Genomic DNA, 251,718 nt, shown 5'->3' with positions numbered 1-251,718 from the left:
CCATTGTTAGGTCAGGACTTTGGATCAGTAGAGCAAAACTAAATCACACTGGCACCGTAGAAAGGGGAATTACATGCAAAGAACAAATATTCAGTAGAGCTCCATTTTTGGCTGCAGTCTTCATGCAGCGTTTAACTACTTCTGCTCCCAGCTGCCCCATGTCTCAGTGTGTTGGCCTAGACAGCCTATGCCTAGAGATATTTTCCAAAGTCTTCCTAACCCTGTTAACTAGCGCAGGTTTACAGAGCTCAGAGCCATAACATACAGCTGATGCACTGGTTAAAAGCATTTCAAGAATTTGTCACATAACTGATCTTAGTGTTTAACTTAAATTTTCAACTCTGGCAAAAAAGCTAATTTATTGCTTAAAATTTAAGCATTTATGTGCTTATAATGACTTCAAGCCTTTGTATATGCTCACCTACACCTATAAGGTAACTGAGACATGTAAGTACTTTGCTAACCTAGGGTCAGCGTGCTTAAAACATACATGGCTGCCATCAAGGGAGCCTTCCATTGTTAGTACTATTATAGTGAAATCAACAGTAGAATAAGACAATTTTTGCAAAGATTTCCCACAAAAGAGTAGTTGGTGTGTTTGCAAGAAAAGCTGTTAATATTAGACCATAGACTTGTTTACCAAAGAAACCTATGAGTGATTGTACTCAATATCAGAAATTACATATACTGTGATCGACAAATGTTACACTTTTTAAACAAACCAATAAAGCCATCATTTAATTGCCTAGGAGACATTTTAGAATAACTATAAATAACCATAAAACTCTCACAGCTTTTGTTTTCATGGTTTAAATGCACCTGAGAGACTGATAGGTTTCTCTGTGTTTCTTAATCATATGTCAACAGGTTTGTAGGGAAAACCATTCCTGATTTGTTTGGCCAGATGTGTCCTCTACTCCATGCTAACCAATTCCTTAAGGACAAGCCCTCTTCATTTTATCAGAAGGAAGCTTCATAAATCAGGGTAGTAGGGAATAAGCAGGTTCCACTATAAAAAACGGGAGTGGGTAGTGAATCATCGAGGACACTTTTTATCAGCTCCAGGAAAACTGATGCTTTCAAGCACAAGTCCTTCAGTCAGCATGTTCCCTCCACGTCTGCGTGTTGCAGGGAACCATCTGGAGACGTGAGCCAAGTAACAACCGGACACCAATACGGTTAAAGTTGTTCTCCTTTTATTGCCCAAATAGCGTGCTTATATACCTTGTCAAGCTAAACATCAGCTGTCCACGCGCCAAAAGCTAAAATATAATTGGTTATACTATCTCTGTCCACGCGCATAAACATAGGACACAGTTGGTTATACTAACTCTGTACACGCGCCTAAACATAGGACACAATTGGTTATACTACCTAAAACATGCGAAACTTGTCTCAGCCTAATTGGTTAAGATAAACTGCCGAATTGAGGTTCTTCGTGCCAAGTTCCCTTTATCTTGGAATGTGCACCTGTGTTCTTCTAATTGGCATCTTTCTATTTTTTGCCTTCTTGTTTATTCTGTTCAAGGCCTTCTAAAGGCGTCTGGAATGCTTTTGCGACCGTTAGCTAAATATGTGTCCGCAACAATTTCCCCTTTTTCGTTTTTCATCAATTGTCTCCATCAGTAAGTTCTTAAACTTCGTTGATGCCAGTGGAACCCCCTATTAAACCTGTGAAAAAGGGATTGCTTGGTGCTGCTGTACGGAGGCATAAGCAATCTTGTCCAGTCACGTCAGCCAGGGTCATCCAGATGTTTTCTTTGGCTTGCGGCAGTATCCGTGACTACATCCATCCGAGGACTGTGAGGAAGATGGACCATCCATACATTCTTGTGCCGTCTTGCGCCGCAAACTCAGCCCAGCAATCGGTAGGTGCCAGCTTTATCTGCGTGCCCATGCCGCCCCACCAGCCCGCAGTGGCAGTTTGGCAGCAGAGCTGCAAGGCAGCACAGCAGGAGTCCAAGCCCGCAGTTGCCGGTCTCCAGCGGCCACCTCCAAAACACCTCTTGCCGGGTCCCATTGCCTCACTGTGCACCCTGCTGATCTAAGGGTGTCTGAAACAGGAGCACGTCCATGAGCTGGGCTTGGCTTCGGTATAAACTGAAGTGGGCAGAAGTGAGGGTTGGGCCTAGCCTTAAGCTTTGTCATTTACTAAGAGACTAAGAACAATGACTTAGGAAGGACAGACAACCTCTAACAATGTACCATCAATCTAGTCAGAAAAAAAGACTTGACTGGGTATAACATTCAGAACAAGGATATACACTTGCAGAAATTCTAGGGCATAATGCGTACCTGGTGCTGACATGACTTCACAAGTTGGAAGAGGGTGTGCCTTTGCACCTTGTACATTCCTTCTCAGAAGAGTTGATATTTTTTTCCAGCCGTGTGTATGCATTTAGACTCAGAAATCCTACAGCTAATGGAAACCTTTACTGTACTCATTAGAGAATATGCACACAACTCAGAAATCCTACAGCTAATGGAAACCTTTACTGTACTCATTAGAGAATATGCACACAGAGAAACCCAAAGCAATTTTACTTTGCCTCTTTCCTTTAACCAAATTCTTTTCGGGTGGAATAATTTTTGCATTAGATACCTTACTTTGTATTCAATAAAAATGCATAGACTTTTTTTTTTTGTTATTTTCAATATTTTGTTTTGTGGTAAATCAGATATACAGTCAGTCTCATATTTGAGGATCTAAGAACCGGGATTTAAGAAAGTCTGGAAGCCAGAGCTCCCATTGCCTTCACACAGTGGTAGAATCTGTCTTCATTACTTATATAATTATATTTTATATTATATCCACACACAGACATACAGATAGGCACCAGGGAACCGCTTGTTAAAATTTCTGCTCTCTTCTCTGAATTTTATGCTGGTAAGACAATAGAAAAAGCAAAAATGTTTTTCATTTGCATCCTTCCATGCCCAAATTGAAAATTTGTTAACAAGCACAAGAAATGAAATTAGATTGATAAAACCCAACGATCTCTAGTCACTTCTCATTTCAGGTAGGAGGAGAATAATGTTTGCTGGTGGATTGTTCCTGTGAAAGAACTGGACACACGTTTGCAAGAATAGCATCATTTCGCTGCAGGGAAATTCTGTTTATTATCATGAGGCTGCAAATGTGCAGTCAAAAAACTTCAATGCTTTAACTGCAATAGAGTAGATGCTCTGACTATGAGTCACTGAAAGGCTCTAACGACTTTCTATACGGAGAAAGGCAGGAAAATTCCCAGCTATTCATCTTTCCCCTCCTTTATCTCCTTAGAATCTCAACATGGAAGAACTCAAAATTTAATCTAAATTAATTAAATCGGTGACTGTACAGCAAGTCACATAAACTGAATTAAACATGTTCAGACACTCTTGTCCTTACTTTGGAATAAAGATTAACTAGATTAAGACCAGTCCAATTCAAAGTGAACATTGTCTACAGAGTTTTCTGTGGATTATCCAGCCCACAATAAATTCCTAGACATATTTTGGAATGAGTTTCCTGACTGCTGCTAGTGGACAAACCCTAAGGGACAGTCTTCCCACAAGCTCTTTTGGGATGCTGACTAATCACCCACAGAAAATACTATGTTCAGTGAGAACCTCTCTCTCTGGTAAAGCTCTTTATCTGCCAGATTCAGAGAACATCAGACCAGGAATCCAAAACCTGTACATCTATGGGAGGGAGATGTTGAACTGTTTTCTTGTAGCTGCTCTCCCAGACAGCTTGAAGCAGTAGCTGCAAGTACTGTAGGATGAATACGAGAGGTACAGACCACTGTGTCTGTAAAAAGTTAAATTCTCTTGCTTGACCATGGTTCCTTTGATTATCACCTTCTGTGTTGGCTCATGATGCGTTACCACAGAGCACTTTCTCTCCCTGCAGACATGGGGCAGGGGGGGGAAGTTTGTCAAAAGTTTTTGTAACAATTCATTGATTTTAAGGATTTCTAAGACTCTTAGCCTCAACTGTTCTTTTCCTGGTTTGATGTATTTTCAGGCTTAATTTCTCCATCACCTTTGAGACTATTGGTGATTTTGTTGCTGTTGTTGCTTTTTGTTTGTTTGGTTTGGTTTTCCTGTTTGGTTTGGGGGGTGGGGAGGTGTTGTTTTCATTTCTTTTTTTTTTTAATCTGTCCTTTTTCAAATCTACTGTAACCTAAAGTAGAAGCAACTGAGAGTTTGTTACATGGTAATTATACTATAATTATAGGTCTGATTTTTAAGTCAGTTGAGAGTTTTAGAGAAAGCGAGTTTTAACCTCTCACCTAAGAAGATCAACAGGAGATACAATTTGCCTTTGAACTAGAGTTATTAACTTTGAAGCCCAAAGTTGGTGGTACACACTTTTCCAAACACAGGTAACATCCGACTGCTGAACACCAAATAGAAATTCCCTGTTTCTTCATACATGAAGAATTTGGGTTTATTTACACTCCTACCTATTCTAAATGTGGAAACAGTAATAAAAAAACCCACTGTTGAGGAAAATTACCTTGTGGAAAAATGGCTTTTTAAAAAAAAATACATCATGCCTTGAGAACTTCATCTATGTGAATACAGAAATGTCTTGAAACTGTTTCAGATTGTCTGATTTGATTAAAAGTAAATCTAAACTGTAGTGTAAATAGCACTAGGAAGGGAGAGGTCGCAATGAAAATTAGGTTTTGGTTCTCTCTGCTTTTGCATGATGACTGGTAGAAGAGAGAGACTGAGCCAGCTTCAAGAACAAAGTTCTCATCTACCAAGATCTTTGAAAGGCCAAAACCTTTGTATTTATCTAATCTACACTATCTGTCATTATTGTGCTTTTGTTGCTATCCATCAATATTAGCTGATATGTATGTTAGTGAAAACACAGAAGAAAAATTTCTAAGCACAAACCATTCCTAAAAACAAACAAAACCAAAAAAAAGTATAGACTTTTGGGGGTAGAATACATTCTAAATTACATGCCATAAGGATACATTATGCAATTGTATCAGTTTCAGTTTTCACAATCCACTCTGAAATGCAAGAGAACATGATCTTCTTGTGTGCCTGGAGAATACAATAGACTTTAGAGTTCTGTCAAGGGTGCAGAGGAATGTTCTCTTCCTCAGAGCAGGAAATTAGCAGACATCAAAATACATGACTTTTCATTATAGGAAAAAAAGAATTAAAGAGATTAAAGAGAATATATGCACTTTGCCATGTAGTTCCAAAAAGATATTACTGCTGTTACATTTATGGAATGGATGGATCTTTAGCTTTAAGCAAGTTGTGCAATTTCAGGATCGCTGTATAAAAGAATGCCATATGTAATCAATCAGAGTTCCAGAAATAGGTTGCTTACAGCATTCATCCATTAACTCATTTCCTTGAAAAGTAAAAGGATCACAAATAGAAGAAAATCCAGACGTCAAATCTCATGTGCTGGCTTAAAAAAGGTGGGAGAGGAGTTATAAAATAAGCTCTAGGGTATGCCAAAGCATGAGAAATTTGCTAAGATTCATCAAATCATGTGAAAACAATGATAAAGACACATGCCAAAATGGAAAATGAAGAAAGAACAATAAAAGTATATTAAAAATGCATTCAATTTTACAATCTTTATTCAAGGTTAAATAACCCCTTTTTTACAGAAACAAGTTGAGGCATTTACCTGTTTCTTTCAAATAGACTAAGATAAAAATTGCCTCTTTTTTTTTGTTTTTAGAATGTGTGTGATAAGTTTTGTGGGGCAATAACTCCCTTATGCCCACTGCAAAACAAACCTTGAATTTCTGTATAAAGGCAGACAAGACATAGAGAGTATTGCACTTGACATCCGAGTCTCGTATCCCAGACTCATTACCCACTAGTTATGTTACAAAACAAAGTTGAATGCAATCTGGACATATACAATACAGGTTAACATGCAACTTTTATAAATCAAATGAAAAACTATCCATTTAACATACATTACTGAAATTACCATTCTACAGGGTGTAAAAGATACACAAATACCATTAAATTGCTAATGATTATTCTTTTATTCAGTTTAACTCTTCAGTGAATAGAAGTATTACTATTAAAAAAATGTTTTGGCCACTCTCAAGGTCCAGCCTTAGGTCAAAACAATATTCATGAAAACAGCAGAAAGACTTTTTCATCCCACTCACCACACACAAACCCACTCATAATTTGGTGGAGAAAAAAAAAAGAAAAAGATGAAATTTGGTACAAATGCTACACAATAAAAATAATATAGTTAATAAAAAAAGATGAACACCACTCTTGTTTCTAGGGTGAATGCCAAGTAAGATCTTGAAAGTTCTTGAAATCTGGGGGTTTAGTCAAAATTCATGATCTAAATTAATGCTGTTAAAAGGACGGCTCGTATGAATGAGCCTAGTTCTTTGATATCCCTCAATAATAGAGACCTTCCTCACCAAGACCACCTATTTTCTCTCTTCTGATGAATTCTTAATTATTTGAGTGATTTCCATCCTGATGATTTTGAAGATGCACAGAACATTTTAGTACAGTCAGTCACAGCAGGGAAATTGCAAAACATACTGCCTGATTTCTGTACATCTTTGATAAATTGGAGAGAGGTTGCTAGAAGAAGTAATTGGACTGTAAACGTTGTCTACATACCAAATGGGATCTTTGCTGATGATCAGAAGATGCAAGTGATGGGAAAAGAGCGAGTAGCTTTGTGAAATGAAATCTCCTGTAGGAACAGGGAATGTAGGCCACCAAGTGTTTGACAGGAAATGTGAACACCACTTTGTTAATAATGTTTGAATACTAAAATGTATTTCAATATTGAAATGGGTGACTTGCAGAAGAAAGTCTTTCAACCCTAATATTGAGCAGCAGAATCAGCCTTCTCAGAAGCAGAACTTAAAAGGTATTTAATAAACAGTATAGATTTTTATTACTTTAAAAGTAATAAAAATATTTTCATTTCTTCCACGAAAGTTTGTCATTTGATGACTTCTACATGAAAAACAAAAGAGTAACAGATAATTTACACGGCCTAAATCCAGAGTTCCCTAGTTCCTTAGGCAATCCTGACCCCAGTGGAATCTGAGACAGAATCCAGGGGTCAGCTTTGCCTCCCATGAGTTTATCCATGTGCCAGGAAAACAGGATTTGGTCCCACATGTAACTTGCACTGACATATGTGGAAGTCCAGTGGTTGGAAGGCTGCAGATGTAAGCCTTTGTCTGTGCACAGTTTCCACTATAAGATATGCAGCAATACTGAAGAGTACAGATGTGAACCTGTAATTTATCTGTTCCAGTTTAATGACAGCCATCATTTCTTTCACACTGCAATAATTTTGTATTTAATATGTGATTATAGCATCACCTTCCTTCCAAAGGCATCTGATACTGTATTTCTCTTTGCACAGAAATATATACTATAGGTTCTAATCCACTAATAGACAGTATTAACCAGTTTGTTTAAACAAAACAATCTTTGTAAACCAAAACTAATAGTTTCACTGAAACTAGATCCTCATCTGTAGCCATTGACTCCAGTAGGCTTTGGATCAGGCCCTAAAACAGGCATGGGTCAGAGCTAGCTAATATATCAGTCTTGCATCCAGGAGTTGTAGAGGATACAGAGACTAAAGTTGCACAGACTTTGTAAATATTTATTACAAAATGGACATCAAGTTTTTTAGATCAAATATATGATTTACCATAGGGAATGTACATAATTGTTTGTCTGTGACTGTGTCGATGTACCTTTGATTTCTAGGTCTTCTTTTGTAAGTACATTCATATGTACGTTTGGACCATCTGTTCCAGAGAACTAAAAAATGCGGAGGAAAAGTGATATTAAAGACTAAAGTACATTATTGTTCGCTTAAAATAGTCCAATGTTGTAATTGTTTATGCCAGCATGTTAACTGATTTGGGGGGGCTTTTTATTTCCTAGTGCTATGCATGATAACAGCATTACAATTTAAGAATTTATGGCAAGTCATTACTAACTAGCTAAAACTGAGATTAAAAATACTCACTAACGTAATGGAAATTAATATGAAGTGGAATCCATAGATCTATTTGTTGCTTAGTTTGGAAAAAAACCCCACAAAAAAAAAAACAACAAACCAAACCAGCCCAAAAGAGCTGAATACATTATTTCACACGTGAATACATGGTTTGGCTGCTGGGCATTGAAAGAACTTCACAATTTTGGATATATCAGAAAAGAGTACTGTCTTTGTGTGTGATACTGAGTCTTTGTGTGTGAACTTTTCCTGCATGTAAAGGGCTCCTGCAACTGTTCATGCAATGGTCCAGCATGTGAGGTTTATTTTGAGTGCCTAAACAGGATGCAAATGGTGAAATGGAGTTCTGGTAATCCTCTGGTTTAAAGTTTCTTTACTGGGGTTTCTAATTTACAAATATTTCTCTTTTGCTCTGGGTCTTCTCTACTAGAATTTAAAGGAAGGGGGGGGGGGGGGGGGAGAAAAGGCAGTCTATGCCTAGAACAGAAAACAACTCTGCAAGTGAATAAGGGCTTGATTTAGCTTCCCCTGAGATAACCCCAGGGACTGCGTTCTTAAACAACATCAAACAGCAACAAGGACAAGGAAATAGGGAAACAGGACAAGAAAGAAGAGTTAGAGAGGAGATGTTTCTGTATACCTTAGATGCACAGAAGATAGGCAATAACACTCCTTGTTTCTGATGAAAAACTATTTAGTCACACAGGTGATATGAGGAACCTCTAACCTCAGTAGTTTAAGCAGCATTCATGAAAAGAATATTTTTTTAAATTTAAACCAGCCCACCAAATAGACTGGTACAAATACATTCCTAAACACAAATATATGGGATTGTGTGTATGAACGAAGTAGTATAGAGCTCATTGTATATACCTAATTTCACAAAAATAGGCTTACACATGATAATTTTTAATCCTCAGTATTAATGAGAAAATTAAAAATATTTGTGATGCTATTTTTTTAAGATGGGATGCTTTAATATTAAAGGGGGAGGTTTAATATTTCTACTAACCTTTACCACTAATATGTTATCTATAGTTTTCCCAACACAAGATATATTTTCTCTAACAGAATGATTATACCACTGCAATGTGCAAACAAATATCACATAATCAGCTGAGAAGAAACAAGTGGGTTTAGATTTTCTGCCAGTAAAACTAAGTTTGTAGTGTTGGAGGTGCTAACAGAAATCTGCAGCCATGGCCCCTTTTTGCTTTTCTTGGTTCTTGTAAGTTACATTTTTAAAAGTGGTTGTTGAGCCTCTGTACAGTGGATTTGTTTCCTAAAAAAAACCAAACAAAAACAGAAGAAATGGGAGTCATGCAATGTTTAACTCATCTTGCCACTGCTTCATCTGTGAGCAGATGTAGCTGCACAGAACTGCCTTGAGCGTACCTCTTCAGCAAAGGGATCATTTTGGTCCATGATTCCTGACCCAGCATTATGATATAGGTCGTACATGCACCAGCTAGTACCACTCTGCTTCCTAATGTGCAAAAGAAGATGATTTGTACTCTACTTCATGAGAAAGTCGGGACGACATCTGCCTGGCCCAGCAACGTGTTCCCAACAGCAGGCAACGCAGGCTGCCCGTGGAAAAGCTGACACACATTTCACAAAGCTCTTGGGTCAGAGGGAATGTCCTCCTTCTATGGATTTGTCTGTAGACATTTTGAATCCATGCAAACTTTTATCATCCAGAATATCTTTGGAAATAAATCATATGCCCTAAGCAGGTGTTGTGTAATGATGTCTTCTGGCTTCTTTGGAGCCTGCTATCTCACTGTGCTTGCTTGGGAAAAGTCAGTGAACAGATGTCCCATCTTCAATTTCCCCAGTCATAATTTTATAGACCAGTAACACACCCTCCTCCCACTGTTTCTTTTCCCTAGTGAGGACTTCTGGTCTATTCTTTGTACAGAAGTAATTTTGCACCTTTGGTCATTTTAGAAGAGCCTTCAGCAGCTCACTTACATTCCAAGCCACTGAAATTCAGACTGGTCTATATGAGGCAGCACAAACCAGTCTAAGGTCAGGAACATGCTTCCCTTCGCATCTGCCTCCCGGATTAAAGTAATGCACATCATCAAACAATACTTTATCAAATATGTCCAATATAATTTGTGTATCAAATGTTGTGGTTGGACCATTCTAAAAGCACAGATAATGTCTCAGTGGTGAGGTGTGACTTGTCACGGTCCTTGAGCCACACAGACTACCACACGTTGGGAGAAGGGTAAGTCCCACCTGGGCTTTTAATCCTGGCCTCCCATGATTCACTTCCTATCATTTCCTCTTGCAACAGAAAGAAAATGAAAATGCTTCTATCAATCAAGTGTATCCTTCCCTTCCCTCTTCCCATATGTAGCTTGCTCGAAGGATAAGAAAACATTCTCAGGTGGCCTCGCCTGTAAGTAACTGATTTTTCCCATCTCAAAAGCTGAAAGGCCAGCGGCGTCCATTCTTGCAGAAATGTTGCAATCACAGGGCTTTGTACAAGAATGGAGCTGGGTGAACGGCAGCGTATTGCCTGTCCTCCTGACACCCACCAGAAATGCTTACTCAACATGCTTTTTTTCAAAGAGCCTCAGAAGTCTTAAAGCTTTTGCAGAAGAGCAAAAAAGTCAAGGGCAGAAAGGAAAGAAGAAAAGGGAACATGTGGTATAAGCTTGCATTAGACATCCTCAAGCTATAGATAGAAGGCCTGAATTTCTCTGGCCTTTTACCTACATTTTGGACAGCTTACATTTATTGCTCCTCTGTGTGAGTGGGGTCTCATCATGACAGAGACCATCAATAACCTCTCTTTCCCAAAACAGGCTCTGTTTCTGGGAAGAGGAGTACACCTCTGATAATTACATAGGCAGCGAACAACTTCGCTAAGATTAATCAAAGGTGAGGTACTGATTAAAAAAGAACTAATAAAAAAATGTTATCTACATGCTTTTACATGTGGAAGAAATTAAACTAGGAGATTGAACTCCAGCTATTTTTCATCCCTAAAAAAATTGTAATTTTACTTTATAGAATACTAAATGTAGTGAAAACCTATCAGTAAAATCTATCAATTTAAAAGAACAAAACCAAGACACAGAATTTTAAAGGCAGTTGTGCATCATGCAAGCAAATTAAAGAACCTCATATAAAATCAACGCAGTTAACGTACCGTTTGCCATTTAACTTTCGATTTTTCTGCTTCAAACTTGGCCACCTCTTTTCGGTCTTGAACTGACACCAGTAATTTCCATATACAAAGTAAAACAATGCCAATGAGAAGGATAGCAAGGGTGACACCCACCATTATCATTGGGATGTTTGGAAGCTGTGGGCAATCTGTGTAAACAAAACCAATTATGACTATCAATAAATTTTAGGCAATTAAAAACAGCTAAAAGGCATGGTGGGCTTCTCATTTACTGTGAACTGTGCATGCCTTTTCCTTCAAGTCTGTTATTTTCCTCCTGCTAGCTTGCTAAAGGGTTTGTGAAACTGGCTGAAAAATATTACATTAAAATGTTTAAAAAATTAATTGCTAAATTCTTTCACTGCTCTTTTACCATGTCTATTAGCAGCTGCTGGATACAGACCCAGATTCTGAAGAGAAATGTTAGAAAATCATTTTCAGATCTGTGTCGATATAATTCTAAAAACCAGGGCTGAGTTGACAAGATTATGAATTTTATAATATTACAGCTGAAGCTCTACTTCAATTAACTGATATTTAGTGTGTTGCAGAGGAAAAGATTCTAGCAAAATCTGTATCAGGGTGAAGTCACCAATGATATTGAGAAAATAGAGGAAACTGCATTTCACTCATTAAAACATAGAGGAAAAAAATCCATTAGACATGCTGAAAACATTGGACTGAAGAATTTGAAGGAATTTTGCATTTCAAATTCTGCAATAAATTTTATCATACAATATTTCAGAGAGTCGAAATTAAAGCTGAAGTTTTTGCTTCACCAAAATGCAAAGAAGTTTGGTTATTTTAATATTAAAAAGTATTGTTCATAAAAGTTAGTGAAGGCTAGTATTTTACAAATTTTTCTGCTGAACCATGGGTTAAGGACACTGAAAATTTCATTTCAGTCTTATTTGGCTTACATGATTGTATTTCACATTACTTTTTTGCTTGATGTCATCATTTAACTAATTCTGAGGGGTCTGGTTTGAGCAGTGGGTTAACGGTCTGGCTACTGGTACCATCTTGAGTTTGGTTCCATAAATGAAATCAATTTCTAGAGCATTTCTGAAGGTCTCATCTCAGTTCATATCTGCATGCATTGCAGCCGCCACAGCACAGTAGTTTCAAGGCCCAGGAGCAGAACAGCAGATGACAGTGAGCCTGGTTATCGTAGGGTTGTGGGAGGGCCACTACACAGCGTTTAATGAACTGTGCTTTCCTTAAGATATTTCTTTCACTTTTTTTTTTTTTCCAGATCTACTTAAAATGCATAGTAAATGTGTTTAATAAAGAGAAAATCTTACCCTTAAATTCTTGAATCTTAGGGGTGTAGTTTACAAAGGGATGTGCTTCTTTAGTACTAGCTTTGTTACAACCTTCTTTGCTGTAATAGTAACCTATACAAAACCAGACTACTGTTCTTATGGTAGAAGCTGCTTTTTTGTGCAGTGAAATCCCTTTCATTTTCACATGTGTGCTACAGAAAGGCTGCACAAAGGGTTAACAAAATAAATGCCATTTGTGCCAACAGAATGAGGTTACAATTCTGCATGGCTTTCCCTAAAACTCATCTAACATTTAGCACTGAGACACTGGGTGTGTCATGTCCATCTCCCCCCACTCCCACCCCCCGGCCCAAAAAAAGGCATTTTCTTTGCCTGGAAACTAAATTGTTTGGCAGCTGAAAAGTGGTGTCTGTTCTCTCCTGTCCTACATGGTTAGAAGCTTTAATGAAAAATCAGTAGTGAAACAACAGTAAATAAAGAAGTAATGTTAAATGAAAGGATATCAGGAGACTGGTTGAATATCTGTTAGTTATGCAAAATATTCAAAGCTTAATGATGCTGCAACATTAAACGTAATTATATTTTAGAATTTCTTCAGGTATACCCAATCAGATAGTCTTTTGGAGATTTGTCCATCTATGAAATACATGTCATTTCAAAGTGAATTATAGTTTTCTCATATAATGCAAATGACATTTGGTATCATCATCTTATAATTGCACAGGGCTTTAGAAAAATGAACTTACTCTTGCAGCCCAGGGATCGTTCTGCCCATCTTTCATGAAAGGCCAAGTATTTATTTTACTAACACATTAAATACGTACTTGAGGAGGTGCTCTTTTGGCTGGGCAGAGGAGAGCTACAAACACAAGGAGGTGCAGTGCTGCTTAAAAGAGCTCAGCTTCTAGATAGCTCACCCTGCCTGTGTTTTTAAATCAGATTTCATGTAGAAAAAGCAATATTCACTGCTTACCTTTCTGTTCTATGCTATGAATGACTGTCCTTCCCTGTTCATCCATAGCCAGTAGAAATGTGGTTATACATTCGTTTTCCCCCTGCAAAGAGCAGGGAATGGATTTATCCTCTGAATAATCTGCAGAGGGAGGGAAAAAAGTCATTCATCAGATCAAATGAAATTTAACACATAGTAACAAGGGAGACCGCTGGCATCGTGTCTGTCACAGCCTCGTCTGCGGATGGTAAAGAGTGAAAGATGAAAGCAGAAATACCCTCAGAAATTCTACTGGATTTAACAACTTTTCCTCCAACCCAAGCTTTGTTGTGTTCTGACTTTTCACTTGTATTTCCAAAGAACTGATCCACGTGTTGTCAATCTGCACCGACCATCTAGTGCACCTTATTAATCTAGTCTACTGTGAATATCAATGAATTGGAAGTGCTTCCAAGATGCTTAACCACCAGCTGTCTAGGAAATGTAATAGTCCCCACTTATAGGACGAAGTAAACAGTATGTTCCCTTTGGTTTACAGTTCCTCCTACCATGTCTAGATTCTGTTTCAGAAGGAGATATACATACATCAAACAGCAATGGGTATTGCTAAAAGGGGTCCCATTTATTTCTTCCACAATAGCCCTCTCAAAGATTAGTGTGTCCAGTACTCTCACAACAATAAATACAGATTAATAACAGAAAACTGCAATTCTGGGATCTTTGTAATGTGATTCCAAGGGAAGCAGATAAAAAGTGACCCAAGATGACAGCCTGCCCCCATTTATTTGTCTCTCCATTTAATGTAGATCTGCACAAAAACTTAATTTTTTTTTTTTTCCCAGATGATTCCTAACTGGGAAACCTGTTCTGCGGAGAAAAGTTCATTCAAACGGAACAGGGAGACAGGAGGAAGCTGGCTGTGAGGGAAAATACAAGCAAATAAGACAATTGAAAATTGAGACTACAGGTCCAGAGCCAGAAATGCCGTAATTTGGAGCATAACCATTATATAATATTTTTACAGAGCAAAAATGTCTGGCCTTATAACTGTGTGCAATAATACCTCTGAGGCTGAACGCCTATTATGTTTCCATATAACCCATGATTTGAACAGCACTGGAAATCTAGGTATGCTTTTCAATACATTTTTAGAAAAACTTCTTAGGTTTTATTTTTAGAGGCAAGAAAATACAGTAAGCTTCTCAAACATTTCTTTAAAAATAATTGTCACTCTCCATTATTTCTTACCCATTCAAAACTCTTATTGAAATTTCATAAGCAACTGTACTAAAAATCTTAAGTCCTTAAACTTTAATATGAAGAGTAATGAAATGTAAAGTAGGAACCAGATAGGACTATGGATTTTAAAGAAACCTATGGTACATAAAGAAATAAGTGCTCACTTTTCTACTTTTTTCTCTTTTTTTTTCATATTGCTTATTATCATAAGGTTTGATCTTATAGAAAACACTATTAAACACCATCGAAAATAAGAAAGTATAAACAATTGACTACCTTACAGTCATTTTCTCTGCTTGTTATGAAAAGAGAATCACATCTGATTGAATTTCAATGGAAACATGCTCTTGATTTGGGATAATCTTGCATTTAAGCTGTTGCCTGTCCTTGGTGGCAGAGCAATGTGTTATCTATCAAGGTGACAGGCAGACAAGGCTTGCTGATTTAACAAGATTTGGTTTTGTTACAAGGAAGGGCCACAAACTGCAGACTGAGTGTACTGAATTAATGGCACTCATTGCCAGGTCACAATTCCAGTAACGCTGTCACAAGTTTTGCAATATTTGTTGTTTCCCAACTCTTTTAAGCAAGCAGATCCAAAGAATATTAGCTTGCTTAAAAGAAGAAGAAGAAGAAAAAGAAGAAGAAGAAGAAGAAGAAGAAGAAGAAGAAGAAGAAGAAGAAGAAGAAGGAGGAAAAGGGTAGTTGTTAGCTATTCTGAAGGCAGAGAAAATCTTGCAGGCATATTCCAAATATCATCCAGAAGGCAATAACTGCAAATATAATAATTATTTTTAAATTGTGATTCTTAATTTAAGGTCATAATTTGAGACCAAGGGGAGCAGAAATCTGATTATGTGCAAGGATGTAAAAATGAAAGCAAAGATGCTGGTTCAAGCTATTCAGAACCCAGCTTATGCTTAGTATTTTTATTTCTCTGATGTTATTTTTAGGATGAGGAATCACTAAAAGAGACTATTGCATAGATTATTCTCAGTTCATCAGCACAAAAATTTGCCTAGGTAGGTAAACTCCTGTAATTTGCACCTGTGTAACTTTCTGAGTTCTGCAGTGAATCATCATACTTTCTCCACTTCTGCCTGCAGCCTAATTCCATTAATTTCAATGGTATTTGAAATCGCTGGAGTCACGCTGGAAGAAGAATTGGGTAACGGGCAAGCTGGGGCCTCAAAGAGTGAAAGACTGTTTCCTAATAGATACTTAGATAAAAGATTCAACAAAAAAAGATTGACTGTAAATTTAAATGTCATTATGCCCTTTCTTGTTTGTCTTTTGCTCAACAAAATGCTGGTTTTGAACAGTTTCGTCTCACTTTGAGTCAGAACAACAGAGCAGCGCCGATATAGAGGTTTGTTCAGGCTCCAGCATCCACTTTGTTGCTGTACTGGGAATTTGTGCAGTGTCAACACTATGTGGTAGGAAAACCTCCGTTTCTCCAAGGAAAGTGTAACTGTCCCTGTTGGGCTCGTGGCAGGAGCAGCCTGGTGCCCTGTGGCTGCGGTGGTGGCAGGAGCCACTTTTTAGGAATTGCGGTTCCTCCTGGGTAGCGAGTAGTGCAACAAGGGCTCCTCTTACACCCATCTGGCAAGGGGGGGATTAGCCTGATTTACTATTCAAATATTAAAAAAGGATGAAAATAAGTATTCGAAAGTGATGCCTGCCATGGAGATAAGGCCAGTGAATGTGAAGCCATCAGCAGCTCCAGAGCTGCTGTGCCACCCCGTGCCCTGCTGGATCCCCAGCCCAGGCAGAGAGGCTGCCCACACCACGGCCGTGCCGGTGACCCTGCTGCGGTGGAGCAGAAAGAGAAACCCCCGGCACCCACAGAACCAAAGCAGAGGAGGCGAAAGGCACAGATCAGAGGCTAAAATAGGCATTCCCAGAAAACAGGAAAATGTAAAGACTACGCCTTTTTTTTTTATTGCTCCACAGTTCCAGTCATTGTGTTGCAACATACGCATGCAAAAGAGAAAGTAAATCTTTAAAGTGCTAATATTTTATTTAACCTAGAGCTATTTCTGGTTTTCATAAATCCTTGAAGCATTAAAGAAATTGAAATATAAACCAGAAAGAAGCAGCATGCTACCATATGAAGTTGCTCAATAAACTGTCTTAAATATTATGTGGTGGTCTAGTTATACCACTTTCAAATTTATTTTTTTTTTGTTTAGGTAATAAAGTTTTGATTTTAGGATATTATTATTATTATTATTATTATGAAGACTTTTTTTCCTCTTGAGCTATTACACAAGCATTTAAGATGAAACACAGTTTGAAACAGCTTTTTTTTTTTTTTTTTTGAGGGGTTAGTGTGGAAGCAGCTACCCAGCCTTCACTACAGCAGTTGCTGTAACTGCTGCAAATAAATTTTAAATCTAAAGAAGTAGCTGACAGTCCCAATCAGGGAAGCACAGGACATGAAAAAACAGGAAATAAGCAGGAACAGGAGATGATGTTGTCATGCTCATATTCCTGTGACCTCTGTGTACATAAACAGAGCCATATAAATGACTGTTTCTGCTTTTGATTAGTATTCATTATATTTGAAAGTAGAATGTCTTATATATTCCTAGCTACAAATATCTGCCATCTGGCAAAAGCAACCTGAAAACTTTACTAACTACAGAGATACAATAAAAGTGCTTTGAAGCTTGTAAAGACATTTTTTGTTGTTTATAAACAAATACTGATGTCTAGAAAGGCAAAGCTTAATAATAATTTCAATAAAAATACAAAATTAGAGTTAGTTTTCCTTACAAGGGCAAAATTTGCAACTTTTAAGCTCTGTATTATGGAGTAAAGTCATCAAAAACAAAAGGTGTAGCTTTGTTGGAAAGATGTACATCAGTGAAATTTCTGCACGCATGCAGCTCTGGATGGGCTTCCAAGTTTGGAGACACAAACCGTAGGTGTGCATACAGCATTACAGTATTCTGCATTGTCATCCTAATTCTTACATTTGTCTTATTTAATACTTATGGTACATCTGTGATGTGGATATATGTACCTATGTTCTGCCTCACCTAACAATTGCATTTTGCCTTAGTATTAGGACTAGAATTGCAATTAGAATAAATACAGACTGCCTACTGAACAGGCAAGCACCTTCCTCTACAGGAAAGAAAAAGATACACTATTTCATTTTAAGTTATATTTTTTTTCTGAGAGTACTATTTTATTCAAGGTTAATTCCTATTCCAGAAATTCCTATTGTTGGGGGGCAGTTTTTAATTAAAGCAAGCAACTGAAAGTTGTGCTTCGCCTTTAGACTACTAGAAATGTCTTTGCCACAGGTAAAAGGGCTGTATCTAGTTGCCAACTGTAATCAAGAGTCTGCATAAGGACTGGAGTCAGGTTTTGCATTTGTATGGTAAAAGAAGCCACACTGGAACTCATGGTACAGGCGTGACTTAAACTCAGGGCCTGTCATCAGCCATTGATTTGCAGGGACTGGTATTTATTAAATTCTATACTTTCCTACATAAACTGCTTAGAAAGTAGGCGTGATCCAGTGAGTTAATTAACCTGGAAGGGTAATACCAGCCCTGATCTGCATTTCCTACTTACCACATAAGAACCGTAGACAGACAGGAATTGCCTTATGAGCCATAATATAATTCCACAGCAGAAAAACAAGGCTACTTTCAAATATAAAATTGCTGAAAGTGGAAACTATCACTGATCACGCACACACAGAAAAGGAAGACTGAGTATACAAACCCTTTGTGGTGCTGATAGTTGCATCAACCAATTTGCATTTTTCATTGCATTCTCCCGGTGACTTGCCATCGGAAGCCAAGTGACATTCCACACAGCTCCTGCAGAAAATAATTCAGCAGCTCATCAATCTCTGCCTGTCACAAGGCAACAACATAAAAGCCAGTATGTATGCATCTGCATTTTAAAAAGAAGCTAAACAAAAGGTCTTGTGCTATGGATACAGTAGTTCTCGGAAATATGATAGGTATTGCCACCAAAAAAAAAAAAAACCCAACCAAAAAAACCCCCCACCTGAATAAAGGTATTGTGGATAAGCTCTCTCTCATCCTCTTTTCTCTCCCAGCTTATTAGCTACCAGACAGAACCCCAGGCAACATTATTCATGTAGGTCTATCAAAGACATGCGGTTACTCACACATAACATTCATTTTCAAAAATAAATATTCTGAACTAAGCTCACGCTAAATACCAGCTGAAGGAATGCCTGTCAGATGAACAATATCTGAAATCGACTTCAGAGAGATCAAGCTGGGGCACCTACTATAAGTCTTCCTTTGTTGAAAGTCTATTGAATAATGTATTAAAACACTATTCAGGTGTCTCAACAGATGTATCTTGAATGTGATTACTTGTCTCAGGAATTGCTTACTTAGATCCTAATTATATTAATGCAATTTATTGGAAAATTATTTACTTTATTTAATGGTGGAATGACTGAAATATTATTTAAAAATGGAGTCTAAACCAATTCCTTTAGAATTCTCTAAAAATCTTCCCAGAAAGTCAATGAGGATTTTAATAAATCCAGAGTTTATTCATGGAAAAAGGCAACAATGAGCAGAATTCATATATGAAAATTTTTGATGCAAAAATGTATCTTGCTGATTCTTCACGAATAGTTTCATGCAGATTGAGGGGCTGAGACTCTGAGAAGCAGCCTGAAGGACCGACTGCTTAAAGAAAAGAAAAAAGAAGAACTGCAACAAAACATCCCCCCCAAACTGGCCATCCTTTCTTGCATTGAGTTACATATATCCATGGGAATATGCTGAGGCTGCTGAGATTATCTTCACGGGATGGAGATGACCGTATCACTCGCTCTGGAGATGGCAAATAGTAAAAGCAAGCGGGTAATGGGATAGCCTCTATCTCATGGAGACAAATTCAGTGTTGTTGGTGTTTTTGTCATATTTGCCATGTTTCTCATACTACCACCTTTTTTCTCAGCTGCTTAGCCATTGATCTCAATCCCCTCTGACCTGGTCTTTCAGCTCTCTCGGTTACCCTACCCAGGTATTCCCAATGTTCTCTCTCTTTTAGCTTTCCTGCCCTGCGTTTCAGCAAGGGAAGACACTGAAACAGAGAGAAAAGATCTAACACTGCATACAATATACATGTTTAAATAGGCTAATGTAATGCCCATCGTGTAACTTTATATTTCTTATTCTCTGCCAAACTGGGCAAAGCAGCAGCATTGTCCTTTGTGTTTAGAAGAGTTGCATGCAGAAGTTCTCTTTACTTAAAGCTTTGAACAAACTGATAGGCTCGCTTTTGTAGGTCAAATTTAGCACTAACATAAATGACGATTTAATCACATGCCTTAGAATAGATTCTCATCTCAGATATAGTGTAGACTGCAACGGCAGGCATGAAAATACAGTGGCGGAGAGCTGGTATGGAAGAGAAATGGGCCTCAGCTCTAAATAAGTAGACATGACATCATCATGAAACATTAATGCAACCTACACTGACTCGGCGCTCAGCAAGCAAAACCAGGGTCATTAATAACATGTATTCTGTGAAGTCTAATTCAACTTCTAGCTTAAATTTCTACTGAAGACTGCTCATTTTGGACTGACTTTAGCCCTACAAGAGCTCACAATACAAGCACGAGCATGGGTGTACTTAAAGTGGTCAGCTTTATGTCACACATTTTTGGTAGCTTTTCCTATCATGCAGCATAACGTACACCATGCATCACAGCAGGAAAGCTACATAAATTTTGTATGCTCAGTGAACGGAAGACACTTCACCCTTTACAATCAATTTATCATCAACTTATACATGACATACAGCTACCCACTGATTTCATCCTCAGACTATGACCTAGTTTATCGTAGTTGGGCCTCTTTAATTCAGCCAAGCTTAACTGAATTTGGACTATGAATTTGCACATGCGTAAAGCTTGAGCAGAGAGTGTGACCTTATTAATTCATATGCATGAGAACGGTGATACAAATGCCAAATTTTTCTGTGAGTCCTCAATTTTGCTGTAGCTGCTATGCTGGGATGTTTACATTCTGTACTGTGGACTGGAAGGAGGTTCATCTGTTTTTGTCTGATGTTATCGTATAAGCCCACCATTCTGATTAGTTGTACAGCCAGGGACAGCAGTGGAAGTGTGATGTGTTAGTTGTGCTGCTTGAAGGTGATTAAACTGTTTTCCATAAAGTCCTTTTGTACAAGAGTAATGCTGATAAATGGTTGATGTATGAGTTACGACTACCCGTCTCAAAGGACAAAGAAGCTCTTGGGTTCTGGTCTGTAAATCCAATTTACAGTAGCGGCAGTAAGCACGCTGCTGAGGCAGTATAGGAAAGAGATACCTGGATGATACAAACATGAGAGACGTAAAACCAGCACATTACCGCCTGGAAGTGCAAGGGTCACCGCAGAGAGGACATTTTTCACACATTTGGCCTGAAGCCCCCAGATGGGTGCAAGCACACGACCCACAGATGCATTCGCCTCTCCCACTGCACAGCGTCCCATCCTCAGCAATGCAGGCGCTAGTGTCAGTTGTGCAATTACAGTATTCACCAGTCCATCCACTGTGGCACATGCATTCTCCACAGTCACAGTCACCATTGCCTGGAAAAATATTTATTATACTTCAAATCAGTCTCTTAATAGGAATCTGAATGATGGCCATTAAAATCATTCTCCTTGATAGTAGATATTTTCCCCTCTCCTACTCTTCTCACTCTTAAACATCTTTCTTCCTCCCCTAGCATTTTCAGTTTTAAGCCAGGGAATCAAATTTTCGCTTAGACTGACTGTAAGCCAGTGCAGCTCCATTCTCTTCACTGGAGTCCTCCACACAGATCTTATCTCCTGACAGTGCACAACCTAATGGGTAAATCCTCTTTTCATTTATAGCAGCATAATTTCAGCCTATCTGTTCAGCACAATCTCATTGCTGGTTCCTGCCAGTTTAATGCTATCCCCATTGTTTCAATATAATCACTTCTGATTTATAATGGTATAGCCCGGAAAAAAATTAGAAATACAAGTTCTCAAATTCTGATTGTATCTTACTAAGATAAACCGAGAATCATTGTGGTTACTGGGTTAAAATTATAAAAATATCAGAATTATCCTAAAAGTGATTAATTAAGATTAATTAATTAAGATTGCTATGCTTTGGTAACTATGTTAGAGTGAAATTGTACGCTGGCTAACACTGATGTATGTGAATATACTTACCTAAACTTCCTTGGAGCTACGATCACCTACAGCCTTTAAAAGTCTGACCCAGTGTGATGGTAGCTGATATGCTCCAATAAAGCCATGCCAACTTAGACTAGCTATGGAGTGGTTAAAGGTGTCTCATTTTTAAATTTGCAAACAGGGTTAACAGTTGTTTCTTGTTTTAAGTCTAAAGATCGCTCAGAAATAGTAAATAACACTTTATACAGAACTGATTGCAACTGAATACATGACAAAAATACAGATTCACAAGCTCATAGCTGAGAGTGAGACAACAAAGCTCTCAAATGCAGCCGCTAAAATAGCATCAAGGGACTGTACCTCCACACTGGAGCCCTCTGTGTCTCACACAGGAGAAGTCATCGCATTCACAGCGCGGCCCGTACACTTTTCCGTACAGGGATGGGTGGCAAACGCACTGCCCGCAGTAGCAGTCGCCTCTCCCGCTGCAGGAGCTCTGCTCTGCCGAGCCCTTGCAGGAGCTGGTGCCGAGGGAGCTCTCGTCGCATTCGCAGTGCGGCCCCATGTACCCCGGGCTGCAGACGCACACCCCACACTCGAACGAGCCTCTCCCTTTGTTGCATTTTGGGCTCTTCGCCTCGGCCTTTGCCTGACAGTTACAGTTGCACTGGGGATGAATTTCCATTTGCAGCGTGTCACTGAGCCCCACTGGTTTTATCACAATATGCCTTCTGTTTTTTTCACAGGAGGAGAGACTTACAGTCACGTTGAAAGAGACCTGGAAGAAAAAAAGGTGGCTGTTCAGAGCTGCAGCACACGTAGCTCTGCAGGGTGCTCTGGAAGCACGTGCAGAGGACAGAACAAGAGGGTCATAGCTGCTGCCGACTTTTTTGTAACTTGTTTGGAGGAAGATTATTTATTAAAGAGCAAACTCTCTGCCTTGGGGTCCTAAATTCTGTGGACTTCATGTCTTTTGAGAATTTGTTCTTTACTTACTGTGTCTCCCACTTTCACATGAGAGCATTTCTTCTGATGTGGAAAAAAGGTCCCATTGTTACAGATGGCTGTGAAAGAGAGATTGAGACCTTCTGTCTCACCCAAGATCTCCAGCTCCACCTCAGACCTCAGCTCCTTAAAGGAAAAAGGCGTGAGATGAATAGAGCAATAACACTGCTGAGCGCTGCTAGTGCCCCACATCTGTATAATATGGACTGTAACTTATCCCGACTTACACAGCAGTAAATTAATGGGTTTGGCACTTTATTTACAGACTTCTCTATTGCAAGAAAAATGGGGAATGAGCAAAACAAAGCCAGTGCCGACAGAACTGTCTTTCAGTGGAAAGCAACAGTGGTATCAGTTTAATATCCGCCATCACGGGGCTTATTTCCTGCCCTGGCAGGAGAATAAATTCAATGTTTTATTAAATCGTCTTTCATCACCAAGTGCTCTGCTGACTGATACAGGTATTCCTTTAGCTCTGGTCTTACTGAGGAACGGATCTGTGTCCCCGATTGCATTGCTAGCACTGGGCTTTTCCTGATTAGCCAACCTGTGTCAATATTGCTCCCTCTTTATCTCTCCTGGTATAATCAAACCTCACAACCTCTCTCACGGCAGGGCAGGCTCTGAAGTCAGTTTTGCCTCAGTGTGGGGCCTCCATGAGTTAGCCTGATGCTTCCAGGGCCAGAGACAGAGTTGACCCTCATGGTGAGCTCCTGCAGCTGGGGGGCTTGCTCCCCTCCTTTCTTCTCCTGACGGAAATTCCTGCTTCATGTGCTGCTGGTGCTATTTCAAGTTGTATTCAACAATGTACTCATTTCTTAAATCGATCTGTTCAATCAAACTTCCATTTCTTAAATGAAAAACTTACTTACTGAACTCTCTCATACCAGGTTTTTATATTTTACTCTTTAAAATACTTTATAGCAACTTTGCTTACACAACTTAGGCTTAATCCAAAGCCTATGGCAGACCATGGGGAAATTCCCTATGACTTCATTGGACTGTGGATCTGGTAGATGGAAATTTTTCAAAAGTACCTTAGCCATTACTGAGCAAAAGTCTCACTGACTTGGCTTTGTGCTCTTTCGAGCTTAATTGCTTTACAAAATACCCCCTGCACTTCAATCAGAGCATGAGGAGCTCACTGACCTTACTTCAGTGAGTCATTCTAGTAAAGGCATCAGGATGACTCATTGGAGTAAAGGTCTGGCGGGGTAAAACAAACTAAAAGTAGAGTAGGTATAAACCTGCATAGACAACAACTCCTTGTCCTTTGTCCATGTCCTGGATTCCCTGGAAATTTGTCTTTATGGTTGTGTTTGGTGGGGGGGTTTTTTAACATCTTTTCATTTAGAAAACCTTGTCAGTAAACCAAAGCAACACGTCATGCGAGACGTATTCATGTAATACCCAGAGCTCTTTCCAGCACCCAGCCAGAGCAGTAAAACTGTGCTCTGGGCATCAGGTTGGTAACGTTGGTAGCTCTGGATATGTCCAATTTTCCCTTCACATTTGTTTTAGAGTTAGGTGCTTATGTTGCTATTGAAACAAAGCAGATAGTCTTAGATAATAGCTAATAGCTGGGCTCTCACAAAAGGACCGAATATAGCAAACCCCTAGATAAAACTGTGAATGTTGGTATGTGCTAATATTACAGGAAATATCACCAAGTAGTCCTCCTTTTACCAGCTGCAAAACTACGAGGCTCAAATAGACTGCCACTGTGAGAGAAAATTAAACACTGCTGAACACCATGTCATGCTACTTTGAATCCTGGTGTCTGTACTGGGTCATTTGAACATGTCTTGCTGTTGTAAGAGGACATAATATGCACGTTACACCACTGAAAATGAACACATGAACTGTGACAAACTCCAGTTTCTTAGATCTTTGTATCTGTGAGGACTTTAATGGTATTTTAAATCTACTAAGCTGCGAGGCCATCGTTTGGGGACAAATAGTGGACAGTTTAGTGACCTTTAAGCCATTCACAGAGAAACATTTGTCGTTCCCTTGTGTTACCTGTCTTTTTTTAACACATTATTTCTTTATTCTTATTTTCCTGTAAGTGAAAGGACCAAGCACTGAAAAAAAAAAGTGGAATTTTTCTGAAATTTTAAAATCCTGGAAGGACTTTAATCAAATGGCCTGATATCTGTCACAAAGCATTTTAGCCTACAGCTCTGCAATACAAAGTTATGCAGAATTCAGTGCTAAACAAAGCAGGCAGAAATATGCTTACAGAAGAAAATGAGTCATACTTGGAAAGAACATGAGAACTCCTTGTAACAAATATTTTGACAGCTCAGACTTTCTTAACTTGCTTACTTCCATTCTGAAGCTTTTGGATAGCAACACATGGTGAATGGTATTAGCAAACCTTGTGTTTGTACAGCAAGCAAAGACTCGAAAGCACTTTAAAAGCATTAAAAGATTTAGCCTAACTCTACTCTTGGGGGGGGGGCAAATAGTTATTTATTCTTTTTTTGTGGGTAAAGAAACAGAGACACCAGGCATTGAATTACACTGCCGAGAGTATCATGAAAGGTCTGTGACAATCATGGAATTAGATCTTCTGTTTTGCATGTGATTTTTAACCGTAGGTCTACCCTCATTTCCCCCTTCCCAGTCCAAAAAAATTCAGATGTCTACACTTATGTTAAATAAGGTGGTTTTCAGTGTTTCCTGCTTGGGAGATTTTCAATCGTGAAGCAACAAGATTGTTAACCTTTAAGGTTATGTGTAATAAAATGGGCTCCGGGAAATTTTGAGTGTGACATGTTGCTACTTGTACACTTTGTACACCTTGTAACGTATGTGGGATTTTCAGAACCTATGAGCAACTCTGGCGCATGGTACAGGCATGCTGTACCTGAACGAGGACACGACGAGTTCTGGCCCGAAGACAGGAGCACTGCTCCTGCAACCACCTTCCTGCCGCTGCAGGAGGGGAGCAGGCACTGAGCTCAGAACCCCCTCCAATCCCTGCCTGCAGGACGGATGAAACCAGGACCAGCCACACCAACTCAGGAGCCACACCGAGGTCACCACTGACAGCACTGGGAGATGATCTGCTCAAAGCATGCAGCAGCTAAAACGCCAACGATGTTCTGGCCGGCACAAGCAAGGATGCTGAGAACAGGGCAGAGGGCATCATTTTGCCTCTGTATAAACCTTAGTGTGCCCTGTCTCGCGTACTGCAAGCTCTTCTGGACTCCACATCTCGGGAAGGACTCATTGGAGTCAGGAAGCATAAAGAGGTCACCTAAAATTACCAAGGGGATGGAGCAACCAAGGAGAGACTAAAAAGGCTGGGACTGTCCAATTTGGAGAGAAGATTGGGAGGTAGAAGGTGTCTCAGTCACAAAATATTATGAAATTGTGAAAACATGAAGATAAGGTGAATGCAGAGCTGTTATTCAGCAAACCCTGCAACACCAGAACGAAGGTGCGCTCAGTGAAACTTTAAAGCATAGGGAGTAGTTTAAAATGGGAAAAAAGAAAAATGTATCTTGACGCAGTGCAGCTGAACTCCTTTTTGCCGCAGAAGGCAATGGGGACTGAAAACATCAGCAGGTTCAAAAAGGAGAGTAGAAAAAAAATAATCGTGGACAATAGCTACATAAGTAGACAGGCAAGGATGCACTCTCCACCTTTCCAAAGTTCCAGCAAGGCAGAAGGTGCCATGACATGGCAGTTAGAGGAAGCACCATTCTGCGCTTAACACAATGTTACAGCAAAGGCACCAGGAGACAGCACTGGGACAATTATTTTATGTTTTTCCATTACTTACTGGACAACAAAATGGTATTTCAGCTGTTAAATGCAGGAACTTCTGTCTATATGTTAGAGTGCCAGCCTCAGGAAATCCTGATAGGAATCAGATGTGGCTAACAACAGGTAGGACTCCAGAACTGATATCCTGGTGCCACTGGATGTTCAGCACTAGCTTTGCTCATGTAAAGATTTCCCCCATATTTATTACAATTTGTAGACTCCCAAGATTAACCTTAAAGTTCTCGGCTTATTTAATTTTCCATAGGACAGACAATCTTCCGGTATTTTGTATTTCATTTAAAAAAATCATAACTCACCAATTGTATTGCTTTTATAAGAGTTATAAGAGTTAGAAGAATTTTGTTTTCCTTCCTATCATCAAGACCAAAATAATTTTGGGCATAATGATGATCATCTCATTCAGGTGATAGGAGGAAGAGCAGAAAAAAAAAATAAGGAAAGAAACAGAAGCTATTTGCAAAGAGTTATTTGGCATTGTAGCCGGTAGAGCAGGTTTTTAATAAAAAGGGACTGAGATGGAAGAGAGAAATCTATGGTATATTAGCATATATGTAAATTAAGATATCTGTGTAAAGACATGTAAAGCTGTCTAAAAACATTCCCCTGACAGAAGAGAACCAGGCAGCCAGGATGCATTTTACAAACAAATCTCTGAAGAGCAGCGCTGTGTTTATGTTCCCGTCAACTTTACAGTATTTCTTGGTATTATCTAAACAAACACATTCAAGTCTTGGTATTATCTAAACAAACCCATTTTGGCTCCTGTGTTATGCTTTTTAAAAACCTCAGAACAGCCTCACAGGGGCAGCAACAAATTGCTAAAGCAGAGAAGAGCACTGAGTACAGGATAGTGCTTTTTCCCCCAGATATTCCTGCAGAGCAATTGTACATCTGCTGTGGTGACAACTACTGATGGGAAGAGAGTTGAGTCCCTGTCGAGGTATTGAACTGGGAGACCTGAATATCTATATTAAAGAAGGCTTAAGAGTAGGTGTGAAATACAGGACTATGAAGAAGGCAAGACAGATGAGACGCTGCTGTGAATTTAGCATTCCAGCAGTACTAAGGAATGACAAAAGGTTATAGGAATTTTGTTTCTGTGCTCACTTAATCCTCAGAGGGAACAGAACTTTTCCTGTTAAGGTCAGTACCTAAGCATAAAAAATGGTGTTCTTGTAATCAGTGCATCAAAAGAATCAAAGACACTTGTTTTTACCAAATTGCAATCTAATTTTGAAAATATAGACATGCCGGAAGAAAACACATTATAACCATCTTACCTGATATGCAGCAATGATCAACTGGAGAATATTTCCAGAATCCCTCTGTAGTCGTCCAACAGTAGCTCCAGGAATAAGCTTTGCATAGTTCTGAAAGTATAAAAGGAATTTAAAGCGCAAAAAAAAAAGACTAGGTGACAAGGAGCTACCATCTGGAAAAAAACAAAATACATTGAAGCCAACTAAAATAAATAATAGTGACATTTTCAAGGACCCTTGCAGACTCAACAACACACATCTTGTTGAAAAAGTCCTATGAAAAGTGCTAATTTCACTGATAATTAATGGGACATATGTTGCTAAATCACCTCTGTGTGCTTGGAAGTTTGATACTATAGTATTTTTCAGCACTAATTTTTCAAATTTAGAAGGAAGATATATTCTCTCAACAGTTGTGTTTTTCTCTAATAAAAATAACCAAAACCAGATTCAGCTGCTCTACTGCTGCTGTACTATTTGAGAGTCTTAGACCCTACATTCAATAACAGCAGTAGCAACTGAGCATTCTGAATTCCGATTAGCGCGGGCACAGAAGTTAAGAAGTTTAAATTAAGGGCTACAAGAACTTTGAACAAAGGCCCTTAAAAAACTGCTGCTAGTTTATGTTTGATGTAACACCCCACATGTATCCCAGTGGTCTGTGGCTACAATTGAATGTATGTTGATTTTATGTTAATAATATAGTGCCCATTTAACGATTTATTTCAGTGATAATTTTTCTTTTGTTTTTGCATTAAATTGCATTGTGAGACTAACATGACATCTAGCAGCTAGATTTTAAAGATGCTTAATTAAAATTTATCTTGCCTGATTGTTAACTACATGAATTTCTCTTGCTTGTACCCATGCCTTTGGAAAATAGTAAGTGTTCATCATTAAAAAAACACATTGTAGCATTCATTTTCTTTTGCAGTTTATCATATCAATGCTGTTATTTTAATTAAAAAAGAATTCCAGAGAGCTATTAATAAACATGGATAATTTGATACCCCTATATCCCTCTTGTACTTCACATCTCCAAAAGCCCTGTGATTACTTTATATATTATGTATGGAACGCTTATCATTCATTAGATTTCTAAAGTGCTATTGTAAATCAGTGGGATTAACTGCATTTTATGTTACAGCTGGTGACTTTGCATTCCTGAATCCTCCTGTGATTAGTGCTTTCTCAAGGATTCTTAGAATACTGAAACTCTGCATTTTGTACACGTGGACCTTTCGGGAGATAATTATAAGAAAAGACGATAAACCTGGAATTTAAAGTATAGTACCCTTTAATCTGTGGTATGCAAAACAAACAGCAGGGATATACTGTTCTGAAGACTTCGTTTTATCTTTCCTCTTTGAACAAAAATTTTCTGCATGGTGATACAAGGATGACGTTGCAAGCCCAGTCTAAGTGTATATCTCCAGTCCATTGGTTAAACCCTACCTTTTAGCAAATATTTCTGTTTAACCATTAACAAGGTGAGGCAGACTGGTGCTTTTGGAGTGCTAGTATTGTAAAACATCCAAAGGATGTCATGGAATTTAGTCTTTTAGTAAATATTCATTAAAAGGTGAACTGCCATTTTATAGAGATACTCTGATTCATTTTAGTGAAATTTGACAATTATATATGAGTTCGGTGAGGTTATGTCTAACTTTTAGCAGTGTAAATGATAGAAGAATTTTCATCATAAATAGTGTATCATGCCAAATTTATAAAAATCATTTGAAATTCTGTACAAATGTGGAGACTGGAGTATTTTTAGTTCAATTTTCAGCAGTGAAATGCAGTCTGAAAAACCCAATTTTCAAGCTGTATTCTCCTGTGATATAAAAAGAAATCATTTGTCCAAAAAAGAGCAATTTCTGTTTCCAAAGAAGCGCTGCCTAGTCAGGATTAAAGAGGGATACTTTTCCCTTATCTAAGTTTGAATAAATTTTTAAAGAATTCTGCTTGAAAAAAAATAATATCAACAATAAGAACAACTACTTCATGAAACCTTAAAAACCGGTGTTTTCTTTTATACCAAAATAAGATTTACACAGTTTGTCAAAATATCATTCTTATTGCAATATTCACAGACACTTTTTGAGTGAATAGCTTTTCTAGAATAATAACATTGCCTGCTGCTTTGGTAAGAGTCAGCTGAGACTAATGATGTAAAAAGCTAGACATATATGAATATATTTTAGAAGGCCTTTTGGGGGGAAAAAAATAGCCCTTTTTATAAATAATATCAGATAATCAGGGGTCCATGTAAGGAACTTCCTCCCCTCTCTTGCATTTAATTTTGAGTGGTCTTACAAATGTTTCCACGTGACTGCTTTTAAAGTTCTTGTGGTCAGGGAGACCACCAGACCTAAACCTTCCCCCTCTTTTAGATTGCTGTGTAGTAGCTGTTTGGTTGCATGGAAGGATCAAAACTAACACCAGCTATGTTACAAGCATATGTATTCTGTGCTTGTGCAATCCGTAATATTTGTGTTAGATAATAATACACACACATGTAAGTGGATAAACTGAAAATTCAGTTGAAGAGGATCAAGAATATTAAACGACTGAATTATTTGGGGCTAAATTGTTGGGGATTATACGGGGCTAGAAATATAAAATATGTATTTGACAGTCTGAACACTGCACTTAAGAATAATGGAATCTATCAAGTCTATTTAAAGAGGTGCCTCCTAAGTCCTCACAGTCATTTTAATGTATGTTTGTCCCCAAGAAGTGAATTATAAATAGCAATAGTCAATTTTGGGGTCTGATATAATTAGATGCTGAGTTCAAGTAGATTTGAGATGAGATATTTGGGGAGAGGCTTTCCACCTCAAAGGATAATTAAGTTTGGGAGGGTTTTCTGAGGGAGATATTGCAGAATCTCCATTACCGAGGCTTTTAAAAAGAAGTAAAACACCAAGACAAGAGTGGTTTAATGGTGATGCTCAAGTGCCAGTTTAGGGTCCTCTCCCAGCTCTTCCAGGCTACCTGAGCAGTGGCCTTAACACAAGAATAACTCTCATTGTCTTGCTTTGTTCTTTTTACATTCTTAAGCATGGATACCTGGTTATTTCCATTTATATCACAACTTTGAATCACACAGATGAAAACATGACACTATTGTCCTGTTTGCAGGTCCTACATATACCCTTGAAAGTACACTGTAGTGTGGAAAAACTGCACTGTGAGACTTATATATGATTTTTGTACTTGCTTTGACTGATTTTCCACATCACCTACAGGACAGAAAGCAGACCATAACAACTATACCTATCCACATAAGTGACAGAAAGCAGTATTAAAAGATGAAAGCAGCAGATAGAATATATTGAATGGTATTACTATATACCCTACAAGATAGAAGATAGTTGCACTTTTTTTCCTAACAAAGAAAGTAACAAGAACAAACCATTCCCCCTGTTGGGTTAACAATGGCTCGCATTTTTTTGTTAGCTATAAATCGTCATTTAGTGTTCCCAGTGAACAAAGGGTGCCACTTGATAACTTTGATACTGGTATAACACTGACACAGGGATACTGAAATAGAACCCCCCCGATAAGAACACTGTTGGCCAACTCTGAGAGCGACCACCAGCAATTTCAAAGGGAAAATATAATGCCATCAGTAAGAGAAAAGTTTCTTTGGACAAAGTAAGGCTCTGTAAATCAAAGACATACTTCCAAACTACCTCCTAGAACAGCCCCTATTTATGCAGCTGCTATTAAAATCAGGGAAAAGATTTCATTTTTCATTAATTGGGCCCCTACTAAGAAATTGTTGAGCAATAATAAGATTTAGTAAAAGTTTTTTAATGTCAAATTTTAACTAATCTGTGCTATGACTATAGCATCCCACTGCATTTGTAAGTGATTGACTTCTACTATCATTGATCTAAATTTTCACGCTTCAGCTCAGTATTCAATACAGTCTTTTAAAAGCCAGGCAGTCAGTGCTCCAAGATACAGAGTGTTTCCTCCCTTGTCAAGGCTGTAAGCTGAGAATCAGTTTATGAAGGATGTGACTTGTAACTTTGTCAAACACCTGGAGTATTAGTCTTACTCGAGACGCCTCTACGACTGGAATCGGTTGCAGAAGCACTGGGGCATCTTCCCTGGGTTACTCACAGGATAGAAATAGAAAACCATCATACTGGTGAGTACCTCAAGGACCCATCTGCTCTCTCTGCTGTAGCATAGGACCTTTTTCCCTACTCTTTCTTTCCTATTTTCTATGTGGTTATCACACCGGAGGAGCACCTTTCTTCTTAGTCCTTTACTTTTGGCTTTTAATGAGGAATGCTGTGCAAAGGTTTTTCCTTTGGAAAGCCAAGCTTATTGTATCAGGAGGATCACACTTATTGACTCCCTGTCAACCAAACTGAATAAATTTGGAGGCACAATTTCTCTCCCCTTGTCCCCCTTCATGCAGCAGCATGTGGCCAGGCAGCCAAGCTTAGGCTGAAAAACCTCTTATTATCCTCACTGAGTTCTTATGCAGAATTTCTTTTTGTATATGAAGATTTCTTCCCAGCAGCAGGACTGGACAGAAAAGGACATAAGAATTGCCAATATCCTTCTTATTTTATCTCAGAGGGCTTTTGCTCATGTTCACTGCAAAAAGCAGTTAAGCAGCCGTTGGTGGCTTTGCCTCAGCTCACAGCTGGAATTTCCAACAGGCCAAAAGCAGCACAGGGCTTCAGGAGGGCTTTTATCTGTGGAGGATGAAAACAGGTGCCTGCACAGGTGACTGATGGAGCTGCAGGTATGAATGATACTCAATTTATTAATAATATGGATTTTGCATATCCACAACCACTGCTCCTCTGCTCTCCCCTCTCTCCTGGCTCCCATTTCCCATGGCATGACTTCACAGAGCAGGAAATTACTTCACAGAACAGGATCTGCGAGTCCTAATGTCAAAAATTCCTGTAATGAAGTGTTTTCCCTCAGTAGACATGAGGAACGATACATGAGGGAAGAGGACTTTGTCCATCATGATTTGTATTTTTAATCTTGTTGCTAGTTTCCTATTTGTCTCACTGGAAAGAGACATAGAAACAAAGAAAAAATGAATAAAACTCTCAGGTCAGCTGAAAAAAACAACCCCCATGATCTCAGAGTTGAGCATGAAGACAACTGTATTTTTCATAATGTATTCTTGTCTTATAAAAGTAAGAAAAGGCTCAACTGTCCTTCTCTAGCCTTATAAAATACAAAAAGGCTAATCATAGTGATTACATTGAATAGTTTAGCGATGCTCAGTTTGACGATCCTTGACTTAAAATATTAGTGTGATTCAACTTGAAATCCAATTTAAGAGCTACCCAAGAACATCAAAATCAATACATGAAGAAGCTCTTCCTAAGTAAAAGAGACTTCCTCTGATATATAACTTCCTAGCTATTTTTATTACATAAATATCTTGCAGAATTCAGTCCTTAGTACTAGAATTACTCTATCAGCTGTGAGAAGTTGTGAACTTTAAAACAAATAGTGGTGAACTGAACGTTTTAGTTTGCTCACCTCATATATGTGAACTTGCTCATTTGTTACAGCAAAAATTAATAGAACATTGTTTTGCACAAGTTTGTCAATTAATTGTCCAATTGTGGGATACTCCTGCAAGCAAACAGAAGAGAGTCATATCAATCCATTTTTCGTGTGCAACCAGTTGCTAATTATCTCCCATGAAACACACATCCAAATGATCATAATTAACACTGCGTTCTCTGTATAGTATAAACTATAATTAGGCACTACATGTATACAAAATAAAAGATAGTGTATATAATTTCCTCGTGTTGTTTTTAAGGAAACCCCTCTGAGAAACGTACAGTACCAGCCTCCATACTAGGACACTTGGCTCAGTAGCATCTGTGATATATATATATATATAATCCAAAGAATAACACTGCACCAGAGCAACTGGGTATTTGTCCTACACTGAACACCATAGTGTATATATTCGGTATTTTTGAACACTGAATCTTAAGCTAGTAGGTTCTCCTACACGAACAGTGTCCTACAAATTCCTGAACTCCTCCTGAATACACACCCTTACAGGGAAAGGAAGGAAATACTAGTCAGTCCCGTTCTATGTGTTTTCCTGGTGAGCAGGAAAAAGATTTGTGCTTTCTTTTTTCCTAGTTATAATCTGTCCTAACTCTATACTAACACACTGTTCTCTTTCTACTGAAATGTGCAATTAGAAATAAAATACATTACATGAATTATCTGGATTCCCCAACTTTTACACATTTCAGTGATAAAGGTATACTTTCATTAATTTTCTAAGTTGCTCATGTTAGTCTTTAAATTTCCAGAATGCGAGAGTTGTACAAAATTCATAGTAAATTACCAGAACAGTTGACATGGAATATTCATTATTGTGGTCCAAATGACAGTCCCCATCATTAGGAATAACAATCCCTGCCAGTTTACTGTCCATCCCAAAATGGGAATCCGCATCACTCACAAACACCAGCAAATGTAGAGAATCATTCCTCCATCCAATTTTTTCCTGTCATTTAAAATACATTAGTTTAGCAGGCTGTATTGCACTTACAGTATAGAAAAGCAGCAAAAGATTTGGAGAACAGCATGTCAAAATAAATGAAGGGAATAATTTTCAAGGGAGTGTCAAAAACATCACAACATCTCTTAAGAGATGATGTTCATTGCATTGTCTTTGGCTAACATTTGGTCTCCCCGTTCCTGTGTTTAATAACATGGGCTGGCCATGTTCATGTCAATCTGCTTACTACTCTAAACATAGTTAACAGAAAAATATTTAAAGAAAAAACAATCAAGAAGACAGACCCAGTAATTATACAGTTGGGGTTTTTCTATCCCTGGCAATTAGAAGAAACACTAAAATATTGCAATATGCATGTTTTACTTGATACAGCCAAAAGTATTTTCACACAAATCTAATGAGGCTCTTGGACTGCATTAAAAAATCTTGAAAAATAATGATCTGCTGCTTTGAAATACAACCATATAACACTAGAAGTGGTAAATATACAGAATAATTAATATTATACCTAGAAGTTTCAAGTACCTTGCAAACAGCTGCCTGCATAATTGCATCGAATCCTCCCTCTGGAGTGTCTATATTAGCAGAGATTCGCTGTCCTTTCACAATTTCATTGAATTTTTCAGCATCATTTGTTAGTGGCAAAACATGTTTGTATCCAAAGGTGGGTAAGCACTCGTATGGTACACTTCTACAAGATAAGTGAGACAGTTTATGGATAATACAGAATGAAAAATCACTACAATGGCAACTTTGCAGGCCTGCCTGGATTCGCTTTTGGTTATGTATCTCTCTTCTGTGTCTGAGACAGATGTCGTGAAAAATGTAAGATAATCAAAGAGCATCCAGTGAGGTGGGCAATGCAAACACATCTGCGTAAAGCCTGGGAAACGCCTCCTAGAGCAGAGTAATTCAGCCGGTTAACAAAAGCGCAGTCCTTGCCGTGCTCCCTGCTGCGCCTTGTTTTCATACTCAGAAGCACATTAAGATCTGTAGTCCCTTAATGACATTCAGAGAGCACCACCAAGCTGCTGCAGTCCTGCTTCAGGCTGCAGAGCACAGCTTCTCCTCCACGTAGGTTAGGAAAGGGCTAGGGCAGCCTGGGTTTGGGGGATACTGCTAGACCTTAAGGGAGAAAAAAACCCAGGAAAACAACACTGATCGGTAAATGAAACTGCTATTCTGTGTTGGGTTTGAGTTTGCACCTGCTTAGTATAGCAATGTCATAAAATTCTTATATATATATGTATATTCTAGCAAATTAAAGAAAAATACATAATTATTCCGCATGCCTGTTAACCCCTTAAGCACATCTGTAATTAGCAGCAAAAGCTAAAAAATGAATCACTCCCAGATTCCTCTCTCCAAATAACATAAGACTCAACAGAGTAATGATCAGAGTGCAAAACTAAAAGAAACAAATCTTGTTTCCCAGCCTGACTCATTTACAGCTGGAAGAGGGCAGAGGTTCCAGTGAGGCTGCTGAATTGAATTTTATCCTAAAGATTAATATTATGATTTAATGTTGGCATGCAGACAGATGTACGTATTTTCCCTGCCTACCTGCAAGGGTTGTTTATTTCTGCAGCTGTAGTTTTGATAAATGGTGAAACTGGTTTTTCAACAAAAGATCCAAACCCCAGTCTGAAGTTGCTTGTCAGTTTTGACATTTCTTTAGAAAGAGTTGAACCCAGTTCTTTGATTGTATTCAGATCATCATCCATGGAGGCGGAAAGATCCATGAGGTAATAGAGATCAATTGGATAATCTTCAGTTTGGCGGACCTTGATCTGTATTGTTTCTTCATGTCCTATTAAGGTCATGGGAAAATGGGATACATATTAGCACTTCTACACAGAAGTTATGAGTAATGCCAATCTCTTCATAAACTTACATATATGGTGAAAATTATCTAGTATTTTAAACCACCAGTAGAATTAACAAAATAGCTTCAGAAATTCTCTGTCAACAAAAATCTCAAACAGGGGTCTGAAAGATTAAAAGCAGTTCTAGTTCTTCTTTTCTAAACTATTCTTCAGTAGAGCCATAAACAGAGAGTTACAACTGATTGCTATAATTTGAAAAAATATGATAAATTCATTTCAGCAATATGCAGCTTTAGAAAATTTAGATATGAAGCTAATTAAAACTAAAGGTAGCACTTATGGGACATACCATGTACTTTAGAAATTTAAAGAAAACCAGAGTGTACACACAGGTTTTATTCTCAGTTCCAACAACAATATGACCTAACTGGGTGTCTTGTATGTTTCTTTATTCCAAATTTTCTCCAGGAAAAATTCATATCTCAAGGACCCCAAAGTAAGTCTAGAGTGTTTCCATAAATGTCACTGGTACCTCGTAAATCCTCAAAGCAAGATTTTATGCTGCCTCTGAGATACGCTGTTTGCCAGACCTGCAGGGGAGAGGCATAGGAGTAGGGCTGGGGTTCCATTCTCTCCCTGCCACCTCAATAGCAAGAGAATAAAAGAACTAAAAAAATATATCCTTACTTTTATGATGTACCCTGCACTTCTGAAAGTATTTTGAACTCAGTCAAACCTAGTTTTCATCTGATGCATCAACAAATAATTTTGGACTCAACACAGGTTTTTTATCTTGATTCTATTAAGATTTTTTTAGACCATTCAGTCTGAGAAGCTTCAGTATATCAAATTGGCTGAAAAAAAACATCCCCACATCTATGAACTGAGTGACTTACCTGGTCGCAGCCTTAGAGTTAATTTTTGAGGAGAAATCTGTGTGACATCAGAATTGTTCTTCTGGGTCACTAGTGTTAGGGGCTTGTTTCTGTGAATTTCTACTTCTGAAACGGGAAATTCAATCAAATTCAACTGGCATCCTTTTGACAAAAGGTTTTCTGGGGTATCACACCTCCCATGAATTCCAGCTGAGTCTGTGTAATTCTAAAGCAAACGGGAGAAGGAAGGGATGAGTTAAATGTATTTACTGACCAGCCACCAGCACCTGGCTGATGAAAGGTCATTCCCATGCAGGGAACAGAAGAAAAGGTGCAAGTTAGTGCAAACTAGTGCAGAAAGAGATCTAGGAGGCACAGAAATCTAAATTTGCCCTTCATGGATCATGTCACACAGGTGTATAATTAATGTAACTTACACCGATTTGGTATCCTGGGAGAAACTGCTCTATTGTTGGGGAATGGGAATTGTGCCACTCACTGCATTTGGCTTCTCGCAGTACTGGGAATGATAACACAAAACCCCTATGAGCCCCTGGTTTTTCTATTACAGGATTATGCCGCAAATTCATCAATCTTTCCTAAACAGTTTTGAACTGCTGATGGAACAACATCATTTAACAACAGAATAGGTCTCGTAGATAATAAACTCCTACAAATTTTGTGACAAACTGATGGTGCAGTACCCAGTGTTCACTGCTTTTTTCTGACCTACTCTTTCTCCTCAACACTTATTTAATGTGTTCCCTAAAGCAGGTAGCAATTCCTTGTTACTCTGCCTGGTGCCCAGCAAGCACCCCAGCCTCCCTCCCTCGGTCCCCAGCACCAGTGGGGCTCCTGGCATGCCCATGTCTTTCTGGTTATGTTTGTCCCAGTGTCCTACCTGACCTTCTCCCATCCAGAGGAAATCACAAGCCTACCAGTATCAGTTGGATAGCTTGCAGTTTATTTTTGTTACTCATTTCAAAGCACTTGATATGCATTCCTTTCCACAACACTGATGCAGGGTAGGTACTATCCCCCCGTAGCCGTGAAGTTAATGGTTAGTTTCACAAAGAGGCTTCTGTGCCTTATTGCCATTTCCTAGAGCTATGTCTAGAGTTTAGATCCTCAAAATCAGGCAGCTGCCTCCTGAACTGGAAACTGCTCTGGCCTGCAAGACCTTTTCACCAAAACCTGGGCAATGCCTGGCAGAACCGGCACCAAAACATTCAATTCCTGGCTGATGGTCATGGGCCCATACCACGGGGCTGCCCTTTTCTCCTGGATTTGGACAAGCAACCTGGGGTTCAGCCATTAAGCCACAAATATTCTCTGAATCCAGTCACTGAAAAACTTTCCATCCAAAGCAAACCAGATTTACTTTAAACCTATTAAAACCAGAATTGGGACCCTTCTTTCCACCAAAATGTCACCCTTCATGCCTGAAAGTTATCAGTGATTTTATGCAGTTTGGTGGAAGCCATGTTGAGACACCTGATGGGAACAGTGGTTTATTATTCTTCAGACCAAATCTGATGTCTTTGCTCAGGCGAAGCTCTCGCCAACTGCTTCTTGAATACAGTGCACATAAAGATCACGTACCATTATAAAACTTTCACAGGGAGATCCATATCATCTCCTTTAGTTACACACTTTGAGTTGCTGGCTTTTCAAAACATGTGTGAAGAGGCAAACTCATATTTCAAATACAATTACAAGTTGTGTTTTTATCCTACAGAAAACAGTGGTTTCTTTGGAGGCACTTGTGTTTACTCTGACACTAAAGCTGCTACGTCTTTTACACTCTTGATGTATTGTTCTGTAGCAAACAAGTGAATGAGCCTCTGAACAAAGAAAAAAATCATTTTTACTACTCTGAAGTTTTCAATAGTTCCACAGTTGTGTTTTTTTTTAAATCAATAAATTGTGTTTCATTTTTGCTTTCTGAAAATACATGGCAGTAGTCAAAATTACATGATCAAATTTCATTTCAAGAAAATCCTGTTTTGGTTGTTAAGTACAAACATAAAAACTACTGCAAACACACTAATATGGGTGGGGTTTTTTTCCCATAGTAACATTTTTTGCAAACTGCTATATTATTTTTAGCAAACTTATTTTTAAAAAAAGTGCTGTTTGGTCTTTGTCAGCTACTTCATAAAGCAGCATGTTAGTCCCATCTTAGGTATCATTTTGCTATTCAAAAAAGCAAGAAATACTTTTAACAGCAAAGGTGTAAATCAGAAACTATCATGAAAAAGACTTATTTTATTTCTCTATTATTTCTGGCAAGTTTTTAACTGTGATAGCTGACTATCTTGCTAACATTAATGAACTAAGACCTAGAATATTTACTGTGAAGTAGGGAGATATTATTTAGCATCATTTACCAGTGAAAGTTTTAAAAGCAAAGATGTTAAGTGACTTGCCCAGGGTTACACAGAAAGTCTGCAACAGATATATAGGAAACAAATCCAGATTTTTTTTTTTTTAAGCCCAATGTTTTAGCCAAAACACACCTATATCATACAAATTATAAAACTGACACTATCATCATACTTAAAATCAACCACAGATTAACCATTTGTATATGCAAACTGACTGGAGCACCTTCTGTTTACACTGTCTGGCTTGGCATGTAATATGTAAGATGCAGTCTGGTCTCTGACTTGATGTCTGGTGCTTCATCATCAGCACTGTGGGTGAGTCAGCCCTCAGGCTGATGACCTGAGCCCCTCTAATAACACTGCCTTACATGAGGAAGATTGGTTTTTTAAAAAATAACAATGAATAATAAAGTCTAGATTGAATTCCACTTTTGATCCCCAGGAAGTCTTCACTAAGCGCTTGCATGCATTACAAAACCACGGGCTGACCCAATTAAGTCAATACTTCATCACTCAGAGCTACTACAAACACTTCAAGTCTTACTTTGAAATTTTTTTGTATCATTTACTCTACCTCTTGAAAACACCAAGCGCAGTGTGGTCCAGAAAGCAAACAATCTTCACAAGTCACTGCACTTTCCTGAGAACAGGTCCCTAAATTTAAATCCAAGAAGATAAAAGACTATTAATAATGTGTTTAATCATTCAATTTATGAAAAATCTTGTCATTTAGAGAATGTTGGAGGTGAAAAATGCACACATTTAGCCATATTTAGGATTATTGATAGAATTCCTTCATAATGGTATTTCTATTGGTAGAAGATTAACTCTCTAATAAAAATTCAAATCCCACAATTGCTGCCAATTAACATACTTACTTTTGCATGCTTTATGGATGGCATTCACTGAGAACACGTTACTTGTTTTCTCCAGCGCACCTGATAAAGTGTTATGTGTGTTTCTGGTATGGTGCAGGTAAGACATTTCCAACATAATCAGGGATGTTAAAAGAACAGATTTACGTTCACTCTATATGCTTAAAATTGCTTCACTCAGGTCTGTAGATACCTGATATGATTTTAATTTATTGTGCACGTACCAGCAAAACACTCAGTCACATGTATAGTATTAAGTTTCTGAGCAGATCAAACAGTGATTAGTATAATCAAAATTGCTCAAACACCCATTTGTCTCATACATGTTGTGCTATGTAATGACCACATGAATCTTACATGAATTTGCAGGGTAGCCCTACAGCAGTCTGTCAAAAAAAAAAAGTCATCAGACAGAAAGGAATGATTAAATACAGAAGACAGAAAGCTATTTCATGTCAACTTCAAGCAAGAAACAATGCAAAAATGGTTTTGAAATGGATCTCCCTACCCCTGACCCTTACCTTGCACATAGTTATTTCTTTGCAGAAAGAGGAAACAGAGGCAAAGCAATTCAATCCCCATTCGTTTTCAGTGCTGGCTGCGTGACAAAAAAATATTAGCGTGTTAATTATCATCCGCGTAAAGGTAGAATGTCGTAAAAATCATACATTCCTGGAGGGTATGTTTTCAGATGTCACCTACACCGGATTGCGAGGAAACTTCAACCCTACCAGGACAGACCATGAGTAAAAGTGAAAACAAGGGCTACCTGGGCAGGTAAAGAGAACAAGCTGTGCATAAAGTAACGTGAACATGGTTATCACTTCCTTGTTTTCCTGGACTCCTTATAAGGTATAAGGGGAAAATTCATTCAGGTGAAGATTTCTGTCAATCCCAGTCACTCTGGGTCCTAGAGCAACCCAGCCAAGAGAGCGGGATTTCATATCTACAGCAACTCTTAAAAGGCTCCTCTAAAATAATGCCTTTAATTGTTCCCTGAGGGAGTGTGTTAGGTAGATGGATCATTACGATTGCCAAGTGACTATACCTGGAGAGATGTAAAAATCCCATTTTTTCAGATTTCCTGATGTGGAGGGAAACTTGTAAAGGCAACTGTGAAAAAAAACCAAAAAGCAATGACTTATTATAATCGAGGAACTGGCTTCAGCAATTCAAGATACATTTATTTTATTAACATTGCAAACTGAGAAGGAAATGCTGCAGTTGTGCATTTTATTAATGTGTAGAAGTAGGAATAATTGCACTCCCAGTTCTGCAACTGACTTGGAAAAAAAATCATGTCAGCTTTAACTCTCTGTAATAAGTGGCCAAATATTCTACCAATATAACAAGTCGTCGCTATCTCTTCCCCCCCTCCCCAACCTGGAATGAAGGCAAAATATGCATTTCTTACAACCTTATTAAAAGGAAATAAAAATTCTTATTTGTAGATTTCATCTCTTCCCATCTTTTATGCTCTGCTATTGTCTGTTTTGAAAATGATTTGTTGAGGACAAGCCCTCTCTTATCATAAGGGTTTGCAACAGACTCTACACAGTGCAGCATAAAATTATAATTTCATCAGTTGTGTTGCTGGCCTGAAAACACGTATCCTTTTTTTCTGCAGTCAGAAATCCTACCAAAGTTAGCTGATAAGGACTAGGTTGCTCTCACCAAGAGAACTGGCAGGATCAGACCTCCCTTTTCAGGCTGGTGGTAGCTGCAATCTTGGGGCAGGATGTGACAGTAGGGATGGGTCTATACTAGTTAAACTCGACATGCCTGGAAACATTCCTGGGCATTGAGGCCAACTGGCACAGAAAGACCGGAGTTTATGCTTGCAAATTGCCTATTGGGACCACTCTAGCAACCAAATTGTGTCCAGAAATTGTTTGCAGAGAGTGTTAATTGGAAGAGGTCAAATTCATGCCAGGGAGCATTTTAACAGTTTAATAGCAAAGACAATCTCATTCTAGTGCCTGGAAATATTCACAGGCGCATCCGATTTTACTAGTATTTACACAGTCTATGGGTAGTTTCATAGCAGCTCAAGCTGAATTACGTCAAGCCTACCTTTGCTCTGCCCTTGTGTTCCCACCCCTTCGCTCCTACCAGTACTCATGTCCAAACAAAGAGTGAGCTGATTCAAACTGGTCCAGTTAAAATCCAGTCACCTTCCGTGGGGAAGGCGGCAGGCTACTTTTCACCTGGGTGGGTCCCTTGAACTGTGTGGCTGCCCAGTCCGGAGTGAGTGCCGAGGAAAGACAGGCAGAGTTGGCAGGAAAGGTGGGAATACATTAGGCTGAATTTAGCCCAGCTTAAGCTGCTGTGGAACTGCATCTTAATGTTTCTATTTACAACAACATTCCTAAGCCTCCTTCAACTGCTTTCTATACCTTGGAGCGTCCTTTGTAAGGCATTTGTTCAGCTACAGCAATTTCCTGTGGCATGAAAAAAGCATCGATTAGATTATGTTCCCTCAGCTGGTGAAGACGCAACCCTGTGAGGACACTGTCTGTAACTACGTAAGGTCACAAAGAAGTGGACTCAAAATGTTTGCTCATACTAAGAAAAAAATCCTCCTGTAAGTGCCATCCAAAACATCTCATTTCCCTGTTTTTAATTTATATTTGTGTACATGTCCTTTAATATCGTTGCTATCTCTACAGCCTTGCGGAGCTCCAAAACCCAGTGCTTTCCCTTTCCATGTAGAAGGTCACTTTGTAGCTCTAACTAGCACCTGGTAATATATCAATGCTTCAAAGCATGTGCTCAAAGGACTTGGTGGCAGTCCTTCAGCCACCAAAATGTATCAGACACCAGCAGCGTCCCAGATTAAGGACCAGCCAGCTGAACAGCTGGCAATTAGCAAATGCTTACTCTTAGATTCAAGATATCAAACTTTTTAGTGTAGAGAGAATGAATAATATAGCCTACATAAAACTTACAAATTCTGTTTGATATTATCAGCTCCCCATTTGCTTGTGTGGTAATATTTTATATAGGTGTTGGCAAGGACAGCATGACTGGAGGCTAAGTGCCTGCCTCTGAATGGGATGGCTGCCAAAGACTATCTGAGTAAGGTCTTACCTGAATAAAATAACTAAGTTTCTGCAAATTATTAAGAACAGACCTCCCCAGATTGTCTGGAGAGAACAGAGAAAGAAAAGAGAATAGCAGAACAAACAACAACAAAAACACACAGAAAAAAAAAAGAGAAAAATCAAGGTCGGTTTTGATTTTTAAAAACTCACACAATGAGAAGCTCACAAGACTGGACGGAGCAGGAATAAAAAACTCACTGACAGGGCACAGGAGGTTAAGAGAGGTCCAGGAAGGGAGACAGCACATACCAAGAGTAGATCTTGGGCAAGGCAAGAAAACCCAGGCAGGAAGCTGATTCTTGTTTTGAAACATCACCTAATATCTTGTGTAGTATCTAAAGGTAAGTTGACCGGGAAATTCCTTTACTAATTTCATGCTTTATTGGCTTTAACTATCACACATGTTAGAAGAGCCAAATCACAACCCGGAGTAGCCACACAGATGTGGGGAGGATGTGTAAAAGCCTTTGGGGTCCTGACATTGCTTGGTTTGACTTCTTTACAAGGTTTGTAAGACCGAGACTTGTTTCGTTCACCCAAATTAGAGGCATCAATTCAATGAGATGTAACAAAAAGATAGTTTATAGTACAGACAGAATACAATTATTATTGTTTTCATCAGCCACTACATACTCATTTTGCAGCAAATCCTGGTCTCAGTTAAATCAAGGTTACGGTTTTATAATGACACATCAGAACAGAAAACAGCTGTTTATCTTTCAGTATGGGCAATGCTGAACAATGCAAGTCTGTTGTTCTTTAAAAGATAATAAAATTTGTATAGGATAAAATCTTTAGTGCATTTTCCCCCATACCTGGCACTTACAATACACAAAGATAGCACAGGAAGATAGTCTGTTCATCCAATCAACCTTTAAAAAATTCACTGGCAAGTAACAAACGTTGAATATTGAGGTACAGAAAGAAAGAAAGCTAATGTTGGGGACAGGGAATAAGAGATAAACTAAAAAACATTAGACTCAAGTTGCATTTCATTAATAATAGTGGGGGTTTTTTATCTAGAACAATGCTGTATCTTTTCCGGCACACTGAGCTGAATCCACAATTCAGCCTGGGGATGGGTCTGTAAAGGTTCCAGAATGGGAAGTGTTTGCCTACAGAAGCATGCCTCACCATTGGCTCATTCAAATCTAAAAATTACTTCATTTTAGAAAAAATACCAGCCTCTCCTTGAAATAGGGTATGAACTGATGTAGCAGAATTACACATACAGAGAGACCAGCCCAAGGGAAAACAACAATTAGTTCGTTTTGTGCTAGACAAAACCTGGAAGAGGAGGCATGTTAGCTCCAGTGAAAGCTTATCAGTCAACGTAAGAGATCGGCATGTCCAAAGCTCATCAGAGCAAGGAAAATCTCTTTTAATTAGGAGCTGGAGAGCTATCCATATGGAAGAGGAATTCTTGTAAGTGATCTCTTGGCCCCACACACAACCCAGCTCTTATTTCCCAATGTTCTTCTCATACCCACTCTCACCCTGAAAGCCTGGAAGAATACAGAGCAATTTAAAGTCTGAATGTCCCACAGGCTGAGACAGTTCTCTGAATATTTACAAAGGTGGGGAGAAGTGTCTCCTGCACTTCAGAAAACATTTTTCTCTTTTTGCCCTTCACCAGAGAGTTTTGTGGGACTGGAAGCAGTGAGGTGGGGTCTCCTTTCTCTACATCATATACAGTGGCATTCACCTCCTCAATGCATCTGTAAGAGCCAAAGGACTACACTCTTTAAATCAGAGACAGGTTGCTTTACATTTGAAACATCTGGTGACTTTATTCTCTCCCTGGCTGGCTTCCAAATCAAACCTGCCTAGAAAGCTCCTGACTATCTCTAATGGGGAATCAAAGCAGACTTTAAAAGTTTTGGTCAAACTTTTTAACCCAAAAGATAGCAACTGAAGAATATGCAAAGGTGTACAGAATGAGTGGTTAAAATACTTTTCTCCCAAAGAAGACATGTTCTGTAGCTGCACAGTCAAGTGCTTCTGGACTCTTGGGCCAGCAGAAATGGAAGGCATTCTCTTTGGAAAAAGTCTACCCAGAAATACTCAGCAGCCTGACAGACCCAGTTCCAAAGAACGGCAATGACAGATGTTGCAGAGGATGACTGTCAATTAGCTAAGCAATGAAACTTGAAAAAAAGTTTTCAAGCTTGAAAAACTTAGATTCATCTCTAAGGAACTAGAGGTGATTTGAGTAGCCACATAGCCATGTGAATGTCCTGCAAACAGGGCAATCCAGCACAGACAGAAACCACACACAAATACCACAATGATACTGGCAGGACTGTCCTATCTCTACTTTTGCTGCAGCATAGGTCCTGGCAATACTTTAGGGAGAGCTGGCAAAAACATTTAAAGAGGAAGCAACAATCCCTAAAGAACAGTTGTATTTAATGGGGAAATTCGCAGTGATGGTGAATGTGACTAATCAGTAATTTTTACCTTTTTTTTTTTTCCTTGAAATTTTTTCTAGCTATAAAACAATAGTATTACCTATCAAATCACGGTGTAAAATAAATAAATGTATCTGGATTTATACATTTTAAATGCCAATTGATACTATTTGCTATCTCTTTGTTAATCAGCATGACGAGAGATAGGTATTGTTCCAATAGAAAATGGCGTCAATCCAAAGAAACTGCTGTAAGCATTCAGGTCCTGTATAAACGACACGGACCCTGAGGTAAGTGAAGATCTGAGCGTACAGTGACTGAGCTGCTTCACTTCAGCTTCCATGTTTTGGGGTGTACTAATACCACACCCCATTAGGATGGGACCTAGGACCAAAGCACTGCTGTGCAGGGTAAGCCACAGAGCCCACCCAAGATGTGGGCAGGTGTGTGGAAAGGCAAAGGCCTCTCTCACTCTCCTCTCCGGGTGTTGTTTGCAAGCACGGCTACACACGATGGAGAGCGGCTTTAGAAGAAGATGAGGGGTGTCTGTATCTCCTTCCAGTGGGTCACAGGAGCCAAAGAGCCACACAGATGAGAGGAATTTTTCCCCTCCAGCTCTGAGCAAAGCGGGACGTTGGGGAATTCATGACTCAGGCCATGATTCATGCTCAGGTCTCCTCTCGTTTCTGGAGCAGTGCGCTGCTGTTAGATGAGGGCAGGGAGTGAAGTCAACAACTTACCTCTGAACAAACAGAGAGGAAGAGGAGGAATAAGGAGGAATTGCTCACCAACTGTGCAATGAACAGCAGGCAGGCAACCCAGGGTGTTTTCAACTCGTATTTACCTTGCCCACAGCTCTGACCCAGCTGGTTCCAGCCGAGGGCGTGAGCAAACCTTTGTCCTTGGTTTCCTTCACAGTTTCCTTCGCATGGGTGAGCACCCTGAAAGATTTGTTTGCTTTTCAGATTTGAATACACTCTCACACTCAAAGCGAAATAATCAAACCTCCGAACTGCAGAAGGGCTCAGGTGGAATCAGTGGGAAAATCATGTTGCATTCAAGCGGGACTGCAAGCCAGCCAGCCTGCAGCTCTCCAACCACGCCAGGGATTTCCACACAGCCTATCCAATCTGGCCTCAGTTTCTGTTTGCTTTTTTGCAGTTACATGGTACACCTTGTTCTCCTTGTGCTATAAAAGCCTGGTGCTGGGGCACCAGAGCAAGCACCTCCATTCAGTGCTGGTGCGAGGCTTACGGCAGGAACTGCACTGAGCACTGCCTCTACAACGCCTCAGACCTCCTGTGCTTCAGCTGAAGGGCTTTCTGTAACTTACTCCCTTCAGATCAATGCCGAGTGCAGGCTGGACCTGCTGCCCCCGTCACAGAAGGGCCAAAGGCAGTCCCGAGACAGGCAGGTTGCAGCGGCACCAGGACAAACACAAAGCTTTAGCTCAGTCCTGCAGCAGGCTGGGCTAGGCAACGGTGCAGAGGGAGGACTGACTTTTGAAGCCGGTAGGCTTATGTAAACACGATGTATTCAGGCCTGAGTTATCCAGATGTAAAGTCTAAACTACTGAGCTTGAACTAAATCACTTGTAAAAAGTAATTCCACTCTGGTCTTACACACAGAAAATGAATTTAACTTATAGTTGACCTTGCTGTACTTAGACCTACAGAAGCCCAGTGCTTTGCTGAAACACGGGGTTTGAATAAGGTTAATCTAGAATAACCAAAAGATAAGGATGTTTAGCTAAGCACCCAAACAGCTGCTAAAAACTGAGGAAAATGGGCTCAGGCACTGCCTGAAACCAGCCACATTTCTGAAGCTTTCCAGGAGCTATTCTGAACTTGGCCAGCGTGGTTTCTATTTACAGACACACAGCATTTGGGCCACTCGCTCCCGCCAGTGGGTGCAAGCTCTTTCTGGGAAAAGAACCGAATTTAGGGTTTCAGGAGCTCTTTGTGCAGGGTGCTGCCATCTTATGGCTACTCTGCTCTTCTGGAGTAGAGAAGTTACTACTTTAAAGCTTAGAGGTATAAAGGTCTTCAGATACTAACTGGCCTACTACCTTTTAGCAATATTTTGCCTTGCTACATAGGTAAGAACATTTGGAGATGATCATACCTTTGTGAAACAATTTGGTCATTTATGTTGTATTAGAGTTATAATTTTTTGTTAGCATGCTTTTTTTAAATTCCTGTCTTGTCACAGTAAACAGAACATTACTTCTAGTGTCTTTGCTATAAGCTCAGTTACGTGATTCTGAAATGTCAGAAATCGTTTCTGATGTCTTTGTCAGTATAAATTATTATTGTATTTTGCATACCTTACCTTATTGCTATGTACATGTTTCTTATGAAAATAAGAGGAAGGAAATATAAACCAACATTGTCAGCTCACATTTAAACAGAAACATTGGAAAAACAACCTTAAATACAAAGATTAGTGTTTCTACAATTCTTCCTAAAGAACTGGTAAAATCTGTTGATATTATATATCAAACTAAAACCATGCAGGACAAAGAACATGTAAATAGAACCATCTCTAAACAAAAATAAAACCAACTAAATCAATTTCAGGTATATTTTGGCTGATAAGGCAGGGCAGATTTTCCCTGACAATGTTTTCCAGGAGTTCAAAATGATTGATCATGTAAATACTATCGATAATATTTGATCCACTGATATCTTATGCTTCTTCTCTCATAAGTTTGCAACCTCATTACCATGCTTTGGTTGAACACTTAGCACACAGAATTGCCATAATTTTAAAACAATTTTTAAAAAATGTAATTCTTAATATTTTGTAGCATGTCAATATGTCACAGGAGGCCATAGAGTCACACTTTCTACCTGAACCAATAAATAAATTCATTAACAGAAATTAAAAAAACCACTAATGCCACAATAGCACAAACTAGAGGGCACAACACTGCAAAGGATCTCATAGATGCTGAAAACATGTCTTTCCACCTTACACAGCTGTGTTAATAAACTTATCAAAATCCACTATAAGAATACACAGACTGTTTATCTCTCTGGCAGAGAGTCAAATCAGATGTGGCTCTACTCATCTTTATGGTATATGCAAGACCCAGGTGAATTCTGCATTATCCAATTTGCAAAGAAATAAGTTCCATTTTACTGTGATATCCTCACCTACAGCGGTTTGTTCCTGTCACTCTTACTAGAAGACTCTTTTGGAGACTTCACTCTTCTCATGGCTGGAAACCTTCTAAGCTCCAGCCTGGATGGACTAACTTTCAATTTATATCCATTGTCTGGTAACTTAAATAACTTCTTTCCTTTCCTAGTATTTGCTCTGCCCTTCTTTCCCCTCCCCTTAATGTATTTATAGACAGCAATTGTATATCCCTCATTCTTTGTTTTGTCCAGTACTACTTCTCTGCGTTTCTTTCAATGCTCTTTCCTAATTATGGGTGACAGACTCTTCACAGTACTCCAGAAGAGCTTTGACCAGTGCCTCCTACAATAGCGTCCGTACTTGCATATCCCTCTTTAAGACTCCTGCATCATATCTAAGGAGGATCATTTTTGCCTTTCCCATGGCTCCATCCCAGGTCTTAGCATCCTTCTATGACTGACCAAGACATTACGGTCTTTCTCTTGCCCAATTGATAAACCACAATTTATAACAGAAATTGTTTCCACCTCAGTTTGTGTGTGATCTGGCACTTGTGCTGTTAAATTCTACCCCACACCTCCAGCTCTCAAGTTCCCGCCCAATGTTTATATAATGGTATGGGTATTTTTCTCATCTGACCATGCCATTTTAGCAACAATGAAATTATTAATACTTCCAGAGACTAGCTGAAACTGTAATGCTTGAAAATCTCTACTCAACCATTAGGTAGCCCAATAATTCCCTTTCCAGAACAGATAATATCATACATACATTTCCTCAGCCCTTATACATTGTATTAAACATCTATTGCTTTCATCCTGTTTTCTCCATTTTATCTCCACACCCTTATTTATACTTTCTTGCAAAAATATGTACAAAATTTCCATATTACTAAGGTCAGATTAATGAAGCTGTAGTGCAAGGTCAGTTTTTCCTCTGCTCTTCTCTCTCCTTTGTTTTGGCAGATCTTTTAAGAAAAACTTCCTCCTGTACTTGAAATTTAATTTGCTCATTCTTTCAGCATTTTAGGGTGAATAACAGATATTGTTCCACTATGGGCCTACTATGCTCTGGATTTACTTCTCAAGTTTGTAAATGTTAGCTTTAATCTCTACCCCATCCTTGCCACATACCAGGCCCCCTTTTAGTTGTGTAGAAGAAACTTTCAGCCTTTCAAATTTTGTTTACAGATGGTAAGTGTGTAGACTTGACAAATATGACTGCATCCTCTGCTTCCTGGTTCCCAAGATAATGTTTTCATTGATGATCTGGTATGGTGGGGTTTTCTTCCCCTATGACTTTCACTCTCCTTGCTCACTCCTAATATCTTTTTTTTGTGGAGGATTTATTAATCCAATAAGGTGCTAACACCCTTCTCTACTTACAGTACAAAGTGCAGATTTTTAAAATAGTATTTAAAGAAATTCTAATACTTAGATTTGGAACCTTCATCCACTTGACATCGCTAACTAGTTTCCTTAGGTACAACAGTTCAGAAGGACAAATTTTGAGAAACTAACAGGCCTATTCTTGTTTATTCTTTCACTTATTTTCAATTTAATCAAGTTGGGATAACTTTAGCTAGGTTATTTTCTACAACCAGCTGCTCTATGTCATCACTACCTAACAAAGACCACCTAGAATAGCATCATGGTAGTCCAGTGACTGCTTAGTGATGAAATCTGCCAGCTATTACACCCTGGAATAACTGGCTCTACCGTTATCAGTAACATTTGCTTTATACTCTATTTCTGAGCAGTTAAAGTCTCCTGCAATGAGACAATGCTTGGAAGCTTCCCTTTCATGCTTGTAGTCATCTGTGTTAGATATATGTGTAACAGTTCCTTAGTGGTCCTTCAGAAGACCTTTAGTTTGACAGATTCCATTCTGCCCATGCCACCTCTCTTTGCAAGTGACTTCATTGTTACTGAGTGTACCTCTGTTTTTATTTCTAGTTTTCTTAACAGTCTACACATTGGTTTAAGTGCATTTCAGTCATAGATTACCTATCCACCATACTTTGCTGTTCTTGGGAGATTCAGGGTCATCCTGGGTGCTGCAGTTTGCACACAATTTTTGTACACAAGCACCTCAGCTCATCTTCTATGATAATGTGCAAAATTTTTAATTACATTACTCACATCCCTTTTATTCCTGACACTCAGGCCATTCACATCACGTTCCCACCTGTGTCAGTACTGATACTTCCTGTCCATTTTGCTCCCATCTATTTCTTTCCCCCTCCATATATTCACTGCTTTCTGCTTTTCAGAAGCAGGTGTGGAAGTTACGTACAGGTGTCCCGCAACCACCTCTCCTATTTACTAGCTTACAATCCTTTTACTGGTTATACTGATATATAAATATATATTGTTATCATGTATTATTTTGTAGTATGCTACATGATGTAATCATGTTATACGATATTGGTATCAATTATAGCAATCTTGGTTCCGGAAAATTAATACCATGTTTTCTCCAATGGAGTTCATCTAGTTTGTGTGAAAAATCCTCTTTCCTCTCAAAAGTTAAATGCCTTACAACACTCCTCATAACATCAATTCTTAAGACATCTGCTGCTCTTTATTATCTTGCATGCTTTAACACACCCTTTTCAGGAATGAAACGCTGCAGTGGGAGCTTTTCCTTCAGGACAAACCTACTCACACAGATTTCCCCTGTTTTGTGTTCTTCTCAGTGCTCCCTCCTTCAGTCTTTTATCCTACAATGTGAGCTGGTACAAAGTTAAATTTCATCCCAGAGATGACTGCATGGCCACAGACACTAAAATGGCGTCTGTTTTATAAATGGAATAAATAATAAAAGCGCACACACATACTGTGTGTTCATCTGCCTGGAATATAATCATTTTAGCTTGAAATTATGCTGCAATAGTACCACTGACTTTACATTTTATGGGGCAGTTTTAAAATCGCTTCAGTTACAATAAATGTATTTTTGAATGAAAGAGATAAAGTGAAAGCTTGAATATCCTTTTGAACTTGAGTAACTGTGTGAGATGTCTCATCAGTTGTCCTGGAGATATTTTAGTCATTGGGAGTTAATCATTACCTGAAACTATGTGAAGAACCTATTCAAAGCCAGTCTACAATATGGTGTTGTGTTAGGGAAGAAATGCAGACGTTGAGTCATAGCTGTCAGTTATTCATTATACTTCAGTCAGTTATGATGTGATTCTTTCCAACATTATTCTTGCTTTTGATTTACAGTAAGATACTGATCTGGTGGGTGGGACTTTCTCAATTAGAGCAAGACCCCGCCGACCCTAATCAGGAGAGATATTTGAGTGTCTAACTACCATAAGGGCTTGTCGTGGTTTAACCCCAGCCAGCAACTAAGTACCACGCAGCCGCTCACTCACTCCCCCCCCACCCAGTGGGATGGGGGAGAAAATCGGGAAAAGAAGCAAAACCCGTGAGTTAAGAACGGTTTAATAGAACAGAAAAGAAGAAACTAATAATGATAATGATAACACTAATAAAATGACAACAGCAATAATAAAAGGATTGGAATGTACAAATGATGCGCAGTGCAATTGCTCACCACCCGCCGACCGACACCCAGCTAGTCCCCGAGCGGCGATTTCCCGCCCCCACTTCCCAGTTCCTATACTGGATGGGACGTCACATGGTATGGAATACCCCTTTGGCCAGTTTGGGTCAGCTGCCCTGGCTGTGTCCTGTGCCAACTTCTTGTGCCCCTCCAGCTTTCTCGCTGGCTGGGGATGGGAAGCTGAAAAATCCTTGACTTTAGTCTAAACACTACTGAGCAACAACTGAAAACATCAGTGTTATCAACATTCTTCACTTACTGAACTCAAAACATAGCACTGTACCAGCTACTAGGAAGACAGTTAACTCTATCCCAGCTGAAACCAGGACAGGGCTCTACGAAATTTTAAAACTGTATGAAAAATATACATAAGGGTAGAGAAGTTAACAAGTTCACATTGATTTGGAAGAGGCATCTGAATGGCCTTTTACATCAGAGAATGATAGCTGTGCTCAGTAATGTCTGAGAGCAACAGGAGAGACCAAGGAAGAATTCAAACAGGTCAAACACTGGTGCTGTGGTTGCACCCGGGGACCATGCCAAGCCATGAATGTGGTTATAAGCAAACCTCCAGGGAACAGCGAACACAGGTCTTGTGCTAACACAGGAGGCACCTTACTCTGCGTTTTACATAGACACAGTTAAGGGCAAACTGGTTCCTAACTTGGGCACATCAGGTGCTCACTGCTACACAGAAGAAATCTGGACCAGACAAAAGTCAATCCAAGATATTGTTTGTTCTTTTTATTTTTCAGCTGTCTTTCTGGACTTTGAAGCTAGGGAAGTTCCTCTCTTGCTCTGTATAGTGCGCGAACTTTCTTGCATGTAGGAAAAACACAAATGCCCTCTTCTGCCTGTGTCATGCTAACCTGAAGATAAAAGGGGATGGGTACATGACCTACAAGTCAAAATCATGGTAACAATTTCAAACAAGATTATCTAATAAATAGTGCCAGCAGTGGACTGAATATGCTAATAATGTCTTGTGGAAAGTACATATTTATCATGTTCTCATGATGTCATAATTTTCTGTCTCATTTTGTGAAAGCTGATAAATATTTATGGTTTTAAACATATACAAAAGCAAACAAAACCATTGCAGTTATTTATTCAGACTGTTCTGACACATAACTACTTACAGTGCCTGCACAGTCACATTACTGATAAAAACACTAAATTTTACTAGGTCTCCTTCATCATCAGTTTGCTCATGTGGAGTAATAAAGCCTATTTTTCCTTCATCCTGAACTGGTATTTATGTTCTCATATGTTATCATCTGATTCATCCTTACCACTTTTATAGGAGTATTTTTCTTTTCTTCCCCTGCTGCTTCAAAAACCCCCTCTTAGGTTTATTTGCTATGCTTGTGTATTGAGCAATGATAGTTTGATTTAGCTTGTGCTTCTGCACTTACATATTAATGAATCTTTCAAGTCTTGGCCTTTTGCTTACATTCTTCTAAGTTCACAGTCTTCATAGTATAGCATTTTCTTTATGACCCAGGTACTGTGCTGCTTCTGTTGTTATAGTGATGCTGGAGGAAGATTGTTCCTTGGAAGAAGTTGCTCCTCTCTTGCAACCAGAACCGGTCCAGGCTCAGGGTCAGACAGAGCATCACAAGCTCCAACTTGGGCAGCCTTCCTGGCTGAAGAAATTCCTTAGTGGAAATTCCTTATGGGAGAAATCTGTCAACCTCTTTCTGTTTGTAATGTCTGTTAATACTCCGAATAACAGCACAGGCATCACAGAGGCCTTGATTCGATTCTACAAGGACAGCAGGTAAATACTGCCAGAAAAATAACAGTCTCGTGTCAGGAACAGGGGATTTCCAAATCTGAGCCCGAAAGCCTGGGTGGAGGACAGCCAAGCACAGGAGGTGTGGAAGCCAGGAATAGGTCAGAGAGGGAGCAAAGCTTGCTGAAGCTGACTTGAAACAAGCATTTGAGGTACGGGCTGTGGTTTTAATACCCATTGCTACTGGATGAGAGGAATTGCTGCTAGCATGGCACTGTGGGACCAAAGGGGGCAAGAAGCATCTTCTGATGATGATAAGGATCATTAGTACAAGTAGGTTTTCTGCCCTGGGGAGGACAGCACGATTTGCAGTTCTACCCTCTAGACGGTTCTGCGAAGGAAGGAAAAACCAATCTCTATATGACCTTAGTAAGACACCTCTGCGACGCAGCCAGGAGGCTTTATCATACAAGTGCTGTTCCTAGGTAGGCTGGCAGGGTCTCACATCAGGGGCAGCTAGCGCTAAATGAAACCTCGTTTTGATCAGGCTCTACCTCCCAGCTGAGAAGCCTGCAGATGGCCAAGTATTGCCTTGTCACAGCCTTCAGGCTGTCTGGGTGCCAGCAATGGGAAACAAACCCTAACAGAGAAACCTGACCTCAGCTTTGCACCTCTCTACTCCTGAGAAAAGGATGAGAACTGCTGCAAGAGCAGCGATGCTCTGGCTCTGCTGGTCTGCTGAACTCACCCCAGCTGCTTCCGTTGTTACTGGAAAAAAGCGCTGAGCAAGTGTACGGGAAAATCCAATGCATTAATTTGTGTTTTCTTATATGTAGGATACCAGAGAGCAAGTCGGATGAGAGTTTTGAATGCCACTGAAATGCTGACCATGTTACAGAAGTCTGATTTAAGAGGCATATTCCTATCTTCCTAAACTTTCAAAATAAAATGTTAATGACAAGACAGGCATGTGACGAGTTTCCCCAAGCCGCAACACTCTTAACAGATAGTGTGAATATTTTAATTAAAGCTTTGACAGAGAAGTAGATCAGGACTACTGTATCATTTTCCTTTCATGGCATGCTTCAGCAAGCTGATGCAGATTGCTAGGTCGATAAGATATATCAATATTATAAGACACACCATGTGTCAGGCCGAACATATTAAAGGCTGATGTTAAATTTTAATGTAGGTCATGAATCACTCAAACTTCTTCAGCCATCCAGAATTAATATGAAAAGTATGAGTAACAAGAGGGTTTTTGCTTCGTTTTTATACAAGCAAGGGGATGAGGCACCTGAACAAAAGTTCATATAAGACAGCAACTTAAACTCTGTTCATGTAGGAATGGTTCAGATATTTAGATCATGACACAGAAAAATCTACATTTGCATTTTGTTGAAGACCTCGCCATAGCTTTCTGAGAACTAAAATTTTGACAACTTGATTTGGGGGGAGCCTGTTTAAGACCATCAAGTCTGGTAAAAAAAAATAATCTTCTGTGTATATAAAAAAAAAACCCTTTAAAATAAATTGTCCCCCACATCTCCCAAAAAGAGAATGGATAATGTTCAAATTGAATGCTACTTTACTCAGTTTTTCTCTTTTTGACCATTTATTGGCATTGTTAGCTGAATTTTCTTACAAAGGTATTCAACTGTAATATTATTTTGGGTTAGATCTCAACAACAAACTCAGTCACTAAAGTGACTTACTGCATTGATTGGTCCTTGACTTTACTGGCACAAACAAGGACTGTATGCCCTACAAATTGTAATAAGTATTTACATGATCTTGCATACTTTGGACAATATGTTATCATGCTTCATCATTCTTTATCTGCCTATTTTTGCTGATTTTGTTTCTTTTATAGCTCACCTCTGTCTAGACCAACACACAACTCCTTATAAACACAAGCTTAATCATACCTAGACATGCAAGCTCAGCTAGGCAAATAGGTGATGTTCTCTAACATTTCTCATCAGATTAGCAGTTTCCCTTTCTATTTCAGTAGCATGGAAATATTTTGTTCTCAGAAAAAAAGCTTTATTTTTTCCTCCTAATTGTAGGATGTGTGTTGATGAAGTATCTGATGATGACTTCCACTGCGGACTATTATTAAAGTTACTTGCTGCAATAAGATTACTCATTCACTTTCTGCACATTTTTATTAGGCCTGTGGTACCTCAGAACCTGCATCTGTCACTGGGGATGGCACAGAAGCACTCACTGAGCTCTACAGCTCTGCCAGAAGGAAGAGGACCTTTTTTTGGCATCCTGAATAGCAGTAGCTCTAGAGTGAAAGACCATTGTTCAAAAATGGCACAATCAGAGATGGTGGCACAACAAAAGAAGTGCTGAGAGCATTGCAGCCAGAGACGCAAGTAACAGGTCTATTCATAGCAGTGCTTTTCCCCAGGGGATGGCGTCTTGCGAGTGACTTCATTAACTGCTGACAGCAGACAGACTGCACTGCGCTGGGAGTGAAAGAGAAACACTCGTCAGATGGCCCCAGCCACAACTGAGGAAACGCACAGAAAAGATAACTGGCAAGTGTGGTGCTTTCCTCACTGTTCAGAAGTTAGTCACATCCCTAAATGTAATGCTCTATTCCTTTTCTTTCGGTAGGGCAATCTTCTTGTGTACAGACTCACTGTTTGCACAAAGGGTGCTGCTGTCGATTTAACGCGCTCTTGGAAACTTCCCAGGCTGTGGAAGGTGGGGTCTGAATTCCAGATCAGTTGCTAATTGTAAGGAAACCCCCCAAATATCTTTGCATTTGTTACTTTTAATAGTCAGGAGAAGACACCTACCAAACCTTGTTACATGTCATTTAATGCCATGCTGTGTTTGACCTCTCGTACTGCATGCAATAGAACTTGCCTTGCTGTGCGGCCAGCAGGCTGTGCACTCTCTTTGGCATCTCCAGCACATTTACTCACAGAAACAGGGTCGCACACCCCAAACAACCTATATCCTTAGAACCAGGGATCCCCACTCCCTCCCCAAGCTTAAAAACATCCATCCCTACTGAACCGACCTTAAGGGTGTTTGCCTGCAGGTGCTCTCCGCACTCAAAAGATCATAGTAACAGCTAAACAGCTGATAAGCTGAAATACAAGCTTTTCTACACACAATTACTTCCTACTTTGCTCCAAAAACATACAGAAAAACACATCAGCTTACCTGCCGTTCCCCAGTACACTTGAGCATTTTTTGGGTGCAGAGCAGACTCTCCGACATTGCAGCCATACTTGCGCTGCAGCTGAGCTTTCCACTGGATCACAGGGAGCTTCTCTTTCTCCGCATGGCAGCTGCCTTGCTCCTTGCCAGCCCTGAAGCCAAGCCTCCTTTTTTAAATGCACACCACCATCCTGCTCCTTCTAACTTCGGTTTTCTCTGCGAATTTTCCAGGCTCACCAGGTATCTGTGTTTCAAACCTCAATACCTTGATTATTGGCTTTCTTTAGCAGGTTTTCTACTCTCCAAATCCTATGGCCTCTAGAAAATTTGAAGAAAACTGGCCTAAAATACTGTTAGTCAAAAGTCCTATTCTTCTCAGAGGAAACACTAATAGCCCTTCATAACCAAGCAGGCTATTTATAGGAATGGTGACAGTGTGTCTAACCCCACAGTACAATGAGCATGAGGCAGTCCACACGAGACATGATGATACAGGCTGTTCGTAAAATGAAAACTGGAATTCGTGTGCTGTACGTTAACAGTGATTTAAGCAACCACTTTCTTTCCCCACTCCAGAGGGAAGATATGAAAGCCCTCTTAGCACAGGGACACATAGCACAATGTCACTGGAATAATTAATCCATTATTTTAAAGAGTAACATTGAAGTTATTCTGATTTTTAAAACTTTTATATTCATTATAATCCTAATCCACTCCCTTTCTGCAATGCAGTGGTTCCACTTCTCGCGCACTTGCTTTCTGCCCAGGTCACACACACTTTCTGAAGGTGCTTCTTCCCCATAAACTACGTTGCAGGTTCATCTTAACAGACTTAAAACTAGGTTCTTTGACCTGAGTAGCAGAATACGATTAGCTTGGGATAAACAACAGACAAATCCCAGACAAAACCAGAAATGGCAGGGAGGCAGAATTACCTTAGGGAATGAGCAAGGAAGCGTCAGTACTGGCTAGGTTGTGAATCAGAGCAACAAACAGCTATAACGCTTTTTTCTGAGGTACTAAGTGGGAAGCTGGGCATAAAGAGCAGAAGCATCCCAGCTTATACATTATTTCTCTGGGCAGGAGATGAGGAGCTGGGGGAGCACTGTAAGGAAAGGGAAAGGACACAGAGAGCAGATAGGGATGAGATGAGGATCTAATGTAGGGTTAGGGATGCACTTAGTGGAGGATTGGAAAAACCTGAGAAGAGGCAGGGAAAGGGCATTACTTGGAGCAGGTCTGGGAGCTGTGGTGCCTGGGGCACCCTGCGGGGGCACAGTGGGGTCAGCAGCCCACCAGCCCCTTCCCCATGGCCAGGCTGCCCTGCTACAGGGCCAGAGGAGCCCAATGCAGACCCCATGAGCCTCAGCCCCAGCTGGGGACCCCTCACCACCAGTACTGCCACTTTCCCTCTACCTACAGTAATAAATAAAGCCACCAGCCCATCTCTGCGAGACCCAAGTAGGAAGATAACAACCAGCTCGCGCTCTACCCTCCCTCATCATGTCCTCCCCACCCTGCCTGGGGCACAGCCCTTTGGGCTGATGCACACAGGTGGGGAGGCAAGGGGACCCTGTGCTGATCTCCTTGTGCTGCAAGCGCGCAGGGTGTGCTGCCACAGGATAAACACCTCCTGTTGTCCTCTCCCCCTCCCTGCCTTCAAAGAAGTGAAATCCCTCAGCAAACTTCACTCCCCTTGTGCCAGCGGGTGACTCCCACCAGCGAGCTGGTGGCACAGCTCCTGCGGCAGCTGTGGGGTCCCTCGGAAGGTGGGCGATGTGGGGTGCTGCAGGGCACCCCCACAAAGCTCTGCCCCGCTCCAGCTCTTCTCAGCCTGTCCCTGTCCTGAGCCACCCTCAGACGGGGCCAGCTGAGCTGCAATGTGGCACTTGGTCAGGACCATGCCTGGAGAGCAGACCCCAAGGAGGTATGCTGTGGGGACTGCTGGAGGTTACTTCTTTAATATCAGTGTCACAGTGCCTGTGTCTGCTTTTTGACAGAAAGTTGCCTTGGGCCAGAGATGTCTCCGCATTCAGTCTAGCCTGTGCTGGGGTGTGAAAAGACAGTGGTGGAAGGCAATTTCCTCCCAGAACATCCAAGCTGCGGAGGTGTTTCAGAGGGAAGGGACAAGGGGAACAAATGACAAGCAGAAAGGCTTCAGAGAGCCAGGCATGGACCCAAAGCAGAATTGATAGGAGAGGCAGTAAGGTCAGAGTAGGAGTAGTAGGTTATACTGTAAGAGAAGTGTCCCTTAGAATTGGAGGGAAAAACTAGCAGAGGACAAATTCTGCTCTGAAGGACCAGTAACACTCGTTGCCCCCTATAAGCCCGCCTCATGCTTTTCATTGATATGTGCCTGGAAGCTAATTAGGGCCTAAAGTTGTAAACTGGCAGTTGATTAGGGGGCCAGAAGCACCTGGAGAACATGGATGTGGAAGGACGCAGCAAGAAAGCCTACCACGCTTCTCCAGCCAGGAGCCGCGCGGGGTGGGAGGCACTTCCCTGCTCTCCCCCATTTCTGGCTGTCAGCTGCAGCGAGTCCGATGCAGCGAGTCATCAATCGCCTTGGCAAGCCGTGTCTGGCGTGTGGGGTCACCGAGCAGCGCGTCCGCGATGCGCCAAAAGTGCGGGCAGTGGGTGAGACCCAGCATGTCAGCAGCACCAGAGTTCTCCCCTGGCCTCACACAAACCCAGCAGCCTAGCTCCATGTAACAGGCACTGATAAGCGTTTGTATGTATTTATATAATACAAATCACAAAGACCATTTTCTCGGGCTTTTACCATCAATGTGGTGCTAGAACTGTGACACACTAGGGGTTTCCACTGCGTGCCCTTGAAAAGGGAATTTAAATGTCTACAGAATGACTTTCTAATAATAATCGGCAATAAAACTTCTCTACTGAACTTCTGGGCCATGGTGAGTACAGTGGAAAAGTACAATATTCCATCATGATCATTTTAGCATAAAAGTACTGTTAATTTGTCAAAAGATATTGGACAAAAACCTGTAGATACCAGGTAGTTTATTAGATCTGACATGATTTTTGCTTGGGTTTAGTGTTTTTATTTACTTAAATAAGTGTAGTCTCTTCCTAAGTGCAGCTTGCCAAAACCTCCTTTCAGTAGAGTGTTTCTAGCTACATTTTTAGCACATTATTCTTTCACTTTCTTTTTTAATCTGATGATTCAAGGAGGACAGGTGTGCAAACTCTGACCAGCCAGTAAGCCAGACACATGCTGAGGAGGACAGAATATCCTTATTTCTCATTATGGGGCCCACAGGCATGCAACTCAGGTTGCCAGTACATTGTCGTGGCACTTCTTAACTTTTGTGCACCACTTTAATACCAAGGTTGCTGCAAATGATAACCGTGAGCTGTACTTGTCCCACAGGTGGTATCTACTTTCCCTTTTTAGAGGAAGCATTACATAAACAACAAAATGAGCCGAATTTAGACTTTGATACCCAGACTTGCCATCTAATAGGTGGGACTGAGTCTAGACTAAAAAAGCAATGGACATTAACAGAATTAGTATGATTAACAGCTCTGGGAAAATAATTTTCAAAGCTGTCTCATTAGCAGTACCTGAAGATGCATTTGAGGGTTTTCTGAATTATATAAAAAATTCACATGAAAAGAGAAAGACTGAGCCCTTCTGTATTGGGTTTGCCCACCACACCTTCCAATCGAGATGGTTGGATTTTGCCTTTGATTCCTGGAGGAGTATATTGCTAATAGCTAGAACCGAGTTCGTCCTTAGATACGTACCACAGAGAAAAAGATTACCCAAGTTGTCTGCAGTGGTAGCAACTCATTACCATCATTTTTCTTTTTTCTTCATACAGGCACAGAATTAGAAGATTAATTTCCTTCTTAAATAAAGATCTGAGGCTAGATTAATCCCATATATAATTCTGTAACTTCTGATCCTGTTGATCGATTATATTTCTTCAATAATCCATAAGGATCAAGAGTCATGGAAAACTTGAAGGGAAAGAGGATGTTTGTTAAACACAACTATATGTGCCTTAATGCACAAACAATAAGTAAGACCAGAAAATATTTTTCCTGTAATAAAATGCAGCCCCCCCCATCCCCAGAAATTCACTGCTTTTCTTCAGAGCAAACATTTATTGGTAATATACATTTCCCTGAACTAGGTAAAGCTTGCAGCTGCAAGAACAGTGGTGGTAAACCAGAGGATCTAATATGCAATGAACAAATTACAGGTAAAATTATTTTTGACAAGCTCAGTGAAATCCAACGCTGTCATCACTTATGACAGTCCACCTCACTGATCGTACTGAATTTGCCTAGATACATCCCTGAGAGCAGAAACTGCAGCTGCTTGGCATAAAAAGTCTAGATATAGAAGCCCAACAAACTCCCACATGAGAACTTCATCAGAGCATGGAGGATCAACTCATGTATACCCCTGCTATGCAAAATTAAGTAATAGAAGTACCTGAATATTTTATGGGACAAATTCTTCTGATGTATATTTATTCAAGATGGCCAGAAATGTCAAGCCTGCATTCCTGAAGATACTTACTTAATCTGTCGCTGAAACTTTGGGTCAAACTAGTGCTAAATTAAGTCTTATATCACTTTAGATCAGGATGGGCAAATATTGCCTGTACTTGATTTGTAGATATAAAAGATGCTGGAGGTGGTGGTTGAAGCAGTTTATGTGTTACTGTTTCTATTACAGTACTACCTGAATCAGAAACAGAACTTTGTGGTAGAAATTGCACAAACATCATTAGATACAACTCATACCCAGAAACTCCGCACAGGTGAATTAATTCCACAGCAACAGAGGCAAATTTTGGGGTGCATACCAGGCACCAAAGTTGCTAGAAAGGGGGCATGGCGATGGGGATGGACTCAAAGCATGATGGAGTCTGTAAGTAAACTCCAGCACAAGTTGGAGTATGGGCTGAGGAGGGGCTTTGTGACGCTACAGGAGTGAATGAGCTTTGCTTCTGCTCTTTGGTAAGGCGACTACTGAGCACTGTGCTGGGGAGACATGCAGGCACGGTTCAGGGTCTGCCCCAGACCAAGTACAGTGTCATAAATCACTATTCAGAACAGAATCTAGTATTAAATATATGTAGCTTTATTTTATCAGTCACAAGCCTGAGTGAAATGTAATGCAGTATTAATAGTCTGAAAGTATTAATAAGGAAAATTTAGATCAAACTATAAGTTTCATAATTATTAAAACAATTAACTATTGTACCACTCGGTGAACTATTACAGGTGTTGTGTGGGACTGAATTCTTAGCAGGCACCACAGATCATTTCAGTACAACTTTACAATTGCTTTTTTTAAACATTCTAAATGCAGTAAAATATCTGAAAAAGCCAGCATGGGTTTTAGGCTGCATAAATGGACTATGACCTTCATTCATGTTTAAAAAATAAAAGATATTAAAGTGATACATAGTTACAGCAACCCTGACAAAACAGCTAAACTTCAAGCATACTATTTTCATAGCCAAATCAATTTCTGAAAAACCTTACAAAGTAAAAGATATGCCAGTAAACCTTTCATGTCATTTACACAAATTACCAAAAGAAATGAGCATTCACAAACTTATCTATATTTCAGAATAACTTATGTTCTCCTTCGCAGTCAGCATCAGTATTTTATCAAGAAACTTGTTGGAACCACAGAATAATTATTTATAAATAAATTTTTAATTCATCAGTTGCATGTATTTTTTGTATTCTTAGCTGCAAATCACGGTGATAATAGGAACAGACGCAGAATAAGTGCTATGAAGCCTTTAACCACGCATTGCACTACTTACCATTCAGGACAGACCTTTCAATTCAGAAAGCGCTGAATGCATTACCAGGCCCATTGTCCAAAACCTCTGCTAGACGTATCATTTGTCTCTATCGTGGTAATAAAGAGATTCCTGGCATTCTGGTATTAAGAAACCAGAAGCAATACATTAGTTTTACTTTTCCTCTGCTACTTAAAAATGAACACATATGAGCACATAGTTTAGAAGACTATGAAGATAGTATCCTATTGAATGACAGACTGTCTGGTTGATTTACATGAAATACCAAGTGCTCGTATGAGAAAAGGTTAAAATTAGATTGACGAGCAAATGTGCTACCAGACTGCTGGCTGACAAATGGCAAAGTTATGCCAACGTATTACTTATTCTGGAGGCGCCCAAGCTGCAAGCAGGAAGATAGTAATTCATGTGCTAGAATACATTCACGTTTAGCATAAACAAAGAGTCCTCAGGGTCTGCAACAGAAACATATTAGCTATATGTAATTTATGTCAACAAATAAGTCAGTGGAACAATTTCATTGTTAGATACAGAATTTGAATGACTCTGTGTTTTCTTAAGTCAAGAGCAAGCTGCTCTACTGTCATTTAAATTAGTTCAGAATAATGCCCTGTTGAATGACTACATTGTTCTTCCAATAAATTGACTATTGTGCTACATCCTCCTTCCTCCTACCAGTCACACAATGAAAATACAGATTAGTCATGTAGCTTTTCACAGTGGCTCTTAGATTATAGTCTGATTGCTTCTTGGTCACTGCAAAGAGTAGTCTAGTTCAGTGGTGGTAACTACTTTGTCTTTCTCCTTTCTTTTCAGCAAGTTCTGCTGAGATCCGCGCAGTCAGCTATATTAAATCTCGTTCACTAAGTGTGGACTAAGGAAAAATTTTAACTTGCCCAACTGGAGGCACTTTGGTTCTTAAAATTCAGCAGTGAATATGCATCCCAAACTGACCTTCGTGCTCTGGGCACTCAGCAGATCTGAAAATAAAGTTCTGTGAGTGATGGGTGCTACGAGACGCAGGACACTTCTGTAAGCATTAGCTGTAATGATTAGCACCTGGATAATGGTGATAATGAATAATAACCATAGATGTGTCTCAATTGTGCCTATAAACTGGAAATACCATTCTGGAAGAGACAGAAACAAGTTAAATTACTGATGGCTGCTGTGTTTTAACTCATCCTATACAGCTTAACTAGTTACTACTTAAAATTTAAAAAGCTGTTACTTTATGAAATGGACAACACAAAACTGTATCTTCCTCCCTTGGGGGTTAATGGAAATTCTGCAGCTTAGTCCTGTAGAATTACAGGTTGGCTATAGAGTGAATTTTTCAATATGTGAACATGAATTAAATAGGAATTTTCAGAGCAGACAATATGGGCTTGAACCTGCTCTTCATTGGAACAACTTTTTGACATTTTGTTAATATGAAACTATGCTAAAGCTTTAACAGACCCAAACCCATTTGCCAACCTGTTTCCTTAGGGAAAAGTGTTCTTATTCCCTTTCAAATCGCCACGACAGACAGCATGTTAGGGGAGGGAGCTAATTGTCCCCATTAGTCATCACCTTGTCAGGATGACTGGCAGTCAGTAGCCTTCAGGCTTGCTTGAAAAGCTAAAGCTAGTTAAGATCTTAAGTCTGGACTGGAGAGACACCTCTAGACCTGCTGCCCCGCGGTGACATCTGAAAAGCTGATCCAGTATTTTCTGCCAGGTCTTTAATATGTCTGGTAGTTTCTTCTTCTTCCAAAACTACTGTCAAGTAACAGAGGAGAGAAAAAAAAGGAATTCAAGGTTTGAATCGCAGCAGGGCCTCCTTCTAGCCTCATCCCCCTGCAATATTATTCTTGCAAGTGATTGATGACCAGGGATATGCAGGAACAATTTGTTGCTATCTAAAATAATCCACTAGGGTGCAAAATAGCCTCTATAAAAAGAGTAGCCATTTCTGGAAAAATCTCTGCTTTTTAAAGCTATGATATATTGAATGGAATTTACCATCGGAGCCTTCACAAGTAGCTGTTGGAAGCAGTTATTAAAGTAGGTATTAGGCTAGATTCAGATCTTGCGCAAACAGTTGTAGCTCCCGTGAGTACGATCACACTGACAGGCTGGTTTCAGTCCTTTAGGCAAGAGAGAGGCAAAAAAGTGAGAGACGCTAGCAGAGCATCTGCTAGTTAGATCAAAAAAAGTCTGTCTTGTTGGCAGAGCTATTGTCCTTTGGTCACACCAAACCTAATTTGAGTCCTGCTTGCAGCAGCATATAAAACCTGTGACAAACATAGTCATGCTGACATTGAGGTGGATGCCAAAAGAAGATAATCGCAAGTACTCAAGACTCTAAAGAAAAAAAAAAAAACAGAGAAGGAAAGCTTTCAGGTCTGAAATCTGAAAAAAAAAAAATTTTTTTTTTTTTTTAAATTTATATGTTTTTCTCCCCAATCCTCATTCAATATAGAAAGCAATCCTCAAAAATTGCAAACACACGCCTGGATCAGTTCCTTTTCCAGCAATTCAAGTCTCTGTCTGTGCACTGTTTAGCCTAGGGCTAGGGCGTATGCAAAACAGAGAAATACTTTATATTTCCAGACTTACAGTATTTTTATTCATGACTGTCTATGAACTGTCCTATTTTTTCTGGTTGCTCTTTGGGTCTTTTATTGTGCCTGATACAGCAATTTGGCCTGATGCAGAAGTGATTCATCCAATTATTTTGAAGAGTGACAAAATCCCCGGCAGAGATTAACAAATGCTTCTTGTAGTCCACATCTAAGAGCAAGATTGTGTAGGTCAGAGTCGCTGGCCTTGCCTGGGGCATTGATGGTGCGATATAAGGCTGAGTGTCCAGCAGAACGAGAGGTGAACACAACTGTCTGAAACGCATAGGCAAGCTGATTCCCCTTGACCAAAAGGAATGCTACAAAAAGCTTCTGAGACTTGAAGCACTAACACCCTCTGTGGGTTATGGTTAATTTATTCATTAGATTCAAGCTGTACTACAGATAGAGACAAGGCAGCAAAAATAACTATTTCTGTTGTCCCCTCCTCCCACCTTCCCCGTCTGTATTTTTAACCTGGATAGATACGTAAGAAGTCATCTTTAATGACCACTGAAAGGTCTTCTTGAATGAACTTTGCAAAAACGAGCAGCCTTCTCTCTATCACCCCAAATACTTTGCATAGTTTTGTTTTGTGGTATAGATTTTTCATTTAGCCCCCAAGATATCAATTTATTTTCAGAGCTTTATTTACTTCCTGAAAAGGTATTTGTTTCTTTTACTCTGTGTTTTGAATGAATATATTTTTAATTGTCTTGGCTCTTACAAAGATATCATAATAATAAAAAGGATGGTCCCAAGAGTATAAGCAAATAGACTGGCTTTGAGTTAATGGGAAAAAGGCTTCTCGGTCTGGTCTGGGTTGAATCTTTGCAGTCTGCTTGACTTCTCCAGAATTCCCTTGCTGGTTGGCTCCTCTTGTGTTCGTCTGTCACATACAAGCTACTTGTCGAGTCTCCTTGACCCTGCCTGGAGCACTTGTGTTTTTGGTGATGACGTGGTTTTGATTAAATTCTTTTTTTTTTTCTTTTTTGCTTGCCTGCTGTGCAGTGAAGGCACCCTTACGCATTTCATTAACCAAAAGAAAATTACGCATTTTTTTTTTCCTCTGATAAAGACAACCCTATTGCTGTCTTAATGAGTAAAAACACATTATTAGAAACGTGAGCACTTGCACTGTATTGTGCAAAGGCAGGATGAGGTTTTGCTTTTAATAACAGGTAACTATAAACGCACCATAATTACGTACTATGAAAGGGGGTGCGCCTTTTTCATTCCGGTTTATGACGAAGATGCCCTCTGGTGGCTGCAAGATAAGATGTTATTTAAGCTCTGCGGTAAGAGCAGCAGCAGTGGGACAGCTGGGGTGCGGGGGTCTCCCCCCTCTGTCCCCCCGACTGCACTAGCAGCCCCAGGCAGCTGCAGCGGGCAGAGCCTGAGCCCAGGCCAGCACAGAGCGTCCCACCGAGCCCGGGGCTCTGCGCCGCTCGCTCACCTGCGTCAGTCCGGTTAAAAAAGGACGGGTCCCAATGGTTGGCTTTGCCGATGAGCGCAACGTTGCTTAGGAAATTAATTGCAGCCTTGAAACAGGGCAGCACCATGCACTGCAGGGCTGATCAGATGATCACCATATGGAATAGATGAGCTGTGCGTACGCTTACTGTAATACATGCAATGGTATGGTTTCTCCTGAATTGTTTTCCCAGAGATGACTGGCTAGTTTCATCTGCAAAATATTTTCAGGAGAGGAATTCCTGGAACGGCACAATTCTTTTTTTTTTTTTTAATAACTGAAATCTGGATTTTCAACACTTCAGTACAAAATTCACCCTAGACCAGAGGGTAAAGCTTTGCTGTTTCTGGAGACACCGCAGTGAAGATGGAGCTAGACCACTCACTTAAATACAGATATAGTTTACTAAGAAACAACTTAAAACCCAAGGGCTCCCACTCTCGTACACAAGCTCACTTCCCTGCTGCTGTCTTTCTTCAGTAACTTCTGTGGTTCAAGAGCTCGTGGCACAGTGACTGCACAAGTGGCAACAAGCCTTTTACTACGTGAAGCCTGTGACCTGCTGATGAGCTGCCTCCTTCCCACTCAGGTATGAACCCTCTGCCCAGCAACAGCTGGAACTTGTTGAACTATGGAAAGCGAGCAGAGCAGGGCTGAAGGAGGTCATGAACTTGTGATACACACAGCTGCTAACTTCTGGAGCATTTTATTCTATTGAGCTTAGGCTGGCCTCTCTTAAAGCTGCTTGAAACCTAGTTTTCCTTCTGTTCTGGCGCAGACAGCAACACTTGGAGCTCTCTGAACACCCACTCCTCCAGCTGCACTTAAATGATGTTTTCTTGACAGGAGGAAGACCTGGAGCACGTCACCCCCTCGCTGCAGCCCCTGCCATACGCCTCCCTCCCCTCTCCCAGGGCTGTAGCTGCCTGCGCACCAAGGCCCAGCTCTGACCCAGCCCAGCTGCCTAACCTTGCCTCCGACTGCTGAAAAAAAGCTGTGAGAAGGTCTGCGGAGAGGTAAGAAATGTATAATTACAGACGGAAGTAGAGCTGTTGGGTCGGGATTGCCAGTAGCTCAAGGATTCAGGAGGGATAGCAGCAACATGGAAAGGTATAAAATCTAAAGGAAGAAGAGTGAGGCTAGTCAGGAAGCATCAGGTTGGTTTGTTGGGACAAGCCATCAGTGCTAGGGGCACTGACGGAGCTTGGCAGAAGATGGAAACGCAGCAACACTGAGGGTCTGCTCCGGGGAGCTGCCAGGACCAGACCTTCCCCTCCGGCCCGACGCCTGCCTGGCCAGCAAAGCCACCCTGGGTACCTTGCTGGGTGAGTGTGCTCATGCTCAGCCTAACGGCTTGTGAAATCCTACCTTTCTTTTCTTTTCTGTGGGCTAGTCAATAAATAACTGCTTTATGCGCCTAGTTATTTATATTCTGCTTACTGATTATCTTTGAGACTGGCTAAAGATACCCAAACAAACGGATACAAAAGCAAGGCTGTAACAAATACCTGTAAATACATTTTCATACTTCTCACATTCACTGGAAGGCAAAAAAAATTAGCATTTTCTCACTGGTGGAAAAGTATTTCCCATTGGGGAAAGACTGAAACACACAAAGGAAAGGTCATTTTCTATTCGTGCTTGCAAAAAACTAAAACTATTTACCAAAACATCCTATTTGCTAGTAAATTTTCTCTTGGCCTTCTTTTAGACCATTGGTTTACTCCATTACTCTTAAGTGCAAAAACATCAGCCCTGTGTGTGAATTTCAGGTGGTGAAAATTCCTACTGCAGATGACTTAGTTAGGATCAGCAGAGTGTACATGCAGAAATCATTTTCCAAATGTTTTTTTTCCCCTTGGTAACGCTAGCATGCTAGGCTCTAAAACAATAAAGCTACTTAGAAAGCTGCCTGAGCAGGTTGATCTGAACACCTGTAGTGTGCATGTGGGAAGTCTTTAGGGTACCACATACCTTCACTCTTTTAAGTTCTCCAAAAATCTCTTTCTATCCTCGTGAAGCTGTTGAAAGAGATCACGTTGTTCAGCTGAAGGGAGACCGATGAAACACAGCAGAATTCAGACCACCACTGACGTAAGTACTGAGTGAGGGGATACTGTTGAGAAAAGCAAGATAACTTAAACAGGTAAAGCTTGCCTGTTGACAAGCTGTTCTTTCTTCTTGGACATGGAAAAATATCCAGTAGTATTTTCCTGTGATATGGTTTCTTCTTTACTACAGAAATGGGCCGCACAGGTTTCTCAGATGGTAGATGCAGTTAGAGCTGTCCTGAAAAGGAAAGACTGACTCATTGCACATGCGGGCTTTTACACACTCCCTCTGGTCACTGCACTGTAAATCTTTGCTGTTCTGACATCAGCTTGGCTTTTCTTAGTAGCTGGAGGAGAAGTTGCCAAACAGAATAGGTTTTGTATATCCTAACCCCTCTTCTGGATAGAATTAATGGACCAAATCTGAAAGCCAAAAGCCTCAGATTTGTTTGGGTTAATCAATGCCAGAATTTGTTGGCTAGGAATGATACAGATGATCTTTCACAGTTGAAATCAGTACATCAGTGTTGCAAGTGTTTGGAAGGTAACAGAATACATGTCTTAAATGCCACCAAATAACACACTGGCTTCACAATAAGACACTGCTGGACAGGATAGGATTTAGTATCTTATTCCAACACATGTGAAAGTTTGCAAATAATTTTGGAGCGGTTGATCAAAGCAAAAGGAACAAGTGCAGTGAAGCGTGCACAGGAGGAGCAGGAGTACAAACTCATATAAATATTCTGGCACATAAAATGCATTTCTCATACGATGTTTCTGCGGAAAGTGAGGTGGCACACTTTTAGTCAATCATCAAGTTTGTCTGGTATGGTGGAAGTACCATAGCATAAATTAAAGGTAGAAGGGGAGAGCAAAACAGCACTTTTTAATTATTTCTTTTTCCTGAGAAAAACTGACGAAGAGTACCAGGAAAGTGCTTTAGACTACTCTGACTTACTCCACAAATATTCTAGCCCAATATGTGCAAAGAGTCATTAGCAGGGCTCAGCTGATTAACAGCACTTTGTTACACTGCTGTTAATGCATTGCTTGCACCTGTCTTGCACCTGCCCGGTGTAGTTAATTTAGAAAATAAAGGTAGAATTTTGTTCAGCACCTAAAGAAACGCCACTTTCTAATCACTAACAACCTACAAACAATGGGGTCTGTGCATGATCTTGCACAAAACATTTTTATCAGTACAAAAATCATCCTACATGAATATGATGCTTATTTGTTAACAGGTAAAAAAATTTATTAACAGCATGTTTGCAAGTAGGCTTCAAAACAGGTTCTATGCAAGAGGACAGAGTCAACGTTTGAACAAGCCAGTTGGTAATAAATATGAGGTTTATTATATATAAAAAATAAAAGTATATTACATAAAGACATTGCATTATTGCAGACTGCCTTATAGAAGTGATACACACGACCTTATTATATCAGGCAAAAGATTCTAATCTGCAAGCATTCATTCTTATCAAATATATTTGGAGTTACAGTAAGAGAGCTAAGTTTATCATAGGGCTAATTAGAAAAGCAAACAGATAGCAAAAAGCCTTTCTAACCTGCATTATTCTGAGTCTATTACACAAAGCTTTTGTGAGGTAGTATTCATACTTAATTAAAAAAAAAGACTGCTTATTAATCTGAGATTAATTCAGTATGGTGCTGAACAAGAATAATATAGCAAAACCCTTTAAAAGTTTTCTGTATTCATCTTCTCATCCATTGCATTTTAGACAGGCAACATACTGGGCCAGCATTTAAATTACCACAAAATGGTTAAATGGTATTTTTTTCAGTTACAGGAGTATAAATGTCTTTAGTAGCATGCAGTGTGAGTTTTTTTTCTCTTCATTAATAATAAGAGCCATCATTGTCAAGGATGTCTTTATTGCATAAGCTAATGTAAATCAAATTTCCTAACCTCTAGTGAGTCCCCTGCGCTAGCTCCACTGTAAACACATTTATTCTCAGTATCTTGCATCAGTATCGTGTGACCGAAAGCTTGGGCTGCGCACTGCCTGCAGCACGACCCCAGCTAACCCACCCAGCAGGCTGCCTGGTCCGTCGCAGGGTCAGTGGAGCCCTTGGGATATGTCAAAAACAGGTGTATAATGTAAAGGACTGTCTTCCAAGAGGGAGAGGGTTCTCCAGGGCAGCACAGCCTGCGGCGAGCAAGCCTCCCCTTTGCCCACCCGGCACCGGTGGCAAGGCACAGGAGCCCGCTGGATCACCCAGCCGCTGCTCTCTGCCACTGGGTGCACCCTTGGGCACCCAAGACAAGGTCAGAGCCCCTCTCCTGCCACACACGTCGATACAAAGCTACGTCGAGGACCATACAATTGGTAAAGCACTTGGCTGAGGAGACACAATAGTTGGTATTTTCCTCTCTTTCTTCCCAAAGCCTTACTTTGGGCAGAGCAGTCCTCTATCTCATAGACACCATCAGCAGCAGTGATCTTGCCAAAAGGATAATAAAATCAGAGATCACCTTTAAAGAAATAAAGTGCTTAAAGATTGCAGCTGGAAGGCAAACACTTGGGATCATTTTGAAATCCAGCAAAGTATCACCTCTGCTCTCCAGAACTGGGTATGCCAGCCAACACTACTGCACTTGGGAAGACGAAAGCGCTTTTAGGCAGCAGTTCAATGCTACAAACTACCAAAGTGACCCTCCATCTCCACCCTTACTTCTAGAAAACTGGCTTGCATTTACAACTGCAGGGTGCAGGCCTGGTTACATACAACTCTCCGTGTGGGCTGACATGGAGGACGACAGAGTTCTTGCATTTAAATCAGATAATTCATCATATATTTTATCATATATTTTTCATATGTCTTTTCCTGTTTTGTCTGAAAGAGTGACTTCGTAATGTGGTTTGAAAGAGTTAAAATTTGATTGTAACATAAGATAGAGGAGGGAAAAACCCAGACTGTGAAGCAGAAAGCAACTCCGAGCACTTCAAAATAAACGCAAAGGTTTTACCATAACCTGTTTGGGTTTTCCCCCAATAAAGGAAGGGCTGAAGGAAAAAGACGATACATTTTCATTTTTTTTTGACCTTTTTTATTCAAAAGTTTTCAAAGAAATAAAACAGAAAAAAGCTAACAATCTAATCAAATTTACAGTTCAAAAATGTCTTTTGGCGTTTAACAACAAGTCCTAGGAAACAAAACTACAGAGTTATCTTGAACCGGACAAATAAGTTACCACTGGCAAGTTTGTGGCACTAGTAAAACAAAAATAAAAAATTAACTCTCTTGATCATATAGATATCTCTATGAAAATCTTTTTTTTTTCAATCTGTACAAAAGGTCTTTCTTCATAAATTAATTTTTTATAATTTAATGGCTGTCTACTATGTGATGTTTAAGTAACTGATTATTTCTTTATGTACAGAGGTTAAATTTCCCAAATCTTACCCAGACAATGAGTATGGCACTTAGTTCAGACGTTTCTGGCAGCAGCTCTTCCCTCCCTCTAACACAGCTATCATACTGCAGTTTTAATTAACGCAAAAATATCAAGTAGTGAGAGATCCAGGTTTGGAAAGTTACCAGATACAGGCAAGGTGCTGCAGGAAGTCTGGACTTTTACAAAGCAGTAATATTCCAGGGAGCATAGAACCAATAATACCACAACTTTTTAAAAAAAGAAAAAACAAAAACACATCTCTTATGACTATGTATTTCACTAGAATCTACACTTCTCAGAGCAGCAATTTACTTTTGAAACTATGAAATGTCACCGACATCTATACTCCAATACTCACACAAAATTTAAAAACTAAAAAATACTTGAAAGAAACAACTGCTTAGCCCTAGCTCCCGAGCTAGGATGATTTGGTCTGTGGAAACAGGGAGGGCCAGCAACCTGTCCCAATACAAAAGGAAATAAACTTTGAGGTAGATAACTGATCATATACAGCTGACCAGAGAAGTACACAGTTTTGGAAGACAACTTAATTTATCATTTGTTTTAAAACATATGCAATTGTAATAAAGAGCTTTAGTAGCAGTGAATTATCTAATATGTGAAGTACAAATAACTGTGTATTTATGAATCAGGAATTTCATAGTTTCAAAATTGGTTTTCTTTACACTTAACACTTGTAGTGATGATGTAAAGTGTGGCACTGCTTGGATCCAAGTCTTCCTTCATGCTTTTGTGTCCATACATCAATTAAAATTATAAAACCTAAATGCAAATGTACAAAAAAGGCACATTCTCCTAACCGCAAACTGGTCCGGCAAAAATAAAGAGTACAGAAGACATAATGCTGAGACAAATCAGAATTATTGGTTACTGGCTCTTTGTTCTTTGGTAAAGTTACCTTTTAAAAGTGCCAAGTCTTTTTATTTTTATTTACCTACTATAGAGAGCTAGTACCCAATCAATTATGCTTCTACTTACATCTCAGCGTATGTTTGAAAACGAGTCTTTTAGCTTTTGCCATTTTGCTGTAATAGCAACTTTTCTGTTTGCTGAGTCTCAGCACAATCCTCATCCTAAAGCACTATCATTAGTATAAAGGAAGGACAAAAACATTCGGTGATATCCCCACCCCAATCTCTCTACTCTACCTATGCTAAAACTAGAACATCGAGTTAGTTTCTGAAAAAAAGGCAAAAAAAGATTTTACATTGCATCATACAGCAGAGTTCCTAAATCATTCAAACTACCAGAGGGAACTATTGGCATATGGCCTTACAAACAATTTATCCTATTAAAATTTCCCCAGTCAGAAAATGTGTTTCACACAAAACATTTTTTCCCCTCTTGCATTTCACTACCTTACATATTATGTGAAAAATCATTAAAAACACTTACTACACATTAAAAAAGCCAAATTTTCAGCAATTTTTATTGACTACCTTTAAAAGCCCTATGCTGCTGTTTTACAAGGCATAATAGACCAGCTCATTTGGTCAAAGCATTCTACACCATTAGTTTGGACTACTTACTGAAACAGCTACAGCATTGAAAGATTTAAGGCAAATTGGAATTTATAGAAAAGGATAAGACACTTCACACTACATTAAAAGAAAAACAGAAAGCTAAAAGACCAGACACTATAACTGCAACACTGCACTAAAGCAACACTCACACACTGCAAGCACAGAACATCATCTTAGATGTTTTACTATTTTAAACTTCAGAAAACCCATTTAATACAATTTAAAAAAAAAAAAAAACAAACAAAATAAAAATAAACCAAAACACAAATTCTGTCATGCACGTGAATAAGTCTTCGTGGTCATCTGTGCATACCCAGAAATTTGAATATTTTTTTTGCGTCATAACACTTGATAAAAATTTTTTTTTTTTACTAAAATAAACCTGTTCATGGGAACAGCTACTAGATGAATTTAAGGTTTTTCTTATGCACCTTATAGAACTTATAGCAAAAATAGTTTTAGTTGATTTCATTATAAATAACATTTTCAAGAACCTGTGCAAAACTGTCAATAATTCCTAAAGCACAATTGATCAGTAAAATCCATGATTGTTTCAGCCTTTGCACCCTTCTCCAGGCCAGGTCAACACTGGACATCTGTAACACAGAAAGGTCAGAGCTAGAGCGGAGTTAAAATTGCACACTTTTTTTCCTAATGCAGCTCTCCATAAAACTAAATAATTTCCTATTTTAGACAGCTCTGAGAAGACTAAGTGAATCTGAGTACAAATTTGACAAGTAACAGAGGTGGCACTACAGGTGCTTGGCCCTTCCCAGGATGAAGCTCCCCACCAGCATACAGCCTGTATTGTATTTTCCCCGTCTATCTCGAATACCTGTTCAGCATGCAGAGTTCTCACTGGGGGAACCATGAGACTGCATTCAAAGCTATTCCTTTCTTTGTTGTTTAGCTATTCTTGTTCCATTTTAATTGACCAAAAGTGGCTGAGGGTGTGAGCTTGCTCCTGTGGCATGTCCCAAGGCTTTTGATCTCTGGAAAAGGAATACAACTTTCTTTTGGTGCAGCTTCAGGAAGCTACGTACAACAGCTAATGCAGAGACAGCTACTGTGCCTCCACGATGGCTAATACTTAACAGCAATTCAGGGCTCATTAAATTTGAAGGAAGACTTCTCAATTTACTGTATTGGCTTATATTGCCATATGTGTTAAAAAAACCACCCAGCTAATGAAAAAAGCTTTAGACAATTTTTTGAATTTCTCAAGGCAAGACAAAGTCTGGCATTTTAAGGCTTGTACATTTATAGGTGCATATGTAATTATAACCGGGGAGGGGGGTTAAGTTCCTTTGACTATCTTCACATAGTAGCAACTTCTTGAAAAGAAGCTACATAGTTATTAAGTGTAGCAGCCAATGGAAAGATGCTGTGTATTTCTGACTGACTGCATCCACTTGTGCAAATGTGCTAGTTGTCATTTACCTCTTATTTATGGCAATATGTATATTGACTTTTAATAGGACATTCCCAAATGTGCTGCATGTGCATTTAGAAAGAAGTTGCAGTTTGACAATAGTAATGAAGCCACAACAATTAAGAGACTGCAATTAAGAGACTTGCCCTGTATTTAGGGCAAGAAATAACTGTCAGTTCCCTCCCCTTCACCTGTCTGAAAAATGACAAGTACCAACATGTTCCGGGGACAGAAATACCAAATGCCATACTCTGAGGCTGAATCAGCTGAGTAATATTAACCTCCCCACGTGCCCACTGCCATAACCACCGCTGACGTAGATTTCACTGGCTCCTACTGCATATAAATACAGGTAACGGTACTTCTCTGAAGAATAAAATTGGAGGACTGGCTTACAGCAAACACACAGAGTCGCTCACAGAGCTTGGTATTCTACCCAGAGTCTTCATTACAAAATGCGTCTCAGATGGCAACACATCTCATCCCTTCAGGAAACTAAACGCTGCTCCTCCTGCCTGGCCCCTGTCTACGGGAAAGATACTGACAGGCTGCAGGACGGGGGACATGACAGGCAGGATTACGCTTCGCTGTCTACCACAGACCTCTATTGGTAAGGAGGTTTTACACGCCCACAGGCAAGACTTAAGGCAAAAAAAAATAATTCCTTGAAAAGCGGTTAACACCAGCCAACAGCCTTGGCATGGGAAATGTGCAGGAGCCACGATTTTGACACGAGGAGATGGATAACGAGAAAAGCCTGTGGCTTTGCTTTCTCCCTGCCCTGGAAGCAAATCAAGGATGTGGGCTTTCTCTAGATGCCAGCATTTGGCCAGACTACAATAATAAACACAGGTCATATGTTGCACTACGCGGACTGTGCCATCTGTTGAATGTGCGAAGTTTCCCTATTGGTTTGTTTCTATCTTTGCATTCTTGAACATATAAGTAATTGTTATGCCAGTAACAGGGATGAGAGCAGTGTTGTCAAATAGCACAGCTGACCTGCAAAATCAAAGGTAATGCCAAAATCTGTGTACTGTTAGATATATACATTTTAGGGAGAATATCCCACAATTAGAAATTCTTTGCACATAACTGATTATGATTTTTGAGTATCTAATAAATGCGGTGAGGGCTGTAGAAGAACCCTTCTAAGATAGCCTCTAGCACATTGTTGCAGCTGAATGGAATTTTTCAGTATGAGGTCTTACAAAATTTTATTTAAAAAATCATGTTGTCAAGTTCCCTGGCTTACAAAGCACTTAGAAAAAGATGAGTTAAGGAAGAATTAAATTCCAGAATTTTAAAACATGGAACATGGGTAAGGGAATGGTTAGTGCAAACAATATTTTCAGGATGGCAATCTACAGAAAGCAAAAATTTTGCATGGAAAGAGTTCAGATAAAGCTAATGATTGGTTAGGAAAGAAAGGCCATGCAAGCAAAACCAGAGCAAACCTGGAGGGGGAAAGTAAAACTCTGGAATTAGAGCCAAACAAGGATGTGGATTAAAAATTAACTGACAAAATTCTGGACCAAACTGCTTTTTCCTAGAATAAAGGATGAACAGGGAAGTCTTCAGGAGACAAGGTCAGCAAGCATTTCCACCAGACCACTCCCCTACCTGTGGTCTGTAAGTCAGTCGCACAGCTGCTTCCAAATCTTACACGTACCACAGAATTGTATAAATACAGTTCCCTTTAGCATTGTGATTCTCGTATTTTTGCACTAATTCATTGTTATCCTTGTATACAGCATGCTGCCAAGATGAACAAATTAAAATCCAACATAATCCAGTTATGCTATAGAGAAATTATTAAAACACTATTACTCATAATTCATTAACTCACTTCTGGAACCTGTACTTCCTTTCCTGGCTTCTAACTCTGGCCAAGTTCAAATTAACTTCACTGCCTGTCCCCAGATATTATCAGTGTTATTTAGACGACATAAAATAAAAAACTTCAATACAGAACACCGTAAGTTATGAAATAAAATATCTTTGAATTCACATCTTTCATGTGACAAGATGAGCCCCTACCTCACAGTTACTTATTCTGCTGATACGTATACGGAGAATGGTCACTGGACGTCTCTACTGTAACCTGTTGTTGACCACTGGCTTCCTGCAAGTGAAAAGGAAGACAAGACATGAGGCACAAAATCAGGTAGCATTATCTGCAATCTCTATTTCCATGTGACTCATGCAATTAACAGTCTTCAAATCTTAAGTCTTTCTAACATTTCTCAAGTGGGGTATTCCAAATTTGAGGTCTTAACTGTGCATTGATTTACATTTCAGAGAAATAAAATGATCATGCAAACCTTGTATTTCCTCAGCTGCTTTGAAGATAATTACAAAAATCCACAAAACTTTGACATTATAGAAATAAATACACAGAGGGAGCAAATAACTGCTAGTATATTGTCTATCTGCAAATGCAAAAGAACATTCTGCCCCTCTCCTTTTGAGGGGCAGTGAGAAGAATGAGATCTACTTACCACATGTACAAACACTATTGCTTTGAGTACCGTGGTGTGATTGGCACTAGGCCACACAAAGAATTGTAGCTGGGACTTCGCACACAGACTGCCCAGAAACCACGGAATTAATTCAGCTGATAGTGCTCTGGCAGACAGTGCAATCAGCTAACTACCAAAAGTCCTATTCCGACCCACATGGGCAGATGCATAAACTGAACCAAACAAGTTCTGGAGTTTTGGGACAAATAGACTTTGAAATGAAATGTTTTTTCTTACAGGCTCTGGCAGAGACTGTCTAGCACTCATCCTGAATACAAGAGCTGCAGCACACCTTGTCTAGCTCCTCTGTTAAAGAAGTACTGGTCTATGAAAGGGTGTAAGGTAAGTCAAAAGAGTAGACAAACTATTGGCTACCATTTAGTTATGCTCTTCAAGTGGACTTGCAGAGGGGTTTATTAGGCAAATATGCACAGTATCCTGAGATGCCAGGGTAAAAACAGGATTCTTTGCAAAAAGTTACAATCATGGTCTGTTGGCAGAGAAGTTTGCTCACAGGAAAACTAAATGAAAGATCAAAACTACAATATACCCCCTGGCTTGTTCCTATTGGAAGTTAGGTTTCACAAAACACAAAGTTCATCTGAGCTATGCTCATACAGAAGACTGCTCCAAGTACTGTACTGCTACAAGTAGAGGTCATTCTTTGTTAAGAATACTCGTTATACTGGTTGAGAATAATGACACTTTATAGTTTTAATATACATTGTATTCACAGTATGTTCACAGTTACAATGATAGGCTTTAAACAGTAGTTTTCCTAGCAAAAAAAAAAATCTAATATCATATTCATGTCTCTTATCTCTGGTCTTTTATAAAATATACTGACCTCAACAGGAACTGCTGCTGTCTGGACATGTGTATATTGGGGTATGTAGGCTCCTTGCATAGCTGTTGTGGCTGGCATGTACTGGAAAGACAGAGTCCATTAAGTTGAGTTAAAGTGCAATGTAAATTTAAGAGTATCCAAAATGCCTATCATTATATTGTTTAATAGATATTGACTGTTTCCCTAAAGCAATACACATGAGAGAAAGACTTTTGTACCTGAAATTAATAGGCTTTTCAGAAAAGTGAGATACCTTCTTTGAGAAAACTCAAATTTAGACTTCAAAGACTAGGTAAAGGACTTTACCTTCTCTATTAATTGCAATCATCATCTTTTCTTTTTTAATTCTATTTGCTCAGAAAAGAAGGGTCTTTCAGTTTAGAAGCTAGCCTGCATCTCTTCTTCCGGTTTACTTTGTTCCACACTTTGTATTACTTTCTGCAACTCTGATCACCTGAAGAGTGAAAGCAACCATTTTCTCTTTTTCGATACAACGCTGGAGTTACCTCCTGGGCTCCTTTCATTTGCTTTGATCTATTTTTATTTACTTATTTCCAATTTCTGATCAGCTAATAAACTGAATAAAAACTGCTTAATATGATCTAAAAATGGAGACAATTCTTAATATTTTATTGGATGAAAGACTACTTAAAGGAGTACTTTTTTCTACATGCAAGCTGCACATGCATACTGTGATCTACATGTAGTATTTTCTGGTTGTGTAAGTTCTATTTTGTATTAAATTGCTACATACTGTTCCAGTACTGCCTAATGAAAGATGACTCATCTGCTGTGTCAGAGGGCTTATCATCGACGCAGGCTGTAGTGACATGGTGTGGTCCATGGAGGGAGTCAGCACAGCACCCTATTAAAACACAGAAAGAAAGAAATGGTTGCGGCAACACTCAGATTTTAATTAACGTTTTTGATTTGAGAGTCTAAGTATGGGCTGTCCTTCCGAGGGGATATACCACAAGAACTCTCCTTAATCCCAGGCACTGACTCAGGATGCAGGTCTGGGACATTCTGAATATTCTACTCGAGCAGATGCGTTTTGCACGGTTTGGTAATGGGGTAGGAACTGCATTGACAACTGATGTACAATGCACTTGAGACACCTGCTGAAAACACTTTGTAAAATATGAGTTCCACCAGATGCTAACTATAAAGCAAAAATCTGCACGTTACCAGGTATAGATTCACTTAGCTTAAGCTTTGGAATTTCAGGCTTTAGGAAGAAACTTTTATCTCATCTTTAGGAATGGAGGCTTTGGAGGAACATTTGTGTTAAGAGAATTCTACCGGTCACATGCGATGTTCACACACAAGACAGCTGCCCTACTTAATGGCTGGTTTCATTAGCACACAGGTTTTAGAAGAGTGGGTTAGCAATGCTGATTCTTTGTCTAAATACTAGCTACTGTGATGACCTTTCTATCACTCCTGTACCATTTTGTTAACTTTGTAAAAAGTATATGTTGAATTTTTAAACACTTGAGATTGCTAAATACAGAGGGCACGCTCATAAGGTTTTCAGAGTAATCTGAAATGGAGGGTTATCAACAAGTTTCATTTTACCAATCATGTTCTACAAAAACACATTTCCAAATACTTTGTATGACTTATGCTTGCAGAAGTGTTGATTAAAATTGATGGAGGCTCAAAACTAACAGAAATAATTGCAGCGTACTGAAAGCCAGTATTTTGAATCAATAACTAATCCTTAAGAAGAAAAAAGAAAAGAAAAAAAAAATTCACAGAGTATAGTTGGAAAAACAATCATGTGATCAGTGTAGATGAAATGAGTCACAGGCACATCAAACACTAAAAGAATTTCCTGTCTGTAGACTGCAGGGTTCTCTGCAAAGCAAATGAGCAAGACAGCACCAGTCTTTGCACAGGCCAAAACTGAACTTAAGTCAGGAATCTAGATCTTTATTTTCAACTGTGAAATCTCATCTTGTATACCTGTGAAAACAATACACCTTATAGCATTATAACATACCAACTTGTGTCTTTCATAGCACGATTTGCAAGGTGTTTTTTTATGAAAATCTGTGTTGACAGAGAGAAAAGTTTAAAAAAGTTGTGTGTGTGTGTGTGTGTTTAACAGCAAAACCCACAAATACAACAACAATTAAGTGTGTGAGAGGGTGTTCTGGTATAGTATCACCTTCTCTGCATGCACAAGAAGAAAATGTTCTGCCAAGAAGATTTACATTCTATAATCTGCATGGAGAGGTTAATTGAAGTCAAGACAATATCCTTTCTATATCTGGAAACAGACTTGTTTGTTAACTACAGGAGTGTGTATATTAAAGTGCCTCTTATTATTTGTAATGCTTATCTCAAGAAACCTAGTAAGTCTCAGATATAATGGTACTTAATTGGCAAACGACATAGATAAGAAGCAAAATATCATGGGAGAGTATAGATTAGAATGCCTGACAGTCCAGTACAGATGCCACAGCCAAAAGTGCAGGGAGACTAGCACTACTCATGAGCAGTGAAGCCAGAACAAGCTATGCAGGTTTTCTGAAGTGAGTGCCCATAATGTCATTTATATCACTACATTCATCTGTCTTTCACAAATTACCCAGTCTGAACTACTCTAGACCCATTCTAAAACCTTGGGTCTTCAATTCCAGCTCCTGATAGGTAAACAGTATGTAAAACATTGGTATTTGCGAAGTTCTTCTCATTTAAATAAAAAACAACAAAAAAGAAAAAAAGAAAAAGTTTCCTCAGGATGCTGACTTGGTAACTCTAATTGTCCTCATCACCTTGATACCCTGAAGGCAGCTTTGTTTCTTTCCCTAATAAAATGAGGCCCCAATTCAGGTTACTATCTTTGTTGCTCTTTTCATTTTGATCCATGATTTAATCATGATGTAATTGTCAAAACTCTGGAAGTAATTGGGCAGGAATTGACCTATTTCCTGTTGTTTAAAGTATGTAAAGTGTTTATACAATCAGTAACACAACAACGGAGAAGCATAAAAACTTACTGGGTGCTGCATTATATATGGTTGAGGCTGCATCCAAGAAGGACTTTGAACCTGGAACAAAATCAGTATTTTATTTTCGTTTTAGTCATTCTTTTCCTGAATAATCCAACTGAGATATAGTAATAATTTAATAAATCATGTTAAGAAGCCCCCTCCCTTATTCATTCACTTTTTAATGGAATTAGTCACTCTGTGGAACAACATACCACATACACCTTTCAGAACAGTAGACTATGATTTTAGTGCAGGTCTCAAACTTTATCAAGTACACTGAAAGGGTTCAAATAGGTGCATGAGAGATTTCTGAAAATCTTTCATGCACCTTTCTGAAAAAGGAGGCACCTTCTGCCTTGATCAGAATAAATTATTGGATTTTCACAAGGGAAAAAGAAACCAGGAATTCTGCTGGAATCTTATTCCAGGAACAAGGAGAAGATTTAGAAGAATTGTCCTCCAAGACATTGCGGTATGTTATTCCCAAAGCACAGCAAGAGAAGGTTCTGATGAGCATTCCTGCTCTTGCAACTATCATGTTTTCTCTCCAAAAACACTGGCTACCCAAATACTTAAATTGAGGTAGGATGCCTAATTTCGCATGACAAGGTAAATTGAAAGGATTAAAAGGTAAACTAACAGATTACATGGTTATCTTAGTTAAAAAGAGCTGGTTGCAACAGGTCTTTGCAAAGTGTGCTGCAAGAAATATTAAAGGTAAGAATGAAAATGTTTCCTCCCCACCTCCTGTAGGTATGTAGGATAAGGCAGGATTCTGACCTGCACTGCACATGCAGAACTGACTCAACCACTGCTGCTGGACATTTAAAGCCCCTTACATGACTCTACCATCATTCCCAGAGTCCTGTGAACAGGACAGACAGATGACAGTCTTGAAAAAATCCAGGTGAGGTTATTTTCTGCAAGATGGAAATATTTCTTCCCTCCTTTTGGTACTGACTTTCAAATTAGAGTTGTTTTTTTCTTTTTCAATCAGAAAAAGAGCTAACAGAGTTAAAAAATGGAAAACACTTGAACCCTCCCTTTCCTCAGGGAAAAGCTTAATGGCAAAAATACTGGTACAGCCTGACTAAAGTTTTGGCTAATCTACTCATACTATGATAGTAACTGGCTTAGTACCGTCATATGGGTATACAGGAGTTGCAGAAACAAAGCACAGCCAAAACTTTATTAAATTTGTTTACCTTTAATAAGAATAAATCTAGGAACAAGTTATACCATGCCTCAAAGAAAAAAAAAAAAAAAAAATCACATTCTTGAGATACGTCCGGTTGTGTAGATGACAGAATGCTACAGGTTTCAGTGAGAAGGGATCAGTAATGAAGATGTGACTAATACTCAAGTTGTGAAACTCTTCTGGCCAAGAACCTCCTTCCTCCCCAACACAGAATACTTGAATTTAATTTTCAATTCCTATTACTGTGGCACTTTAAGCATAATGATGTTAACTCTACCCACAATAATTTAAGCTCCATGCCATGTATATTGGAATACTGGTAACAACATTTCTGGAAACATACAGTATTGTGGTCTGCCTACCTCAATAAGCCCAGAAAAGTGACACTATATTCTCAAGGAGTAACTTTTACTTGGATTCTGAATATCTGAGAGTCTTATATTGATATTGATTATTGATTTTAATAAAGAACAGCAGCTAATTCTACTGAATGTTTTCCTGGGTAAGACCTTGCTATAATTTTAGAGGTATTGCTGTACAAAGCAGAATGATTCAATTATACTGAAAAATACAGTACTAGTGCTGTCTGCCAAGAGCAAACATTTTGTTGCATAAGTCACCTCAGAAATTAATATAAAATTAATCCAGCTGCCCTTTACCCCAGAGTACACTGTTTTAACTCCTACATAACGCTTTGCTCACGCAAGAAGGCATTAGACCTCCAAACTAATATTGGACAATTCTTCCTCATTCTTCTCTCCTGGAATGAGAGGGTACATGGAAATTTCTGCAAGCGAATACTGACCAAATAGCCCACAGTGCCTCTGTTAGCCTTCTATATGCCTTCTACATAGCCTTCTATACTCATTTTCACCCACAGTAAGCTAGAAAACTCAGCACGTCTCTCTTGCTAAAAAGCAAACAGCCTCTTTTCCTTCCCCTGACATAGAGGTAAAAATTTTCCAAATTTAATTAGTTTTGGTTATTTATGACCTGAATCACTGATGTTTACTTCATCTATGTGTTAAACAGTAAAATGCCAAAATAGCTGGTCATTTAGCTTACACTGGGGTAATTGGAGTGTCTCAAGTAGTAATTACAGAGCATACATCTGAGACTGCCATACTAGTTACATTAACTGCAAGTTGTTTGTAAACTGAAGTGTATGATGCCCTAAAATTGGGCAATTCCGAAGAGATTTATATCAAAGTACAAAAACTGTTCCCTATCATTTCTCAGCATGTTGAATTGTTTGTCAATATCCCTTGGTGGGGACACAAGATGACACCTATCAAAACTCCTTTTCAGGAAGCTTTGGGCTGGGCTCTAAGAACAAAAAATGTACATGATTCATGTTTTAATTTATTGTTCAAACTAAAGTAACTTTTGGTTTAGAAACACAGTTCTAGACTATTAAATGCTTTACTCCTAATATAAAAACACTGAATTTGAATGCTAACATAATTTGAACTCTGAACTCTTTTAAATTTCCTTCTCTAATGTCAAGCAAGTTTCTGAACCTTTCTTAGTGCAACTTTGTAACACATTATTGTTGGGCTTCCCCCCCCAAAAAACAACCTGGAGGAAAGTTAAAAAAGCATGGAGAAAAATCTTTGAAATAGAATTTAACTAAATCAAGAAGGTTTTAAATAAAGAATAATTATTTTAAAGATATATTATTGACATTAAAAGAACTTGACCAAGAGAAAATGAAAAATCACAGTTGAAATGCAGAAGTGGCTACAAATACCTTAGCCATCAGCACACATTAGAGACTTTGTTTTGCAAGACACCATGTATCTCATTAAATTGCTGTGCTTCCTGAAACAAACACACTCTTAGTTTTTAAGGCCCTCATTTTCATGCTGTACAGCATGAAGATGCCACTTCATTAAAATGAAGCATTATTGGAGAATTCATAAAACCACATGTAGCAATTGATAAATAAACATAAGCTCTGATGAACCATTTCAGCTACTAAGTTCTAAATACAAACCTGGTATGTGGAAACTGGAGAAGCAATATATGGCGTAATAGATGTCTGAGTGATCATTCTGTTTGCTGTAATACTGTAGGGTGACGGATAAAATCTAGAAAATGCAGAAATATTTATTAAATGCCAGTTCTGTGCACCTTCCATAATGCAAACATTCTTTTCTTAGCGTGCCATTATTTAACATACCCATTTTGTAAAGCAGCTGTGGTTGGATCATACGTGAGTGTCATTCCAGCCTTTAAAAAAAAAAAAAAAAAAAAAAGGTGGAAAGAAAGAGTTGACAAAATACATTTTGACTGTAAATTATTTCTCTTACTCTTTCTTTAGTTGTATTATTTTTAACTGAAAATTTGTATTGAAATAGTTTTATTGCTGTAAGTTAGGGAAAGGTTAATTGACAGACATAATTACATAGTGAAGAGAATCAGCAATATTTGCTATGAATACAAGTTTCCAAGTTCCCAGCCTGAGGAACAAAATGCAATCTATGAAATACCTGGCTAAGAGAACCTGTGTATGTTTGAGAGGCAGGGCTTGAAGATGATTATGTTAGGGTGTTGCCTACGTATGTTAACTATATGAACGAATGGGGAGTGCTGTTTTTCAGAAGACACATTTGAATTTTCTTGTCTCATATAAATGAGGTGTCTAGGCTTGCTAACCACAGTAAGCCTATGAAACTATTATCTTGAACATTAAAGATTAAAACAGCTGTGACAAAAAAAAATTAATGCTGCACTGCATTGGTATACTGTTTTAATCTTATGAAAGTGATGTGCATTTCAGTGCTGCATAAATCAAAGGATTATTTACTACATGTAAATAAAGTTATGTTTCAGGTAGTTTTATAATATGAGAAATATCTCAAGCATATTCCTGACTAAGTTGAAGGAGATTTTGTTGTTCACTTTAATGAGGTAGGATTTAGTGTTTCGCATTTTGCCTTTTTTCCTGTTAAGAAAGATACTGTTAAGTATTTTATAGAATTGCAAACTGTCAGCTAAGAGCTGCTTGCACATTTATAATATGCCAAAGAGCCAAGCCAAGAAGTCTCAATGCCTATCATTTTCATAAGTATTCATTATTGTACACCCACACTAAAGCTTGAAGGGAGGACTTACAAGTCTCACCTCGCCTTCTCTGTGCCATGCTCTTCCATTCTGTATATATTTATTCTGATTCTGTCTCTTTTTCTGCCCTCCATCGGCAAACTTGCACAATAAAGGTTCTGCAGGAACTGAGAAGAAAAAAGAAATATTAGTTGAAGTAGCGTTCATACACAGGTGGTCAGCGCTCCAAATGAGGTATGGTTTTTTAAGTTATATTCCCAATATGACAGTTAAATAACACAGACTCATACTACAGCATCAACAACTGTTCTGCATAGCACAAAGATAGCTGCCACACACAAACAGAACATCTGGAATGCTTTATATTTTTGATCTTAAACTAACTGCTGTTGGAAAGAAACATGGTCTGTATATCCTGAGTATATGTCTGTTAGTCTGGGGATGAATGAGAACTGCCATCTGAATTCTGAGCTTTGCCTCCTCAGAGGTACATCTAAGGAAGGTGGAGAATAAATCTGGCTAAAGGCCTTTTAATATATTCCCCCCAGCCTTTGGAGGTTTCAGTAATGTCTCAAAACTTAAACTGTTCTGCTCATCCAGAATAGCAGAAGAGCTGGCACAGTACCTCCACTTACTCTAACCGGCAGGGTGGAGTGGGTACCTTTATCTCCTGCCACCTTGCGCCGAAAAAATGCCATTCCCTTTTTCTCTCTGCTCTATAAAGAACACACAATGCAACCAGAAATTCTTCAAGATTTTTCTTTTATCTTGTTTTTTTGCATACTGTCAAGAAATGGTATTGCTATACTTTTTTTTTTAAATTTCTTTTGCATAACATTATCCTGACCATGACTTCAGTTTTTAATATCAAAATTAAAGCAATGAAAAAGAAAAGTTTGCATAGTATTCTTTCCCCCTTACTATCTTAAACTGCAACAGTTTCCACGTACCTACGGCTGAAGCACAGCTCTGCTACATCACACCACACCCTCCCTAATCACAGGGTGGAAGCTCTGTTATGACTTGGATGTAACACTTCTCTGCCAATAATTCCTGACACATGAGCTGTCTAAGCTTTACCATGACACTCCTCCAGTCATTCTCTGTTTGGAAACACCTTCAAGAGACATGGCTGGATCTGAAAACATGCAACTTTCCAAATGCAGAGTAAACACATGGGGTGGGAGGGCCACCCGCAAAAAACCAACCCCAAGAAAAATTTTAGCATATCTGTATCATGCCACAAAAATCTATTAGTATAACCATGGCCAGTACTGATGCGCCCTTCACTCTGCATTTGCAAAAGATGATTGGTATTGAAAACCTCAGAGACTTGTAACCTGGCAAAGAGCTTGACTTTTAAAACTTTGGCACAAAACTGGTACTAATGGCCAAGTCATCCCTGGCTTTGGATGGCACACCTGAAACACTAGCTCTGTTTCTACTGGGAAAATAGCCACTTCCTGCATGATACATCTTTTGACAGCCTTCTCTATAAAAGATGGACGGACTGGGAGACAGAACTGGTATGTGGTTCCCTGTTTCATCTCCGACACTGACCACACACCCATCAGACTTGTACCTCTCCTACCCGTGCACTGTTATTCAGCAGTCAAATAACTTCAGTATCAGAGAGTCAGACTTTAAGTCAGTTGTCATGTTTAGTACTAATTTAAAAATGTATTATCTTACAGAGAATGGTAATTAAAATCCTATAATCATAAAATAAGCCAGGGAAAGGTTAGGTTATTGACACTGGAAGAAGTATTGGAGACCCATGGACAGTGGAGTCAATGCACACGGAAATAACAGAAACCCTAAAGTAGGAGACAAGCTGGAGAACATTCTCTTCAAAATCTTGAATTTCTGAGGGGATTTTTGGCATTCCCAGAATTGAGTTTTGCTTTGGGGTCTTCTATCATGAGAAGCAACTTCTGTCTTGGCATATTTGGGCCAAAAAGGTACTATATCAATACCCTGTTGGATAATTTGATGTTACTTTATAAAAGCTAGATCCCAATAACCTTGGTCATATCACACAGCATTTTAATCCACATACAGTTCTGTTGAAATAAGAGGAATTAATCTCAGAAGATTAGTCAACATGGGTAAAATTGTCAGGTTCTGGTATGAAATTATTTTGACTCTGATTTTACACAGTGAAGAAAAAAAAAAAATCCATCAGAAAGAGAGAGCTGAGATCCAAATACTGAAATTAACTGCCTTAAATGAAAAAAACCTCTTCCCTAAGTTGAGTACCTCTGGCTACTCATAAATTATTTCAAACCATCTAGTATTGTGGGAAACATGTATGACTTCCAAAATACACACTATAAATTTTTAGATGAAGTCAAAAGAAACTGGCATGAGAATGGCTTACAAAGACATCAGAAAATACCCAAAGGTTTCTAGCCCTATGATTCTGTGTTATAGCACTTGCAGGTAGTAAATACTTTATTTAAAGCTGCATTATGCTTTCATTAAAAATCCCCATAGTGAATTGTACAAACTTCTCTGAAAGCGTTATTTGTGCTTACATTTCCCATCATTGTCTCAAGATAAAGATCATTTTTTAAAAAAAGTGAGAGTAAACCTGTCCAACTGTTTGAATAAAATGTTCATAAAAATCTATTTTAAGAATAAATATTTTTTTGTTGTTCATAGATAACTGAAAGCAGCTAAATTTTAAATGATGAAACCTCTTCTGTGGTGCATTGGAAACACTCTCCTGACAAATGTAAAGAGGAAGAAAAAATGGAACAAGAATTATCCACAAGTATTGGATTTTGCATATGTAATATCTAAAACCAGCAGCAATGAAGAAAAAATTTAAAAAGGCATTACTTTGTGATTTGCCAGAAGTTGGTGCTCCATCTTACTGAACACAGATCTAGTCATGGGAATCCTTATTTTTCTGACCTTCCAGCTTCTCTTGCTCCTTACTGTGTCCATAAATGAAGCCAAATGCTGTGAAAGCTCCAACTCACGTTAAAAAAAAAAACGAAGCAGACTGGCTATTTAATATGGCCAACTGCTCTGAGAAGACCCCATAGCATTTGCCTTCCCTGATGCCAGTTCAAGATCTGAATGCTGATAGTGGGGACTGCTGCAATTGAAAGCCTAACTGCAATTTTTGGCTGCTCTTCCATACATGTGACCTGAGTACTACTGTGTTCATTGCTTCAAGAACACAATGACTGATGGTCATCAGAAGGAGGGTCATGAGAAAGAGATAAACTTTCACGGGAGCCAAGTATGATCTATTGATCCCCCCTCCCACCAAAGAATGCACATAGCCCTTGCTCTCTTCAAAATTAAATCTGAAATTTATTTCTTCAGCTTACCTTTCCTCATATTTTTCACAAATAGGTAAGAGATTCTCTCTCTTGCACGTACAAACATGTATACAATAGATAGATAGATATAAACAAAAAAAATCCAACAAGGCCTACAGACCAGTCAAGCAATCTTTTTTGTGGTCCAGGAAGGAAGGGAGAGTCATTTTTATTGTTTAATTGTTGGGAAGTGTGCAGACGTGGTGATGAAGGGGATCATTAATCATTCAGTGCCTTGTCTGTATGTGCAAGTCAGAGAAGCACAGGATAAATATTCGGAGTTGCATTCACAGCTAAGAGATAGCTGATATAAAAGGCTACAACTTACAGTGGACTTACACTTCTGCAGCTAAGACACCATGTTTACAATGCCCACTCTACTGACACTTAATGAAAACCAACAGACACTCTCGATGGTTTGTAGATGTTTGTTGAGCTGCTGCTACAGAGGCATTCTGTAACCGCAAGCTTTCCCGTGCTTTAACAGCAGGTCAGTGCTTTAAAACCTGGCTGTGGAAAGTGCTGACCATCTCCTGCCCTGAATCACCCTCCTCTAGGGCTAATGCTTTTACAGATGAAAGATGTGAATGCAATATTAGTCCAGAGAGTAAATGCTTCCTTGTCGTACACACATTGTGCACATATGTACATTAGAATTTAGTTTTCATTTTTTCAGTGTCTACCCAAATACATACCAGGTGATACCATAAATGCAAAACCAGAATGGATGCTCTTATGTTGGACTTTGTGTTTACATCCTTGACTTTACGTGGCTAATTTTATCAACTTTTCAATAAACTCTGCTTTCAGATATTAAAAAATACAACAAAATAGTTTTAAAATACTATTCTTCTAATCAGTTTTCAATTAAACTGCATCTTTTAGTGACTTTCATTGCTTATTTTCTAGTGACAAAGCATATGGGACTAATGAATTCTGACATTAAAACATCACCTTAATGATAGAGCAAGCCCGTACAGCTAGAAAACTTAGCCAAAAGCTGTGGGAATTAAAAAAAAAGAAGTTGTGCAACCCAACTTCGTTTAAAGAGAAACAAAATATATACTCTTCACCATCCTGTCTTCAATTAAACGCAGTGCTCAGGGTTATATTTCTGTAATAATTTATACAAGGTTTAATAATTTGTCACAGGAGAATATTTTGAGTGATTTTAAGTAGCATTTTTCTTTTCTATTCCAATGTTGCTTCTTAAAACTAAGCAGCAATTACAAACTATGAGAATTAGAGCAGTGAAAGCTTCTAATCTTTGATCTAAATGGGTAAAATCTTGGTTCCTCTTCCTTCAGTATGACAATCAGGAGTAACACCAGCACTGCGACCTCTCAATACCCTTCAGCAGCGGTTTTCGGACTGTTGTTCATGGGTGATTTCTAAAGGATCTGTGGAAGATAACTAAGAAATGTGAGTTTATGGTGAAGTGGCTTAAATTCACTATATAGAGGTCTGCAGTGCTGGATACTTTGTAAAGATAAGCACATAGAAAAAGCTCAAAAATGACTGCCACAAGATACCTACTTCAAGGCTCCATTTTCACTCCTCTCCTGCACTAGAAAGATGTCCAAGATCACAGTCATTCCAAACAGTAGTGTCTACCATACCTGGTGGACCTCTTCCTAGTCTACAGTGAAGAGCACAAGCCGGAGCAGGGCTCTCACACCTGTCTTCAATTTCCTCCCTAAACCAGGATCTGAGTGATCAATATCTTTACCGTAAGTGGGAAAAGGAGGGTGGGTCATGGATAATCCATGATTTTTGGGTCACCACCTTAACCCACCACTCCTGACCAAAAATGGTATGGGCTGCTCAGCAAAAATGCTCTCTACCTTACATCCATTAAAACAAAATCACCTGTTAATTTTCAGTAAAAGAAGCATTAAATAATCCATAAAGCCTATACAACATGCATAAAACTTCTGTAGCTTTTTAACTTCTATATTTTTCATTTTAAATGTAAGAGACAAATACACTCAGACTTACGCATACCTTACGTATTCTACAGCACAACTGCTTTATGTAATTATTCTCACATATCATCATGCAGCTACATGCTGCTGTGATAGGAAGGAGATGCCTTTCATGATTTTGCCCAGCAGATCATTGCTATAACCGTTATGGGTCCAACACAAGACAAAAAGACAGCAAACATTAAGTATCATCTTCAGGGAGGGAGGCTAAGTATGCTGCTCTGTCCTCACTACTCATCTTCTGTGTCCTGGCTCCTTATACTAGTCTAGTGTCTGTTTCCTCCAATTCACATCATGAGGTTACGTTTCACATGAGAATAAAAAAAAGCTTTAAATATCACATTATTAACTGAAAAGAATAATTCTTTAAGGAGAAAAGTAGAACTAAATGCAAAAGTTATTTCAAGATTATAACAATCATGTAATAAATATACAGTTGAGAAGAGAATGGAATACAAAAATCGAAGTCCTAAGAAAAATGGGCAGAAAATCATAGTCCATAAAACAGAACAAACTATTACAACAACTTACATAACAAAAGTGCAAACCCCAGCTAGAACAAATGGTGAAACTAATACATCACTCCTAGGAGTTTTAGGATTATACCAACTTGCAGTGCATTTGAAATTGCTCTCTGAGCTAATCTCCCTTCTTTCTTACTGAAGACAAACAAGGACACACTAATTAATGAAATCTATTCAATATTCTAATATGGAGCAGAGAAATAAAGCCTGAATAGCTTGTAACAACTGGGTTCAGCTTGCTCAGTATCATCAATGCCCAGTCACTCACTCAATTCTAGAGTCGACGCTTCTGTGACTGCCCTGTGCTACCCTTGGCCCTCTCAGATTCTTAGAGGTTTTTCTGTTCTGTCTTCTCAGGCTCCTGAGGAGGTTTCACCTATGCTTCCCATGTGTTTAACTCATTCTTCCATTTAAACCCAAACTTAGTTAAAATAACAAAGCTGCATTATGAAAGCATGTTTTCGTTGAACAGATGTTCTTCCTCCCACACCTATTTCATTACAGGCCCGTCTCTCCTACCCTCCTCATCCTGATAACAGTGTTTTTATAGCCAGCTCCCTTTGCTGATTTTAGCCAAGTTTCTAGGACACAATGTTTGAATTTAAACATAGTTCCAGTTCTACAATTTTATTTTGCATGTATTTGAACCTGCTCCTCTATAACCCCGAAGGATGCTAATCTATTTCAAAACATTTTCCTAACCTTTGTTAGTCCAAGAGCTTTCCCACTACATCCACTTTTCTCTGTGCAGGTAGTCCAAGACCACAGTTGCCCCCTGCCCCACTTTTTGGCAGACTGCAGCATATTATTATGCATAAGCTCCATCCTCTAATACAATTGCATTATTGGACATGTGCTTGCTATGTGGTGAGGAACTCCAGGAAGAATTTGAACTCCATGAAAACCTTTCCAAGGAGCAATACAGCTTCACAGCACCAGCATGGAAAAGTAGGGTCTTTAATAAACAAGGTTCTTGCGACTCCTTTATGCACCTAATTATTTGTTGCATTTTTCAGTGTCATGGAGAATGTGACTCATCTCGCTTAACTCTAAATGTCTGAAAGTCAGTTATCTATTTCTGAGCGACTCATCTAGACACTCTTTGTAACCACAAGGACAGCTGACAGCAAAGATACATCAGTCTCTGGAGGTATGTGCTGCTTTACCTGTTCTAGACAGAGCGCCTAGATGCCTACTTTGCCAAGTAAGCATTAGAAGTTAAAGTCCGTGAGGTGGGTTACATCTTGAGACCCCTCTTTAGTTTCCACTTTCTGACAATCACCGGTTTTGTGCAAATTTCTTGTTCTTAGTTAATCACACTTTTCTGGTAAATGTTTTCCTCCATACTGCAGAAACCGTTCTTACAATTCCATGCAGCAACTCTTAATTTCTACCTGGTTGAACCTGATCATAAAGGTGCAACTCCAGCTTCAGCAACAGCCCACCAGAGACAGGGCATGATTAGCAGCGACATGCTTGACAGCTCCTTCATTGAGAACAGGATAATGAAAGTGAAAATAAAAATGAGCAAACTAAAAAGCACTAATAAGAGGTTCTGTTACAGATTTTTACTGGCTCTAATTGAATAGAAGCCCCTATATGTCAATTTGAACTCTTAATTTCTCCGTACTTTTTACTCTTAATTATGTCTGAGCCATAGCAACACTATAAAACTGATCATGAAGGGTGGATCAGACCACAGTCAGCATTCAGAGAAAATCATTCCATGATCTCCTTGCCCCTAAAGGGATTTTCCAACTCATAAAATACAGATTGCTAAATACACGAAATAGAAAAGTAAATATTACAGCCCCTATGTATAACAAAGTTTTAACTAAATAATCTCGGCAATCAATCCCAATGCAAAGGGTCTGCAAAAGCCAAGCCAGGGAAGTCGAAACCCTGCATCAGTGTTGGTGAAGGGAGTGGTTTCCTGTGCTCTGAAGCAGCTTTCCATTTTTACTGCAGCACAGACTGCCTCAAACTGGAGTAATCTTTTAGGGATAAGGCATGTATGTAGTTTTACTAAACAAGCCATATTCTTGTCTGCCTGCCGACGGCTGCTTTACTCCTCCTCAGTGTCATGGTCTGGCTGCAGAGAACATTTCACCAGTGTGATAAAGGTGGCTTCAGCAACCGCATCAACAATGTAATTTGTAAAATTCCCACTTGGGATTCTCAATAAAATGGTTACCAAAGGCTGCCTGGAATGTCAGGCATGTATTCTTTCCTCCTTTGTTGTCCTCTTTTCTTTCTATTTTACTCTGCTGCTCTGAATTTCCTTTCCTCATTTTTAAGTGTTTATGGAATATACATTTTGTCTCTTAGAAACAGTGCTGACAAAGCAGGCAAACTGATGAGGAACTTGGTGTGACAAAAAAATTGCACTACATAGCTTCTCTGCATTTTGCCTTGCATGCTATTTCTAGAAGTAGCATTCTTCGTTGACCTCCTTCCATCTTCCTGAAGAACCTCAAAGCCTACGTTGACTTGAGAGTCACGGCTCCCCAGTGAAAGAAAGTGCCTGGCATTAAGGCACTGCTGCAGAATCTGTTTTTTTTCTAATCAAATCTTTTTTTGAAAATTACTTCAAAAAAATCATCAACAGATGGCAAAAATAGTCCATTTTTTGCCTCTCTCAAAAAAAAACCTGTCCATGGACAATCAGCCAAATTCTCTCCTGATACACATACAACACATACTTGTCTCCTAACTTCAACTGGGATTATGTGGGATGTAAATTTGTGCATAGCTGGCTTAAGGCATTTTAGCTGCTTGTCTATCTGCTAGGAGAGAACACTACTAGATTCCTAGAAAAGGTTTACAGTAGAAAAGTCCTATACTGTGTTCCAAGTGAGCAAGTATTACAGTCATCCAAAAAGACACAGTTTCATTTTAATAAGCCTGCCTCTGAATGAGAAGCCAGATACAATGATCAGTGTAACAGGCCTCCTCCATGTAAGCAGTAACCCATTCATACATCTTGTTAGAAATATATGCAACATACCAGAAACTCCTGCTGGTGTCTTTATGAATTTTCCATTAAAATGAGCAATCACTGCTTCACATTTTTCTGTTGACTCCATCCTAAGAAAATAAAGAATAATTTACATAAATTAAACACTCATCCAGATTCCCATGTTTGAGATTTTTTAAAAATATATTTCTTGCTTTTTCTTGCTTCACTTTTGTGGCTTGCTTTCCCATGTGTGAGCAATAGAGAAGATGTTTTCTAAGAACACAAAATTTCAGAAAAGTAAAACTAAACTCAGTTAACATTTTATGCACTCTGAGGCCAAAGTCAGTGCCAAACTGCAAATACAATACCCTTATTTACTTAGAAATTAGGCAGAACATAACTTGGACAGCTTTAGTACAAAGTACCTATGCCGTCTTGAAGGAAGCAGAAAGACTGATCCACGATCATTCATAACTGAATCCTTAGTGCCCATGATGCATACAACAAATGTTAATGCCACTTTTGATAGAGAATTCTGAAGTGTCTGTACAGTTTAAGAGTAATAAACTCAAATATAAACATGCCTGACTGCATGACCCAAACTGCCTTTGCAGCTTTTAGCTTATAGGTGTCATCCCAACTAAATGATGTACCTGTGTCTTATTTAATTGTCTCCAAATTACGTTCAAAACAGGAACCAATAACCGAATAGCTGTGATCGCTACTGAGAATTTATCCAGCATCCTGAACAGGTTTGTGCACTTACGTTGTCAAAACTAGACTTAATAGACTGGGTGGACTACTGGCGAGCTACTGCTAGTCTGGGAGTGGCTCTGCAGGTTACAGCTACATCCTTACATTGCAGTGTAGATGTGTCTGTCCTAACTGCCAGCTTGGACTAAGTTGCAACGAGACATGCAAGTATAACAAAATTTATTTTAAAAAGAAGAATATATTTTGCAGCTGTCTGCAAGATGATGTTTGGATAACATCGAACAGAGATTTTCTTTTTATGTGTGTAATAAGTTCTGTAATTCAGGTCCACAAATTAGGCCAATGGCCTCAGCAGCAACAAAGCAGTACTAAAAATTACTAAGTCTTGGCACCTTTTTAATTCTGATAGCCTTTCTGCATAGGCTGACAAAACAGTCATAGACAACAGCCAAAATCATCAAAATGCCAGACTGAACAAGAAAGTTTCCTCATGGTTTCAAAAATACCTTCTAGAGAATTTTCAGAAGTTTTGGATTGTTGGATCTGCATCAAAGAAATCTAATTTTTTTGTCTCGTATGAAACAAACAATATAATTCAGTTTCAGACTCAAGTCTGGACTTGATAAAATATATTACCCCTTATTAACCTAATAAAATGCTCCCAAAGGCAATAAATTAAAATCTTTATTTAATGTCTACATGTTTCTTGGACAATTTTAACTTTAACTTCCTGTATCTACCTTGCAGAAGGGGAGAAATTCTGATGAGATATGACAGCAATGCATATTCTATAAATTATGTATAATACATGTATGTGTATAAATAAATATGTATATAAAAATAACTTCATGTTTATGTATATATATAAAACTTAAAATGTATAATACAGAACCTATTGAGAAAATACTTTAAAACTAATCTCTTTTAATGTCTTCAATACAAACAGGGTTTTGGATACACAGAAGTCTTTTGGACTTTTACATACAATTCTAAAACTCTTCCGGCTATATTAAAATAAAAGCATTCCTAAAAAACCACTGATTCAAGGTAGAGTTGGTAAGCAAGTTTAGGGAGAAAGCACTGAATAAATTCATAATGCCTACTGAATTTTAGCTTGGGTGTTACTGAATTCTGCCCTTCATAGTACCAAAAAGTGAAAGCTGCATTTAAGAAAGTATCACTATCTTTCAAAATTAGTAAATATAACTTTTGTATATATATTGCTTTGTACATCATCCAAAAACACATACACACATTCTGTGTATACTTGTATAGAGTTCACACTCAAATATTTATGCATATGCTAATATGAAAAAAATACAAGTGTATGATAAAAATGCCCAATTAAATTTACACCAAAAATATTACAAATACTTATTGATTTATTTGAAGAGGACAGGCAGAAATTTTGGTAGAAAACAAACTTGCTGTTTTTGCACTCTTAAATAAAAGAATATCATCCCATTGCTTCTAATTTTGTTTCTTTGTTGTATCTTCTTAAAACTGGACAGTCTGCCAAGCAAATACATTGGAGGGGGGCGGGGAGCGCAGAAATTTAAAATAAATAAATAAATAAATAAAAAATCACAGTGCTGTGAACTACCCATAGCTAACTCATAGGGAAACCAATCCCTAAAAATATTGGCTTCATCAGGAGATATAATTTGCTCAGTTCTTTTCTGTGCACTAATTTTAGATTCTGCTATTGGTTCAAATACAGAGCTATTGTAATACTGGCTGAACATCTGTATTACTGGAATTTGACTGTTGACAGAAATTTTATAATATATTTTGAGAACCCCAATTCTTTGCTCAAAGCATGCCCCTACTTTTGATGATAGAAATCTCCAATCTAAAGCCTCCAAATTTTGAGTGCCTTACCGGGTTTAAAGCAGGACTTATTGAGAGAAAGAAAAAACATTAGAAAAGCACAGAAAAGGCTTCGATGAAGAGACCCCAGAGCAAATAACTGAATTAGCTAGAGAAAAAGTAGACTTACATGGACAGAATATTTGGGAGGCATCTACTAAATTATGGAAAATATTTGTTCTTGTTGATTTGGGAGAGATATTTGACCAAGCTGTCAAATATTTTAAGGTGAGATTTACTGTAAGTGAATAAAAATATTTTGTTTCCCACATGACAATAGGTTAATGAGCCATAAAATTCAAATGGTTGATGTTCAAAGAGCAATGATGAGCTGAGGAGCTAATGAAGAAATTAGTTTCTCAGAGAAACTAATGAAGAAAAAGAAAGAAAAGAAAAAAAGGGGTGGGGGGGTAGGGGGTGTGGCTCTTCCTTATGGTCTCCTGTCTTGAACTCAAGCCTCAAAAGCCAGAAAAGTCACAGGAAAAGTCTATGAAGCACTGTATAACTCTTGCTTACTGGTTCAGGGATAGAGGAGAAAGGAGAAGTACAGAGAAGAGGAGGAAGCGGTGGAGAGTGAAATCTTATTTTAGATAGTTGTCCAATAAGAACAATAGGTTCAGATTTACCTATCTAAGCGAGATGAAACACAGCCATATTTGCTTTACCAAAGGAAGAATTAACAAACCCCTGCTGGCATCTCCATCTAGATATCTCCCTTTTCTTTAAAAGCTTGATCATTTCAATAATTTCTGCCTTTTCCTCCTATTCTGGCCTTTTCAATTAAAAAAGGAAAAAAGCTGCTGGCATGGCTAACGCCAGTGAAGTACCTTGCAAAGCCAACACCACGGCTTGTCCCACTCGAGTCCCGCAGTATCCTCGTAGAGATAACCTGCCCAAATGGTTTCAGCATGTTCTCAAGCTCCTGCTCATCCATTGAAAGTGGCAAATTGGAAATGTATAAGTTAGTCGGGTCTTGTTCTTGTTGCTGAAAGAAAATTAAAAACAATTGTTATTGGTTTTGCCACTGGAAAGACATTTTGAATATAACAACAATTCCATATAACTGCTAGTACAGATTTTTACTTCTCAGGCCCCTTTCTAAAGGCTGCTCTTCCCCAGTATTAGTGACCTCCATCTTCTGTCACTGTATACAGCATTCTTGAGAAAGCTCCCCCCCTCCTATTACTGCTGACAATGACATTTTTAAGTGGAGATAAAGGTGAATAATTGACCAGTTTATAGTCCCCATTACAACTTCATGTTTCAGATTTTTCTGAAAGAAAAAAAAGAAGGCAAAAATAAGATAAAAGGAAAGAAGTTAACAGACAAGGAAATACAAGACTGGTGAAAAGACCTAAATAAAGCCAGATGTAAATTAAAAAGAGAAAAGATTGGAATGACAATTTGAAAATAATACAAGGAAAAAAGGAGACAATTCATTTAAGAGTATGTACATTGCCAAAATATTACCACAAGAATAGGCTGATGCACACAGAAGTGAGTGGGACACTGTCATCTTCTCCCACACATGAACGTTTTTGAGTTTTCACCAAACTTTTACATTATGCATTCAGACAATACAAAAGTCTTCCAAAAACTTTCTCTAGAAACAGACAAAATGACAGAGTAGGGCAGCCAGGAGATGAGTGATTAGGGAGGAAACAAATGTACTCACATCTTTGCCATTCCCCTGACCTTAGGCTATCTACTTTGTGTGATCTATGTACATACCACAAAATTCCACCTCAATCAAAGAAACATTTTTGTTGAAATCGATCATTTCCAGTGTTTGTCTACAGATTCTCCAGCTGTGGTTAGGGAGCATCTCTCTCGTACTGCTAATTGCTGACCATGCTCCGTGATGAAATATATTCTTAATCTATACAGATCTGTATGACTTGGCCCTTATAGTTGTGCAAAATCTTGATGTCGTCACTGTGGCTCCCTGTATAGATCTAAGTCTCTGCAGGGTGCATTACATTCAGTAGAACTTTTTTGGCACTAGGAATGATATGATCTGAAACAAATACAATTTTGTTGGCATAGTCCTCAGCATATTTTCATTCTGCACAAGACGTACTTACAGGGAAGTTTGAATCAAACCAGAAAACAAAAAACAAAACCACAACACTTGCCTACTGGAATTAAAGCATTTATTAAAGTGATTATAGCTGAATGGGTGGTGATACCTTCTTATGCAGATTAGGCATCAATTTGTCCTTAAGCTGCCCTTATATTAACAATATCTCAGTACCTTTGGTAGCATATTGCAAAATTTAATAACTTGCTACCCTGGATATCACCTCTCAGTTGGGGTTGTGGTTTTTCCTAGGACAAAAAAAGAAAAGGAACCCGGGCTGGAGCGAGGGAGGTCATGCCTTTTAGGCACAGAAATGAATTATTCTGTTCCAAAAACTAAGGAAACTTAAAAATGGGGAAGCAAATTCTAGGCTTATGGCCCTTCACTATTTGCATTTTTACCCCAAATCTCACATTCAGTTATAAAGGACTAATGTTTTGAAGTTTTCTGTAAGGGTTTTTTAAGAAATTTCAGTATCAAAGGACCTATAAAAGGGAAATGTGCTCCCATTACATCCTCCTGATCTGCATGCTATGCCACTGATACGATTGTAATTCCTAGCCACACTGAAATCCCACATACCTTACAAAACACAAACTTTTCCAAGTGCCCAAGTGTTGTCCTTGTCAGTCCCTTTACAGTCCATTACAACTGGCATTTGACTACCACGTATGTTTTTCCTTTTGTTATCTAGTGGAAATATCCCCCCTCCCAAAATAATACTGAATCTACACAGTACACATAGAAGTTTGTGATTTAAATTATCTTAGAAAACCTGACTTCTTTTTCATATTAGAAAATCAGCAGAAAGAGAAGACCAGAAAATGGATTCACTGAGAGGCCAGAGCTGACATTAATATTCATTTCTGGGCAGTGTTCAACCATGAGGGCAAGCCTATGTTACAGTAGTTACATTTTTGACATACAGTTCAAATTTCCTCATGTAGGAGATGTGAGATGAAGACAGCTTTCACATTTTTAGAATTAGTTTGTTACTTAGGTTGTATTAGCCAATTTTGTTTTGCACCTTGAGATATGTAGGCTTACTTCCTTCTTTAATGAGCGCTATTAGCAAAAGCTTTATAGGAGGTTTCAGCCATGGGCATTACAAAATTGCATTTGTAGCTACAGCATAATTTCCTGAAACTCCGAATAGTATTTGAAAGGAAAAATTTTGCATTTTTTACTTTTTATTATAAGCTGTAAAATATATTGCACACAAATACCCTAAAACTTCCCTCAATAACATAAAACAGTATACAAGCTAGAAAATCAGATCCTTTGCATATTTTAATCTAATTTGGTAATGTTTTTATTCTATAATAACAGAAAATCTGAATTATATTATAAAAATGTTCTCATTAAAAAGCCTAACAACATTTGGAAAGATAAAAAAAGGCCCCATTTTGTTCACACTAATAAAAATGTAATTTACATGCAAAGAAAGAAATGCGTACATTCAGAAACACCTAATAGAGAAAGAAACTTGGTCAACTGCAGAACGTCAGAGCAACTTGTTTTATTTGGGTAACTGGGTAGATCACGTTCCCCTTCTCTCGGGCTCCTATTCCAGCATAGGGGTTACCATACTTTAGCAGTATACAGGCAGTGTATTCAGGATGAGAGATCATGAGCTTTCCTTGCCAAAAGGGACACAAAGACCTACTGCAATTCACTGTAACACATGAAGATCTTGCTCCATACATGCTGGGAAGCTAAATTCTTGTTCCTATCTACCCAGCAGAGAAAGCTTCATGACATAAAATCATGTAACAACTTTGTTAGAGAAAGGAATGCTCAACTTTAAAGAGTATTAGTGACTTTACCACTAACACACATTGCAAATCCCTTAGGAACAGAGGGGGGAAAAAAAAAAAGTGCATCTGAGGAAATTGTTCTAAGGAAATTGCTTTCTCTGAACAGAGATCATTTTGTGATGGAAAAAATTGACTTGTAGCCCATGAAACAATCCGTATTTTGCATTAGTAACTATTGGGTTTTGGTCAGGTACATGCTGAACAGGTGACTGGAAAGGACTTCTGCTTTTCTGACCCTTTCTCTGTGTCACTGTCTATTACAGCCTGAATCCTCCCAGGGATTCAGTTATTTCTGCTTTTGATCCTCTTACAGGACATACTGACCATAGTGGGAAAAGGGAAGTTTGAACATACTTCTACACACATCCATAGCTAGAACTGGTAAAGATGGCAGACATGGGAGAGGGAAAGCAAAAAAGCAGCCAGTGGATGAGGATGTCACACTGAAATCCTGGAATACAAGTTGAAATTTCATTCATCTGTAATTCTCCCAGAACAAAATAGTTGAAATGCCAACAAACACATTCCACAGTGCACCAAGGCTATATCTGCACTGCAGGTGCAAACCCACAGCCGCCCTGGGGAGCAGCAGCAGTTCAGCTTTAAGGACAAATCACAGAATCATAGAATATCTCAAGTTGGAAGGGACCCATAAGGATCATTGAGTCCAACTAGGTCAGGATAGATTAATTTAATCCACTTCTTCACTTTGCAGGGAAAAAAAAAAAAAGACAAAAAAAAAAAAAAGACTGCCATTGGTTCTCAAAAGAGCTCATTTACAATACTAAGATAATACTGTTGGGGTAGACCTAAAGCAAGACTGAACTCTTTCTAGAGTGTATTTGGAATTTTATACAGTTTGGCAGCAGAAAAATTATATCTATGAATGTGCAAAACACCTCCCCTCCTCCCGTTAATTACTTATGTTACCATGCAGCTTCTGTCATCTCCACAAGACTACTAAACCTTAAAACAGCTATCTGGATACATTTTGGGAGATCACAAGCAGCAACTCATTTCCTTCCCCTTAGAACATGCTAGATTTCCAAGCTGACTTCCAAATGGCAACCACAACTAGGACTCCCCATCCATCTTTATCCTGTCTTACACAAAAGGCACCGTACAAACAGATGTTTGCTTTTATACAAGGTTTTGGCATGGAAAATGGTTAAACAGTTAAAAATTCAGGAAGTTAGGAGAGACAAACTTTTTAACTCCTCCCTCTGTCTCCCTGGCAAACAGCAGTTAAATAATATTAAGTTCTGTGACTTCCTTCCTTACCAAAACCTGCCTCACCGTAGTTTAATTCACATGGTTATTACAGTTCTGTTTCAGAAGAGAAAAATAATTCCTTTGATATCTAAGTTTCTAATTTTTATTCTGGAATTCAGCAAAAAAGTGAAACTGGCAAAAATATCTGCAGACATAACAACTCAGCTCAAACCTTGCCTATACACTGTCATTGTTCTAAGTGCTTTCAAAGGTAGGGTTTTTTCCTGTGCTTGAAATCCATGAAATCATATAAGCTGCCTTCACCTTAAAAATCTTAGATGTCTTGAAATTATTTGTATCATTTTATGGGAATGGCCAAAAAGAATTACTAAAGTCAGTGGAAATCTTCTTACTTTAGGGTAGCAAGCTAACATTTAAATATAAAAAAAACACTGAACCACTGAGATTTTTTAAAAAATTCTACACAATTTAGGAAAACTGCTTAATTTGAGAGTCTTTTTATCTCATGCAGGGTGTCCTCAGTTAATAGAGCCTTCAGCAGGTCCTGAAAGACACAAAGTGCTCAATATTTGCAGATTATGGACAACGTCAGGGAATTTGTGGGCTACTGTAGGTGTCCATATTACCAAGAAAACTAGGAAGTCTTATTTTTAGCAGTCCACGTCAGCAAGTTTCTATCCATCTTTTCTCACTGAACACCTTTAGCCACATTCCCAGAACTTCTCTAGCAGAACATAATAATACAAAGATGCAGAACAGTGCTCTTGCAGATTAATGTACTTAGTCCTAAAAAGCACTTACAGCACTAACTTAATAAGCTGACTACAAGACACAGTATTTCTCATGAAAGGGATAGGAATAATTAACTGCTAATGTTCATTTCTGTAGAAAGAGGTGATCAGGAGTCCTACATAATGCAAAATGCTCTGCCATCATCTGAAAGAAATTAACAAAAACCTCCCTGTGCGTGTGGAACTGTTCCTAAATTGCAAGCAAGAAACTTGGCAAAACGATAAGACATCTGTTTTCTCTTGCTCTGTGTAAGGTCAGAGAGAACAGATAGCCATTCAGAAACATGTGACTAGGCACTGCTCACAGCATGGAAGATCCTCTGGCTGATAGGGAAGGGATTAAATGCTTGTCTGCCTTCGTATAGAAACTACTTTAAAATTTACAATTGGCCTGTGTCTCACTGAAATATGTCTGTTTTAGCCGCAGTTTTAATACTGTCTGACCACAGACTGTTAACAAGACAATTCAGGGGAAAAAAATCACTACCATAATCGTCACTTGTTCTCCAGAAGTGCATAAACACTATATATGATTAATAAGCTAAACATTTTAATTCATTTTCACAGGCACATCTGTATTACAAAGAGGCATAAGAACTGTATGAAAAGGAATTTTTAACTACAATAACCACTGTGTTCAAGTTTGCAATCAGACTATCACTACAACCATATGTTCCCTTTTTATTCCTTGGCATTCTTGCTTTCCCCTTGCTAGAAGGGCACCAGGGTGCTCCCTGGGAGTTCTGCATGTTGCTCATGGATGCCAGTGTTTTCAATAGAAAGCTGAATAAGCCCATCACGGTTCATAACAGGGCACTGGACCCTTGTCTGAACAAGCCACAGCACTGCTTAGCAACTGAGATAAGACTTTTGTGGGTTGAAGCTGTGTACTGAAGGGAAGTGGTTGTTAACCGTCTCATTTAAGGCACATGCAATTCCTGAAATAATGGTCATTTACTCCCCAGGTAAGCAAAATTTGGCTTACCTTCAATTTATTTTATAATGACTTTTAAGAACATTTATGAATAAAAGGTGGAAAATTGATTATATTTACTTAAAATCGTCTATTATAGTAGGATTTAATACTATTGCCTACAAAAAGTACTACAAACTAGGTAAAAAGAAACCTTTTCTTAACAAGACAGTTGTTAAAAAGTACTGTAGAAATCTGTTTGAGTTAGCTCCTGTTTGCCTGTCATCTGTTCCTTGGCATTCAGAAGCCCAGATGCAGAATAAAAAAAATGCAACATGCTTACCTTCTCTAGTTTGATTAAGTGCACTAGCCACCATGGTAACCTAAACTTATTTTCTTACTTTACTCTGTAGGAATGAAAACTGATTTCATTCTCCAGAAGGTTGCCACAGTGAAGACAAGTACAAAAAGCAATACATTATTAAAAGTCATAAAAGTTAGCTGTTTCTCATTTTTGCTAATTCAAAACCATGTTCTTCATCAGCAACATAAAGGAAAACTGCCTTTAATACATTATGTTTAATAGCTGTGGAAAAGCCTCGATTTCTGTTACAGAGATGAGGACAAGTGGCTAAGCAGCCTTCCCCTCCCAAAAACCCCATACCTGCTGTGAAGTTCACACTTATAGTGTGACAGTTCATCTTTTCCAAATATGCTTGGAAAAAAAGTCACCTAAACTAAGTTTAGAATATTAAAACAACACTCCTGCGTTGAACTTAATTGGAAAGAAAGATAAAGCTACCAGCACATGTGGACTGCTTCACAGTTCTGCCTTTGTAGCCATTAGCAAACAATACAAAGATTACAAATTCATGTCATCTCTGGGTTCTGGAGGATCAACGTGAACTCAGACAATGGGCTAGTATTTATCATAAAGTAAAAAGCTTCCCCACGTAGTGAGTTTCAGAGAGTTTGGTCTGTTGCTTTGAGGGCCAGACTACTCCAGAAAACAGAAACTGTATCTTAAGAATTGTGGAAGAGCCTGTGTGTGATGGTACAACATACTTTGCATTGTTATCACAGGCATCCTTCTGACACAATTTGAGTAAGAAACAATTCTGAAGATAGCCCTAATTTTTCGCACAAGCCTAAAATATCTGAAAATATTTAGTGATTTGTTAATGCAAGAGCTAATACAATATAAGCAGGAGCATGCTTGTGTCAGTGGCAGTGCAGATTTTAAGGAGGAGGAAATTAAAACATTATGAATCTGTGGGGAAATCTTTGAATGGATAAACAATGAGTCTTCCCCCAAAAACGCACATTAATACATGGAACAGCATTCCTTGGCTCAAATTAACGAGTTTCATTGACCACAAAAATCTTCCACGTGCATGGACTGCTTTCATGGGTTCTATTATAAGTGGCATACGTTTACTAAATGTAAGTTTGTGCTTCCATAGGAAAAAAATAATTAGGAAAACACAAACTCAAAAAGAATGAATATCACTTGTTTAAGTTATAAACGACCTTGACAATCTTATAACAAAGTTGTACATATGGAAGAACTAAAATCTCATTAATAGAGAAAAAGAATAGAGGAGATATGAAGGAAGGCAAGGTCTTCAACAACATAAAGTCTAGAGGATCAGGCTCATTGAGTCTATAGCAACTGCACTCAGCTTGGAGGATTAAATCATTTTAAAGGGAGGACACTACACTAATTTTAAGGACAGGGCTAAAATAAATTGTGAGAACACTGGAACGTATGTTAATCCTTGTTGTGATGCCCAGAGTACATTACAAGCTCTTTGCAAAAAGTGGTAACTCCATATGTAGAACAGTTTTGGTAGATATAAGCCTTTCACTATAATATCTCAGGAATCTGTCAACCTACCATGAGCTAGACAATATGGCTATACAAATGTCACGGCCACACCAGGAAGGAAGTTGTTTAGCACTCAGTGAACTCTGAGCTGCCACAGCCAGGCGGGTATTCTAGCCGGCTTGTATATCTCTACATTGCTGTCAGTACAATGTAGCTATTCTCTAGCTGACTTTATCTGGGCTGCGAACACAATCATTCTCCTCCTGGCTTAAGTTTGCTAGATAGAAAGATGAGAAGAACTGTTTTTTATTAACCATTCTTATTCAGTAGTTCTTTTTTACCTTTTTTTATTTACACATTAGTTTACATCCAGTAGAATAAGAATTAAATTCAACTTTCCATTTAAAAGGGCCACTTTTCCAATCTGAAACACAGTTACTTCAGTAACTACAGTTAACTCAGTTGAATACCATTTGATGAGACAGAACTTTGTCTGAGCACTAACTCACATGCCTTGTGTTAAGTTCAAGGTCAAAAACCTATGAGAATTTAAGTGACTCCTATCTCGATAGCATTTAGACCTCACCATCTCTAAAACATCCCTTTCAGATTCTCTGTTTTTTAAATCTCCATTCAAAATGCCAATATACAGTAGATTTTCTGTGTGCATCTATCTTCCTATACAAAGGCATCTGCTATCTGCTCTGAACAGTGTAGAAACCTACAGTTATCTCACCAATTTTACCTGTGGGGTGGGGGGGAAGAGACACATTTCTCAGAAAATTCACTCTGATAGCAACCGTAACAACTTTTCTAGCAAAGAAAATGGGCAGAGCTTTTCAATACTACTACTAATCTTACCTAAGAATGCACAGCTCTGCAAAATTAGAGCTTTTGAATTTATTATTATTGGTTTATTATTGAAGCACTCCTCTAGGAGCAAGGACAATAAACTAATTACATTAAAGAAATTTCAAGAAATTAAAATGAATGAAAATAAAAGTTAGATACTCACCAGTTACTAACTAGCTTAGAAATAACAATACTCTTGCAAGACATCTATCTGCTCTTTCCATACCTTATGTCTAGAGTAGGAGATAAGGTATTAGTTTTGTACTAGGTCCTGAAACAAGCTGGCTACCACTACAGCTTACATCCTCTCCTCATCCCTTTCCACAGCCACTTGTAATTTGTCTTTGTAGGGGTGTACAAGACTGAACACTGGTAATACTCAACTGGAAGAGAGGAGAGGGGCAATAGCCCATTACCTCCGTTTTACATTTCTGTCCAAAGGCTACTCCCATCCCCTGGCAATGCAGTATCATCTTATGTAAGCTCTGAACAGCATTATGTGACCAACAGGAATTGTTGGAGGCATTTCCGTTCCAGCAGCGACCAGAGGATACTGTTAACTAGCACAGAGCAAAACACTTCCCAAGTTGTTTTGTTTAGTCAAATACTCCCAGTTCAGATCTCAGAAAGAGCAGAATAATCGAAGACATAATGTTTCTTGAGTGATGGCCTGACACTGGGGTCCTTTGCTGACACTATCATCGCGACAGCTCCTGAGAGGCGGCTGCTTCTCCCACAAGAGTGACCCCCCTGGAACAGATTTGGCAGGATTTGGCCTGAAGCCACGTCTCAGGTCCCAGGCCCTCCCGCTCTGCTCAGCAATAGCCAAAACATAGCTGGTGAGACTAGATTTTTCTGGAGTCAGATCAACTTGCAAGCAGACCGCTGAGTACAGCATGATCTTACCCCATGGATAGAAAAAGCTCACAAAGTCAAATATTTGAAGTTATCTCTACAAAATAAACAACGAAGGTTTTAATACATATAATCTGAACCACTTCTACTAAACTAGGATTTGTAGATGAACTTGCTGACATAAGTAATTTTTAACTCACCAACATATAGCTACAGCAGGACACTGCAAAAGGGGGTTTATGGCAGCCAGAGTCAGAACAAGGCTTCAGCAATAACATTTTCCTTCCCCTTCAGCTGCTGCAGGTCAGGAACTACCACCGCGTCTGGGAGGAGGGCGAGAACACTGAGGAGCCGTGCTGCTGGCTGACACCCTGGGCACAGCACAATAACAACGCCTTCCCGGGGACAAATCCCGCAACAGGCGTTTATTTCTCTTTGAAACTGAAGCAGTTGTAGTGGTCAGTAAGGAAATCCATTGGCCAGACAGCCGAGAAACTGTCCTCCAAGTCTTTCTCTATGACACTCAGGCTAAAGCCTGAACAGTTTCACTGCAAGACCACCACTTCACTGCACCGGTAGTAACACGCAAAAGGATAAAATATTAAATACACAAAGACAACTAAACTTTTACAGTGTCTCCCATGTGAAGAGTCTGATTTGCTAATCTTGCCAAAACAACTGTAAATGACTGGCAATTCCCAGTTTGGAGCGTCCAAGTGGAGATAGGATTTTTCAGACAAAAGGAGAGCAGCACTGCCCAGGGGAAAAAAAAAAAAAAAAAAAAATCCAGTGGCTCAAAATAGACATATATATCAAAGCACTCATACTCTTAGTCACTTGTGAATGTTTGTTGTGGTACTGTTCATTGGGTTGGTTTTGGGGTTGGTTTTTAATAACTCAAACACTCTTGCCATGTTAAGAAGCAGAACAACAAGTTTCACTGGAATGCAAACTTTATAGTTACAGATTTCCCACAGGTCATCAGGCTTGACACTGTGTCAGAAAAATCAATAAAAACTGTCACGTATTATGGTGCACATTTTTTCATTAATGCTAACAGAAAGAAATATTAGCAATATTCCAACTAACTGTCAGAGGAAATGAGTCAGAAAAATATACTATGAGAAGAATTAAGAAACTATTAATTAGATTACTATAGTGAATTATTAGAGCTTCTCCATCTACTCAAGATGACAATTAAATCAGATATCAAAATTCATTAGCAAAATGAAATTACATGACTTCACATTCTCTTTTCTCCCCTCCTACCTAGATATCACATCCATAAGATGGCAGACAGAGGCTTTGAAAATCTGGTGTATATTTTAAAGTGATCACCTAAAAACTAAAGATGAATTAAAAGGTCTTTATTAAGCATACATAAAACCTTATAAAAAGAAAAAAAAACACCAAGTGTTTTCCAGTAAGCATGTATGTTTGTGTCATGGCTGTAATGAAACATGCATTAAGTATGAAACATATGGTTTCCATTTTGTTGCCCTGGAATCCATCCAAAGACATTTTATGTTGTTAGCTTAACTGTTCTCCTCAGCTGAGAAGCTGTGGAAAATATCTCATCTGAAAAAAATCTGTACCTAATGGATAATTATAAAAGATCTGCTAGATCTGCGGCAGACTACTTTATTAAAAAAAAGCCTCTGAGATTAGTAGTTAATTACTGGATTTTTTTTTTAATTCGAATATAATTTTCAAACTCAAAAAAAGTTGCTTTAAGAGGTACCACAAATTATACAAACAGATTATGTCGGTAGTATTTTCTTTATTTAATACATTTGTAGTGGTGTTTATGGCACTCTATTGGAACCAGGCCATCTGACCTAACAAGAACGCATGATGAAATCATTACTAATGTATCATCTCCCTGATTTTATAGATTTGAGAAACTTATCTTATACTGAAAGACCACTACTCTGAAGATAACTTTGGCTAACAACCTGATTCAGAGGCAAGGATCAGTAAAAATGAGAGAAAAAGACAAAAGTTAAGTTTTTGCTATGCTGTGCTTAAAAATTCACCCCCAAATTGCCAGGCTGCTAACCTCAGTAACAACAAGCAGGCAATGCATAAAACCTTTCATACCTTTGTGCTGTAAACTATTTCAGCTATTGACTTCTTTCAGGAATTAATATATTGTATTTAAACAGTTAAGCCTGCTATAGTTCTTACAATTTATTGCTAATCTTTCTTTTGATGAAGCCAATGGAAAAATAGTATCATGAATAAATTGATAAATCCAACCAGATCAGTTTGGAGACTTTACCATACTATGTTTCTTTATTTCATTAGTTGAGACGATTTGGGATATGGCAGTCAAAATCCCCCATTTTGTTACCTTAATATATCATGTGGCTTGGGGACTGTACTCCCCGTAAAGGGCCTGCAACTTGAAAGTTCATGTTGCCAATGCTCTGCTAATGTACAAGCTTGTTCATCTTCACAACCCATTGCAAGAATTAGCCGGTTGTTTTAACTCACCTTTGCCATCTGTGCTTGGACTCCGCTAGCCTTTAAAGCGGAAACCGCCTTCTGAGCAGCTGCCGGGCTGTCAAAGTCAACAAAACCATAACCTGAAATATAAAACATATTTCATTAACAAGACAGCAACTCACTTATAATCAAACAGTTCATATGCTACTAGCACAGTTATTTAATACAACTTTGTTGGTGAAGAGGGACAATTTGAACTCCAAAGTTCTACATGTAGTCCCAAAAATAACAATCTACCAAAGTCCTTCAGCCTTGAACTGGTGGGAAACTACCCTCATAGAACAAATCAATTTCCGTGCCCACTCCTTATTAGGATTTTGTCCAAATTGCTAACAAGTAGTATGGTGCTTTGCTTTGTGTTATCTGGTATGTATCTTCTAAGAGCAAAAGTGACATCATCAGTTTATTTTATAGAGATCACCAAGTAAAGCATAATCTGTTAATTTTTCTAAACTAAATTCTTAGTCCAGTTTGAATAAATGACGAATAAGCCTCTAAGTTACACATCATTTACTCAAAACTGGGAGAGGACTTTAGTTTAGGAGATGCATATCTACTGCAGCGTAACCCAATTTTTGGTGAATTAGTTACTTCCTTGTATATACATAAAAGACAGTTAAATTTAAAAAGTGAGTGAAAACCCAGCTTCAGTGAAGTCAAATTAGTTTTTCCTACTGCTGTTACTGAAACCAGAATGTAAAAAACTGTCCTGAAAGCATTGCTTATGCCATATAAAGCAATCTCTAAACATTAAAGTAAACCCAAAGTTAATTGTAACAATTTCCATAAATTTGCAATAACTTCTTTTCCTATTCTGAACAACAACATACAGCTAATGGATTCCAGGACATCTGAACAGCAATATACCTTGGCCTTGACAGACACTGACCTTACAGGCTGGGATTTTTAATGCAACCTGGGAGTTGGATGCTCAAGTCTCACAAAAGGCACTCAGAGTTTGGAAGCTACTTCCCCTAGATGTTATTGCAAACCTCATTCTGTATTTTTCAACCCCCTTCTTTCCCACCAGTGAACCACCTCAAATATTAAAGAAATCCCTCTCCAATGTTTAAGTTAGGTTAAAAGAAAACAAACAAAACCCCCAACAACTAAAAAAAAAAACCTCTAGAGGAGTAGAAAATGGAATTATTTCTTCAGAAGGTAACAGTATTCTCTCACAATAAGTCTATACTGAGGACAAAATGGTTGTGTAAAGATAAAAAACTGAACCAGCTTTGAAGTCCTTAACTTGGGAAAAACAGCTCAAGCAGCCTCGTACATCAGTGCAAGCTTATTTAACCTGCCAAGAAGCTGAAGAAAGCAGCATATTGTTCTATGTAACTTGTGGTGTTGCGGACTCTTAAATCTTGACATGAAACAGAGTGAATTAGCTCATACCAAGTTTTGTGCTGCCAAAGCAAAACTAGCTTTCCATACCCAAAACTAGCTTTCCATACCCATGACAGGCTAGGTTATCAACACCACCACGCTGCAGGGCGCAATATATATAAATTACATACTGATACCAAGAATGCCATCAAAGCTGGCTTTGCCATCTCCTAGATGATACATAAACTCAATTGCTTGTTGTTCCAGTTAGTTTAAATCCCATGGTATGGGTTTTTTTGGCAAAAGCCAGAGATGCTGTCAATCTCTTGGTTAAATTCCAGTTAGGTATCTGCATTCTCCCTACTTATGCTCCTACTGCAATTTCAATGACATGCAGTGAGCTTCCCTGCAGCCTTAATTTGCTGTATATTGTTATAACAGACTGTTAGTTACCGCTTTTCACCAGAGAGATTTAAAATCTGTATTGGAAAGGTCAGCTTAAATCTCTTAAAACATTAATGTGAGAATTTCTGTATCAGTGACAAAGCTACTGAAGTCTTCAGGAACTGGGGGAGTTAAGTGCTGTCATAGGTATTAATGAATTAAAATAACTGAAAAGAGCACCTCCTCTTTCCTAGTCACAATATATGCAGATGACATCTGCATAAAAGCTAGGGAAAAAATATCTAGAAATTTCAGTTTCTGAACTGTCAGGACCCCTTTAATTGCTTAAGATGGGGAACTGAGAAGCTATGCCCCTGCACTACTTTCAAGTTCTGCACAAAAACTGTGTCCTTATTAATGATGAACTCTCTTCTCCTGCCTCTGCCTATCAGCTTTATGCTCGTTCATGAGCTTTATGCTTATTAACATTGCTAAATCAGCTGACTTAATTCTTCACTTTGCTTAGAAATTATCCTCTTAATTGTAAAAAAAAAAAAAAAAAAAAAAAAAAAGAGGTCTGATATTTCAGTGTCTGCTACCACATCTTATCCTGCCGTGTGCGTTGCTGGAATATGATCTCACTGCAATTGCAATGAGTGATGAAAATCAGTGAACTGATGTATCCAGCTTACCTAAAGGACTTCTAATTTTTTTCCAGCTGCAATTACTTCAGTGAAAATGAACCCTCTCTTTGCTCCCAATGCATTCAATAGCATATAACAAAACACAATTAGAGTATTGGAACATGTAATTAAGTGCTGCTTTAAACTACTCTAATCAATGGAGCTGATTTCCACAATATATAATTTTTTCAGATGCTTAGTACAGTTGAATAGTCTTCTGTAAGCTTCCCTAGTTTCTCCAGGCAAAAGGGGAAGAGCTGCTTTTAACTCCATTTTTGTTTTTAAAATAGAGGCAAACTGCCAGCCAGCGCTGTGCATGTCAGCTTCACTCCGGCACCACTGACATAGGCTGTCTGCCAGCTCCACTGGAAACAAACGTATTGAGTACACCAACCACGGGCAAGAATAAGACTAGTTTAGGAATAAGAATGGCAAAACAAAAGAAACCAAACCAAAACAAAACAAAAAAAGATTAAAAGCACTTAAAATACAACATTAGCATATTTTATAGAATCAATTAGGACTTTCAGGTGAATGTAACATAAAGGCAAATATACATACCTTTGCATTTGTTTGTTGTTTTATCCAAAATAGCCTTTGTGGATACAATTTTCCCATACCTAAAACGTATTAGACATACGTAAGGAAAATGAGAAAAGAACATCCTATTACAACAGATAGCCAGTTCACATTATTGTATATCCTATTACCCTTACTTTTAACAAAATGGAATAATATATAGATTATATAATTATATAATGAAAACTCATACACAGATGGAAGTGACAAAAAAGATCAACAATTTCAAGCATGAACTCATTCTATTCTCCCTATGTTCTCAGTGATACCGCAGAATCACAAAACAAGCCAGAGAAAAAGTGCTTTATAGAAAAGAATACAATACAATTAAAATCCTGGTACATATAAGAAACCATGTTTTAGACATAAGCTTGAACTGTCTCAGTATATATACCAGATAAAGCAGACAAGCTGCCTTGCCAGTGCTAGGCTTGCTAACTAACATGGTACGGAAAAAAACCCACAAAAAAACCCAACAAACCAACAGTAAAAAAAACTTAGCTATCTCTTCCCCCCCTACTGACAAACACAGAAAGGTTAAAAACTTTGTTCTGGAGGGTGACAAGTGCAAGTCAGATTTATAAAAGCTGATCAGCAACGGTGGTAAAAATTTTCTGTATTTTTAAAATGGAAAATTGATATGTAAACAATTTCAACTAAAACCAAAACATCCCTCAGGAAAGTTTCAATTTTCTTTTTCTCATTGCCTGTTCCTCAACATCTCAATAACTGGGCAGCCCAGGTACCAATCTGCTACACAGTCCAAAGGCAAACACCCAGTGAGCTAAGAGCAATTAAGCTTGGGAAACAGGCGGACAGCAATCCCAGCTATAGGAACAATTGCTGTTTCTGAAGTGCTCTGCAAAGTCTATCAGTATTAGGGTTTTTGATCAAATTTACGGTAGAATTTGTCGCTGCTGGTGAAAACTTGCAGTTTTCCTTGGAAGTCAAATCCCAGTTTCAATTTAAAAAAAGCAACTCCCTTGGCCTGCATCAGCAGCGGAATCTGAAATAGAACACAAGTTTCCCAAGTTCCTTATCACAACCTCCTCTGTTTGCTTGTGAAATACATTTGATACAGTGCTGTAAGTATACAAGAGAGAAACAATGCAACGTGTTTGTTTTCACATGAGAATGTAACTTACTACATTAACAGATATACCTAAGCACTGTGTGCTAAGAGGTTCTTTAGCATTGTACAAGAACCCCAAATGAACTGAAAATTATGAGAAATGTTATCAGCATAAGAAAGTGGAATTTGGGGAAGATTGAAGTTTTGCCAGTTCACCTACTAAATATAACTTCAACAGAGCAAGTATCATTTCAAAAAGACATTATTTCAAAAGACGACTAACTCAATTTCTACAGTAGCTGTATTAGTCTTAAAAGTTCTTCAAGAAGCCTAATAAATAAAGTTAAGCTTAGTTAGTTAAGAGTACTCAAATAACTGTTCACTTGCAAGGTGATAGTTATTCAAGGATGAAGCCTATTTACAAAGTATTTTGCCCCTAAAGAACATTTAAATGCATGTTTCAGTGTAGTTACCACTCTTTGTGACCAGTGTCGGGCACCTTCTGTTTATTCAAAAAGTTATTGTATGGCTTCGAATAGTTGCAAGGGGGTAGACCTGGGACACTAGCCACCAGGTGTTGGCTTCCTTATTGTATCTGAAATTGTGAGTGTCTACACTGATATAAAATAGAACTCTCTATCTATAGCTTAAAAATGTACAAGCATCAATGAAAATCAGTGCATACCTAAATATACCATGACGGAAGCTGTAATAAAGCAATAGAAATTGTGCCTAATAGTTGGAGCAGATGCTTCCTTATTAGTGCCACTTATTTTCCAAATACGTCATTCCATTTAGAAAGCTCTCTAGTCCATAAGTCAAAACTTCTCAAATGTTCTCCAGAATTTTTCTGAGTGCAGAGTAAACGTACATGTTATAAATGAGAGTGGCAAACTGTTCAGGGATACTGCTCTTCAAGATCCACTAAACTCTTGTGTCCCAAGTTGCTTGCACCCAGCATTACACTTGACAGCCAGCATTCTCCATATCCTATCAGCTTCCCTAAGCTTAAAGTGAAGAGCTACATAACCCTTTGTGGGAAAAAAAATCCCTGAAGGATAATCTTGTCCCTGCTACTGTTTCAGTTCTTGAAAGTGTAGAAAGTGGTGGTGGTGAAAAACTGTGGCACTGGGTATCTATGTAAACCAAGTAACCGCAACCCTCAGCCAGTTTGGCCAGGGAAGGGGGTCAGGTGCTGGCTATGGACTGCGCTGGCCCACCGATGCTGACGCACACCAGCCCATAAATAGGTGTCTGCATGTCTGTTCTTTACAGCCACTTCATGGACCATCTTCCCATGTGCAAGACCACTAGTGATTTAATTCACTGTCCTAGATAGCATGGCTCCTGCAAAGAACCAGCTATCATGGAAGACTGCCAAGAATTTTCAGCAGTGTGAGTCTAGGAATGATTCAGAGAACCAGCATAACAATAGCAGCCATCACCAGGATTTCTCTTACAATTTTCCCTGTGAATACTCCTCCCACATGCTAGCTCTCCAGTCCTGCCATGAAGCACAGAAGTGCAGTTCACCCCACCTGAGCCTGGGCAGAGGGATACATCCCCTCCTTGCTCCCACCATGCAGTTTGATATCAGGGGAAATTACTTCTTGCAGTTCCTCGTAAGTGCTTCCTTCAAACGATGACCATCGTGAAAATCTACTTCCTTCCTCATGAATTCTGCAGTCCTAATACTGCTGTTAACACAAGCTCCTGTCTTCAACTGCTCATTTGTTGGGTGCAACTGCAATTGAGACCCACCAGAAATCAGTGAGCTATAAAACACATCAAAGTCATGGTGCAAACTAGTATGTATTGCCTGCTCACAAAAAGGAACATAGCAAGCAAAAGAAAACTTATATTCCAAAGATGTCTGTGATGTTAGGTCTTGCCTGAAGATCATCATTCCTCTCAAAGCTCACACACATCTAGTTATCTTAGGCACCCTGCTGAGGCTACTCTTCTGCTCCAAAGCCTTACTGCATGCTTGGTGAGACCTGATACCTAAGGCAGAGCACATCTCTCATGGCTGACAGAATCATTTCTACAATGATTGGTGATTGTTCATTCCCTCTCCTCTGAGGCAATTTTTTAAAATATGCTTTCTTTTAAATTAAGTGCTAATCTTGATAAATAACTGCTAATCTGGCTGGTGACAAGCAACTAGGTATTCCTTATTAAGCAGGTTATTTTTCTCCCAAATATAACATCAAATGAATGTTCAGCAGCAATAGTGAGTTCCTTTTTTTTTTTTTTTTTTTTGAGTGCTGTTAACACATTCACTCTTTAGTTTTAATTATTTTTGGAGATTGAAAGATGTTTTCAGCTTTGCATCTCTTTTCTATACAGCACTTGCACCAATGTCAACTAACACGTTAAGGAAGAGAGGGCTTGGGTAAGAGGCAGGTAAATAATTGCCAGGGGGCATTGGTTATGGGATTAAAAGGGGTATGTTCAGTAACAGTCTGCATACCAGTGTACAAGCTATCGTTATATTACAGAACACCAATACCAATGTGTATTTGGATAGGAGATAAAGAAGAAACTTGTTCAAAAGCCAAGTTAGGAAGATAAGCAGTACTGCTACTTAATAGCATAATGCTTACCATTGCCCATTACATACTCTCTGTGTAGAAATGAAAGGGTAATTCCCACCTACTCAGCTGCCCTAAGAAGATCTACTGCCAGGCAATGTGAATGTCAAAACACAGCACTGTACCTTTGTCTTAGATACTTTTGAAGTGGAAGACTTGAAGCCAAGCATCACCATATACTTTTTAAAAATCACATTGTTCAGCAACACAGTCAAACCCAGTACAAATAATCCCACTGACATTTATTACAAATAGCTAGGAATAGTTTTGACTTTGAAACGTCACTGAAGCCTAATTTTGGCGACCTCCATGATGTTGAAAGAAAAGGGTCCTTAGAAAACTAAGTACATGGATCAAACTGAACCACTGTTTATTTTTCTCCCTTTGTACATCTGCTAGTATAATGAACATACTTCCAAACGTGAGGGCGATAAGATGCCATCATGAGCATGACAAAGAATAGGGAATGAAGTAGCTTTAAGTCTCTGACACAAGTGCTATTTTGAGTGTTGAAAGAACTTATCTGTGTGTGCATTAGGGGAGGTACAATTAGAACAGGCAGTGAGAGGCTTGATAGGGGTTGTCTGGAATGAATTGTTGAAATCTTTGTCCCCAGCAGCTTAACGTAATATACCTCATACCACCAAGCTCACAGTGCTTCCCTTTGCTATACTTTCAAACTGTCTTCCAGCTTGTGCTGCGAAGGGTTTCTCTACCACCTGACATTGACTTGGACACTAACATGCCAGAAGGATCTCTGCTACCATGGAAAGTCCTTGCCTTTTAGAGCTGGTTAGGTCCTCCATCCTGAACTGTCCAGAACTTTGTGTTGAAGATGAACAGTGCTCTCTTTGCCTAAGTCCAGTCCAGCTGTAAAAACAGCATTCCTAAAGATCCTGCTGTTATCCCTTGCATTACTGTAGTGCTGTCAGAACTCCTCTGCTACGCAGAAACAATGCTGCATATCTTCTGTGTTTATTCTAGATTAATTTTTACATCTTAGCATCTTATCACTCCCCTTCATGGAATGCTCTTTATTTCTAAGAGCCAGAGTCATGTGGTAAAACCAAGCACAGATTTCATAACATCTAAGTGGCTCTGAGCACATGGACTCACTATAAGGTGGAATTGTGAAAGGAAAGAGAACCTGGCTGAACACAAAAATTTTGATAGGGAGCCAATATTCTCACCAGGTGACCCAAAGAAAAGAGAGAGCACAACAACCAGGCAGAACAGCAAGGAGGATGTGGCAGGTCAAAAACACTGTGGCGGGTTGACCCTGGCTGGACGCCAGGTGCCCACCAGAGCCGTTCTATCACTCCCCCTTCCTCAGCTGGACAGGGGAGAGAAAAATATAACAAAGGGCTCATGGGTCGAGATAAGGACAGGAGAGATCACTCACCAATTACCGTCACGGGCAAAACAGACTCAACTTGGGGAAAATTAACTCAATTTATTACCAATCAACCAGAGTAGGGTAATGAGAAATAAAACCAAATCTCAAAACACCTTCCCTCCACTCCTCCCTTCTTCCCGGGCACAACTTCACTCCCAGATTCTCTGCCTACCCCTCACAGCGGCGCAGGGGGACGGGGAATGAGGTTTACAGTCAGTTCATCACACGTTATCTCTGCCGCTTCATCCTCCTCGGGGGCAGGACTCATCACACTCGTTCCCTGCTCCAGCATGGGGTCCCTCCCACGGGAGACAGTCCTCCACAAACTTCTCCAACGTGGGTCCTTCCCATGGACTGCAGTTCTTCGCGAACTGCTCCAGCATGGGTCCCTTCCACGGCATGCAGTCCTTCAGGAGCACACTGCTCCAGTGTGGGTCCCCCACGGGGTCACAAGTCCTGCCAGAAAACCTGCTCCGTGGGCTCCTCTCTCCACAGATCCGCAGGTCCTGCCAGGAGCCTGCTCCAGCACGGGCTTCCCATGGGGTCACAGCCTCCTTCGGGATCCTACCTGCTCTGGTGTGGGGTCCTCCACGGGCTGCAGGTGGATATCTGCTCCACCGTGGACCTCCCTGGGCTGCAGGGGGACAGCCTGCCTCACCATGGTCTTCCCCACAGGCTGCAGGGGAATCTCTGCTCCGGCGCCTGGAGCACCTCCTCCGCCCCCTTCTTCACTGACCTTGGGGTCTGCAGGGTTGTTTCTCTTACATGTTCTCACTCCTCTCTCCGGCTGCCGTTTCCGTCCCAGCGACTTTTTTCCTTCTTAAAAATGTTATCACAGAGGCGTTACCACTATAGCTGATTGGCTCGGCCTTGGCCGGTGGCGGGTCCATCTTAGAGCCGGCTGGTATTGGCTCTGTTGGACACAGGGGAAGCTTCCAGCAGCTTCTCACAGAAGCCAACCCTGTAACCCCCCCCGCTACCAAAACCTTGCCACACAAAGCCAATACATTCCACCCCTCGCCTCTGTGCATCACATATTTAAGAATTATCGTTAACATCTACATTCATCACACAAAATCTTCACAGTTTAATAAAGAGAAAGCAAAGGTTGCGTGTGAAAGCAAAGAAAAACAAATGATGTTATTCTCTACTTCCCATCAGCAGGCGATGTCTAGCCACTTCCTGGGAAGCAAGGCTTCAGTACGCATAGTGGTTGCTCCGGAAGACAAAAATGCTCCCCTTCCATCTCCCTTTACTTAGCTTTTATATCTGAGCTGACGTCATATGGTATGGAATATCTGTTTGGTTAGTTTAGGTCAGCTGTCCTGGTTATGTCCCCTCCCAAGATCTTGCCCAGCCCCAGCCTGCCGTTGAGGGGGGCAAAAATGTTGGAGAGACAGCCTTGATGCTGTGCCAGCACTGCTCAGCAGTAGCCAAAACACTGGTGTGTTATCAACACCTTTCTAGCTACCAATGCAGAGCACAGCACTACGAGGGCTGCTATGGGGAGAATTAACTGCATCTCAGCCAGACCCAATACAGAGGGTCATGTGGGAGAGCAGATCAGTTCATCATAAAATACATTGCAGTTACTGAGTGGATCCACATGAAAATAAACCTTACTTTAGACTAGGGTAAATAACTAGAACAAAATGGATAAAGCAAATACTTCCAAAGCAATTCCTGTATATTAATTGTAACATTAAAAAGAACATGCAGGTGGGGATGCCTAGACTGTAAATCAGCTTTAAAAACAAACAAACAAACAAAACACAACAAAAAATAACTTTCTTATTCAAACATGCCCTTATTCAGTGCACAACATGGTCAGTGGGCACCTTGCATGTGCTCTAAATGCAGTAAATTCCTGCTTGAAAGGGTATAATGTTATCCTTCAGTATGACCCTAAACAAATGCACGTAACAAACACTGACTTCTACAGATCAGTGATGTGCAACTTTTCAGACAGCACCCTCATCTCCCCAAACACAGAGTATTCTATTTTGAACAGTACAACTCAAAACATTTATGTGAAACTAATGGTCTTAATAGCCAAACCCACACCACAGTCTATCTCACTTGTAGAGTATGTGGAAGCCCAACCCATTCATCTCAACTGAGACCTGAAGAGGAGAAACCTGAGCAGTCCATGGGAAGGCCTCATCTATGCAGCAGTTCTCAGCTCCTCTATACTACCTGGTGCAAAAGGAGCAAAGAAAATTCCCTGTAACTGAGGAAAAGAGTCAAGGGAGTTGTCAGCAGGGGCTGACTTGGTACAGCTGGCTCCCACTCCTCACTGCTCTTCCAGTGTTCAGGGCACTTCTAAGCCAACAGCACAACCAAGGGAACATGATCAGCCCCAGCAGTCTTTCCTCCTGGATCCAAAACCCAAGCTCAGAGCAGCCTCTGAGCAGTACAAAAGGTTTTATCTGATTCCCATACCTCCCTCTCTCTGCTACATCTTGGGAAAGTGGTGTACTGAACCTCAAGCTCTTGCTGCTCCCTTTTAAGCTTAGATAAACAGAAGGAGGTTTTGTTTCTCCATGTATCAAATTTTTCATTTCTCAATAAGGGGAATGTCAGAAAATAATTGTCAATACAATCCTGCTATTTAATTATGGGTAAATGTTCTCTTACAAAAACTTGATAAAGAAATCTATTCAATCCAGCAGAATACTGAGTTTGAAGAACAGAATCAAACCATATGGTTTCCATTTTTAAATTCTTCTTCACCACATCTATGCCCCAGTGTAGAAGGAGACATTGCTGAGAACATTTTGTCCATATTTTATTTTCCGTTGCTGGAAGACACACTGTTCTTTGAGAAACTCTTTGGAATCACTCAGTTGCTTTATGGCCCTCATGGACCTAAAGATTTGCTACTGGAACATAATGAGTACCTACCACCAAAAGCTGGACCAATCATTTTTAGTGCATAATTAAAAACTACATAAAAAGTTGCAGTTATATTTTTCTTATTTTTATTTGCACAGTTAATGGGTATGCATAATTTAGCTTAGTACAAGTTGTGTTTTGAAATTGTTATAGATTTGGCTAATTTGTTTGGTTCAGCAAAATCTCCTTTACTAGCTTCAGATACGCAAACACTAGGTTAATCAACTCAGTCAGATGTGCCCCGTTTCAGGTATTGGATCATATTTTTCACTGTGTGCAAAATAGGACTTCCTTGTTAACCTAAATTAAAGTTAGAGCACTGCTTTGATAACATGCTGTTAAATGGTTGTGTGGTTTTGACATAAAGCTGGTTCCTTTCTTATTAATTGTCCCTTTGACTCTCTGGTACTTCAGAGAGAAAGATTGTATTTTCAAGATACCCAAATATCCAAGTAGTTCTCCTTTTTTTTTTTTTTATTATTTTACTTGGGAGATAAATAATACCTCCAAATAAATTAGAATTTGTTATTATGGAAGCCAACTACTGTTTTGATTGTCTTTACAAAATGACTAAAATTACATTTTGTCTATTAATGTAAAGACTATTTTTGAGGAGTTAGGATCTGTGTACTAAAAAAAAAAAAACAAACCAAAAAAACCTCCAAAACAAACAGACAAAAAAAAAAAACCCAACCAAAAACCCCTAACCCCACAGATCTACAGATCTTTGGCTTTACTGACAATTCAATAGTCTTACATGCTGCTGTAAATTCTTCACAAGAGCAAGCAAGCTTTCTTCACAACCTCTCTACCTTAAATTCTTCATTTAAGTTTTCCATATTTGTGTTTTCAATAAGAATCAGTGGATAAAGCATATATCATCATCATTGCTGATGCAGTTACCAATATCAGCACAGTACAAACTAATATTACTTTGGTACAAATGACCTTTCTTTCAGAGTCGGTAGGTTACAACTCCAGATTTCACTGAGAAGTAATCAAAAGTAGCAAAACCAGATTCAAAATCAGATATACTATCAGCTCTTACAGCTTTCTGTCCTTAGAAGAGCAGATGCTTAGCATAGGAGACATATACAATTTGGTGAAGCATGAACAAATGCCTTCTTAGTTTCTTAGACAGTATTAATTTTAACAGATAAAAAGAAGTATTTTATGAATAGGTATTTGATTTATAGTTCACAGGCTCTACACAAATGTAACTACTCCTTATAGCTCAAAAGAACCAGGAATTCAAAACCGTAAGGAGTAGCGAAGTGACACACAGGAAGAAGATTTTGGAGAGTATCATTTTTCAGCTACCCATTCTGTTTTTCGTAAGAGTAGTTATTTCCTGGTTTAGCCGAAGATGAGCTGTGTGGATAGGGAAGAAATGTTTTTAAAATCAGGAAATGTTTGCTTCCTCTTGCTTTGTAGAGATGTGAATAATCTCTATCCATTTCTTAAAAGCTGACTGAAAATCAAGGGGGAAAAGTCCTGTTAGCATCCTACAGCTATTTTTATGACATTTTGCAAAGGGTTTTCAACTAGTATGTCCTTTTTGCACAACAAACTGTCCTAAAAGCATGACCAACTGTACAATGCCCTTTCATTTAGCACAACTCAGGAAAATTGCCTTTTTTTAGTATCTCTGGGTATTTTAAATGTTTAAGACATATTACAGCTCACACTAAAACAGCATTCCTAATGTGGCTTTCTAGTGTGTAGTAAATGAACAGATTTCCAACAATTGCCAGTAGAGGCGTTTTCTCTGTCAATCTTAACAAAAAAAGTAATGGCATGTTTATTTAGTTTTACTTTATACGGTTAAGAATGTTGCAATATGTGAAATACAGCAGTTATTCTTCAGTACTATGATGATACAATCATGGGGAAAAAAATAATTAAAAAAAAAAAAAAAATCCATGAAGCCTCCCCTCCAAGAGCTTTTGGAGTTGGAAGGGAAGGCTCTTGTATTCTTCCCTGGCAGGCATCAAGAAGAATTCAGTTGATGCCACTTTGAGAAAAACACAACAGCAGTAGAATTGAAATAATGAGATCTTAGAAATACAAAGTACATAATCTTTACATTAGGGTTTGTTTGGGGGCTTTGTTAATTTAAAAGAAAAAAAAGAAAGGCAAATTCTGAAGGATGAACCTATAACTTCTGTTCTAGGCTCTGACAAGTTTATCAGCATCTGTTGCCTCAGTTGCTCCACTGAGGATGTGAATACAAATATTTGACAGAACTATGATCAATAATCACCCATTCTTCAGGGTGAGATTTTTTTCAAAGCCCTGAATCTTGGCCTATCCTTGCTCAGCTGCAACATGGTTTTTACTACTAAACACACAGCATTTAATTTCCATTTAACCTTTCTTAGGCTAGCAAGATAATAATGCTCAACTTGATGGTAGCAAGAGACCAAAGCAACAGCTCCAGACACTGAAAAAGGAAAGAGCAACAGCAGCAAAAGTGGCAGAGCCAACCTCTTGCCCTGCACAGGAGATCATTTTTCATACTTCACAGATACCTAAAGATTCTCATCATCCTAATGATTCTTATGAAAGCCAGAATACTAACATGCTGGTCCTAAATTTGTTGATTACCTATCTGTTTTAACTGTAAAGACACAAGATGCCACATGCTGTGAAGAAAAATGGAATTTCAAGTGACAAACTGAGAAAAATGATCCCATTCAGTGTTTCTTGCAGCCACTGCCCCTGCCGTAACCCAACCTAACTTCTGACAAGCTGAGGTGATTTAGCATAATCTCTGAACCATCTGCTAGGCTATCAGTTCAGTAGCCTTGTTACTTTACAGTTTATAGGTTAAGCAGGATAAATAACCTATCAGAAACACAAGCGGATTTGCCTCTTTGACACACTTCGAAGTGCAAGTATTGTCTAAGTAACTGTAGCTTGCTTTCTCCTAAACTGAAGAAAATAAAAATCACAGTAATGCATTAACCAAAGTGTCTGTTCTTTTGGAAAAGGAAATAGTTTATCATCATCCTTACAGTTCATAAAATCAAAAGTTCAGCAGAGCTAAGTAACAACTTCACAACTTATTTTCACCTATACTTTTAGGAGATTTTTCTATTTACCGATTTGAAAACTCACATGTGAAGTATTTTAAAAGGTGTGAACTACGTCGAGTTACGTTATGTTTTCAAACATCTGTCTGCAGGGACACAAATGCTGGTTGACATTAAAAGTGTTGTTTCCTGCCAATATTCTAGTGAGTTTGACGACCAACATTAGTGAAAGACCACTCTGTGTTTTTCTTACAAATTATAAGGCACTGTTCTTTGAGAAAAATATTTTAGAGTTGGATGGAATATGAAGTGATGTGCGTAAGTTAGATTGAATGGTTTAGAAACTGATTTGCTACTATTCTACTTCTAATATAGTATATTGTAATTTATATGAAGTACTCTTACACTGAAAGCATTATAGAAACTTTTACCATAAGACACTGAACTGAGGATCATTCACATGAAAATTATTTGTGCAGTTATTCAGATAGTCACAAATAACAAATCTCAGAATTATCATAAATTATCATAAATCAACTAACATATATTAAGACGTTCACACAAGAAGTTACCAGTAAATGCTACAACATTAGAAAAAAAATCAAGACGTCTGCCTCTCAATTCCTGCCTCACAAAGCAGGCTGCACTTTCTAATCTGTATCATTCAGCATCCGGTTTAGCAAAGCAAACTGTGGAGAATCCTTATTTTACAAAAAGAGATAATTAATTTAAAAGATATTTGGAATTCTTGGCTAACCCACTTTTTAGTACTACAATCATTCTTACTCAATAAAACACAGGACAATCTACATTTTCTGCAGGAATTTGCCTGTGCACCTACTGACAAGGCTATTCAGGTATATGGGAAGGGGTTAGTTTCCCACAGCTACAAGATCGAAGAACAAAGCCATGCTATTTTAAGAAAGCAAATGGTCTTACCCTGTTGTTCTCTTACACTAACACTACAGAATGGACACAAATTATGCCTGGGTTAAGAGTAAAACACTGAAAAAATCTGCATTTTACACACAACCAAAAGCAAAAACTGAAACAATATTATTTGAAAATAAATTATTATAGTTTCTGTGGCTCCCAGAAAGAATACAAAAAAATATGAGAGCACAGAGTTTCACATAGCCATGAAAGATACAGTTTTTTGAAAATCATAATTAATTTGCAAGCAAAATAATGAAGTTCCAAACAGGTTCAAATTACAAGTCTGGAATATTATTTCTACAGTCTAGCAATTTCTTTTATCCTTTTTTTCATATTTAGAAATGATCACTAATCAAGACAATGATTTGGGAAGATGAGTAATTAAACCAGATGAATGCTAATATGTATTTATAAGCCAAGCTCATGGCAGGTCTGCAGACGTGCATGTATTGATTTACCACTGCTAGCTGTTTTAATCTGAAAGTAAGGCAGTATTTCTACACCCAACCATAAATCTTGGCAAATTTCAGCCTCACAAATTTTGCAGAGCCTACACTAACAGCTTGATAGAATAAAATGATGAAGACATAAGAGAGCAGTTCTTGTTATTCATAACTCCTTTCTCTTCCCTGTGCTAAACAGTACAGATCAGCTTGGGAGCATACATTAGTCTCTCAACCTGAAGACCTTTTATTTTTCAATTCCTCCTCATCCATCCAAGGAAGCCAAATTCAGTCATTGTCAGCATATGATGCATTGTCCTTTATTTTGGCTTTTCCTAATCATATTTCTTTTTCTTGTGGGAGGGAATTAAGGACAAGGCAAGGGGAAAATGAAAATTATTTACCAACACTTCCCAATACTTTTTTTCCCTTGTTTTAGTCAGAACAGTATAAATCAAAAGGTGTTATTCTGGCTACAGTCCTAGCTAGTGTGAGATTACCTCCTATCTGCATAGACAGACAGACACCTATTAATGCTACAAGCCTGTATACTTGCAGAAGATTCCTCTTTCATTTATTCTTGCCTATTAATTTCACTTCTAGTAAAGGTTGCTAACCAAGTCTTACACCCTCAGTTTAAATAAATGACACCCCGAGGAATATATAGGCAAAGTCTTGAAAACCGTGAGATTGGAGATTGCCAAAGTACAAGGGCACTTTCAGCCACATCCCATTTCCTAAGCCCTGACCCATCTGTCAACTCTGAACTACAAAAAGATGTCTCACATATTGTGTAAATTACATATACACATTTATCAAAAAATACATACATATATATATGTACACATACACACTCTGCTTTTTCTTGCATTTATCTTGTATGGAAGATACTTAGTCACTGGAATAATGCCTGTCGTTGATAACTTTTTAAAAATATGTCAGCATATTTTGTATGTTTTCCTTCTGTTTTTGTAATACTAAGACAACAGAAAGCCAACAGGATGAACCCAAGACCTGACCTGCTGGGTTAAAATACCTTCTACGCAAAGATACCTATTTGTTTTTACCTGCATCTCGCACTAATTTAACACCCCATCTTGGAAAGTGCTGACTGCCTCTCTTCTGCCTGGAAGGCAGAAGAGGAAAAAACCCAATACATTCAAATAACTTCCAGTCTTTCTGAACTGCATTTTAAAGGTGCTTCTTTTATGAAATACTCTGAGTAACATCCTGCTTTCAACAGCTATTCTATACTGGAATTAACACCTCATAATGAAGAAACCGTACAATTAATATTAGAGTCTGATCTCCTTTAATTTCTGGTAACTTAACGTCAATCATACTAGAACAGCACTAAATGGACAAATTATTCAAAAATCACTGCTAAGCCTTCCAGAGGCCTTGCCCCCTTAACAGCATGGCATGTAGACTTTATCCCTATTTGAATCTGCTTCTCTCCTCTCAAGTCCCAGCTGTGCTGAATAGCAAATATCTCCATTTCAATAGGGAAAATGGTTGTACTAAAGTAGATCTCTCCAGGGGTCAAAATACTTCAGAAGGGCATTTAAGTGGCTGTATGTTATTGAGCAGAAACATCAGCTCACATATTATTGAGTATAACTGCATGGGTCTGTTGAAAAGATGTCTGCAGTAGCATTAAGTGCTGAGAGAGGGACAGAGGAGTGTTATGCATTAGACAAAATACTATCCATCTGTTGCCAAATTTTAGATACATGAGCAATCACAAGCTGTAACACAAAATCTGAAGTGCAACCTTTGTGGCTGATGCGTCAGGGTCATATTCAGTGACACTTCCTCAGTTTCACACTGCTTAAGATAGACAGTCTTTTGAATATTGATTGAAGGAAGGCAGGAGGCAGAGTTTGATTTCTGCAGTTTTGCAAAGAGAATGTAATAGATACTTATATGGAAATTTGCTTTTGGTAGCTTAAATATACCATTTTCTTTAAAAACACCATTAACCTGTTCTGATCCCATCACTATAGCAGCTGGCCAAGTACAACTGCAGTCTTCTGGAACCGCCACACATTCAGCCTACTCTGAGTCCCGAGCTGCAGACAGACCTGCAGTCACAACACATTGTGCACTACCAGACTGCCATGCAGAACGTACCCAAGATGGCTGAAACTAATGTGATCCCCCAGACCCTCATTTCCAGTGACTTCTGTATAATGACTATGTCAAGCGCCACCATGGAAGGGTAAATCCCCTGTCCAAGAGTGCGCTTTGGCTGGTGTGCCTGAGGAAGCACTTGGATCACTGGGCTTCACAGTGAAGAACCCAGACAATGGAGGTTAATCCTGGCCTAGCAGGGAAAACCCAACCTATGAGCATCTGTGCAAAGGGGTGACTCAAGACTGGGTCGACCGGTCTCAGAGAAAATTGGGATCCTCCAGTTGGCTGCATCAACTGCAAGCCTGGATGACATCTACATTAAACAGAGTAAGACATAGATTCAAAGTTTCTTAAAAGGAGCAGCCGTGGCGGTTTCACGAACCCAGAGCATCAGCAGCCACAGAAGGGATTATTCAAAAAACACATTCTCATACAGAGCCAAGAAAAATCAACCAACCACTGCATGACAGCAAAGCTGACAGGCAAGCCCAACGTCAATGAAGTTAGTTCTGTATCACAACCTTTCTTGAACAGATTTGAGAACATATGCCAACAAGAGAACTTGCATGACATGGTCACAGTGTTTCTGGGTTTTACAGACCTTTTATATTACTGAGAGCCTGAGACGACGATTTCTTTGCCTGCAGGAGGGCAGCCAAACAAACTTTTCTCTTCAAAGTGATAAAGTACTACGTGAAAGAAGCCGTACCTTCTACTTGAGGATAAATCTCAATGCCTACGCTTCACATTCTAAAATAGTTCATTTACTAATTTTTCTGATCAATTTATCTAAACAAGATGCTTAAACCAATCCAAATGGAAATCTTAAAATGTTTTTTTATGAAAACCACTCAGGAGCAGGAAAATGTAATGGATACAGCTATCGCACAGAAAAGACTGAGAATCCAAAGAGGCAATGGCTATACCTAATGTCAGAAAGCCACTCATTAGTAAAGAGTTAAACAGTATGTAGGTCACTCTACAGTCTTTCCTGCACACCCTCAGCTCACTGCGTATCGGAAATGCTGTGTGGGAAGGCCAGGGAACTAAACTCACAGACCAAGTATGACTCAGACTGCAGTAATTTAATTATACTTTTTTTTCTTTTAAATTATCCTTGGGATTAAAAGAATCCACACCCTCAACATGAAACCAAATCATGATAAAAGGAAGAAACCACAAATTCACAGATCTTTGAGCCAACAAAAGGTATCTAGAATTGAATTAATTATTAATGGTAAAGGACTGAGACCCTTCCTATAACATACTATATGGTCAGAGCAGCAGAAGGTGAAGAATTTGAGCCCCAGTCAGATGTTCTTCTGAAAGCCCTAGTGGGGATGATCTCAGCAACAAGAATGTCAGAGAACTGCCTGCCAAAAAAATAAAGGAGAGCTGTCACAGCCAAATGCTGACCTCTACCACTAGAGGAAAGCAACTCCAGAGAAACAGCCTCACATTTCCTCCACCACTGCAGAAGCTGAACTCAAGAGTTATCAAGTATCTTTGGCACAAGCATGAGCAGAAGACAACTATAAGATCCTGGAGAAGGCAGAACACCAGCGACCCAGGTCCAAATACAAATCCTGTTAAATCCCTGCGGAACAATTAAAATTTCTGCAAATTCTGTCCCAGCGAACAAAGCAGAAGTTTGGAAAGGACACTAATGAGCAGAAGAAAGCATTGCCCTCAGAAATACTCCTTCCTGACTACAATATAAGATTACAAAAATTTACTCTTTCCTCTGCACTTCAAGCTGCCTCCCTCCCCTTCGCTTAAGGAAAGGACAAAAAAAGGCACACTAACTACCAGAAAAAGAAGAGCAAAGCTAAAATGTCCTAACAGCACTAAAATGTCTTCTATCACAGGAACTCATAAATTTTCATCCAGAGAAACAGAAACTAATTTCCCCTTTTTCATGGCAAAAATTTAACTAGTTTTGTTGTGGTGATATAAACAGCAGTGCATCCCTTTTTCAGAAGGGTTTTTATTAGTGTATTGTGAAGTACATGGCAAGCCAATTACAAAGAACTGAGCATCTGGCTTTACAGCTATATATTTAGATGTATTGTGCTCTGTTTCTAATTAAATTATCTGATTTTTTTACCCCATGAGATAAAGAAACTAACAATGTTCCCAAAACCTATATCCACCATATAAACATCACCAGGATGCTTGGTCAGTAACCAGTTACCTTTGAAAGTAAAGTCTTGCTGCTGTTCACCTTTCAGCTACAACCACGGAAGAGTCCAAATCCCTAATCTCCTCTGACTGAGGGGTTTGGACCCAAGTGAGTTCAGGTGGAGGGTTTTATCTTGAGAATATAGACAGTGTTGCTTGATCAATGAATTTTAAGTAACAATTAAAAGGGCAACATCTTTGATAGAAAAGACCAAAAGAATCACCACAAATTAAGCAGAAGTCCCATGTTCCATACCGATTTAGACCAACACAGGGTCTGCTTCAGGTCATTGCTTCAAAAAGTCCAATTTATTGGTTAAATGGAAACTTAAAGAGGAAAAAAAAAATTGGTTTTCCTGTTTTTCAAAAAGGAATCAGACTCAGAAACCTCTCTTACCCTGACTATCTACCCAAGAACATCTTAACAACTTGGGCCTTTCTGTGATCTACTGAAACCTATCTACTTTTTGCACCTTATCAATTCTACCCAATGCAGTTGTCCAAAACAGTGAGCCTGTGCTCCTTAGACTACCACCTCAACCTCAGTTCAAGCATTAGATGGGAAACAGTTGATTAGTGACAGTCAGGGCTGTCCCCTCTTCCTGGGAGTGCCACTCTTTTCAAAATATTTAATGACATTTGCAAAACTGCATAATTCAGAGTGAGTGTCCTAGACTTCAAAGAGAATTAACAAACATTTAACTGAATAAGCAATTAATAAAATGGGTGGAAAGAACTTCAGAATTTCTCATGGAACAAAGTAACATGCAATTCACTTGGGAAGAATAGAAGACTGGGACAGATTATTATATATTTTTATAATGTCATAGCTCTGAATATTTGGAAGATGTTCAAAAAGAATTGATCTTAATTTACATAATAAAAAGTACATTCATGCTGAGGCCTTGGTATGATGATGGGACTTTTTTCAGAAGCAGTCCTGGCTAATAGTCTTTCACTGCCAGTACTGTACCTCTGTACAGCAACACGGAAGCCCTGTAAGCTGCCACTAAGAAAAAGGAGCGTGGAGCAACACTTTCCCTCTCAGTATTTGAGATCTTCAAAATATAGCAAATAGACTTTTAGCAACAAATAAAAAAGCCTTAACAATAAAGTTAAGACAAAGCCTGCTGCACAATAAAACCAAGTAGCTGCAAGTGTCAGAAATGTAGGGGGTTGAATATGGGATCTCCAGAGAAAAAGAAAATGCAGATGATTTACAAACACTCCTTTTCAGATCACAGTACTACAAACAGCAACGCAGGAAAGGAAATGCACACTGCTATGTCAGCTCCACTGGATACCCCACCAATGCTGATACCCTCAGGCCTTGAAGGGAAAGAATCTATCTTCTCTCTGCCAAACGGCTTCTCCAGAACTGAGCCAAGGCATTCAGACTTAACACCGGGGAGATTTCTGCCTTGGGGTACTGCACAGCTACAGGTTGAAAAGAAGAAGGGAAAAAAAAAAAACAAAACCCCAAACCAAACTCCTGCAGGTGCTCCGTGCTTTTAGGGCCAGGCCTTTGCGAGCACTTTGCAACCAAACAGGAGTCAAGCTTGCCATCATCTTAGGGGCATAGGTGAGCACTTCTGTTTCACACCAGTTTTTTTTTCAACACACTGGTTCCTTGGTGATTTTACATGTACGCTAAATAAAACTAATGTCCCGAACTGTAAAACTCTGCTAGTCTCTGGGCTCCTAAAGCTCTTCAGTTACTCTTTCAGCAGAGTCATTGAACACCAGAAGTAGTTTGGATCTTTTTCAGGTGTTCGGATCATTTTACTTCTGACATTTAGGGTTTGCAAATAAAAGATTTGAGATTTCTCCAGTATCTGTATTACACTGTGAAGCATTTTTTTTCCTCCTGGTTTTAGATCTTCTATTAACATAACACTTATTTCACTACTGCATTCACTCAGACATTAAAGAAAAAGTCCTTATTAATGCACCAGAATAATTGCTGATATTTTGATAGACTTGTGAAAGCTTGTTAGTGACTAAATCTAAGCCAAAAAGCAGCACTAGGATTTGAAATATTGATAATGTGTAAGGCCTAAGTCCACAATGTTGTCCTAGACAAAAACACCAACCCATACGCTCTCTTTTAAAGATAGCATGTAAAATTACACAACTGCACAGAATACAGAAAACAAACATTTAAAAAGAACACACATTTTGGGCTAACATTTCAATTCAGATAGCCACAATGATCAATTAATTAAATGTAATTATTAATACCCCCAAAATTAAGTGATGTTACACACAATGCTTACTGTGGTGGATTTCTCTTGTGTCAGCAAAGCAAGAGATTACAAATTTTTCCTCTTTTGGGAAAATAAGAGATTAAAGTAAGTAAAAGAAGAAATGGAAATGGAAGGGGCAGGGTAGGATACAAATCAGAACATATTTCTTCCACCAAAATTGATTCTGTTAATGATTAACTCAACTCACACAGGTTATTCAAGTGGAATATTTGTACTAGTAACAGTGTCAAAACAGACCCGAAATCAAAGTCTTCTCTTTTTGTGTTTTCATTGGTGTTTTTTGCTCTATGTCCATGTATCATAACATTATCAACATTCAAATTAAAATTTGACTTTTTTCCCAGGTATTGCAGATCTATCTGCAAAGATTAGGTATTTAAATGATGAAATGTTAATTTTTCTCTCAGCAGCCCTTTAGTAATTTAATTTTCTACAGGGTTGGTCTGAGTCTTGAGTAAGGCACTGTTCAAACAGAACAGAGGCAGATGACAGTTTTTGAATGTCAAAACAGGGTAAAATTTTAGAAGTTGTGGGAAAACAATTGAGGATCAAGGCTTAACATTTTCTAGAGGTTTTTTTAAGGATAAACACTGATTTTTCTCCCTATTTCCTCAATTACAAGTTTCATTGGAGGTAGCAGGATCTGAACTAACTTGTTTACCTGTATTTGCTACTGCTTTCACTCTGCAGGTAAAATATGCATATTTATTATCTGGGTTGCATACAATTTGGGGGTGTTAGTTTCTCAACCCTAAATGCAGCTTGGCAACAATGCAGGGGGAAAAAAAGTTTGAAGGGTTATAAAAAAAATTGACTGATCTTACAACGTGTCAACATCAGATGGCTCTTTTTCATTTCAAGGAGTTAACATTACAGAAATCAGAGCTAAGCAGAACCAACCTTTAGCAAAGTCAGGACTTCATGAGGTATCTATGAGTTATGTGAAACCACGAGATATAAGACAGTAGATACAAGAATCTGCTTGCAAATACGGATCCTGCTTTCTACACTAAATGGTATCCCGAGAAAAAGGGCAAGCTTAAATGTAAGCATGCTGGGGCAGAAATCAGCTTGGGCTCTAAGATGATTCAATTCTGAACTGGTTTCTGACTGAGACGCCTGCCTAAGCGGTCTCTAACAGAAGGGATGGTTTTTGACATCATGGAACCCACTAAAAAGCCTGATTAGTAGTTGTTAAAGCCTGATTAGTAGTTGTTAACATTTTCAGTAGTCCACTGAAATGAAACAATCCCCTTCAAAATGCTCTTGAATTACATTATTCCGATGAGTAACTGTGCTGCTATCACCTCCCATCTGAGTCGGGCCCCTGCCATCAGGGAAGCTCAGGACCAGGACCCTAATCAAAGGCATTCCGCCAGCTGCCACAGGACATTTCTTTCCTGCGGCTCTGTGATATGGAACAGGGGTTGCATCTCTGTAAAACAAATACCTGCAGACTTGCAAACGCTCACAGATTTTACAGGCCCCACGCCACCAAATCAGCTTTTTGTTTTCCAACAAGAGATCTTCAATGGCGGTAACTTTTACCAATCTGTTTTCCTAGTGCTGCTTTTACAAGCAGCTGTGGCTGAAACATTCCTTCCACCCTCTTCTCCTCCCTCGCCCCCACTTCCTAAAGGAAATTCCATGGGATCACCTCTCGTCCAGCCCCACACTGCAACAGAACTCTCATCTCCTGGGGGAGATGGAGCTTGTGCAATCGCTGGGTCCCTGCATCTGCGGCCACAATGCAGACACAGAGTTCCTCAGTGCATTTGTATTCGAGACTGCTTATTTTTTAAGAGGGTGCGCTGAGGGCAACTGCTGATTACTGTTAGGCTAAATGAAATACTGACTTTGAAAAACTTCAATCTTTGCTTAATCGCAAAATGGAAAGAGAAAATTAAAACTATATTTGTTTTAAATACAAGGCATCTCGAGAGACTGTCTGTATCCAGAGGATAGGACTCTAGAAGACAACTTTTTTCACTTTTTTCTCAATTACAGTTTCCCCCAAAATAGATATGGCTCCCTAATGACATCCTACAAGAAGGCATTATTGTAAAAAAAAAAAAAAAAAAAAATTATATATAGACATACACAACCCCCCCCCCCGGAACTCCTCAGAGAAGATTTTAGCATAGATTTAATTTGATCATGAATGTAAAGCTGTCTGAATTTTATTTCTGTCTAATTAAAGTGCAAATATTGAGGGGAAGATAGAGAGTCTTCCTTCAACATCATGCCAGGCTAGACACTTCGTAACAAGACTGCTGAAAGCAGTTGCTAAAAAATAAAGGAAATGACTATTTAAACCAAACATCACATCTCCAGGCCAATCGCAATTCCCGTGGCATACCACACAAATGCCTCGCCACTGACTGTAGAAGTCAAGCCCTAACAAAAAGGAGCATTTCAGTCTCCGTGTCAGGCCTACATCTCTCCAGTCCGTCTGGCAAAAGGGATGTACAAAACTGAATACTATTTCTTCTCAGCTGTAGAAATGGGATACTCACTTTTGACAGCAACCTCTTAAAAGATTATCAGCAAAGACAGAAGCTAGCAGAGCCGGTTTACCTACCATACTGGCACGCAACTCCTCCTCTGGCAGTTTGTCTAGCTGAGAAACTGGGTGCATCAGCTGGGCAGAACACAAGTGAGATTATCTAAATCCTGGTCCTGAGGTTACTGTGGGTGTTTCTCTGCAGTGCTGCACTGTGCTCCACATCAACCTGTGCCTGCACAGGCAATGCAGCACTGCCACAATCAGTTATTACATCTAGGGAACATACCTTCACCATTCTTGGTGTTATGTTTGCCCCGAAGAGCAAAACTGGATGAAAAAGTGCAGTTAAGGGAAATCTACTGCAGCATATATAAAACCCAAACCATGCCACAGTCCTTGAAGAAAGAATAAAGAAAAAGACGATGCTGGTACCAATATACAGCTGAACATTACAAATCACATACTGCTCAACTGCTACAGAATCTACCTCCTCCTACAACCAAATGATATGCTGTAAACCTGGTGTTATTTATTCAGAGATGTATGCAATAATACCATTTAAAAAAAATGCATACATAAACCTCTAAAAGAACTAATTTGTAGAGGACTTCTTTCCACCCTAAAAAGTAAGAACAATAGAGAGGCTCCTGCTTCAATATAATCAGTATTAATACTGATCTCAAAGGGAACAGTTTCAGAGACACTGATGTATCACACTTAATTATATGACATGAAATCATATTCCACATAATTATGAATGCAATATTTCACTGCAGCTGACAAACCATGAAAGAAAAATGCAAGAAAAATGGAGAATAAAGGAGAAAGGAATGAAGAGAAAACACTTTAAAAAAATTGGAGAAGTTAGCTTTGAAATCTTCCATTCCACTTTCCCTTACCCATATCATCTATCTAAAGGGGTTGTATTCATGTGCTACAGACATTTCCTTAGACTGAACTAAGCAGCAGTGACCCGCCCAGACCTTCTCCCAAAGAGTTAAATGCAAAAGACGGTCAGACTATTTCCTAAAGTCCAGACATGTCCTTTTTCTAATGAGATATGCTAAGTAAAATTAGCAGATTTCTTGCTCTTAACCGATCAGAGTGATGACAGCTCCCTGTTACAGTAAATGTTTGAGCTCCAGTTCACCACTTCTCAGTCTGGAGCGTGTTTGAGGGGGATGAGAAATGGCAGCATGGGGAGAGGTCACAATCACATGGCAAGCAAAGAACATGGAAACATTAATATGCTAATGGCTGTCACATGACTTAATGAAAATATGCGTTTTATTAAGAGCACGGAATTGAAATAACTTTTGGGTGCTCTTGCTTCAAAACAGGGCAACATTAGAGTATGCAACTATAAAAAATGGAAGTTCCCATGCTGTGGAAACAAAGCTGTATAGCACGTCTGGCTCAAATGTTTCAAAATTACCATTAGCCTGCCATTCGTTTTAGCTATGCCTGTGTTCATGATGCCAAATATCTAGGAAGGAATCCTTAAAATACTCTCTCAACAAGATACGTGATTTCCCAATGCACATAAGCAAAGGCAGCCGCTACAAGGTTCTGTTTTTGTGTTCTGACCATCCTGGCACAGAACAATGGTCTGTCGTGGTAATTATATCACTAACTTTGTTACCTTAAACCAGCTGCTTTCCTAATTGTAATCCCATTAAATACTCACATTATAACCACACAGTGATAATTTAAGGGGGAAGGCCTAAGTGAAACTGTCCAGAGCAAAAACAGATTTCAAAAATATCATATAGACTACAAACAGCTTGATACAAGCAGCACGGTATGAGCAAACAGCCTGGAAGGGAGCACACCAAAGGGTGGGCTGGCACGATCATTTATGCTGAACTGAATGGGGGGGACCTGGATTAAGCCTCAAAGCTTGAAATCTCATCCTGGGACTGGGGATTGTCAGGAGGATGAAGGGTCTGCTGTATCATCCTCATTTAATGATGTAAATGGCACAAAAGGAGATCTCTGAAGAAATTCAGTGTTACAGAGATGCCGTGCTGCAGGCTAGCAAGCAAATCATAAGCAGGACGGTGGAAAGCACAGGGCTTTGGAACCATGTGGCTTGGGCATAAAGGTCATCTGCAGCAAAGCACAGTGCTTAGTGAGAGTCTGGAAAGCACCTAAAAAACATGTCAAAGCAAGTTACAAACTCCTGGCTGAATCTCCTAAGACCAATCACCAAAGTCCCTAATCACATAAGCAGCCTCAACAATTTCAGTGAATAAGTGGAATGGATTTAATCTTGCATCTTCAGATCCAGATATTAAATAAGCTACAAGAAATGACTCTCTAACAGTCACCAAATAAGAAAGTACAATTAAAGCCTAAAATATATATTCATAAACCCAACACAACAGCTGAAGGAGGCACATCAAGCAAGTATCGATAGCCATGCCATGGGAAGGGAGTACAATTAGGCATGGCTGAGGCTACCACTGCTCCAACAACCCTGTAAAACCAGCTCTTCGCGGCAGAGGTTTGCTCAGTACAGCAGAACTCATGCAATGGCACTACATGGTTTGGGAAAAGAAACTCCACTGCCAAGTCACGCAGCTTCCTGCAGGCTTCCCCACACTGTGCTCATCGGCTTCTTACTCTAATTTCTCCTTTCCTCTGCTCTTGTCCTTCTATTTAGCTGATCGCTCCTGTCCAGCCTTCCACAGAAAAGATAGTATCTGTGGGCCATTGCATCGATTGCTTTGCCTACCCTTACATACCTGATGGAAAGCTCTTATGGCCAGGACTGACTCATGTGTTGTCCCCCCGACACTCCGGGCTCTGGTTCTGGGTTGGCTGTTACAACATCCTTGCGACAAACATAATACCTACCTTATTCTTCCCCACACTTCTGCCTCTGGCACAACTGATATGAAGAAATTTGTTTTCCCAACGCAGAACTGGAGTAGCAGGCTCAAGTTTGAACTATTTGGAAACGTGGCAGCTTCATTTCCCACACAAAAGCCAATAATACTGTCTGAAAATAGCTGTACTCCCAGGTAAGCCTTCACAACAAAATTGAAATACACTCTTTTTATCTTGGAAAAGAGGAGAAAGCATCACCTAATAGAAAACTAGAAAGAACCAAGCAGATGGAGGTGGAGAGCAGATTTGTAGAGACTTATAATGGCAAATTGCGCTCTTGCCAGGAAAGTACTTTTCCACAAAACTGGTCAACATTTGCTAACTGTGTTCATAAATACTGCACAGCTGTGCTACAACAGGAAAGCAAGCCCAACACTTCTATAATTTGATAAGAGATTTCTCTAGTGATTCACCAAAAATAATTAATCAAAATAAAAACATGGCAAAAATCAGCACCGCTAGCTGTCATGAGCAAGAACTAAAGCAAACATATTGACTAAAGCAAGTTAAAGACACAAGAACTCTGCAGATTCTTTTACCTTGTATTCTGAGGGATTATATTGAAAGCCATATTTCTGTACAATAACAATCACTGAAAATAACTTTTCAGTACAGTGTATATGATACAAGTCCATGATGATCAGAGGGAAGATCTGTGCAGAAGGGAGGTTTTTGGCATTTGTAGTGACAATGATGTTTTTCAACCATTATTTCCTCAACCCACAGGTGGTTTTCTGTCTTCTCTGACAACAGCCAAAAGATATAAAACAAAAGCCAGTGACCTTTTTCTGTACATCCACTGAAAACTGGTTATTGCCAGCTAGCAAGAGCATTTCTACAATATGCAGAGCAGCCTTTCTATACATTCTTAGCATCAAGCATTCCAGTGGACACCCTCTTAGGATGGCAAGATCCACTCTATATGGAGAAAAGGAGTTAAAATTACTCTAAAGCCTCCCAGTAAAATCTTAGGCATTTGGAAAGAGCTAATGAAAGTATTTCAGAGATCTGGAGTAAACAGCAGTTTCTTCATTGACTTTTATGTGTCCAACATTTTATTCTCCATTTATTTTGTATGGTCTCAGCTTAAACAATGAACACGGCATGTTAACTTTCGAGAATATCTTGCCCTCTATGTCCTAGAAGTTTAGGCAGATTTGTAGGAAGGAAACATTTTGCATCTCAAACTTTCCGTAGTCTATAAAAGTGGATTACTGAGCTTTTGTGAACAAGGAGAGAGTGCTGTCATTTCTATCTTACTGCAGCATCAAGTTAGTTGCTAAGGGGTTACGTTGGCAAAGAAGCCTAAGGCTCTTAATAGATTAGCCAGATTTTTGAAAGATGTTCCAAACCAAAAATTTCTGGACATCTCACTTGGTTCCTCAGCAGAAATGGAGAATTTTGAGACAGGGCCTCCCTTCTTCTCAAGTAAGACATTTAGGAGAGAAATATCTCACAGGAAGAAACACCATGACCTTCCAAGTCTGTAAATTCATGTCAGAATTGATTTAATAACTTCATGGCTGCAGTTCTTGCCTTTTCTTTATTTGCAAAATTCATGCTGTTCCAACTACAATTATATATTGAACAGCAACAACAACAGAATCTCTGGCTATTCAAGAGAAAAAGGACCAGTTACAGCCAAATATTGAACATATTTTTTCTAGGATGTTCATGCACTGATTACATCTAAGACTGTGCAAACCAAAATGTCTTCAGAAAGAGATTAAGGAGCTATAGTAACCACTGCACAAATAGTAGTTACTGGGCAGCTCCAGTGCAAAATAACCTCACAACTCTGTCCTAACATAACATGAGTGCGCAGGCCAAGGTTTCTTCATCAGTTCAAAAGACAAAAACAGGAAGGAAAAATCCACTTCTGTAAAACATGCATTTGCAACTAAAATTCAAGTGATGAGAGGTCATTGTCACATGGAAAGCTGTAAAAATGTTTAATTTATCAATGAATCTTTTCACAGATTGATAGTCTTGTTCTCTTTTCTGTAAAACACATGGATTTCATTTGCTGTTGGGAAAATGACCAAATGGAAAATTTTTTTCTTTCAAGACCTGAGAGCAAGTTGTTTTCATTATAATACTAAGATGACTGATATGTCACTACTGTCCTGAAAGTTCAAGTTTTGTTTAAAAAGAAAAATTCTCTATAAATTAGATTTTTTGCAATATTCAAAAACAAAAGGCACCTCATATAAGCTGGGATCCAAGACTTACAGGTTTCCCTAGCTATTTTGCTAACTGGTGTTGTGATCTTGGGCATGTGTTTTTGTATATTCCTAGTTACTTATCTGCTAAACTGAAATAAAGTTACTTTGAGAATCTCAGACAGTAGTGTTATATACAAATCTTAATGATTCTCCATTCATTCAAGAGAGATTTGGGTGTTTTCTTACAGGTAATATTGAAAATTTAGTGAAGTACTATTGATTTCAAAATAATCCAGAAAGTGCACTATGAATTTCGGAAGTACTAAGGATTTTAAAAATTCAGTGAAACATTTAAGAAAGGTGATTTTAAACAGTGTATAAACAACATAATTGCATGGTGTCTTGACATCTGACCCACATTTGAAAGTAACTAAAAGGCATGTGCTGCTGTAAAAATTAAAAAACAACCCCAAAAACTCATGCTAGCAAAAAAATCTCATGTTAACAACATTGCCCGAAAACCTTCTGCTAAGCCAAGTCTACCTGGAACTCCAGTGACCAGAGGATTCTTACACGGATTGACTATTTCTAATCATAAATATAATTGTGCAGTAATGTACAGCAAACATAAATTAGTCTGAAACTAGGACAAGCATTCAAATGCACACTGTAATTTACAGTGATATAGAACAATTACTTGAGGAGTTTGTATCAACAGATTATCTTTGTAGTGAACAGAGAAGACCCTCTGTTGAAGGTTCTTAATAGCAAGTTTCACATTCAGGTGTTAATTTTCATTTATCTGTGAATTCAACAGCATCAGGCAGCAGTATGGGTGATCATAGTTTTTACTAAAGCAATGGGTTGCTTCTGTTCACCACTATACTTCAACTTTCTTTGCTTCTCCAAAGTGCCAAACACATTCTTTTCCTTCTGATTGCTGGGGAAGTTGAAACCTGCCATTGTACTACAGTTTTTATTTACGAATCTGGTTTTCTTCCCCCATAATCCAAACACTCAGTTTGTATACCTCCTATAAGCTTTTAAGGTATGACATTATAATTTATATTTAAGCATAGTACTTACGGTTGGCATAATTTTACCAGGTCCTGATCAGTGGTGTTTGGAGGCAGTGCTCTGATGTAAAGGTTTGTTTTACTTAATTGATCCCATCCTGAGTTGCTGCTGCTACTACTGTTGTTATTACTGCTGGTGGTGCTGGGACTAGGAGGAGCCATTGGGTGGGCTGGTACAATGGACTGCTGCAAAGGAAAAAGCACATTAGAGTAAACTATAGATAGCAATCGCAGCATGCATGTTAGCTCAGTTGACAGTAGCCTGTTTACCACTTGGAGTACTGTGTTAAACCTATACGTAATTACTCATGTATTTTAAATACACCTGCTTTCACACCATGTTTGGGACAGGATTCACAGGCACATTCTAATATACCCAACCACCATCTGAAGCACGCTCAATGCATGACATGGGCTCAAATTATATCTAACCTCTGCTGAATATTACTCATAGGATTTTATCACTCTTCATTGTGGCATCAGATGTGAAAATGAAATAAGAGATATTGTTCCTCTAGGTTCCAGGAGGTGTAAACTAAGTTTACATCACTATGACTATTTCACATCATAAATGAATTACTGTGGCAGAAATTAAGACTATGCTGTTTCCTTAATCTATCCAGAAATGTAAAAATAATTAGAAGCCTCTTCTGGCTTTTAGTACTTCACACAATACTGCTACTGGTTTTTTTTTTTAAAGATAGAGAGTGAACACAGACAGCTTAAGGACCAGACTTTAAATTAATTGTGAGCCTCAGCAGAACTTTCATACTGCCACTGATCTCAGTATTTGTGGATTATTTCAGGAGTGTCAAGAAAGAGATTCTGTATAATGGCAAAAAATTCAAGTTTCAAAAGGATATAAGCACATAAGCACTTCTACCTAGTCCTCAAGGTATCTAATGCTATTGTTCTTAAAATCAGACCCTAATGGAACATAAAAACAGATTTCCTACAGAAAATCTGCAGCAGAGCTGTCAATCATTTGCATTAACAACAGTATAGCAGGACACTGTACAGCAAGTATTATGAATAGGTCTGTGGTGTTGTAAGAGAGAAATACTTTAACAAATATACTAGAGAACTAAAGTTGCCAGTAAAAGTCTTGTGACTACAACGTTTTCACTGACAAAAAGAACTGGCTGCATGTAGCCCCTTTCCTGCAAAAGCCTGAGCCTCCACAGCTCAGGAAGCTCATAGCAAAGAACCACCCTGTGAGCTACAGAGGAAAGGCACAGTAAGGGGGGGGGGGGGGGGGGGGGTGTGAAGAAAAAAAAAAGAATATAAAGTGAGATGTCAGTGTAGACTCACTTGTTCCCGCCCCGGTGCCACCCTTTTCTTTGGACTAGTACAAACAGTTGTGTAGCCACAGCCTGAACCAAAAAAAATTATCCTCCCTGATCTGGTTCACCACATGTGGTTTTGTGCTACGCAAAAGCTTTGGCTGTCACAAGGCAGGGAACAGGAATGTGTAGGCAGAGAGAAGGGGATTACAGTCTACCTCAGTTTAAAGCATCCATGAAACTACAGCCTTAATACACAAGAAAAGTGAAACCATTTTCGAGATAACCTTGGGAAATTGTAATGAAATTGTGAGTGGGAGAAAAGTACAACGGCATGCCTTATATCAGATACTTTATAATAATTATGCATTTCTTTTTTGTGTTTCCATAGGAAGGTTTTGAAATCTTCCAATTCAGCATATTGCAAGGTTTATTATGCAGTAATGATAGCCTGGAACAGCAAACTGCAACACTCACTATAAAATCAACATTGATATGTAGAAACATTTTTGCTGCCTAATTTAATTGAACTGAAAATTACCAAAAAGAATGAAATATATTCCTGATCATTTAACATTTCAAAGCTGAGTATCAGTATTTCATTGCCATAGGGCTGGAGGGTTTTTTTGGTTTGTTTTTAAATAAGGATTTTTAGAAACATCAAATCTCTTCCAAAAGATTTATACTTGGAGTTGAAGCGCTGATCTAGAATTTCTTCCAGGCGTGATTTAAAATGGGAAAAAGATTAAACCCTCCCTCCAAGTTTGTAATGGAAACATTGACTGACTTTAACTATGGCAGCGCAAGTTGGGCTGTCAGACGTTCTGCTTCCAGTAACGCCAGGCAATTATTTTTAGGGTTACAAGCAATGCAGAATGACAGAGCAACTAGTTTCAAAACATTTTCATAACAAACCGAACAAACTTAGTCTGGCACAGTGCTATTCTCTTCAAAAAGCCTTCAGCGGAGTTCTCAAAATGCACACAGTGATCAAGTGCACAACTGCTCTGTTCAAGGTTTTGAAACGCGCACTTCCCTCGTGCATGCAGGTACAGCTGCCATAAAAGTCAACATACACACGTACTAGTCTTCATCTTAACTGGCAATTACTATTGGAGACTAAGAGCCTCTATTCTGTTTTTCAGTATCTTTGGTTTGGTTTTGCTTTTGGTTCTTAGAGTGTTTTTCCCTTAAAATCCTTAGTTTTCTACATTATGAAGAGCTGGAGTTTTGTAAAATCTTGTCACCAGCTGGCCGAAGGCAGGAGAGGGAAGAGTGTGTGTGCGCGCGTGCGCAGGAATCCTAACTCTGTCTTCCTGTAAAACATAAACACTCCATTCTGAGAAATTTAAACTTTATTTAAACATGAATATGCTCTAGTGCTAGTGGTCACATCCAAATATGATGGGAATGTAAATGTGATTACAGTTGTCGTCTTAAGTTTGCAGACAGAAGGTTTTTCACTGCTTCCACAGAATCTCATACCTTTACCAGCCTTAAAGGCTTTACAAAACACAGATGCTGGGCGTACTGCAGCTCTCAAACCCTGCAACCCAATGACACACAGACAACCATTAAAGGGCCAGTGACATCTTAAAGCCATACGACTTAAACATATTTTTTACATTAAAACTTAATTTTCAAATCTGAATCACTCTTTCCGCTCTGTTCCTCATCGATGACTACTAGTAAAAACTAAATTATAGAGGTCTCTCTTTTGTTCAAAGGGGCTTTTCTTTTCCAGTTGCAGTTGCTGCGCAGGGCTCGTCAGCAGTGCAGAGCCTCGCTGCTGTAGCTGTGCTGGCAGAGCCTCCTACGCTGACAGCGCATGCCAAGAGAAGAGTTTTTCTGCTGGCGTAGTTGCATCACCTCCCCAAACAACATAAGCTAAGCTGATAAAAGTTCTCCTCTGCCGGCACAGCTGCATCCATGCCTGGGGTTTTGCCAATGTATCGATGTCAGCGAGGATGTATGACTTTTTTCCACACCCCTGGCTGATAACAGTGCTCACTGGCAAGAGGTTCTGCAGTGGAGACCTGGGGTTGTTTGTTTAGAAACAGCTTTCATGAACATTAGCTGAAAGCTTTTTATAAAACCTGAAATCAATTTTTGAGAAGTTTTGTTTTACAAACTGTAGTCTCTGCTGCAAGTTCATATCAAAAGCTGTTCTTACGATTTTCTCATACGGACTTCACAACAGTTTGCAATAAAGTAACCTACATGAAAACATATTCATTAATTTTTCTTTTTAATCATTGCATCTTAAATTAAAACACTGAACACAAGTAGAGGAGGAATAAATCTAAGTAACAGACCATTATTTCTTGTGACAATATTCCTGTTCACAAGAAATATCATTGTCACACTGGTTTACCATTTCCTCTTTAGTCTTCACTCCCAAAGGTAATTAGCGATCATTCTTTCTCCACAGCAGTTTCTTTCCTGTCATCTTCAACAAACATCTAAGCAAAAAAGGCCAGTGACAGAATAATCATCCCATATGCTGTATGATCACCCCATCCCATTCTGGAGTCAGCTGTGAGGAGCTCCCAACACCTTTGCCTGATCTCCAAGAGATCTTCCCTCCAGCCTTCGACAGCCCGACTGCAGCAGTGAGAAAACCACAGGTACTCATTAGGAAAAGTTCAGTGACGGAACAGTGCCCGTGGAGTGCCTTAAACCAAGGAAAATCGTCTGCCTGCTTTTTCTTCTCAATATAAAACCCAAACAGGAATAATCACAAGTGTTGAAAAACAACTGGAGAATATACTCATCTTTATATGAACCATTCCTGTCTTTCTTGTAAACCACTCTATGCTTAAGGACTGGAAATGAGTCAGAGCAGGATTTTGCCTGCCAAGGAGAAGAATCTCTTCACTGTCAACAGGAAAAAACCACACAAAAAACCAACACCCAACCAAAACAAAACGGAACAACCCTGAGAAATTCCTTTGACCTGGGAGTTGAGAGATACTGATGCTTGCTGCCTTCAGACTACGAAAGTCCAAGGAAACTCCAACAAGCAGATGATAACTTGGATAACGACTGTCCTAAAACAGAGTGCGATTATTATGATAGCAATCCATTTAAATCTCTAACTTTGTGTTATAAAAGCATGTCTGTGAAGTTATATAACATGCTAGCATTTAATTATGAGTTCCTTCACTCAGCTAAAATTCCTGATGGGAAAAATACCGTGACTTTTAACAACAGAGTTAGTTCTCACACATCTACTCTACATTCAAACCATAAATTACAGCATACATTAACTATCTGATTTAGCCTGAACTGCTACTTGGATCATCTCATAGTTTCAAAATCTTGTCACCGGTGTTTGCCTAGCTTTGTTCAGGTGATTAAGCTTCAAGTACCTGCTCACCCTGCCTGACTTTGCCTAACCTCCCCGATTTCACTAAACAGCATTTTGAAACAGCACCTTCAGTAACTGGCATTGATACAAAAATTACCATACATTTTTGTGGATGTGTGCAACGGTGATAAAAAGTATTAAATTACATGAATCTGGAAAATTTCTGGATTAAATTAGGGGGTGATTTTTTATTTATTTATTAATCTACTTAACACAAGCTTTACATGTACAATGGAAGCGAGAGCTCAGGAAAATAGATGCTACATCTAGTGAAGCAAGACACTGCCACACTTAGTGCACAACTTAGGAAATAGGAGGTTGTTTGGAATAAAATCATGTCCCAAGCAGAAAGAAGAACTCCAAATATTTAACAGAAGTGACTGTTCACTGATGAAGACAGTTGCTTTATCACCTTCCTTTAGATGAGGAAACATTAAACCTTGATCACTTAGTGTAAGCCTGCAAACTGACAGCTGTAGTGGAGATGCTATTTTGAGTGTCCTGCACTGTTCTATTTCATGGCTTCCGTCACCATGTCTGAAATGTTATGGGAAGCAAAACTGAATTTCTGGAGGCCTCTCCAAGTCCAATTCTCAGTGGCCGCATGTCAACCAGTAAAAACAGAAAGATCTGCCGCTGCTGTATTCACATTTCCTGCCTTAGGGTAGGTTCTCCAACTGTTGTTCTTCAGTCTGTTAGCGCTTGTCACAGGAAGATTCAGCAAGTCAGCTGCTTTCTAAGCATTTTCAGGATGATACCAGTATAAAGAGTAAAGAGCATCTCAGAAGCTGGGTCCTCCAGACTCCTGCTGAAAATCTCCTCAGGAGGGAAAATCCCTGAGACCTGCCCCCTTTTTCTCCTTTAAATCACCAACCTGAACTTCTCTTTGGATGGGTAAAGAACATGGTCTTACAGTGACACTGCAAGAGTCAACAGGACTATTCCAGCAAGGGCTCTTTTACTGCACAAGGCTGAGACCACAGATATCGTATCTCGTGATCACACAGAGCTATTTGCACACCCAGGATCCAAGCCTATTCCATCTTCCTTTAGATAGTGAAGATGGGTGTTGATGCTCCAGCCACATGGAGCAGAAACAGCTAGGTGCTGGGAAGAGGCAGGTCCCCATGGGTGGAGACTGGCATCAAGGAGGGACTCTTGCTGTTACAAAATATCACGGACAGCCCAGGAGCACCTGGAGATCCAGCCCTGGGTTTCTCCCTAAAAGCTCTCTAAAGCTTCCGTATCTTGGCATGGAAGAACTATGCCCAAAATACTACAGCTGGCATTACGATAATGATGGACGGCAATAAACAGGTTGAAAAAAAAAAAACCCAAAAAACCCCAAAAAACAAAACCCAAGAAAAAACAACTCAAAACACCAAATCACACTGAACAGCGAAGAAAAAAAAAAAAAAAAGCCCCTCAGCTTTAATTTTATTTCTTAACACAAGTTTTAAGAGGAGCATTGCAAGATAAAAATAGAGGGTTATACCCTTTTTCTTGCCTGTATGTTATAGCCAAGTCCTAGGAAAACTATTTTTCTAAATACAGATGACAGTCTTTGCCATACTAAAAGGAAATAAAAGGAAACAAAAACATAGATGGATATCTTCACGTATGTATGAAAGAAAAAAAAAAAAGTTCTTTTCACTTCAACTTTTTTTTTTATTAATATTGTCTCTCTTCTCAAGTCCATTGTGTTTTAACTAATTCGAACCATCTTGCCAGTAAGAATGAGAAACATTTCCGGCAAAATCCAGGAAAGCAGTCGATACACCTTTTTTCTGAGCCATTTAAGAAGCCCTTCCTCAAAATACAGAAATGCGGGAGTGAGTAGGTGCTTTTCTCAGCTTCCTTTTTAAAAGATCTTCATGAAGAGTCGCTCTATCAGCAATGAAACAAGACAAAGTCTAGCATAAACCACAGCTCAAATGCTCCTAGCAGTTTTACCCCTAGACTATTCTGATTATAACCCAGGCTCTCTCCCCACTAACAGCTATTCTGCTTCCTTTTCCTCAGGATGGTAAAAGGACAAACTACCCTTCACAGTAACACAGCAGGACTAAACTTGTTCTCACCAGAAAGCAACAATTACTAACAGCAGAAAGTACAGAAGTAAACCATTCCAGCTTGTTACAAAATGTCACGTTCCCATATTTTTACAGGAGATGGAACCAATACTACTTAGATTATACATACTAAAGCTTAATGCAACAGCAATCTTCTGCTAGTAATGAAACAAAGCTCTAAATCTATGTATGTATTTGTTACAAAGACACTTGAAAAAGTGGGAGCATAATCCCGGCCACATTGAAGCATATGACAAAATCCACGCTGATGCTACCAAACAGTTTTTTCTCCAAGAATAGGTGTTTTTTCATAATTATTATTACTACTACTACTACTAAAAAAAAGATCTCTAACTTGAAGACGGCAGGAGAGGTTGTAACAACAGAGCAAGCAATGGATGCAGGAAGCTCCTCCTGGTTCAGGTAGTTCTTCTAAAGTCTCAGTGATAATGAAAAAGCATCAAAGTTCCCAGGAGCTCCCCTACTCAATTGACTTTATCCCCTGTCAGGGATTTTTAAGTGCTCCACTGACTGACTCCCCTAGTCCAGAGACAAATAAAAGGTGCTGGATACATGAAACTAGCCACACCACAGCACAAAAGATATCACAAAGGAGATAGACAGGAGTGCTGAACAGGGCTGTGTCCTGTTCCTTTGCAGATGCTGTCAACCCTTCTCCCTTCTACTTGCTCATCATGAATCACAGCATCCTCTTCCCTCTCAGTTGTATACCTGGATTCCCTGGACAATCCTCTGAAACAATACATTGGTACCATGCCCTAGCCATGACAGAATTATAGACACATCTAAAGCAAAATATTTGAGTTCTATTTTCTGAAATTTGAACAGGCTGCAGCAATCCAACAACTAGTCTAAGTTAAAAGAATATAAAAAGAAAGTCAAGATGCTGAAGCACCTGAAGAAAGAGCACTTGGTACTAAGATCTACCGGACAAAAAAGCATGTACATGTTTTTGTGGTTAGCCCTTCATTGAGCAATAGACACAAAAGAACTCACTGCCAACTTCCTTCTTGACTCTAGTAAATATGCAGACCTATTTCCTTCAGTGAAACCAGCCAAGGCTTTTGCTCAGGATCCAGAGAAAAAAAATGGTACTGAATCCGTAGACTATGTTAAAGTTTTTGTTCCAGCCTGAGGATTCAAATTACAAATAGAAGAAAACACATCCACTTCCAGAGACTCAACTCACATACTAATGGGTTTGTGCAAGCCTGTGAAAGGTAGGAAGTCCAGCACATGACACTGAATACAAATAATAATTCCTCCCTTGCATTACACATCTGTTGGTACACGTTAATAGCAGGGTATAAAATCTTACAATCTTCTCCAGAACAGGAAACATCCAAGGTATCGTTGGTAGGAGAAATGCTTCAACTGAAACAGCAATTAACTTAGAAACTCCTGTGTCATGCAGTGGGTAACACTAGACCAGCGATGGTCACACAGAGCTGGCAAATCACATACAGCTCACAAGCACTTCAATGGCAGCTCAAAAGACAATACATACGGACTCTAAGCCAAAAACTACTCAATAAGCTTTTTGTGTCTCAGGTTGTGTGATGGGAGAGGGGCCACACTGGGTCATATGCTAGCAGGAAGGTCCTACATAGTGGCATGGGCCATATTTCCAGTACAGTTCATGAAATGCCAGCAATAAGCATGTGGAAGGTTTCTTAGAGCATTGAAGGCAGCAGCTATGAGGTTTAGGGGGAAAAGTGCAGAAACGTAGCATTTGCATATGCCTCTCAGACAATGACTATTTCAGTGCTCACAGCGTTAAGAGGTTCAGAGATCCCTAAACTAGAAGGTCACAGTGGTCCCTTCTCACTGTATACAGGACTGCTTAAGCATTCATTAAACAGGAAACTCCTACGTACTACCACCATTTCAAAACTCTTCAGGTGTCAGCTCAAAACAGATGAAAAAAATCAAAGAAAAAAAAACAAGTATTCAGGTAATTGTTCTACTTCATGAAAGTTGTCAAATTCCCAGGATATGAAAAAGCCATCCAGCCAAACTGCAGCTGGCACATATAGAATTCCCATAAATAGTTTCACTTCTCTGTCAGCCATCAAATGTCTTGCAATTTTTTTATATTTTTTTTTTTAAAGGAGAAGAGGAAGACCCAGGGAATTTCACAGCAGTCAGCCCAACGTCAATTCCCAGAAATATTGTGGAACAATTTATTGAACAATCAGCTTACAAGAATCTAGAAGATAACAAAATGACAAAAAAGCAGACAGAATAGATGTCAAAACCAGATCACATTAAAACAACCTAATTTTTTTCAGCACCAGTGCAACCAGCTTAGTGGATAGGACAGAAGCTGTAAATATCTAGAGATCTTGACTGAGACTCCTGACACTATCCCACGTGATATTTTCATCAGCAAAATAAGGAAATACTGCCTAGATCAGCAGTTCCCTTTCTAAGGCACTCTGTAGCAGAAACCGAGATGTGGACTGGAGTGGAGCACAAGCTAATAAACTCATTAGCTTCTCAGCATGCACTGTCATGGGACGGGAGGAAGCAGAGCAAAAGGCACACTGAAAGGCATCACTGATCCTATCGCTTCCTCCTCCTCCCCAGTCCTCAAATTCATGGTGCTTCTGAACCCTTTTATTTTTAACCACTGTTTAGTAAGTGAAGTTACCCTAAACAAGACTGAAGGTCAGAAGGTGCACTAATATTTCAAAGTAGAAAATACTGCTCTGGTTAGGATAATACAAAGTGCCTATAATTTTTTTTTTTTTAGAAAGAAAAATTTAAAACAATCAGACATCTCCCATAATAAGAAATGCAAAGGAAAAATGGCAATTATTTTTTCTTATTCATGGAATCTGGAAACAAGTGTACTGAGATCTGAAAATAAATAGTATGTATTATCCTTTTACTGCATGGGAATGGGTAATGGGAAGAATTAACGTACCAAAAGCAGCACCACCAGGTAGGACTTAAGTGTATGGAAAATGAGACCTGGTTTTATCCTGGGTATTTTTTGGGTCCCTTGCAGGAAAGTAAGAGACAGCAGGTAACCATTTCTCTAAGTGAATCCTGCAAAACTAAGCTCTGGCAGTGAGACCTTCCTGCATCACACAAGGCAGTTACTTCTGTTCAGAGGACAGACTCTTCTATTAGAAGAATGCAGACCTCCAGCTCAACTGCTGTTTTGTTCACCTTTTTTGTCATTACCTGTTGTGAACTTTTACCTCCAGTGCCAACAAATGGGACCACAGACAATATTCAATGTGATTGAAAACTTACTCTTTTCAAGTACTTCTATTTATGATGTTAAAATGCATATTTTTATGGGCATAGGTAATTAAGTTTTTAATTTCATAAGTAGTAAATATGCAACATTCATGATGCTCTTTTCTTAACAATTAAGAATGCCATCCATCATTGTATTTTGGTGGTTAGTCCAGCTAAGTCTATGTATCTCAAAGCTGCTGTTGATGAGTCTAAGTACCATGTTAAAAAACAGCACAGTACAGACACGTAGATACCTTGGCTTATGCAGAGAACTGCTTGAATGTCTGAATTACAAAGACTGGCAGTACAGTGAAAAAAGTATGTTTGGCCAATCCTTAGTTCTTTAAAATAATAGAGAAGAAATGTTCTCTTTTGAAAAGTTAAAAACTCTGCAGAAAAGTTTCCTAAGTATTATGTACTGTTCTTCCATATTGTATTAGACTTCAGATTTCTGATAAGCTCTTGCAAGTATTGTCTCTTACTTAAAAAGTGTCACAGGTTTCACGAAGCACATAGGAGAATTCTGCAGTTTTTTATTTCAGCTTTTTTTTAAAGTTATTTTTATAGTGTTTTTTATTTTTTGTTGTTATTTTCCAAACTCTTGGGTTTTTTCCCCCAAAACTACAGTTTCAGCATTCTGCTCATCTGGCTGTCCTATCCACCCTCCCTCCATAGACAGCAATTAAAGGATAGAAACGGCACCACATTGAAGATGCATGTCAAAAGAAGCATCTGCTTTTTTGGCAAACTCCACACTGTTGGTGGCATTGGAATTATTGCTATACCGTTTCTCACAGGGTTAGACCACAGATGGCTCTTTTGGCTGACATGGAATCCGCTATGTCATTTTCTGTTTATTCAAGTTAAAAAATAAATTGAAGAACTTGTGCCCGACCATGCATGAAGGAGTCAATTCCTACCAAAATCCCTTTGTCTACAACTGCTGGTTCCTTATGGGCTGTATACTACATCCAGCACAGCGGAAGCATTGTTACTCTGCACCCCTCTATTCTATTTTAAAGAAGAGAAAGTACGTTCTTTTTGGCAAGGCCATCTTTCTGTTATGCCAGTATTTAATAGGTAGACCAGTGCAGTATACCTCAGCCTATTCCTGCTTCTCCTGCTGCATTCTTTGACAATGTAGAAGGGCCAGTGCAGGTGGCTGGCTCTGGCCCTTTCTTCCACATTCCTTAAATCTTAATCTTTCTCTGACTGACTATGCCCACTTCACTGCAGCCAGTATCTCCAGCTGGAGGAAAGATGCCATGTCAGAAAAAACCCTGTAGAAAAAGAAGCCAGTTTTGTAAGACTTCATCATCAAGATTGAATCCAGATGACCCCATGAACAGGCTCTTTTGAGCTGCACAATTTATGCTTTAAAGTAGAGATCAGTTTAGATATTTTATCCTTCCTACTCAGTTGGCAAATGTTTTTCCTTTTCTAATTGTCTAATGCATTTCTGTGTCTCCAGGCCAAACTACTGTAGAGGTATCAGCAAAGAACAAGCCAGTGTAGATATACTGCACAAGTACTGCACAAAGGTTATTGTAACACTGATACCAAGAAGGTCCAATTCTGTTGCTCAGCAGCTTGTTATGTGCCTATGCCAAGTTACAGTTAAACCAGCTTTGGTGAGAATAGTAGCACCTTACATCACTTTCCATGGGAATGAAAGATTCCTCCAGGAGCTTTACAACAGGAAAACACACTCCAAGCATCACTGCCCTTCCTAGTTACTCCACTGCAAGTATTTCCATAGTCCTTTATAGTATTTGCCATAGAAGTGAGGTCAGCATGATCTGTGCTGGGCTGAAAGTTCCCTTCATCTTTTTGTTACTCACTTCTGCAATTTCGAGAAGTGCCCTGGTGGTTCTTATATTCTGCAATATGATAAAACGCAGCAGTAACAATTCATTATAATCAACACATTGGAAGAAGACACACACAGCATTGCTGGTAAAGTATTAAAACAAGTCTCAGGTATAACTAGGAAAGCACATACCTAATTCAAGAAACACTAACAGTGCAGATTAAATACAATTTCAGGATTTCATACCCCATTGCCTTCTATACACTGCAGTCACATAAAAGGAAAGCGTAAGATACTTTTACCATTATTTCAGCACAGGTTGAAGTGACTACCAACTAAATTTCAGCAGAAATGGAACTAAGAGTTTGTGCTAAATTTGTCATGGTATTTTGACATTCAAGGAGTCCATGGTTGAGAAGACCACGTTGCTGAAGTGGCATATGTATACACACATACACACACACAACACATATATACACATATGGTCTGACACCGAACTTATAATTCTTTATGGCAAGGCGACCACACCTCCATAAATGTGATTCTCCCCCATGGCAAAAACACCAAACTGAACAGAAGCAGCCAAGTATTACTAAATTAGCAATGTAGCCGTTTTTAGAACAAGACCGAGATGAGTAGCAACTTTTTAAATAATCAGGCTCATTATGTAAGGAGTCGTCAGTTTTCTACACTTGCACACATTGGCCTAGTTCCACTCTCACCCAGTCATTCTGCATTCATTTACACAAGCTGAAAATCTGTCCAAGAGTTTTATACATTTCAACATTGTATAAAACTGACAGACCAGAAGACACAAGTGTATAATGTTGGCAAAACTTTTCAACATAGGGCTTTTCTACAGAGTACCAGTGAGCAAACTCTGCTTGGTTCACACACTGCAACACGTATACCACTTTTCTTTGGATTTTAACGAGACCATGTGTAGCATGTACAAGACTGCAAATGAAATTTCCCCAAGTCTCCTAAATGACTCTCAAGACTCTACACTGTTTCCTAAAATAAAATGTAGAAGCTCAAGTCTCATTAGAAAAGAACTGGAGTTGAACATCATTGCTTTTAAAACATTTGCCTCTTGCATCATTTCCCATTCAAGGAGGGGAGTGTTGCAAACCCCATGCAAACCTCAGTACAGGCGCCTGGCTGCACTGCCCGCAGCATGGGTGTGACACGGCAGTAGTACTTACTAAAGATTTTCATTAATGCAACTATATCAGTGCAGTTACGTGTGTGCTAACAACTCCAAGACAGACAACCTGTTAGTCCTATTCTCATGGAAGGTGATGAATACCGCAATGCTTTAAGTATGCTTTATACCCAGCAAAAGTGATTTAAAGCAAGAGCTGTGAAAGAGCTGTGTGCAGGAAGACCTGACATTAGTGTTGAAGACAACTGTTCCTAAGTTTTGGGGGCCAGTGGATACCAGTCAACTTTTGACATTTCTCAGAGATGATCTTGCACTCTTACACAGCCATACTAAAGCCCACAACATCCAACCTTTTTGGCCAAATGTTCACTACAGCATATTCAGCATAAGTGGCATAAAAGGTCCATTTTCTACAGATGTATGACATAATATACAGTCACACACAGGATGCCCTCTGCTCTTCAGGGGAAAAAAAAAAAAAAAAAAAAAAAAAAGTGGTCTGTCGTACCCAGAATTATTTGCACAACTTTCTCCTATGTAGCACATGGAGATTTACCCGTGCACAGGCACCACAAAACAAATTACAATCAGTTTAGCATGACAAAAGCAGCTATGTTTAACTCCTGGGAAAGACAGAAACAAGAACAGCTCATCCAGCTGACGAACAGTTCAGACCGATACCAAACAACACTTACCCTGCAGCTGCTATTACTACAGAAAATGCTGCTAAGATGGTACAGACAACTTAAGATGGCCCCAGCTGATCAGGAAACACAAGCAGCAGAAAATGTAGCTTGACGAGCAGCAAGAAACTATGAATGCTTGCTTCTCTGATTTGTTACCACCACCCTGCCCCTTTGCCCTTAAAAAGTGTGCATGTGTGAGTATACACAGACAGTATAATGCACTTCTACTTTTTTCTTCCACAAGCTTTTATGACCTGCTTTCTTGAAACTATGTGCTATGAAGAGTACAAAGAAAACATTGACATTTGGACAACTTTCTCCTGGAAAAGACAAGGAAGTAACAATTTTTGTCTCTAGATGTCTCCAAATTCCTAACCTGTAACTGTAGCTTGATTTAGGTTCCTAGAAGTTAGAGGGAAGCATTCTTCTCACATTTCCAGTCAGTACGCCTTTTGCATCTCACAGTACTCAGTGATTATGCCCTCCGACACCTTTTTATCTCTCCAGCTAGCCAGTTTTTATGCACAGGAGTAGAAAAAGAGCATTTACTTTGTTTCTTTAAAGATAGTTTCAGATGTTACAGTAATACACCTATCACTTGCTTCATTACCAGCATACTTCACAGAGAGATCACTTTTCCAGCACCATTTGAGGAAACAGGGACTAGGATACTCCAGAACACAATGCTTAGTATAGTACAAATACTATTTAATCCCATTCAACTTGGATCAAGCAGGGCTTTTTAGCATTTGCTCAGCATCAGTCTCAACAGATCCAGGCTGTTTCTAGCAAAACTGTTCTGTAGTTGTTTGATGAAAGCCAATTCAGGCAGCACGTCTACCTCCATGGCCCAGAGAAGTTCACTTTAGAAGTCTGTTTAAAGCACAAAGTTGCTGAGCACCATCTTAAGACAATCTGTAGGTGAACTCTTTTGAATTTTAAGCCATAACAAATAGGAACATGACACATTTAATTTAAAATTAGTAGTCAGGGAATCTAACCAATTAGTAAATCTAATCCTCTTTATGCAAAGTTATTTAAAAGGTAAATATTTTCCTAAATGCAAGTGATCAAGGGTGCACAGATGAGGAGTCCTTTCATACATTAAGGCAATTCACCACAATACTGTGATCTCAACAAATCTGGGGACTTGATGAAACACAACAAGGAATTTGCTACAATCAGCATAGCAAAATCCGGCACATGAGCCTGCTTTTATAAATAGTAGTTTGCTTCTCTTCATAAATAAGGAAACCAGTATTCCTTCAGTAGGATGAAATTCTCAGAGTTGTAAAGGTAGGCAAGATTAAAACTGAATATTCATCCATAAAAACTAGGGAAAGATTTCCAAAGGGTAGGTAACTTCTGGTGGAGCTCCCTAGTAGATGCCTAGTTACACATTAGGGATGATTTGTCTGTACTGACCTTTGATGGTCTGAACGTGGCATCGGGTCAACTAAGAACAGCACAGAAAGCTGAAATCTTTCAAACATTATTGATAGGGTGTTTTAACATAGAAAGTAAACTCCTGATAAAGCTGTGAAGTAGAAACTGCACTTTCTGCGAGACCTAGGATGTGCAGATAGGGAAAAGGAAGGGGGCGGTATAAGGAAGTCAAAAAGCTTTAACATTGGTGGTTAGATCTGCTGGTCTGATAAGCTGGCTTTGGTGCAGAACCAAATAAAGAACAAAGATGACTTTGCCGGCCCTGTTGGCAGCTCAGCTTTCAAGCCAAGCTTTCCCTCAGTTTGGCTGAGAAGACCAAAGTGCAATGGAGGCAATTGTTGGCCCTGTGTGTCTCAGCTCAATCAGCTCTGCATCTGCATCTGGATTGCCCCAAAGCGCAAGTGTTAGAGAAAGCAGAAGGGACAGACAGGAACGAAGGGGAGATGTGACTAGTGGCAGGCTAAGGACAACTGTGGACCCACAACTGAGATGGCAGTTCAAGGAATAGCTTGAGCTGGCACTACTGCCAAAAGCAGCAGCCTTGCCCTCATGGCTGTTCTTTCCCCCACCTGGTGTCTCCCCCTCACTTAAAAAACAAAACAAAGCAAACAAACAAACAAAAACCAACAAAAAAAACAAACCAAGAAAGAAAAAGGAAGTTCAGACTGCTTCTTTTACCATTGATGCTGACTCATGAAAGCGGTAACAAAACAGCATTAGGCTGTCAAACAATCAGGTATTAAACCAACTTTGGTTTTACATACACAGACTAAGACTACTGCAGAGAATGTATGTGGTACCTATGTCTGTAACTAAGCCTTACAAGTAAGATAACAAGCAGCATGCACAAACCTGTCTGCTAAAACTTTGGTGAAATCCTGTGTACATACCACCTGCAGCAGTGCTGCTCTGGCCTTAGGGTCAGATTTTCCTTATAACCTTATCTGAAACAAACCTGAGTCAGTCTTTTCTCATTCTTTAAAGGATGACATTTTGGTAGATGCTTAACACTTATTAGATCCAATACTTTCTGACTGCTTAAAACATTCTATTTTCTCTTTACAAATCACAACCTTTTCCAAAATCCTTGTGCATGTACTACCAAGGAAACATGTGTACTTATGTCTGTTTTATTTATCACTTCCTGTTCTTCTTGAAATCTGGAATTTATATTTGAATAATGCAAACAGAAGAGCTATTTTAACTCACTTCCACAGTGCTCATCAATTTCCCTCGCATTTTGCCTTCTAATTTGAAACTTCAGTCTTGGTTTGAACCAAGAAATAAACTTTTTTTTTTTTTTGTCAACTACAGTTTTAACTCATGCAGCTAGTTTCTAACTCTAAGAGATTTTTAATTCTGAGAGAAAAGTGGGTTTAAGTGGTTAAGAACATCATTCAGATGTCTGAAACTCAAGCAACATGATATGACTTATTCTAAAATTAAAATGTTGGTGACTTCACAGTGCATGATAATTAATGATTCCTTTTACATCCAGAAACTTAGTTCTCAAGTTAAGTTACAAAGATTTAGCAACAGTATGCTGAGCAAATGTAGGATGCCGTTCCTTGGTGCATCTTAAAAGTTAAAGGAAGCAACACTCCAAATAGCTGCTGGGGTGAATGTCTGACAGCACAATGAATCATTTTCATAGATACTACCAATCATTGTTAATTCTGAAATGAAAAAATACAAGAATTAGATAACACCTAGGAAAGCTTCCAGATGTACTGCTAATACACTTTAAATACATGAGGAATTCAACTGCCAAGACGAACCGGTCCTGGCAGCATAGATAATAGTCTAACTCAGACATATAAACGGTTGTAACTAAAATCACAGAAGTGATACAAGCAGCGCTCACAGCAGTCACCAATGCATTTTGAAGCCCGTGCAGTCAGCGCAAGCACAGCAGGCACATACAACTGCAGCACCTGCGTGAGAGAGCCTCTGTCTCTGGAAGGAGAAGGGACATTTCACTTGAAGCACGTCTGATGTTATATATGGCTAGAGATGATGAACACCATGTCAAACACTAGTCAGGAATAAACCAGTTGATTTGGGCACAGACACCAACTCATCCATAGCTTTATTAGTCATGTTCTTGTCCTTGGTACAAGAATTCAGCTGAGGAATCATACCTCTGAATGCATCAGAAAGTTATAGATAAAGGAAATTACTTTTGATAAGTACACTTGGAATTGATAATTAACTTTAAAACACTGCAGTGAAAGGGAATATGCCTGGCTAACATTTTAAGATAAATTAATCCCTTGCCTCTACTTACTGTACAACTACAGTCCTGAGCAACTGCTTTCAGGTTTGCCCTACATTGCAGGCAATTTCAAGGAATTATATTTTTAATAAGAACATTCAGCTCCACTTTTCTTAGCAGCAATCCTACCTTTGCAGCTTATCAATCTGTGCAACCGTTGGATGTTTAACAGTAATAATCTTGTAAGTCATCATTAGTTTGCTACAACAGTCACGGTAAATTGAAGTTGAAAGACCATGCATTGCATTTCCTAAAAGAATAAACCAAATATTTGAATATATGCAATTTAATTGGATTTCAAAATTAAAATGGGACAACAGAATATTGGAATAAGGACTTCCCAGAGGAAGGGAAAAAAAAAAAAAACCAACAAAAAACCCCCAAGGATTTAATGTAGTAGGAAAGATAAGGCCACAAAACCACTAAAGCTATCTAGATAAAAATTCTGCAAAATCTAGGCCACAGAACTTCATGGAGTTATTCCTGTTCTGAGTAATATTTTAAAGGTTGAATTCTCCCTTTCTGCACACTAAAATTCTGCTTAGAAATAAAGACAACTATTGCCAACAGAAAAACGACATCTACTCTTTTCTAAAACTAGAGTTCTAGATAGTTTTACCAGTCCAGTTTCTTGCCAAAACAAACTCTGCCATTGTTATTGATCTGGAAATATCAATAATAGTATTCACATGAACATTCCCATAGAGTATAAAGAAACTACTCTCATGGCAAATGACAGGCAGAATTTGAATATGAAGTTGTATCATTCTGAATAATCTGCTCTATCCTGAGCTTTAGAGAGACTTAAACGTATATATCTATATATGTATGTGTGCTTGTGTGTGTATATATATATTTTTAAGGTATTTAGTCCTAATTGCTGTAATATTTGACCCATTTCTGGATGTTAGTACATTTCTACACAAAATCTATGGGAGGTAGGAAACTACTTATGTTAACAAATACCTTTTGAAGAGCCAAACCCAAACAATTCACCTAAGATTATCCAAAATATCATTGACAGGACAACTTGAACTTCATGTCACCATCTTAATCCCTGTACTGTCCTTGAATAAACTTTATAGGTGTGGCTGATCTGGGACTTTCATTATCACCCAAGACAATGACTCAACACAGAATTTAGTTCAGGGGAGGAAGAAGGTAGAATGGAAACCAGCTCTGAGGATACAGTAATTTTGACAGAGGGTCGCTGGAGAAGTGTCACACCAAAAAAAGGTCTTTTGATAGAAGGATAAAACATGCAGATAGGTTAGAACTTTTATGCCATCACCTTATATACTGGAATACAAAACCATACATTAATAATACTAAAATAACAATAAAGTTGCAAGTGAAACATTAAAACAGAAGGCACAAAATGGTCAGGAGCTTCAAAGCAGCGAATTCCCAACAACTCATCAGAATATGTAAAGAATGGTTACATGAAAAGCCAAAGTGCCTTTTCTAATGGCTAAGCCAGTCTTCAGCCCTTAGTGACTTCCCTGAGACCACGACACTCCACACCTGACAGATCTAAGAACAGTATGTTTGTTGGCAATCTGACAAAGTCTGGTTCAAAAGTTAACCTGATTTTGTCACTATAACAATTAAAATATCAACATAATGCTGAAACAATGAATTACTTCTGTCCTGGTTTTGGCTGGGATAGACTTAACTTTCTTTCTAGTAGCTGGTATAGTGTTATGTCTTGGATTCAGTATGAGAAGAATGTTGATAACACACTGATGTTTCCAGTGGTTGCTAAGTAGTGTTTAGACTAAGTCAAGGATTTTTCAGCTTCTTATGCCCAGTCAGCAAGAAGGCTGGAGGGGCACAAGAAGTTGGGAGGAGACACAGCCAGGACAGCTGACCCAAACTGGCCAAAGGGGTATTCCGTACTATGTGACATCATGCCCAATATATAAAGTGGGGGGAGTTGGCCTGGGGGGGTGGATCGCTGCTCAGGAACTAACTGGGCATCAGTCAGCGAGTGGTGAGCAATTGCATTGTGCATCACTTGTTTTGTATATTCCAATGCTTTTATTATTATTGTCATTTTATTATTGCTACTATTATCATTATTAGTTTCTTCCTTTCTGTTCTATTGAACTGTTCTTGTCTCAACCCAAGAATTTTACCTTTTTTCCCCGATTCTATCCCCCACCCCACTGGGTGGGGGGGAAGCGAGTGGGCGGCTGCGTGGTGCTTAGTTGCTGGCTGGGGTTAAACCACAACAACTTCCTTAGTCATTTCCATCTTGCATTAACCTCCATAGGATCGTGGAATATTGTAACTGGGAATGGAGGCAGCTTCTAGGGCACTTCAGATAATCAAAAAGCCACTGCATTCTTCTATTGGCGCCATGATGCGCCCTGAATTTCACTAGCACCTTTAACCAACTGAAATTCTACATAGTGAATTACATCTTGGTATTCTTCACTGTAAAAATTACTCAAGCTTTCAAACATGCTCTATAGCTCCTCAATACTGCAGGATACTGCCTGTTTCCTTCTTTCAAAAATTGTCCCCAGTTCTGGAATATTTACACGTATACATGTGCATTGGAAGTGTTGTTGCCCTAAGACAATAAAGGAACCATTATAATTTATCTTTTTGTTTAAGCTAAACATTGCAGAAATGCTTTTTTAAAAACCCAGTTTTGGTAAACGCTTCTCATAAGTAGCACCCAGAGCTACATCTCCTGAAGGGCTGAGGAAAAGCCAAAAACTGTCCCTGTTTCAAAGGTTAGTCACTAAGCAGTTGTATTTAATACCCAACTCAAATGTTTTTCCCAAATTACACATAAGTATTTTTAAATAAGCACAAGTACTGTCGTAATGAGGACCACATACGCCAAGTAGATTGGATGGAATAATATTAAAGCAATTTAAATACCATCTGATTCTGCTGTGTGTCAGTCTAATACCAACCCTAGGATACACCAACTATTCATCTCAGGTTTCTCATTGAGGAAATTCAAAAGTTTTCTGGTTCTCTGTCTCAATAAGCACTTATTCATGTCAGTAGTCTCACCACAGGCAGTGGCACCACTGGGTATGTAAATATGCACTGGCATAAGCAAGAGTCTTAAAATTCAGACCCACATTTTTAGAACTCTTCTTGAACTCATCTGGAAGACAGACCACTAAACACTTCAAAGGATCTCGTCCTGCTGGCAGTTGCTTTCATACCGGACAGAAATCTGTGGAACTGTGTGCCTGGCTCTGCCGACGCCCAGGTTTATCTGGTGCGGGTGCTGCCTTCCCCAGCTCGCAGGAGGCACGTTCCTTGCCACGCGATGCGTTCACAGATGCATGGCACACCCACTCCATCCCTCCTCTCCCACAGCACAGCCACAGTGGGCCAACTAAACACAAATTTGTACTGTATGTTGTTACTTCTACACTACATACTTTCAGGAGTTTCATGTCATAATAGGTTATTTAAAACCTTAGCTAAGTGAATAGCTAAGTCAAAACAACAAACACATGCATGCAGCAATACAAATGGTTCAAAACAGATCACCATAGCCATCCTCAAAGGTGGGCACACAGACTACACAGCTGCCAGTCACCTGCAGCAGCTGGAATAACAGGCTGTCCCCCACTCCAATAGTAGCCCGGAGAAAAATCTATTACACAACTGTTTAAAGCATCATTAGCAAATTATACATATAGGTAGAAGAGAAAGAAAAACACCACAAGACTTGAAATTCATCCATCATAGTATGAAATCTCCTTTGCAACACACCAACCATCTGTTCAGTGCTTAGCTGAAGACCACTCTAAAGCCTGGGCAGGCAGCATTGCACCTGGTGATGCCCAAGAGACATTACTACCTCCAAAGCAGGAAAAAACAACCTATGGTCTGGTGAAAGAAGGCTGAACGAAAGAGGCATCACCAACTTCAAAAATGAAAAGAAACCTCTACCCCTTACCCTCCAAATGGGTGAAGTATAAAAGGAAATACAGAGCCTTAAATCAGAGTCTCTTCTCTGAACACAACGCAAGACAAGAGGGTTGCACAATGACCAGTCTCCCTGGGAAGACTGGAGGTCATCTGCCACAGAGCTGCATACAAGGTAAATGAAACTTTCAGGTCCTGTACCACTGTTGGGTTTTTTTGTTTGGCTGGGGTTTTTTTTCCATTCCTCAATTTTAAGAATTTTATATTTTTGTTTGTGTATTTGTAAACAAGGATTTGCATTTGATTTTACCCTTGCCTACCTGGTGTTTTGAGTGACTTCAGATTGTTGCAGTGGCACAAGCACAACCTGATGATGTTCCTGTGGGTCAGACAAACCCTAAAAGAGGATTCTGAATCACCTCGGAGGAGTCAAGCATCTACAAACATTGCTTCAGATTGTCAAAGATAACTGGATACTCCTCCACTAAGCTGCAGCAGCCTTTCTGGGAGCTGGTAACACCTCAGGCATGAAAGAAGTGCCCTGCAGAAAAGCTCCCTGTAACACTCACCCAAACTCACACCCGAATCCTGGATTTCACTCCCCAAGCACACTAAAATTGGAAGTGCCACACACGTACCTTGGATATCCTAAAGGACTGAATTCTAACATAGTTATGCTGTAGTACCCAGATGACAGAATATATGAGCTGTAGTTAACCTAAGGAGTCATGTTTCCACTTTCTTGAAGAAAAGCACCGTATGGTAGAGGAGATCCAGATATAAAAGAACAGAAAACAATAGAAGGTAAGGAAAGAAATAAATCCCATTCTCGTCTAAGTGGAAAAAACAGAAAAAACACTTAGAATAAGGTGTGAAAGTGCCATTGCCAATAAGAGACACTCTCAAGAAACAGAATCAATGATGAAATAAAAAGTTACGTATATTTAGTTGCTGTAAAGAAGTATTTCATTTCACAAACAGGTAAATGTCAGGCTAGACCAAGTTTGATGCTCACCTTGCCCTGCCATTTCTGCTGTTCTTCAACCAAGGAACCAAGAAAAATGAAGCCCACATGAGGCTCCCCAGAACAATACGTTATTTGTTTCCACTGCAACCTCACAAAGTTCTACAGTTCTACTGACCAAGTAAGTAAAATCAAAACACCCACTCTATCTGACACATCATTTTTCTAAAGCAGAATACTTTAAACAAATAAGACACACACCAGTGATTTTCTAAAGTATTATGGTTAAGCAAACAACACTGCTTTTATGAGGACACATGAACAAAAAGGTATTATTATGTATTATACTATTATATGTTTGTACATATCTGTAATTATCAGCTTTTATTTTGCAACAGACCATATAGCTGATGTATCCTCACATTACATCATAAATTCAGAAAAAGACATCTTTGAAGTGTTGTAACTATATTTCTGTTTTGAAGAGCTTATAACACTTCAAAACATTTGCTAGATATTTTTACACCAGTGCATCTCAGTGCTTGGGTCAGGCCTTAAAATTGGTATAAAGTTTTATTGTTAAAAAATCAATTTACATAATCTGTAATAAACGTTACTAAATTTAAACTGCTATAAACTAACTCAAGCTGACATGAACCTAGTTCATCTTGAATCTCTTTAAAGCAATCCCTCACCAGCATTCAATTACTTCAACTGCTGTTTTAAACTACTTTGTGTGTCAATACACAGCTGCTGCTACACCGCTTTAACTGCAGTCTCTTGAGGAAAACAGAGCTAAACCTGTGCTAATCACAATAACCAGCCCCTACAGCACATGATTTTTTTGTTGTGTGTATGTTTTCCCAAGTTGCTGGGTTAGTAGGCTTGTGCTTATCTAACCCATGGTTCCCCCCCTATTTCTCCTCTATTTGTAACTCATCCCTTCCCTTTCCTGTTGCATCAGGAAGCTGCAAATACAGTGGCTTCTGCAGGGCTGTTATAATTGCCACAGTACACTGCAATTCTGAAACATATGCAAAATAACTAACAATTACTTCAACAAGGTTTCTGAAAGCATTTAAATGTGGTTCTGTTGGCTTTCTAGAAAACTTCTGACCAACACTTTTCATCCAAGATCAAAACACCTCCATGAACCTCTTCATTAGGACTACAACTTTATAAGCCTTCACAGTGTCCCCTAAGTAAGCTGTTTTAAAAATAATCTGATGTAGAAACAGAGAAAAACATTCATAAGAAGCCAGAAACAGAGCCATGAGGGAAACCCAGTAAAAAAAGTTCCTATTCTCCACTGACTTCTTTTGTTATACATCATCTCATGCAACAAGCGAAGATCAGTTTTAATGAAGACTTTAGAGACTTAAAAAAAAAAAAAAAAAAATGCAGACCGAAAGGGCTATCATGTCAAAAGACCATTATTTTTATTTACTTGGTTGCAGCACTGTGCAGATGTTTTAGGAGCCATCTCAAACTCTCAGGAAAGGATTTTCCCCTCCCTTCCTTCCTTCCCCTCTCCTCCCTGTCAGTAATCCTAGTTTAAAGGATCTAACCCTTCTGAAATGTGTTAACTCAAGCAAATTTTTTTTAACAGTTGGAAGTTTCAGGAGAAAAAAAATGAACCCAAAACAAAACCGCAGATGTTCAACACACAGACTTCTATTTTCCTTTCCACAGTGAAGCTCAATGGCAAAGATGCATACTTTAAACAATGACGCTTCCAAAGAGATAAAAATATATCGTTCACCCTCTTAGAAATACTAAACAAAACCTTCAAATTGCTAAATACAGATAAGACAATCATATCACTTTTCATAATCTATAACATCATGCCTGACAAGATAAGGTGCTTCCTTTTATTTCTTTCATTCACGTTTGTGTTACAAGTATAGAAACCCACTGACTGAGCAGTTTTGCTCCCTTGAGAATAAAGCAGAACTTCACAAACAATCTTATAGATGCACTTAAAAATTTAAAATAGCTGGTTCTTAATACAAGAGCCCAGTCTTGTTAAACCCAGGTAGACCTTTTAACATAGTATACAATGTAAAGGGAAATAGACTCAGCCAGTGCAATGATACAAAATGACATAATTCTTACAGTTCTGAAAGAAACAAACAAAAATAAACTAATCCCATTTATTTAGGTAACCAAAGGTATCTGTTCATTCTTAGGCTCCTCAGCCTCCCCCCACAGCACCGTGTATACACACGAGGTATAATGCCAGATCATTCTGGTCGCAGATTGCTCTACGGAGCTGCATGTTTTGAGTTATGACCATGCCCAGGTCTTGCAAGTTTAATGAGGTTCCTTCTCACACACACAGACACCACACACAGCACCAACTGGGAAACTGAAAAATAATGTAGAATTACAGGTGTAGCTTCTTGATACGTTAAACCTATAGACAGACTGAAAAGCTAACATGCATTTTTAGCCTAAGATTGGCAAAAGCTTTCTTCATTTAACCATCATTAGAAACCCACCTGAATCTTCGACTTTTAACAAAACCCAACCTGTGAGGCACTTGATGTTAACAGAGCTGCATGAAAAGATTAATCAAAAGCTTTGTAAGTCTCTCCTTACAGAGGCCAAACACCAAATCAAGTGTTAAATTCCTCACGTGCAGCTACGCCCAGTTAATCTGCTCGAAAGCAGCAAACTATGTAAATCTCCTTACGCTGGCGAGATAAACATTACACTCATCAAAACCACTGTTACTGGGCAAAGCTGTTAAAAGGCACAGACACACCGGGCTTCCTGAGCACCCGGGCTGTGGTACGTGGGACCCCCCCCCGCTCTCCTCCATCCCAGGCCTCCAGAGCTGCTTCTGGCTTCCTCTTCGGGAAACCTGAGAGCAGAGAAACGGCCCTGCACAAAGCGATTTAAAATCCCTAATCAAATAGCTGCACTAGTTCTGTAGATTCAAGGAGCAGATGGTCGGAGAAAGCCTAATTTTCCATTTAAGATAATTTTACAGAGTGTAGAAATATTTACTTCGGAGGAGTGCCTCCCGATTTACATGAGAATAACAAAAGTGGGAGAAGGGACAGAGAATCAGCACGTTTTCAGCACACACAGAGAGCTAAGAAAGCCTTTATTAAGCAGGATATTGTATGTCATTTTGTTTCCTTTGCATTATGGATGCACACATGTGCATTCTTTACTAACAAGGTTACTCGAGCTATGCAAAAACATTAGCTTACACCTACCTTTTTCAGATAGGATGCAAGGCCATGAGCGTTCTGATAGGTTATTATTACAGATACTGTATGGCTTTCATTCTTTAACTAGACCTGAATCTGCATTTCAAGCCAATTCTCAGACGAGTTGCCACTCATTTAAGCAACCTCTAACTTTTAAGCCTGGTAGGAGTATTTTTTAATATGCCTGTCTGCCCATAACACAGGAAATCCTTTTGAAAATACAGCTTCAGAGATCATATTTTAGTATTCTTACAAGTACTCTAAAAGAGAAAAAAAGATTAGGCACCACCCAATTGAATCTGACCTGAAACCGAGGATGTCGACTGGCTCCTACATGCCTGAGTTACACACTGAAATAGATAGGGCAGATAACAAGCATAGTGCTATAAGCACAGGTTCGTTTATAAAACAAAACATAGTTCTTTAGGAAAACAAAGGGAGAGTATGGGTAAAGCCCTGGACCTACTGTAGCTAACCAGTATTTTGTCAGTGTTCTAAACGAAGGCAGAATTTCACATTACACGTTACAGTGTCTTAAAAATAAATCAAGAGAGTATCACCCTGCCTTTTACCAATAAGTCACTCACCTTTTCACCCGAATCTGTTCCAGACTCTTAAAAATGAAATGGGAAAAGACTAAAACTGAAGTGTTTTTACACTATTCTGATATCACAGTTACAATACTAATAGAGACATACAAGCTACTCAAAAGATTTTAGTTTCATTTTTAAGTTATTTAAATTTTTTCAGCTTCATATACTACATGCTGTTAACATAGGAAATCTAGTTTCTCCTTTTAGAGATGATGGCAGACTACTTTTCCTATACTAACAGTACCTAGTGTCTCAGGCTAAAGCACAATTATAATTCAATTGTCTGAATATGGATTACACAGAGCATGCAGAGACTTAATCTGGACTGTTCTTAATTATCAAGAGTTGAAAAATTAGGCTCATAACACTCTTCAGCACTGTTTGACATCAGCTCACCCCTGCAGGTGAAGTCTGAGTGAAAGGGAGATCAGAAAGTCAATCTTTAAACGACCTTAGTCTACATGAATGAAGTTAATAGGAGTTTTCCATGGACTTAAACAGAGAAAGGCACAGGCCCTGGCTCCTTATGTAGGAAGTGTTTGAGCAGAGAATGGCTACACCTAACAAAAGAAACCTTTGGTACCCAGGGTCTTAAGCCCACATAATACCCCTGCATTCATTTCTTTCTCTGCCTATTGGGAAAAAAAGGGTCTGTTTGTTTTTCTGATTCAGTCAGCCCTTTTAGCTCTTTGAATCTAAGGAGGGCACTGTGAAAAGAAGAGCATCTTATCAGCCTGCTCCAGACCAGCAGGCGAACTCACATCCGCACACCAAACACAGCCCTGCCAGCAACAGGCCTCACCCGCGCTGCCCTCTGCTCCTGCAAACGCCCTAACACCCTGCCCAGCGCCCCAACACACTGGCACCGCAGCCCCAAGGGGCCCTCCTTAATTAATGGTCCTTTCAGGTAGAGTAAGAAAATAGCATCTAATAAATTGGCTTCATTTACAAAGTATGCAGGAGCACCAGACAAGATCATCAGCGTGGGCGTATCCAGGGCATTTATTAAAAACAAACCCAAACCGGCACACACAATAAGCATGTTTTATTATGTATGGACTTGAACACTTCGACTACAAGATACAAAGATAACTCCACGCACTGTTAGGCAGCATCTGCAGAGTGCTGCTGAGATAACACACCAGCGATTCTTATCAAAAAGATATTTCTATAAAATAAGGGAGGAAGAGAAAGGAAATAGCAATTTTCGTTCAAGCTTCAAGAAAACACGAGAATCTAACTTTCACTGTCACGCAGGTTAGCCACGCAGATCACATGGCATCCCAACATTTCAAAGCCCATTTCCCCATTACTTCTATGATAGCCTTCACTGTGCACGGCAGCGAGATCCGATCTGTTATTTCTGCCCTTAATGAATTCTGACCCCAAGCAAAATAGGACGACTCCCCCAGCATTGCTAACTGAAACCGTCAAATTACTTGTTTCAGCTGCTAAGAGCGGCAGACACGGAAGGATTTTTCCTCACCTGGAAAGAAGCCTGCCATAGTATTTTTGGCATGCTTTGTCAGGCCGGGAGCTTGTCAGTGACCTCTACTCCATTTACCCTCTGGCACACAAACACACAGCACACTTTCCGATGAACTTAAAAAGTGAGATTTTTTTTTTTTTTTAATCAAAGAGTCAATGAAAAATAACACGCTTCACAGTAAATAATGTAACATTAACGCCAACGGGTAAAAACCGTAAAAAGCGCAGCCAAAGAGACAACGGCCCAGCAAGGCTGTAACCCAACTATTTCAACTATTTCATTTCCAGCGACTAAACAAACAAACAAACAAATACCTCTTTCAGTACAGCTCCATAGATGCGAGTGCTCCGAGCTTATCGGAGCGATCTGTCTGCCCATGAAATGTCACAGGATTTCCCTTGTGCACTTCAAGGCGGGGAGAAGGGGCAAGGCTGAAGCGCGGCGGAGGATTTTTGGAGGGCTGGTCGAAAGAAACTACGCGCCGCGATCCTTTCGCTCATTTCACGCCGAGCGAAAAACATCCAGCCCCGAGTTTCGCTTTGCGGCCCGTGTTGCAACACCGGGGCTTTTTTCACTTGTTGCCGAGCTCAGCAGGCCGGCAGCGGACCGGCCCTCGGCGGCCGCCCCGGCCCGGTCGCTACGGTCACCCGGCGGAGGCCGCCCGGGCACTCGGCAAGGTCACGGCGCAACTTTTTTTTTTTTTTTTGGGGGGGGGGGGGGGGAAGGTGGTAAGAAGTTTCTTTTTGTAAGTCCCAGCTCTCGAGAAGCTAACACGCTGGAAGCTGTAACTCAGGCAAGTCGCCACCCCTCTCCCCACTCCTCCCCCAGCACATAGCGGGGGGGAAGCGGGGGTGGGGGAGCCACAAACACGCACACACACCCCCACCCGCTCTTACCTGCTTCCGATACGGGGTCCGGCTGCCGCCCGCCGCGCTGCTGTTGCTGCTGGGGAAAATCATCGCCCCGCCTGATCCCCGGCTCCCCCTCGGGATGGGGAGCAACTTTGGCGGCCGCCGGGCTGCGGCGCGGCGGGGCTGCAGGGCGCTCCCCGCCTCCGTGCCTTCCCCGCCGGCTGCGGCTCTTCGCTCCCCCCCCGGCCCCCCGCCCCGCCCCGCCCCGCTCCGCGCCGACCCTACCCCGCCGCGGCCGCCCAGCCTGCCATCAACGGGCTCTCATTGACCGCCGCCGGCTTCCCCAGCCCGGCCCAGCCGACCCCACCTCCCGCCAGCCCCAACCACCGCCCAGAAAGGGGGAGGGAGGGAGCGAGCGAGCGAGAGCCGAGCCGCAGCGGGGAAGAGCGGAGCGGGCAGGGTGCCCGCGCCCCGCCCCCGTCCTGCGCGGAGTGGGGCGCGGCTCCAGGGGAGGCGCGGAGCGGGGCGGCGGCCCCCCCCTCCCCGCGGCGTGAAATGGTTGCGCCTAAGCGGTGGGGCGGCGGGCCCGCGGCGGGAATGCGCGGCACGCGGGGCCAGGCGCAAGTTGCGCCTGGCCCCGCGTGCCGCGCATTCCCGCCGCGGGGTTATTCCCCGGCCTATGCGGGGGCCGGTCAGAGCCCTCGTTAATGCCTCAGGGCAGTGTTGGGGAAGCAGGGGGAAATTCGGGTTTTCGTCATAAAAATTGGGCCTAGGAAATGTTCCAGTTCTTAGGCAACAAGACCGGGACGCACGGAGAAAAGGGGTTTCCACCTTCACTGCGCTGTTTACATTATTACATTTACGTTACCCAGTGATGCTGGTAATCTAGTTTTTACGGCGTCCAGAGTCATAGTTCTGCCAAGCCACTGAGTTTCTGGTTGGCGACACTGCAGGAGACCTTCTGGTACAGGCATGCATCATCAGGCACCTTTTGGTTTCTCTTCCTCTTTCTGGTAATACTGTGGCCCTAATCTCACACACGCAAACATGACAATGGGAAACAGCTGGGAAGAAACAAAAAATTGCCAGGTAGTTCGTTACTGAAAGGCCGAGTAACAGTGCCATCTGACAACACTAGTATCTACAAAAACCATAATCTTGAGTTGCTCAGTTCCCTAGAAATAATCGCCAAGTATTTTGGTATCCTAATGTATTGCCACCACAGATCAGAGCCCACCTGAGTACAGCCAACAGTAAGAAAGCACTGTCACTTGGCAGAACTATATTCTGCATAACTTTCCGTTTTTTTCCTCTTTCAAGTCCTAAAATGGATCTCATTCAGTTTGGCCTTGATTTGATAACCCAGGTTTAAGGGCTGCTAGTACTGGACGAAAAGCACTGCAGCCACATGGTGATAGCTGCCATTGAAAAATGTTTGATGGGATAAGTTTGTACCGGCAGTCTTTACGCCAGATCAGGTACTGTCTGTCTGTACTACCCTAACTTCATGCTGGATCACAGATAATTTGTATTCCCGCTGCTGGCATAAAGTTAGCACAGAGGCTTAAAGCTAGGAAAAATTCATATTCCCTGGTCTGGTTAAAGCTGTAGCCTCATGCCTGCTTTACAACAACATCAGCTGGCATCACTGCTGAAAAAACAATGGTTCAGCAACTGATTCTGTGTTAAACCTTTTTTTTTCTCTCTCTGATCAGGTTAGTTTTCTTCCAGATCATTTCCCTTGTCTGGTTCAGCATGTGGCTATGCTACTTCTTGTGCCAGTGTAATGGAGGAGGTAGCATGGGAGCAAAAATAGGCAGGGGCGAGAGGGTGGATATGACTGCTTGTGTTGGCAGCAGTATCAGCTTATATTGGCTTAATATGTTCATGTACCTGTGGCTTAATTTGATAGAAATGTAGCTGTGTGCTCATGCCTTCCCACGATGTACTACATACAGTAGGCGATCTGTGCTCCCATCTTACTTAATACAGCCCCACAGTCACACATGACACAATCAGATTCAGAGCTGAAACACTGTCTTAAAGCAGTATAAACTGTAACAGTGACAGGCTACTTCTCCCACTCAAATCTGTATTCCCAAACAAAAAATAGGAACAATATTTTTCTGCACAGTGTTCCGGTCACCAAAAGGGTGACAAGGCTTACATCTGCTACGCCTACAGGAGGGCTTTGTTAGCTGGAGATGCACAGAGTGACCACACCTTCCCCTCGCGGGGAAAAGCTTTTCAAAACCCATCAATCTTCCCTTGCTTCATTCCCTCTCCTCTTCCTGCCCTATCCCCCAGGGAAGAGGCTGGAGGGATGTAAACACTGTATGCTCGATTGGGCCTATTCTCAGTCACTGTCATACCAGGAAAGGCACTCAAGAATATTCCGAAGCAGTATCTGAAATGCTGCCGTCTTGCCCTCTCTGCAGCCACATGTCCCAGAGCTTCCCGTGATTCGGACACAGATTTCACTCTCTTGAATTCACTGTGGCACATTTCCCTCGGTTACCATTACTCTCTTTCCTAATGTATTAGGAAAACACACAACAACAAATATAATCCTGTAAACATCTACTAGACCACAATCAAATGGTATCTGCTTATTTATTGTTGTTAAAGAAAAAAACATTACAGAATTTTTCTGGGAAGAAAACCTTGATGTCCTATCCTAAGTGCTAATCTACCTATCAACATTTTCTGTTCTTTTTAAATGGCTTGAGTAATCTGTCTCCATTTTTGTCTGAAACGAGGCAATAGCTGCCTTCCAATACCCATGACGAGGTTATCAAGAATACAGAGCCAGACTCCTTACAGCAGTCTGGCTGGAGGGAAGGGGACAGCAGACCTGAATTGAAACAAGAGTTTCTGACTGGACATAAGGACAGCCAGGCATTGCCCAGAGAGGCTGCACAGTCTCCATCCTTGAACATTTTCAAGACCAGACTGTGTACAGCCCTAAGCAACCTGGCCTGATCTCTTCGCTGATGCTGCTTTGGGCTGGAGGTTGGACTAGAGATCCCCTGAGGTCCCTTCCAACCTGAAGCTATGCTCATATGAAAAAACTGTTTTGTTCTTACTCCAGAACATAGGCAAAATGATTTCTGTGTAAAACCTCTATTTGAGATTAAGTTGATAAGGCTCGAGATAATTCCCTGGACTTTTCAGTACATGTACAGCGATATATCAGTTCAAGACACTGATAACAGTTCCCCTACATATTTTCTGGGATGCAAGAAGCATGCCTTGTTTGCAAAGAACAGTCTCAGTCTTACTCATTTAGCAATCCCAAAACTGAGACACCTAATCTAGAAAATGTATACAGATGTGATAATTTAAATCCTATTTTCAAGGACTTTATTATTAACTGTGTTACAATGGGTGTGAACAGACTTGCAGGTAGCCAGGCATCTTGCTGCCTACAGCTATAAATGAGCAATTCATTTTGATCCTGAGGGGAAAAGGTGACCATAGAGTCTAAGAAAATCTAATTGTCTGTATAAATTATGTTCAGAGTTTCTTTAAATTACCCAGAGTTGCTTATTCACAAATAAGGAAAACTTGCTGAGCAGATCTGGTGCATTTTGGAGCTACAATGTTGTAATTACATGTTCTGTTTTGTTGGGGGGGGGGGGGTATGTACGGTTCAGAAATTTAGGTTTGCAGAGAGACCAGGTAAGTACGGAAAGAAAGATTTCTCTGCAAACCTGGAGACAACTGGAAGTCCTCAAGAATCTTTCCAGTCATGTTTCTCAATCTTAATGAATAGTAGACTGGCAAAAACAAGCCACTATTTTAAAAACAGCTCTACACATTTAAGCTGCTACTTTACCATTTCTGTTCTAAATCAAATCCATGACTTCCCTTATTTATCTCAAAATTCAACCAAAGTAGCTATTTCCCCTCAGGGCATTCAGTGCCTCTGTAGGACAGATGGTCCCTCAGCCCTGGATCTGCTTTAAAAGGGAAACTTTCAGTGTGTTGCAAAACCCTGTGAGTCCAGATTGGATCTTACAGCCCTGATCTCCTGGCTACTTCAGGGCCTCCTGAAGACCCATTAGTGGAGGAGTGATTGTGGGCACCTCCTTTCCCCACCTTGATGGGACCTAGAAGACCTATGGGCTTTCCACCACAACACTCACTTGCTTGAGGATCCATCCTCTCATCACACCCAGTCATATGTAAAAAGATAGAAACCAGAGTAGGTAGGAGGCTGAGCCACAACAATGCAAAAATACTTTGAAAAGCCCTACGCAAGCCAAGTAAACAGTATGCAGGGCTGAACTTTGAGAGGTATTAAGCATTTCCTGAAAAGTGTTAATAATGTTGTATAGGAAGCTAACTATCAAACAGAAGCAGATTTTTAATGTTAGGCTTAGATTCATCTATTCAGAACTGAAAGCAAGAAAAACATTTATAACAGCTAAAAGAATAAAGTAAAATTCATTACATGGGAAGATCCTATAGAGATAAATAATCTCATAATTAATTGTTTTTATTATTATTTCAGTATTCCCAGTAGGCCGGTACTGAAAAAAAAAAAATCTGTATCTTGCTAAGTGAGGATGAGAAGGAAAGGTCAGCAGATACGGGACACAGTAATGCCATGAACATGCAAAACACTTTCTATATAAAAACTTCTGTAAATTTTCTTTTTTTTTTAGAAAAAGACAATTATTAAGAAACAATGACTTCTGCAGAAGTATATGATCTACCAAGAATGAGCTCTTGCACACACAATGAGAAGCCGTTCTTTAAGAATGCAGTCTTCAAAATAATCACAGTAATATATTCAACAATAAGAAAAGAATCTCCATGATGATCACAACCAAAAGGGGAAGACAAATAATCTTTTCCAGCTGTACCGTTTCAAATATTGGTACCAAGATACCAAGTTACTTATATCTAGATTAGAATACAAAAAATATATGCCATTTTATCACTCATTATAAAATACCTGTGCACAGTCACTGTAACAGATTTCTTTTGATTTGAACCCATCAGCTCATTCTCTCTGGGAATGCTCCAACCTGTCACTGATTTTCCTATCACCTCTACTGTGGAGTTTTTTTCCCTTAAATCCAACAGCTCCCTGTGGAAAAAAAGAGCAGTCCTCTGCTCCCTTCAGTGCTCACAGAATGCCTCTGCTGTGGCCACTGGGTTTATGCCTCCCATGACATGTTTTGACTCCTTTTCATTTTAGCTTGCAGTTCATTCCTTCCATGCTTCCTTAAATGTTCTTGGAAGGACACTTTATAAATTGCACAATTATAAGTAATTGTTGCCATTCCTTCACTGATGACTGGTGTTAAGAATATGAACATAGAGAGCAACACAATCTCTTGTTAATGCCATGCCAGCATTTTATATTATTGAATGCATTATTTATTCTTTGAAAGCCACGACAAGATACTTCCTTGTAGAAGTATTTCCACTGTCAAACAAACACCCCCCTCGTAAACATACACTGTATATTCTGGGAAGCACAAGTATGAAACAGAATTACTGTAAAGGATTACTATGTAACAGGAATTTAAGGAGGCTGCTCATAATCGGTAATTAAAACACAGGACAAAATCCAATCTTGATTTGTGGAATTAACTAAAATGGTTCTAAAAGAGCTGAATTCTGCCATTGGCTTGATAATGTTGCCAGGCACTTGTTTGAAACTATAAAGCAGTCAAAGTCTGTACACAGTTGCCAGATTTATTGTAGAACAAAATAATGAGGTCTGTCTGAAATGACAAAGTATATTGTTTTTTCTGCTTTGTTATTAACTATGTAGGAAGTTGTTCATCATTATATTAAAAGATATTTATGTTTTAAGTGAGACTACTAAGAAGAGCTCACTGTTTTGACACGCTTTCTTGACTGTGTATTTTTTACATTTTGTGCAGTATAAATTTCTGGAACAGTAGAAGAAAGTGAAAATATTTGCTAAGTATTTTCTAGGAAACAATGATTCTATGCAGCTATTTGATTTTTTATATATTTTACATTTCTACATTTTAATGCAAATATTAATAAAAGATGAAGCAAAATCTGGAAATACACAAATATTTTTTATAAAACTTCAGAACTAGTATGGTTCTAAAGTAGGGTTATATCTGCTGGTTTTCCAACAGAAAAGAGGCTCTTTCTAGCCACTATTTGTTCAATTTTGGTGTGCTGGATTTTCTTGGATGAAATTTTTCATTGTGTGAGCCAGGCTTGAATGGTTACTATTTTACTAGAATCTTAGAAATAAGAAAGAAAAGAAATGAAAAGAATCCTACAATTAAGATATGTTTAAAGATTGAGAACAGTTAATGACACTGAAAAGATAAATCACTGTGCAGTGGTTAGAGTGGAAGGTCTGACTGAAAATCAGCCAGACAAAAATTTTATTCCTTTGTGTGTTGTTTTCTTGGTATCCGAGTCCGTGAAATAGCTTCAGATTTGTCAGCGCTCTGTGGTTATGGAAAAAAAAAAAAAAAAAAATCAGACCCTTACCTGGTCTTTCCACATCTATAAAACAGGATGTATACTTTGAAGCCTTGAATGAAACATGCACTATTTGCATTATAAGCAAATTTTGTACTACAGCAATGAGGAGCAGGCTGGAGTCGCAACACACACTATATCCAAAATGGCGCCTCATGGAAAAAGAGGAAAAAGGCAGAAAAAGTCACTTAAAATATGATATGCCAAATAAAGATGGAGTTATCGTCACTAGTGCAAAACCAGGCTTGCACACGCAAGCTATGGGCTTGAAGAATATCTGAGGAAAAACCAGACCAGATACCGCTCTGCAAAACTCTGCTGCAGACAGCCGTCACACAGGTGGGGCGACAAGCCAGACTGGAGATCGTATACAGTAGGTGTATACGTGTGGATATCTTGGAACAAAACCACAAAACATGGCTCTTTCCAAGCAACCTTGTTGTCCTAAGATGACTCCTCTTGCTTTTTTTTTTCCTTTCCCTGGAACGAAGTCCTGTTGTGTTTGTTCGACAAATACTAGTGGTCAAGCGAAGAACTGACAGCTCTACCTGCTGACAAGCACTGTGCAAATTTTTCCTGTCCTCACACACATCCCTGTCAATTAACCTCAGTTCTGACCTGCAAATGTCTTTACAGTGCTCAAACTCCCCCGAGTACACTGACAACACTGTACTGGCTCTCTGGCGTCCATTTACATCATCTCAGTTGGAGTGTGAGAAACTAATTTCCATATAGATTTCAAAGGGGCATATAAATTTTATCTGTTTCAAAATTATAGCCTTTACCCACCAAGTTTGTTTTATAATCACATATAAACAGAAAGACATTTGTTTATAATACACAATCTGATTACAATGACCTAATTCAGAGTACGAAGGGAAGAAACAAGATCATGTGGCAGAAGTTAAGCAAATATTCAATAATGAGTCTGAATCTTATCTCATTTTCAAGATCTTTAAAATAAAAGTATCCACATAAAACTTTATAGAATTGTTCCTGAAGTACCTGATGTAGCTTACATCTCTGACAGGCCTTATGGGTTTCAGTCTGCCAAAGAAGCTATAAACTGTTTTTTTCCGCCTAGAAAGGCAGGCTCTACCCCTCTGAGTTTTGAAATTGCACACTTGTTACATTTGTAGCACCTACCCAACACCAATATAACACAGAACAAAATGATCAACCGACATATCTTCAGAATAAGAAAACTCTTCCTCCCGTGTAAAGTCAGCACTCACAAACGTCATCCGCCTGGCAGTCATGGCAATGACAGACCTCCGCCAGCAAGGCACTCGGCAGCCGCAGCGGAAGGTTCCCCGCGCCTTGTCATCGTCTGCAACCTGCAAAGCCCACTCTCGGGGGTGAAAGAAGGATGCAGCTCCTGCGGAAGCAGCCTTTCCCTTAAGGGCTATAGGATCTTATACCTGACGGTATAGGATGTGGCTGATGCACCACAGATATAGGATGTGGCTGATGCACCACAGACAGGTGAAAAGCAGGAGCAGAACACCGAAGCCATCTTCTGACACACTGTACAGCCATCAGCTGCAAACAGGTTTTTTTGCCACTTCCACTCTGAACTAAACCAGCAACAAACTTCACTGCTGTCCCAAGTCTGTGTTTTCACCTTCATCATTTCGGTTCCTGTAATTTTAAATTCAGAGATGATCTGAATATTTCTGTTCAGTAATCAGTAAATTAATCAAGATGGCTAGGACAATTTATTTCAGGGAGTAATTCATGGAGTTATTTACTAATTGTTCTGTACTAAGTGTCATGGGCTGGCAGCAGCACAAATTGTGGTGGGAAAATATTTCATTGCATCATAATTAAGTTTTTATTTAGGTAAATAGATTCTTAAAGTTGTTTTTCAACACATTCTCTCAAGTTGGATTCAAAGTATCTATCAGATACTGCACAACCATATTTCACAGGTCTGTTCACCAATATCAAGGCACATAAATCAAAGATAAAACCTGGAATGAAATCCTGGCCTGGTCAGTAGGAGCTTTACCAGCGGGTCCCAGATTTCACCCAGAATGAAAGCACTTACACCATGCTTTTGTGATGTACTGAGTGCATTTAACCACTCAGGGATGCTGAAAAGGAGGAAATCTTCTGCTCTTTTCCCCCTTCCTGCTCTGAGCTTCATGGTTTCGAGCCCTTTGCTTGACCCTATGTTTCTTTTGCTTGCTGATTCAACTCACTAACCGAGCAGAAAACTTTCCACTTTTCTTTCTGCCATGACAGCTGGGTCACCGAGGTGTCCAGCAAGACCACCACAAGTTAAGTGGCAGGAGCACGCAGCTGGGAGAAGGCAAGGTGGGAAAGGAAAGGTGTGTGTGTCCCCGTGGAAGGAGGTGCTGCCGGCTGGGTGGCTTCTCTCGGCCTAGGGCTCCCTCATGGAATTTTACTCAGAACATTTTTCACTGGCGACCATTTTTTTAACCATATATTTCCAGTCAGAGTCTAGAAAAGTGAGGTTATTGCAACAACCAGGCCCCAGCCATTTTGTGCAGATGCCCTGCAACAGAGTTGGGTGAGCAAGTTCGGATAACACAAGAATTAGGTTGAACTTTCACCCCTAGTTCCAGCATTCTTTGAAGTTCTTCACTGCCTTGGCAACTCCTTCCCCTATCTTCCACTATTGCAATTTCTGTCAAAGGCTCTGCATAGCCAGGATTTTCTCCACTCTGGGATCTTCAAAAAGAATTTTGCACTAAGCTCCCCAGGGACCAGATCTTCACAATGTTTCAGTGCTTGCAGTACAACTTGCTGCACTTATTTCTGAGCAGAGCGAAACTCCCAGCAGTGTTTGCCGAACGGGGCTCTAAGACAAAAAGGATTTCAGCAAATGGCTATGGGAACCTTCCAGTACTACTTACTAGGAGGAAATAGATTATCTTCTTCTAGCGGGAAGCAAATTCGGATAATTTTCCCTACAGTATTTTAACATGAATCTATGTGAACATGTGCCCTTGCATGCACATCAGGTTTTCGCTACCCATCCATCAAAACTACCAAATAAACAACTTCAGGACCTGATCCAGTTGTCCCCTAATGTAATCCAGAAGTACATAATAAGGATAAATGGGTACTATCATTATATTGCTTTTGACCCCAAGACACAATTTAGCCTTCACTATTCTAAAGATCATTGAAAAGTTTTCACGTGCGTATTTGTTTACATAATTATAAATGGAGCTTTGTTGTATTTTTCACAGTTAGCGGTCAGATATATTATTTAACCTGATTGGCTGAACTCCAGTCCAAAATACCATCAAACTATATTTGGTGAAGCACACACAAAATTATGTTTGGACAAACAGATGGATTTTGGAGACCCGCAGATGACATTGCTGCAGAACACAGGCTTAGGTACTCTAGGAGCAAGGAGAGGTTAATGGCTTGGAAAGGCAAACATGCTTGCTTCTTGTACCTTCATTGTAACCAGTTACTTTACAGCAGACAGTCTCATTACTATAAATTGCAACTAGAGGCATTTTTGCCTTGCAAAGGAATTCATAAAAACATGTCAGATCATGTCAACTGAGATGTTATATAAATCACATTCTGCACAAAGTGAAAAAATACAGTTTGCATCCAAGAAATTTCAGATTATTTTCTGAGTAGAGCCCACTATTTCACAACTCAAGAATTTTTATCAGAATTACAGACACCATTTAAAAGACATGAAAAGAAAGTTGAAAATCTAAATATGCCTAAATGCTTCCATTTTAATCCCCTTGTTTATTATATTTCCAGTAAAGTTGCTACTTCATTCCACAGAAGGGTTGTTCCTAACACTGCCTCAGACCATTTAAGCATACGCATTTACTTCTGCGCTTGCATGTATGCGATCTAGTGACGTTACCTGGAGAAAAAGGAGCATTCTTTGATTCTAAATCAACTACAAACGTACTGACAAGAGGTATGAGTAAAGAAAAATCCTCATGTTGTAATACTGATTTCAACTGCAGGCTCCTGAAAACAGTCGCTTAAACCTGTGAAAACTACTAACTTTTTTGACATTACTAGGTCTTCAGCTTTTTTTTATCTACTTCAGTATTTGGTAACTTGGGAAAGAATAAACCCTTTTTCCTAGCGACAACATACAATATGATGGTTCATGTGAGTAAATCATGTAGGCACATGATTTTGTAGGAACTAGGCCAGAGTGAAAAACAGCCAGAGAGCTGTATTAATCCCTTGGTGACTATATTCAGTGGGCTATGCATTGGCTACACCAGCAGATACGACCAAACTGTTCTTACTCACAGAATGGGAAAGATAAATAGGAGAAGCTAAAACTTTGAGATATAAATTACTTAAGCTGCAAAATAAAGTCCAACCTGAACCTTCATTAAAAAAATTTAAACAATAAATTACATACTTTGTATCAAAACACATAAAATCTGGCCACAAATCCGTTCGAACAGAATCACACAAAACAAGTAACTCATGTTAAGCTTCCTTCCTGTATTTCTAACTAGTGTCATTGTAGAATACAGAAAAAATCTGTTTATTTTCCTTAAAAAAATCAGGTTAACTCTTTGAAATGTCACCAATGTAGACAACCTTTATTTTTTTTAACAAAACAAAAGGCAGTTTTAAATTAACTAAAAGGTTAGTTCTAGAATGTATTAGCATAACATTTCCATTTAAAATAATACATTCTCTTATAATCTATATTTTAGATTCTACAGCTACAGTTGGTTTAAATGCTTAAAATTGTCTAATTACTGATTTTCGATTATGTTTGGCTGATAAAATTCAAGAATTGCATCAAAACTGTGCTAGAACTCCTTTATTAAAATGTTAAAACAGCCAGGCAATGTGCCTCTCATTAACTACCAGCTACTTTTTGATTGTCAGTGTCAATTGCCTGCTAGGCAGCTCACCCGACAATGGAAATTATTTTATGATACCTACCTGTGAATCTTAGTTTGTGCTGGACTACTAGACTGCTCCTTACTCCTTTCAAGAACTGTAAACTATAAGGTAAACATACTGAAAAGGGGAAAAAAAAAAAAAAGTCACGCCTTTTCATGCTGAGAAACTCCAGGCTTCAGATGATGCATAGTACTTAATGCTATTTACTGTACCACTGTAATTATTTGGTAGCTGAACAAGCCAATAAACACACCATTTGGCAGAGTGGGTACTTGTTGTAGTGAGTAGATGTGAGCTCCTTTTTTTTTTGTTTCACTGAGACTTAGCTACTCCTTCTGTATCAGATCTGATTTAAGAGATGTCTCTCCCCGCCACAGCATTCCCTCTCCACATCCATGCCAGCCACTTATTCCACCCTTCGGAGCAGACATTACCACACTTGTTAGCTGGATTGAATCAACTGTTCGTGCGGGTGTGCTATGAAGTGGAAAAGTAAACTGATACAGTCTAAATCTACAGATAAATATATATTTTCCCTAATGGGTTGATTTCCCAGTTCTGATGTAGGGAGCAGCTGTAACACGTAACAGGCTTGGCAAGACCGGGGCACAGAGGCAGGAACTTCTAAATCCCACCCAACTACGGAGGGAACAGCAATGTCCAGATGCAGCCTGACTGCACAGCCCTGACCAGACTCAAAACTGAAAGCAAGCAGCTACTCAGGGTTTTATGTAGCAGCACATAAAATATTTTCATTTCAAGAGATACTTGCAAACACAGAATGTCTGTAGTTTTGTCTTAAGATCTCAACTAAACTTGCAAATGAAATCATCTTTGTTTAAAACCATACTTTAGGGAAAGACACTGCAATATACTATATGCTGGGAAAAAAATTAATGAAGCTCCACAAAGAAAAGGAAACCGGTGTGATTTATCCGAGTATCAGTGGTTTAAAAACAAAGTGGAGATGTTGCGCATTTAACAAAAAGTTTAACTTCACAAATTTCCTCACGTGTACAGCAAATCTTTCTTTAAAAGCTGAAATCATGGTTACAGTAACTTCCTATTCAGTCATTTCCTTAATTAAACCATTGAACTTTAATGTGAAATACAGCCATTACAAAACCAGAAAGGAATCTGAACAATAACAAACCAGTCAAATGGGCAGCGCAATAACCAACAGTGATGTCAAGAACACTAGCTGATATTTTTTGGTCTGAATCAATTATGCTGTGATTCCCTGAGATACTAAATCAAGTTTGGGGAAACTCTGTACTGGATCAAAGCTGCACTAGCCACATGATGCGATGCAGTGAATACTCAGCACAAATGGGCTCTCCTTGGTAAAAGTTACTTAAAAAACAAACTGTATGACATATTTTTTCCGAATTTTTGAAAGATGACAATTTTAGTCCAGCGACACGTATGCCTCATCATAGTCTCACACATCTGTACTGCTCTGTAACTGAAGATTACCCAGACGGAGGCATTTTTTAGTCCCTTTTTGTCTCCTTTCTGCTCCAACGTCGCAGTCCCCACGGGTGCCCAAAATGTCGGTGCTCTCATTTTGAGCAGGCTCTTTCCCTTGCACAGTCACTGCATTCACGCCTGTCTTTGCCTCCCACAAATGATCCAACCACCCAAAAAGCCAAGACCTTGGAGGACGCTGGTCACCACTGCTCAACCCAGAGCAGTGTCTGCTGCACTGGAGACAGTGAGTGAGTTCCCTCAGCGATGCCAGAAACCCCGCCTGGCTCAGGAGCTGGTGATACACTGCCTGCATTTAGCAGAGAAAGAGGGCACCAGTGCAGGAAGGCTGCTAGGAGCTCCGGGCGGGCTGCAGGTACTGCTCCACCTCTACGATCATAAGCCCTACACTGTGCACTCTGCCGCAGCAGCAGCAATGCAGCTCACATGTGCTCGTACCTGATCTGGATCATGTTTGCACAGCCAAGTGGTCCCACAGGGCACAGACTGGCATTAGTGATCGTGGGACCACAGTATCAGGTTTTGATACTATTAGCTCTTTTCCGTTGCCCAGACAGTAATAATTTTGGGGGTCTCTAGTTACACAGCCAGCTCACGCTCTGGGTAGGTGTGAAGGGTCACAGTCACTGCAGGAAAGGGCATAATCTGTTTTTCAGGCTGGGTTAGGGTGCTGGGACATAGTGTCTTCCTGAAGACGCAAGGCCGCTAGCAGATCAAAACTGACAGCACCTTAGTTTTTGAGGGATCAGTAGGTCACTAAAAAATGAGTAAAAAAGGAGTTTACAGAACAAATGCTATCAAAATTCTGGTGCCTGCTATCTAGGCTATAGATAGTCTTACATAAATCCTTCCATTTGATCAGGATATCTTTGATTGGTATAATCAAAGATTTTGCAAAACAATTGAAAATACATATACACTGACTTCTTTTTTTTTGGTCTTACATATTTCACACCCCTTAACACTGAAAGTGAAAGGCACATTAGATACATGGAACCTACTGATCCAATGGATCCATGGCTACCATACTTGGGTTACACTTAGACTTTAAATTGGGCTGAAGAGACAATGTTTAATTGTTAAGTATAAATCTTGTTGCACAGATTGATACTCAGTGACATAGGCATACTAGAACTTGTAATTCTTCCAGGTATCACCATATCTCTAAGAATTTAAAAAAAAAAAAAAAAGAAACCAACAGACAAAACCTCAGAGTTAAGAGATTATTTTTAAGAACACAATGATTCATTCAGGCTGCGGAGTAAGACACAATGGTGTTCTCTCCTCTGCCTCAAACAGGGCTCTTCTAAATGTTTCTCCTAGCTGATTTTATTCTTAATTGCTAAAAAAAATCCATAAAGATAAAAATCAAAAAATCCCTTAATTATGCATTTTAAAGGGCCTGTTGTCTGCAGCTTGATCCAGCTCCCAGACAGCGGGATTTTTTTTTCCCATGTATTCAACAGGAATGGTAGGTATCGTGTTGCTAACTTCAACACCGCAATCTGATTTATGCTGGCCAGCCCAAGTGGATAGCTACTGAAATCAACTGGATTCTTTTATGGGTACAAAATAAAACTGTACAGATAACACTGAAGATTGAGTGCTAGGGCTAGAGCCTGCTGATTTATCTAATTGGCTGCACTAACATATCAACAGAGTGTCCCTGGCTTTGCCAGCAGAAGGCTGCATGGGAGCAGGCGGTGCCCCAGCGCATGCTGCAGGACCCTGCCTTTACTTTACGCTGGATATGCCCTGCAGCAGAGATTTCTGGATAAACAGAAATCTTATTTTCACAGGTGTAAATCCAAAGTGATGACTTTTTCGTCCAGTTTACAAAATCTAATTTGGAATGAATCCTGGATTTCTCTGTCGCTAGGAGCTTGTAAAGCACCACAAGTATCGATGACCTAGTAATTAAGTCATAATAGCCATAATAATATTGCGAAATTCATACATACTAGATAAGACCGTAATCCTGCTGGATGATATCATGCTAACCAACTACTTTTCCCTTGAAATTAAAGACAAATGTAGATGATATTCGGTAACATGCTATTAATACTGCCTTTACTTTACAAACTCTATTAAGAGAAATATTTTTCAGTAATTGTTTAAGAAATAACAGCACTTGTATAATAACCCTGTTAAACAAACAGACTGACACACAGAGATACTGAGGCTTTGTTTGTAATGAAGATACTTTATTAAAGGGAAAATAAATCTGCGTCTGGGCTGGATCTCCAAATTGAAAGGGTTTTTCAGGTGATGGAAGTGAGTATTGTGCTGGGTCTCTGGCCTGATTACTTCCTGCAGGGATGGTTTTGTCATTGTGCCACCACCCCTCCCCTGTGACTTCTAAACAACCCAGGGTCACTGTGTCCTCTCTTTAATTAGTATCTCACTGCTGGAGGGAGGGGAGAATGTCAAGGAAAAAAAGAATGAGAAGACACTGTAAACAAAGGTCCGCAGGGGCATCTTAACAATTTGGACAAGGAATGGAAAAAATGCTCAGTTCTTTTGTCAGCAAAAAGGAAAAAAGGCAGCAAAAAGGAAAAAACTGGTTGGGGTGGGCAGAATTTTAATTTTAGTTATATGAATTTGGATAAAATAAAGAGAAATCATGCTAAGAAAGAAACTAATTTTGTTCCCAAGAGGGCTTTGTCATCCAACAGATAAGTATATAATCTACATTTTACAAGAAAGCCAACTAAAATACGGTGTTCCAACCATAGAGCAGCCGAAGCCCTACGGTTTACTCTGCTTCCCTAAGAGCCGTAACTGAGCGCAAGTGGGGTGAAAGCAATTATTTTTATTTGCATTAAAGCTTCCAATGTATATTTTTTGTACAAAAGTATTTGTACTGTAGAGAGTAGACTGTTGCATTACTGCAATTTACATATATATTTTCCACAGAAAAATACAGATAATCCAAAAATAAAATAGCATATAAAGCAATAAGAGAACCTCACCACTTCACAGTAGATAATTAACTTGTCCTGAAAGTTCTCTAGACTGATGGATCATAAAAAAAGCAAATATTACTAAAGTTAAAGACTGTCCTTATCAAACTGGAAATGTTGTGCATATGAACATAAGGGTTAAAACATTTACCTTTTTTACTTTCCAGAATCCACAATATGACGCATCGGAGAAATTTTGCATATGTTTCGTTAGCTAAATACAGCCCAAAGGTCAGTGCTTACATAAAATTTAACTTTTATTAGAATTCAGAGTATTTTTCAATATTTCAGATGCCTTTTTTTCTGTTCTCTCCTGGTAAATCAGGAAGTGAAACTTGATTTTAAAGCAAAACTCCTGCTGAAAGGAGGGTTTCCTCTTTAAAGCTGACGGCAAGAGAAGTTAAATGGCAGTTTGTCAGTCACTTGGCTAGCTATTGTAGCACATCATAGGTGGCCTTCCCCCTCCTGGAATTTCCTGCTCCAAGGTAGGCCCTTAGGTTACTCATGCCATGAGTAAAGGGAAAGGGAAGAAAAACCACACATGCTTCAGAAGAAAACCATACATGCGAGGAGTTGCAGAAGAAACACACGTTTGGAACATCCCAGTGGAAACGAGAGCCCCAAATTCAACCTGGAGCCAGCACTCGCACACCGTCCTAGCACCTGCTGCCTTGAGCGTTCAGGAGCAGATCTCTCTCAATTTCTGCCATCAACGTGGTCACAGTTCTATGTAAAATAATGAAATGCTAGTAAGGAAGAAGGGGAATAGACTCTGTAACCTGCAGCTATGGCACTCATCCCAAATATAAGAAAACGATGTTCAAATCTTTGCCCTTGTATTCTGCTTCCAAGCTACTGAATGCAGAAATACATACAAAATATATTTAGATCCTTAGGTACATATAGAATTAGGTACCAGCTAAGGCAGGGCTTTACTGGAGTGCCCCAATGACTGACTCAGCTGCTTGGCCCCTATAAGGATTTAAACATTCTGTTCCTCTATTTAAAATTTAAATACAACTGAGCAATTTGGGTTTGGTGTGTTGTCCTTTCTGGTCTTGTATGAAGTTCTGGATCATGAAGTCAGATGAATGATAGACTTATGTCAACAATTCTACTGTGCAGCTTCAGTACATGGATGCTTTTGGTTTTGTTTTGCGTTTTGAAGCTCTTGTACCCTGAGCAGTGCAGTCACCGCAAGGTGGGTTTCAGCTTCAATGGTATAAGTCTGGCTGTGAGCTGAGCATTATTCCGTGGTTTTAGTCTATACCGCAAGAGTGACGCTTACCAAGATGCAGGCTAGCTCAGTTTCTACCTTTGGATCACAGTATAAATATATCCAGAATGTCACAGTTCATCTTAAATATATTAAAAAATACAGAATACCTCCCACCCCTTCTGTGTAACACTGCAGTGTTAAACTGAAGAAAAGCCTGATTGATCCCCCCCTCAAAAAAAAAAAAAAATCAGATGTAGCTTTTAAATACCTGTGTTTTTTAAATCAGTCTCATGATTTTCATGACTGGACTTATGATGCCAAACACTTAGGGCTGGTAAGAGTGACATTCTTCGTGTCCTAACTCGTCTCCTCTCCCACCTCACACAACCACAGCAGAAAATTCTTTTCAAAAAAACCCAACAAACCCAGCAAGCTAATGCACTCTCTGGGTGAGGGGAAATAAAAAGCACATTTGAAACGTATGAATTTTAGCTTTAAAAACATTGACATTGATTAAAGATTTCCATAGTGTACAATTTACAAGAAATTACCTCAGCAGGGTGAATGGATTCGGTTTCATAATCACAAAGTTCCCTAACTCCATGGTATTATATTCCAAGCAAGCTTGTATATTAAGTTTAATTTCACTTTTTTCAGGAAGTGATTTTACTCAAGATTGAATACAGCTGTTAGCTGAGTTCACTGTTCCAAAAACGTTTCTATGCGAACTGAAAAAAGAGACGTTTCTGGAGGTGAGGATTCACATGCTGATTCTGAAACACAGAATACTTCGGAGAAGCCAAGCTCCAGTTCCAGAAAATGTTACTGAAGAAATACAGTCTTCAAATATTTAAATATTAAAGAATAGGAGAAAGATCTGTGTAACACATTTGATGACTTAAATGCATTGCTCAATCTTCTTTGACAATGCAAAGCTAACACACTTGCTGGTTTTACAAAAAGAAACACAATGATAGATACACTGCTTCTTGTTTTGTTCCAAGCATTAGTATTAAAAACCCACTTATTGGGGGGGGGGTGGTGTAGTTTCATTTACTATTTAATCTTGATTCTGTTCTTTCAATATACAGAGAAATGTATGCTGGCATACAGAACAGGGCCTCTGCAGAGGAAACGCTGCCAGCTAAAAACACAGGATGTAATCGAGACCACAAGAGACACATACTCAGTTATAAATGTAACTATGCTGGAGGTATGGGAAAGAAAAAAAAAAAAAACCCACCCTCTTATTTTTCACTGCCAGTTTTAATTGTTTCAGTGACATTTTCCCACTCTTATTTTGTGCCAATATAATGAGAAGAAAAATAATCAAATTTAATTACTCTTGCAGCTAAGATAACTGCAAGATTCAGCATTCAAGGGTCCAGCCGTTCATTTCTCCTTAAAGTAACTCGCCGTTTTATGCGCATCTCAGATGACAAGCACATATTCTTCCTGCAATGCAAGCTTTAGCAGGACACTATCTGGTCAAATTAGCCTCAAATGTGTAATTAAATACTCTACTAAAATCCCCTCATTCCCCCCCCAAAAAACCCCCGAAGCTTAAAAAAATACCAAGCAAACTAAAATTTAAGACAAGTGAAACTCCGAACCTTAAAAAAAATACTAAGCAAACTAAAGTTTAAGACAAGTAGAAATACATACAATCAAACCCCCCATCGGCGTTTGCACCCCAGCCGCTCCAGCCTTCTGTGAAGAGAACCAGGAGGTAAAATGGACTGAAAAACCTGAAAAAAATCTCAACCAATTACTTTCTTTTCTACAACAAAACGTTTTCTCTAAAGCAATTAAGAGTAAGCGAGGTCCCTAAAACGCTCCCGGTGTTAAGAATAAGCGGTATTCGCCACAACACGGTTCGAGACTTTCGAAACTGGGCTTCAACAGACGGCCTAAAGCACCCGCCGAGGGGCCACCGAGCGCGGGCTGAGGGCCCGGGCCCGACTCCGCGGCACACACCCGGCCGCCTCAGGGCCACGCCGACGCGCTTATCGCCCGCGTCCTGCGCTTCCTACCGCGGCGGGGAAATGCCCCCCTCTCCCCCCCCCAGCCGGCTGCGCGGGCAGCGCCGGGGCGGGCGCGGCGCCGGGGCAGCGGCGGGGGCCGCGGGAGCTCGGGGCGGGCAGCCGTGCCCGCCGCCCCGGCTGTGAGGGAACGGGGAGCGGGCCGGCGCCTCAGACCGCCCGCCCGCGGGAGTCGGCGGGAAGCTGGTGGGGCGCCGCGCCCCGCTCCGCCGGGCGCAGGCCGCGCCGGGGGCGGGCGCCAGCGGGACTGTAGCGGCTGCCCTCACAAACGCTCGCTGAAGAAAAGGCAGCGGTAGCTGCTAAGAAGTGAATCTTGCCAGAGCCTCTGCTCTCTAACAAACCGGGTGCATCGTACGCGCCGTGTAACTTTTCCCTTGACTTTACGGAGAGCGGCGGTAGCAACTGACAGACCAGAAGCGGGGGAGGATTTTTAAGTCTTGAGGCTCTTGCAGCCTGTCAGCCATCTTGTTTATCAGCTGTAACCTCTCCCGAGAAGACCAAGCCCGCAAGAAAAGCTCATACGCTAAAATTACCCACTAGAGGGAGCCCAATAAATCCCTGTGGTAGGAAGAATAAAAGTATATTCAATTAGGGAAATTGCATTTTTACTTATTCGGAAAGTTTGTATATGATGTATTTGGAACACTTCACCACCCACCCACAACCTCCAGTTCTGCAGAGAGCTGCCTCTCCATATTGCCAACAGCCTCACTGACTCATCGCAATATATAAAGCAACCTTGAAGTTTTGAGGCTATCACTGTTACGCAGTATTTATATAAACTCACCAGTTCATAATGCACTTCAAAAATAGCATGGAAGTCAAAATTCTCCCTAAAATATTTTCTATATGCGTATGCTTAGTCTGAAAGGCAGATACATGTGCATGCACACAGGCAGAATGCAGATCACAAACAGCCATTTTTTCAACCATAGCAAGGCTCCCCTGGTAGATATGCTGGAATAGGGAATAAATTCTGGTTTTGCTAAAATCATCAGATATTTTACCTCTGAATCCAGTGGGAGCAGATTTAGCTCTAGATGCACCAAACCGGAGGGGTTCCTATGCACTTCTCCAAACCACGGGCTCTAGGGTTTCACACTATTTGCAGGAATGAGGCGGCACTTGGGCCAGGCCATCAGCTAAAAAAGCTGTTAGAAATGGGTACAGTCTTGGCATGTATTTGTCAATTAATTTCCATCCATCCAAAATGCTCTTCAGCACCTTCACAAAGTGGGTTTTGTGCAGAAGAGATGCGGTTTGCCTTTATCAAATGAACTAACAGCATAACCAGAAGTTTCTGCTTTTCCCATTCAATATTTCTCCTTAGGAAATACAGTTGCTACAAGAAGGGAAAAGAAGAGAAAACCACTTTGCACAAAAGCTTGAGACATATGTTTGAGCAGTAAAAAGGCACTACTTGTGGCAATAGATTGGAGTCTATTCATACCAAGTTTGACAATACATGCTTTCATTTCAGCATCCACTGAAATCCATATTATTACCTATTTGCTTAAAACTTCAGTAACAGATTGCTGATATGCTCAGAATATCATTTATCATTTTAATCAATTATCTGTTATCCCACCATTACGGTTTACCACTCCTTAGATTCTAACCTGTATGCTAATTTTGAACTTTCTTTCAACCAAAGGACTACAGTACAAATATCCAAGTATCCAAAGCCAATACAAAAGAGAGATGAAAACATACATAGTTCAAAGTTTGTCCTTTTGAGCCCCCTAGCAAAAAGGACACTCATGGTAAAGGCGTGATTAACATACCACGCTAGGATGCGGGAGAGCTGTATAGGTTCTATTCTACTTCTGCCACTGCATGATTCCTCCACTGTGCATTCACTCTTCCACAGTAAAATACACTGATAATCCTGGGATCGTACTTTAAAGCTATTTTGAACCTATCAATGAAAAAGGAGGCATTAATACTATGATATTAGAGCTATGGTTGCTCTTTATCTACTGTTACTTTTCCGTTTATATTTGAACATTTTAAAAAAACCCTGTTATTGCATACACTTCGGGCAACATTTTTCACCCTTGGAATTTAAGTAAGTTTTTATGTACTTTGACCTTTTATTCAATCCAATATTGGTTATTAATATTGACTTTAAAGCAGTTCTGCTTGTACACTTGTAACATGACCCAAACAGTATAACAGCTTATAGTTTTGTCCATGTTTCATGTTACCTGTCTGGAATCTTGATGTTTATGCCAATCTTTTAAAAAGTAGTTGACTCGTAAAATATTTGGGAGACCCAATTCAATCTTTTTCCCAACCTAGTACTACTTTTGATCCCTTCATAACATAGAAGAGAGTAGAATACTTACAGTATTTAAAAAATACTTACTACTAAAGAAAATGACATCTAAATAATAAAATGTTACTGAAACGTGCAATCAATAGTTGTTTGACAAGCACTGGTTTAGGCAGGGTTAAGAAAGCCACTAGGTGGAATAATGTTTCAATTATTTTTTTGACCTCAGGTCTTGATGTCTTCATCATTTAAGAACATCAAAACAGTGCATAAAACAGGTATAAACAGAGTATAAAGTAGGTGAATAATATTCTTCTGGTGATCATGGCACAATGCACAGCACCCCTCCTGATTACCATCACCTAATCCTCACTGTAGTGTCTTAAAACCTCTGTAGTCAACAAGGGAGACACATGATACATTCAAGTAGGACAGTAAAAAGTTCCTTGCACTGCAAAGCTGAGTTGAGAACTGGAGACGGTACTGTTCCCTTCACACAGGTTACCGTTCAAACTTTTATATGCTGATGAATTGGGATAATTTAGTCTGCAACCTAAGAGCCAACAGCAGAATCTAAAAGATCATAGAGATAGCACATGAGCAAATTAAAATGGTGGTGATCTGTTACCTTATTCATGTTTAATTGCTGTTCGTTTTAACTGGGAGAAATAAAGGGAGACAACAGAAACTGTGAGAGTCACATAGGGAAAAGTGACATTTTTCCATCTACCTTGCTGAAGTGATCGGGCAGGCTACTGCAAATATGAAATAGATAATGGCTGTATGAAACATGGAAAATGGAAATATGGAGGCAGTCATCAGACAAGAAGCTGTGCATTTGCAGCCTGCAAACATTCATAATGGGGATTAGATCTGATATAAGCATCTGATGGACAAAAAAATATATATTGCTGGACCAACCCAGATTTTTAGTTTAGACAAGAGAACTAGACATTTTGTTGACAGGCCAGCCTTGCAACAGGAAAGCCGACCCCTGTTTGAAAACAAATTAGGACTTTCTTTACCTATGATAGGGAATTACACAGTTGCAGTATCGTTCTTCCAAATGCAGAAGTCAGGATTTATTTCTCTGAAGGTACAAAAGGGTTTTAACTAAAGGGACGATTTAGGAATTGCAGTGTTCTAGGAGATGTCCCTGCTGCTAGACTTCCTACTGTCTTGGGTACTCTTGGACCAACCTTTTGTCTTGATTGTTTGCAGACTACCTAAGCTGCCCATTACTTGAAAGCTGATGACAAGCAGGTAGTCTGGGATGGGGGAGATCTGGGATCTGACTTATGAATTTTCCATGCTCTGGGTAGTCATTTATTCTAGTGTTTGAAGACTATTGAAGATCAGCTTTAGATTTAGATTTATTTGAAGACTCTGGATAACAGACACCTTATGACCACTTTGTTTTGCTATAAATACTTTCATGAGGGGCAAGGCAATAAAGAATCACAGCCTCTGTCCGTCCTGGTTAGGAACACACAGGAAAACCATGATGATCAGCATACAATAATAAGGACATTCCTTGCTTTCTTGTATTCTTGGTTCAACCCTCTCAGGGAGTGGGAGGGGGTGTTCAGCAGCATAAAACATTGCTTTTTTTAACACGTTTGTATCTTTTCTTTTTTTCTTTCAGAGGTATATCAATAGATACAACCAATTCTAGAGATAAAATGAACAACTTCACAGTATCACTTTCTTCCAAATTCGTAGACAAGTTCACAGCATAAAATAATGCTGACTTTCTTGATCTATGTATAGATTCCTTGCTCACTTAGTCATAAAGAGCAGAAGTCAGGTCAGAGAGGAGGAGAATTATGGAAATAATTCAATACTGTATTGGAAGTGGTGACTGAATAGCAGAGACAGATTGGATTTAAAATGTTATCCTACAGTGGCTGCTATCCTAGACAGCTTTAAGATGCATTTGCCTGTTCTTTGAGAAGAAAATGGTGCCTTCCGTTGCAGAATGCAGAGCTTTCCTGAGAGAAGTAAAGAACTTTGCCTCATGTAAGCAAAAATGGTGACATGGGTCCATACGAAAAGAAGACAGTTGCATTAGCTATAGATTCTTTTTCCATTTCCCCCCGCCCCAGCCTGTGTGTTTGCCATCACTGTGGAGCACAGAGCAGGGAGCACTCTTAGGGAGAAAGATTGTTGCTGGAGTCAGGCACAAGGTATTTCCTGAATTCATTATTTTCAAGTACAAAGTTCTGCAAGCTTGTTGTCTGCTCTGTCAGGCAGCAATTTGTTTCCTTAGTATTTGAAATGTCAGATCTCACGATGCAACTAGAAGTTGTGCTTTACAGAAGTTGTACTTGTGTGCAGCACTCAAGTATATAAGTACATAAATGTTTGAGAAAAATTAAAATATATTACAGTCACATATGGGAATATCGTAGTTCTGTAACTACATGCTAATGAACATGATGTGTTGTCATTTAATTATAAAACACCCATTAATTTCTACTCAGTTTTCACAGTGTATAAAATAACAATCCTGGGTTTCATCTTTCCACAAAAGATGGACCAAAGACGGACAGACAATTTTGGCTAATTATTTTCCAATCTAATTCATTGAGCATATTTTTATATTACACACACAAACTTTAATTACTAATTGGATTTATTTAGAACTTTTCATTCTTGAAGAACTGCAAAAATAATGAATCTTCTCAACACTGTTATTAATATTTATTGTTATTGTTTATTACTATTACTAAACTCTTCATTTACAGATGGTGGAACATCTGTAACCATTTTAGGGGGCTGTCCTCAAGAGTAAACAGAAGACAGCAAGCTTTAAAGACTTTTCCCCATTTGTGCATCAGTTTTTAAAAGCCTGTTCACTAACTCAGCATCAGGTTGAATACTCAGTGTCTTAACACCTTCACAATCAAATCTTTTGCTCATCTATGCCATGTTTAACCTCATTGGCAAGGGCCAGGGGATAAATGTCATCTAGTCTTAAACCTACCTGACTAAATAGGGAATAACTAACAGCTCCCAAGTTAGCTGTAGTGGATCATTCCAGGGCACCAGTGGTATTGAAGCAGTCTGTTATTCTTAGCCTCTTTACGGCCTTAAAACCTACCTGATGACCCAATTTTTTTTTTTTTTTCACTGAATGTGATCCTACTTATTGCCTTTGAAATCTTAGGGACTGGTAGCAAGATGTTCACAGAAAAGGTGTTCTGCATTTGGCCTGGACCCTCAGTTACTGCCCCATAGCCAGCACTGCATGATTTTCACCTTAAATCTCAAAAAGGTTGGGTTTTTTTCAGTTAAGGACTTGCTTGAAGTTAAACATCAAATCCCTTCCTTCTCTACCTCAAAGCTAGTTTAGTAGCTCTGGAAATGACAAGATCCTATTTTCCACAAAAGGAGGTGCAACGTGGGCAGTGGGAGAGCAAGCTTCCCCATACTGCCCTGTGGATTTGCTTCAATCCTGCTTTTGGAAGTTTGCCTTCAATGAGTTTGCAATTCTTCTCTTTCTTAACTCTCTGCTGAGCGTATGAGGAAGGGTGACAACTGAGACAGTGGCCCCTGTAACTACAACAAACACAGGCTGAGACCAGCATCTCATTTCACATTATCAACAAACAGCCATTGAACGCTGACAACTTTGTTCACTTCCTACTAGCTACTATGACTTTAGACAGTAATATCAGATTGGAAATCATGTATGTTTTGGGGAAACAAGGATTTTTTAAATCAGTTGCGGATGGAATAAAGACACATCAACAACATTCATGCCTTTATAAACTAATTCTCATTCTAAAATCTTAAGCATTATAAACGATGAGGCAATTTACCAGATGTAAAATAAGTGAAAACTGAACTTTCAGAAACCATGTCACTTTTGCTGAATTACTTGCAAAATCTATGAAAAGCAAAGGCATAGATGAGCAGGCCACGGAGGTAGAAGTTGATTAAAAATTATTTATCTTACAGCAATGTAGTTCAATCAACCCTTTTATTAGCCAGGAAGAAGATAAAGGATATACCCCTGTCTTCCAGAAATCAGGGCATGGAAATAAGGACAGAGCTTTAAATATACAAGGAGGCATTTGATCTGGAAGATGGATGCACAAGGAGGGTTCAGAGACAATACACCAACAAATCTGAGCTAATTTCTACATTGGTATTGGGGATGACAACTCTAACCTTTTTCTTATTAAATTATTAAATATAACATTTCAAAATTACTTAATTTTCAATGAGCTTTAAAAATCTTGAAAATTAATTAGGGCAAAGAAACACTTAACTCTGCCTGAAGCAGAATGCTGTCAGCTTCTTGTTTCACTGAAATCTCTAAAAATGTTCCAGTTCAGGTGGACTCTGAATGTATTGCCTTCCACTCCCAGTTTCCTATTTCAGCAACTCAAAAAAAAAAAAATTTCTTCAGATAGTTCTTGTCTTAACAGATAAATGTTAGTCCCCCAAACTATCCAGTCTTTGATCCACTTTATAAGGCATAAAACCCAGACAGGTAAGATATGACTGCGTTTGAAACTATTTAACAGAATCCCTGCTTTAAGGCAAAATAGGTTTCTTCAAGGTGTTGGGATGTTATAAGAGGTTGGCAAAGCTCCTTGGGCGTGGAAGGACCTCTGCCTGTGGCACCCTGCTTCACTCTGTACCCAGGGAACGCTGGTACCTCAACATCTGTACACCCAGTCGTTTGCTGCTGGTTTTCTTGTTTGTTTTTAACTAACTGCAGATGTGAAATATAGTGTGCCATGCCCTATTTACATTAATCAAAAGACCTATTTACAAATACATCAGATAGGGTGTGCTAGTCTTTGTAAATCTGATTTCTCCCCAAATATAGCATGCTTTTCTTATTCCATTTTCACTTTATGAGCTAATTTCATGTCCTGTGGTATGAAGATGATTTCACCAGTAAGAACAGACTGACTGACTGGATTATTTTTTATGCTGTACAACAGCAGTCATTAATCTTTCCTCAGAAAAGGTAGCTAATTTTTCCCATATTTCCATACTTTGAGATTAAATTAATTTCCTCATTTCATTTGTAATAATGAAAATAAATACCCATTCTTTATATATTTCAATTAGCCTTTTATCATGACTGTTGGTCTACTTTATACCAAAGACTACAAAATCTAGTATTGAAATACTCTAATACTATAGCACGGGATTTTCTCTAGAAACTCCCTAATTCTATTCCCAGTTTCACAATTTCTTTTTCCTCCACTGTACCACAAAAGCAATTTTTAATATTTAACCTCTGTAACCCCTTTTTTACTTACAGATTACAGAGGGGGCTGACTAGGCCATATTCTCCATGGCAATAACATTTATGTAATAAATGAATACTAGCTCACATTAATATAATCCCTTTCATAAGATATAAAGGTAAATAATAATCACGATTGCTCTTTTCCGACTGTCAGGACATAGGTCTGATATTTTACTTTGCTCATTGTCAGTTGTCGTTTTCTCCAATAGTAAATGAGAATTCACTAGTGCAAAGTTTCTTATACATTTCTTACAGCAAGAGTGCTAGCATAAACATTTTCCCCCTTATCCTGCTTGTTCCTGGTATTCATTTTTGCTGTTTATTTTTAACCTGGACCGGTTCCCAGATCTATTTCATTGTATGGCCCCACTAACAGCTATGCTGGCATTGTTGATGGGGTAATGTGGGGAGAAAGAATGGCTGGAGACAAAGAGGGATGCTTAAAGTTGGTACTGCTACAAAAGAATACATCTGAAAACACAGCTTTAGTTTTATAATGCATCTTCTGTATTATAGGATACTGAACTGAATTGAGCTGCAGACCTTGGAGTACAAATTACGAGCACTTAACGTTCCTCTCCCGTTCATCTCCTTTAGACCCGCTACTTGCACCAGCTGCTTCTATTGATACCATACAGCAACAACTTTGTTTGTTGACTATTGGAGAGCAGTGAATGTTCTTACTACAAGTTAGGCTTTGGCAGATGAGCAATTGCAAGCCTTCCTCTAGTAGTTTGAGGTATTGCTGCCTCCAGGTGTCCTTTTTGCTCTTCTGCCAAAAATGCCTGAGTAGCAGAGTGAGCAGAAGGGAATGGTTGAGCCTCAGCTGCTCCAAGTACAACGTGTGGTATCTTAGCTCAGCAGCCTTTTTTCCCACGTCTCCCCACCCTCCTGCACCACTAGGGTTACTTTCCAGGCACTCCACCTCCTGACTGTGAGAAGCATTTTATTGCCATAGGACAGACCGAGGAGGAGGCTGGAAGGTGAACTTTCATGTGCTTGCAAAGTACTCTTTCTGTTTCTGCTCTTCTGTATTCCCTTGGCTACTGTGTCCCCACCCCCTTTCCCAACTAGATTTTTTTCAATGAAGCTCTATTTCAGTCCCAAATGTATTCCTTTTTCACGTACTGCCTACAGCAAACCTTCTCTGCTCCCAGGTAGCTTTCTGTAGTTACCAAGGTGGGGACACGTTGCTTCAAGCAGCAGTGTTTATGATGCTGTATGATCAAGGAAAGTGAACTTGAGTGGTAGCATCAAACTCTGCAAGGAAACGACAGAGGCAGGAGCAGATGTCCCCTTGCTGCCTCTGCTGAGAAGGTATACGAGTAGGGAGAGGCTAGGCAGTGGGGGGAGCGCGGTTAGCTGGGTAAGTAACATCTGAAATCCGTACAGCAAGATTCACCAGAGTTAACCTCTAAAGCCCCTTAAATTATTGCTTGCATAAGAAAAGTTTAAAAATGCATTTTTCTCATGTTTCTCCATTCTGCTGCTGATCCAGAGTCAAGAGGTTTGTGGTCAGGATTAGAAATAAGGAGGCACAGCCCATTGCTGTTTTGATGTTAATGCCATTTGTGACACATCCTGAGTTATGACTCTAACAGAAGAAAATGTCTTATGACCAGAGTTACTTGGGTGGAGCCTTTTGCTAAACAAAAGCTGAAAAACAGCCGATCAATGTTTTCTCTTGATGATTTAAAGTTGTAATCTTATTATGAAAATTAACCTTAGGAAGGCATCAGGGAACTTCCAGATGAGGACTGTTACTAGGGTCTTACATGCTTGGCAGTTATATGCTGCTGTTTGTAATAATCCATTGCTACTGTTGATTACATCATACTTAATAGATAGTACTCTATAAACTCCTATGGTATTCGTAACACTGTTGCCACCTCTGAGTTTTACTGTCATGCTCTCTTAACTCTTTCCTCAGTGTACCTTTAGACAACATAGGTCATGTCTACACAGTCTCTTCCAATACACCTGGGATTACACGACCTGTGCCCTTGGACCACAAGTCACCTTGCTGACACCTCAGCAGGGTTTTTTAGCTCAGGTTAAGCATTGCCCATGTTTCCCTTCAGCTCAGGGCTGAGACAAAGTGAGCTTATGTCAGCATGATAAAAAACCACGTGAAAATACCTGCAGTTATCCTGTAGGGGTATTCACAGCAGCTGCTCTGCTAATCAAGGAACACCAGGAGACCTGAGGAAATTCTAATTGTCCATCCAGAAGAAGGGCTGCAACACATTTCCCACTTACTCTCCCTCTGCCCTTTGCCATGCCAGGTAGGCAGCAGTCCCTGCCCCTGTTGGTTTTACTCTGAAACTGGAACTTGTTGGCTAGGCTGCTGGAGAACACCCCCACTAATTTAGAGGGTTGTTAAAGAAAGATGAATTGCATTTTCCCTAAGAGGAACATACCCCAAGGAAACAAAAAAGAAAAAATACAAGAACCCTTTTTCACTCTACGGAGAGTTGCAGAATTAACTTTTCTCAACCGCACTTCTCACTGCCTGGGTAGGGCTACCGTAACAGTTTAGTTTGTAATAAAAAAGTTTAAGCCTTCACTGCCTTGCTTCATTTGCCATTAAAACTCCCCTAAAAGGTGACAGGCATTTCATTTCCTTCTCGATCCATTTGCGACATGTATCAGCACCGTGCTCAGGGCAGGAGGAGCTGAGGGTGCTGGGAACACTTGGCAATACCCAGGACCCGGAGCTTGTGTTTAAGCCGCAGCTCCCTGCCAGCTGGAGACACATTTAACATTCCCTGCATGACTTCAGCAGTTCAGCCGCTTTCCCACATTCCACAGCTGGCCTCCCACCACCACTCAGCCTGCAAGCACACACCACACCGGGGTTATATTCTGGCCATCAATTCTCAAGTAGAACTTGCTAGTGAAGGCACGGGAGAGTTGTGCTTAAAATGTGATGGCACCATAAGGCCTGAACGTCCTGGTGTCTGCGAAGTGGCGAGGCTATGTATAAAAAAGTACTTTACATTTGCTCTTTGGCTCCTCTGTGTTTTATAAAAGGTCTGCATATCTTGGGAGCCACAAAATAGTTGGGTGGCAACCCCGTAAAGTCCCAGAACAAATCCTTACTACTATGAGTAATCCCAGTGCTTTACAACAGGACACATTTGGAAAGAAAGTCCTTCAGGACCACATCCATGGAGGTTTATTGTTAATAGTCTTTTTTTCTGACTGCAAATTCATGTTGCTTCACATGCACGCCACATCCATTTTTGTCCTTGTGCAGAAGTTATAAAAAGGAAGCATGGAGTCTGGAGATGTTAATTTTTAATACCATAATTAGCTTAATGGGTTACAGTGGTTTGTATTTTTTTTATGTCTACAAGCTGAACTGGCTCATGGCTTTTTTGTCATGCTTTTTGTGTCATGAAAAAAACCCAACAGATTTCTGGAAGAATTGATGAAGACATGTAAATTCAGTAAATAGTGAGACTTTTTCGACAGCAACATTCTGGCAATTCACACTTAGAATTTATCTAAAAGAAAACCCTAAAACTCTTCAAATAATTTACAGGTTAAGCATCAAGACTTTATGGGGACAATGACTAGGAGGGAAATCTATTGTATGATCTGTATCTGGATTCCTCATTTATCTAATTCCAATCACATCAGTGCTTAGGGACTGTGCAAATAAAGAATACCTGCACAAAATTAAACCTGCACATCTGGGTCTGTTGGATAGAAAGGTCTACAAATGCATTTTAGTTTTCCCTGGAAACAGTGAACGAGACTGAGTGAACATATCATTGACTTTCTGGGGTACAACTCAGGACTATTAATTCCACTGAAATAATGATTTGCATAGCTGAAGTAAGCTTGATGTGGATGTGTATCAACTGGATGTTTCAGGTCTAGTGAGATAATCACAATAGCTGTGAAACTGGTTCATGGATCTGGACAGGGGACCAACACAATGCTTGGGTATTACTCATGTATCATTTTAGGCCTATTTTGGGACATAAATAGGACCTCATCTTTGTGTAGCACCTTACACTGACATGATTTGCTTCCAAACATACACCAGAAAATACCTACCAGAAGATGCAGCATATTTGTGTTTTATCTTTTGATAATTGTTTTAACACTTACTTTACTAATGTTTGAGTGAATGACTTAAAAAATTCAACCAGCCATATTATCATTATAACATAAAGACATTTGACTCACATTTTGAAATATCAGGAAACAGCCTCTCACTTACTTTAAAAAGCTCAAGTCAAAGTTGCAACAAAAGTGTTGCTCAAATAAGATGCTATCTTCCTTTTACAATTAAAAAAAAAAAATCAGAGAAACATATTTTGTACAAACTATTTTCTATAAACTCATTTTGACTGAAGTCCCAGTTTATGAGTTAACATAACAAATAAAATACAGTCTAGCTCTAAACCCAGCTAATACAAATTTATCATGGAAGCAGTGACAGCCCCTTATCTGTACAGGGATGCCTGGCACCAGTACACAGAGGGACTAGCTACAGATGCATGCCATTAGGTATTATCAGAAGAAAAATGTGCTGCCAGTGAGGAGAAGGTAGATTTATATTAGCAGACATTAAAACTTTATTAAGACAATTATTTACAGCCACGAGACATGCAGTGTAGCACAACATTCTTACAGCCTTAAAGTAAATGTGATAATTGCAATTGAAAGTGAACTGTAATGGCTTTCAGAGTTTCTCTCTCTATTCATTGGGCATAAGCCCATTCAAATCAGTGGAAGTACTGGTGAAGTTACCCATAGATATCAACAAAAAATTTCCCCACCGAAGCTAGCAGGCAAGCCTCTCTAGTCCACAGTGCACACAGCTGTGACTTCACTGACTTGCAGCAGCCATGTGCCTTTAGGTTTAGCATTTGCTTTTATTCTCCTCAGCCTACAATTCTTGCACGCCTAAATACAAGTCACCGCCTAAACCCAGAGTGTCCCCATAGGGTGCTTGTTTCCAGCCTACAAGCACGAAGCTGTGTACCAAGCGTGTTTAGCAAATGGTGAATTCCTCTCACAGTCTACACAGTTACCATCCACTGATGTATGTACTTAGAGCACCAACATATTAATTTGACTTTGCTAGCCAGGGACTTTCTTCGGATTCCCAGGACATACAAAAACCCATCTAATTTAAAAAGCAAGATCTCATTAGATATTGAAATCACTTTTTTGTATTAAAAATATAAGGGAAAGGTACTGGCAATATTTAGCAATGTAATATCAATTGCATATGGCAGAAAGGCCTAATTCATAGGACAGTAATTCAAGAAAATGTATTTTGAAGGTAATGAAGTTGCTGTGCGTTCAGAGACAAAAAACTTCTTGATGGGGCTGCTTGGAAGAGCACTTTCTAACACTGTTTGCAAACATGCTGCAGGATTGCTAATGAAATTGTTTATCTACTACTCACATAAAAGCCCATGCAGTATTCCTAAATTCTGTGTTTTTAAAGCAGTAATACTGGCATGTCGTCATGACTCCAGCTGAATATCTCTCCAGAAAAATGAGATGCCATTTTTTTAAAACTGAAAAAATTATTATAGAATAGACACCACTGAGGGACTGAGGGTCTGACAACATAAAATTATGATTATTCCTCTTGCTATCAGCTCTAGTGTAGAGTAGAATATAATTATTCTATCATAACTGTAATAAACTGCAATTTCAGACAATAGTGTGAATAATTTTTGGTCAATGAGCAGTAAAAACTGCTCAGTGAAAGTGAAGAGAATGTAGAGTTTAAACATTTTAATTTCAAGTCTACAAATACTACAAAAACCTGTTTCAATCTCTGATGAGTGAGTGTTGTGATTACCTGAAATTGCATAGGATTAGTATTATTCCTACAGAAAGCAAAGGTCAAGAGGTCTCAATTAAAAAAAAGAATATTTGAAAGAAAACATTGTCTATTTGAAGCATTTATGTTTATAATTTGTTCATAAGCTTTGAGCTGTTCTTCTCTTCTGGATGCTGATGAAAGCTCAGAGCATTTTTCATATACAATACAATTAGTGTTCATCTTTTTGCAGTGTCATCAGCTGCATACAACCTGGTTAATTGTCCTAGATTTAAACAAGTCATATACTGCACATTTAAATTCATATCCTACATTAACTTCCATTTTTACATACAGCCATTAATATTAACAGTTTTGATTAAAAATGTTCATTCAGATATAGTCTCTACATAAACAGCTTAACAGAAACTGAGTGCGGCAATGAAACAACATTAGTTACAAGCACTACAAGAACTATTACGATGTATATGTATGCAAAAGTGGTATCCAAAATAATTTCTTTTAAAAGAAAAATTAATAACTAGAACAAATATGAAATCATACAGGTGATTCTGGAAATTCCCACTGTTATAATGTGAAACACAATTATTCCTGAGACTAATGGCATGCCAAACTGCAGTTCCAATTCAGATTATCCACTTTCAAAGTCTACCAACTGGCTTGTTGCTTTAGCTTCCCTTTATTCCATCAGTAATTTGTGTTTGCTTTTCTTGGGTCACTATACCAATGCAAGGATGAATATGTAGATGCTTATTAGTCACAGAAATAAGGGTGCACAAAACCAATCAAAATTAATTTTGCAATGCTAAATAACTATTAGTCCATACTCGCAACTACCAAATTCAGGTACACATTCACATGTCAGAATTGAGTTCATGTTTTGCTATGCCCTTACCCTTATTTTATATATCTAATTTACTTCTTAAGCTGTACAGGTGAAAATGCAGTTATGCCCCTTGATGCACTCAGCTACCATGGGATAGAATTACAAGTGAATGTTCTCCATTCCTGTTTATGTTGTGAGTTCCAAGAATGACTATCATATGAGTACAATGGAGGTCTTTTTAGCAGTACACTGACATGAAAGAAAAGTTCAGCTATGTTGTTTAATTGTGTATACCCCAGTGCTAGGCAACTCTCCAAACCTTACTGTAAACATTGTTTAAGGTTCATCCAGATCAGCACGATAATGAAGCTTATGCTTTTTACGCTTAGCTTTAAATGACAATTGCTTTTCTTTATGGTTTTATATTTACCTGTCCTGAAGCACAGTTAGAGACATCATACTGGGCTGACCTTTTTCTTTTACAGAATGATGGGTTGTCCTCTAAAGCCCTGGTCTAATATTCTGTTTACATGGTATTATTTTCCTGGACAGAGAACTGATCTGTTATCTTTTGTTAGCTTGTCTGGAGAACATATTCATCACAGCCTAACAAATAGCAATATTAGACTAATAACAAAAAAAGTGCATATTCAACAAACATGTTTTTGAATATTTTAAGGGAGCCAAAAACACTTAATAGTTCCACAAACTCTATGGTTATTCTGAAAATATCATTCATGTTCTAACAAGTATGTATACACATAATAATGTAAAACTGGCACCATTAACTATAATGTATAATCATTATGAAGTTATTTTTGTTAATGTAAAGACATCTTCCACTACAAAAATATACAGTTGAGGCCAAAAATATAGGACATGTGTGCTCCTTCAACGGCGAGTTGTTATTAGAAGTGCAGACTGGGTGTGTGTAGGCAGACAATTATGAGACAAAGAACACTACATTCCTAAACTTCAGTTCAACATAAGAAGAAAGTTCATTTATTGTTCAAAGGACATAATTTACAGTGTTCCAAGTTTCTATTATATAAGTGCTTCTGTATTTTATGCTCAGCAGGACAGTGAAATTTCACTGAAGAAATGGCCATTAAATTTCATACAAATGCACGGTCTTCATGTGAAATCCCTTTTCAGGGATGAGTACTGCAAGATGTGCCTTTTGAAATTGGCTTTTATTTTGCAACATAACAGAATAACCAGTATAGTATTTCTCTAACCCCAACTATGTATGTCTAAAAACTTATGCAAAGTTCAACACACCCACATTTTTATCCAAGTGTTTGTCAGAATCTAGACAATTCAGAGCTATGGTAAAGACACACAAAATACTTCAGACTTGATCTGCAGAAGTCAGATAGAACTTCAAATTTTTAATCATGTTAATATTCTTAACTACATGAATAGTTCCAAATGCTATTCCCGTGATTAAGCATTTTAAGAATTGTGACACAGAGCTGAAGGTTGTTAAAGTTGATAGAAATTAAGTATTAGCAAAAAATAACATCTCACTTTGTTGGAACTGAGGTGTATATATAGTTCTTTTGACAATGAGATTAATGCGTTGCTTTGTTCTTTATCAGGTCTCCAATGAGTCTGACATTATCTCCCTAACTATTGAGATTTCCCTAATAGTACCCATTAGTCACAGGATATTGAACGCACATTATGCAACAAAGTTTTCAAAAAGTAGTAGTCTATCTTAAACCCAAGGATTATCACATAAAACACTACTACTACCCAGTTTGTTTATACCCTCCTAAGTCCATTTTGTCTCCTGTGTTTCACTGAGACATGAAAGCCCTCCGTGGCAAAGGATTCCTGACCTGTGTGGAGGGCTGCCAGGGTGCTTTAATAATACAAAGAGTAACAACTGATAAGCTAAATCAATTACCAAGTACCTTGTAGTCTATCACATGCAGTGGCAAACTCAGCTTCCAGAGAAAATCCTCCTGACCACCTGGGCTCATGTGAACAGAACCTCAAGTAAAATAACAAATACAAGAAAATCTGCATTTCCTTTACTATTTATTTTATTTCAAATAAACATACTTTTCTATTTCTCACAAGAATTTGCTCTCTGCAGGTTTGGCTGGATCCTCAGCAATACCTTATGTTGATCAAAGGCAACAGAGAGGGGTCTCCCCAACTATGAGAGCCAAAAATTTAGCCAAAATCATGGTCATCACCTTCCCCACCTGGCAACAACAATGCTCTAGGCAGGCGGGAATATCATGGGAAGAAGACAAGATGGATGGAGTCCAACACCCCCCATTAAACATGACCAGTATAGGGCTTCAGTTTGAACTGGGAATGCATTCAGGAAAAGTGAGTGGAGTTGACACTACAGAAGGTACATCTGCTTCAGGACAAAACAGCTCATCTGTACCTGCAAGAGTCTGGGCCACTGTGAAAATGAAGAGTTAGGTAATTCTTGTTGCTCTTACATATACTAATAGGGACAACAAAGTTCACCAATTTATTTTTTGTTCTCAGTAACTTTTTTTTTTTTAACAAAAGACACTAAGAGCGCCTTAGTGGAGGCCTCTGTGCGGGCACCAGTAAGAATTTAGGGATGTTTGCTCCTTTCCTGCTGAAACAAGTCTGTATGTTTGGAAATTAGTTGCTTAAGATCAGAAATTCCAAACTTAATTGGAGTGAAGAAAAGAAGACTGTAAAAAGAAATTAAAAATAGATACCTACAAGAGTCAAACATAAAACTCTAATAAATGAACTCAAGAAAAAAATTCTTATTTCTTAAAGAAATATTACTAAAATTTAAAAAAAACAGAAAATACAAACATACATATTTAAATGCTTCATATATTTATGCTCCAAAGCATGTCTAGAAAAAGAAAACATATATTGTTTACCCAGCATAATGCTCTCTTCTACTAGAAAAATATTTAATTTCAAGTTTTTCTAATGTAATTTGATTCTCAGTTCTTAGCTACATATCAGTCATGGGATACATTCCATAGTTATGAAGTATTACCTTGAGAGATTTCATGCTTCCAAGCACATGGCCAATTTCTGCCCTGAGATGCAAATGTACAATTCTGTTTGAAGTCTGCAAGAGTCACCAAAGTAGAATATGCTACAGACTGCAACCGAGTTTTTTCTGTATTTAGAGTCAAATTCTACCCAGCGTTACTTATTTAACTCCATTCCCCTCCCATTAAAATTGGAGGGCTATAACTGAGCAGAGTTGATCTCTCATGCCAACACTTGGTGTAATTAAATTAAATATATGTATACATCATTGTAAATGTGGTTTTTATAAAGCTAAGCAACTTCATATCCATTCTTCTGTGTAACATAACTTTTTATTTATAAAAATACTACTATTTAATATAAATGTGTTAATACAATTATGATACATACATTCATGTAATTACTTGTGTTTTACACTACTGCATGTCCTAGAAACCTTCCAATTTAAAATTACATTCAAGATACCTGTGTAACTTCAGTACTTATAATTTTCAAGAACAGAGACATCAAAAAGAACACAGAGAAATCTCATCTGTGTTCTGCCAAGTACTCTGGACCCCAGTCCTGAATACTGCATGCAGGCAAAATGCTCACTTAGTGAAGTGGATAAATATTCATTGTGCATTTATTTACTTCTGGTATTACTGGATTTAGTCATATAATTAAAACTATTAAAATTAATTATTAGAGGACAATACCGTTAATAGAGTTTTCGTTGACATAAGTTTAGCACATCAAGTCAGCTTAATTAGGTCTTGTCTACATTTGGAAATTTACCAGACCTACTCTGAAATAACGTGTAGATACGTGAACATCTTTATGGGAATTTACAACACTCAGTAATTCCAGAAAAGTATTTCCTTATAAATTCCATTATATTTTTAATTGTAGACAAGCTCTAATCTTGTTAGCATCAATATTCTGCACCTTTGAGAGCTTTTACTCTCTAACACTCCAGTGTGTCTACTTCAGTATCATCAAACCTTTAAGGCTTCGTCCTGGAAAGAAGTAGGAACAGAAGCCTCATGTATGCATAAAAATTGTATCAGATTAACAGTTTAAAATATAACAACATTTATAAGTAATGCCATGAGAAGGCAATCACATTTCAGAGTAAGAATGCCTTTTCTTGTTTAGCTGGCTGTGAAAGTGGATTAAGCTGTTTTGGACAATGGTACTCTTATTCAAGAAGAAAGCTCTGCTCACTTGAAATTATTTGGGGATAATTATTCCAGAATACCTAATAAATCCTTATACCTGGCCTTCCACCAGTGCTCGCTGTGCTAGTATTGTGCACAGTGCTTGCACAGCAGTTACCTCTCAAAGATCCCTGCTGTCAGAATAAAGGAACTAGATGCCAAATACCATTCTCAGAGGATCACTGCACACAAGAGAGATGCAGGATGAAACTATATGCCGCAAACCTCTGGGATTTTATCATTTTTTGAAGGCTAACATCACCAATACAACCAATGATTAAAAAACAACAAAAAGAAACAAAACCAAAAGCTACAAAAGAGAGACATAAAACCTGAACAAAATAAAAAGGATTTTTTCTTGGTCAGATGTAGTTATGGCTTCGGGATAGCATACTCAAAGTGCAAAATCACTATTTGTTATTTGTGACTTCTCCTCCATAAAACGAAAGCACTTTTTTGGGCTGTGTTGCTCCACAGGGGCAGACTGTGACAGAAAAATACGAGCTCTGTGTTACCCCTTTGTAATATCATGATCACCATCTCCAAAGGCCACAGTACAATTGAGAGTGATTCTGGCCACTTCACAAAAAATATGACTTAAAATATACAAATCATCCCATCTCAGTTATAGCAACTGAAAATGCTATTCGCTGGTGGTGACTTTAGCACTTCAAACCTTCTCTTGGTCCTGCTTTTCCCTCCAAGTAATCTTAATCTAAATAGAAAGCCCACTTCTCCGCTCACCAAAGCAGACTGGAATGTTACTTCTAGTCCAAACACTGGATCTACTCAGGCTGCTAGGATGGACCTTAGCCTCTGAGCTGCCTGACACATGACCAGAACAGCGTGCTTGGACAAGTAAGTGTTCTGGCATGGTACAAACAGCACAAATGAACGATGAAAACTTCAATACAAGAAAGCATGTCTCTGTACTTGTAAAGTTTAAAGACATGAAAACATGTTGCTAGAAATTCAAAGTTTCACTCTGGCTGATACACTGTATAATTTCAACTGAATTCTATTTTCCATGCATACTTTTCTAATTTTTTATATTGAGATGGATGCCTTCTGATTTTTTTTCTGTTTAGCCACTTTTGCCAGGAGTAGTGTGTGATACAGTATAGTGATATTTTGGCTGCTGAACTCCATTTAGTCTTTGCTAGACTGTGTATTTTCTTGGATTCGGATTCATGCCAGACCTAGCGGGATAAGAGAATTTCTGAACATATAAAATATCAAAAAGAATAGCAACATCACCACGTCACTTAAGAGTGTGTTCAGGAAGTCCTTGCACTTACTCTAGTTTCAGTGTAATAAGAAAACAGATGTATAATCTACAAGAAATAAAAAGAAATGGCAGAGTCCAACTCTGAGGAGTTTAGCTCTGTAACTTTATCTACAGTATCACAATATGGCTGCACCAGTTAAGAGGCAAAGATAACTGCCAAATTTGCCCCATGAGTACATTTTGTCCTCTCACAATCTATATAAAACAAGGCCTTTCCCAGAGGTCTTGCTTGTCTGTTCCCCAAAACCCTCCATTGTTTTTGTAAAAATAACCTTTAATTCTTGCTGAACTTTAGCAGTCCCCAAACGGAGTTCTTGCAGAATACTGCCTTCAATCTCCTTTTGTTCGAGATGCAACTCCCCCTGGATGGCCTGGCAGCTGGAGGTGTCTTCTTGTGCCATGCTCTGGCACACATGCCACAGCCTCCCCACTGAACTGTGCTTTTCTCTTCCCTGCTCTTTTCTCTCTTATTCTTTTCCCTTATCTGTTCTCTACAGCAATTTTCCTCTTTCAAAATTAGTTTTCCTTATATTTGCCCTCCGCCCAGCTTTGCATTTTTTACTTACCTTTTCCTTTTTTCCTATCTCAAATGACAACACAAGGCTCAAGAGACAGGTCTACAGCCAGCTTTTAAGAGCCTATTTAACCCACTTTCAGAGATAAGCTCAATGCTAGGGGAGCAAAGAGAGCAAAGCAGATCGGCCCCGTGGAGCCACCTCCCTTCTGTGCAAACCCACTGCTCCTGAGCCCAGCTGCTCTGGGCCTCAGTGTGGGACTAAGGACTAACGGCAGGTAGTTCTTCCAAAGGTGTCTATCGCTTCAGTGAAGCTGAGATTATATGAAATTACAGAAACCAAACTACTTCTCTGTTGTTATCTCGTTGGTATCCTCCGCCACGCTTTCCTTTCCTCTTTTCCAGATGCTATTCCTATAAGTATCAATTATCAAAAGATTCTCACTAAAACTGTGAAATATTTGTCATTCCCAGACATGGCTCTCAGCTTTCTACTCCCAGAAATCCCAGCTCAGTCTCCTGACATCCTCCAGTAATTAGGCAAGCCAGAGTTGCTCAGACTTGTATACAACCCTTGATATCAGCGAGCCTTCTTTTCGCAGTCTCCAAGAGATCCAGAGCAAATGGCTCCTGAATTCTGCTTTAAAGCTGTAGGCTGGCATGAACAATAGTCTGGTATGGTCTGAAGATTTTGCAGCTCATTTAAATTGAAAAATGGGGGGCTGTAATGAAATAAATATGAAAATTAATGTTATAATATTTATTATTTCTTGAGATAAAATACAAGTAAGATTCTGTTGTATGATTTTTCTGCAAAGACTAGATTCTATGGCCATTTAAATTAGAGAGGGCATGGAGCTCAATATCAGTGTCAAGAGAAGGACTAAGGTCTTAACTGATGAAAAAATCACAACTAGTGCCCATTTTACACATCAATGCCTTCATTATACAGACAGCAACCCCAGAATATTTTATAAACAATACACGAACATACATACTTCACTAGATTGCCCAATATCTAAGTTACGTGGAGCACAGGCTATCCTGCAGAGTAGACACCACACTGTCAAGAATCAAAGAATAACAATAATTAGTCAATCAAGGAAACTGAATCAACAGTGAATATTTTCTAACAAGTGGTAGGTAAATCTAAACTAAACCATATATCCAACACATTTTAAAAATGTGTATATACAAGTATCAGCAACCACCACCAGAGCACAGGGATCTGCAGCATTCTCTCTGGATGACAAAAGCGATTGGGTGAGATGGAGCACGCTTTCCACCAATGAGAAAGACAGAATACATTTTGGAAGACTCAGATAAATCCCTACTCTTAAAAAGGTGTGCTGCGGAAATGCCAGGAGTTCTGTTGATCAACATATACGCGTTTCTAAACTTCATATAAATATCAGTAAAAGAGGAGCCATTTATACTAACCTTGACAGAGCTGAGTAAAGTGTAAGCAAGCATGGAAAATGACCCATTATATTTCATATGAGTAAAAAAAAAAAAGTATTCATTATTCATTTGTTCATTATTCAATTATTCATCTGACATGGAATTCCACTTTCAGTTTTGAAAGAAGGAAAGCGGTAGCAGATATAAAATATGCATAGTCGCTTTTCTGCCTCTTTTTGGGGCAACATGGCAAAGTAAAGTTCTGTCATTCTTCTTTCATGTTTACCACATTTTTTTACTATTTCTCCTGGAAAGATGCATAGCTACTTAGCATGTAAGTGTTAGATGCTGGATAACACTCCTCCCTAGTCCCAGGCCCTCAACTAAATAAAAGTCCAAGAATAGCATTTAAAATTCCTAAGAGCAGAAGCAGCCCCAGTGCACAAATATCTCTTCATTTCTTCCCAATTCTACATTTTCATAAAAATTTTCACTTTTATTTATGTTCACATAGCCCAGTCACCATCAAGGTAAACACTCCAGGATAAAGAAGGAAATAAGGAAGTGTTCAATTAGGTAATTTCTTTTCTGTGATAATTACTTGGAGTGATAATGCTGCTGTCTCTGCAACTTTCTGGCCATGAGGAAGTCATCTTAAGACCAAATTAATCCTGTCTTAGGTCCCTAAATATATATTTTGGCATCTAACAAGAAACCTGATTTTCAGAATTAATGAACAACCATGATCACATTATTTAGTTAGCAGTGTAAAAATGAACTGACATTTGGTGGGTTTTACATGTTTTTCTCATCATCAATCTGGCTGAAAACTATAGCTGTGATTTTTTTTTTTTTTTTAAGATCTAGTAGAAGCAGCATCTTTAAGATTAACTTCAGGGTTTGGGATCATGAGAGCCATTGAAAATCCTTAGAAAATACGGGGGAGTGAGTATATAAAAGACACTGGAAAGCAGTGCTAACAAAAGCAGAGCGGGATAAAGAAGCTGGGTGGGTGGGTTTGGAAGCCCTTCACATATCCATAGCTTCTGCAGCTGATGAACTTACTGTAATTTGGAAGAAAAGTCACTTGAGATATAGCAGAACTGTCAGTGAAGAACAACAGGAACATGCTAATTCTTCACATTTTTTCTACTAGAAAGTCAGAACACTGCCTTCTTCAGTACTCTGTGCTATTCCTCTGAATAACGTCTGCTTGGAAAGAAACAAGATTTAATTGGGGGTTAATTACTGTTTTATTTAATTTTTAATCCATGTCCAAGACAAAAACTTACCAACAAATTCAGATTTGATGCAGGAACAAGAAATGTCAGCCTAAAGAAGTAGTTTGGTATGAGAAAGTATACACCTCTGTCACAATTTCCTGCATAGTTTTGTAGCACTATAATGTTCTGCCAGGAGAAAAACAAATAGACAAACCTAAAACCTGAAATTTTAAGCAGCTTAAACAAGATATTTGCTAAAATGGGATAAGGAAATTTGCATGATGAAGAGATTATTGAAATGTCATTTGCATATTTGTAGAATGCATGTTCTGGTAAATAGAAAAAGGGAATTCCTTCTATACCTTTCCTCTCCAAATACCGCATCACAGCTTACAATGATGAAACAGAGAAGGAACAGTAACAGTTACTTTAGAGCCTCTTATGCTGATGATAGTTATGAGGGTCTACCTTATAGAATCACACACTAGTTTGGAAAGGATGTCTGGAGGTCATCTAGTCCACCTTCCCTCCAAGAGCAGGTTCAACTAGATGAGGTTGCTCAGGACCTTGTCCAGGTGAGTTTTTACTGTCTCCAAGAGATTCCAGAACCTCTCTTGGCACCCGTTCAGGTGCTTGGCCACTCTTCTGGTGAAAAAAAAAAATTTCTTCACATCTAATTACAATTTTCTCATGTCACAACTTGCGTCCATTGTGTTGCATCCTATTGCCTATTCCCTTATATGATAAAACTACCAGATCTGTAGAGGAGGGGAGAGCAGTGAATGTCATTCACGTTGATTTTAGCAAGGGCTTTGACATTGTGTCCCACTCCTTTCTTGGATCCAAGGTAAAGACATTATAGTCTGGACAAGTGGACAACTAGATTGGAATGAAACTTAACAGGATGGTCAGTCTCAGAGAATCACAGTTAATGTTATACTCTACCTGGAGGCCAGTACCAAGGGAGCACTACAAGGGTCTATCCTGGGACTGCTGTGTTTAACATTTTTGTATCAGAGAAGTGCGAAGTTCCGCACCTGGGAAGGAAGAGTCCCTTGCAATGGTACAGGCTGGGGACTGACTGGCTGGGGAGCAGCTCTGCTGGAACAGACCTGGGGGGCTGTGGCACACAGCAAGCTGAGCATAAGCCAGCAGCATGCTCTGGCAGTAAGGTGTCCCTCCTCGGGTGAGGGAAGTGACTAGCCCCCCATTTGATAGACCCCATCTAGAATACTACATGCAGCTTTGGGCCCCCAGAAAAAGAAAGACATTGATAAGCTGGAGCAAGTTCAGTGGAGGGCTGTCAAGATGCCTGGGGGCTGGATCACATGCTCTGCGAAAAGCTGAAGGAGGTGGGCTTGTTCGTTCTGGAGAAGAGAAGGCTTTGGTGGGACTTAATAACAGCTTTCCATTTGTAAAATGGAAACCTCTGAGGAGGTTATCAAGCAGGAGAAGGCAGGTTCTTAGAGTGGTGCATGGTGTGAGGATGAGTCAAAAAGAACAAGTTGAAACAAGAGAGGTTCAGACTGGAAATAAGGAAAAAAAAGAATCACCATGAGGACAGCGAGCATTGGAAGTGCAGAAAGGCTGTGCGTCTCAATCCTTGGAGATTTTCAAGATCAGACTGGATAAGGCCCTGAGCAATCTGGTCTTCTAGATGACCCTGCTTTGAGCAGAAAGTTGGATTAGAGAGCTCCTGAAGTCCCTTCCAACCTGAATTATCCTGTGATCCTTCCCCTGTGCACCTCAAAGAAGTGTCTGGCTCCACCTTGTCTATACATTCTCATTTGATAGATTTAGACAGCAATTAGATCTCCCCTTAGCCTTCTCTTCTTCAAGCTAAATAAAGCCATTTGTAGGACCTGGGAATAAAACAGGGAAATACACATATTCATCAGAGGAAGGAAAAAACCTCACCTAAATACAGATATGGAAAGAGTAGAGAACAACCTAAACATAAGCGCTGAGTATTATGGTCCTGTAAAAGGCCTAAACAGAGAGAATAGTGAATTGGGGAAAGGAATTTGGGACTGAGAACAAAGAAACTGCTTCTATTATTCAAGATCCCTGTGTGCAGGGAAACTGGAGTTTGACTACACTTTGTCAATAATTCAGCTACATCAAAGAAACAACTAAGTATCACCATTTTTTCCTTCTACCTGGAAGAATAAGAATCTGAATTTTTGGCTAACTGACTGGGTCGAAAGAAGTAAGAGGCATTCTGGAGTCTTTGACCCTGTTAACAGAGATGTTTCCCCCTCCAAAATGTCCCCATGTATTCTCCTTGCTTTAATACGCAATTGTCAAAAGCAAATGGTCACTAATCAGAAAAGCTACCTGAGGAAACCAGGTCACAGGCACTATTCATGAAATTCAAAGTTTATATCATAAACCCTTCTTAAATGTTTTTTCTAGGAGACAGAATGTTTTAGCTAGTACTTTTCCAAATGAGTCACTAACACCCTTGTCTTAATTCTGCAGCTGCTGCTAATTTGAAGTGCCAGCCTTCTCCCCTCTTTCCCCAGAATGAAATAAAATATCAATGTTGCACTGTGCTGAAAATGGAAAGTTAGATGTAACACTATGCTACAAGGCCTCTGGAAGTCCCATTTATATTTGATTCTTTCTTTCCTCCCAGGCCTATACCTAACTTAAGCCCTCTCAGCAACTTATTTCACACTTTCTTCCACGCTCACTGGTCGTAAGAATGAAAGACAGACTCAAATGTTTTTTTAACAGTTAGTGCACCAACATCTAACACAATTTAAAACAGTAAAAGAGAAAATAAAATCATAGAAAAATGATGCTAGCAGTTACCTGCATATATATGCAATCAACAGATTTTGGTAACCTAAGAGCTCTGTTGTATCTTCTTTTGGCTTGGATCTTTTGCCCTTTTGGCCAAGGACGTGGAAAGCCTTTTATTTAGAAAAGTTAAGCACCACCATTTTGTTACACAGAAGTGAGACCCAAAAGGGTGTACTTTTCTCGGAGACAACTTCACCCATAGCTATGCAAATCTCAAGCTCCTTCAGTATCTCTTTAGTTGATCCACTGAAAAAATATATTACAGTTGGGGTTTTTTGGGTTAGTTTTCAGCCAGACTGGTTTCTTGATTCAGCTCACTGACTGATCATATGAATGCTAGTGCCAGCACAGGGGAAGGGACAGGAATGAGTTGCTGGGGGCAATGGGGAAAGACAAGACTGCCCTTTTTGGCTGCTGTGCATAGTTACGTAAAATTAAAGTGATTATGTAGCTATGGCCTGAGGGATAGAAGAGGTCACAGATACTACCACAGCCTATAAACTGCTATAGAAATTGTGTCAGCGTGTGTTGCCAAGAGACAAGCAAGGGAATTCGGTTCTTAACCTGTAGTAAAATCCACAAAGTGAAGCCCATTCGCTCTACCTCTCTCCAGAAGATCAGTACCTTCCTCTCGATTCACAAGAGTCACACTGAACATTTTGAGTTGCATTTTGCATCAGTAAGCTCCATTTTTCTACCTGGAGTGATTCTGAAGCACTTTTCACAGGCCTTATGTGTACAGTGAGATTTCAGAAATTTAGCTTAAATATATTTTGAAGTGTTTACATCAAGTCAGAGCAATTGAGACTTAAATGTACTCTTATGATCTCAGACCATGAACAGAGCACAGTGGCTTCAAAAGCTACCATGAAACAAGTGAGCCATGGTACCTGATTATACCCATGTCCAAGCTCTTTGTCCTCCTCAATTCTGAGATAATATAATTCAGCTTAAAACTTAATGAAATTACATTTAAATGCAGGTCTCAGTATTGTCAGCAGAGGAAGACTAAGAAAACGCATGAAGTCAGACAATAATTATCACCTATTAGTCACAGTAAATATGACCTGAATCTGTTGTGTGCCTGTGTTTTGACTGAAATGAATTAAGCTCAGATAGAACAGATTTTTATCAGCATGTTTTTCCAACATTTTTCACTTCTTTAACAAAGCAGGTGATTTTCCAGTAGAAGTAGTTGTGATCATTACTTTGCACAGGCCGTAGAAAGTCTCTACAATACAACAAAAATGAGTATATAATTTGTAGCATATTTTTGGCTAAATCTGAGCATATATCTTCAAAGGACTATTTCACAAACCAAAAGCATAATTTCATGAAAAACAATTTATTTTTTAAACCATTGTTATTCGCTCTTGATTATGACTACTTGGAAGACTGAAACTGAAATATCTAACTGTACCAAGCTATATTTTCCAGTTTATTACTATGCCTTTGTTCAAACTTCTTTACTGCTATCCCAATCAAGTGTCCTTCATTAGGAGTACTGGAATACTTTTCTGAGTATGAGGAGTGATGCATCTATTATCAACATTGACAGCTCAAACTGCTGCTTGTACTTTAAAGGAGCTTAAAAATTGTGTCCAAGGTGGTTTTTTGATGTATAACCTAAATCGATATGTTTCTGAAAGGTATTGTTTTATAGAAAAATAGATTTAGAAAACAATGCTTTACTACATTGTATTATTCTCCATCGGAAAATGTCAATAATTTTGCGTATCTTTTCTTTGTTCCTTCAACACTAAGTAGAAGCTTAGAAATCTACTCAGGAAATTTCATCCTTGAGACTGAGACCTAAAGTTTTATGCTCTAACTAGAAGCAAAGTATTTTGAAGTATAGGGTTCCCTTTACAAATAAGGTTAAGAATCTAAATGGCATGCTCAACTCTGGTTTAAAAGTAATGAGAAAAAACTACAGTCATTACCAAGAGTAACAGTTGAGTTGTGAAAGAAAACATACTTTAAAGAACTATTCTATTCAAAGAAAATTAACTTCTCTCCCCACAAACTTATTGCACACCTTTCATGACTGCCTTGGGATCCTGCGTTGAAGGTATTTTCTAATACACTAGTACAAATCAGACATACTGTATAATTCTGCTTTCTTACAGCTGTTGCCTACCTACTGCATATAAACTTCATAGACATGGTTTTGGAACATACCCAGTGCCTGGGGGGTTAACAATCAAACACAAAAGGAAGAGAGCACAGAATAAATTTTTCAAGCCTTTTTCAAGTCATATATTGGTTTATCACTTCTCTGTAAAAGTCAGTCCCATAAGATTATCAGACTCAGGATCCGACTCATACGTCAGCAGTAAAGCTACTACTGAATCAAGGAGAGGGACCAAGATTTTGTTGACATTTGTTAAATGAGGCCAATCACGCAGTATCAAATTAAGCCCCAAGCACGGTGTACTCTAGGGATGAGTTTAATCTCAAACTTCTAGAAATTACAAAGCTAATAAGAACCTGTCATTTCTGCCATTAATGATGTGGGGGAAATATTTTTTACTTTGTCATTTGCAAATTCAGTCTCTAGTGCATGTATATTTATACCATTCCTCTCTCTAAGGAGGTTGGATTAAGGGAGGAAAGTCATGGCTTTTTAAAAACTCTTTTTAAAAGATTCCCTAGAAAAAATACAAATTGGCACATCTTACGGATGCCATTGCTACTTCTCCTTGATTCCAGCCCCCATCGCACAATCTGTATGTTGCACTGCCTAACTTTTGCTCCTCCAAAGTGAAGATTATGAGTATCATGTCATTGCAAATCACCCCCAAATTAAGCATGGTCAGCATAACCCAAGCACGAATTGAGTTTCTAGTAAATAAAATGTTGCTCATCTGAAATCAAGGGAAAAGCTCATGTTGACTTCAACGAATCCTGTCTTCAGGATGATGATATTGTGAAGTGTTTCTACATTTCATGTACCTTTATCTTTATCAGAGTTATTTAGACAGTTACAATGATGTACATTAACATACATGATACATTAACATACACCCTTCTTGACTCCACCAAACAATGCAGTGCTCCCAGCGTGGGTTATCTAGGTTTAAACCTTCCTGAAGTCACCACTATTAACAATATATCTGGTTACATCCTGCTTCTCATGCATATTTGCCCATGGGGCTAATCTGACATTACGTCTCAAGAGAGGGCCTGATACAGAATAATTCAAAACTGGAGTAATTCAAGGCAAGGAGGACGAACATTTGCAGAGCTTTCTATGATCTTCGCTCAATCCATTTCTAGAAAGGCTTCAACTATTGCATGTACAAGAGTTATTCTAGCAACAGTTTCTAGAAAGACTTTCTGAAGGACATGTTTCTAGTTCATAGCAAGCCACCTGAACTAAACTTCGAAAGCTAAAAGGAGCTATAACTGGGACAAGGATAGAGATGTCCCACACAAAGTAAGCTAGCTGGAACAATTACATAAAACAATCATTGTGACCAGTGACGAAAAGTCATTGGCCTGTCTGAGGGATGGATGCAAACAGGCACTCCCAGTTTTGGACTGGGATGTTTGGAAGAAGAGAAAATGCTCTTTCTAGAGAACATTCTTCATTTCTCCATATTTTACATCCCCTGAGGTTATTTTATAGAATGAGAGGGATCACCTCACCATCAGCACTCTCAAGTTTTTCTTAAAACTCGTAAATTTTTACACTTCTTTCCCTTCCACAATGTGGTACGCTTTTTGAAGGAATTCTTTGGATAGTTGCACGATAAAATCCCAGCCTGGCGGGAATGGGAGAGAACACATTCAAGAGGCTGAGGAAGCTAACTGGATCAGGTAACTGTGCAGAGACAAAATGTTTGCCTGCAGCTAACCTGTACTTTTTTTTTTTTTTAATGGATTTCTAAGCCCAGTCAAGAACCAGAGGGATCACAATTATGGACAATTAATATAACTTCCCACAATAAGAAGTGTGCAAATTATTTCTACCCAACCTTATAAACATAAACACGCATAGTCCGTGTTACTGTAAACTTGTTTTTTACTATGTACAGATTTTGCAGTCATAGTGCATATGGAATAAATCTAACTAAACTGATTAGAATTAGCAATCATTTATGCTGATTAAAATCAGCTCATAAGATAGTAAAAATTTTTAAAGGGCAATAGACCTGTGCTTGGCACAGAATGCGGTGAGTAAAGGTATTCACTAGCAGCAAACCATTAGAGGGTCCTATCACTTCTGCTTTAGAAGCATCTAAACCAGAAGGTTCTACATTGGTCTATTAACTTCATAAACTGACACTAAACTGTGGATTATCCAGGGTCTCCTAATAAGAATGTTTCATATCTGCTTTGTTTAATGCTACAGCAAGTTCCCTGTTAACTGATTTCCTGCTTACCCTGCCATCAACAAGCTTGGATAAAAATTAAATGTTCCCATTTTAAAGTTTGCTGTCAACAGCCTGAAAATAAGTTTTTGACATGGCAGAATCTGCCTGCTCACTATAAGTTTACGTCACTCTACAGTCCTGCCTACAAACCTACACAAACTTCTAGAAATATTAGTTCTTTTCATAGCTGCCAGGGCACCAATTTTGCAGCTACCAAATTAGACAGTTAGAAGCCCACTCTAAGGTAATTTAGCAAGATTCACAAGATTCCATTTCTTCTGAGTTGTTGTTACCTGATACCATACAAAAGAAATAGAATTCAAGTATCACATAAATATTATCTATGACTATTAAATACTTGCACTTTAAATAAACCATGCTATCTATAGCATAGGAAATGTTGCTCTTTTCTACTAACTCTCTCTTATACAAAGAGCTTTCCTTTACGATACAGAAACCTATCAGTAAAATTAGTCATACTGTCACATTATTGTCCAAGGAAAAACCAGTGATACAGCTAGTTATCACAATTTATTTGTAAATCGTTGTGTGCATCGTGTCCCTGAATTCCATTTGGTATTTAGGTAAAGGAAAACAAAACATAAATTCACTTTTATTTCTTACTTGACCAAAGCAAACAGATTGTGGCCTAGAGATGTATATATACATTTATGTTTGTTTATGTGTACTCCGTCTTGTTAAATGTTACAATACTAGCACAGTCAGATTTTACCCCTAGTCAGAGGCCTTTAAGCATTAGTAAAACACATACAATCTTAATTAACGTTATTTTCTAAAGTCTTGAAATACAGGATCTCTTCATTACAAATAAAATATTAAGTAAGGAAATGAAATACAACTGAGTCAAAATTTGAAAAGCAATGTTACAGTAATACTGTTAAAGAAAGTATCTAAACCTTTAGAAACATCCATTGAACTTGGAAAATATTTTTGATGCTCTCTGGCACGCCATACAATGCTGCAATATAGGAACTGTCCTAAAACATACATTCAGTAGAAGGCACAAAAATTTAACAGATATGTCAAACATGTCATTTGCCAGAGTAAAAATGGTGGCCAGTCCCAAAAATGCAGAAGGTTTTGCAAGCTTCAACTTGAAACCATTTCAAACTATTTTCATTGCTATAATGATTTTTCATATTAAAAGCCTTACACCTTCTTCCAATGTTTATTTTGTTCATTTCATTTAAGTCCCTGGTTTCACTAATCTCTTTTGATGCTGAGCTCCCTAAGATTAGGGGGAGGGAGGTGCTGAATCACAGCAAATGTTTATATTTCCTCCCAGAATATATGTCTGAAGCAGCTTGAATACTTCATGAATAAGATTGTGAAGATCATAACAGACAAATACAAAATCTGTTTTTAAAATCTATAACACATTTTGTAGTAATTAAAATAGTTGACCACATCAACATTTTAACCTGAAGAGCCATTAGGAATGCATGCAATTTCTAATGAGTATTTTTGAGCTCTCTATAGAAAAATCCATCTTCAAGCAATTCCTGTCATCTCATAATTATCGATTTGCAGTTTATTAGTCAGCAGATTTTCCATCATTACTTAAATAGGGATAAGATGGGAAGCAAAACTTCCAGTTTCAAAATCTCTTACCTACCCCAGTGTAATCATGTACCATTACCCATCACACATTCAGCAAAGGCTATTAAATTCTATTATAATTTGTCTTCAATAAAAAACAAGGTTTCTCCAGAATTACTGAAATAGTTCCTGTACAGGACAACGGGTTGGTTTAGGGCCCAAAGAATAGAACAGCTGAAAACTATGAATTAAATTAATTTTTCTACATGTTCAGAGAGGATCCATAGTGAGAAGATTGCTTGTATTACTGAATTCTGCATAATTGAATACTGACACTTACAGTTACTGGTCCTTTTATCTACACCAAGGAGCCACCTTTTTTCTTTTATTTCTTTTATAAAATCAAGATCTCTGAAAACAGAAAACTTTCACTGGATCCCAGATATTTGATTTCACATGTGTAGGTCAAATGGCCGTGTGCTCTCTCTGCTGAAACAGAGTAATGTAATTTTAGGCTGTATAATTTTATAGCAAAGACTGCAAGATGTTTTGAAGATGTCATTGACTGTAATACAAATCGGTATTAGATTATCTATACAGGAAACATTTTTCAAAAGATGGTCCATCAAGCTTTCTCATAGGATCATGGATTTCTAGGATCATACTCTAATAACTACAGTAAGCTATTACAGTTTATCTCCCTCTTCAATTTAGAGGTCAAAAAAGCCAAGTGACATTGCTTTATATATATTCAATGTTATGTACCTGGTTCCTAACTTACTAATGCCACACAAAATCATGAAGGTAAAAGTTTCTGAACAAAGACATTTTTTCATTTAAGGATATTTATATAGTCATATAGCTAAGTGATGCAAAAGGCTGTCCTTAAGGCACTCTCCCTTTCTTAAAAATAATGCATTAAAATATGTATCTAAACAGTACTGAAGTGATTACTCTGCAGCATAATCTTTAAATGGCTACAGACTGTACTATTTAGCTTGATGTCGATTACACATTTAAGAGATCAGTCATTTCAAATCACCTAAAGACCTTCATCATATTTCTATCAATTTCTGTATATATGAAAGCACATTTCAAATCCTCCTCATTGCTGACTTGTAAAACGTCTCATGACTGTCAAAGTGAATTTATTTTTCAGCCAAGCAGTATAAATTACATTTCACAATATAGTAACACAGCACACAATAAAAAGAAGAGCATATTAAGTGTGCAGATAAAGAGAAGGGAATTCTTGTCCTGTCATTGCCACACAGGCAGGAGGACACTTCAATACAAATACCAAAACCAAAAAAGCAAAAAACCCCAAAACAACCACTAAAAAAAAAAACCCACACCACGGTTATAACCTCTAAAAAAAGTTCACACGTTGAAGCCTCATATGGGTCTGTTTTGATTTGTGAGGAGTGACACTGGTGGTTGGAGAGGCTTATGCTAAATGTTCCAGACAGCTGATGCAACCACCTCTGCATCTGCCAGTTTGCAGCATGATGCTTCTAGAGCAGTGGGGCTGGCTGCCCTTACAGACTTGAAGGAGAAAGGGAAAAAAAAAAAAAAAAGGTGGCGATCCACAACCACGAGAACTACTAACACCAATTTTCCTGCAAACAACAGCTACCCGTGTACAGCATTACCCATCAGGAGCTGGACCCCGAACACGGTTTTAACCCAGTTTGCGAACTGCGAGGTGGCAGCTCACAAAGGTCCGACTCCCCAGACAATGAGCGTCCACCCGCGTCCAGCAGCCTCCTCCGTGTCCGTATTTAAGTGGAATTACGGCCATCCCCGTCGCGGCAATAAGCACGCCCCGCCACCCCCCGGGATGTCAAAGCACCCCCGCCCCAGCTGAACGCGCGGCTGTCGACCGCGGACGGCCCCGCTCCGGGGCCTGCCGGCGAAACTTTGTGTCGTTTCCCTGCGTTCCAGGAGGCTGCGCTGGGCGAGGGCAGCGGGAGCGGGGCCCCGCAGAGCTCCGCTCCGCAGCGGGCTGGCCGAGGACGTGGTCGGGAAGGAGGAGACACGCCGAGAGCCCTGGGGAAGAGGAGGGACCGCCGGCGGGAGGGGGAAGGCGAGAGGGACGGAGACAGGTCGGAGGCGGCACGGTCGGGAACGAGGGGCGGGGGGCCTGGCGGGGGAGCCCGGCGGCCGCGGGCGGCCCGGGGGCTCCCGGCGGCGCTCCCCGGCGGCCCTCCCGGGGCGGCGGCGGGCGGCAGGAAGGAAGGGGCTGCCGGCTCTTTCCTGTCTCCGTCCCCCCGGTGCAACCTGACCGCCTCCCCCGGGCCGTGCCCCGCGCCGCGGAGCCCCCGTCCGGGCTCGGCCCTGGCCAGCCGCCCTGGAGCGGGGCCAGCCTCAGACCCGCCGCGCCGCGCCGTACCCTACCTTCGCCTGCAGATACTGGGGGTAGTAGTAGGTGGTGTACTGGGGGTACATCTGCTGTTTCCACACTTTGCCCATGAAGCTGGAAAGGTAGCCTGCAGTGCAGGGATGGGGGGGCACTTTGGGGGGCTCCAGCCGCCTCTCCGTCTCTCTCTCCCTCCTGTCTTCCTCTCCGGCGGCGGCGGCTGCTGCTGCTGCTCCTCGGCCGAGCCCAGACCTTCCTCCTCCTCCTCCACCCAAAAAGCCACAGCGGAGCGGCGGCAGCGGGGGCAGGCACTCTCGCTCTCTCCCCGGGAGTTCCTGCCAAGTCCCCGCCCGGCCGGGGCCGAGCAGCGGCGGCGGGCCGGCTGGCGGAGCGGCGGCGCGGGGAGCGCTCGGGGCCGGCGCGGCGGCGGCGGCGGTGCCAGGCGGCGGGGCAGGGCTGGCGGAGAGAGGGAGGGAGGGAGGGAGGGAGGGAAGGGGGGGAAGGAGGGAGAGAGGGGGCGAGGGGCGGCGCTTAGCCCCGCTCGGCGCCCGCGGTGCGAGCCCGAGCCCCGGCCCCGGCCCCGCGGCGGGGCAGCCCCCGCGGGGCGGGGGGCAGCTTTTCGGCGGCGGGCAGCGAGCGGCGCCGCTTGGCCGAAGGGCCGCTTCAGCGCCGGGAGAAGCTGCGGTGGCCGGCGGGGAGAGGAGAGGAGCGGAGCGGAGCGGGGGGGTTTCCACGTTGAGGAGGAGGAGGGCTGCAGTGGTCGCATCCGCGCACGGCTCGGCTCTGACCTAATTAGCCGGGTCGTGCTTTGTTATCGCCTTTGCTCTTTGTGCATCTCGTTGCCGAGCAGTGGTGCAGGGCGCAGGCTTTAGGGGAGAATTGGATACAGTTTTGGAAAACTACGTTTGGCTTCGGTTCTGCCTGGCGGTAGAGGGTCCATTTATCTGCTAGGAGCAGAAGGGACTGCAGTGCTAAAATCAGTTTGCAGAACAGCAACCACAAAACCAGACCAAATTCTCCATCTGGCCCATCGTACATCCTTAAATTTGTACTTTGGCCAGCGGTGCTGAGTACACTTCATTCTCAATCAGGAAACGTTCCTGTTCTAGTCGATAGTAGTTACAGTTTTTTTCACTTGAATATTTTCTCTCCGAAAGGTAATTTCCCAAACCCTAGAAGCAGGGACCAGCAGCACACTATAATCCACTGTTATCTGTAAAAAACCCACTTGGTGGGTTTACTTCTGACAAATGTGTCTCTTTTCTACCCAGAGATAAACTAATCCTCAGAGCATTAAGCAGATGCCGTTTCTTTGTCACACTAATCACAATAATTTTTGTCTCGCAGCACTGTTTTATTCATAAAACATATATGTAACGTCCACCGAAACTCCTGAGTGTATTAAAACTAAATGTGATAATAGTGGAAAGAAAGATTAAAAAACTTGAAGATTTACAAGCATCCCAGTGCAACAGCAAAAAGGCAGCCTTTGTGCAGCCATGAATCCCTGGTGCAGGCTGAGCAATGAGAGGTAACTGCAGATATTCTTCCAAATTCCAGCTGAGCAGAGGACAATTATGCAAATGACATTGCAGCTCTCCTGGCTAGCCATTAAGATCGCTTTACAAGTTTTTTTCCAGGGAAGAAATTTGTATACGCTTTATGGTCCACACAGATTAAAAGACTGGTTGCATCTTTAGGAGGCGGCTTTTTCTCCAGGAAAGAGGCATGGGAGCTTTTGGGTTTTGGTTAGGTTTGGGGGGTTTTGTTTGGATTGGTTTGGATTGGGGTTTTGGGTTGTTGGGTTTTTTTGTTTGTTTGGTTGGTTTTTGTTAACACATGGCTAGAATGACTATGAAAAGAAGGACAAACACAGAAAGCATGCGACTTGGGAATATTTCTGTGTCCACGATAGTAACTTTCTGTGGGAGGGACAAAGATTAAAGTTAGAGAAAAGTTGAGCAGAACAGAAATATCAGGTATTTGAGGGGGTTAAGAATGTGCAGCTGGAAAAGCTGAAATGGCCATGGCCAAAATCAGCTGCCTTCTGTTGGCTGTACTGGCGTTTACGCAGTGGAAAAAGCATACAGGCTGCAATTATATCTGAAGAATGCAAGGTAATAGGGCTCCAGGGTAGTGCATGGTCAGGGGATAGTAGAAGTGAAGTTTCAGAGTTTCATGGGGAACTGTGTTGCTACAGCCCAGATACGTGATGATACTGTTACAGATTGCTTTAAGAACTGCCAAATTGTGGTCTGAAGTTCTTGGTTGAACTACAAAGAATGTGGTGCTGGCCTGTCTTAAGCTGACAGGTTACGGGTGCTAGTACACTTAGTTTCCTTCTGAGAAAAACAGAACAAGCAAGAAGAAATAAAGACTGGTTGGTAGCTGATGGATAGATTTTGTGGGGATTTTCCTGAGGAGAAAGAAGGAATGAGATCTGAAAGAAAACATATTGTACTGAAGACAGCTAGAAATAGAAGAGTGTTTTCCTAGACATGTAAAACAGCTTCTTCATGTAAACAGCTACTGTGGTTGTCACAAGTACGTTGTGCAATCATGAATGGGGAGAGAAGTGCCCAGAAGAAAAAAAAAAAAATCTAGAAAATGAGGAGAGGGGAAATGTAGCCCGGATCATTCCAGCATTTACAACTGCAACAGTCTCCAGCTTAGTTGTGTCAAGTTACTGAGAATGGCTGATGGCTGCCAGCGAGAGGAGCAGCAATGCGCTCTGCCACAACGGTTCCTGAAAGTGATGAAAGAAGAAATCTGGCTAAGAGAGTATTTGATTACAACTGTAACAGCTAAAGCTGATCTCCAAGTTCCTTCCCAGTGTCTCCTTGCAGAGACTTAGACCTTTCCCAAATGAGGTCTTTTGCTCTAGAGCTTAATCTCATCCCCAAACATGTGGCACTGTTAACTTGAGGTTGAAACCAATTTGGTTCCATTTTTCAACCAGAATATTTTCTAATTAAAGATCTACTTCCATTGGAATATCTGCTCTAATTTATTTAGCAAAGCTGACATTGCAGAAGTTGAAAATTGATAGAGTTTAATATTTATCATTGAATTTAAAAAATAAGCCTGCAACTTAATACCGCAGACTTTTACAGTGCAGTGATCCCACTGATGATTGATAAGAATTTCCAAATGATGCTCAGTTTTTATTACAATGAGGTTAGAAAATATAATTATTTTATTGGAATCATTTACATGAGCCTCAGTTACAGTAATTTTTTTCATTTTTTAAAATGGTACTGAAGGTGTTTACTATATTAAGAACGGATCAGTGAAGAATTGTTAGGCAAAAAAAATCTTAATTTAGCATCAGTCAGGGCAGTCTCTGCTTGTATCTTTTTAATATGTTGATTATTTAGCCAACTTAGTAATATGTATGCAAGTTGTGCAATAGAGACAGGATGGCATTGCAGAAGAAACTTTAAACCAAATGACTAAGTTCTTAACTTTTCATACTGATGGAAATGTTTGGTTTTAATTGCTTATTCTCTGTTCATAGCAAGGGCAAACAAATATTTTTAAATTGAAACTGCTTATGCTATCTGGCAGTACTAACTCCTGCCATCATAACTAAATACTGACATGGTTAAAAAAGCTTCCCTCATTCAGGCACTACATGAAATATAGCATTAAGAAGGAAGGTAAACACTGAATTGTGTTCTGAAGGCTACTAGATACCCAACAGAGTAACAATAAGATTTTCTTTCTCCTTTAAAAGCTGACTTCCTATACACTGCACCGGTACAAATGTAGATATTGTGGCTTTGTGAATGTTAGGGAAAACAGTAATCCCTAATTTTGTCCATGGCCAGATTTCACTGACAATGGAACAATATTAAATTCTACTTTTTTTTTTTTTTAACGTTATTTCCTTATTATAGTCTAACTGGTCAGGGCTGATTAAAATATGATGAAAACACAGTTGGACTGTTGCCGCAAAAGCCTAAGCAGCACTGTATGTGCTGCCATGTCAGAGGAGTTTTAGTGCAACTCAGTTAAGCCCAGTCAATGGTTATCCACTGACTCTAAGAGTGTTGGAAGAGAAATCCCATTTAAGCTTTACAGATTAATTTAGACATTAGGAGTTCTACCCTAAGGCAGAAAAAGTCAAATGCAATGCAGAATATGAAGGAAATATATTTAATCCACCTCACTCCAGGAACCAAGCAGACCGCTGTACTCTGCACCACTTGGGGTCTTTGCACTGGTTTAAGCTGAAAGAGACAGACATGCTTATGCTGAAATCGTTATTACTTTGACACAGTCAGGAATATTTGAATAAGGACTTTTTTTTTTCTGGTTAAGACACTAGTTTGAGTCTTGGGGGATCTTTGTCCAATACCAGATCTACCACAGAATGTGGGCAAGAGGGTGAGCAAGTCGCTGAATTACCCTGTGCCTTATTTCCCTGGTTTGCAAACTGTGTCAAACATTCACCCTCTTCTGTTCTTTGCCTTGTGTGGTCAGTCTGTAGGCAATGCAAGGCGCCACAATCATTTGCTAGGAATCTGCCTAGTGTGATTCATATAAAAGGACTAAAATAAATAGAAGCAGTGGCAGTGCATCACTTGTGGATGCAGAGAAGCCAGGTACTGCATCCTAATTGACATACAAATGTTAACAAACCAAAGATCTGTTTTATACCCCCAAAGAGTGTGTTAGGGCTACAGAAATGCAACTAGGTTTAAGCTCTCAACAAATAACTTCTTTGCTCTTCCCCTCACCCCAACACACACTGTTCCAATTACTTGCAAAACCTCCTTGTTGTAATGCCACCCTTAGCCCCATCATATGGCCTTGACTGCTTTGCAACACAAATGAAAGACTCTTCAATTCAGGTCGCAGTAGGCCACACTCTTAAGCACAAAGGCTAAATAAACGGCCATTGTTAATGGCCCACCAAGATGAAAAGCACTTGATTGTTTTCATCAATTAAATCAACTCTCTAGATTTAGTGGCTATTAACCCTTTCAGCAAATTCTTAAATATTTATTTCAACAGAGTGACTACAATTCTCTGTTTTTACAGTAGCTCTCCTGGTGTAACAACGCTTCACTGAAACATTGCTGAATGTGGCGTGCCCTTGTTTATCCTTACAGCTGAGCCAGATACTGCACTGGCTCAGCTGCTCCTGACAGCTGCAGTCAGGGTAATTCACTTTTGTGAAATCTACAGGGCTATACACTATTCTAAGATTGTTCAACTGAAGTATTTAACTGGCACTAACATATAGGAATTTAACATACTTCTGCATTTGGGCTTCCCCTCTCATGAAGTTTGACGTGCAGCAGGCAATGCTCCCACTATTGGCAATGGGCGTCAACAAAAGATGCAGCCAGGCTGCTCATGAAAACGCTTTCCGTGTTTGCAGCTAAATGTATCACCATGAATGTGGGTACGCTTATTGCCAGCAATAACCTTTTCTTCATGTTTAGATAGGTCTGAGAGAATCCTTTCCCGCATAAGCACCGCATTGTCTGAGTTTTCTATATTCTGGTTTACTTCACACTAAGATGCCCAACTAATAAAGATGATTGCACACTAACAGCAATTGGGTTCTTTTTCAGCATTCTTCATAAAACCTGTGAGGCACCTCTTGTTGGTCCAGCTTTATAGGTCTATTTAATGCATGTACATTTTATTTAAATCGTCTTCTCACTGACGGCAAAAATTAGCTGTACTGTAGGAGTATGTTCATCCTAGGGTGGAGGTAGTTAAGAATCCAACTTCTATTCATACATTTATCAGGAACTTTCATCCCATGCAGTTCCTAACCGCCCTGGAGTGTCTCTAGCAATACAGTCTTCGCTGTGCAAGTAGATGAACAAGGAAGAGACTAACAGTACCTCTATAAGATATTGACCAACTACAACTCTTTCATTAGGACATTCCCTTTCAATTTTCTCATCTCAGTTTCAGGGCAGTCCTTGCCAGTCCTTCCCATTGTCCACAAACAGATGAGGAAAACACCAAGCCCAGCCCGCTTTGGCTGCAGCATAGTAAGAATTCTCGTGGGTGTCTTTTTACCAGCTTGACCAACCAGCTGTGGTTGGTCCTGATTGAATTCAAACCATTGATTTTAAATATTTGTGGATAATTCAAAACAAACTTTTTTTCCTGCCATGCAAACAAAAACTAAAAGTTTAATTAACATAAACAACAGACATCTTATTTCTACAGATTTTAGGGACACATTGCACTGTCTTTAGGCATATCTTAAGCAAGTTCTGAATAAAAGGTGAAGGATACATCCTTCAGGCTGCTATTCTAAAATGCCCCCAAATTTTCCTATTTTTGGAATAAAACTATTCCCAACTGTGAAATGTCAACCTCCCAATCCACACACAATTGTATTTTAGACAAGTTCTGTAGCTTATGAAATAACTAACAAGTCTTTCCAATGTCTCAAACCCCTCCTACTTCCATCACCCACAGCAGTACCGTCAGCTGTCCCACACCCTCTGCACAGCCGTACATACGGGTTAGCTGATTTAATTCAAGTGCCGACCAGCCAGCATGCTGCGCTCTGGCCAAATGGCCCAGGCTGAACCCCACTGCTAGGCTCTCAAGCAGAACACCAGCTTTCTCACCTTTTCTCAGCTACTGATTTTCATGCAACTTTTAGGGCCATCCTATCCGTGACACCTCTGCTCCACCATCACTTTTAACTGAAATTGCCCAAAGGCTTCCAAAGTTATGATGGTGTAAGGGATGAAGAAGGAGAAGGTGAGTAGGCAAAACAATTGCATGAGCCTTATTTCCTTAAGAAAGCACATCAATAAGAGCATAGGCTCTTTTACCTGTTATCAAGTTTACAATACTAAGTCCTACATTTTTTGATGTCTTAAATTTGTAATTTAATGGAGCCAGAGAATAAGGCATTTTAATAAATTAAAAAAAAAAAAAAATCCTTTGCCATATGACCCAAACCCTTAAAACTGTATATCTCAACAGATACATGTCAGTGCTATTTTTTTTTTTATTTTCTTTACACAGAGAAAACATCTTTCTCACAAAAGGACCACGACACATCGCCATTTTGAATTAGTTCATCTATCTGAGCTTCATTCACAATTTATCATGTTTAGCCTTATCATAAACTATTTGTAAATGCTGGACACTCAGACCCATGTACATGCAAATCAACACTTACAGTGCAATACATCGTCAGAGCTAATAGGTGTTGTCTCTCTACTGCATAATTCAAAAAACCATTAAAGTGTCATCACCCTTGATCTGCTGTAAAAATGGAAGCTTCCTCCTTGGCTTTGAATCCATTTCTGTCTTCTAGATGAAATGCCAGACCCTCAGTTGAGCTGGGGTGATTCATTCTAGCTGATGACCTTGCTGTGGAAGCCCCAGCATTCCGTGCTAAAATAGTTCTCAAGTCATGCAACATTGACAAAGCAGAGTTGAGCAACTTCATTTATTTTTTTCTCTGTTCGGCACAGACAGTAATGCTAATGCTGGTGTGAATTTGTAGAACTAAGAGCAAGGCCCAGCCAGATGTCCCAGTTATGGTATATTTCTTAGGGGATTAAAAAGTTTTTTCTTATTTCTGAAAATTGATAGTGGAAAAGTGTCAATCTGATAAACTGAGATTCTTCTGGGTCCATTTTATGCTGTTTCAAGACACGCCAATTTACATGCTAGTGGGACTGAGAAGACAAACCCTTTTCTATTTAACTAGAAACGCTGAGGATGTTTATATCCTGTCCTCTTACTGTACTGTGATAATGTCACAATATTTTTTTGATTCATCTTCACAACACTTTTCTGAACCCATTTTCTGAGCCCATTCACAGACATGAAACAGATGTAGAGGGACCGTGTGACTTTTACAAGACTATATAGGACATAAATTTTGTTGCACATAACATAAATAAAATAAAAATATAAAAAAATAAAAATAGCATAAATAATTTTGGATTTTCTGATTCCAAGGCTAGCGCGCCAGTTTTGGACCAGCTTAATGTTTTTTGTTGTTCCTAACATAAATGAGAGAATACACCAATGAAAGCTTTGAATTCTTACACGTCTATTTAACCATTTTGTATCTTTCTCGTTTCCAAAACTACCACAGTCTCATTTTACTATAGTTCTTCCCTTCCTTAGGATTTCATGTGTGTCGGAAACACCATGATATCAAAAAAGTGTTTCAGATGTACACCAAAACATTCTTAGCTTTAAAATTCTTTCCAGATCTTCTGTTTCACAACAACTCTTTATAAACCAATGTGTATTTATTTTGCTGGAAAGTTACTCAAATGAAAATACTGCATTTCCAATTCTGGTCTCTGGGGCTTTAATCCACTGAGAAACTTAAGAAAGTGCTCGCTGATCATGGGATAATATTTCTATCAGATGCTAGCAGTATTTATTGCATCATTTTATGAATCTTGATTCATTTTGGTATAATTTGATGTTTACGAAGCACTTTTGCTTCCATTTTCACTAGGGGAGGCACAAAGACATCAAACCTCCAAACACACGCTCCTAGGGGACCTAAAAAACTGTAAACAAACAAGCCAAAGCCTGAGCTGTAATCAACACATTTCTAGCAATGAAGAATGTTAATAATTTTTTCTCAGAGGACTCAGAGACTAGCGAGTGTTTTCCAGACCTTGCAACCCACCTTGAAGATTCCTAGTTTGGGATTTCCGTGGTTTTATACTGGCTGATTAGATATACTAGGGGCTCACAAAGCTTTTAAGTTTCGGTTTCTTAAAACGTCCAGTTTATTTACAGCCTGAAGACTCCCCGCATAACCTAAGGCACATGAACATGTGCGACAACGACTGGAACGCAGAATTTTTTGAATACTGGCGTACAATTCTGCGCCTGGGCCAGTTTTGCCAGGCAGACGTAGCAGCGTCTTTAACAAAGCCGCAGGCAGCCAGCCTCTTTTTTTCAGGAACCTCAGCCAAGTCCCGGTTCGCGGTCCCTCAGGAAGCCTCCTTCGGGAATCGCCTCTAGTCGGGCACGAGAGGGGAGGCGAGCTGCTGTGGCTGCGCGGCCAGCTCCCTACCTTCTGCGCAGGAAAGCCAAGTTGCATGGGCAGCCCCGCGGCCGTTCCCAGCTCTCGCTCTTTGCCGAGCCGGCTGGGGAGAGCCGTGCCCCGGCCGGTGGGGCCGGCCGGAGACCCCCCTTCCTTCCTTCCCTCCCTCCCTCCTTCCTTCGTCCCAGGCCGCGGGCTCCCGCCGAGAGCCCCCCCCGCCCCGCCGCGGCGCGGTAGCCACCTCCCGGCAGCGCTGCGGCGGGGGGGGCCGGGGGCGGGGTCCGGCGGCGCGCGGGCGGGCAGCAGCGCCCCCTGGTGACGCTCGGCTGCCCGCGGGGTGCAGCGCCGCGGCACGCGCCCCTGCCCGAAGGGGCGCCATTTCGGCGTGGGCAAGGCGGGAAACTCCTTCGCGGGAAAAGGGCCTCTGCCGGGGGATGCCGTCGTCGGCCTTCCCAGGGAAGCACCACGTGGAGAGGTTCGATTCCAGGGCTGGCGTCTGAAGCTGGGTGCTGCGAAGCGCTGGGTGCTCCGGCGGGAGGGAGGCCATCCCCACCGGCGGGGATCTCACGGTGCCGCCCGCTGCCCACCGCCTCACCGACTGCGATCTGCTGTTCTCCGCAGGTTCCCTCCAGGTTCTGGCCTTTCCACAGAACCACCGTGGTGGTGGTTGTACTCACAATAAGTTAAAGCTTATCACGACATCACCTCTGCATGTTAAATAAAACGAAATTTGTTCCTTTTCTCCTCGTCTGTATTTGAAAAGAAAAAGACAGCATCCCGTCTTGAAAAGTAACCGACATATTTGATTCCTATTCAGCCCTTCTACCCTTTCATATTTTTCTTTCACATTATTTGTTTTAATCACTGTTACTGAATATCATACATTTTAGAAGTTTCTTTGACTATTGATTGTGCATTTTCTGACAACCTCCGAACATATTCCCCCTCTCAGAATCCAATTAGGTATTCAGAACACCCACAAAGGAAGTAAAATTAATCTGAGAGAACTGGAAAAGTGAATAATTAAAGGAACTTAAATTAATCATTGTTAATAATATATTTACATAAGTATTCAACAGGAATGATGCAAATTCATCATATATCTTAAAATATATTTATACAAACTTTTAAACAGGGATCTAAGTTTTTAGTATGATGCACAGATTCTTGTTACCAGTCAAAGCTTCTGCCAAAAAAAAGCAACAATTAGGAAAAAAAAAAATCTCTTTTTAAAATATGGGTTCTAAAATCAGTGGATAGGCTACTATATTCTTTCAATTTCTTCTTTTTTGATTTCTAAATACCATTTTTTCTTTCTTTCCATTTATAGTACATTCTTAACAGGATCTAATAAGATAGAGATTCAAACTAATTTCTCAGTAGGATACTATAGGTGAAGATACTCCTAAGAGAGCACATGCTCAATGTAGAGTCCTTCCACAAAATGTATATAGGCACCAATTCAGCTGGGAGCATGTGAGCACATTTGTGTGTGTGTATGGTATTCTTGAGGGCATAAATAGACATGGACATCTTCAACTCAGATAAAGGGGTCTGGTCTGAGGCTATGGATTTGGAAGGCCTCCAAACAGGGAGGAGCCTTTTTTCAAAACAGAGTGGAGTTAAAATTACGAGGGATTACATGTTTACATGAAGAATGTTGTTATTTGATTTCATGTTGGAACTCAGCCTCTTCAGTTAATCAAAGGAAAAGATAAGACATGGCTTTAGTCACAGTTGATCATATAGCTGTTCACAGACAAGACCTTGACAATGACCTTTCTTCAGTGTACCATTTGATCGTGGCATGATTCAAATCCAGAAGTCAATTTTTATGTCTCAATTTTTCCTTCACTTCGTACATTCAGGAAGCTGAGAACATTGCTTAGGAAGGATCATATCTTCTCATGAGGAACATTTGTTTTACTGCTAAAAAGTAAGCATTACACATCTTTTGACACTGGTAGGTTGTTTGGCCTTGGCTTGTGCCCGATGATCCAATCCTTATGAATAGTCCTTTTCATGGGTGTGATAGTCTCCCAATTATTTTTACGTCCACAACTATTTATATGCTGCTACCCCTGCCCCTGTTTATCTCCCCATCTCTGATCCTTTCCCTCAACTCCATTCCTGTTAGGTTAGTTTAAATCATTGAGGGATCAGAGATATGGGGTCGCCTATGCTCGGGTTCTTTAGGTCTTAAAAATATAGATTCTTGCAATTTATGGGAAAATGTAAGTGAATAAGGTACCACTTTCATATGGAAAAACTCCCTAAGCAGACAACTTGCAAAGAGTTTACTCATAAAGAGGAAACTGATGTAATTGACTTGGGACTCCATGCCTCTGGGAATAGACTGACTACCATGAAGAAAGAGCACAGGATCCCAGCAAGCTGCAGGCTTCTAATTTATGCACCTAGCCCACACAGGATGGAAAAAGTTATTTTCTTTCCTCTGTGTCACTTTGCTATTATATTCTCCTGTGTTGCTGTAATGACTCCCTCCTCCAGGAAGAACAGCATCAGGCTCTTTTGCTCTTGGTTCTGGAGTTTGGTTTCTGATAGTTACGGATGAAAAGGTGGGGATGGGGGCAGAGGCTTATTGAGAAAGAACTGTTTTCCCTTGCAGGTTTGTCAGCGATGAATCCCTTCTTTCCCTTTTCACTTAAACATGCTCACAAACATACAAACACCTAAATTGGACCTGACTCTCAGGTGGAGAGATGAAACACTGATTTATCAGGTTATAAAAAAAAGTTGCAATATGTGCTCGCAGATAGGTTATATAATGATCTCACTATCAAGTCTCGTCTTACATGCACAGGTAAAAAATATTGTTCTAAAATACTGGGTTGTCCTGCATTTTATATAACTCCATCAGACCTCTGTCAGAATAAGAGTCTTGTAAGTCTTACTGGTAAATGCTGATACTCAGCACTAGTGTTCACAGTAATAATTTGCCACAGACTTCCAAATTCTCCCAACCCATGTCTTCCTTAAAAAAGGTTACTTGGGATGTCTGTCCCTTTCTCAGTAGCTATACACTCACAGCAACTGAAGATACTTTGTTGTACATTATTTGTACAAACTAGGGGAAAAAGTGATGCACTGAGGTATTTTTCTTTCCAAACCATCCTGCTAGACAGTTCTCTTTTGGACTTGTGGAAGATTCTCTACAGTGCCTCATCCTAACTGGCTCGGTCACACCATAAAGAATTGACAAGCTCAGCCTAATCTAAGTGTGACTTCCTGAGATGGTTATGCCACAAAATGAATTGGGATACACAGGACAAACAGTGCAAAGAAGCTGGTGCGCTGTGGTTGTCCCATGGAAAGAGTAAGTAAGCACAGGGCTTTAGTCTTCCAGGATAGCCAAAAATTCAAGAGGACAAACTGGCATCATTTTAGGCACAGTGCTAATGGTAGGCAAACAACAACAACAAAAGGTCAGTTAGCGTTAGCATCAAGAAAGCTCAGCAGCTTTGTTGAACAGCTTTGGACTATGAAGCTTGTGAAATGTTTATATGGGTGTTAGCACTTCTTGGCTGTGGTAAGGCAGGTAGTATTGCATAAACAACCCTTATCGTAGTGGTTTGGTGCTGCCAGTGCCAGTGCCAGCAAAACCCGAGAAGTCCCAGGGAATTATAAATGCAAACACACACAAGAGAGACAGTGTTGGAAGTTTCTGAATATGAAGAAAGCATAAACTTAACAATGCTTTTTAAAAATTTAAGGCAAACCAAGTCTATCCTATCTATTAGTAGTGTTTCCCCTTAATTTCAATAGTGGTGTGTATTAAAATGTTAAACAGCAGAGAAATACTTGCCTTGTAAGTATTTTAGCAGAAAACATGCAATAAATGTATGGCCTTAGTGAAAAAAACAGAATGATGTATGTTACAAGGCATAAATTAAGAACAATATGTAGGGAATTATAATAGTAAGGAACTAATTGATCTATCAGCTACATCATCTTTATTATTGTTGGCTATATACTGACCATGCTTTGTATAAGATGTTTTACTTCTGCCTCCAAAAGGCTTACAATGTAAACTAACAAACACAGACACAGAACAGATGGGCTAGAGGGGGAAGGTAAAAGCAAGGAACAATAGACAAAACCAATCTACATATATTCCAACTATCATCCTTTTAAAATTAAAGTGAATGCTTTCATCACATTTTGTTAGAGAGAAAAATTAATAGCTCCATCTGATCATGCGGGAAGTCCGTGGATGGAGGGGAAAAATGCTGACTCTGTGGTGCGCTTTCTTTCAACAAAAAAATATTCCCAGGCATCCTCATAGGAGCAGATGAAGAGAGAATAGGATGAAATGGCAATCATTCTCCATAGCGTTATCCTGACCAGCCCACTAGACATTTTGAGCATAATTCAATGATAATGTATAAGAAGTAATTAGAGTGATTCATCCACCACAATGGGAATATTTCTGAACAGGGGCAATGCATCTACGCTCTCAAGGATAGAGAGAAATTTCTGTTAAAACCTAAGGTACTGTACTTTCTTTTTAGCTTGCACCAGCACTTCAGTGATGAAAAACCTTATAGTTACGTGGTGTGGACCTTTCTTCAGACCTGTAGATGGCCCTTTCAACAGCGTGTGAGCATTCAGTGCTGAAAAGTACTTGGCTTTGCCTTTGATTGAAGGCAAAATCCAGAGTAACTCAAAGCTAGTGTGTCTGCATCAGAACATGTAAGATAAATGACAATGAATGGCACAGACGGTGTAAATTTATTACAGCTCCTCTGCCTCTTTGTTCAAGCTGCAAAATACATGTTCTCCAGTTTTAGCTGTCCTTGGTTCACTTCCTTCTACGAACAGCTTACAGCCCTCAGAAACTGCAGTGACGATTTCCCTTGTAAAGCACTTCCGAAAGACCCTGGAGCAGAGCAAGCTATACACCGCACTATGAAAGTAGGTACACATAATGCTTTCATACATGGGTAAAGATCCAAATATAAATTAATTAATGTAGGAAGAATTGAAGCCATGAAGTCCAGATCAGCTTCTACACAGAGACCTCTACACAGATATAAAAGAAAAACAAAATCTCTGTCTTTCTGCGAAGTGGAAGAATTTGAGAGTGATGAGAGAGGAAGAAAGAGGACAAAACAGGGAAATTTTTCAAAGCAAATTTATTATTGCATATATCGGAACAAGGTCCAAATCAAAGTATTCCATGAACAGCACAACTACCAAGACTTGATTTCCCATGCGTTTGTGCCCTGGAAACCTCTCCTCGCCAGCTATCCAGCTCCGTATTCCTTATGACTGCACAAGTGCTGTGATAACGCCAGTTCCTGCTGTGTTCCCAGCCACTCATGTTCCCTGACATTATCTCCACAGCACTCCTCTGCCTCCAACTACTGCTTCTGCCAGAGGCAGCATAGCCAGTCACTAGTTTCTAGTCAAGAAAGTGCTTACTGGCCAGCCAGCATTTGCATGCCAACTGACTAGTGACAGGCTAAACAGGACTGATCACTGCTGAGCTCATCCTGCAGCCTCTCCCTTCCTGGCGGCACTGCTTGGTGTGTCTTTCCTTCTCCTCTTTCTATTAATCTGATTTTCATAAAGCCTGTTGGAATTTGACAAGTGAGATTTCTGCCTTTCTGCCTAATTTCAAGTAAACTTCAACAATTTCAGCACCAGCTTCAAGAATTATTAGGGGATGCACACATGGTGCAACTGCAGACCTTTATTTCCTGATGACACCCAAACTATTAGAAAGGCATGTAAAGGCTCTTCAGAAATAATGCTGCTCATCAGCATTGGTACCAATCACCAAGAATGATGGGATCAGTGGTGATCCTCTCAATTGCCCTTTGAGTTTGTGATGGGTCCATGATAACTCAGGCATATTATAAAACAATAGTAGTGTAACTGCTGAACCTACCCATTGGATAGGCCATGATAAATTCTCATATGTGAATAGTGATACTATGAATTATTTTTTATATATGCAAAGACAGGTCTTCTGTAGAGCAATCTTAGAACAATGAACCTCTGTTGCTAGTTACCACCCATATTTTAATCCAGTGGAATAGCTCAGCTTCAGCATAACATAGCAACAAACTAAACTGATGAAGTCAAACTGAAGAAAATATATACTTTCTGAGCAAGTTAGTTTTAGCATCTCTCTGGATAGGATTTAGGATTTAGATCAGTGAATCTTTGCTAAACCTGCCATTTGTTCTTGTGTTTGCCGTGGATTCTCCAAGCATTCATGTCTCCTGAGGAAAATCTCTCTGTGTCTCCATTGGTTGCCCTACAGTAACTCTCTTTGACAGAACAAACTGATGAACCCCAAATTAGAAAAAGATCTGTTTCTAAAGAGAAGCAGATCTATCTGCCCATTCACTCCTCAACTCTTTGCTAAGATTCCTAGCTGCAGTATCTTAGTTATGGTGTTTATTAAGGATGAGTGATCTCTTGTAATCTTAATGAGATCTGCAGTGACCACAGAACAAACTATAACCAAAGGCAGGATGGAGTTATGATTATTTTCTAACAAACACTAGCATTTTCACAAGAGAAAGATCATTCTAACTTACACATAGGATGGATTTTTTGGAGACAGTTAAAGAGCTGAAAAAAATAGATGACAAGATGGGAATAATTAAGCAGTTCTTAAGAAACCTTTTGAGATAATGAGTAGGATACTAGTTTACCAATTCTGTGAGCTTGAAAAAGGCAGAAGAGCAAGTATTACAGCTTTTCAGAGGATATACAAGAAAAGCCTGCAGGGTGTCAGTTTGTAAGGAAAGATGATAGTAAGCAACATTTATAGCAAGAACAGAGGTGTTGCTGGACAAAAAATGTTCCCACACATCTTCACTTGCAATAAGCTTTTGAGTGTTGAAGAATAAAGGGTAGGGTTTGATTTCACTGGAAACTTTGAAGATTTTTTTTTCCCTTGCTTTCAGGGAATCAGATTGCAGAAGAGAACCTGACAAAAAATTTACATTGATTTGTCAGCAAAAATTGAGATTTGTTTTGGATGCTTTTTGTACAATTTATGATGTATAGACTATGGGGAAATGATTGAAAATCTTTTTTGCCTTTAAGCAACAGTTCACAAAAAATAAGGATTTTCTTCTAAAAGATACTGTGTCAGGAAAGTCAGTGTAGGCAGAGCAGATTCACTCAGTCTGTGTCCCATTTACTTTTGGGAAATTGTGCTTAAGCTGCTAAAGATGCAGAGAACATCAATAACCTAACAACCAGAGAAACACTCAAGCAAAACAACACAAATAGTATAAATATTGTATAGAAAACAATAAAAACTGTGGCATTTAACTTCCATACTCAGAGAAGTCACTCAAGAAAATAGTGGTTATTCAAACTCAGTAGGAAGAAAGAAAAAGATTGTTTACTGAAAACAGTTTGTGACTAACTTGTTTGGGGTTTTTTTGTCCTGTTCCATCATTTATCAGCTCATGCCAATTGCTATTATCTTCCAATAGCAAGTACTCAAATTTGAAAGGAAATTTCAAGCTGTGACCTTTTTATCTTGGCCATTTACTTATTCATACTAAGCTGCTTCACCTAATTCATATTTGTGTTTCTTCTCTCTGTTGGCTCACTGACACTGTCAAAATATTGGAATATTAAAAAATGGCCAAGTAAAAACAGGAAGAAGAAAAGACAAAAAGCAAACAAACAAATGAGAAACTTTCTCCTTTCCTATCCAAACAAGATAACCCAAGTGAATATCGGTTATGAGTTATGACTTTAAATCACACAACAAAAAGAGAGTTGACTCATATTCATAAGTATTTGAAGAAAGTCTTTACTAAAGTAACTCTTTCTTAATTTTCTTCTTCGGTTGCTGTTTGCCTTTTCTAATGTATCAGAATTCCCATTCATCTACAAATATTTATGCATTCTTCTGCACAGCACATTAGGCATGGACACCCCTCCAAACTAGTAGGTAAACATCATAAATTTACCTTTTCCAGTTCCCTCTTGACTTGATTTGATGTGGAAATTAACTGTATTTTCAAAAGCAACAGATTTTTTTTTTGTGTGGGAACTCCTAGATTCAGAAACCTAAGTGCCATCTCTAAGACTTGAAAATTTAAATCAAGTTGAACCAAATATAAACCATGAAGAATCAAATGTGTTCTGAACAGATATTTACTGGGTAATACCAAAATAGAAGGAACTGAAGCTTATGCTGATCTACCAAACCCATCTCCAACTATAATAAAGAAGATAATTCTAAGAATTTAAATATAGCCATCAAATTAATTAGAAAAGGTCTAGGAAGGAAGGCTGAAGGAATTATCTGAACACTGTAGAAGTCTAGTGAAGTCATAAATCTGAGAATTCTTGTAAACCTTATGTCACAGAAATGGACAAGACAGAGCAGAGCAATCATAAAAATTCTACCCTAGAAATCTATTAGGGTGTCAATTTTTAGGCAGTGACACAAATTTGGAGTTTTGTTAGAAACTGGATAGTAATATATGATCTCTAATTATTTATGAGACTGCATTAGTATTCAAAAGGGATTAACTGATTTCCTACTGAAGGCATTGGAAGCCTTTGGTGATCAGACTTCTAAAAAATCTAGGTGTTCATTTTGATTTTAAAGAGTATGAACTCTAAATAATATCTTGTTCAGAGTTTAAGCCGATATGTAAATTGATGATAGAATTGTAATGAAATTTCAGAACATATCGTTTACACCTGACTATGCCATAGGAAATAAGTCACTAAATGCAATCTCCTAATTTTCTTTTCTTTTTTTTACACAATGTTAGCTAGGAATTTGAAAATCCAGATAGAAATGAAGAATCTCTTTCTCGGTGCATTGTCTTACTGACTTTTTAGCAAAAATATGATTAAATATTTACAATGTTGATACTGAGATTATGAAATAATAGCAAAATCTATTTACTACATAATTTATTTTACTTGGTGCCAACAGCTGCTTTGTGTTATCAGTGCTGAAATCATATAGAATACGAAAGAGAGAGGCCTATTAGATCATCTCCTGTGTCTGCTTCCCTCCTCCAAAGCCAAATAGCTCCTCCCTGCTTGGAATTTTCCAAATGACCCCTATGTTTATGTTGATCAACCAGAATTCCCCATTTTGCAAGACTATCTGTAAACTTTTCTGTAGCTTTTTGTAACAAAAGCTTCAATAACAAAAGCAACAGAGCTTCTACCTTGCACAATCATTAACAAATAATAATAATTAAAACTCCCACCCCCATTTTCAGTGTTTTCCCAATATTTATAATCAGCAACAGCATAAAGAGATAATTGCTGAGTGACAGTGGATTAAATCCAACTAAATTGCAGTATGCTAATGTTATACAATATTACATGGTACATGTATTTATTAGTATGAGAGACCTTTCCTTATTTACCTCAGGCCACTTTCATCAGTTTCTTGGTGGATGCTGTCATTTCTGTAAGGAATAGTCTACATAGATATTGCATGACTCTGTGTGTCTCTAAACGCTGATTTTTTTTTTCCCTCTTTACCTATTATGCTTGTCACTGGAGTCTCCAGCCTGAAATTAACATAAATGAGTGTGCCTGGCAATGTGTGCAGGCACAGTCACACAGCCTCATCTGTGAATCTGCAGCAATTAATTATATTTATAGTGAAATATCTGCAGAACATTTGCATGTATGAATTATGTATTGGGCAAAAAGCAGTACACTATGGTTTATGCATTTTTGTTCTCATGAGAGTCCCTTTTTAACTGTAATGTATGCTATAAAGTAAAACAGATTTTTATTAATTTGTCTATCATCTTAATGATGAAATATCTTTTTAATTAAAGACATTCTTTTTAGAAGTGTTTTTCAAATAGCTATTTATCCTGGTTTTACCCTTACATTTTCCAATAAATTGTCCATTACTGTTTAATATATTTTTGGTTAATATTAAATTATTCTAGCAAACACCAAGAAAAAAAAATCACCAATGAGTACAGGCCAGAGTTTAAGGCAATGAAGTATGCATGAAATATAAGCATGATATGATTATCCCTCTTATTATGGTTATTACAATACATAATAAGCAGTGTCAGTCTGTTATCTTATCATTTTATTATTTTGTGGATTCACCCAAGAGTAAAATGTAAATGTAGTAGCTGAGAAGTAATGAGTCAATGGGCTGGGAAGCATGATAAAGAAATAATAAGAAGGTAGTATGCTGCAAAGACTATTCTTAGCTAGAATAATTGTATGCTCTGAAATTAATTATCTGCTACAAATATGACAGGTGGCTAAGTTAGCTGTGAAAGAAAACAGAACAGAATATTCAGAAAACCTTTTTTCTTTGCTGAACAACTTTTGGTGACAATACTGAATTTAAGCTTCATATACTAAAATTAATCTGCTTGAGGCTCCTGTTCAGAACTTTTTCTTAGTTTTTCACATACTGTCCTAAGCAGGGATGCACCAAAATACACCTTTAAATTTTTCTTGAATTAGTGCCTGCATATGGAATGACTAACTCTCAGTTTCAGTGTACATCTATATTTTTCCAAAAACCAACAAAAAATACCTAAGAAATAATGAGAAATCAGATAATTTGTTTAAAAGGTGATAAAATAAACAGTTGTTTCACAAAAAACATGAATAGAATTTATAACCCTCCCCCCCCAAATTCTTTAATGATTGAGCCAGAATTTATTGCAGCTCTCTCATGGCGTGTAACTATTACATATACCTCATGTGCCTGTTTGCTTGTGTAGAGCTTTGCAGCCTGGAGGAAGATTCCAAACATTAAAACTGAAACGATATAAATTAAATCTTCTGTGAATATTGCTCCCTAAATATTCTAGTTGTTTATAGTTATCAAAGAATTTTGACAGATTAATACAAACCATTACAGAGTAATAACTATTATAGCACTTGATGACAATTCTAAGATGAGATGGTTTTTTTACAAAACCATGGTCAACATAACCACACACTCCAGTATTCCTTAATTTATTTTGCTGTAGGACAGTACTCAGCCTGGAATTATCTTAGTTAGAGAGGAGGAGGGGGTTATATTATTCTTCAAGGTTCTGTTGCAGGAAACATATTAACTTTCATTGACCTTGCTGTGGTAATTTGTACTGATGAGCATCATTATATGACTGGTATATTAAAGGAGCTTATTAGAGATAGGAAGCATCCAATGCTATTCAGAGACACTATTACCATTTGAGATGTGGCTGTCATGGAGAGTTCACATACAGGAGACATTTGGAACAGTGGAAAAATACTAGAATAGCTTGGCTAAGCCATCGGGTTATTGTAGCTCACAGCTCAACCTTTTAAGATCAGATCATATGAAAATTTCACATCAATACCTTCCTGGTAAATAAATATCACATCTTTCCAATTTTAACCCCAGAACTACTTTCTTTTAGTGGATGAGTAAAAATTAAAGAGTATAGTGAATGAGAAATACACATTTGAGAGTACAGAGTCACTCTCCATTCTGACCATAGAGATGCTGGCTGAAAATAGAACTGTGATTGCAGTATTCTAAATAGAGAGTCACCCTGCAAGCTCCTCTTAGGAGGTGCAACACATCTCATTACCACATTTTGGAAGAAATATGTTGTTAACAGAGGATTTTCTTCTTGTATTGAGGCCATGAATATAATTATCACTTGATAATTTACAGTGTGCCAACTGTTTTACTGCATCTAGTAAGCAATAAAGCACTATAGGGAACATGAAGTTTGTGGCACCTGCAACTCATTAAAAGGGCACTATCAGAAACAAAATGTTTAGTTATCATGTAGTGCTTGGCTATACGCGAGCAGCATTTAGGATTAATCTAGGGGTGCTTGCATAAAGGACCACTGGCAACGTAAGACGTTCAGAGAGTGTATGTTCAGAACACAGAATATAGGAAGCCTAAGCAATTTATGAAGGGAAATTAATTTTCTTCAAAAGTAGAGCATGCCTTCTCTGACATGTCATAGGAAGTTATTTTTCCTAATGGTCGTCTCTATGTTCTCTCTTGCTTCTCATGTCCTGTACACACTTCTACTAATAAAAGTGTTTATTATGTAACCACAGATGAGGGCATTTAAAATTAATCATTTCACTAATTTAAATAAACAGGTACATAAAAGGAAACCTCAGCTTTTATTTCTTAACAGAATTAAAGTTTCCCGAAGATAAAGAAGTTATTCAGCTAAAACAGTATAGAGTATTTCAGAAGCGCTATGGCAACCTTTTTGTTGCTAGCTCCTTTTAGTATCAGGGAGCTGCACAGCGCAGCCACTCCCATACAAGCAATTGAGCATGTCTGACACACTTACCGTGCGCACTATATTCGAAGTACAAATAGCAGCTTTATCGCATATGCATTGCAAGCACATCCATCTATATGCTCCAGGATTGTCTGAGAGAAGAGGTCACTCAAGAAATTCATGGAGCCTGCTCCTGGTTGCCCTCTTCATTTGAGGTAACTCATGTGCATTCAGGGAATGGGCTGAGAATTGTCTGAATTGAGCTGGGCACACAGCAGGAGAGGGATCCTTGGGGGAAAGTAACTTTGTAAGATGAGCTACCTTCTCCAAGACTGTCCTGTTGGCACTCCCAATATGCACAAGAAGTTGCAGGATGCAAATGCAGGCAGAATACCGGGCAGCGTATGGAGGTAAAGAAGGAAGAAAATCTGGAGCAAGGAATCTAGTGACACTGAGATTGGGTAAGTAAATGGAAATAAGAATTAATAAATAGGAAGATTGCTTGAGCTAGGGACAAGAAGCTGGTAAGGAAAATAGAGGAGGCCTGGGAATCAGCTGGCTTGGAGAGGTTGACCTCAAGGTAGAACCAACCAAAAAAGGATTGCTTCAGCAAGTAAACTGAAAATAGGAAGTAAAGAGAACAGCAAAGCAATAGAACAGCTCAAGCAGGTTTGATAATGGCCAAGAACATAGGCCACTCATATACAGCCAGAATACATAGGTTATTGAGGGAAGACTGACTGAACAAGTAGACTGGGACAGTGAGCTAGGCTGATTGTCAGGTGAAGGTTGAAAATGAGACCTGAAGGAGGGAGATGGGGAGCCAGAGTAAAGAAAATTGTGAAGAAAGAGGCAGAAGAGCAAAGCAGAACAAAAATCTGCATGGAGAAACTGAAAAGGGAGGAGAGAGGTGAGATGAAAGAGCCTGGAATCAGATGGGTAGTACCAGAAGGACTAGGAAACTATGAGATTAGTGCCAGAAAGCAACATCAGGAAAAATAGGTCTGGCTGAACAAAAAGATGAAGGCTAGGATAAGAAATGAAGTGGATTGCTTGGATGTCAAAGTACGTCATGCTGGGACAAAAAGAGATTGGAACAGCAACAGAAGTCAAGTATATGTGTATGCTGTTCTGACTGTTCCCCATTACTGGATGCTCCATGCTGGAGTCAGTACGAACCTGAAGGTTTTAAAATCTCACCATTCCTCTCTTATTAGCAACATCTGTAAATGCTACTGAGCTACTCTCCCACTCTGCTGCTGTCCCTTCACCATCTAGCAGAGCACCCTGCTACTGGCTACGCCAGCTGAAGTAGCTGAACAGTGCATCACAAAGTTCGATCTTGTAATGACGCATGTGCACAAGGAATAACAGTGTGTTGCCCAGGGATAAACTTTTACATTTTTCTTTGTCATTTTAAAGACTTTTGAAGTTACATACACAAGAATCTGAAAAGATTGGCTAAACCTCCATGCAATGGCAACTGGTAGAGAATTAGTGTCACAAATGTTTCTGTGCAACACTTAAATCAGTAATTCTTCAATACCATATTGTGAGCCTTTCTGCTTTGAAGAAGAAAGCAACACTAATGCTAAACATTAGAAGCATCTAGTAACATGGAAGATATTAAGTCTTATGTGTGCTGCCTGTAGATAGTTTGTTCATGATTCACAATTGCTCATATTGAATGACTCATCGTAAAGCAGATAATCAGCAATCTTCCAGCTATTTCCCCTTCCCACCACCAAGGACTTTATAGGCTTCAATTAACAAGAGGCTTTAAAACGTAGCTGCGAAATAGAGGAGACTTCTGTTTTATAAGGATCTGTGTAAGTAAAAATTAATCTTTCTATGGACTAAGTAACCCACTGTTGAATGCTTTTCTATGCTTTCTACTGAGAAACCAGCGTAGGCCTCCCTTTTCAGAATGAGGTGTTCAGTTTACAGCAATGTCTTTGTACTTCAGCTTTCAAGTTGATGCAGGCATGTAGTATACAGCAAGTAGCAATTAAAGTTAAGTGAAAAAAGAAGAGACCCATATTTGTAACTCATGTTTGAAAACTGATCCAATTAAAGTCTGTTAAATTGACACATTTTACACTACACGAACCATGAATAGGGCTCTGGACAGAGTTTTTGGGAGTGTGCCAGAGGAAGGACCATTGAATACACACTTTTACATATGAAGTGGCAAATATCCCATAATAGGACTGAAGGATATTAGGACCAGTTTTCCAAGAAAGAGCTTGAAGCCTTGCCCCCTACCTTTACATTAGTCAGAGAACACACTTTTTTTCCTCCTTACACATTCACTGCACAGTGCCAAATAATTTTGGACTTGTGAAAATGTATGCAACTTCTTACTTGAGACTATTTCCTACAAATAAATTATTCTGGTTGTGCTTCTTTCCACACTTTTGTTCCTTTGTCCTTTTTATCATGAGGTAATTGTAAGAAAAAAGCAAAAAAGAATAGATTGTTAATTATAACAGACTGATTACTATGGAGATGTGTTAGTGTCAACACAAAGCTGATCAAGATCGGAAAGTCCTTTCTGTGGATGTTTTGGGGGTTTTGTAAAAATAATGACAAAATCAAAATGAAAAGAGTACAATTTATTATTTTTTAAATTATCCTCAATATACTGGATAAACAATGAACGTCCTGGACCAATAATCTGTAAAACTTGCCTTAAAAAAACCCAGCCATTTCACACAATTCTTTTTTTTCCCCACTGCAATGGAAAAAAAAAAGGGGGCTTTTTTTCCCCCTCCTATATAGAGTCCTGTCTCAATCCTTTTAACTGCTGAAAGGAAATTATTATAGTAAGACTAGGCATCTTGTGAGTTCTTTAATTGCACCTGGCGCAATAGGTACAGTTCTGTCTCCCATAGTAGTGATGCAGCATTTAAGTCAGCGAGCCAAATTTATTCTGTGTGACTCATGTGTCTTCAGCAGAGTTATAATGGGAATTAGTTTGTTCCAATAGACTTAGCTGTTTCATAGGAATGCCGCATACTTTTATCATTTTAATTAATACTCCAAGACTAAATTCCAACTCTCAGCCCTCAAGCACTTTCTATTTAATTCACCATTTATTGCTGTTACAATATATCGTTTGACGCAGTCCGTCATTCAGATTACCGTTCTCAACAATGTTTTATAAATTGCCCAGTTTCCTAAATAACAACGATCATTTTTCTTAGTTACACCTTAGAGGAGGAGCCATCATATAGAAGCATTTCCCACCTTTTTCTTAGCACAAAGGTATGAGAATTTCTCTCCTTTCTGGACAAAACCCAGCTTTGAGATTTCTTCCTAACACTGCATCAGAAGTCACACTGCAGCAGCTTAAGTAGGAATAGGATTTTTCTGTTTTCACAGCAGTGAATCACGACAGCTTGTAATATTTGCTTCACGGCAGCAGAGAACTCTTGGGCTGGATTATATGAGACTTCTCACTGAAGAAAGAAAAGCAGCAACAAAACTCAGAGCAGCAGCAGGAGATTACTATTTCAGTGAAAGCATTTCGAATAATTATTTTCTAATTCCTCTGCTAATTTCTCTAAATTTACCATCTTGGGGCAAAAGAATCACTTTTCACTTCCAGAGATGGAATGTCAAGCCCAAAGCTGTTCGCTTTACTGTGCTTGAAAAAGGAGAAGCCTAAACTTTTTTGAGATCCATGCAAAAAAACACCCAACCACTGGATAGATACATGAGTATCTGCTTCATGTCACAATTTGGCTTTGCCAGTTTTCAGGTACAAGGAGCCATAGCCAAAGTGCTATAAAAGCGGGTAAGCCTTTGCTAATATTTAGATACACAAGTAGCATGAGACCAAACAGAAAATCAGTATCTGCAAGACCCAATCTATTAAGGTTCTTGTGTGTCTCCTTATCCTAATAAATGACTCTCCTTCAAGTATTTAGCAGTAAGATAACACCACCTTTTTCTATCCTGCCCCTCCTCTGTCTCCAGAAGAGAGAATTGTGATAGATTCCTCTTTTATCCATTTTCTTGCTTATGAGTAGGAGTGAATGTGTTTAGAGCCTGAGGTTAACCAAGATCAAAAATTCGGAACACCATTAACCTGGAAGAGTAGTTAGAAGGTACTGTGAAGAAAGAGATTTACTCTCGCCCTTTCAGAGACAGCCAAACACAAAACCTCAGAACATTCCACCAAAAAGAAGAGAAAGCATCAGCTAAGCTAATACTCTGCAGCACAATCTTGTGTTGGTTGCCTACACAGCATCCCCCAGGCTGCAGTCTGGGTGGGCTTGTGCTCAGAGAAGCGCACATTGCAGAGCACTGCAAAGGTTTTTCTATATGCTTACTCTCATTGTATCTTATCCACTAATGTAAATCTTTCCAAAACAATATCCGAATTGTGCAGTCATAAATGCATAGGCTGGCAAATCTTCTCAGCTGCATTAGTCACTTCAATTGCATGTCTGAAAATTGGTTTTGGATGAAAACATTTGCATGTCTAAGTCTTAAACTGTGTGCCTCACTGTGCAGCCATTGAAAACTCCAGGCCCAAATGCTCTTATTGGATGCACCCCACTGCATTTTTTTCCCAACTGCATAGCAATAAAATCCTCAGAAGGAAAACTGCAAGAATGAGAACAGCCCACTATGTTTTTCGAAACGGAAGATTCAGAGATAACCATTACTTCTTCAGTCTCAGGTTGTAAAGGTACATCCCATCACTGACTCTGCTAATAGCTATTAGGATGGACTATTGTTACAGCTGCTAATTGGTAGCTGGGTTTGAACACCTGAATAGCTTTGTGATTGGCTGCCATCTAGTTACTACAGAAATTGATAAAATACACCCATGTGGTATAGCTGTGGTAACATGAAACTCATTTTTTAGCAATACAGCAGACTCCCCCCCACATTTATCTTGCTGCTTTGCAGTTTCAAAGGAGCAAAACGGGACAGAGAACAGGAGGGAAATGCTGAGTGTCTGGAAAGCCTCTCATTTCAATCTTTGCATGTACCCAAGAGGTGAACATTAACAAGGGTTGGGGAATGTGTTCTCCTTGGAGTGAATGCTAATTTAAACTTTCACTGTGATCTGATATGCTTTAAAATGCAGCAAATCCCTTATTTATGAGTATAAAGGCCATGAAAGGGCTTTAGAATCTAACCCTAAGGGGCTCTTCAAGTGCATGAGCCCAGCAATGTTCGACACTTACACTTACTCTTGAACAGTTACTTGAAAAGGATAGAGAAAAATACCTGGTAGACACCCTCTTTTCCAAACAGTTCAGAAAGCTTCTTGCATGAAATGAACAAAACATTCTCTTAAGAAAATGCTTTCTGGTACTGTAGCTGTTGCACTTTGCTATTTAGGATTCACATTTCTAGAACAGAGCTGTTGCATACATTTTTTATGACATATTCTCTCACATAAATGCAGGTTTTGGATTGTTGACAGGCCAATAAAGAAACCTTGCTGTATTTGGGGAACAAATAACATTTCTCATCAGGTCTCATATCAAAAAAGTTATTAAATGTCTCCTTCGATTTTTGTGATTTGGTTTTTCCCAAGGAAGTCCATAACACTGGCAATGAGACATTATATAACTATAAAAATACGATGTATTCTAAAAGTTACAAGCAATTGAAAGGCAGTGTATTCTACAAATAAGATTTGAAATATATTCCATGAAAAGAAAGCGTAATAAATTAATTCTGTTAAGCTGATGCAGAGTCAGATAACGTACCCTGGGATCAATAGTTATACTTCTGTAAATCTTGATTAGAAATTGCTCTGTTGACTTATATCTTGCTTCTGAAAGTGGTTGTTTTGCTGCTAGTAGGACTACAAAAGAGTCCTTTCATAAAACTCTGGTGATCCTTTGGGATGATATAAGACACCAGTATGGGTTGTTCCCAGCGGTCTGCCTGCCTTCCTCCCCTCCTCCACTGCCCAAGGTTAGCATCCACACTAGCCTCAGTAAAAAACATATGCTGAATCTTCACCCCCAAGGTTCACAGCCAGAAATACTAGCATCAGCTGCCACTGGTCTTGGGTTAAAATAACACACCAAATAGCAAATGCGGAGAAGACTTGCAGGCTGACATGCAACAGGTATTTGCTTTTACCCTCTTTGTTCCGATGGACAGTATTCCCTCCAGCACAGGGACAGACTGTTCCTGGGACTAAGAAATGCTCAAAACATCCCTCCCTGCAGCAAACCCACACAGGGCTTGTCTGCAGGCATCCCGAGACTTGTGGTTCTTGACAAACTTCAGTATTTAGTGCAGCATTGCTCTGTCTCTTCCTGAAATTATGAAGCATACAAGTACTACCATAGCTGCTTATTTTCATCAGTGCTTCCTTCTTGAAAAATAAAAGAAAGCATTCTAATAACACACAACTATGCAGCACGTTCAGACACATCTAATTAGAAGCTGCCTCACACTTATTTCTAAAACACTTAGTTAAAAAATAAACTTAATTTCTGATATAAACCCAGACTACATGTTGTAGGCTGTTTGAAAAGGGAATACTTTCCCTCTTTATGCAAGCTATCTAGCTACCACTATTTCCACCTGGAAGCCTTAGCAAGGGTAGGAGCTCTTGGTACCTATTCTTTAGCTTTTTCAGCATCTCCAGTAAAGTAAATACTCAGTCCCATTTAAGCCCAGCCTTTTTGTGGGCCCAGTCCCTCCTGAGCAAATTTACCAAATGAGCAAGCTATACCTTTCTCAGAGTTCTTTCACCTGGAGTTCTTGTTTTGTTTTTTCTCCCTGACAACCTACAAGTGAGGTCACTGATAAGTCACTGAGGACAGCAAGCAGCTCCAAGTCTGTTTGGGAGCTTGATAACTCTGTCCTGCTCCAAAAAACTAGAAACATACCCTCCAGTCCAATCCAATCCAAGAACTGGAGCCAATATGCAAAATGTGCTATGGCAGTTTCATTAGCTGAACTAATTAGCAAAAACATTTTTTTGTATCATGCCCACTAGTTAGTGGAAATCAGCTTTTTACCCAATAAGTATATGTATAGTTATACAGAGGGAACATTATACCAAACAATTAATTTCTATGTTGAAAAATAGACAGATGTGGAACATGAGGATTGCCACACCATATAAGATTGGTGGTCCAGTGGTTCAGCCATCCCATCTTAGATAGTGGTTAGTCCTTCGTCATCTTAAGTAATGATGAAGAACCCCTGAAATGAACAGTTGTGGACTTGACCATGAGAAAAAAATCATAACAACTCTCCCTTAGTCAGTAGAATGGTTCTGTCTAAGGGACCAGGAGAAAGTTAAAAAGTTCAGGGATTTTTGTACATAAATTTGTACAGAGATTGAAGATGAAAAGGGTGAGGAGATCAGAAAAAAAGCCTGATGTGTTTATACCACATGGAAAGACCAAAAAGTTTCATCCTCATCATGCAATGAAGTGGCAAGCAGAGAGACTAGTGCTCATTCTGAATATCAGCTGGTTTATCTACATGGCACAGTAAAATAACCATGAAGTTATATTAGCTAGGATCCCACAGTTGGTACAATTATAAAGAAGGAGAGCTAATCAGTGGGGGCACAGCACCACCTGTCATCCTGCTTCCTGGATCTAAGTTGGCTCCATTATCTTGAGTTTGTAAAGAAGAAATA

General features: G+C 39.3%; 2 protein-coding genes across 7 annotated transcripts; both read right to left on the bottom strand.

Annotated features, from left to right (window-relative positions):
- Window positions 1-5,591: 5,591 nt before the first annotated feature.
- ITGB6 (integrin subunit beta 6) lies at window positions 5,592-41,497 on the bottom strand. 2 transcript variants are annotated; one of them, XM_052793321.1, is made up of 16 exons: window positions 41,472-41,497; window positions 40,945-41,021; window positions 40,123-40,202; window positions 37,183-37,387; window positions 36,024-36,270; window positions 34,986-35,151; window positions 34,284-34,445; window positions 33,449-33,544; window positions 27,938-28,027; window positions 22,851-22,985; window positions 22,215-22,632; window positions 21,053-21,275; window positions 18,405-18,502; window positions 13,446-13,565; window positions 11,169-11,335; window positions 5,592-9,284 (listed from the first exon to the last, which is right to left on the bottom strand). In XM_052793321.1, the coding sequence occupies exons 2-16, from the start codon at window positions 41,003-41,005 to the stop codon at window positions 9,183-9,185; spliced, it is 2,370 nt and encodes a 789-aa protein (XP_052649281.1). In that variant the 5' UTR covers window positions 41,006-41,021; window positions 41,472-41,497; the 3' UTR covers window positions 5,592-9,182. The 2 variants fall into 2 exon arrangements, with proteins under 2 accessions (XP_052649281.1, XP_052649280.1); XM_052793320.1 differs by lacking the exon at window positions 41,472-41,497 and having other exon boundaries at window positions 40,945-41,149.
- Window positions 41,498-74,368: 32,871 nt separating this feature from the next.
- On the bottom strand, window positions 74,369-223,189 carry RBMS1 (RNA binding motif single stranded interacting protein 1). 5 transcript variants are annotated; one of them, XM_052793511.1, is made up of 14 exons: window positions 222,860-223,189; window positions 141,400-141,575; window positions 113,778-113,836; window positions 110,809-110,900; window positions 98,771-98,928; window positions 95,409-95,488; window positions 86,609-86,724; window positions 85,674-85,723; window positions 85,488-85,581; window positions 82,300-82,350; window positions 80,046-80,156; window positions 79,292-79,372; window positions 77,963-78,047; window positions 74,369-75,086 (listed from the first exon to the last, which is right to left on the bottom strand). In XM_052793511.1, exons 1-13 carry the CDS (start codon window positions 222,932-222,934, stop codon window positions 77,970-77,972), a joined length of 1,221 nt encoding a protein of 406 aa, XP_052649471.1. In that variant the 5' UTR covers window positions 222,935-223,189; the 3' UTR covers window positions 74,369-75,086; window positions 77,963-77,969. The 5 variants fall into 5 exon arrangements, with proteins under 5 accessions (XP_052649471.1, XP_052649473.1, XP_052649476.1 ...); XM_052793513.1 differs by having other exon boundaries at window positions 86,618-86,724; window positions 222,860-223,188; XM_052793516.1 differs by lacking the exon at window positions 222,860-223,189 and adding an exon at window positions 170,079-170,101.
- Window positions 223,190-251,718: the final 28,529 nt, after the last annotated feature.

The sequence above is a fragment of the Harpia harpyja genome, chromosome 7, assembly GCF_026419915.1.
Source record: "Harpia harpyja isolate bHarHar1 chromosome 7, bHarHar1 primary haplotype, whole genome shotgun sequence".
Classification (NCBI taxonomy): Eukaryota; Metazoa; Chordata; class Aves; order Accipitriformes; family Accipitridae; genus Harpia; species Harpia harpyja.
Note: the sequence above shows the minus strand (reverse complement) of the source record. Positions and strands in the feature narration are given on the sequence as shown.

Excerpts from the sequence above, each read along its gene's own strand:
- RBMS1 (XM_052793511.1), bottom strand. The coding sequence starts at position 222,934 with ATGGGCAAAGTGTGGAAACAGCAGATGTACCCCCAGTACACCACCTAC. Across the intron at positions 98,929-110,808 it reads TCCAAGCACAGATGGCAAAG|CAACAAGAACAAGACCCGAC; the intron begins GTGAGTTAAAAC and ends ATTTTCTTTCAG. Across the intron at positions 78,048-79,291 it reads CAGCAGCAGTTCCTGTTGAG|GAAGCCAGTGGTCAACAACA; the intron begins GTCAGTATATTT and ends TTTCACTTGCAG.
- ITGB6 (XM_052793321.1), bottom strand. The coding sequence starts at position 41,005 with ATGGGGATTGAATTGCTTTGCCTCTGTTTCCTCTTTCTGCAAAGAAAT. Across the intron at positions 18,503-21,052 it reads GACCCTTGCACTTCCAGGCG|GAGCTGTGTGGAATGTCACT; the intron begins GTAATGTGCTGG and ends TATTTTCTGCAG. Across the intron at positions 9,285-11,168 it reads CGAAAGTTAAATGGCAAACG|GAAACAAATCCACTGTACAG; the intron begins GTACGTTAACTG and ends GGTTTTTTTTAG.